Consider the following 233,429-nt stretch of genomic DNA (forward strand, 5'->3'; position numbering starts at 1 on the left):
ATGATCCATCGGGCTTTCTCACTGGCCAAATCGGGGCATTATTAGTAGAGGCTACTGATCTAAGTACGCCCTGCTCTAATAAGCTCTCTATTACTTTTGAGATTTCTCCCTCTGCCTCTTGGGGAAATCCGTACTGTTTCTGGGGTCTTGGGTCAGGTCCTGTTACTTGTACGGAGCCAGTCATCCATCCACAGTCGTGCTTGTGGGTCGCGAATGCTGCCCTGTTCTTTTGCAGAACTGCCGTAACCTACTTGTCCGCGCTAAGTGTGGTGGGATTGAACCAAAATCCACCTACTGTGCTAATTTTCTTCATATATTCGCCTGAAATCAATTCCCAGAATGTGTTCTGCTGTGTGGGGCAGGTCAACTAAAACAACGGGGTGTTTGGTGGTGATGGTGCCGATTTGAATGGGTAGAGGGGCTGTGATGTGTCCCGGCTGTGAGTGGCCTGTGAAGCCGCTGAGGGTGATAGTGGCTGTAGTGGGCCACGTGTTCTTTTGAAATAGGGTGGAGGAATTTATGGTGGTGCGGGACCCTTCTGTGTCCCAGAGAAATTCGATAGGCTGTCCCCGAATTTTCGCTGCAACTACTGGTCGTCCTGACCTATCCCAAAGGGTGTCGCAGACTCAACTGGGGGAGCCCGTACACCGTCAGTCCGTTCCGGTCAAGTCCGTCTGATCCGAACGGGCGCTAACGCTATGAATGTGCTCAGTCTTTTTCTTACTCAGAGTGCCCGTCTGCGGGGCTCTCTGTGGCTTTTTTGGGGCATTGCACTCTTTGGCGAAGTGTCCCAACTGTCCACAGTTGTAACACTCCTGTGACTTGGGTGGGGGGCTGTTCTTTCCCTCATTCACCCATGCGGGGTTCTGGTGTGTTGTTTTTACTGCCTGCATATCTGCGCCGGCCTGCTTTTCCTCGCTATTTTTAACGGTGGGTTTGCTCTGAACATATTGGTCCCAAACGCGGGACAATCTTTTCACTACCCACTTCTCGTTATGGTCCTCCTCTGAGAGATCATAACTCGTACAGGCTTTCTGTCCCACATCTGTGGCAGATAAGGGTGCGGGTCCATTTGGCCATGTTGTCTGGGGACAAATGGGCACGGTCTACGTCTCCAAAGACTGCTGCGAAGTCAATCCACAGGCGCCCAGTGAGCGCTGTGGGGTGCTCAGATTTCTTCTGCCTACATTTGTTGAGGCCATCTACGGGGTCACCCCGGTTACACCCGATCGCATCCAGGATCGCGGTATGCATTTCTGCAAGGGTGCCTCCTCCTACATTCTGTGGGTCGGGAAGGGCTGCTGCTACCGACGGATCTAAACTTAAAACCATGAGCTTTACATGCTCTCTCTCGTCCAGGCCGTACATGTTCACCTGATGTCTAACTGTGGCAAAGAAATGGTGGAGGTCTGAGGCGGCGAGGAACGGTGTGATCTTCTCGCACGCGTCCCGTAATTGGGTCACTGTTAAGGGGGTGGAATATAGATATTCCGCATCGTCCGATGTGGCTGTGCGGTGGGTGGTTACAGGGTTCATTGGAGCTTGAACTATCTGCTGTGTGGGGGGTGTGGGTGCTTTTCTCTTTTGGTGCTTTCCCTGCGCACATGTTCCCTGAACATATCTCTGCGCTGTTTCGTGTAACTCTTCCCAATCAGGGCCGTCTTCCTGGTCTAACTTTTCCCCAAAGGTTTCCTGAAAACCTTTTTGAACAGAAAGCAGCGATTGCAGCTCTGCAATCTGCTTCCGGTACTTTGCGTGATCTAAGGTGCTTTGTCTTTGTTCTGTGGTGGCAGCATGGAGTGCTCTTAATGCTGCCTTGAGATCACTACACTGTTTCTGTAATGTCTCTACCTGTTTTTCTGTCTCTTCTCTTACCAGGACTGCACATTGCATGTCCTGATAGGCCTTTTCATATTGAGACTGGAAACTGCTCAAATGCGCCAGACAAGACTGGTGAGCCCGTTTGGAGTCAGCCACCTCTCCATCTTTTACTGCCAATTTCCTCCTTAATTCTAAATTCTCTTTTTCTACTTTGCTTACATCGACCTTACTCATCCGATGTATGCCCTCAACTTCTTTGCGGAGCGTCTTGACGACCTCCTCTGTGCCTCGCAATTGTGCCAAACAGGACATGATTGCCATCGGCTTGCGAGCTTTTCCCAAGCTCTTTTTGTGTATCTCGCACAGGTTCTCCCACCAAGTATGTCCTATAAACATAGAAAATACAGCACAGAACAGGCCCTTCGGCCCACGATGTTGTGCCGAACCTTTGTCCTAGATTAATCATAGATTATCATTGAATTTACAGTGCAGAAGGAGGCCATTCGGCCCTTTGAGTCTGCACCGGCTCTTGGAAAGAGCACCATACCCAAACTCAACACCTCCACCCAACACCAAGGGCAATTTGGACATTAAGGGCAATTTATCATTGGCCAATTCACCTAACCCGCACATCTTTGGACTGTGGGAGGAAACCGGAGCACCCGGAGGAAACCCACGCAGACACGGGGAGGACGTGCAGACTCCGCACAGACAATGACCCAAGCCGGAATTGAACCTGGGACCATGGAGCTGTGAAGCAATTGCGCTATCCACAATGCTACCGTGCTGCCCTTAAGAACAAATAAATCTACACTATATCATTTTACCGTCATCCATGTACCTATCCAATAGCTGCTTGAAGGTCCCTAATGTTTCCGACTCAACTACTTCCACAGGCAGTGCATTCCATGCCCCCACTACTCTCTGGGTAAAGAACCTACCTCTGATATCCCTCCTATATCTTCCACCTTTCACCTTAAATTTATGTCCCATTGTAATGGTGTGTTCCACCCGGGGAAAAAGTCTCTGACTGTCTACGCTATCTATTCCCCTGATCATCTTATAAACCTCTATCAAGTCGCCCCTCATCCTTCTCCGCTCTAATGAGAAAAGGCCTAGCACCCTCAACCTTTCCTCGTAAGACCTACTCTCCATTCCAGGCAACATCCTGGTAAATCTTCTTTGCACCTTTTCCAGAGCTTCCACATCCTTCCTAAAATGAGGCGACCAGAACTGTACACAGTACTCCAAATGTGGCCTTACCAAAGTTTTGTACAGCTGCATCATCACCTCACAGCTCTTAAATTCAATCCCTCTGTTAATGAACGCGAGCACACCATAGGCCTTCTTCACAGCTCTATCCACTTGAGTGGCAACTTTCAAAGATGTATGATAATAGACCCCAAGATCTCTCTGCTCCTCCACATTGCCAAGAACTCTACCGTTAACCCTATATTCCGCATTCATATTTGTCCTTCCAAAATGGACAACCTCACACTTTTCAGGGTTAAACTCCATCTGCCACTTCTCAGCCCAGCTCTGCATCCTATCTATGTCTCTTTGCAGCCGACAACAGCCTTCCTTACTATCCACAACTCCACCAATCTTCGTATCGTCTGCAAATTTACTGACCCACCCTTCAACTCCCTCATCCAAATCATTAATGAAAATCACAAACAGCAGAGGACCCAGAACTGATCCCTGCGGTACGCCACTGGTAACTGGGATCCAGGCTGAATATTTGCCATCCACCACCACTCTCTGACTTCTATCGGTTAGCCAGTTCGTTATCCAACTGGCCAAATTTCCCACTATCCCATGCCTCCTTACTTTCTGCATAAGCCTACCATGGGGAACTTTATCAAACGCCTTACTAAAATCCATGTACACTACATCCACTGCTTTACCTTCATCCACATGCTTGGTCACCTCCTCAAAGAATTCAATAAGATTTGTAAGGCAAGACCTACCCCTCACAAATCCGTGCTGACTATCCCTAATCAAGCAGTGTCTTTCCAGATGCTCAGAAATCCTATCCTTCAGTACCCTTTCCATTACTTTGCCTACCACCGAAGGAAGACTAACTGGCCTGTAATTCCCAGGGTTATCCCTAGTTCCTTTTTTGAACAGGGGCACGACATTCGCCACTCTCCAATCCCCTGGTACCACCCCTGTTGACAGTGAGGACGAAAAGATCATTGCCAACGGCTCTGCAATTTCATCTCTTGCTTCCCATAGAATCCTTGGATATATCCCGTCAGGCCCGGGGGACTTGTCTATCCTCAAGTTTTTCAAAATGCCCAACACATCTTCCTTCCTGACAAGTATTTCCTCGAGCTTACCAATCTGTTTCACACTGTCCTCTCCAACAATATCGCCCCTCTCATTTGTAAGTACAGAAGAAAAATACTCATTCAAGACCTCTCCTATCTCTTCAGACTCAATACACAATCTCCCTCTACTGTCCTTGATCGGACCTACCCTCGCTCTAGTCATTCTCATATTTCTCACATGGGACCTGATTCCTCGTTATCGCAGAAATCATTCCACAGGGGCTATCCTTTCCCCATGAGATATTTCCGGATTTCCTCCTCCCAAATGGGACACTGTCCCACTCTACTGCTGCTGGTCGCTGCGACCGCAAATTCCTCAGGGTTCATGAGACGCTGCATTGCCTGCATTGCCATCTTTCTTATCCGACTGCTTCTTCTAAATTTGGAACAGGGGGCTAAGGCTGTGTTGTAGATACGGGTACGGCTTGCGCTACTTTCCGAAAATACAGACATCCGACAGTTTTGACGCAACAAAAATCTATCAGTTTTACCTTATAGCCCTGTTAGTTACGCATGCATACACACACTTCCGAATTATGACTATTGATCAGAACTGCTTGAACACTTGTGGTTTTCTGTTTCCAATTGGGTTTCTAATTCAAAATCTTGGGTTCTCCCGGAGTGGTTTTCCACTTCTAGATCACGTCCCGTCAGGATGTTACCAAAAATGTTGCTCGTTTTAGCCTCAGTTTAATTGCTTTTGTTCTATCACCTTTGCACTTGTGTCGCCAGGTATCTTTCTGATACCGCCACGTGGTTCAAGTCCGAGTAATGATCAATAATCCAACACACCGCTTAGTAAGAGTTAAATCAACGCACATTTATTATATACAGTAATCAATACTTATACATTAATTCTACTTCCAAGCTACTTCCTACAACTAACAGGCCAATACTTAACTTTGGAAATGGCCCACCAGGTCAGGGAAACAAATGGCCTTTTGTATGGGTTCTGAGCCTGCGGGATTTAAAGCTGGTACAGGTCGATAGCCAGGAGCGCCTATCTCGTAGCGAGCGTTGAAGTAAGACTTACGATTCTAGCGGTTGTTGCAGAGGGTCAGCAGAAGGCAGCAGGGGTTGCAGTAGGGTGAAGAAGGGTCGATTTGAACTTGGACTCTATTCTTATAGTCCCCAGGGGCTTCCCGCCTTTCGGGGCGGACCCTGTACCTGGTTCCAAGTGATTGGACTTCGTCCCAATCACTTGGTTCGATATTCTCCAATGCTGGAGCGATTCCTTGATCGATGGGCAGTTTTGGGGTGGTCGTTCACCTCTCTTTGTGTAGGCTCCTGCTGGTGCTGAAAAGTCTGGGTTGGCTTTGTGTGTCTAATTTGTTGCACATTGTTCCCGGGAATTGCTACTTAATATTCAGGTGGCTGGTGTGTTGTTATGCTGATGGCTGCAGGTATTGATTCTGTCTGGCCTCCCCAGAGGCGAATACACAGTTTTACCTGCAGCTGCCTGTTTGAGTCCTGTTCGCTGATTTTCCCATCAGCCTCTTCCATTTGCCATTTGAAATCGGGGTTTGGCCATTCTAATCGGGAGTTAGCCATTTTAACTGGCTACACTGCCCGATGGAAGAGAAAATAATCCAGGTGGGAGGGGTCTTTGATTATGCTGCCCACTTTCCAAGGTAGTGGGAGGTGTAGACAGAGTCAATGGATGGGAGGCGGTTTCGCTTGATGGTTTGGGCTGTGTTTACGACTCTGTAGTTTCTTACAATCTTGGGCCAAGCAGCTGCCATACCAGGCTGTGATTCAGCCAGATAGGATGCTTTCTATGCTGCATCTTAAAAGTTGGTAAGAGTCAATGTGGACATGCTGAATTTCCTTACAATAATCTTTATTAGTGTCACAAGTAGGCTTACATTGACACTACAATGAAGTTACTGTGAAAATCCCTAGTCGCCACACTACAGCACCTGATCGGGTACACTGAGGGAGAATTCAGTATGTCCAATTCACCTAACAAGCATGTCTTTCGGGACTTGTGTGAGGAAACCCACACAGAGACTGGGAGAACATGCAGACTCCGCACAGACAGTGACCCAAGCCGGGAATTGAACCCGGAATGTAGTACTGCTCAGAATGTAGTACTACTCAGTAGGGAAGGTGTGTGAAGAGATTAGTTCAGTCCATAGGAGGGTCATTCAGGAGTCTGGTAACAGCGGGGAAGAAGCTGTTTTTGAACCTGCTAGTGCGTGTTCTCAGACTTTTGCAGGGTCCCTGGTGCTGTGAAGCAACAGTGCTAACCACTGTGCTACTGTGCAGCCTGATTGGAGAAGCATAGGTGCTGTTGTGCTTTCTTGGTCGTAGCGTCGACGTGGGTGGACCAGGACAGATTGTTGGTGATGTGCACACCTAGGAATTTGAAGCTGTCAACCATCTCCGCCTCAGCGCCATTGATGCAGACAGGGATGACATGATACTTTGCATCCTGAAGTCAATGACTAGTTCCTTCATTTTGCTGACATTGAATGTGAGATTGTTGTCATTACACTATGCCACAGGTTCTCTATCTCCCTCCTGAACTCTGACTCATCGTTGTTCGAGATCCGGCCTACCACGGTCGTGTCATCAGCAAACATTTAGATGGTGTTGGAGCCAAACTTTGCCACAAAGTTGTATGTGTCTAAGGTGTATAGTAGGGGGCTAAGTACACTGCCTTGCGGGGCACCGGTATTGAGGACTATTGTGGAGGAGGTGTCATTGTTTATCCTTACTGTTTGTGGTCTACGGGTCAGGAAGTCAAAGTTCCAGTTGCAGAGTGAGAAGCCAAGTCCTAGGTTTTGGAGTTTTGATATGAGCTTGGCTGGGATTATGGTGTTGAAGACAGAGCTGTAGTCAATAAATATGAGTCTGACATACGAGTCCTTGTTGTCGAGATGTTCCAGGGATGAGTATAGGGCCAGGGATATAGTGTCTGCTGTGGACCAGTTGTGGGGGTATGCGATTCGCAGTGGATCAAAGAATTCTGGGAGTACGGAGTTGATGTGTCTCATGACCAACCTTTCGAAGCACTTCATAATGATCGATGGCAAGGCCACCAAATGGTAGTCATTGAGGCACATTGCCTGGTTCCTTTGGCACTGGTATAATGGTGGTCTTCTTGAAGCAGGTGGGAACCTCGGAATGGTGTAGGAAAAGGTTGAAGATGTCCTCAAACACAACGGCCAGTTGGTCTACGCAGGATCGGTTTGAAGAAGGCCCATCTGACTTCGGAAGCTGTGAAGGCGGCTACGGGTGCATCAGAGGCTGCTGGGGCAGTTGACAATGGTTTGATGGTTTCCTGTTCAAAACAAGCATAGAATGCATTGAGTTCATCGGGGAGGGGTGTGCTGCTGCTAGAGATTCTACTCGGCTTTGCTTTGTAGCCCGTTATGTTGTTTAAGCCTTGCCACAACCGACGAGAGTCCATGCCATTAGTCTGTGACTAGCTTAGTCTGGTATTGTCTCTTGGCGTCCCTGATGACTTTGCAGAGGTCGTACCTGGATTTCTTGCATAGGTCAGGGTCGCCTGTCTGGAACGCCTCAGACTGGCCTTAAGTAGGGAGTGAATCTCCAGATCAAACTATGGTTTCCGGTTGGGGAACTTACATACTACCTTCTTTGGCAGGCAGTCTTCTACACACTTGCTGATGAAGTCTGTGACGGTGGTGGCATACTCGTTTAGGTCAGTTTGAAATAGGTAGAGGATTAGGTTTGTCCTGCAAGTTTTATTTTGCTGGAAATTGCTTAAATTTCACTGGAAACAAATGAGTAGAATGATTATTCTTAGGTTATGATAATTAGCCTTAATATTGACCATCGTGCGGTTATCTATGGTACAAAGCTGGGTTAGACTTTTCAGTTAAATAAGTTGTTTGCGGAATAAAATCATAGAATCACCACAGTGCAGAAGGAGGCCATTTGACCTATTGAGTCTACACCAACTTATGTCCCCACTCTATTCCTGTAACCCAGTACCCTAACTAACGTTTTGAACACTAAGGGGCAATTTAGTAAGGCCATTCCACCTAACCTGCACATCTTTGGACTGTGTGAGGAAACTGGAGCACCCGGAGGAAACCCACGCAGACACAGGGAGAACGTACAAACTCCACACAGTGAGCCAAGACTGGCATTGAACCCAGGATCCTGGCATTGTCAGGCAGCAGTGTTAACCACTGTATCACCGGTCCAAAATGCAGAAATCAATTAATTTGTGCAAACAGGAACACTTGGAGTGAATCACCTTATGGTTCAATCACTTAATAAGAGGTAAGACATTAAAACAGTTAGACTGGATAGCCATAATGATCAGTTTATTAACAGATCATATGAAATAACTGATAAAAGGAAAGTACAAACAATGAAAGTAGTTTTGAAGGGTAGAGATGGCATATTTCAAAGGAGCTAATGAAAAATGGCAGGGACCGATAAGGAAAAACGTTTTGAACGGAATGTAAAGACTTGGTTCATCAAGAACAAAGGTTTCATGCAAAGGTGATAGCAGGCTAAGGAAGATCATTTAAAGGTGGGTTTTCCCTCAGTGTTTCAAACAACAAACCTGTTATAGGGTGTCCAATAGTATATTGAGGGGAACTTTTATAGGACAATGAGGTCCTGTCAATATAACCCCACTGCTGAAAAAGGGTATAACTTTGTTTTTGAAATATGCCAAGCCAGTAAGGGATGGTGAAAACTTCTATCTCCACTGACAAACAATGCAGGAATATGTTAAGAAGGACACTGAGAAAAGAATCACAGAAGTGTTACAGTGCAGGATGTCATCCTGCCCATTGAGTCCGGAGCAGTTCTCTGAATGAGCAACTTGCCTAGTGACATTCCATCTTCTACGACCATGCACATTCAGATATCAATCTAATTCCTTTCTGAATGCTTCGATTGAACCTGCCTCCACTACATTCCCAGGCAGTGCATTTCAAACCTTAATGACCTGGTGTGTAAACGTTTTGCCCCATCAGCTTGGCTTCTTTTGCTAATTACTTCAAATCTCTACACTCTCATTCGTGATCCTAATGCGAGTGGGAACCAGTTACTCTTGATCCAGACCCCTCATGATTTTTAATACATCCATCAAATCTCCTCTCAGCTTTCTCTTCGAGTAAAACTGTCCCAACTTCTCAAATCTCTCCACGTAACTGAAGTTCCGTTAACCAGGAACCATTTTTCGTGAATCTTTTCTGCTCCATGATTTCACATCTTCCCTATGATGTAGCACTCAGAACTGTGTGAAGAAATTATACCTAAATTTCACTTAATTCGGTGGATAAATAAGTAGATTTTGAATATTGCACTTTCGGAAAAAAGACTCATTAATACAAATTAACTGGATAAGTGGTCCTTTTTTAAAAAGCAGAAAAGGGTTAAAGTTTGCATCCAGATATCTTTGCACAAGCATCTCAGTACCCGAATCAAATCAGGTGTCCTTTACCTAAAATCTATTGGAATGTCTTTAAAAGCTTTTTGAAGATAGCGTACCAGCTGTAAGAAAAGAAAAGTACATTGCAGGTACTGTCTATTCTATAATCCTGATAATATAGCTTTTAGCAAAAGAATGATAAAATTGTATTGAGACATTAACGTGTGATATAAAGCATGTCCAGTTAATGGAGTAAGTTTGAGAAAATTGTTAAAAGCTGGTACTAGATAAAACAATGTCTTGTGAGCTAATGTCAATTCACTTATGATCACTCACAGAAAATGGAACATTACACATCACCTTTACAATAGAGCAGATGCCCTCACCCCTGGCTGAACCATATAACAAATAGTTAAACTAAAGGTTATATGAAAGGGGAAAAAAAGGAAATACTTTGTAAAAATGTAAGAACATTATTAAATATATGATACCATAACATTAAGCAGCAAGTAATCAAGTTAGTGATTGTTACTACTGGAAGACATTATAAACATTTTTGACCAGATAAAAGCTCAACTTTATGATATGAGAATTCCCAATTACATAATTTACTAAGAACATTCAATTATATAGCCTTAAGGATAATGAAAAGGGGATGAACCTACCCAGAGGTAACACGCACATTTGAAAAAGTCAATCAGGTTAGAAACAGTATAATAGGATCATTGAAGATTGAAAAATACTAAAATCCTCATCAATGCTTCTCAAGGTAAAGGTGCCAAATGCATCGTCTGATATTTCAACTCTTAATTGAGGAGGGGTAACTTGCTAAGCAGACAGCTGCTACCCAGAATTTAAAGCAACACTTTAGATTTTGAGGAATATTCTCAAGATATTTTGCAGGAACATTGTAGAAGTTGAATTTTTGGATTCTATATCAGAAACAAGATTGTGTTTTCCATCTCTTAATATTGTGATGTACTTAGTCACTTAAAAGTGTATTGAATGTCGGTTCTTTCATAAATTAAGCTAGATAATATGTAGTCTCATGTAATTTTCTGTATACAGCTCCAAGAACCCCTCTCTGTATACTCTGGAGTGAGGATAAACATTATTAAAGTCCCCCAGACCCTTATAATATGAGATATTTGTAACTTAGTTGATGCTTATTAAAGATTTTTAATACATTGAATTTGATTTTATTGTCACGTGTACTGAGGTATAAGTGAAAAGCATCCAGACAAATCATTCCATACATGAAAAAACATAGGACATGCATAAATATACAATGTCAATACATATGTACAGGCATCAGGTGAGCATACAAAGTGTAGCACTACTCAGTAGAGAAGATGTGCAAGGGGCTAAGTTCAGTCCATAAGAGGATCACTTAGGAGTCTGGTAACAGCAGGGAAGAAGCTGTTTTTGAATCTGTTAGTGCGTGTTCTCAGACTTTTGTATCTCCTGCCCGATGGAAGAAGTTGGAAGAGAGAATAGCCCGGGTGGGAGGGGTCTTTGATTATGATGCCTGCTTTCTCAAGGCAGTGGGAGATGTAGACAGAGTCAATGAATGGGAGGCAGGTTTATGTGATGGACTGGGCTGTATTCATGACTCTGTAGTTTCTTACGGTCTTGGATGGGGCAGTTGCCATACCGAGCTGTGATACAGCTAGATAGGATGCTCTCTATGGTGCATCTGTAAACACTAGAGGGGATGGCAGGGAAGATAGTGCAATGTTCCTCCTGCAGAATGTTTGAGGTGAGGGACGCCGTCAGTGTCCCTGCTGATTTCATCTGTGGGAAGTGCACCCAGCTCCTCCAAAACCGCGTTAGGGAGCTGGATGAACTTCGAATCATTCGGGAGGCAGAGGTGGTCATAGATAGAAGCTTCAGGGATGTAGTTACTTTGAAGAATAAAGATAGATGGGTGACAGTGAGAGGGGCTGGGAGGAAGCAGTCAGTACAGGGATCTTCTGTGGTCGTTCCCCTTAGTAATAAGTATACCGCTTTGGATACTATTTGGGGGGGGGGGACTTACCAGGGTAAGCCATGGGTACAGGTTCTGGCACAGAGTCTGTCCCTGATGCTCAGAAGGGAAGAGGGGAGAGGAGTAGAGCATTAGTCATTGGAGACTCCATAGTTAGGGGGATAGATAGGAGATTCTGTGGGAACGAGAGAGACTCTCGGTTGGTGTGTTGCCTCCCAGATGCCAGGGTCCGTGATAGGTAGGAAAAGGGATAGGGATGTAAGGCACAAATTCAGGGAGCTAGGGTGGAAACTTAGATCTAGGACAAACAGAGTTATTATCTCTTGGTTATCTGTGCCACGTGATAGCGAGACGAGGAATAGGGAGAGAGAGGAGTTGAACACATGGCAACAGGGATGGTGCAGGAGGGAGGGTTTCAGATTTCTGGATAATTGGGGCTCTTCTGGGGTCGGTGGGACCTCTACAAACGGGATGGTCTGCAGCTGGACCAGAGGGGTACCAATATCCTGGGGGGGAAATTTGCTAATGCTCTTCGGGAGGGTTTAAACTAGTTCAGCAGGGGTTTGGGAAACTGAATTATAGCTCCAGTATACAGGAGGTTGAGAGTAGTGAGGTCATGAGTAAGGTTTCAAAGTTGCAGGAGTGTACCGGCAGTCAGGAAGGTGGTTTAAAGTGTGTCTTCAATGCCAGGAGCATCCGGAATAAGGTGGGTAAATTTGCAGCGTGGTTTGGTACCTGGGACTTTGATGTTGTGGCCATTGCGGAGACATGTATAGAGCAGGGGCAGGAATGGTTGTTGCAGGTGCCGGGGTTTAGATATTTCAGTAAGCTCAGGGAAGGTGGTAAAAGAGGGGGAGGGGTGGCATTGTTAGTCAAGGACAGTATTATGGTGGCAGAAAGGAAGTTTGATGAGGACTCGTCGATTGAGGTAGTTTGGGCTGAGGTTAGAAACAGGAAAGGAGAGGTCACCCTGTTAGGGGTTTTCTATAGGCCTCCGAAAAGCTCCAGAGATGTAGAGGAAAGGATTGCAAAGATGATTCTGCATAGGAACGAAAGCAATAGGGTAGTTGTTATGGGGGACTTTAACTTTCCAAATATTGACTGGAAACGCTATAGTTCGAGTAATTTAGATGGGTCCGTTTTTGTCCAATGTGTGCAAGAGGGTTTCCTGACACAGTCTGTAGATAGGCCAATGAGAGGCGAGGCCATATTGGATTTGGCACTGGGTAATGAACCAGGACAGGTGTTAGATTTGGAGGTAGGTGAGCACTTTGGTGATAGTGACCACAATTCGATTACGTTTACTTTAGTGATGGAAAGGGATAGGTATATACCGCAGGGCAAGAGTTATATCTGGGGGAAAGGCAATTATGATGCGATGAGGGAAGACTTGGGGTGCATCGGATGGAGAGGAAACCTGCAGGGGATGGACACAATGGAAATATGGAGCTTGTTCAAGGAACAGCTACTGCGTGTCCCTTATAAGTATGTACCGGTCTGGCAGAAAGGAAGTGGTCGAGCAAGGGAACCGTGGTTTACTAAAGCAGTCAAAACAATTGTCAAGAGGAAGAAGGAGGCTTATGGAAAGATAAGACATGAAGGTTCAGTTAGGGCGCTCGAGAGTTACAAGTTAGCTAGGAAGGACCTAAAGAGAGAGCTAAGAAGAGCCAGGAGGGGACATGAGAAGTCTTTGGCAGGTAGGATCAAGAATAACCCTAAAGCTTTCTATAGATATGTCCGGAATAAACAAATGACTAGGGTAAGAGTAGGGCCAGTCAAGGACAGTAGTGGGAAGTTGTGCTTGGAGTCCGAAGAGATAGGAGAGGTGCTAAATGAATATTCTTCATCAGTATTCACACAGGAAAAAGACAATGTTGTCGAGGAGAATACTGAGATTCAAGCTACTAGACTAGAAGGGCTTGAGGTTCATAAGGAGGAGGTGTTAGCAATTCTGGAAAGTGTGAAAATAGATAAGTCCCCTGGGCTGGATGGGATTTATCCTGGGATTCTCTGGGAAGCAAGGGAGGAGATTGCTGAGCCTTTGGCTTTGATCTTTAAGTCATCTTTGTCTACAGGAATAGTGCCAGAAGACTGGAGGATAGCAAATGTTGTCCCCTTGTTCAAGAAGGGGAGTAGAGACAACCCTGGTAACTATAGACCAGTGAGCCTTACTTCTGTTGTGGGCAAAATATTGGAAAGGTTCATAAGAGATGGGATGTATAATCATCTGGAAAGGAATAATTTGATTAGAGATAGTCAACACGGTTTTATGAAGGGTAGGTCGTGCCTCACAAACCTTATTGAGTTCTTTGAGAAGGTGACCAAACAGGTGGATGAGAGTCAAGCAGTTGATGTGGTGTATATGGATTTCAGTAAAGCGTTTGATAAGGTTCCCCATGGTAGGCTACTGCAGAAAATACGGAGGCATGGGATTCAGGGTGATTTAGCAGTTTGGATCAGAAATTGGCTAGCTGGGAGAAGACAAAGGGTGGTGGTTGATGGGAAATGTTCAGACTGGAGTCCAGTTACTAGTGGTGTACCACCAGGATCTGTTTTTGGGCCACTGCTGTTTGTCATTTTTATAAATGACCTGGAAGGATGGGTGAGTAAATTTGCAGAAGACACTAAAGTCGGTGGAGTTGTGGACAGTGCGGAAGGATGTTAGTGCGGAAGGATGTTACAAGTTACAGAGGGACATAGATAAGCTGCAACGCTGGGCTGAGAGGTGGCAAATGGAGTTTAATGCAGAAAAGTGTGAGGTGATTCATTTTGGAAGGAATAACAGGAAGACAGAGTACTGGGCTAATGGTAAGATTCTTGGCAGTGTGGATGAGCAGAGAGATCTCGGTGTCCATGTACATAGATCCCTGAAAGTTGCCACCCAGGTTGAGAGGGTTGTTAAGAAGGCATATGGTGTGTTAGCTTTTATTGGTAGAGGGATTGAGTTTCGGAGCCATGAGGTCATGTTGCAGCTGTACAAAACTCTGGTGCGGCCGCATTTGGAGTATTGCGTGCAATTCTGGTCGCTGCATTATAGGAAGGATGTGGAAGCACTGGAAAGGGTACAGACGAGATTTAGCAGAATGTTGCCTGGTATGGAGGGACAATCTTGTGAGGAAAGGCTGAGGGACTTGAGGCTGTTTTCGTTAAAGAGAAGGTTAAGAGGTGACTTAATTGAGGCATACAAGATGATCAGCGGATTGGATAGGGTGGACAGTGAGAGTCTTTTTCCTCGGATGGTGATGTCTAGCATGAGGGGACATAGCTTTAAATTGTGGGGAGATAGATGTAAAACAGATGTCAGAGATAGGTTCTTTACTCCGAGATTAGTAAGGGCGTGGAATGCCCTGCCTGCAACAGTAGTGGACTCACCAACACTACGGGCATTCAAATGGTCATTGGATAGACATATGGACGATAAGGGAATCGTGCAGATGGGCTTTAGAGTGGTTTCACAGGTCGGCGCAACATCGAGGGCCGAAGGGCCTGTACTGCGCTGTATTGTTCTATGTTCTATGTTCTAGTCAATGTAGACATGCCGGACACTTATCTGGAAGGCAATATTTTTTGCCAATTCCTTTTCTTAAGGGAATCAGTTCAGCTCTTCAGACCCAAACCAGCATTTGAGAGATCTGGCTACCTTAAACAAAAGTGTGTGTAATTATCAGGTAAGTGGGACTTCCGGTGGCGTATGTGAGCGGGGCGGCCGCATCGAGAAGAGCTCCCGCCGGTAGCCACAATTTGTGGCACTTTCGGGGATTTCCCCGATTTTCCGATCTCCTCCCCTGACTATTGTCGGCCTTTAAGGCCGTCACGGGCAGCTAGCGGAGCCGGTTTGAAAACCGGCGAGGAACCCCGCGCGGGTGTCAGGCGGCAGGGGCTGAGGTGTTGGGCCCAGCGCGCTCGAAGGCCAGAGCAGTGGGGGCGGGGCCAAAGGGAGGCCAAGGCAGCAGGCCCGAAACCAGGGCGCGATGTAGGTGGGATGTCCCACATCGGATGGCTCCCACCTAGAATGTAGTAAGAAGACTGAAGTCCGGTCCCTGGGGAACTCTGGAGGAATGAAAAAAAGAAGAGAAAGAAGTTTTAAAGAAGTTTGGTGAAAGTTTTTTTTCTCCCCTTTGTTTCTTGTGTGGAGGAAGAAAAATTGTTTATTTTTCAAAAAAACCCAACAGATTGATGAAGGACAGAAGGGTGAAAAGGGGAAAAAAAAAGAAAGGACAAACAATAAGCCTTTAAAGGATGCGAAGAGCAGCGTCGAAGAAGGAAACGCGGGCTCGCCGCTGAATGAGAGGTCGAGCAAAAGTGCGGACAAGATGGCAGAAGCCGAACCGCATGGTGGGGCCGCACTACTTACGGTGGAGAAGATGACCGAGGTGATGGCGGTGGAGCTGGAAAAACAGTCTGCGAGGCACATGGAGGCCTTGAGGAAGGAGACGGCCGTCGTATTGAAGTCATTGGTGGAGGAGGCAATCGCACTGGTGAGGGTAGCTGTGGCAAAGCCATCGGCCGAGGTGAGAGAGCAGGGCGAGAAGATGAAGGAAGTGGAAGAGGCTGTGTCACAGCACAGCGACCAGTTCACCTTAATGGGGGATGAGCTGCGGAGGGTGGTGGAGGTCAACAGAGGACTCCGAGCAAAGCTCGAGGACTTGGAGAACCGCTCAAGGCGGCACAATTTGAGAATTCTGGGCTTGCCTGAAGGGACAGAGGGCCTAAGGCCAACAGAATACTTTGCTAAGAACTTGGTGGAGCTGAGAGGGGAGGGTGAGAACCCATCCCGGTACGAGCTAGACCGAGCTCATCGGTCATTAAGGCCGAAGCCCAAAATGAACGAGCCGCCAAGAGCAGTAATTATCTGCTTCCATAAGTACTGCATGAAGGAGGTGTTGTTAAGCTGGGCGGAGCAGAAACGCGAGGTGCAGTAGGTTGGTGCTGTAGTTCTGATCTACCAGGACTTCACAAATCCACCTAAACTGCACATCTTTGGACTGTGGGAAGAAACCGGAGCACCTGGAGAAAACCCACGTACACACGGGGAGAGCGTGCAGACTCCGCACAGACAGTGATCCAAGCCGGTCATTGAACCTGTGACCCTGGAGCTGTGAAGCAATTGTGCTAATCACTATGCTACCGTGCTGCCAACAGTGGAGTTGGCAAAAAGACGAGCGACGTTCGGGCGAGTGAAGGCGGCACTGTACAAAAAGGGGGTGCGATTTGGTATGGTGTACCCGGCGAAGCTGAGGGTAACGTTTATTGCCAAAGACTTTTATTTTGCGACAGCGGAGGCGGCTGAGGCGTTCGTGAGGGCAGAAGGCTTGGGACAGACGTGAGGAGCAGAGCTGGAAGAGAGACTATGGATTGTGTTTGGGCAGCTGGAAACTGTATAAATGCTACATCTTTCTTTTTACTGATGTGTATTGTAATTTACTTCTCTTTGCATTATTAGAGTTCAAGGTAATGGTCGGGTTGATTGGCGTTCTGTGTTGCGACGGTTATATCTTATTTTAGTGAATTGTATGGGTTGGATTGTTGTTTTTGTTTTTTCTTTCTCTGGGACTGGATGGGAGGGGACGGTATATCTTGGCGGGGGGGCCACCTGTGCTAGCCAACTAAAGTCGGCTAGTGAACGGAGGTGAGGTGAGAGGAGGGCTGCGGACATTGGAGCCTGGATAGCAGGTTTCAATGGGCCTACGAGGCGAGCGAGGGGGGGGGGGGGGATGGATGGATGCTGGGAGATGTTTTTACAAGGGGAAATGTAGGGGGGGTTCGATGTTAATAATGGACAGGGGCGGGTCAGGCTTATGGGGCAGGGCCCGGTGGCATGATGATGGTGGATAAGAAGGGTGGGGGGTGGTGAGAGACCCCCAGTTAGGATAGTCACGTGGAACATGAGATGGAACGTGAGAGGGCTAGGAGGTCCGGTCAAAGTTTGAAAGTCGATGTGGCAATGCTGCAGGAGATTCACTCGAGGGTGAAGGACCAGGTGAGACTTAAAAAGGGCTGGGTTAGTCAAGTGTTTCACTCTGGATTTGACGGAAGGGCTCGAGGGGTAGCGGCGTTGGTCAGCAAAAGGATACGCTTCCAGGTGGAGAAGGTGGTGGCAGATCAGGGTGGTAGATATGTGATTGTGACACACGGCGCTGGAGGGGAGATTAGTGGCGCTGTTAAGTGTATACGGTCCCAATTGGGACGATGTGGGATTCGCGAAGCAGGTGTTTGGGGCCATCCCCGACTTGGACACACACGAACTGATTGTGGGAGGGGACTGGAACTTGGTGCAGGAGCCAAGGTTGAACAGATCACGGCCGCGCTCGCTGGTCCCATTAGGGGGGGCTAAGGCGCTGGCTGGGCTAATGGTGGAAATGGGAGGGGTGGACCCTTGGAGGATTCTGCTCCCGAGGGAGCGGGAGTACTCGTTTTTCTCAGCAATCCATAAGGTATACTCACTGTGGTGGGAAAGGCTTTGCTGGCTGGGGTTAAGGATGTCGGAATACTCGGCAATTGCAGTGTCAGATCATGCTCCGCATTGGGTGGATAGGGTACTGGAGAAGGGGGTCGCGCAGAGGCCGGGGTGGAAATTGGATGTGGGACTTTTGGGGAACCAAGTGTTCTGTGAGAAAATTGCAAAGGTAATTAAGGAATATGTAGGTTTCAACTGTACGGGTGAGGTGTGGAAGGCAGTTGTCTGGGAGGCTCTAAAGGCGGTGGTGAGGGGCGAGGTAATATTGTTTAAGGCCAGGGTGGACAAAGAGGAGAGGTTGGAGCGGCAGAGGGTAATAGATGAGATGTTGGAGGTAGATAGAAGTTATGCAGAAGATGGGGACCCAGCGAAGTTGGAAAAGAGAAACTACAGGCGAGCTTCGACCGACTGTCTACCAGGAAGGCGGTGTGCAAACTGAGACGAGCAAGGGATGCAGTTTATGAACATGGAGATAAGGCAGGGTGTATGTTAGCAGGTCAGCTCCGGAGGGAAGCAGTTGCAAGGGAAATTCTTCAGGTGAGGGATAGGGCAGGGAAGTTGGTCGTGGCTCCGGATCTGATTAACAAGGTTTTTGAGGAGTTTTATGAGAGGTTGTACAGGTCAGAGCTACCTGGGGGAGACCGTGAGATGCAGGAATTTCTAGATGGGTTGAAGTACCCGAGGTTAGGGGTGGGAGACAGGGCTACATTAGAAGGAGCAATAGTGGAGCAGGAGATAAAGGATGCGATTGGAAGGATGCAGTCGGGGAAGGTGGCAGGGCCGGATGGGTTTCCGGTGGAATATTATAAAAAATTCAAGGATCAGCTGGCGCCCCTGATGGTGGGGATGTTTGAAGAGGTGATGGGGAATGGAGTGTTGCCACAAACTTTGGGGCAGGCATCGATTTAACTGTTGCTAAAAAAAGATAAGGATCCGACTGAGTGTGGGTCGTATAGGCCCATATCACTTCTGAATGTGGACGCAAAAGTATTGGCGAAGGTACTGGCGGGTAGGCTGGAGGAGTGCCTCCCGAAGGCGATAGGTGAGGGTTAGACGGGGTTTGTGAGGGAAGCAGCTCTTTTCGAACATTAGGAGGGTATTGAACGTTGTTATGGCACCGGCGGAGCGGAAGGAAACAGAGGTGGTTGTGGCATTGGACGCTGAGAAGGCGTTTGACCGGGTAGAATGGGGGTACTTGATGGCAGTTCTGAAGCAGTTTGGGATTGGACCAAGATTTGTGAACTGGGTAAAGATACTATATAAGGAGTCGAGGGCGAGTGTCCGCACAAACATCATCAGCTCGAGATACTTTTCTCTCCATCGTGGGACGAGGCAGGGATGTCCTATGTCCCCCCTGCTGTTTGCACTTGCAATTGAGCCTTTGGCCATCGCATTAAGAAGTTTGGGAGCATGGAAAGGAATAGTGCGGAGGGGGATAGAGCATAGGGTGGCCTTATATGCCGACGACTTGTTGTTATATGTGTCGGAACTGAGTGTGTCGATAGGGGGAATGTTGGAGCTGCTTTGAGTATTTGGGTCTTTCTCAGGGTACAAACAGAATCGAGCCAAGAGTGCAGTATTTTGTGGTGTCTCGTCCGGGGGTGGGGGCAGAGGTGGGGGGGCTGCCATTCCGTAGGGCAGGGACTCACTTTAGGTATCTGGGGGTGCAGGTTGCCCGGGAGTGGGAGGGGCTCCGCAGGTACAACATTTCTAGTTTGGTGGGGAGAGTGAAAGCCGATCTGGCAAGGTGGGATGGTCTCCCTCTGTCACTGGTGGGTCGGGTACAGGCCGTTAAAATGAATTTGTTGCCACGATTTCTGTTTATTTTTCAATGCCTGCCGATTTTCCTGCCAAAGGCTTTTTTCAGAGAGATTGATGGAAGGATTACCTTGTTCATATGGGGAGGGAAGGTGGCCAGAGTGAGAAAGGTGCTGCAACAGAGGGGAAGGCAGGGGGTTTGGGTCTCCCGAACTTGATGTACCACTACTGGGTGGCGAATGTGGAGAAGGTGCGGAGCTGGGTCAGAGGGGTTGATTTCCAGTGGGTCAGAATGCAAGAGAGTTTGCGCAGGGGGTCGGGACTGAAAGCACTCGCAACGGCGCCGCTCCAGATAGCTCCGGGGAAATACTCAGGGAGTCCGGTAATAATAGCTTCATTGAGAATTTGGAGGCAGTTTCGCCAACACTTCGGGTTGGGGGCAGGGTCAAGGGAAATGCCGATTCGAGGGGACCACAGATTTGAGCCAGGGAGGTGGGATGGAAATTTTTGGAAATGGGAGAAGTGGATTAAGACACTAAAAGATTTGTTTTTTAGGGGTCGGTGTGCAGGACAGAAAGAGCTGGAAGCAAAGTATAGGCTGGAGGGGTGGGGGGAGAAGTGTTTATCCAAAGCTAGAGGATAGTGGAAGGAGGTTTTTAGGGTAATTTCCAAGGTGGTGCACGTAAAACTGGACCCGGGTCCCCGGGAGGCCATATTCCGGGTGTCGGACCAGCCACGGTTGGAAATGGGTGCGGAGGTAGATATCGTAGCCTTCGCCTCGTTGATCGCCCTGTATTAAGGAAGACTATGGGTGATTCCTGATTCCTTTTTGTCATTTGTTTATGTAAACATACAGGCTAATGTTTGGGGGTTGGTGGGAGAATGGGATCGCTGTTATTGCTATGGGGATTGACATGCTTACTAATTGCACTCGCAACCTTCACTGATATATGGATATATACATTCAGGTTCCTCTCCTCCTGCATCCCTTTTAGAGTTGCACCCTCTATTTTGTATTGGGCAGGATTTTCCGTAACCCTTGCAGCTTGTTTTGTGGCGGCAGAGAGGGCCCACCATTGGCCAGCAGCAGGATCTTCAGGTCCCGCCACTGGCAATGCGATTTCTTGTAGTATGCAACCCCTGTCGCTGGGAAAACTGTGAGGGTTTGATGTTGGCAGGACTGGAAGATGCTATTGGCAGGAACAGCAGGAAAAACCCTGGCCGTAGTCTCTGCACATTCTTCCTATCAAAATTAATCCCTCAAAAATGTCTCCACATTGAGCTTCTTCTGCCATTAGTCCACCAACGTGTCTGGGGCCTTTTGAAGTTCTACAATATCTGCCTCACAGTTCACGATGCTTCCAAGTTTTATATCATCCTCCGATTTTAAAATTGAGCCATGTACAGCAAAGATATAGGTCATTATTATCTATCAGGATGAGCAAGGGTTGACTTCCGGTGGTGGCATGTAGCGGGGAAATCGCATGCTGGCTAGCTCCTGCTTTAGGCGTGCTTTTAGGAGTTTTAAAGTTCGGTCCTGGGAAATTTGCAAATGATTGAATGAAGGAATATACAAGGAAGGCAAAGGATGTCAAAAGAATTAAGAAAAACAGCCGTGAAGCAGGGAGGGAGTGTGTGTTCACCGTCGAGTGAAAGAACCAGCCAGGGAGCTAGCAAGATGTCGGAGGCTGGTCTGCTGACTGGCACCGCACTGTACACAGCAGAGAGGATGACTGAGGTGGTGTCTGTGGAGCTGGAGAAGCAGCTTGTGAAGCACATGCGAAGTGTTGAGGAAGGAGATGGCGGTGGCTTTGAAGACGTTGGTGGAAGACACAGTTGCCCCGGTGAGAGTAGCTGTGGTGAAGACATCAGCCCATGAGAGGGAACAGGGCAAGAAGGTGAAGGGAGTGGAGGAAGCCATGTTGCAGCACAGCGATCAGCTCACCTTGATGGGGGATGAGCTGTGGAGTGTTGTATAGGCCAATAAGGGGCTTCGAGCAAAGCTGGAGGACCTGGAGAACTGCTCGAGGCAGCAAAATTTGAGGATTATGGCCATGCTCGAGGGGGTGGCGGGCTCGAGGCCGATGGAGTACTTCGCCAAAATGTTGGCGGAACAGATGGGGAGGGGTGGGGGGGTAAGGAAGAATCCCTCCCGGTACGAACTGGACCAAGCCCATCGGCCGCTGAGGCCGAAGCCAAAGTTAAATGAGCCACCAAGGGCAGTGATGATCTGCTTCCACAAGTACTACATGAAGGAAAGGGTTTTGAATTGGGTGAAGCAGAAGTGGGAGGTGCAGTGGGCTGGTGCTGGAGTTCGCATATGCCAGGACTTGACGGTGGAGTTGGCAAAGAGGCGAGTGGCTTTTGGCCGAGTGAAGACAGCATTATACAATAGTGGGGTGCGATTTGGTGTGGTGTATCCAGCGAAGCGGAGCGTGACCTACAACGCCAGAGATTTCTACTTTGAGACGGTGGAGGCGTTCATGAAGGCAGAAGGCTTGGGACAGAAGTGAAGACTGGAACTGAAAAGGTGTTGTGGATTGCGAATGGGGAGTTGGGAGAGTGTATAAATGTTTTGTTTTTTGACCTATATTGTTATTTATTTACTTCACGTCTGTTAGAGAGGTAAAATATTTTGATTGTCATTCATTTTGCGACGGTTTTATGCGATTTTATTGAGATGGAACATGGACATGGAACGATACAGCGCAGTACAGGCCCTTCGCCCGATGTTTGGGTTTGGTTGTTTTTTTTCCTAGGAGGGGAGGTAAAGCCTTGTGTAGGGGCCCCCGCGCTAGTTAACTTAAGTCGGCCAGTGAACGGAGGTGGTTGGGTGGGGGGGGGGGGGCTGTGGACATTAAAATCTGCTCGTCAGGCTCCAAAGGGCCTAAGAGGTGTGAAAAGGGGTGCTGGGGGCGGGGGGGGGGGGGGGGGGGGGGGGGGGAGGGGGGGGTGCGGTCAATACTAGCGGAGGGTTTTTCGAGAGGAAGTGTAGGGGGGATTCTGGGAGGGGGGGTGGGGGGGAAGCTGGTTTGATGTTAATAATGAATAGGGGCGGGTCAGGCTCATGGGGCAGGGCCCGGTGTTACGATGATGGTGGATAAGGGGGGGGGGGGGGGGAAGGGGGTGAGAGACCTTCGGTTAGGATAGTTACGTGAAATGTGAAGGGGTTGGGAGGCCGAGTCAAGAGAGCTGTCGCATCTGAAAGGTTTGAAGGCCTATGAAGTTGCAGGAGACTAACTTAAGGGTGAGAGGCCAGGTGAGGCTTAGGAAGGGCTGGGTCAGCCAGGTGTTGCATTCGGAATTCAATGGCAGGGCTCAAGGGGTAGCAGTATTGGTTAGACACCAATAGACTTCCAGATGGAGTAAGTGGTTGCAGACCAGGGAGGTAGGTATGTGATAGTGATGGGGGCATTGGAGAGGAGGCTGGTGGTGCTGGTAAGCAAGTATGGTCCCAACTGGGATGATGTAGGATTTGTGAAGGTGTGTGGGGCCATCCCAAACTTGGATTCACACAAATTGATAAGATTGGAGAGTGGAGACTGGAACCTGGTGCAGGAGTCGAGATTGGACAGGTCACGGTCGCGCTCACTTGTCCCGTCCGGGGGGGGTGGGGGGGGGGGGGGAGATGAGAGTTGGCTGGACTAATGACGGAAATGAACCCTTGGGAGGTTTCTGCAGGTGGAGAAGGGTCAGATGTTGAGGCGTCAAAAGGTAATAGATAAGATGTTGGAGGTAGACTGGAGGTATGCAGAAGACGGGGATCCTAGACTGGAGGTATGCAGAAGACGGGGATCCAACAAAGTTGGAAAAGACGAAGGATTTACAGGTGAATTTTGACCGACTTTCCACAAGAATGGTGGTGCGCCAATTGAGGCAGGCAGGGGAGCGGTTTACGAATATGGAGAGAAGGTAGGGCGCATGTTGGCAGGCCAGCTTCGGAGAGAGTCAGTGGCGAGGGAAATTGTTCAGGTGCGGGATAGGGCAGGGAAGTTGGTGGTGGTTCCAGATCAGATTAATAAGGTGTTTGAGGAGTTGAGAGATTGTATAGATCAGTCACTTGGAAGGATTGGAAGATGTAGGAATTCCTGGTTGGTTTGGAATACTCGAGGTTGGGGGAGGAAGATAGGGTCATGTTGGAGGGGGGCGGGGGGCGCGATAGCGGAGCAGGAGATAAAAGATGCGATTGGGAGGATGCAGTCGGGGAAGGTAGATGGGTTTCCAGTAGAGGAGGTGTAGAGCATAGGGTGTCTTTGTATGCGGACAACTTGCTGTTGTATGTATTGGGACAGTTTGTCGATGGGGTCATATTGGAGCTGCTTTGAGGGTTTGTGTCTTTTTCGGGATATAAACTAAATTTAGATAACAGTGAATATTTTGTGTGTCTCGGCCAGGGGTGGGGGCGTGGGCTACCATTCCGTAGGACCGTGACTCACTTTAGATGTGTGGGTGCAGGTGGCACATGATTGAGGGGGGGGGGGGGGGGGGGGGCTCCGTAGGTATAACATTACTAGTTTGGCGGGGAGGGTGAAAGCGGTCTGACAAGGTGGGATGATCTCCCTCTGTCGCTGGCAGGCCAGGTATAGGCAATTCAAATTAATGTGTTGCCACGCTTCTTGTTTATTTTTCAGTGCCTGCTGATCTTCATGCCAATGGCATTTTTCAAGGAGGTTGAAAAGAGGATTACCTCACTTATATGGCGGGGGGTGGGGGGGGGGGGGTGGCTAGGATTAGCAAGGTGCTGTTGCAGAGAGGACAGCAGTCAGGGGAGTTGGGTCTTCCAAATTTACTATATTATTACTGGCGGCGAAGGTGAGGAGCTGGGTTGCGGAGGGTGGGGGGAAGACTCCCAGTGGGTTAGAATGGAGGAGAGTCTGTGTAGGGGGTCAGGGCTGAGGGCGTTGGCAACAGTGCCACTCCCGGTGAAATACTCGGAGTCCGGTAGTAGTAGCGCCTTAGGTTGGGAAAGGGGTCAAGAGAAATGCCGATTTGGGGGAATCTCAGATTTGAGCCACGGAAGTGGGATGGGGAGCTATTGGAGATGAGAGGAGAAGGGAGTCAGGGCACTAAAGGATGTTTCTAGGGAACCAGTTTGAGGGACCGAAGGAGCTGGGGCGAAATATGGTTTGGGGCAGGGGGAAATGTTTAGGTGTATGCTGATCCGAGATTTCACTAAGAAGGAGATACGGAGCTTTCCGGTGGGGCCATCCTCCACACTGTTGGAGGAGGTGCTGACGACAGGGGGAATGGAGAATGGGTGGTGTCGGCGATTTATGAGGCGATTCTGGGAGAAGGGGAGGAACCGTTGGAGGGGATTAAGCCAAAGTGGGAGGAAGAATTGGGAAAGAACATGGAAGAGGGTTGTGGTGTGAAGTGTTTTGGAGGGTGAATGCCTCATCTTCGTGCATAAGGTTGGGGCTGATACAGCTGAAGATGGTGCATAGGGCTCACCTCACAAAGGCGAGGATGAGCCGACTCTATGAGGGGGTAGAGGATGTTTGTGAACGTTCATATGTTTCGGTCCTGTCCAAAGCTGGAGGGGTATTGGAGGGAGGTTTTCAGGGTAATTTCGAAGGTGGTACACGTGAAGCTTGAGCCGGGTCCTCTGGCCATATTCAGGGTATTGGATCAGCTGGGGTTGGAGGCAGATGTTTTAGCCTTCGCCTCGCTGATCGCCCGAAGGCAGATCCTGTTGGGGTGTAGGTCAGTTTCTCCACCCTGTGCCCTGGTGTGGAGGGGGGAAAATCGGTTGGGAGTTTTTAACACTCAAGGTGAAGTTCGAGTTGAAGGGAAGGATGGGTTCTACAACTCATGGGCTTTGTTCATTATGCATTTTCAAGAATTGGATGACATTGAACATTGTTGGGGGGGGGGGGGGGGGGAAAGAGGGGGGGCTGTTGGACTCTGTATATTGTTGGTGACTATGTGTGTGTGGATTCCAGATTCCTTTTCTTTGATGTTTGTATTTAAAATGTTGGGGGTTGGTGGCAGGAAGAGATTGTTGGCCACGGGATTGACATTGTATTTATTATCGTTGATTGTTTGTTGGTGGGTGTAAATTTCGATGAAAATGTGAGAAAGAATAAAAATATTTATTTTAAGAATCACCCCATTCTCTGACCCTTGGGGAAAACCAGTACAAATCTTCCTGTAATCTGGAAAACATTCATTAACCACTATTGTGTTACTTGTCACTCAGTCAAGTGAAAGAGCTGTTTGGATGTGCCAGCTGTCCTGCCTGCCTGACACTGGAACTCACCACTTGTCATGGCTTTATGTTCTTGTTCTAACACTTTTTATAGAGCAATCTTAAAAACGGATTATACTCAACATACATACATATTGTTTTGTAGTCTATTGGATTTATTTAAAAAAATTATTGGAATTAAAACAAATTAGTGAGCTTAAAAAAATCAAGACACCTAGATCATCATAGAATTTACAGTGCAGAAGGAGGCGGGACTCTCCAATCCAGCGGTAGTGTCCACACTGTCGTAAACGCCATCGCGTGTTACGACGCCATGAACGAGCTGCTCACAGGACTAATTCTGGCCCCTACAGGGGGCCAGCACGGCGCTGGAGCGGTTTGCGCCGCTCCAGTTGCCAATCCCGACACGAACTGTGTGCTGTGGGATCCGTGCATGCGCAGTTGCGCCGGCGCCAACGAGGACATGCGCAGTGGCACAGATGCCAACGCGCGCATGCGCAGTGGCCTCCTTCAACGTGCCGGCCCCGATGCAACATGGCGCAGGACTACAGGGGCCGGCGCGTAGGAAAGGAGGCCCCCAGCCAGAGGCCGGCCCGCCGATCGCGGGCCAGGCCACATCGGAGCCCCCCCCCACCCCACGACCCTTCCACGCCAAGGTCCCGCCTGCCCAGAACAGGTTACGACAGCGCCGGCGGGACTCTGCTCTTTTCTTACGGCCGCTCGGCCCATCTGGGCTGGAGAATCGGTGGGCCGGCCGCGTAGAGTGGCCCGCGACCGACGCTGCGCCAACCACGCCGGCACCAATTCTCCGCTCTGTGGAGAATCGCGTGTCGGCATCAGGGTCACGTGACTCGTTCGCGAGGATTCTCCAGCCCGACCCAGGGCTGGTAGAATCCCGTCCCTGATTCTGTTGTAAAATAAACACGGTGAAAATTACATAGTTCTGTTCAAATAAACTAGGAACTTGTGGGGCGTCATTCTCCGCCGGCGGGAGTCTTCGTTTTGCCGGCGCCCGGGGGTTTCCCAACGGCGTGGGGCTGCCCCACAATGGGAAACCCCATTGACCGGCCGGTGTTACGGAGACTCCCGCCGGCCGGTCGGGCAGAAATGTGGCAGGGCGGGTAGGAGAATTTCGCCCGTAATGAGGAGAAATACTGTGAATTGCCAATCATCACATTCCCACGACTTTCACGTGCACATCAAAGTCTACCAATCAATGAATATCAGACAGCAGTTTTGTGTGGTCAGCAGAGAAAAAAAATCTGCTCGACTTTGCAAACTATCATAGGATACAGGAGGGAGATGGTCTCGAGGTGAAGAAATGCAGTATTTATTACAATAAAAGTGTGAAACACGAAATCTTGACGTGTCATTTTCTCAGCTATTGGAATTTTGAACTTCAAGTTTTAGGTCTGCACAGCAATTTAACCCATCTGGTCTTTCTAGAAGCATCTGTAGTATACATTTCAGAGGCATGATCACTACCTTGAAATGGAAAAGTCAAAGCAATCCTTACTTATTGGTTCTTCAAAAGCCATGGGAGACACCCCTGCGGAACAATGGCTAATGAGAGCAAAAACTGATTGATATTTAGTTGTACCAAAATAATGCATCCCTGACCAGATATTACCTCCAGTGTCTGCATCAATCCTGAAGCATATTAAAAAGTGACAAAGCTGTGTTGTCCACGTTTTTATACTGTATTCCATTGTATAACTTTATACGCATGATAGAACTGTACATGGTGCATTTTATACACTGTACATGGTGCATTTTATACACTAACAAATGAAATACTTCTTCTCTAATAAGTGATTAGATAGTGACTTCTATTATTCAAGTCTATATTTTACAATTGAAAATAAGGGAGACTTTGGTATAGGAAATAAAGCAATTGCACACAACTGTGTTTTAAGCAACGGAAACACATTTATTTTACAACTGCAAATCAAATAAATTACCAATGATTTTCAGCAATACAGTACATAAATAACCATGCTAAAACAAGCATTACAGTTTATTTTATGTACAGGAGTCCATGGGCATCAAGTCCTGTAGTTAACATAACCACATCTACTTACATACAATTTCAACTATGGTCCTTTAAGAATAAACCAAAAATGTTGCATAACTATGGTTTATTCTGATTTTACACCAATAATTTGAATTTTAAGGAATTTGTCAAATTTCAAATACAGCTTACACAATGCATTCTGGCTTTACATGTTTTTTCTGCAGCCATATCCAACAACATCTGGGACAATTTGTAATTTGTTGTTATCCCTGTACCGCACATGAGAGCAGTGTGCAAATAAATAAATAATGGCACTATTAATTTTAAATTCAGGTAGCTTATTAAAAAAAAATGACCTTATTTGATCACTGACAACATACATTTACCGAATGATAAAACACATCTCTGTATTTGCGTTACACAAATTAGAAAAAAAGGTACGTAAGCTATCTTGATTTGACCTCAAACTAAATTACACCCTTGGTCTGTGAAACCGATATTTAGTCACAACACACTTCACTATGTTTTACAACCTAATTTGGAGAACAAATGTTTCACTGAATTAATTGGTGCGGAGCGATGTGAGGAAGCAATAGGCAACATAAATAGAACCAGCAACATAAATAGAAACAGACTAGAATTAGAATGTTCGTTTCACTAACTAATTTTGCTTTTCTTTAACAATCCTATGACCCAATAAATGTAGTAAAACAGGGCAATTATCTGGCACCATTGACTGATGACTAACCGCTAACAAAAAAATTGTGACTCTCTATGCTAATTTTATCTGAATCTCAGTAATGTAGAATCACCAGCACTAGATAAAAATTATCCTCCTATGTACTAATATTTACTAATGGATAACTGGTTTAGTAAAAGCAGACTGAAAACTATTTTAATGATCCTGAAGACCACCTGAATGTTTGACCTTTTAGGAAACAAAGTGGTTTTCTGCAGCTTGCAAATTAGATGCCTTGAGCCACTGTAATTGTATCTAACGATTATCAGAAACATCTAAGCAGCAAGACTAATACAAAACTATATTCAGCACCTGTCCTCTTCATTCAGAGACTGTTCACCTAGTCCTTGGGAATGCGTTAACTGTATTGCAAGACACTATAGATCGTTTAAACTTCCAGACTAATAAACATGAAAAAATTAAGTACTGTACTCCATCATTCAGTACTGTGATACTTAGAGTTGTCCAAAACGTATTCTTTTAATCCACACTAAATGCTAAATATAAATTTCTATGCTGACTGACATGAAAATGACCACATATATATGTATAAACACAAAATAATTTACAAGATTTACTATTTAAAAAAATCAATTACTCCTATATTCTATGTGCATCTGAAACTTAATAATTACTGAAGAAAACAATTAAATTCTCCACAACAGCATTACATTTCCACGTATTACTGAAGCAGACGCATTATTATGACAACCAACTGGACTGAGGCCACTTAACTTACATGTTAATGTAAATGAAACATGCTGGTAATGGTAGCTCACTTTGAATGTTTTTAAATCAAAGATGAACAGTGTTCACAAACTATTCAATTTAACATTATCAGCTTTACTCATGTCTTGACAAATGTCAGAACCAGAATGAATGCACAATAAACTGTGGATACAGTGACTTGGGGACAATGCTCTCATAATTCTATGGTCATAACTTTGAAGGATCACATTATTGGATGCATGAAACTGGAAACTGAACTGGGAATATCTTTCGTCAGTTGTCATGCCTCAATTATTTCAACAATGTATCCTGAAGCACAGAAAAGTGGGACCATCTTGTACCTTACTCGAGCCAGCAGATTTCAGCGTTTTTAGAGATTGCAGCTTCCATATTTATCAATTGGTATGGTAAACAAACAGAAATTGAGAACACAAAGGAATAGAAAAAGACTTAAAACGCACACTACAAGCACATAAACACTTTCAAATAGTCAAATGAGTGAATGCTTCAGGTAATTCAGAAATCAGGTATTCAAGACTATTGGCTCCAGGAGGGATGAACTAGGCTAAGAATTTCCTAAATTATATCAACTATATGAATAGCAACACAAATTCCATTTGGTCCAGTGCTATCCATTTTTAAATTGCAATAGCTTGATTCACAGATACACCACCCCCTACGTTGGACGTGTGTTCTGCATCTATCAAGCAATCTGGTTGGTTAGATCCGTTTGATTATAAATTAATATGCAAGTTTTCAATAGCCCATTGAATAACTTCATTGAATAATGATGATAGTTAAAATTCAATATGGTATTCAAGGTGTCAACTCCGCAAAGAAATCTGGATACTTTAAACAAGGAAGCCTATTCATGGACATCTGTTACTGTAATCTAAACATCAGTTCTTGTGGTTTGAAAGCTGACAAAAAGGTAGCAGAATAGCCACTTCTTATAAGCTTATGGAAGTAATGGCATCATTGAGCACAGCTGATGTAGTGCTTTTTAGGATTACTGGATGTCTCAAAGCCAACAAGTACTTCAAGGGTAATCACTTTTTTATGGTAGGAAACACAGCAGCCAATTTGCACACAGTAAACCCTGTAAACAGGAATGTGATAATGATCAGATTATCTGTTTTTGCAAGGCTTTTTGAGGGATAGCAATTGGTCGGAACAAAGAATAATTCCCTTGCTCATTTTCAAAAGAGTGCCATAGGATCTCTTACAGCCACAAAATAGGCATATGTGGCCATGGTTTGACATCAGGAAATTTGGATGCAAGGTGAAAGATTCAAAGTCTAAGTTAAATGGAGGTTTAAATTAAAATGTTGAAATTCAGTGCACCCCATTAACCACAGGAACAAAATTAGAACATTTTAAAAGAAAAAGATGAGAAATATAATGGATATTAAATATTATTCATTGTTGCTTTCCACCTGTAAAGTTATGACAAGATCATAAGCAGTGACACAGTGACTGCAGCTTAGGGTTCTCTAAGATGATGTTATAGTTCTTATGAATTAACAAATGAAGTATAAGAATTCAAGGTGGAAAAAAAATCAGACAGTCTAGAGCTTTCAGAAATATGAATCTCAGTTTCTATAACTCAACCTCAATAAAAACTCCTCTGCCAGAACCTCTCGTTTTTATTCAACACTGTTTACAAGAGTGTTAACCTTAGCATAGTAACTTTATATTCTATATAGATAGAAAAGTAAATAAGGAACAAATATCCAGCACAGCAATGGAGTGAATCATCAAAAACGGAAGTAGTCACTTGTCTGAAATCCTTCACAAATAATTTTGAAATTAAAGTTTATTTTAATGAATCAAGTTTAAAAAATTTTTTTTTTTTATTGTTGCCACCTTGCAAATTGTTGCCAACATTGTTAAAATTTCAAACTACTGGCTGAAGGCTCATTAAGATTAAAAATTATATGCACTCGCTTTCCGATCTAATTTCCCATAAAACCAAAGTATTACTGATTAGGGATGCGATGGAACCTGTTCATGTTGAAACAATGCTCTCTCTCTCCTAAAATCAAATACTTTGATGTTACAATGGTGAGAAAGGAGAAATTTCAAATGAGATTTTTCTGTAAGGTCTCCTTTTTAATGCAATGATAATGCAAAAAATAATAATTTAAACAGAGGACAGTAAAGATTAGGTTTAATTAATGCTTATTGGTCACAATACATTACAGCAGAGGATTTGGTAGTAAAGGACTATGTGTAGGTAACAAAATGTACATCATTAGACAAGTTAACACAATAAAACAGCTTCAAAGCCTTACAGAAAACCATTTAAGCTTCCTGCCATTACTTAATTTAAACCCAGCCGCTTGGATACAACCATCTATCAGCTCTAAAGCAAGCAAGTTGGGCTAAAGTATCAACTCTGGCAGCTACCCACATTACAAGGAAACAAACAAGAAAAGCTGGATTTCAAAACACAGCATAAGGAGAAAAGAACTGCAGGTGGCAACTTTTTGTATATCTTTTGTCTAGAGCTAAACATATTTGGTCCATTTGAAGAATTGCAAAAAATAGATACAAAATCAATATCACAATCAAAGCTTGCTGATGCAAAAGCTATGAGCAAAGTGCAGCATTCTTTCACTTTAGCATTGATTCATAATTTTCCTGTTTCCCATTTCAGACACTCAGTATTGGCAAAAAGCACTCAGCTCTCTCAATACTGTTATGATAATATGCCTCCGCCCCTTCACAAGAGCATAATTTTCAGCATTAATATGACAATTATTCATTTCCAACATCAGCTATTCTGTGATCTGAATGAGACTCATTCACTGCCTACCGGCATTGAATTCCAGCAGTTACAGGAGACCAAGCCTCTGGCACTGGGCTGAGTGTACCCTGATTCACTTCACTTAGGACTTTGACAGCCAGCAGACAATAGCAAGCTTTCTCCTAAACAGTCTGGACAGAATTCAAACCCAAGTTTCAGAAATGAGTGGATAGCACTGTTAAATATTTTATGAAAAAAGTCTCAATGCTTGGAGAAAGCAGTATTAGTATTCAATAAAATGTGGAGCGTCAGTTCTGGACAATTTGCTGCAGCTGTTATCATACATCATCTGCCGATAAAATACAATAAATGCACTACTTTTCAAAATCTTGAACTCCATAAGGGAAGGTTCACAAATGCTTCAGACCTGCATCAAAACATTTTACACTTTGATACACTAAAAGTGGTAAATTAGTGGAGAAATAATTTTACTGCTGCCAAAGGATATCCTTTAATTAAATATATTTTGCCATCATATCGTACCACAATTAAACAAGAAGTGTATATTTCAGGAAGTTTAGTTTTAAAACATATTCCAAAAGTCGGGACAAAAGAGACATGGGAAAAGGGCGTTTTAAAAAAAAAATTTAGAGTACCCAATTCACTTTTTCCCATTAAAGGGCAATTTAGTGTGGCCAATCCACCTAGCCTGCACATCTTTGGGTTGTGGGGGCGAAACTCACGCAAACACAGGGAGAATGTGCAAACTCCCAGAACCGGGATCGAACCTGGGACCTTGGCGCCGTGAGGCAGCACGGCTAACCCACTGAGCCACCGTGCTGCTGAAAAGGATGTTTTTAAATAAACATCCAGAGCAGGAATTTAGACCAAATAATAATTTAGCTTTGAGACAGAATGTACTATAATACTATACATCAGGTATTATTTAAGTATGTTAGATGTACAAATGTAGCGCTTGTGTGCATATTAGTTTTGCTTCGCATTCTATTATCGTCTTCAATGAAATAAGGAATTCACAGAGAGAAAAGTGCATGTGGGAAGTTTTTGCAGCAATGTTAATGATGTAAATTTTTTAAAAATGTAAACAATTTATTCTTAAACTCTGACCCAAATCCGTTCTTCTCACATGCACACAACTGGCTCGCTGGTACAAGCTGGTATTTTTTCAGGAGTACAATAGAAATATTAAGTTTCCTTTCAAAAACAAGTTGAATTCTTATATGTTTTCTTGTACCAGATATACTGAATGAGTCCATACTTCCCAGGAAAGTTATTGAATTAGGTTGACATGAATGTCTGAGAAATTGGCAGTTAAACACAATTTAAAAATACCACATTATATTAACTCTGAATATCAGTATTATTTTGGGCCTCAATATTGAGCTGCAGCTGATATTTTAGAAATTTCAAACAAATTCTTTAGGCAGATAGATGGTTTACCAATTCCTGTTGCAAACAATGATAACTGCACAACAAAGTTCCTTGAATCCTAAGCACAAAACAGGTCATAATGGCAGACAATTATTGGTCACTTTATTTACTCACTCCCCCCAAAATAAAAAGCATTATAAAAATTCATGATTGGCAAGAATCTACAAAACCTAATGGAAGGAAGGGACAGCATTAGTGTCAGTGGATTTCTAACTGTATCCATTTTGGTTGTTTGTGTGCACTGGTTCTACTGCAAGTCGACATTGAGACATCAGCCCATACGCACCTTACAATATGCAACTCAAATAAAATAGTTAAATGTCTTTAAATACTGCTTGCTACAGTATTTTGTTATAAAGGAAACATACAGTGGCAAAGGCAAGATAAAGGGAAGGTGGTCTCCTCAATGTTGGTGGCTGCTCTCATCTTGGCAGACAATCGTGTGAAATTCTTTCCCTATCTATAGCTTTAACTATCCCAGTGTTGAAATGAATTTTAAATATAATTTTTAATTACAAGAGCAAACTTGGTTTAATTAAATCATTCAGTGTGATAGCTGGGGTGACTGTCACTAGTCAGCTGGGTTGTTTCTGTGGCTGACGTAGGCTGCACCACAATTGCTCCATCTCCCTCTGTAAAACAAAAACAGAAAAAACTTCTATGAACAATCATTTTCTTTTTTTGGCAGCATTGTATTTCTCAGACTTTGATGCATCCTTAACAAAAATGATGTCATTATCTTTAGGATTTGTGCAAGCATCACTGACTGAAAAGCAGCTTAATTTGGGGTACCATGTTTTCAGTGCAAACAGCTACTGTTACTATCTGAATTTAATCAATTCTGTGAACTCAGTCTAAATCCTAGCACAGATGTTCTATGGGTGTACACTCGGGCACTAGAAGTAAAGCTGGCAGTAAATTGGACATGGCACCAGTTTAAAGTATTAATTTTGCCAGTAAAATGTATGATGGAATCTGCTGTTTGCAAGTCTGAATGGGGGCACAAACCAGTACCATTAGCCAGGAACGCTTCCCAGGCAAAGTGGCCTCCCTAAGGTGGAGTCATGAAAGACACATGAAAATCTAGAACAGCATATCGAGAAAGGATTGGCTCATTTCCTGGACTGGTGCTCAGCTAGAGCTGGGTTTTTAATGAAAGACCAGTCTTGAAGGACTTTTAAAACTGAAACTGATGCAATAGGCTGACTGGGCTGCCTGATAAATCTGAGATCTTTCTTTGTTCCATCTGGTATTTAATGTGTACTTTATAATGGCCACGATTTGCCTATTGAATTAATGTTGCTTTTGGTTTAATTGTTAAAGTTATAAAAACGTGACGATGCCAGTTTTTCATTGGGGTTTGTTGATGATCTCCATGGGGATCATAACAAAAGGCAAGTATAAGTTATTGGATATACTGAATCTACCCACTTCCCTGAATGATATGCAAGTCCTTCCTGGCTTTGGACACTTGTCAGGTCATGTGGAAAAAGCAGAACAAAGATACGAATTTGGGGTGGGAATGGACCATGCAGCCTCTTTTCCCTGTTCCACTATTCAATAAGAACATGGCTAATCCGATTGTGTTCTTAATTCCACATACTCCTGATAATCCTCGACACCCAGATCCCCTCTGCAATCTCCCTCTGTTTCAGTCATGTGCCGTTTTTCTATTCTTACTGCCAAAGTGGACAAGTTCACATTTTACAACATCATACCTCATCTTCCAAATTTCTGTCCATTCGCTTAACTTATCTATGCCCCTTTGCAAATCCTTCTCATGGCCTCTTCACAACTTTTCCACCTAACTTTGCATCCTCAACAAATATAGCAACCATACTTTTAGTCCCTCCATCCAAGTCATCAACATAAATTGTACAGTTAAGACCTCCGCACTGATACCTGTGGCACTCCACTCGTCACATCTTGTCAATCTGAAAATACCCATCTATGCTTATTCTGTTTCCTGGTACCTACCCAATCCTGTATCTATGCTAATATGTTACCCTCTGCATCAAAAAAGGGACGTGTTCAGAAAAACGCTGGGGGAAAAGTGTCTTATTTCCAACACATGCTCATGTTCACCATGACATATTTTAATCAGAAATGATGGAAAATATGGAGTAAGTTGGGGACTAAATGGACATGAGGTACCTAAATTTATGGCAAATATCGCCAGCCTCGTTGCAGGAAAATACAGGCTCTGATGGCCACAATAAGATTACAGAATTAAGGCGATTGTAAGCAATATTTTTATAACCCCCAAGGAAACTAAACATTATTTCCAAACCTATTAATTTTGTGTTTGCACAACTTTGTTCAAAAAAAAGAGATTGTGCTTATGCTTTAGCTACTGTAATAATACTTCAACTGTGAATTAGCCTGCCCTGCAACACCAAAGCATCACTGCTACTCTATAGTTACTCTTCTCTTAAATTTAATGACAACAAATGTCATTTATGTCTTTATTCATAAAGAATAACCATCTGCAGAAGTTACATTTTGTGAGACTAATAGTCTGGTTTCTGGTTGTGAAAAAAGAGTGCCACCATAGATACAGATTTATCAAAATAATTCTTCCTGGCATTTCAATGATCCATGTTATAAACATTCATCACCTGCAAAGAAGAATTTTCAAAATAGGTACATAATTATGACTTTTCATTCTCAATTCATCAAGATTTTGAATGCTGTTTCATCTCAGTGTATATAAATGACCAGTTTCACTGTGAATTTTTTTAAATACAGGTAACAGATGCAGAATGACACTAACTACCAGACTCAAGTGTTCATGAATGACTGCTCAAGAGACAGCAGCTGCAAAAATACTGTGACATGCACTGATCCAATTGTTCTCAGTCTGTCTGCCCAATCCAAAATAGTAGACAACATTTGTGTGATTAGTTCAGGGAATAAAAAGGGTACAAGCTGCAAACAATGGATAAGTTTCCATGTACGAAAGAGAAAATGCTGGAAAATCTCAGCAGGTCTGGCAGCATCTGTAGGGAGAGAACGAGCTAACATTGCGAGTCCGATGACTCTTTGTCAAAGCTTTGACAAAGAATCATCGGACTCGCAACGTTAGCTCTTTTCTCTCACTACAGATGCTGCCAGACCTGCTGAGATTTTCCAGCATTTTCTCTTCCATTTCAGATTCCAGCATCCGCAGTAATTTGCTTTTATTTGAATCGTTTCCACGTTCTTCGCATGAACAGCTGCAATTTCAATTGCAGCATTTGAACTTTAAAAAAAAAAAAATGGAACATCTGCAACATATTTCTGTTCTTCCCAGACTATTCTTAAAATCAAAAAGGTGCGAACACTTCTACATCTGCAAAGAGACACCAAGTGCTAAGTTCCACCGTATACAAGTTGCAATATATTGTTGACATATTTGACAGGACACTGGCATGGTATTTGGGCACCATTCTGAATAATAAAATTCCAACATCCAAGATGTTGAGATGCCAACCATAAATTAACTGTAAAGTGAATTAAGCCACCAGAGAGTATCAGCAATTTGCATCAGTAAACTCAGCAATTTTATAGTCAGTTACATTTTCACACTATCTTTAGCAAAGATCTTACTCCTGGAACTTGCCTCAAATTTATGACCAATTTACGAAATAACAATATGATCTGCACCTCTTAATCCTGATTACCACTTTACTTTTTTACACTTCCAGGATTATTTTACAGGTCAATGCACAACAAATATGAAGTGAAAACAGAAAATGCTGGAAAAATTCAGGTCTGGCGGCATTATGACTTGTATTCAGTGACATATGGACTCCAAACGTCAACTTTTTCTTCCTCTCACCACAGATGCTGTGCCAGACCTGAGTTTTTCTAACGTTGTCTGTTTTTATATCAGATTTCCAGCATCAACAGTATTTGCTTTTATTTTAGTGCACTTTTTTTAAATACATCCAAACGAGTCTAAATGATGACTGTTTACAGAGTTGACTTATAATAAACCGAAGCCAACAAGGCTATTTGCTCAAGATTAAAGCTTGTGTGTGTCTGCTTATGTTGACATTATGAACCAACATTTGTCTCAAACGTTATGCTGTATTGCATTTAGTAATTAATCAACTTCACCAGAAGTTATTCACTGTAATTGTACAATTATGTTTCTCTTTTTACTCTTTGTTGACATTAATATTAGAGTTGTCAAAACACAAAAATATAACCGTTAAAAATTTAAAAACTTCCGCCTGTTTTCGCTCCATGGTCTAGTAGAAGCTACAACTCTTAATTAAAATTAAAATGTACTTCCTCTTTGAAATACACTGCTTGGATTTGGAATAGGAAAGCATCAACACCTTTATGGGAAGTTGGAGAAAGTCTTCGCTAAACGTCACTTAATAAGCTGAAGAAGTATCAGCTTGACCATCAGAGTCCTGTTTTTTTAAACATGAGCAGGATTAACAAATAATGAATTGTATTAAAAATCAACTGCAGTTGTCAATTTGGGACCAAGTCTTGGAAAAATCTCAAAAGGCACGTTATGGATGAAATAAAAATAAATTATTGTAGATACCAAAAATTTGAAATTAAAAACTGAAAATGCTAGAAAAACTCAGCAGGTCTGGCAGCACCTGTGGAGAGAGAAACAATCTTTTGCGTCCGAATGACTCTTCTTCAGAGTTTTATTATGGCTCCCGCACCACAATGGCCCCTGTGGGTCATCATTCACAATGTTCCTAGACCGATTTGATAGATGGAATTAGTGTGGATCACTTTTCTCATTCCCTGATTTCTTAGGACATTGTGAGGTACTTCATGCAATTACTATGAAGTACAGATACTGTTGCTAAACAGGTGAACTTAGCAGCCATTTTGCACACAACAAAACCCCACAGCATTTGATTTTAGCTATGTTGGTTGAGGGAAAAATTGGCCAAAATACGAGAGAACTCATTACTCATTTTCTTATTCCCATGATGCTTTTCTACACAAAGTGCTGCAGAATTGCAAATTGTCGTAGTTCTTAAAATTTGTTTCAAGGAATTGTTGCAATAAAACCTTATCTCTGGCCATTTTAGTTGTATCAGAGGCAGTGTTATAAGCCACGAGAAGACTTTGCAAAGCTCATCTAAAGAATGCATTTTTTCCCCCTCTTCCTCAAGCCCAGAGGATTCTGGTGACCATGGGCTTCCATTGAATTAGTCTATGATTGTGCTTGGAAAAGTACTGCAGTGGTTTGCCATTGCCCTCTGTAGTTGGTTGACCAGGAGATTCTCTTGCTCTTTATTGGCTGTTATGAGTAACTTTGCTGCAGTGTTAATGCAAGCCTACTTGTGACACTAATAGATTATTAGATGTATTGGAAGGATGCACAGGCTGATACTCAAACTCACTGGTCACGTTATGCATGCACCTTCTGCAGTCATTAAGTCCTGTTGGGCTTGAACCCCAGAGCTTCTGGTCCAGAGGTAGGAATGATACCACTACACCAAAAGACCTCCCCTAAATAATGCATTCACATAATTACTAAAAGTGCATTCCCAAGTCCTATCAAGGTAATTGCAAATGGCAAAGTTGCAAATCAATGGCAGTCTTCCATCATATCTGGGATGAACACAAGGTGCTTATAAAGATTCATCCAAAAACATTATATATTCTATTCAGGGTTTAATTATCCCTAGAAAAATCTCAATTGGTTACAATACTATCTACCTTTATAGCTAATCATGAAGCTGGTTAAGTGCTTTGACAGATGTAATAGTTGTGGCATATTAAAAATATTGCTCAAGGTTTTTTCATTATCGGAAAGACAGACATTGAATATCTAACTTGTACTACTTACCTCTTTCTAAATCTGACTGTAGCTGTGCCTCCAGATCTTCTGGGGAGACATAATAGTCATGTTCCTCACCCTCGGGAGGTTTCGGTTTACACTTCCCACAGCAGCAATTACAGCAGCAGCAGAGACAGCAGCAGAAGTAACAGCCAGTAATCACTCCGCAGAAGACAAACAGAGCCTGCAGTTACAAAGAAGTGTCATTAACAAGTGATAGCCCACTTTTATAAGGCTTCATAAAGAAGTTGATCACTGATTGATATTTTGGTAGGACAAATTTCCAGAAAATTCTACAGAAACAAATGTGCACTTTTTAAAAGTCAATAATATTCTTCAAGTCTAAATCATTCCTAAATTCAGAAACCTATAGGCGATGATTAAAATTCAATGCTGGGGATCCAATATTGTCATTTATTTGATTTATGGGGACAAGTGGCTTGGTAGGAGGACAGAAAAGAATGGATAATTGAACAATATGTTTCAGACTGTTGCCTTTAGCTGCTAATTTTTCTTGAACAAATTTGATTTGATTTATTATTGTCACATGTATTAGTATACAGTGAAAAGTATTGTTTCTTGCATATTATATATATATATATATATATATATATATATATATATATATATATATATTATATTATATATATATATATATATATATATATATATATATATATATGGGAGGGTTAGAAATTAAAAAAATATAAAGCAAACATGAGGACAGAGCATTTCACAGTTAATCATAAAATGTCTTGCTCAGGTAATTGAATAATATGGATAGCTCTGCTGAGGTAGCACAAGAAAAAAGACTGATTGACATCAATAGGATTTACATATTTTAGGTTGTGTCTTCTGTGTGTTGGAAAGCAACATAAAGTAGGAACAATTTTTACAAAACAATTGTTTTACTTTATCGAAATATTGATTTCTACCCAAAGACTTGATTGCTAACCAGAACACAACTATTAGAACAAATGTTATACAAGGTTTATAAAAGAAGTTGTTCTTGATTATATTAGCGATTCCAACAGAGGTAAAATAGACTGCTTAAAGGCAGCGTTAATGTTCAATATTACTAATCTTTAAAATTTACTTCAAAAATGCAACACCCTGCTGCTTTAATAACTCAATTCGCAACAGCTATATGAAACTGAACTACATAAATCAGAAGTTCGGTTTGTGCTGTCAGCTCCACTTACCTTAGGTGGCAGCAAGGACACTACAACTAACTTTAGTGGCACTGGGCACAGGAAGGCAAAAAACAAACTAGTAAGAACATGTTGCTGATCTCCTTATGCAACCTTTGCCAGAAAGTGTACAAGTGGAAGTGCGAGCTTTGGAGACCCTTTAATTAAGTAGATTGTCAAAACTCTGATTAGTATTATTGCTTGGATGAAGAAGCAGAATGCGACATGCACCTGCACAACTATATTCACAGGGGCCAATGTCTTCTCGAGAGGAAGAGGATTTTGAAGGAAGCAAATCATAAAAAAAGATTTATGCAGACAAGATTTATTTTAAATAAAACACAGATAAATTCAAGAACCTATGCCCAGAAAGTAAATAAAGGATTGAAAGCTTGTATTTTGTATGCGACCTCAAGGTTGAATCTTTATGAAAGAATATATGGGGATTCAGTCATTAATGGGAATTCCAACTAAGCATTTGGAAATTAAGGACAGCCATTCTGTATGGATACATTTTAAAGAGTAACTGGTGGATGCAAAAAATACTTCATGCCACTATCTTTATCTGAAATTTTGGATCGTCTCAGGGTCTGCAATGGACTTTTGCCTGATTGATCTGCCGATCTTTACCAATTGCATACTGGACAGTAAAAACTAGGTTAGCTGTACAGAGAGCAAGGAAAAAACATTTCCACAATATATTTGTGCTTTAAGCTGTAAAAACCTTCAGTGACAACTTCCAATGTCCTGTCACTCTGCATATATGGGCAGGATGGGTAAATGTGTAGGAATATTGTGGCTCCAGCCCAACTTTGGAAAGTGACTGTTGTCTTTTATTTCCAAGATTGTTTATTAATGTAGCATCATACCGATTGGAACATGTGAACAGCATTATTTGGTTGATAACAGAATGCAGAATTTGAATTGAATACATGAGTGGTAAATAAAGGTCTATATTCATTGCTATTTGCAGACTGCAACTTAAAACACAGCTTAAAACACATTCAGATTATTTATTAATTTTATCCTACCAAAACCTGGCCTTACTAGCGTCCCTTACCTGCTAACTCCTCAATAATCAAATTAATTTACTTTGGAACCAGACTTTAGGACAAGTGCAGTGAGTTGGAGAGAAATAAAGCAGTGAGGGCACTGACAAATGAAAATTATGCAGAGGGCATGAAATCTCGAACAAGCAAGTAGATACTGCAGCTTATGATTCAAGTGGGATGTAAATGTTCCTTACGGGAACTACTGTGAGCCCATGGAAAGCGTAAAGAAAGGTAAGGTCCTGCATTTATATAGAACTTACTACAAATGCTGATAACGACCAGGTAATCTGTTTTTAGGTGTTTGTTGAGGGTAAATATTGGACTGGTGCACACCGCTGCTCCAAGTACCATGGGGTCTTTTATATTCATCCAGGGATAGAAAAGGCCTTGGTTTAATATCTCATTGCATTGCAGACTGGCAGCCTAGATTTTATGTTTTAGACACTATTCAAGAGTGCCCAATTGTTTTCAATATATAGTCATCAGTCAGTTGTTCTGATGACGATATGAAAATGGAAAATTTCATGGCCTGGACTTTGCAGTTTTAAAGACAGTGAAATGGTCGAGTCACCATCATTCAGAGTACAATTAGTAGCAACTTCTGGCACCCGCATATGCATAGTTAATGTGGAACTCCAGAAGTTGCCATGAGTGAACCCTGCTCTTCACAGGGTACGTCACTGCACTCTTTACAGATTCAAGCAACATAGAATCGGTGAACTGTTGTGAGTTTCAACTTTTTACACACTATCCTTGCTCTAAAGAAAAATAATGCAAAGCCTTGTTCTATGTGCTGCATTGGGGTTTTTACACAACCTCTAGCCCTTTTGACCAAGTTGGAGTCTCATTCCATCAGAAGAACATTTAAAGATTCTATTATTCTCAAAATAATAGGTTTGGGATTTTTAATTCTTCGTTCATTGGATGTGAGCGTTGCTATATGGGCAGCATTTATTGCCCATCTCAACTCCCCTGCTTGCCAGGCAATTACTGTGGATCTGAAGCTTATGGTTCAACTGCCCATTCTTTTCTGTCTTCCTTCTAGGCCACCGGGATTTCCTTCACTAAAGTACATTAGCAAACCAGATGGTTTTTCGCAACAATTGACAATGGTTTCATGGTCATTATTAGACTTTTAATTCCAGATTTTTATTGAATTCACCATCTGCCATGGATGGTGGGTTTCAAACCTGGGCCCCCAGAGCATCATCCTGGTTCTCTGGGTTATCAGTCCAGTGACAATGGCACTATGCCGTCACTTCACCTTTCAGAATGATATTTCAGTTTCTAATTTTAATTTTGCCTTTTGTATAAAGTACTGAAATGTGAATTATGATGCCTTTTTAACTTGCTGTCTGTGAGAATTCTTCAATCTGACTGGCGATCAGCCTGTATGCACTATGCCATGGAGGCTACCAAATTTGAAGTCATGTCCAGTTAGGGGAGGTGGACGCTCTTGTGCGCACTAAATCTTTGTAGACAGCTTTTCGGAGGTCAGCAGCAATCATTATCCTTTCACCACTGCCTACAAAAATCTCAAGCACATATCAGTGATTAATATTTTTGCTGAATATTTCAGTATAATCAGAAATTCTCACCTTTGCCCACCAGCTAGACAGGACGAAGTATGTATTTACATTCTCCTCACCAAACTGCTCTGCCACGTACAGACCCAATGAGCCATACTTATCATAGATATTCCGTTTTGTTGCATCAGTCAGAATTGCATGAGCATTGTTTATCTCTTTAAATTTTTCTGAAGCTTCAGGATTATCTGGATTCTTGTCAGGGTGGTACTTCAGTGCAAGCTTTCTGCATAAAAAGGCAACATATACAAATAGTTAGAAGCATGTTCACTTTTGTGTACACTTAAGAGTGGAACATTTCAAGAGCTGTGCCAGCCTAGTTGCCATAAACTTTAACTTTTCAGGTCAAGTTACATAACAGATTAATGTTTCATGTTAAAAATTATTTTTGGTACTGCTAATTTTAGTATGCTAGACAAGTTTCCATTGCGTTGTAGATATTGTTTTTAAGGTGCTTGCTGAGACAATTTATTTTCCAACACAAAGCACGGCAATATTTCTCCTGTGGTATAATCAGGTCTTGTGCCACATACACAAGATCTTACATTGACATGCTGCTTTTAACGTGGAAACAGGAATTTCTGTGGAACAGAGACAAGTTTTTAAAAAGTTGACAGTAAACCAAAATAAACTTTTTTGTTAAGAAAGGCTGATCAAAGAGGGGTATGTAAGGAGGTGGTGTTTTAGGAAGGAAATAGAGCATAGGATTCAAGACAGTTGAAAGGACCTTCATAGCCTTAGCCTTCCCCACCTGTGATCTCCTCCAGCTCCGCAGCCCTGAGATATATCTAGTCCTCTAATTCTGGACTCTTGGGTCTCCCTGTGTTTTTTCATTGCTCTACCATTGGTGGGCAATGCCTTGATTTGCCTTGGCCCCAAGCGTTGGAATACCTTCTTGACCTCCCTTTAGACACTGCTTAAAATTCACCTCTTTCTAATTACGTTTTTGGTCCTCTGACCTAATATCTCCTTATGTGGTTCGGGGTCACACTTCTATTGCATTATGAAGCATCTTGGGACATTTCATTATGGTGTACTATGAAGCCTTCAAAGGTGGGCCAAAGGTGTAGGAGCGGCAGCAGGTGCCACCACCACCACAACAACTTTTATTAACTAAGCACCTTTAACATAATGAAATGTCCCAGGATGCTTCAAAAAGGGCATTTTAAAACAAAATATGACCAATCCGCCCAAGGAGACATTAGGTCTGATGACCAAAAACTAGGTCACAAAGAGCATCTTAAAAGGAGGAAAGTGGAGTTGAGGTGGAGGGTGCTTAGAGCCAAGACAACGCGAGGTACAGGCACCAATGACTGAGCATCAAAAAAAAAAAAAATCAGAGATACACAAGAGGTCAGAATTAGAGGACCATGTGGGTTGAGGGACTGGAGATTAGAGATAGGAAGGGACAAAGCCAGAAGGTATTGGAATTCAAAATAACTAAAAGCATTACAATGAAAAGGTGTGCTGCCATTTCACGCTGGTCTATTCCCAATAGTTAGAAATTTACAAGCTTTCCTCAGACTGCAATTTGCACTGGCAAGCTGTGTACTTTTTTTAAAAAAATATATTTATTAAAGTTTTTTAACACAATTTTTCTCCCTTACAAACAATGACCCCCCCCGTAACAAAAAAAAAACGAGAAATTGCGCAGAGCAAGATATACACATGGCAAAATGATATATTTACACAGCTTTGTACACTGGCCCTCACCCGTACGTGCCAGCCTCCCCAACCCTTCATGCTATCTCTTGCTCATCCACCCTCCCAGGCAGTTCCCCCTCTCTTCCCCCCCCCCCCTCCCAGGACGCTCCGCCCCTCCCCAAGGTTGCTGCTGCTGCTGACCGACCTTCCTCTAACGCTCCGCGAGATAGTCTAGGAACGGTTGCCACCGCCTGTAAAACCCCTGCGCAGAGCCTCTCAAGGCAAACTTAATGCTCTCCAACTTTATGAACCCAGCCATATCATTTATCCAGGCCTCCAGGCTGGGGGGCTTCGCCTCCTTCCACATTAGCAAGATTCTTCGCCGGGCTACTAGGGACGCAAAGGCCAGAATGCCGGCCTCTTTCGCCTCCTGCACTCCCGGTTCGTCCACTACTCCAAATATTGCTAGCCCCCAGCTTGGCTTGACCCGGACTTTCACCACCTGAGATATTGCTCCCGCCACTCCTCTCCAGAACCCCTCCAGTGCAGGGCATGACCAAAACATATGGACATGGTTCGCCGGGCTCCCTGAGCACCTTCCACATCTGTCCTCTACCCCAAAGAACCTACTCAACCTCGACCCTGTCAAGTGCGCTCTGTGGACCACCTTAAATTGTATCAGGCTGAGCCTGGTACATGAGGAGGAGGAATTAACCCTACCTAGAGCATCAGTCCACAGACCTTCCTTGATCTCCTCCCCCAGCTCCTCCTCCCATTTACCCTTCAACTCTTCTACCAGCGCTTCCCCCTCTTCTTTCAACTCCTGGTGTATTTCCGACACCTTGCCCTCCCCGACCCATACACCCGAGATCACCTTATCTTGAACTTCTTGTGCTGGGAGCAACGGGAATTCCCTCACCTGTCGCCTCACAAAAGCCCTCACCTGCATACATCCAAAGGCATTTCCCGGGGGTAACTCAAACTTCTCCTCCAGTGCCCCGAGGCTCGCAAACGTCCCGTCGATGAACAGGTCCCCCATTCTTCCAATCCCCGCCCGATGCCAGCTCTGGAACCCCCCGTCCATCTTCCCCGGGACAAACCGGTGGTTACCCCTGATCGGGGACCACACCGATGCTCCCATTGCACCCCGGTGCCGTCTCCATTGGCCCCAGATCCTTAGCGTTGCGGCCACCACCGGGCTCGTGGTATACTTTATCGGCGAGAGCGGCAGCGGTGCCGTCACCAACGCCCCCAGGCGCGTTCCTTTACAGGACGCCATCACCATCCTCTTCCATGCCACCCCCTCTCCCTCCATAACCCACTTGCGGATCATCGCCACATTTGCTGCCCACTAGTAGCTCCCCAGGTTTGGCAGCGCCAACCCTCCTCGGTCCCTACTGCATTCCAGGAACCCTCTCCTTACTCTCGGAGTCTTATTCGCCCACACAAACCCCATAATACTCCTGCCTACTCTCTTAAAAAAGGCCTTAGTGATCACGATGGGAAGGCACTGAAACACAAACAGAAACCTCGGAAGGACCACCATTTTGACCGACTGCACTCTACCCGCCAGCGAGAGCGGTAGCATGTCTCATCTTTTGAAATCCTCCTCCATTTGCTCCACCAACCTCGTCAGATTCAGTTTATGTAGGGTCCCCCAACTCCTGGCTATCTGGATCCCCAGATACCGAAAGCTCCACTCCGCTCTCCTCAGCGGTCGGTCCCCTATCCCTCTTTCTTGGTCCCCCGCCTGTAATACAAAGAGCTCACTCTTCCCTACATTGAGCTTATAGCACTAAAACTCCCCAAACTCCCTTAGAGTCTGCATGACCTCCACCATCCCCTCCATTGGATCCGCCACGTACAACAGCAGAACATCTGCGTATAGCGACACCCGATGCTCTTCTCCCCCGCGGACCACCCCCTTCCATTTATTAGACTCCCTCAATGACATGGCCAATGGTTCGGTCGCCAATGCGAACAACAGGGGGCACACCCCTGCCTCGTCCCTCGGTACAGTCGAAAGTACTCCGACCTCCGCCGGTTCGTCACTACACTTGCCATCGGGGCTCTGTAAAGGAGCTTAACCCAATTGATAAACCCTATCCCGAACCCAAACCTGATTTGCTTCTTGCTGTACCAAACGGAGCATATTCTTAGTAGCTGTATAATATATCAAATGTTATACCATAGCACCCCAATCATTAAAAACAGCACATCAACTGCCAAAAACACACTTTCCTATATACTACTAGCATTAAAAGTTTTAGGGGCAGCACGGTGGTGCAGTGGTTAGCACCGGTTAGCACTGCTACCTCACGGTGCTGAGGACCCGGGTTCGATCCTGGCCCTGGGTCACTGCCTGTGTGGCGTTTGCACATTCACCCATGTATGTGTGGGTCTCACCCCCTTGACCCAAAGATGTGCTGGGTAGGTGGATTGGCCATGCTAAATTGCCCCTTAATTGGAAAAATAGAATTGGGTACTCTAAATTTATTTAAAAGGAAAAGCACAAAGTTTAAGTTGAAACTGAAAAAAAAATCCAGAGTATGTTCACATCATTCTCAAATTCATCTCAGCTTTACAAAAGGTGAATAGTTTTAAATATATTCAGCTAAAAGCAATTCTAGATTTCAATGAAAAGTTTAAAAATACATATGGAATTGAATTTATATTTTTTTCCTGTGATCAAATTGCACCCTCTGGTGTTTTATTTAATAGTTACAGTGCCACATTGAAAATACTGCCATCATAAACACTACTACATCAGACATTTTGTTTTAAAATCACAAGTTTTCGAACATGACATAAGAAACAAAAGCTGGAGTAGAGCCCTCTGCACAACTCAATACAGTCATGGCTAATCTACCTCAACTCCAGTACTTATCTCTCTAGCCCTTAATTCTATTAGTACCTAAAAATATATTGAACTCAGTCTTAAATATACTCAAGTGACTGAGCATGCACAGCTCTCTAGTAGAGAATGCCAACGAGTCACAACCCTTGGCGTGATTAAATTTCTCTTCAGTCCGAATTAGCCAACCATTTATTTGGAGAATATGACCCTGCTTTCTGGATTCCCCAGCCAGTGGAAACACTTTCCCAGCATCTATTCGGCAAGCCCCATAACAATTACAAACATAGGCATTAGGACCAGGTGTATATTTTGTATATTTCAATTAGATCACCTAATTTTCCTAAACCCCAGAGAATATTGATCTCGTCTACCTAACCTCTCCATGAGACAATGTCCTCATCCCGGGAATCAAGTCTTAGCATCATTGCAGTCCCTCTAGGCAATTACATGTTTCTTTCGTCAGGAGATCAAAGCTGCAAACAGTGCTCCAAGTGTGGCCTCGCCAATACTCTCCACAATTGTGGTAACTTCTTTACTCTCACACACCAATATCTTTGTAACAAAAGCTAACATGCCATGTGCCTAGCAAATTGCTTGCTACACTGCACATTAAGTTTGTGAATTATACAAGGAGACAGAGGTCCCTCAGAATGCAAATTCTCCAGTCGTTCACCATACAAAAATATGTTGCTTTTTTCCAGCAACACAAAAAAGACGACATGCTGTTGAAGCTGTTCTTCTTGCACTCTTCAGGACAGGGGTCAGGATATCACATTTCAAATGGAACAACGGTTTATACTGTGTGAAAAAAAGGCTGATGAATAGTTGGCAAGTGGATTCTGATAGTTCGAGTCATTGTCATAGAGAATGCACCAGGAAACAGTTATCCCCCAAGCGTTTGTTTAATTGTTTAATGTCTGGACATGTTCTTTATTTTACAGAGGACAGGGCCCTGTATGTGAATATATGGAGCTTCGAGCAATCATAAATGAGCCACATTGTGAGTCCAACTGATAATCTAAAATTGGTTATTAATTTAATTCTTAGCACACTTGGGATTGTTCAATAAGTGATGTCCAATCACAGAATTACACATGTTGGACTTCACATTTTGTCACATTGTACTCATCTGCCCTGCTCTTACCCACTCACTCAACCTGTCTTTATCACTCTCCAGCCTCTTTGCATCCTCCTTATTGCTTATTTTCCACCAAACTTTGTATTGTTAGAAAACTAGGGTAAGTTACACTCATCCCACAGCTAAGTCATTAATATAGATTATAAATAGCCACGGTCCAAATACCCATCATCCTTACAGTAATCCTTAGTTACAGCCTAACAACTCAAAATGTCCCATCGAGTCCTAAACAGTTTTCAGTCCATTAATCAATCCATGCGATATATTATTCCCAACCTACCTGAGATCATCAGATCTTTATTTGGGGAAGGCAGGAAAATCCTAGACATTTCTGAAGTTAGGAGCGAAATTGTCACCCACCCATCCAACTCCTCTTGGAAGTGCTGCAAAGTCTTCTTTTATTCGTTCATGGGATGTGGGTGTCACTGGGCTAGCATTTATTGCCCATCCTTGAGGGTATTTAAGAGTCAACCAGATTGCTGTGAATCTGGAGTCACTTTTGGGCCAGCTAGGAAAGGATGACAGATTTCCTTTCCTAAAGGACATTAGTGAACCAGGTGGGTTTTTACAACAATCAACAATGATTTCAATGTCATAATTAGACTTTTAATTCCAGATTTTTATTGAATTCAAATTTTACCATCTGCCATGGTGGGATTCGAACACTGGTCCCCAGAGCATTACCACCGCGGGTCTCTGGATTACTAGTCCAGTGACAAAACCACTACTTCACATGCTGCCCTATTGTACTTCCTTCTAGTGGCTATTCATTGGGTGTATGATCTAGCACAGGGGCTTCAATCGAGTCCACACAGAATTGCCACTGGGACGGTTTCTCTAGAACCACTGTAGTCTTACGGGACAACCTACTATCAATTTCCGAGGAGGCAGTGGCATGGATAGGTACAGTAGGGCCATGGCTCAAATCCCACCACGGAAGCTGGTAGAATTGAATTAAATTAATAAAGCTGGAATATAAAACTACTCAATAACGGTGAGCAAGACAACCCATCGGCATCACTCTTACTCAGCCTTGTCGACATGTGACTCTAGACCCACAGCAATGTGGTTGACTCTTTCCTGCTTCTGAAATCGCTTAGCAAGCTACTAAGATCAAGGCAATTAAGGTGGGCAACAAATGCTGGTCTTGCCAGCTACACCCACATCACATTAAAGAATGAAAAAATCAGTTATGATCAACTGACAGGGGAGCAACTTTGGAGCCTTCATAGTGTGTGTGGTTCAGTTCCACAACAGGCACTATGCTCAACACTGCCATGTAAATTAATTTATTTAAATGTTAACCTCCTTAACTGAGGGACTTGATAAAACGTTAAATCACAAATAGCTGATAATCAAGTAATTTTATTGTACGGCAAAAAAAAACTGAGTATCTACTAACTTGGAAGAAACATAGTAAAGTGGAAAATTTTCCAAAGAAGAAACTTTGAACTAAGTGATTTTGAATTGTAAAAATAGACTATGGCTGCACATAACATATTCAATTGTTTATTTTCAATGCTAATTTAATAAGTAATGCAACTTTTATTTCTCCTGACAAAGAAGAGCTGATATAAAATGAGCACAAAAAAAAAAAAACCACACTTCTTCTAACTTGCTAGAAGAGTGACTACAAATTTCTACCTAAAGCAGCAACCATTTCTCTTTAACCTGCAAGGCTTTTAGCCACCTTCATCCCACTGGAGAGACTTAATGCTCTGTTGCCAAACCCAAAACTTTGAAACACTAAGCCCATCGATTCTTTGAAACACTAAGCCCTAGATTCAGAACAAAGCTACCTTTCCATCTTTTTTTGAACAAACTACAAAAATTAAAATTTGCATCTCCCCTGCATTTCTCTTGGGTAGTTCAGGTCCTAGTAATTTATCTTCACTGTGGTCCTTCAGTTACAACAACTCAATGCAAAATGATTACATACTTTTATGATCTAGATCTCACGGATATAATTGATATACTCTTAGCCTGCCACTTCATAAAACCTGGTTCGAAGTGGCCCAAAATCTTATTTTCTACTTAACATTACAATATATAATTAATCTGATTTGTCCTGGCACATAATAAAGGATTTAGCTCAGCAAATTTAAGCAACTAATTCTAGGTAAATTGCTTGGACTAGGTTTATGTGAAACCATTTTCTCCCTTTTGAAAAAAAAAAATCAAAAACATTTAAGCACTGAACATTGAACCAAATCTCATCACTCTTAATAATAAGTATAAATCACTTGGAAATGATTTTCCTCTCCAGCTTACTACCACCATCCTCAATTTATTAATTTGCAACTTTAGTCCCCATTTCACAATCTGCCAACACCCAACCAGATTGGCGTTGCTCTGAACACAATTCCTCACTAACTCAGTCTCGGACTCGCTGTCCTCCCACCAAATTATTGCAAAATATCAAATTCCAACCAGAACATCTCACTCAATCACATTAGCATTCGTCTTTCCCTAGCTTATTTGGCATAGAAGCCCAATCTTACTACAGGCTAGAATCGAATTCCGAGCCTTACAGCCCACTTCATTATTGGAGCTTCGGACATATTCCTGACTTGGCCTTCAGTTGAATGAGGTCTACCACAAACCCCTGTGCCCCCAACACCCAATTGATCTGGCACTTGGCATTCCTCACTCCTATCCTGTAGTTTCCACAAATTGACTCCGGTCACTATTCTGAGCTTCCATAATAACGACGTGGCATCCAGCTGTCGCACCCGTCATTACATCCCAACATAGATCATCCCATTGGCAAATGTAAAATTAGTTGTTGTAGAATAACCTCAACACAGGTCAACAATTAAGGCAAATTGAAAGATATGGTATACAATGCACAATAAATTATTATGGTGCCTGCTGCAACAGTGATTTCTTAAATTAAATTGCATTTTTAGCTTTTAACTTAATGATTATGTTACCCTTTGTGCCAGTGGCTTGTGATTATTCTATAGTTAACTTTGTTTTTAAGAGCTCATTATAGGGAAAAGTTCTGGACTGAAGATGGCAAGAGGTAGATAAGTTAGGGTGTTACAAAAGGGTATGCAATGTGGTTTTGGTAGCATTGGAGTGGCCCTGGAATGTGTAAGCAGACAATCATTGAGTCGGAGGGAATTGGAGGACATCCTGACGTGATAACTTTGGAGGCAGGGGTTTGAGAGAATAAAGAATGGGCATCATGGGGTGTGTGAACATCAGAGAATGAGGGAGAAGGTAGCAAATAGCGATGAGGGAAAAAAACCCTCAAACACAGACAGAAAAGTGGGTGGAATTTATAACTGATGAGAACAGAGACTCCTCCAGCTCCGATTCAGATGGTACTGTAGAGTATCTGCAGTTTATCATGGAAAATGGAGCTGGGAGGACGCAGTTGATAACAACAGCAAGACAGACAAATGCAACAGTAAAAAGTGTTACATTTTATAAGCAGCCAAAATGAAGGTGATAAGGACTCATCATAATCAATGTAGTTTAGAAGAAAAGAAGCGAGAGTGAGAAAGTAGGAAAGTCAGTTTTAAAAATTGACCCACAGACAAGCACTTCAAATTAAATCTCAGGCTCCAGGAGAAAGAATAATCCTCTGAGAAAGTAATTTCCAAATCATGCAGGCAGCTCCTTGGATGAGAAACAGCACTAAGAATAATCGATGTTGTAAATTCTATTTTCAGCTAGCTGTAAAGAAGAGTGTCCTACCCACTGTTCATATGTTTAACCAGATAGTTTTACCTACATTCTATTGGAATTGGTAATCAAAGACAAAGGTGCAACTGGATTTCTCTAATTTCTGATTGATCTTTACTAACTGAATCAAGCTACTTGATTTGTTCACATTTTGGAGTTATCATTAACATTTATTTTTGCCCTCTTGAAGTGCAATAACCTGACATATGACACTAGTGAGGGAAGCAAACACGTGACTAAAGGAGTGGTGCGGGAACGTGGGGTTTAATTTCTCAGGGCATTGACATCAATATTGGAACAGGAGGAATCTGTATCTTTGGGACGGTTTTCTGAACGGATCTGGGACCAGTGTTCTAGTGAGAAGGATAAATAGGGTGGTCTCAAGGACTTTAAACTAGCAAGTGGGGGGGGGGTAAAAGTTAATGGGAAGCAAAGCAGGTTAGCACATGGCAAGGTGTGTTCAACTAGAGAAAGTTAAGAAAAATGATAAAGGGAAGAACTCAGGAGATCTTATTAATAGAGCTGCTAGGATTCAAAAAAGGTATTAATAATCTTTATTGTCACAAGTAGGCTGACACTAACACTGCAATGAAGTTACTGTGAAAAGCCCCAGTCGCCACATTCTGGCACCTTTTCGGGTATTCAGCGGGAGAATTCAGAATGTCCAAATTACCTAATAGCACGTCTTTTGGGACTTGTGGGAGGAAACCAGAGCACCCTTGGAAAAACACGTAGATGCGGGGAGAACATACAGGCTCCGCGCACAGTGGCCCAAGTCGGGAATCGAACCAGGGACCCTGGCGCTGTGAAGCTATAGTGCTAACCACTTTGCTACTGTACATCTACCATAAAACTAGCATCAAGGCACTTTACCTGAATGTTCGTAGCATTGTCATGTGAGAGTACCCTTTAAGAAATGGATGTTTAAGAAATGTACCTTTAAGAAATGGAGCTGCTCGTTACTGGAGTGATGTCAGAGTGTGGGTGGAGCGAAGCTCCACTTCTGCTTTTTTCGTTTCAGTTTGAGAAAGCTTGGATGTGTCTGTGAGCTGCACTGCTGTTGATCTCTGCCATGAAGGACTATCTCTTAATCATTTGGTGAATTCAGAAGAATTATAAATGTTTTCAGTCTTGAATGTAAACCCTAATGTGTTCCTGTTTGAAGGTTTGTTAAGTCTTTTGGATGGTAAAGTGACAGCATACAGGTTATTTAGTGTTGTATTCTTTGGTGGGTGTATTTGATTCACTGGTTGCTAAGATGTTCACTGTTTGTTTATTCTATGAACTAAAGTTAACCTTTCTAAAACATTGTTTTGTTTTAAAAACCACTGGTCCATTTTCTGCTGTACCATACCTGTAGAGTAAGCCCCATACCACAATCTATTAAAAGTTGTGGGTCAGATGAACTCCATGATACACTTTGGGATTCTCTAAACTCTGACCCATAACAGCATTCAAAACAAGATAAATGAGTTGACGGCACAAATCATCACAAATGAGTACGATTTAGTGGTCATTCCAGAGATATGGTTACAGGATGGTCACGACTGATAAGAGTTAAATATCCAGGGGTATCAAACTATACGGAAGGACAGGCAGGATTGTAAGGGAGGTGGGGTAGCACTGATATTTAAGGATGACATCAGGGCGGTAGTGAGAGATGTTGTAGGTTCTATAGAGAAAAAGATTGTATCCATTTGGGTGTAAATTAGAAATAGTAAGGAGAAAAGGGTCACTGATAGGCTATAGGCCACCAAATAATATCACGGTGGGACGGGCAATAAACTAAGAAATAACTGATGCATGTAAAAATGGTACAGCAATTATCATGGGGGATTTTAATCTACATGTCGATTGGCCAAACCAGGTTGGTCAGGGCAGCCTTGAGGAGAAGTTCATAGACTGTATCCGTGATAGTTTTCACAAACAATATGTAGTGGGACCTGCGAGGGAGCAAGCTATCCTAGATCTGGTCCGGAGTACTGAGATAGGAATAATAAATGATCTCATAGTTCGGGATCATCTTGGAAGGAGCAATCAGAGTATAGTTGAATTTAAAATACAGATGGTGTGCGAGAAGGTAAAATTCAATACCAATGTCTTGTGCTTGAACAAAGGAGTACAATGGGATGAGGGAGGAGTTGGGCTAGGGTAGATTGGGAGCAAAGACTTCGTAGTGGGACAATTGAGGAACAGTGGAGGGCTTTCAAAGAGATTTTTCAGAGTGTTCAGAAAAAGTACATACCTGTGAAAAGAAAGGACTGCAGGAAAAAGGATAAACAGCCACGGATATCGAAGGAATTAATGGAGGGTATCAAATTGAAAGAAAAGGCATACAAAGTGGCATAGATTAGTGGGAAATCAGTGGGGATAAATGGTGGTTTTCTGGTTGGCGATCAGTGGCTAGTGGTGTGCCTCAGCGATCAGTGTTGGGTCCGCAATTGTTCACATTTATGTAGATGATCTGGAGTTGGGGACCAAGCATAATGTGTCAAAGTTTGCAGATGACACTAAGATGAGTGGTGGAGCCCAAGTGTGCAGAGGACACAAAGTCTGCAGAGGGATATAGATAGTTTAAGTGAGTGGGCAAGGGTCTGGCAGATGGAGTTCAATGTTGATAAATGTGAGGTCATCCACTTTGGTAGGAATAACAGCAAAATGGACTATTATTTAAATGGTAGAAAATTGCAGCATGCCACAGTGCAGAGGGAAATGGGTGTCCTTTTGCATGAATCACAAAAAGTTGTTTGCAGGTGCAGCAGGTAATTAAGGACGCAAATGGAATTTTGTCTTAATTGCTAGAGGGATGGAATTTAAAAGCAGGGATGTAATGTTGCAGTATTATATGGTGCAGGTGAGGCCACACCTGGAGTACGGTGTACAGTTTTGGTCTCTTTACTTGAGAAAGGATGTACTGGTACTGGAGTGTGTGCAGAGGATTGATTCCAAAGAGAGGATTATCTTATGAGGAGAGATGAAGTAGACTGGGACTATACTCATTGGAATTTAGAAGAATGAGGAGGGATCTTATAGAAACATATAAAGTTATGAAGGGAATAGATAGGATAGAAGCAGGGAGGTTGTTTCCACCGGCAGGTGAAACTCGAACTAGAGGGCATAGCCTTGAAATAAGGGGGAGCAGATTTAGGACTGAGTTGAGGAGGAACTTCTTCACCCAAAGGGTTGTGAATCTGTGAAATTCTCTGCCCAGTGAAGCAGATGAGGCAATCGTTAAATGTTTTTACAGCAAAGGTAGATAGATTTTTCAACAGTAGAAGAGTAAAAGGTTACGGTGAGCGGGCGGGTAAGTGGAGCTGAGTCCACAAAAAGATCAGGTATGATCTTATTGAATGGTGGAGCAGGCTCGAGGGGCCAAATGGCCTAGTCCTGCTCCTAGTTCTTATGTAACATCAGAGACATGTAGGTGAGATGGTTCTGAATGAGGAGCCATGATCGGTATATGTGCAACTTGAGATTTAGTTAGTTATGTTGGATAAGATCTTCATTGTTATTCCATTATTGAGCCACTTACCTGTATGATTTCTTAATGTCCTCTGGTGTAGCATTTTTGTCAAGTCCCAGAACAACATATAGCGTTTCCCCTGAGGTGGACAGTGAGCGCTGCCTTTGGTCAGCCATTTTGTACTAACTAGAAGAGAAAAGAGTGATAATAAGATACCAAGAGGCTATTTCTCAGCAAATGAATAATTAGTTTGAATAACAGTCCCACATGTTGCTCTTATTAGCCTTAGTTTTATTAGCTCTGATTATGTCACCTTTGCTCACGAGTCGCCAGATATCTTTCTGATACCGCCACGTGGTTCAAGCTCGAGTTATGATTAATAAGGCAGCACACCGCTTAATAAGATTGAAATCAACGGTCATTTATTGTGTGCAGCAATAAATACTTACACAATAATCCTACTTTCTATATCACTACCTACCACTACTGGCCAATACTTAACTTTTGGGGATGGCCCACCAGGTCAGGGAAACGAATGGCTTATCGAATTGGGTCTGGCCTGTGGGACTCAAAAGGCTGATACGGGTCAATGGCTAGGAGTCTCTATCGGGTAGCGACCGCTGGAGTCAAACTTACGGTTTCTGGTCGATGTTCTTGCGAAGGTTGCGAGCAGGAGAAGAAGGGAGAGAAGGGCCAATCTGAACTTGGCCCCTCATTTTATAGGGCCCAGGGGCTTCCCGCCTCTCGGGGCGGACCTTGACCCGGAGTCCCAAGTGATTGGACTTGTTCCCAATCGATTGGACTTGTTCCCAATCACTGGGTTCGATATGCTCCAATAATGGGGCAATTCCTCGATCGGGGGGTGGTCGTTCACCTGTCTTTGTTTCGGCCACTGCTGGCGCCGAGAGGTCTGGCCCGGCATTCAATTGCTAATATGTTGCAATTGTTCCCGGGGATAGCCGATTAAAGTGCAGATGTCTGGGTTGATGTGATGCTAATGGTCGCAGGTATCAATCTGGGCCGACTTCCCCAGAGCCGAATCCGCTATTCTGTCTGCAGCTGTCCGTTTGTGCCCTGTTGGCTGCTTTTCCCATCAGCCTTTTCGGTTAGCCATTTTATATCGGGTTTTGGCCAAATTAATCGGGAATCAGCCATTTTAGGTGGCTACACACAGCAAGCAAAGTGTATTACAGTAACAATACGAATTACTGGATATAAAAAGCAAATTGAGAAAATTGACCTTTCCGTTCCAGTTTATTGTATGTGCACTGACTGATTAAAAACAGTAATAAGAACAAAAATGCGGGGAAAAAAAAACTCAGGTCAGGCAGCATCTGCAGAGAAAGGGTGAATGTTTCAGGCCGAAGACCTTTCATCAGAACTGAAGGAAGATAGAAATGTAAGGGGTTTTGGAGGTAGTGGAAGGTGGGAGGGCAGGAAGAACAAAGGAGATGATCTGTAACAGGGTAGAGGTCAGAGGAGATTAAATGATAAAAGATTTCATGATGCAATAACCAAAGAGAGTAGTAATGGATAGAGTAAAGAAATAAAGTTGTATCCAAATGAGGCATATAATGCTGCATAAAAAGCATCGGAATGCAACCTGAAAGGATATAGATGGAAATAAATTGAAGATCAACCCAGCAAAACAAAAAGGATAGGAAAAAAAACACAGAACAAATTGGAGGTATAGGTTAAGATATAAAGTTGAACTCATGTGGTGTCAGGAAAGCTATAGAGTGCCAAGTTGAAAAATAAGGACCTCGAACTTGTGCTGAGCTTCAATGGAATTCTGCAGCAGACCATGCACAGAAAGACCAGCATTGAAGCTAGGTGGAGAATTAAAAATGACAAGCAACCGGCAACTCAGGATGGTGATTGCAGACTGAACAGAGGCATTCGACAAAATGGTCACCCAGTCTGAGTTTGGTCTCCCAATGTAAAGAACATTCTACAATGTGATCAGTGAATACAATATACTAAATTGAAAGAATTACAGCTAAATTGCAGTCTCATTTAGGGGGAGTGTTTGCGAAGGAAGGAGAAGGGCCGGCGTTCATCTCCTAATAATAATCTTTATTATTATCACAAGTAGGCTCACATTAACACTGCAATGAAGTTACTGTGAAAATCCCCTAGTAACCACTGCCTGTCCGGAAACACAAAGGGAGAATTCAGAATGTCCAATTCACCTAACAAACACATCTTTCGGGACTTGTGGGAGGAAACTGGAGCACCCGGAGGAAACCCACGCAGACACAGGGAGAACGTGCAGACTCTGCACAGACAGTGACCCAGACGCTGTGAAGCAACAAGTGCAAATTTCTGTGCTACCGTGCAACCCTCGGGAGGTGGTGTTAGGAGTGACAGAGGGGGTTGTGCAGTGAATAGTCCCAATGGAATATTGAAAAGAGAGAGTGGTGGAAGATGTGCTTGGTAGTTGCAGCACACTGTAGCTGGCAGATATGGCAGTGGATAATCCGTTGAATATTGAAGCTAGTGAGGACAAGGGGAACCAGATTATGGGTCTGGGAGAGAGGGGAAGGGAGAGAGCAGGTGTGAGTAAAATTGATTGGACACCTTGGAGGGCTCAGTCAACCAAGCTGAGGGGAAATCCTTAGTTGAGGAAAAAGGAAAACTTGCCAGATGCGCTGGTGTGGAAGGGTGCATCATTGGAACAGATGCGATGGAGATGGCAGAAACTGAAAGACTGGAATGTAGCCTTACAGAAAACAGGGTGTGAGGAAGTGTAGTTTAGGACCTGAAAGTTTGCAGTGAACGTTAGTAGATAGCTGATCTTCATAAGTGGAGACAGAGAAGTCAAGGAAGGGGAGGGGACGGTCAGATGGACCAAATGAAGGTGAGGGAAGGCTCTGAATTGGAAACAAAGTCAATGAAATGTTCCAGTTCATGGCAAGAGCAGGAGGCAGCACTGATCCAGTCAATGTATTGGAAAAAGAGCGAGGAGGGAGCCGGTGTTCCGACTGCAATAATGAAATGTTCCACATTTCCTATCCAAAGCTTTGACAAAGGGTCATCTGGACTCAAAACATTAGCTCTTTTCTCTCCCGACAGATGCTGCCAGACCTGCTAAGATTTTCCAGCATCCACAGTAATTTGCTTTTATAACTGGAACCCATAGCAACAGGAAATGAGTGGAGTGAAAGAAAGTTGTTCAGAGACCACGGATGGAGGGAGGAAGAGACTGGACTAAGAGAGAAAAAATGGAGTTAGGATAGGAAAAATAAGTTCAGAACAGGCTGAAACAATAGGTCAGGCTTAGTTACGGATTTTGGGAAAGAGGTGGAAGTGGGCTGTTTGGGTTTTGGGGAACTGGCTGGAGGCAGTGGATGGAAGACCTCCAGAGGAGTATGACAGACAATGCATATAGTAATTATTCAGTTGGCATGTGCACATCACAATCATTTTTGCTCTTTATTGGATATTCTACTGCTCATGACTGTGTGTTACAGTATAATTGCATAACACATTTTAATAATATATTCCAACTTCTAACAAAACTCACTGAATTATTTGCTACATTTGCAGAAGAAACCATAAATTTTCAGCTGAGCAATAGTGAGATAAAGACCTCCAACACCAAGGTTTTATATAAGAGATAGATTTCACTCCATCTTATTTACAAATTGTATTAGTAAGTACAAGTGGCGCAGTGTACACAGTTCCACGTCCCTTTATTGGCTGCAGTACAGTAAAATCAATGCATCGTGTTTTGTTATGTGGTCAGGGCCTAGGCAGAGATTATGAGGATAATCTATTCTCCCAAAGTATGTTGCTCAAGATTGTAGACCTCAAAACCATAACTCTATTTACAGCAAGTATTTACACATTTGGGTCTCTACAGGAGGTTGGGGCTTCTTCTCCTTCCAGATCTCTCCATCACTCATGCTCACATCATTTATTTTTTCAAATTCATTCATGGGATGGGGGAGTCACTGGTTGGCTTACACTTACTGCCCATCCCTAACCGACCTCTAGAAGGTGATGGTGAAATGCCTTCTTGAACTCGCTACAGTCCATGTGGTGTAGGCAGGTTAGGAGCTGCTTGGGAGGGAGTTCCAGAATTTTGGCCCATCAGTGAAGGATCGGCAACATTGTTCCAAGTCAGGATGGTGAGTGACTTGGAGGGTAACATCCAGGTGGTGGTGCTCTTATGTATCTACTGCTATTGTTGTACTAGATTGAGCCGGTTGAGGGTTTGGAAGGTGCTGATTGAGGAGGCTTGCTGAGTTCCCGCAGTGCATTTTGTAGATGGTACACGCTGATGTTTGTGGGTCTGCTGCCAATTAAATGGCCTTTGTCCTGGATGGTATCAAGCTTGAGTGTTGTTGGAGCAGCACTCATCCAGGCAAGTGGACAGTATTCCATCATACGCCTAACTTTACCTTGTAGATAGTGGACAGGCTTTGGGGAGTCAGGAGGAGAGTTATTTTCTGCAGGATTCCTAGCCGCTGACCTGTTCTTATAGCCAGTTTTTACATGGCTAATCCAGTTCAACTTCTGGTAGCCCCCAGGATATTTATAGTGGAGGATTCAGTGATGGTGATACTATTGAATGTCAAGGGGCAATAGTCACATTCTCTCTTGTTGGACTTCTGTAGTGCGAATGTTCCTTGCCATTTAGCAGCCCAAGCTTGCAATATTGTCTAGATCTTGCTGCATTTGGGCATGGACTGCTTCCCAGTATTTGAGAAGTCATGAATGATGCTGAACGTGCACACTGATTGGTGAACATCAGACAGTCAACGTCCCCATCTTTGACCTTCTGATGGAAGCAAGTTCATTGATGAAGCAGCTCAAGATGATTTGACCTAGGACACTACCTGAGGAACTCCTCCACTGATGCCCAGGACTGAGATGATCGGCCTCCAATAACCACAACCATCTTGCTTTGTGCTATGTATGACTCCAACCAGTGGAGAATCCCACCCCCTTCAATATCAGAATATTGTCATGGTGCATAGCTTTTGCAGTATCTTTTCAGCTGTTTTTTTGAGGTCAGGTGGAATGCATGAAGTTAGTTGAAGACTGGCATCTGTGATGCTACGGACTTTCTGAAGTGGCTGAGATGGGCCACCCACTCAGCACTTCTGGCTGAAGATTGTTGCAAATGCTGCAGCTTTATCTTTTGAGCAGCTCTGTCTATTACTTGCTGCTTGGCACGCAAGTAGTCCTGTTTTTCAGGTACACTAGGTTGATAGCTCATTTTTAGGTATGGTTAGCGCTGCTCCTGGCATGCCCTCCTGCACTCTGGCTTGGTGGTAATGGCAGAGGGGAGATATATCAGGCCACGAGGTTTACAGATTGTGGTTAAGTACAATTCTGCTGCTACTGATGGCCCAAAGTTCCTCCTTGATGCCCAGCCTGGAGTTACTAGTTGCGTTTGAAATCTATCCCATTTAGCAGTGATAGTGCAACACAACAGATTGGCAGGTCGCTACAAGGGCTGTGCAGTGGCCACTCAGCTCGAAACAGTAATGGACAGATACATCTGCGGCAGGCAGATTGGTGAAAATAAGGCAAAGTATGTTTTTCCTCTCGTTGGTTCCCTTATGCAGGAAATACATGAATAAATAGGTAGAATTCATATATATTTAGGACATTATACTTGGAACTGAGAAAATGAACCGATTAACAGATAGCCATTTTCTAAAGCAGTCAAACCATTTACATGGGCAACACTAGCTTGACAGCTTTGGCTCGAACAGATGTTAGACAGACCTCCCCCGTACCATGCACCAACAACTTAACCATAGCAAAGGAGTTTCAGGGAAGACCATTTGCCTTCTTCACTAGGAATTTTAGGAAAAATTAATGATTGTACAGCCTGGGGCTATTCCCGCCATCTATTAAGACATCCCTTGAACTTAGCTCAGTGAGTCAGAATTGAACATGATTATAGGAATACAGCCCTATTGTAGATTGGGAGTAAAACAGATTTTACAGAATCCTACTTCTCTATTAATGTTTCAAATCACGTCATAAGTGATGTCTTAGATGATGGTTAAATATTCAACATTTTCCCCACCTATTCAGTATGCTTTGCTTTAAGGAAAGAGGTTATGTCGCTCGTCACTGCATTAAAAATGGTGTACAGGATTATAACTCGGTGGCATAGAGTGCTGCCAAATTGATCTGCGAATTGTGTCATTTTCTTTATTACTGGCAATGTGCTCACATTAAATAACCAAAGTGGGCAGATGTTTTTTTTTATAACCGGTTACACCACAGCTTACTCATGAGTAAAACATAATCTTGATTTAAATATTTGTCATCAAAGACTTCTGATGGATTTATATGCAAGTTATTATTTCCAGAGAATACACTGTCCATATCCCAGGCTGCCAGTAAAACTCTCGAAATTCAGTAAACAACAGAACAAGCCAGAATTTTAAAGTTACCCATCATGCATGACTGGAAATAATATTAATTTGTATTAATTAAATCAGACTGTGTCAACATTTTGGTGTCGATATAAAGTATGCAAGTGAATAGTGCATTTCAGTAATGGGTGTGGGATTCACCAGAGTGAAGTGAAAAATATAACGAATAGTCAGCATGGATTTCAAAAGGGAAAACTTTGTTTGACCAACTTTACTGAATTTGTGAGGAGATGAGAGACAATGCTGTGTATGCAATTGATCTGGATTATCTAGAGGCCTTTGATAAGGTGCCCATTATAGATTAATGAATAAGGTGAATGTGGACCCAGGCACCAAATGTCAGCATTGATTTCTAGCTGGCTTTATTCAAGGCAGAAAGCAGAGTGGGAGTAAAGGGTAATTATTCAGAGTGCAGAGGTGCCAAGCGGTGTTCCGCAAGCATCATTGCCAGGGACACTGCTGTTCACGATTTACACCTTGGAATCCAAAACAATTTTTAAATATATGGCTAATACCAAAATGGGGGATATACAATACTGAGGAGCACTGCAACAAGTGATAACAGGACATGAATAAACTTGCAGGATGGGTAAATAAATTAGCAATTGAAGCTCAACAGAGACAGCTCACTCTGATAGGAAGAGTAGAGCGCTTGGAAGATACAAGTTCAGGTGAGAAACAGAGGGATTTTAAATAAGCCAATCACTAAAACTTGTGTCACAAAGTATCAAACCAAGTATTATGCTTCAATTCTCGAGGGATTAAACTGAAAAGTAGGGAACAAACCTTGCCAAGACCAGAAAGGGTACTTCATGTATTTCTAGTCGTCACATTATGAAAAGACAAAGGCACTGAGGGTGGAGAGAAGGTTACAAGGAAGATGCCAGAAATGCACGAGCAAATATCTCAGGAAAAGTTCAATAGGGTGGGCCTGTTTTCACTTCAAAAAGCCCGAGGGTGACCTAATAGAGGTCCTTAAAAAAAAGATACGTTTTGATTTATGGTTACAGATGGAATGCCTCCACTCGTCAGGATGAGCTTAATTAGAGGCCATTAATATAAGAGAGTCACCAAGAAATCCAATAGAGAATTCAGGGGAAACTTCTTTACCCAGAGAGTGGTAAGAATATGGAACTCTATGCCAGAGTGGCTGAAGTGAGTAGTATTAATGCATTCAAGGGAAAGCTACAGAAGCATTGAGGGAGAAGGGAATACAATGGTTGTAAAGGTAGATGGCGGTGAACAAAAAATTAGGGGAGTCTCAAATAGAGGCTAAAAAATCAGCATGGACGGATTAGGCCAACTTGTCCGTTTCTGTGCTGTTTCTCTTGCAGCACGGGCTCCCAAATGATACAACAACTAATGGGATTTCAGAGTACGACGTCTTACAACACCAGGTTAAAGTCCAACAGGTTTGTTTCAAAGTCCCTAGCTTTCGGAGCACTGCTCCTTCCTCATTCACCTGAGGAAGGAGCAGCGCTCCGAAAGCTAGTGACATTGAAACAAACCTGTTGGACTTTAACCTGGTGTTGTAAGACTTCGTACTGTGCTCACCCCAGTCCAACGCCGGCATCTCCACATCAGGGATTTCAGAGGTCACATTTGGGTCATGAGCTTCCCTGTTTTTGGGCAACAAAGGCAACTGTGCAGAGAAGATAATCCCAGTCTGGAGGCAACAACAGGCCAACCCTGGATACACTGGATTAATTCCGACAAACCGCATGGGATTGGTAAGCCTCAACTGCTCCGTCATTTCTGGGGGAAGAATTTGAAAGGGCCCCAAGATGTTTATGTGGTAACATTGCAGACAGAGTGTACTGTCACTGCCTGAGTGCGGGAAACAAGAGGTCACATGGGTGAACTAGGAGGGCAAGTGTCAGTTTCAAACTTTACTGTATTTCGGTTTCTGCCTGCCTGTTGTACAAGCTCCTTACCCCAGGATAGTGACTTTGCGTCACAGGTATCAACAGCTAGGCCAAAAAAGGGCGAGAATGGAGAGCGAGCATGAATTTTGGGGGGGGGTTGCATGGGAAGGAGAGAGCACTTTGGAGACACAGTGCTATGTAAAATTCTGAACATTCTCACATTGACTCAGAGCAGAGCTGGTCCTTGTGAATTGGCCTTCTTTAAAAACGGGCAGATCTCTCTATTTGAGTATCAGCTGGACCAGGCATCGTCAAACTTGGGGCCGCGGGTGAGTCGCGGGCGGGTGGCGGGAGAGTCGCGGTGCCGTCTGTCGCGGTGCTCCCAATCGCGCAAATCTGCGCGCAACAGCCGGCTGTCAACAAAGCCAGCTGCAAACGGCCTTCAAAAAGGCTGCGAATACGTAAAAATAAATGCGGCCGCACTGCGCATGCGTGTCAAATCTATGCGCATGCACACCGATGATAGGGCACGCATACGCAGTGCGGCCGCTTTTTTAAAAAACGGTCACAGCTTTTTGTTTTACAAGTGGGGGGGGGGGGGGGGGGTCTATTCATTTATTTGATACATTTAATTTTAATTTTTTTCATTTTTTTTTTTACAAGTTTGTTTGATAAAGTTTTACAGGAAAAAAATGCAGAACTTTGGACAGTTGGAGACTCCATACTTTCCGACACCGCCTTCATCTAACAGGTTCAATTGGAGGAGCGTGTACGAGGGCCAAAGGGACCCAAAACCATTTCCTCCATTTTTGTCAGCAGCAAACAAGGTAAGAGAAAATGGTCGGCCGGCAGGGGTCGCGAAGGCCGGCCGGTGGGGGTCGCGAAGGCCGGCCGGCGGGGGTCGCGAAGGCCGGCCGGCGGGGGTCGCGAAGGCCGGCCGGCGGGGGTCGCGAAGGCCGGCCGGCGGGGGTCGCGAAGGCCGGCCGGCAAAAATGGGTCCCCGAAAAAAAAGTTTGAAGATCACTGAAAACACTGCCTGGCTTTTATAACAGTGGCAGAGTGGGCGGAACGGTGGCACAGTGGTTAGCACTACAGCCTACGGCCCTGGGTCACTCTCCGTGTGGAGTTTGCACATTCTCACCGTGTCTGCATAGGTTTCACCCCCCCACAACCCAAAGGTGTGCCGGGTAGGTGGATTGGCCACGCTAAATTGCTCCCTAATGGGAAAAGAAATAATTGGATACTCTAAATTTATATTAAAAAAATAACAGTGACAGAGCAAGATTGCAAGCTTTTAGATGTGTGAATTATTATGTTGAAATGAACTACACTAAATCTTGCTGATCGGGATTAGGCTTGGTAAAGCAGCCATCAATCTCAAAATACTCAGCATCTGATGGATTCCTTGCTGCATTGCACAAAATGCCACTCGCTGAACACACCACTGATTCGGATTTTCTGACATCATGTGCAAAATACTATACTAGATCCTTCAAATTAGTCTAATTGCACTGAAATGCATACAAAAGGCAATACATTACAGCGAGCTGAGCATGGGAACCCACACCACAGGACATCCCAAACTTAGATATAAAGAAAATCTGAAAGCCAACCTCGGTGCTTACAAACTGGATCCCAACACATGGGGAAAACAATCTTGGATAGGCCCAAGTTCCTGATATTTCAGACAGAGTCAAGTGCCTTCAGGACAAGCAAGCGAAGCACAAAGTCAATGCCTCCATCCACCCCGCCAACACGATATGCAGTATTTTGTCATCAGTTATGCAAATTGAGACTTGGCTTAATGCCAGGCGAGACAAAGCAACCTCGACGGTAAACTGGTATTTTTTCTTGCCGAACGCTCATCTGTTGAAACAACAGGAGAATCCATCACAACTGAAATGCCATAAGGATTAATACTGAAATGAAGGCGCACCTTACAAGTATATTCCTTTCAACAAGCATGTTGTAGTTTTCACTCAGATATCTGGACTAACACTACCAGTCAACTCAACATAATACAACATTACAAAAGAATGTCCAGTCCAGCAATTGCCTCAGATTCACAAAAGCCAGCCATCTAGGTTGAGTGCCTCTTTAAATGAAAGACCGAGAATAGACATTTACTTACCCTTTGACATTTGAGTTTGATGGACCATCAATGCTTGTAGGTTGAATTACACATCCATGACACAAGATGGGAAGAGAAGCAGAAAATATCAGACTACCTGTGTTTTTTTTTTTTAAAACAGTCTTTCCAGTGCCTTACCAAGAAATTCAGCTTGGTCTTGCCAATAAAAAAGTTATTGGAAAATGAAAAAGTATAGAAAAATTAGAAATGATAAAGTAGTAAAGTTCTTCGACACTGTAAATGCTATGATTCTAAAGTAACTGAACCAGAAACCCAGCCCAATACTCAGGGCACATGGGCTCAAATCCCACCATAGCAGCTGATGGAATTTAAATTCAGTTACTAAAAAATTGGTATTTAAAGTTGGTGCCACAAAACTATGTTGTAAAAATCCTTCTGGTTCAGGAATATAGTTTCGGGAAGGAGAACGGTCGTCCTAGTCTGCCCAACTTGTGACTCCAGACCCACAGTAATGTGATTCACTCTACTGCCCACTGATTATGGGCTAGCAAGCCACTCAGCAGTACCAAACCACTCCTGCTGCCAGTGCCTGTAGTTACTCCTACCAGACGATCTGCTGTCATAGTGAGTCATGTCCATAGGTCTTGCCCCATTCTCTCTCATCCACTGTAGCTGGTGCGATGATCTTAAGAAATTGATATATATATATATAATATATATATATATATATATATATAAATATAGTAAAAGGCGACATCATGATTAATTCTAACCATTTACTGGTTTACATATAGAGGGCTAATGAAACATTGCTGGAGATTCCCTGGAGTAGGTAATTTATGAGACGTTGCACTTAGTCCTAGCTAAGCAGGTCATGTGACATTAGTGGGATAGTGGACAGAAGGGTGGAACAGTGGTTTGCACTGCTGCATCACAGCCCCAGGATCCCAGGTTCGATTCCGACCTCAGGTGATTGAGTGGAATTTGCACATTCTGCCCGTGTCTGCGTGGGTTTCCTCCAAGTGCTCCAGCTTCCTCCCACAGTCCAAAGATGGACAGGTTAGGAGGATTGGCCATGTTAAATTGCCCCTTAGGGCGAGTTTGCTGGAATCGGTCAGGGGATTGGTCCTAGGTAGGGTGATCTTTCGAAGGGTCAGTGCAGACGTGATGTGCCAAATGGGCTCCTTCTGTACTGTAGAGATTCGATGATAGTGATTTAATTAATGGGAGGAGCTAGGTCTGCCTGTAGTTTTGCCATGGGATTAGAGTCTGACAAGGCAGAAGGATTTTAAGTTGAACAGCAGTTTTGCCAAATGTTGCTAGGTAGTGTGCTGGTTCTGCTCCTGAAAGGGTGTCTCTCTCTCCAAAAGTCTCTACAGAACTAAGTAATCTATTTAACTTTATTTATAAGTGGCATTGGAACTGTACAGGGTTTCTTAATTGGAGTTATTAGCAGGTCCGTGAAGATGGAAGTCACATCTTCACACTGAGGATGCCCTCCAGAATTGTGATAAATGGTAAAGATTCAGAACAAGCAGCTCAAAACTGGACACTCCTGTTGCACTGTAGGCCATCGGCAACAGCAGTATTTTATTCAACCAGAGTCTGCAACTTGATGGCCCAGTATATCCCTCACTCTACCAGTACCATCAAGCCAAAGAATAACTCTGGTTCAATGAAGAGTTCGAGAGCATTCCAAGCGCAGCATCAAGCATATCTAAAAATAAGGTGCCATATGGTGAAGCTAGAACAGTGCTACTTGCATGCCAAACATCAGAAATAGCATGTGATATACAGAGCTAAGCAACCCCACAACCATCAGATCAGATAAAAAACTCTAAACTCCTTCCATATCCAGCATATAAGACCGGTGTACAATTAAACAATTAATTTAGCACAAGTGGCTAGCACTGTGGCTTCACAGTACCAGGGTCCCAGATTCGATTCCCCACTGGGTCACTGTCTGTGCGGAGTCTGCACGTTCTCCCCGTGCCTGCATGGGTTTCCTCCGGGTGCTCCGGTTTCCTCCTACAGTCCAAAGACGTGCAGGTTAGGTGGATTGGCCATGATAAATTGCCCTTAGAATTCAAAAGAAGTTTAGGAGGGATTATTGGGTTATGGGGATACGGTGGAAGTGAGGGCTTTTGTGGGTCGGTGCAGACTTGATGGGCCGAATGGCCTCCTTCTGCACTGTATGTTCTTAATTGGAGGAGAAAGCTCCATAAATATTTAAATGCTCAAAACACAAGACTGAAGCATTTGTCACTTCCTTCAGTCAGAAGTACTACGTAGATGATGCATCTTGGCCTCCTTCCAAGGTCCAGGCAACACAGATGCCAGTCTTCAATCAATTCCACTCATTCCGTGTGATATCAAGAACCTACAAAGAGTGAGGAAATTGTCATATATATTGTATTATACATCTATTGCAGTAACATTATAAATCCTGGTTTAATATCCAGGCAGGCAGTGTGTCTGCAAAAGATGCAATTGAAATGCTGTAAAAGTGAGATAATCATGGATTTGTTTGCCTATATAGAGCTAATGGACTTTTGTTTATCAAAAAAAAGTTCCCTGGGCTTAGATAATGGAGATATTCTATTTAGTCTTAGTAAGATGGTCATAAGACAGTCAGTTGGATAGAGATAATGTAATTAATGGTAGGTCAGTAGCAGGCAGATTTACCTTTTAGTATGCCAATTTAAGGTAATGGGCAGGAGGTTTAGAGGTGGCATCCAGAGGATGATTGGAATCTATAAATCACTGCCTAAAAGGGTGATATAGGTGGCAACCCTCAACTTCGGAGAAGTATTCAGATCAGCACTTGAAATGTCTTTGCATACAAGGCTACAGACTAAGTGTTGGAAAATGGGATTAGAATCATTAGGTGCTTGATAGTCGGTGCGAATGGGACGGGCCGAAGGGTCTCTTTCCATGCTGTAAAACTCTTATGACAGAAGGACTTGCAGCTCATGTCTGAAAGGATCTCCCTTTTTTTGCCGAAAGCAATTCATTACATAGAAGACAACAAGTATCCCTGTGTTTGCTCACTTTATTTACAAATAGCTTTTGACTTGTAGTGGGTTTTGCTTAATTGGAGATAGAGAACATAAGTTGAAGTGCTACATTTTTGTTAAAAATTGTTTAACTATTAATTGTAAGCTATTTTCTGTGTTGTTAATGTAGTTGGTCCAGTGTTAAGAATAAAGTTTGTTTTAATATAAATGATCCTCGTTTGTCAGTGGAATTACTCCTGGGGGTGAAGTAACCTTTCTACACAGTATACAAATTGCAAAGTTGTTGGAGTTTCTTGTCCTGTTTCATATCATACATTGGGTCTGGTACTACAAGACACAGGATAGTGCTGCGGCTATGGGTTCAGGCAACATCCTGGCAACAGTATTGTTTGTGTGCCAAAACTAGCCATTCTCCTAACAACACTGTTACATTAAAGCCGCAGTACAGGCATCTGTCCAACAATGTGAAAAATTGCCCAAGTATGTCCTGCACATATAAAAACAGACAAATTCAATCTTGCCTATTACCATCCCATTAGTCTACTCTTGACCATGAAAGTGACAAAAGGTGTCATCGACAATACTATCAAGCTATACTTGCACAGCAATAACCTGTTCACTATAGATTTCACCAGAGCCACTCAGCTCCTGACTTCATTACAACCATTATGAAACATGTAGACAGAGCTAAACTCAAGTAGTGAGGAGAAAGCGACTGGCCGGGATTTTCTAACCCCCCCCCCAACCAGTCATCCAAGTCCCAGGACAAGACTGCAGGAGTTCCTCAGGAAATTGTATCCTAGATCCAAACATCTTCAGCAACTTCCGCAATGACCTTTCCTCAAACATAACATCACAAGTGCAGATGTTCGCTGATGATTGCACAATGTTCAGCACCATTCACAACTCCAGATTCTGAAAGTCCATTTCCACATGCAGCAAGATCTGGACATCATTCAGGCTTTTGCTGATGTGGTAAATAACATTTATGTCACATAAGCACCAGGCAACGACCTGATACAAGAGCAGGTCAGAGGCTGGGAATTCTGCAACTCCTCCCAAAGCTTGTCCACCACCTACTAGGCACAAATCAGGAGTGGTATGGAATACTCTTTACTTGCCTGGATGAGTATAGCTCGAACAACACGGAATAATTCAACACTGTTCTAGGCAAATCAACCAGTTCTATCAGAGTCCCTTCCACCAGCTTCCTTCACCACTGTGGTAGCATTGTGCACCATAGACAAAATGGACTGCAGCAACTCAATATGGCTTCTTCGGCAGCACCTTCCAAAACCATGACCTTCACCTCCCAGAAGGACAAGAGAAGCAGATGCATGGGAACTCCAATATGTACACATTAATCTCACAATCTGGAGCTGGAACTATATCACCATTCCTTCACTGCTGCTGGGTCAAAATCCTGGAGCTCCTTTCCAAGCAGCACGGTGGGTACCTGCACCAGTTGGCCTGAGGTGGACAATTAGGGATGGGCAACAAATGCTGATCTTGGCAACATCCCGTTAAAGAAAAAAATTGAATGCATTAGTCTGCTTACCCACCAATTAGGCTAATTCCACAGAGAAGCAAAAAACATTTTGCAGCCAATTTCTGGAGTAGTATTTCAAAACAAATTTAAAAATACATAATTTAAAAAAACCTCACACACCCCTACCCTTAAGTTAAGGATAAAATTGAAGGCTGAAAATTACACATCCCATTTTAGCTAACATTAAATGAAATTGTACTTTCCAAATCAACTGCCAGAGATGTAACCTCAGAAGGCAGGAACATGAGGGAAATGAATGCTGTCCTTTCAACAATCAAACCCCCGGGGTATAATCTATAACATCCAATTATTTGACCGAATGTCTTAACGTGCTTTTGATAGCTACCACAACACTTTCCATAACCTCCCATTATCTGAAGGCACAGAATATAACTGGCAAAGATCCACCCAGGTAATTAGTGGAAACCAGCAAGGCATGAACCAGCTTCAAACAAATGTTTTACAAAGAAAAGGAAACGGATCGGACGGCATATTTTCACCTTGGAGATTTGGGTTCAAATCCGACACCATGCAGATAGAGCAATTCATTTTCCTGAGTCTCCGCTGTCAACCCTCTTTAACTTGTATTGCTGAACAAGAGAGATATGCTGTTGAAGCTTTTTCCCTTCCACACATAAGACAGATTTACAAGAATACCAATTGTAAAGGGAACAACAATTCATACCACATTGTAAGTGTTGACAGATTCACAAGTGGATTCCGATTGGTAGAGGCCTTGCCATGAAGAATGCACCAGGGAACATTTAACTGCCAAGCAGCAGGTTGACCAATTGGTAAAGGCATTGCATGAGGAACAGCTGTCTCCCAAATGTTTGTTGAAAAAGGCACAATGCGTAGACATGGTTCCTTTTGTCCACAAAGGACAGGCCCTGTGAGTATATTTAGCTTCCAGCATATGTAACTGAGCCACATTGGGAGTCGGACTCTATCTTAAATTGAAAAATGCCCAGTCTACATCAGAGGTGTCTCAAAACTGTGAGCAACAGATGAAGCTAACCGTGTAATTCTTGGCACAATCAGGATTGTGTTTTGCAGGCATGGGTTGGTTGAGTAGTCAGTACTTTGCCTGTTCCAAACAGCAGAAGGCAGTGCTATTTGATGGAATCGGTCAGCTATTGAGACAAATGGCCTACATTCCTGGCATTACACAGGCATTGAAATTCACACACCACATTGCGCATGTGTGTGATAGGCAGAAAGTGTTTTGGCATGACGGCAGCACCCAGTTAGGGGAGAAAACCATGTGTGTTTCTATTGCAGAGCAGCAGTGTGAAACAATTAGCTTCATCTGTTGCTCACATTTTTGAGACATCTCGGATGTAGACTGGGCATTTTTCAAAAGCACAAGTGGCTGCCTTAGGCCCATTCATGAGTTTATGCGATACACAGCAAGCAATAATCTGGTCAGGGCAGCCATTTTCCCCACAGGATGGTTTTGATACATATTTCAGCATCAAGCTTGCATGGTGAGCAAATGGCTTAAGCCGATACACAAGGTTACTGATAAGGCCAATCTCAGTGTTTTGAATTGTAGGAATCTCAATGCATATACTGACCAATGAAGATAGGCAGTCGTCGAGAACCCATTGACAAGATTTCTCAACTAGCATCTCGAGGAAGGGGTGCTCATTTGACTGGTCCATTTCAAAGGTGAATTTGAGTGCAGGATGGAACCTATTAAGGGGTGTAAGGAAATTATTACATACAGCTGCAGATTAAAATACAGCAAATGAATCATCCATGTATCTGAAATATGCAAGGGGTAGGAGGTTAGGCATCATTTAATACAAGACATGTTTCACATGGAAATTGGGAAAGATGTTTGAGAGCTGGATTTACAGAATCCCATTGCAGCACCATCTATTTGGGCACACATGTTGTTGTTAAAACTCTACTCAACTACACAAGTCCCCAAATTCATAAGTTCACTGAATACAGATTCAGGCAATGGAAGCACATCAAGATCACCATGATATAATGATAGTGTAAATGTCTACAGCTTCTTTGAGCGGTACATTGGTGAATAGGCTAGTAACTAGCAATGGACAAGGCATTGCTATCGATAGGCGGTCTTCTCGAAGTGAAGGAATCCTTCACCACGTAAGCAGAAATTTCTCAAAACCTGTAGCTACATCTCCCAACCATTTGGCCAATTCATGTCCTGGGAAGGGCAAGGTGTGTCAAAGTTTGGGCACGGGTAGAGCTAGCCATTTCATGCTGCTGTTATGCTGCAGCAATATGCGTGGTGTTCTCCACCAACAGGGTGCTGCCATCAAGCCGAAGAGACATTTTGCCCATCACACAAATGAGTAATGTGGTATATGAATTTCAGTGCCAGCGTGATGCCAGATATGTAGACTGTAAATCCCAACATCTAAATGGAACTTATCAAACAGCTGTGCAAAACAGTACTGACCGCACTCAGACCATGCTGGTAAAAATCAAAGTTTGTCCAACAAATAGATGTGATTCCGTGATTGGACAGCACTTGTAAACAGCACAAATCAGGGTTAAGAATTACTTGGACGGTCAATTTAAAGTAGTCAGTCAGATTCCCAATGTGGCTCACTTACGCATGCTAGAAGCTAAATATACTCACACAGGACCCTGTCCTTTGTCCACAGAAGGAACATGTCCGCACATTATGCTTTTTTCACAAGCTTGGGGGATAGCCATTCCCCATGGCAATGCCTTGACCAATCAAGAGTCAACCTGAATGGGTTTGAATTTAAATAAAAGCTTGGCAAGTTAAAAGCGTATTCGGCATGGCAAGGCCTCTGCCAATCAGAACTCGCTTCTCGGGACTTAAAATGGCGCGATGTGAGGGGAAGACAAGCACAAGGTGGCTCCTGCTGAAAACTTGACCTTTCTACCCTTTTTCCCTGCACCATGGGTCTTCAAATTGCCAAAAAAACCCTGAAAATTAACTAGGTAGAGTTCCCTCATCTCAGTGATGCCCAAGGGAGGCAAAGCCAGAAATAAATCTGCTCAAATTTCAATGGCGGACTCTGATGCCTCCCACGGATCAAATGGGGGTAAGATCGCGATGGCAGATTCTTTTGTGGCCACTCCATTAACGACCGAAACACTCAGCAGAATTTTGATGGTTGAGCTCGAGAAATATCGACAGTGTTCGACTTTGGACCTTAAAAAAAAAAAAATCAATGAGGAAGCCTTGGCCCCTATTCGCTCAGCTCTCGGGATTAGCAGCCAGAATGTCAAAGCACAAAGAGCATGTGTTGTCTGACCACAGCGAGAGGATCACCTCCTTAGAGTCCGACCTTATCACTGTGATCAAGGATAACAGGGCATTAACATCCAAGTTGAATAACCATGACAACAGATGCAGAAAACAAAACATTAATGTTGTGGGGTTACCGGAGGGGACTGAATGCCGCATCCAGTAATTCTTAGACCTTTTCCACAAAATGGCGGGTGAGAACATCTCTTCCCCCCCCCCCCCCCCCACCCCCCCAGAATTGGACCGGCCCACGGTTCGCTTCAACCCAAACCTCGTTCTGTAGATCCTCCACGTCCAGCAATTGCAACGGTTGGCAGCTTTAAGGAGGATTGGTGCTCTAGTGGGCAAGAGAGTACTGTGGAAAGGCCACTATCAGATGATACCTGGACACGAGTGCAGACCTAGCCGAGAAAAGGGCTGCCTTTGACAAAGTGAAATCTTTCCTGTCTAAGAATGGAGTCAACTGTGGGATGATTTATCCAGCCCGACTTCATGTAACATTCCGCGAAAAATACTTTTTTTCCGTGAAAAATACTTTTTTCTGACTCGCCAGGAGATCCAAACTCATTCGTCTAGCACAATTTGGCTGTTTAATTTAATCTCTGGCTCGTTGTGTGGGCACTTTTCATTCCTGTTGTATGGGTGCATTTTAATAACCTTAATTATATACGAAGGATTTCCCATAGTCTGTTTTTTCTTTTCGTTTTTACTATTTGGTACAACTTTCAGTCGCCCCTGTGGTGCTCTCAAGTTAAATAAGTTTTTACTGAGCAATTGGGGTCTCCATGCTACAAGGTGTGTTTGTTAACAGGAGTGATATTAAAGGGTCTTCTGCAGTTCATAATAGTGTTTAAAATGTGCTTAGATATTGTGTTATGTTGTGATTTGTAGGTTTTAGGTCAAGTTGTTTGCCACCGTTCCATTTGCTTTTGGGTGTGGTCATGCTAGACTGTGGTGGCATATGTGTTGGCGTGGGTTTTAGTTTGGCTTTGGTTTGCTGACTGCCTGCTGGTCTCGCTTTGTCATGTCACCTGACTTGACTTGGTGGTTACCTTGGGTTGGTCTTCTCAAGTGTTCCTGGTTTAACATCCCTCCTTGGCATTGGCCAACTCTGGTTTGCAGGGTGGCAGGAGACCTCCAATCCGACTGATTACCTGGAACGTTAGAGGTGTGAATGGCCCTGTAAAACGATCACGAGCATCTTAAGAGCCTAAATTCTGATAGTTCTGTTTGCAAGAGAACCATTTATGCATTAAAGATCAGATCAGGCTGCCGCAAAAGATGGGGTGGGCAAGCTTTTCATTTTAGTTTTAAGAGCAGGGCCAGGGAAAATCAACAAAAGAGTCCAATTCTCCTCATCCCAGATAAAATTACTATGGATGCTGGAATCTGAAACACGTGATGAAAAAATTAGAACAGCAGAGGCTGGTGGACTCCATTTTAGAAGTAGATCACCAGTATTCACTATCCCACTCTGGAATTATACGCAAGCAGGCAAAAATTGCAGACCCAGTTGGAGCTACTGACCATCAAAAAGGCCTCATGTCTGCTACAGCGCTCCAGGGGCACTTTTTACATATATGGGGAGAAGGCCAGTCATCTTTTAGCACACAAACCTAAATGCCAATCAGCCTCCCGTGAAATCCCCGATACTCAACTCAGGCGGTAGCCTAGTTCCCGCCCCTCTCCAAATCAATGCGGCTTTTACACCCCACTACTAGGACCTGTATAAATTGGAGCCCCCCACAGACAAGTCGCTCATAGCTGATTTTGTGGACAGTCTGCACATCCCACCTGTTGAATCAGGCAAGAGTGGCGAGTTGGATTCCCCGTTACGCCCTGACGCGATTTTAAGATGGATTGGTCTTATGCAGGCTGATAAGGCCTCTGGCCTGAATGGCTTGCCGTTCGAGTTTTATGAGAAATTTTCACAACAACTCACACCTTTGTTGTTAGGTATGTTCAATGGCTCCCTATTCCATGGTTCATTGCCTCCAACCCTTATTCGAGCCTCTATTTCCTTGCTCCTTGTGACAAGGAGCCGACTTGAGTGCAGTTCAGACAGACCCATCTCGTTCTTAAATGCAGATGTTCAGCAGCTCGTTAAGGTTCTGGCGCTCTGGTTGGAACCCTGCCTTCCATGAATAATCTCAAGAGGACCAAACAGGTTTTGTAGAGCGCCATCAGTTATCGGCTAATATAGGTCATCTTTTGAATGTTATACTTTCTTCCTCTCCGGTACCCGAGCCAGAGGGGATAGATGTTGCAAAAGCATTTGACAGGGTAGAATGAGACTATTTGTTGAAATTGTTGGAAGATTTGGATTCGGCCAAAGATTTGTCTCATGGATTCATTGGTTATACAATGCCCATACTGCCAGGGTTCACACTAATACTATACATTCAGACTACTTCCTCTTGAATAGGGGGACTAGGTAGGGCTGCCCAGGCAATGGAGCATCTCTCTATAGCCGTAGCAGCTTCCAATCAATGGAGGATTAATTGGGACAGGGTGGAACATCAGGTATCTCTTTATGAAGATGGCCTACTTTTATACATTAGATACTTCCTCCATCGATGGCAAAATGAAGACGCTTAATATCTTCGGCTCCTTCTCTGGCTATAAATTAAATCCAGGTAAGAGTGAATGTTTTCTGGTCAGCCCCCCCTAGCAGACAAGCCCGTTTAGGCATGTTACCCTTTCACCTCTCCAGTGCACGTTTTCATTACTTGGGGGTCACGCTGGCCCACATCTGGGCCTCAGTCCACAGATTGACAGTCAGGGGGCTTGGTCCTCCCAAACTTATTGTTTTATTACTGGGCCGCCAATGTCCAAAAAATCTTACTGTGGATTAGCGATCCCAGTTTAATCTGGGGCCACATGGAAGCTTGCTCTTGCACTACATCAAGTCCCCTAGTCATAGTTACTGCATCATTGGCCTTTTCTCCTGCTAGATTTTCCTCGAACCCAGTGGTGGCCTCCCCTTAGAATCTGGAAACAGTTCCGACCACATTTTAAAACCCTATCCTTTTATTCACTGGCCCCTAATCTGAAACAAACACCTTTTCTTACCTTCGGGGCTGGACTCAACCTTTAACTTGTGGAAATTGAAGGGACTCGAGAACTTTGGTGACCTGTTCATGGAGGGGAGGTTTGCCAGCTTTAGAGAATTAGCAGACAAATTTCAGCTACCCAACTCGCTTCGTTCAAGTGCCCGATTCCACTCATACGACTTTACCTCCTTTCCTCTGGCTCCAGCTTCCACCTTATTGGAGAGGATTCTATCCTCCAATCAGTCAGACAGGGGGTCTCTCAGAACTATATGGTCACATTTTCTCATCTGTTCCCTCCCCCTCCCGAATTAGGTGAGAACGAAATGGGAGCGTGAACTGAGCCCGACATTCACAAGCGAGGTTTGGAGAGAGGCCCTATACGAGTCAACTCTAGTCATGTGCCCGGTTGAGCCTAATTCAGTTCAAAGTGCTACATTGAGTACCCCTACCAAGGCAAGGATAAGCAGGGTTTTCCTGAATGCAGAGATTGCTTGCCCTAGCAGATCATACTTGTATGTTTTGATCCTGCCCCAGACTTGCCAGCTTCTGGGCTTACTTTTTTAACACAATGTCTAATATTGTCAGATTAGAATTACAGCCATTTCCACTGGTGGCCATATTTGGGCTGTTGGATTCTCTGGCAGTTCACTCTGGGATAGAGGCGGACATTATCGCCGTTGCCTCATTGATAGCCTGGAGACGGATACTGCTTGGTTGGTGGTCTCCAGCTCCACCTAATGCTCTGGCTAGTTAGGGGATTTAATGTCCTTTTTGCATTTTTAGAAAATGTAATTACCATCAGGGGTTCTGCTGAAAGATTCTATCTGAGGTGGCAACTGTTATCTCCTTTTCAGAGATCTAGATATCATCAGCTGTTAGGGATTTTGGGTATAGAGTTTAAGTTATTTGCTATTTCCTATATTCACAATAATTCTTTTTCTGCTCTGTATCTGTTTGCATTGTACATGGTATTCTTCGTTGTTATTTATTTGAAAAAAAATTTGGAAAAAAATTGAAAAACTAAAAGTATTTTTTTTAAACTCACTTCTTATGCAGTATAAATTGGCATCTCCTTTACAATTGGTACTCTTGTCTGATAAATGGAAGAGAAAAAGCTTTGACGCTGTATATTTTTATTCAACAATTCTCAAAGTGCATTATGCTCTGCCTGTGAAGTACTTTGGACAACTCATTTTATGTTCCTCTATCAATGTGCCAGATTTTCTGGTGGTGTTTGGGGGGGGGGGGCACCATACTGACAGGCAAAGAACAGGCACACAGCGTCAAGCCTTGAACGTTTGCAAGAGTGTAAAGAGAGTGAGACACTTGTTTGCCTAAGAAGTGGTGTTCAGGAATAATTTAAGCATTGATGATCTTTTAACTGTTTAAACTTTTTTTGCCTTAACTTAGTTACTTAAAATACAAGATCAGAATAACAGGGCAGTGGCCCCTCAGATCTTGCAGCCTTTCAAAACCGAGAGAGAAAGTTTGGTAGATGGCTGAGAGCAATAAAAAAATCAAAGTAGTATGCAATATTCAGAGGACTTGACTCAGTGCATGACACTTTACCAGAGGGGAAAAGTTAGTAATCCTGCTTTTGCTGTCCAGTACGGACAAGTTTCTCACTCTTACCAGCTTAACCGTGGGCAGTACAGTAGCATAGTGGTTAGCATAATGGCTTCACAGCGCCAGGGTCCCAGATTAGATTTCCGGCTTGGGTCACTGTCTGTGTGGAGTCTGCATGTTCTCCCTGTGTCTGCGTGGGTTTCCTCCGGGTGCTCCGGTTTCCTCCCACAGTCCAAAGATGTGCGGGTTAGGTGGATTGACTATGCTAAATCCATCAAACCCGCACATCTAAACGGCCTATGTTATCACTATGAATTCTCAGCATTCCATTGTCAGGAAGCCCTTTCAAGACCATGAAGTCACTGCCAGCATATGTAGCATCTGGTGCCAAATGTTCAATCTTCAGCAAAATGTAAGAGAAAAGCTTAATCTAAGGGGGAAATAACCTAGTCGAATGATGTCTCTACTTTAGCAAGTAAAATTTGTTTACAATAAGAGGAAGAGATTAGAAGCAGTATCCATTGTTGAGGTGATCCAATTTGGAAGAGCAAGTCCTTGAAAGAGCAGATAGCATTACAAGGAGAAGCAGGAGGCATACACCTGGCAGCAGGTTGGTCAGCTAGAATAAAAACCATGACACTTCAGAATCAATATTTACAGAATATTTACACAATATCTAAAGAAGCAGCAATCGACAAGGAGACATTATGTAGTTGCTTTACTGTTACACAATACAGCACCTATTATCTCTTATTTGGTGGTTTAGAGCACCCTCTATCTCTTATTTTATGGTTTCAAAACATGCTCCCAAAGCTTCTCACCAACCACTTTATCACATCTTCCAATCTACCAAGTACGTGTCAGGTGTATCACATGAACATTAGAAGCAGCCATTTTGCAATTTGAGACTGCTCTGCTATTCATGGCTGATCGGACTGTGGCCTCAATGTCACTACCACTGAAACCCTTGTTTGCCAAGAATCTATCTACCTCCGACTTAAAATTATTCATAAACCCTGCCTCTACCACTCTCTGTAGAAGAGTTCCACAGACTCACTGTGATCCATTATTTTTAAACTGTGTCCCACAGTTCCAGTCCCTCCCGCAAGAAAATGTATTAGTGAGGTTAAGGGTAGCACTGGAGGTCTTGTGGCACAGTGGGTAGCGGCCTCATCTCTGGGCTCAAGTTCCACTTCAGGACTTGATGGCTATAGAAGTTGAGTTTAAAACATGGATAAACAGGCCAATTATCAAGCTTCAAATCTTCCAATGCAAGAGCAATACTGCAGGAAACAATGACAAACCACTGCAGTACTTTGCCAAACGTAATCATGGACCAAGCCTCATGGACAAACCCAATCAAAGCCCAGGGTCGCCAACACCCTCTTATAGCCTTGTCCCTGAAGGAGAGAGAGAGGAGGATAGCACAATCAGTGACACATATTTTCCAGCATCTAGCTGGGATGTGAAATTAGCCTGCTGGGTTTGCTAGAGTCAAGTGGGCAGAAATCATTGACCAGTAAGTTTTGTTCATTAATGGGAGTGAAAGATTTGTCAATCAGTAACAGCAACCAAGAAAACTGCGAGGATGCGGCAAATTATCAAATCTGCCATGATTGATTATTCCAATTTCCTAATAATCAAATCATCTTGGGGTCAATTTACCAGCACCACACCACACAAAACAGTTTATTTAGTAGTTATTGATTATTATACAATCGACTAGAGTGGGCTTTACTCACTAGACTAGATGGTCAGCAGGCACCAGGAACCCATATCAAAGTAGCAATTCAAATGATAAAACAAAAACAATGCACCGCCAACACGCTCCTGATCGAAGTATACATATCCATTAAAATTTGTGGTTCCATTACATACAGACACGAAGCTTCAGCAGCAACTGCTTTACTTGCTGTAACCAATAGAGCAAGGCAGGCAACAAACTATAGATCAAATTAGCATGAACAAGAACAAAGAACAAAGAACAAAGAAATGTGCAGCACAGGAACAGGCCCTTCGGCCCTCCAAGCCCGTGCCGACCATGCTGCCCGATTAAACTACAATCTTCTACACTTACTGGGTCCGTATCCCTCTATTCCCATCCTATTCATGTATTTGTCAAGATGCCCCTTAAATGTCACTATCATCCCTGCTTCCACCACCTCCTCCGGTAGCGAGTTCCAGGCACCCACTACCCTCAGCGTAAAAAACTTGCCTTGTACATCTACTCTAAACCTTGCCCCGCTCACCTTAAACCTATGCCCCCTAGTAATTGACCCCTCTACCCTGGGGAAAAGCCTCTGACTATCCACTCTATCTATGCCCCTCATAATTTTGTAGACCTCTATCAGGTCTCCCCTCAACCTCCTTCGTTCCAGTGAGAACAAACCGAGTTTATTCAACCGCTCCTCATAGCTAATGCCCTCCATACCAAGCAACATTCTGGTAAATCTCTTCTGCACCCTCTCTAAAGCCTCCACATCCTTCTGGTAGTGTGGCGACCAGAATTGAACACTATACTCCAAGTGTGGCCTAACTAAGGTTCTATACAGCTGCAACATGACTTGCCAATTCTTATACTCAAAGCCCCGGCCAATGAAGGCAAGCATGCCGTATGCCTTCTTGACTACCTTCTCCACCTGTGTTGCCCCTTTCAATGACCTGTGGACCTGTACTCCTAGATCTCTTTGACTTTCAATACTTATACAACTAGCCATTAATTTTTAATTTTAGAATCACTTGATGGAAATAGAGAACTTGTTCATGTATACTTGCTTGATAGATCACAATGCAATGTCATGATGTGTGGGTCAACAAAGAGACCTTTCTTCTACAAGATTTCTAGCCTGTTAAGCAATTAGCTATGTAGGTGACAGCTCATAGCTCACCCTCCTTGCTGTTGTTTGAGCCGGGTTTCATTAACACAGATCAAAAGGATAAAATTTAGGATGTTCCTGATTTGTAATGCTCAGTACAGCATCATGTGGTGTTGGGAAAATGTTGCGTAGAAGCATCTTTGGACCCTTTTCCATGAATATGGATACATAATCGATACACTGGATTAGGAGACTAGGTGATTGGATTAATATCTAAACTCTAAAGTGATACATCACATGCGACACATAACTTGCTCAGTAGCAAGGATGCTTCCGAAGCCAGAAAAATCACGCTGCACCTATCAACTGCGGGGGACCAAGCCATCCAGATTTTCAACTCGCTTAATTTTGCCGACGGCCAGGACGAGACCAAATTCAAGACCGTTTGAGAAGTTCGACAGTCACTGTGAAGTCGAAACAAACGAGACCTTTGAGCGCTATATCTTCCAGCAATGCCTTCAGGGTAAGGATGAACCGTTCCAATCCTTTCTAACTCATCCCCGTATTAGCGCAGTCCTGCAATTATGGTGCAACCGCTGATTCCATGATCAGGGATCAGATCGTGTTTGGGGTGCACTCTGATTCCTTGCGGGAGCAACTCCTCAAAATTAAGCACATGACCCTGCCAGTCGCAATCGAGACGTGTATAGTGCATGAGCATGCGAGAAATCGGTACTCCCGTTTCAAATCGGCAGAATACGAAAAACTTGCCTTCCACGAGGCAGAGAGTATACAGGCCATCGCCCGGATGCAGCGCCTCAGTATCGATGAAAGCGGCCATTTTGCGCGCTTTTCTCGGGGTCCCACGCATGCGCAACACGAACGGGAGAACAAAGCGGCCGAAAACCATACTGCGCAGGTGCGATGCGCAGGTGCGAACGTCAGCTGACCACACTGCGCATGTGCGATGAAACACGGAGCGTAACGACGTCGATGTCATGACGTGCCCGAACTGTGGCACCGCCCACTTAAAGTGGCAATGCCCTGCAAAAGGCAGGCGATGTTTAAATTGTGGGAAGCCTGGACATTATGCAGCCTTGTGCAGGTCTGCACCACATGTCAAGGGCCAGCGATCCCAATTCCAACGCAAGCGTGTTCGATGTGTTCAGCAAGGTTTACTGGATTTTGATCCTGGTAGCACTACGGATCCAGAGGACGACTGCCTGGAGTCCCCCTATCGTGTGGACATCATCACTACATGTGAGTATGTCTCTTCAAATTCAGCAAGACGCCTATCTATCCTCAATGTGGATTCCGCAGACGAATGGCGTGCTGTCATACAAGTTAATCAATGCAGCATCCAGTTCAAGCTGGACACTGGTGCTTCTGCTAATCACATCTCTCAAGCTGATTTTGACCGCATTAAAAAGCAACCCAAAATTCTTCCGCCAGCTCCTCGATTATAATGGCAATGCCATAACTGCACTAGGATCTTGTCATCTATTCGTCTCCAACAAGACCATCAATGTCACACTGCGATTCAAAATCGTCAAGCCTGAGAAGGCATCCCTGCTTGGTGCCCATGCATGCAAGCTACTCAACCTCGTACAGCGAGTCCATGCCATGTCTTCTTCCAATGTGGATCTTCAGGCTTACATTGATGACATCCTTGCTCAATATCCGGATGTGTTTGATGGAATGGGCACTCTGCCATACTGCTACAAGATCCTACTCAGGCCTGATGCCACGCCTGTAATCCATGCACCACACCGGGTGCCGGCTCTTCGGAAGGAACGTTTAAAGGCACAGTTACAGTAGCTCCAAGACCAGGGCATCATCGCCAAAGTGACGGAACCGAGTGACTGGGTCAGCTCGATGGTCTGTGTGAATAAGCCCTCAGGAGAGTTGCGGATATGCATAGATCCTAAAGATCTTAACCAGAACATAATGCAGGAACAGTACCCGATCCTGAAGCGGGAGGAACTGACCAGTGAGATGGCACACGCCAAAGTTTTCATGAAGCTAGATGCATCGCGTGGTTTCTGGCAGATACAACTGGACTGGACGAGTCCAGCAGGAAGCTCTGCACGTTCAACACACCATTTGGCAGGTACGGTTAAAACCGTATGCCGTTCGGCATTGTCTCAGCCTCGGAAATCTTCCACAGGATCATGGAGCAGATGGAGGGTATTGAGGGTGTGCGTGTCTACGTAGATGATGTAATCATATGGTCCACGACCCCCAAGGAACACATATCTCGTTTCAAACAAGTCTTTCAGCGTGTCCCTGCAAACGGCCTCAAGCTGAACAAGACCAAGTGCTCCTTTGGCATGTCAACCATCAAGTTCTTGGGCGACCAGATCCAGACAAGGTCAAGGCCATTGACGCCATGAAGACCCCGGAAGACAAGAAGGCGGTACTACGCTTCCGCGGCATGGGTGAACTTCTTGGGAAAATTAATTCCCAACTTGGCCTCGCACACCACGGCTCTCAGGCATTCCAGTGGCTACCACACATCAAGCAGAGTGGCTCGAGCTCAAGGCAAAGCTCACCACTGCTCTGATACTAGCGTTTTTTGACCCGGACAGGGAAACAAAAATCTCCACGGACGCAAGCCAGAATGGCATTGGTGCGGCGCTCCTCTAGAGGGATGACTCCTCGTCCTGGGCTCCAGTTGCTTATGCATCAAGGGCCATGACTCCTACTGAACAGAGGTATGCGCAAATAGAAAAAAAAAGTGTGTCTGGGCCTCCTAACCGGCACTGTAAAGTTCCATGACTTTGTCTACAGTCTACCTACATTCACAGTGGAGACTGACCACAGACCCTTGGTCTATATAATTAATTTTTTATTTAAAAAAAAAATTTTTTTTATTCTCCTCCATTTTCACATTTTCTCCCACATTTACATCCATCAACGATAAACAATAATCAGCAAGATATGTCAGTCCCCATAACAACAACGATCCCATCTACCCACCAACCCCCAAACCTCAACCCGCATGTTTACATAAACAAATGACAAAAATAAATCGGATTACCCGTAGTCACCCTTAATCTTACACAACTCTCTCCCCCCCTCCCCAGGTCTCCAGCTCCTCCCGTCCACTGTCTCTTGTAAAACTCCTCCCCCCACCCTCTGTTCCTTCCCCCCCAACTTTCCACCCCGGCTAGACCACTCGGACCCTGTTCTGCCAGGCTCCGATGGCCGCAGCCCCTCCCCTCACCTCACTCCAGTTCACTGGCTGGCACAAACCAGCCAGCGTGGAGGCCCCCGCCCGGGTCCCTTTCCCACTTGCCCGGCCCCAGGAAAGCCCAAAGATCCCCTTTTAGCACACAAACCCCACCTATCCACCTTGTTATAACCTGCCTACTGACGATTGGCTGGGGACTAATGATTATCCCACAATCCTATGGGAGTATGAACTTCCCCAATGAGGGGGGGCGGAGAAACTCCTACTATAAATAAGCTGGCCAGTCCAGGAACCAGGAGGAAGGAGAAGGTAGCAAGGGAAGTTACTGCTATGTATATATTGTTATAGTAAATAAACTTTATTATTTTGTACCCTTAAAACTCGTGCTGGATTCTTCGGGGCCCTTACAAAACTGGCGACGAAGGTAAAAGTGAATAGCTGTCTACACTGCTGAAGCCACCTCCCTGGATTTTTGTTGGATACAGGTTGGAAGTTGTTTTCTATTATACCATGCCTCTGTACGGACGTTTGGATGTTTTTGATGCTGCGCTGGAAAGCTGGAACCAGTACACGCAACGGATGCGTTACTATTTTCGGGCAAACAATATCACTGAAAACGAGTGCCAGGTGGTCATATTGCTCACCGCCTGCGGACCGCATACGTTTGGGGTGATTAGGAGCCTTACGTACCCAGCTGCGCCGGACACCAAAACGTTTGACGAACTTGTGAATATAGTGGGGCAACACTTTAACCCAACCCCGTCCACGATAGTCCAGCGTTACCGGTTTAATACCGCTGAGAGGACCCCTGGAGAATCCCTTGCCGATTTTTTATCCAGGCTACGCGGGATTGCGGAATACTGTGACTATGGTGAGACCTTGTCAGAAATGTTACGCGACCGTTTGGTTTGCGGTATTAACAATGCGGCCACCCAGAGAAAGTTGTTAGCGGAGCCAACATTGACTTTTCAACAGGCAATACAAATAGTCTTGTCCCGAGAGAGCGCAGAGCGAGGAGAACAGGAACTACAGGGAATGGAAGTGCATGCCTTGGGGCGAAACCCTTTCCGCCCAAAAACGTCCCCCCGCACTCCTGCGGTACCTTGGGCGAGGCAACGACCAGACCGACGCCAGTGGCCATCGGACATTCCTCCCCGAAGGGAGCCTTCTCCAGAGCCAATGGATGAGGAGCCATGTCCGTGTCAGACTTGTAGGCGCCGACCCCGTCGCGGACGGCGGTCCTGGGGACGCCAGAGGCGCCGTCGTTCCGACCGAAACTGGGACCAGCCCAGGGGCCGTAACTGGGACCAGCCCAGAGGCCGTACCTTCCATGTGGATGAACCTGCGGCGACCACTCCTGAGGACGTGGAGACGGAGGACGACTGCCTACAGCTGCATTGTGTGGCAGCTCCCCGTGTGGCCCCCATTAAGGTGACAGTACGGGTCAATGGCCACCCGCTGGAGATGGAGTTGGATACTGGCGCAGCGGTCTCCGTGATCGCCCAGAGGACATTCGACCGCATCAAGCAGGGTATACAGACCCTTACACTAACTGACTCACCGGCCAGGTTGGCCACCTACACGGGGGAACCACTGGACATTGCAGGAACTACAATGACCCCTGTTGTCTATGGAAGCCAGGAGGGGCGTTTGCCACTTATCGTAGTGCATGGCCATGGGCCCAGCCTGTTGGGTCGGGACTGGTTGCGCCATTTGCGGTTGCAATGGCAGCACATCCTCCAAACAGTTTCTGGAGGGTTGACTGAGGTGCTAGGACGATACCCAGAGGTATTCCAGCCTGGTCTGGGGAAAATAAAAGGGGCCGTAGCCAGTATCCAAGTTGAACCAGGAGCCACACCGCGCTATTTCCGGGCGCGCCCAGTGCCTTACGCTTTGCTCGAGAAGGTAGAAGGGGAGCTCACTCGTTTGGAGAGTTTGGGTATTATCAGGCCTGTCCGTTTTGCTGACTGGGCAGCACCAATTGTGCCAGTAATGAAGCCAGATGCCACAGTTCGCTTGTGTGGCGACTATAAACTTACAGTGAATACAGTTTCCCGACTCGACCGATACCCAATGCCTCGCATAGAGGATCTCTACGCGAAACTTGCAGGCGGACTCTCATTCACAAAATTAGATATGAGTCACGCCTACCTGCAGTTGGAGCTGGACCCTGCCTCCCGACCATATGTAACAATTAACACACACCGGGGCCTGTATGAATATACACGGTTGCCCTTTGGAGTATCCTCTGCCTGCGCAATTTTTCAACGTGTTATGGAGGGCATTTTGAGAGGTTTACCACGTGTGGCTGTCTACCTAGATGACGTGTTGATTACAGGGACGTCAGAGCAAGAGCATTTGGAAAATCTGGAGGCTGTCCTTAAACGCCTTTCGGAGGCTGGAGTCCGTTTACGTCACACAAAGTGCGTATTTCAGGCAAAAGAAGTAGTCTACCTAGGTTATCGGGTGGACCGCGAGGGTCTGCACCCCGTCGCAGAGAAGGTGCGTGCAATTCAACATGCCCCCACCCCGACTGACACTTCGCATCTTCGTTCTTTTCTCGGTCTCGTAAACTATTACGGGAAGTTCCTCCCAATCTGGCAACTACGCTGGCCCCCTTACACCTGCTGCTAAAGAAAAATCACACCTGGGTTTGGGGTCAGCCGCAAGAAACCGCTTTCCGGCGGGTAAAGCAACAATTGTCGTCGTCTGGGTTACTAACCCACTATGATCCGGGAAAGCCTTTGCTCGTCACATGTGATGCATCCCCGTATGGTATTGGGGCTGTCCTGTCCCACAAGATGGAGAACGGGGCCGAGCGACCGATAGCTTTCGCCTCCCGCACATTGACTGCAGCGGAGAAGAAGTACGCGCAGATTGAGAAGGAGGGCCTGGCAGTGGTTTTCGCGGTGAAACGCTTCTACCAGTATGTGTACGGCCGCCATTTCACTATCGTGACTGATCATAAGCCCCTGCTGGGACTCTTCAGAGAGGATAAGCCGATACCGCCCATTGCTTCTGCACGGATCCAGCGCTGGGCTTTGTTGCTTGCTGCATATGAGTATTCTCTGGAGCACAAACCAGGTACGCAGATAGCAAATGCCGACGCACTGAGCCGATTGCCTTTATCGACCGGCCCCATGTCGACCCCCACGACCAGTGAGGTGGTCGCAACCCTAAATTTTATGGACACCTTGCCTGTCACGGCATCACAGATCCGTGAGTGGACCCAGACGGAGCCAGTCCTGTCAAAGGTTCGGCACATAGTCCTGTATGGTGGGCAGCATAGACAGCTCCCAGGCGAGTTACGGGCATTTTCCTCCAAGCTGTCAGAGTTCAGCGTGGAAGACGGCATCCTCTTGTGGGGGACGCGGTGGTTGTCCCGGAAAAAGGCCAGGAGCTGATATTATCAGACTTGCACAATGGGCATCCGGGCGTGACCAAGATGAAAATGTTGGCCCGGAGTTATGTCTGGTGGCCAGGCCTCGACACCGACATTGAGAAGGTGGCCCAAAACTGCTCCATTTGCCAGGAGCATCAGAAGCTTCTGCCGGCCGCGCCCCTACATCACTGGGAATGGCCAGGGCGGCCTTGGGCATGCTTGCATGCAGATTTCGCAGGCCCTTTTCAGGGATCCATGTTCCTTCTACTAATTGACGCCCAGTCCAAATGGCTGGAGGTGCATAAGATGCAGGGGACAACACCCTGCGCAACAATTGAAAAAATGCGTTTATCATTTAGCACGCATGGCCTCCCCGAGGTGCTGGTCACGGATAATGGCACTCCATTCACGAGTGAGGAGTTTGCTAGGTTTACAAAGATGAACGGCATCCACCATATCCGCACTGCCCCTTACCACCCGGCCTCAAATGGGTTGGCAGAGCGTGCAGTGCAAACATTCAAAAGAGGCCTAAAGAAGCAGTCTTCCGGATCAATGGGCACGAGACTGGCTCGGTTTTTGTTTACGTACAGGACCACCCCCCATACAGTGACTGGGGTAGCTCCCGCAGAACTCCTAATGGGCCGGAGACTTCGCACCCGCCTTAGTATGGTCTTCCCGGACATTGGCGCAAAAGTACGCCGCACACAAGAACGGCAGGGACCGGGATTGTCTCAGCATCGTCCGATTCGGCAGTTTGCGCCCGGTGACCCAGTATTCGTGCGGCATTTTGCTGGTGGTGCCCAATGGGTTCCTGGGGTAATCTTTCGCCAAACGGGCCCTATATCGTACCAAGTGCAAGCCCAGGGTCGTCTCCAGCGAAAACATGTAGACCACGTCCGGTCCAGAAGATCATCCCCGCAAAAGATTCCCCGCCCCCGGAGCTCAGTTCAACAGCGGCAAAGACCAGAAACAAGGGAAGGTAGTCCTCCAAATCTTCCACTGGTGCCTCACTCAAAGCCTGCGCAGGTCATGACGGGACCGAATGGGGACAGAGACGCTGACATGATGGAGGCAGCAGACTCTGACTCCGAGATGGAGACACAGGATGAATCAGAGGGGGAATCCTCGGGTTCACAGGCCGTGGATGTACAACCGCGCCGTTCATCACGGAAGCGCCGGTCTCCGTCTTGTTATACGCCGCCTGATCCAGCGCCGCGTGCAAATGGCGTCCGGCCTGCGGCCAAACGAGTTCGACGCCTCCCTTCGCCAGGGCCTACGGTGGATTCCTTGGACTTTTGGGGGGGGGGGGGGGGGGATGTTATAACCTGCCTACTGACGACTGGCTGGGGACTAATGATTATCCCACAATCCTATGGGAGTATGAACTTCCCCAATGAGGGGGGCGGAGAAACTCCTACTATAAATAAGCTGGCCAGTCCAGGAACCAGGAGGAAGGAGAAGGTAGCAAGGGAAGTTACTGCTACTGCTATGTATATATTGTTATAGTAAATAAACTTTATTATTTTGTATCCTTAAAACTCGTGCTGGATTCTTCGGGGCCCTTACAAAACACCTACTCCCCAAAGAACTCACATTGAGTGAAAGTCCCGTCCCGTCCCTCGTCCAAATATATACCACCTTGGCTCCTTTTAATCTCTACACCCGCTCGCAGTGATACAAAAAAGAAAATACAGTCATGAGATTACATCGGCACATGGCCATTCCTCAGTTTGTCAGTTCTGCCACAGTCCTTCTGCTTTCACAAACTCCTCCGCTGCTTCCACCGTTCCAAAATAAAAGGCCCCGAGCTTGTAAGTCACCCTCAGCTTCGCTGGATATACAATACCGCACCGCACCTTGCTAATGTACAGTGCCGCCCTCTTCACCCGGTTGAAGGCAGCCCGCCTCCTTGCCAGCTCCAGCCCACTGCACCACCCGCTTCTGCTTGGCCCAGCTCAGGACCTTCTCCTTCACCCTGTACCTACGGAAGCACAGAGTCACTGCCCTTGGCGGCTCACTCGCCTTTGGTACAGGCCTCCACGACCGATGAGCCCGATCCAGTTCATATCGGGAGGGGTCCTCCCCCCTCCCCCAGTAGTTTTGCCAGCATCGTGGCAAAATACTCAGTCGGCTTCGGTCCTTCAACTCCTTCGGGCAGCCCCACAATCCTCATTCTGTCGCCTGGATCTATTTTCCAGGTCTTCCATTTTTCCTCGCAGATCCTGGTTAGTATCCATCACCTTCCGCATCTCTTTCCCCATCGAGGCAAGTTGATCACCATGCTGCAATAACGTCTCCTCCACTTCCTTCAGCGCCAAAGACCCTCTTCTACAGTGTGTAATGCACCACCTTGCAAATGGCTTGCAAAAAGGGCAATGCCCTCAGTTCTTTAATGTGAAGGATGACCTGACAGTCGTCGAGGGGATCTTCCTCAAGCTAGATCGTATCGTTATTCCACAGTCTGCAGAGCTTAGTGCTCAAACAAATCCACGAGGGACACCTAGGTGTCAAAGTGTAGGTGCAGGCTGTCTATTGGCCTAGAATCAACCAGGACATATCCAACATGGTCCTCAATTGTGCAACCTACCAGCATTTCCAGCCTGCTCAAACAAAAGAAACACTCCAGTAACACGAGATCGTGACCTCTCCGTGGCCCAAGGTGGGAATCGACCTTTTTCACGCCAATGGGCGTGACTATGTGCTCATCATAGATTACTTCTCAAATTACCCGGAAGTTGTGAAGCTGTCAGACCTCACATCAAGGACAGTCATCAAGGCCTGCAAGGAGACATTTGCCAAGCATGGTATTCCACTCACTGTCATGAGTTACAATGGTCTCTGCTTCCACAGCCAAGAGTGGTCCAATTTCGCCAAGTCGTACCAATTCAACCACATCACCTCAAGCCGACACTACCCCCAGTCTAATGGGAAGGTTGAGAAAGGGGTCCATATAGTGAAGCAATTGCTCCACAAGACTCTGCTTCGGACTTCAACCTTGCGCTGTTGTCGTACAGGGCAACCCCTCTGTCCACCGGTATGTCTTCGGCACAACTCCTCATGAATAGAGACCTGCGGACGACTGTTCCAGCCATACTCTTACCAGACCTGGATCACCTCCCAGTGCTGCAAAAGATGCAGCAACTCAGGAACCGGCAAAAGCTGACGTACGATGCTCATGCTACCGATTTGCCTGTGCTATCTCTGGAGGATGCTGTTCGGATCAAGCTACCTGATGGAGGCTGATCAGCTCCAGCTGTTGTTGTTCGACAGGCAGCTCCCAGATCGTTTGTAGTTCGTATGGCTGATGGCTCCATTGTCAGGCACAACAGAAGGGCACTGCGCAAAGATGCCTGCCCACCAGCAGATCCTACTTTTCCATATATTGTTGTGCCTCCTCCGGACACCTCGCACCATGAGGCCACCAATCTGGCAGCAATCCCGCCTGTCAAGGTGCTATCGTCCCCACCTCAGGCGGTCGACGAGGATCAGACGCAAGCCCCAAAGATTGGACTTATCGACACTTATCTTGTAAATTTTGTTCTGTATCTGCACGCTAGACACCTTATGTATATATTCATCCACTCGCTTTCATCCACTTGCCATATAATGTAAATAGTTCTACATGTAAATACAGTCGGATATGCTCCAAGCAACCAACATATTTTTTTAAAAGGGGAGATGTCATGATATGCACTCCTGCACATAATGAGATACAGACAGGCAGTGACAGACACCCAGTACAGCCAATCAACACGCAGGACAGAACACAACCAATCACCAGGCAGAACACTAGAAGGTGGTCTCCCACTATAAAACACACGAGGCATCAACACTCTGCCTCTTTCCACTGGTGACAACTGGAGTGACAGTCAGGGTGTACATATCAGTTCGCACCTTCTGCACATGGCTCAGAGCTAGTCTGGTCTAGTTAGTTATAGTAAGCACGCTTAGATTCGTAGAGTGTCAAACCCACAGTGAACTGCGTGCACTGCTTAACAAGTTCAATAAAGCGTATTGAACCAACACCAAAGTTTGGAGTCTACTTTCAAGTACAACTACATCCAGTTGCAGTCCGTGTTACCCCAGGGTGATTAACACGACAATGTTTACTTTTAAAACATCTAACTTGGGTCATATTCACTTCAAATACCTGCTTTTTATACCTAGCTCCTTTGGTGTGCTCCAATGTGTAGACATTCCCCAACTTAAACTCATGCATCCAATCCTACTTAACAGAATACCAGAGTGGACCCCAGAATTATTTTTAAATTTCTTCACACTAACCAGCATCATGCAAAATGTTTTTTTTCCCAAACACTAAGTGGAGCAATGATACAACTGTGCACACTTACCATTTGCTAGAAAAACAACATTTAACTCTGGTACAATACAATCTAGATTGATAATTCTCCTTGGAAGGCAAACAGTCTCTGGGATTAAGGTACCTCAAAATGTTATTCAAACTAGGTCAACCGTGTGGTAGATTTGACAATCTGATCCCGAGACAGGTGTCAGAACATCAGTTGAATCTTTACAATTGATTATCACCCACCTTCAGTGAGAAATTGCACTTCATAACTTGGCAATGTTCAAGATTTCACAAATGTACAAACAAAAATCAGCTTCCCCCACCGTCTGCTTGCGCCCTTCATCACCCACACTGTCTTACAATCTTTTGCCAAGGCACGGGCCTGGAGGGTCGTTCCCATGCAGGAAGACTCCTCCATCCTCAAACTCTCCGCCGTAGCTGCCCAGTGGTAGTACTGTAGGTTCGGCAGTGCCGGACCACCCATCACGCACACGCCCGTCACGCCCCCCATGGCCACGCCCACATCATAATAATTTTATTTGTGGCTCTTTATCAGCCAGGATACCTTTGTGGCTGTTACTTTGCTCAAATACACCCATACCTTTGTGGTGGTTACTTTGCTCAAATACACCCATACCTCCTGGTACAGCTACCATCTTTATTTCCTCAATTCCAGACAACATTGACTCGCGTATATCTGGCTTAGCTCCATTATTGGTTTTAGCCTTTTAGGTACCTAGACCTCACATTACGGAATTCCCCTACTAACTACTCACATCTCGTTCTTTGGTTTGGAATTTGTGTCCACATAATAGGCACTGTATAATTGCAAGCTCTGCTTTGGATAATTTTTAACTAAACATCAGTGTGTGTGTGTGTGTGCGCAGATTACATTTAATTAGGATGAAAGGAGCAGTAAACCAGATGCAGAAATTAGATTTTGTGGTCAGGGGCAGCACAGTGGCACAGTGATTAGCACTACTGCCTCATGGCATTGAGGACCCAGGTTCAATCTAGGCCCTGGGTCACTGTCAGTGTGGAGTTTGCACATTCACCCCATGTTCACTTGTGTCTCACCCCCACAACCCAAAGATGTCCAGGGTAGGTGGATTGGGCACGCTAAATTGCCCCTGATTGGAAAAATTGAACAACAAAGATTTTGCAGTCAGTTTGATAAAATTGAGTCAATAGACCACATCATTAGCAATATGATTGTATGAGAGAAAAAACTTCATGCTACACAACTTTGTAAAAACAATACAATTTTGTAGTGCACTGCTATTAATTACTACAAAAGATTAAAGCAGTACTCCAACCTACAAAATTATAACAGGGCTAGGCAGGATAGATGCAAGAAGGATATTCCTGATGGTGGGGGTGTCCAGAACCAGTGGTTACAGTCTGGGGATATATGGGGTAGACCATTTAGGACAGAGATGAGGAGACATTTCTTCACCCAGAGAGTGGTGAGCCTGTGAAATTCTTTACCACAGAAAGGTCAAAATATGGTATGTTTTCAAGAAGCAGCTAGATATCGCACTTGGGGCGTAAGGATCAAAGGATTTGGGGGGGGGGGGGGGAGCGGAAAGGATTAGGTTATGGAGTTGGATGATCAGCCATGTGGAGCAGGGTCTAAGGGCCAAATGGCTTCCTCCTGCTCCTATATTACTTAAAAGCAAGTGGCCCACCAATTTAAAAAAAGACTAAAGATATCAAAACCAGATTCAAAACATGTCCAACACTGAAATTTTATTAAGCTCAATTATATTACCTACTCTTACACCTCTGATGACAATCAAATAGGGGGCTGGTTTAGCTCAGTGGGCTAGACATATGGTTTGAGATGCAGAACAGGCCCAGCAGCACAGGTTCAATTCCCGTACCAGCTGAGAATTCTGGATTCTCAGTGTACCCGAACAGGTGCCGGAATGTGGCGACTAGGGGCTTTTCACAGTAACTTCATTGCAGTGTTAATGTAAGTCTACTTGTGACAATAAAGATTATTTATTTTGTTTATTTATTTAATTGCACTAATTTCTAGCCACAAAGCGCACAAAAGTTCTTTCAATGTCAGATGAGGTGGGTCAAGGCATCAAGTTCTTAAAATAACACTTTAGAATATTTTGCTACACTTCCAGAAACCTTAGCTGAAGAATCCATTATTCTCTCAGTAGTGCATTGAAGTGCCACCTTAGATTATATACATCCACAATCCTGTAACTCGGTGGCCAGTGTTGCCAACTGAGCAAAGCTGATGCTCCTGGAGAATTGTAACAATAACATTTTCAATATTCAATTCAACTAGTGTTCCCACAGGGATCAAATGAACCGTATCACTTTTATGCAGACATGCATAAACAAAGTATATTTCCATAGGAGTTTCATACAATATGAGCATAACAGCTTTTTAAAAAAAACACGCAACATCATTTATCATCAGTTCTTGAATCTAGTTTTAATATGACAGTACATTGGGAACTTCTATTTATAGAATGTGCAAGTTATTTTCATTTTAACTAGCAGGTTACCAGCGATGCAAGCTTCATGAAGTCACTGTTTCAAGGGTAGAAATAGCACTGATTGCCTCTTGCCTTCAAGATGAATGTTAAATTATCAGATCCCGACTGCAACACGTTACCTATCTGGAACCACTGCTGTGGCCTTGGGAGGTGCTGCCTCAAATTAGAAACTGTTTTTGGATTCAACTCCATCTTTGTTCCAAGCTTCCTCTTGTGATAATTTCACAAGAGTGGTATTTAAACATAATTTTCAAAGAATTAGTTACAGTTCTTAAAGTTGCAATATCTACATGTCTACTTGAGATATTACTTCCACTGTAAATATGCCAATTATTTTGTTGGATAAAATTGCTTCATGGTTTTAAACATGTGTGTAGGCATGTTTTCTTTAACTTGACTAGGATGGGAATAGAGGGATACGGACCCAGGAAGTGTAGAAGATTTTAGTTTAGATGGGCAGCATGGTCAGTGCAGGCTTGGAGGGCCGAAGGGCCTGTTCCTGTGCTGTACTTTTCTGTTCTTTTGAATACAAGAAAGAAAATGATTTGCATTTGCACGCTATTTCATGACTATGGAATGTTCCAATAAAGTAATCCTATAAAGTATATTCAATGTAAAAGTGTAGAAACTGGCCTGTTTCAGTGACGTTAATTGAAGGATAAATACTAGTCAAGACACTGGGCATAAGTGCCCGGTTCTTCGAATTAGTGCAACTGGGATCTTGAGTGAGGTCATGAGGGAGAAAGCTTGAACAGAGTCTAAATGCACGCATGGACTGGTTGGGCAGAATTCAATGTCATCGGACTGCACAGCACTCCCTCAGTACTAGAGACAGTGCAGAGGATTTATGAGGACATGTATCAGAAGTGCAGAATTTTCGTATGAAGAGGGGTTGGACAGGGTATAGTTGTCACCTAGAGACAAAGAGAGGACCAAGTGTATAAAAGGAGGGATGTAGTTGGAGTGGATAGAAGGCCTATTTCCCTTGACAGAGGGGTCCATTGTTAATGGACTTAGGGGTAAGAAGTAGGTTTAGAGGAAAAATCTTTTTCACCCAAAAGGTACAGGGGACCCAGAACCCACTGCCTGAAGGGTGGGAGAAGCAGAACCCTCCCTATTCAAAATTATACACTTTGAAATGCCGTAACCCACAGGCTACAGACCAAGAGCTGGGAATTGGGATTAGATTGGATGACTACTTGCTCGCCAACTTGGGCATAATGAGTTGAATGTTCCATGCTGTAAATTTCAATGTTTCTATTATTTTCACAGTGCACCGGAGAGTCAGCCTAGATTTTTATGCTCAAGTATCGAGAGCATACTTGAACCCACTATCTTCCAACACAAGAGGTGACAGCTACCAACTAAGGCACAATTGACTATGACAGGAAAGAATAAGTTTAATATTTAGAAGTAGTTAGCAAATCAGCAGCACGTTTTCCATTGCTCACTAAATTTTATTTCCTTTGAACAGGGTGATGAAAAACTATTTGCTGACGTAGAGGGTAAACAAAACACTGATTATTCTCATAGAATTTAGAATTTATAGTGCAGAAGGAGGCCATTCGGCCCATCGAGTCTGCACCAGCTCTTGGAAAGAGCACCCCGCCCAAGGTCAACACCTCCACCCCATCCCCATAACCCAGCAGCCCCACCCAACACTATGGGCAATTTTGGACACTAAGGGCAATTTATCATGGCCAATCCACTTAACCTGCACATCTTTGGATTGTGGGAGGAAACCGGAGCACCCGGAGGAAACCCACGCACACACGGGGAGGATGTGCAGACTCCGCACAGACAGTGACCCAAGCCGGAATCGAACCTGGGACCCTGGAGCTGTGAAGCTATTATGCTATCCACAATGCTACCATGCTGCCCCCATGATTAGTTGGGTGAACTGGCTGGTTTCCATGTTGTAATATCTAAATATGCTCTATCAGTTCAATTTATTTCTCCACAAGACACTGTACTTAAGAGCTTGTCTTCAAGTATATTTCTTGTAAGAAAATATATGGTCAAGCAGCACCAAGTATAAACCAAGCACTGGAAAATACAACAACATTAAAAATTAAAGTGACAACTTGTTAAGCCTTTAAATTATTTAGTCAGCTCACCAAGCACAGCATTTGGCACTTTACAAGTAACACTACAAAAGAAAGCGCATCCTATCAAAGGTGATTAGCAGCAGCCCTGGATTATTCAGGTAGAAGGGAAAAAACGCTGGCGATTAGAAAACCTTGGCCACACATCGGTGGTGAAATTGAAGCTTCGGAAAGGATGCAGAGGGGCACCAGATTAATTTACAGTTGAAGCATTTTAATTATCAGGATAGGCAAAGGCAAAGGCAAAAGCAGCAGTGTGTAGAGGCTTAAGAGTCGATTTATCAATGTTTTGCTTCATAAGGTCAGTTCCAGGGTAGATGTCAAGAGCTGGTTCCATTCCCAGAGAATATTGGATCTCTGCAACAGGCCTCCATTCAGAGCATACAGATTTTCTGAATTTCTTCAGTGAGAGCTATACTGATTTCTGGCTGGAACGGAGATCCCTTTTTATAAAAGGTTAGATACTATATAGTATTTAGATACTATATAATCTTATCACGGCCAGAATTATCTCCTGGACTTTTCTTTGGAGCAGCTTGGGTTAGAGCCTACTAGGGAACAAGCAATGCTGAATTTGGAAATGTGTAATGAGGCAGACTTGATGAGGGAACTTAAGGTGAAGGAACTCTTGGGGGCAGTGACCACAATATGATGGAACTTACCCTGCAGTTTGCGAAGAAGAAGCTGGAATCAGATGTAATAGTATTACAATTAAATAAAGACCACTACAATGACATGAGGGGAGAGCTGGCCAGAGTTGATTGGAAGGGGAGCCTAGCAGGGAAGACAGTGGCACAGCAATGGCACAAGTTTTGGGGGGTTATTCAGTAGGCACAACATAAATTCATCCCAAGGAGGAGGAAACATGCTAAGGGGAGGACGAGGCATCCATGGCTGACGAGGTAAGTCAAGGACAGCATAAAAGAAAAAGAAAAAGCATACAAAGTGGCGAGATTTAGTGGGAAGCCAGAGGATGGGGAAACCTTGAAAAGCGAGCAGAGGACAACTAAAAAAGCAATAAGGGGGAATAAGATGAAATATGAGTCTAAGCGAGCTAGTAATATAAAAGATGATAGCAAGAGATTTTTTCAATATATAAAAAGAAGAGAGGGGCAAGAATAGGCATTGCACCACTGGAAAATGAGGCTGCAGAAGTAGCAATAGGAAACAAAGAAATGGCAGAGGAACCGAATAGTTACTTTGCGTCAGTCTTCACGGTGGAAGACAACAGTGGAATACCAGAACTCCAGGAGAATCAGGGGGCAGAGGAGACTGTAGTGGACATCACCAAGGAGAAGTGTCTGGGGAAACTGAAAGGTCTGAAGGTGGATAAATCACCTGGACTGGATGGACGACATCCCAGGGTGAAGGAGATAGCTGAAGCGATTGTAGAGGCATTGGTGGTGATCTTTCAGGAATCACTGGAGACAGGGAGGGTCCCAGAGGACTGGAAAATGGCTAATGTAACACAGCTGTTTAAGAAAGGAGGGAGGCAGAAGACGGGAAATTATAGGCTGGTTAGCCTGTCTTTGGTCATTGGTAAGATATTGGAGGCCATTATCAAAGCTGAGCTTGCGGCGTATTTGGAAATGAATGATAAAATAAGACGGAGTCAATACGGCATCGTCAAGGGGAGGTCATGTCTGACAAATCTGTTAGAACTCTTTGAGGTGGTAACAAGAAAGTTGGACAAAAGAGAACCAGTGGACATGATTTATTTAGATTTCCAGAAGGCCCTTGACAAGGTGTTGCATTGGAGGCTTGTAATAGAACAGCCCACGGTGTTAAGGATAAGATACTGGCATAGATAGAGGATTGGCTGATTGGCAGAAGGCAGAAAGTGGGGATTAATGAGTCTTTTTCACGATGGCAGCCGGTGACTGGTGGTGTGCCTCAGGGATCGGTGTTGGGACCACAATTTTTCACAATATACATTCATGATCTGAAAGAAGGAACTGAAGGCACTGTTGCTAAATTAATAATAAATGACAAGTAGTTATTAAGGAAGCAGGGGGGCTGCAGAAGGACTTGGACAGGCTAGGCGAGTGGGCAAAGAAGTGCCAGATGGAATACAATGTGGAAAAGTGAGAGGTTATGCAGTTTGATAGGAAGAACTGGAGGCACAGGGTATTTTCTAAATGGGGAAATGCTTAGGAAATCAGATGCAAAGGGACTTGGGAGTCCTTGTTCAAGATTCTCTTAAGGTTAATGTGCAGGTTCAGCCGGCAGTTAGGAAGGCAAATACAATGTTAGAATTCATGCTGAGAGGGCTAGAATACAAGAGTAGAGTTGTACTTCTGAGGCTAAGGCTCTGGTCAGACCCCATTTGGAGTATGGTGAGCAGTTTTGGGCCCGTATCTAAGGAAGGATGGGCTGGCCTTGGAAAGGGGCCAGAGGAGGTTCACAAGAATGATCCCTGGAATGAAGAGCTTGTCATACGAGGAGCAGTTGAGGACTCTGGTCTGTACTCACTAGAGTTTAGAAGGATGAGGGTGCAATCTTATTGATAATTACAGGATACTGCGAGGCCTGGATATAGAATGGACGTGGAGAGAATGTTCCCACTAGTAGGAAAAACTAGAACCAGTGGGTGCAACCTCAGACTAAAGGGACGATCCTTTAGGAGAGAGACAAGGAGGAATTTCTTCAGCCAGAGAGTGGGGAATCTGTGGAACTCTTTGCTGCAGAAGACTGTGGAGGCTAAATCATTGAATGTCTTTAAGACAGAGATAGATAAGGGGATCAGAGGTTTATGGAGAGAAGGCAGGAGAATGGGGATGAGAAAAATATCTGCCATGATTCAATGGCGGTGCAGACTTGATGGGCTGAATGGCCTAATTCTGCTCCTATGTCCGAAGGACTAACTTTAATCACCAGAAGGTCAAAGAATTTCCCAGGTTTATCCCCCAAATTTGGCCTGGGTTTTTAAAACCCGTTTTGCACCTCTTCCTGGCGGTCACATGACTTTAGGTAGGGTGGGGGATGGTATATTGCACATACACATGGCTACACATCAACCTGGAATATACCTCTTGGCACTCACAAATATTCCCTTTTAAGATACCACATGTACAATGTTATTAAATGAATAGGCTGCACACAGAAATTACAGTGAACATTGGTGGGAAATGACCAGAGGGTTCTTTCCTGTCCAAGTTTGTATGCCATACATCTACACTCTGCCCAGAATTAAACAGTCACATTACAATCTGGTTGCCAGCAACAAACTTAATTACATTGCAATAAACAATTCAATCAGTTTATTTCCTTCCAATTCAAAGCCTCCTTCTGAAGTAACTAAATTGGAAGATTCCTTTCACTGGTTTTGAAATTATTTTGCACACAACTAATGCAATGGCTAAGATTACTGAAGTGAAAAAAAAATTCCAAGTTAGCCAACATTGGTTCCTTTTCAGAATTCGATTACACTTGCACAAAAGTTGATAATCAGCTGCTAAATGCTAATTGAAGACTTGTCCGTTTACTTTAAACTTCTATTGAACTGCAAACATTAGTCACTTTATACATATTGAAGCAAGATGACATTCAGAAGAACAATCCAAAACAAAGATTAGTAACAGAGAGGACAATTTGTACAACCATGGTCTCAAGTCTACATACATTTTAAATAAAATTAGGCTGCAATGTTAATAAATCGTACATACTCCCTAATCAGATCAGCTTGAAACGAACGATTTTGAATAAGTGGTTGGTGAATTGTTAAGTAATGCATACAGGACTACAGTTCATAAGTCAACGTCATGTTTCTGCTTTCCACAATTGTCCCAATGTTCGTATAGTCATTTTTTAAACATTCAGGTAAAATTGGAATTATGAAATGGTTGCAGCCTCACTAATCATGCATCAGCACTTCTGATGAAACTTTTCTAGATGCTGACTTGCACAAAAATACTATTTTGAGTGTTGGCTATCCTGTGGTACCTCCACTGATGAGCTTAGAGTGCATGCATGCAAAATTAGCACTGTATTAGAATAAGGCTTTCATGGCGTTTTAACTTGGATTTTTTTTTTTTTAAACATAAAGGCATTTGTGGTTTTATAACAACAAAATATACAAATACAATTGTAAACATAATTCAGTGCGTAACACACCACTCCATCTCCCATTGTTCCCGCCTAAGCTATACAAAAATAACCTAACTCCCCCCCCCCCACCCGATTGAATCTGTTAAAAGTTTGGTTTCCCCCCGAAGAAGTCGATAAACGGCTGCCACCTCCGAACGAACACCAACATTGATCCTCTCAGGGAGAACTTAATTGTCTCAAGCCTGAGAAACCCAGCCACGTCGCTAACCCATGCCCCGATTTCGGGGCTCCGAGTCACTCCATGCTAATTAGATCCGTCTCCAGGCAACCAAGGAGGCAAAGGCCAAAATGTCAGCCTCTCTTGCCCCTGGACTCTCGGGTCTTCCGACTCTCCAAAAATCGCCCCCTCTGGACTCGGCGCCACCCTCATTTTTAGTGACATGGGCATGACACCTACAAATCCCTGCCAGAATCCCCTAAGCTTCAGACATGCCCAAAACATGAGAACATGATTTGCGGGCCCCCCTGCATACCTCACACACCTGTCCTCTACCCCAAAAAACCTGCTCATCCGGGCCACCATCATGCGTGCCCAGTGAACCACCTTAAATGGCATCAGGCTGAGCCTGGCCCATGAGGAGGAAGTGTTGACTCTGCTCAGGGCATCCTCCCACAGACCCGCTTCTGACTCCTTTCCCAACTCATCTTCCCATTTCCTCTTTAGCTCAGCTATCTGGGTTTCCTCCCACTCCATAAATTCTTTATGGATTCCGATACCTTCCCCATCCCCACGCCCATTCTCCCCCACCCCCATTCCCATTCTCCCCCACCCCCATTCTGGAGACTACCTGGTCCTGTATCCCCTGTAGCGGTAGAAGGTTGAAAACTGAATTTGCACAATCACCTGCAGATAACGAAACACATTCCCTCCCGGCAATTCAAACTCCTCTTCCAGATCCTCCAAACAGGGAAAGCTCCCATCAATAAACAGATTCCCCAGCCTCTCGATCCCTGCTCTCTGCCACCTCCGAAAGCCCCCATCCATCCTGCCTGGTACAAACCGGTGATTACCACAAATTGGAACACACACAGACGCTCCCTCCACTCCCGTATGCTTCCGCCACTGCCCCCAAACTCTCAGGGAAGCCACTACCACTGGGCTTGTGGAGTACCAGGCCGGCGAGGACAGAGGAGCCGTTACCAGTGCTCTTAATCTTGTGCCCTTACATGAGACCACCTTCACCCACTCGCACACCGACCCCATCCCCACTACCCACTTCCTAATCATGGCTATATTTCCCGCCCTGTAGTAGTTCCTAAAGTTCGGTAGTGCCAACCCTACCCCACCCCCTCGGCTCCATTCCAGCAGCACTTTCTTTACTCGCGGGGTGTTACCCGCCCACACAAACTCAGAGATCACCGTATTCACCGGCTGAAAAACGGCCTTTGGTATGAAAATAGAGGTGTACTGGAAAAACAAACAAAAATCTCAGGAAAACAGTCATTTGGACAGTCTGTACCCTCCCCGCCTGTGACAACGGGAACATGTCCCACCTCCAGAAGTCCTCCTTCATTTGCTCAACTAACCGACCTAAATTTAATTTATGTAGCTGCACCCAACCCTGTGCCACCTGAATACCCAAGTAGCGAAAGCTCTCTCCCACCACTTAACGGCAACTCCCCCAGTCTCCTCTCCTGCCCCCTCGCCTGGGTCACAAAAACCTCGCTCTTACCCATATTCAATTTGTACCCCGAGAACCGGCCAAATTCCCCCAAGATCCGCATAATCGCCCCCATCCTCCTTAATGGGTCAGAAATATACAGTAGATCATCTGCAAATAACGAGACCGTGTTCCACCCCCCCCCCCCCTCCCCGGGAGCCAGTCCTTTGACGCTCTCAGCGTCATCGCCAATGGATCTATAGCCAAGACAACCAACAGCAGGGAGAGGGGACATCCCTGCCTTGTCCCCCGGTGCAGTCTAAAATAGTCCAAACTGATCCGGTTCATTCGCATACTCGCCACCGGTGCCTGGTACAGCAACTGAACCCAGTCAATAAAGCCCTGCCCAAACCCAAACCATCCCAGGACCTCCCATAGATAATTCTATTCCAACCGGTCAAAGGCCTTCTCTGCATCCATAGCGATCACCACCTCCGCCTCCCTCGACTCGGAGGGCACCATGATTACATTCAAGAGCTTTCTACCATAGGCTGTTAGCTGCCTGCCTTTGACAAACCCTGTCTGGTCTTTCCCCATCACCCCCGGAACACAATCCTCTACCCTCGAGGCCAGAACTTTGGCCAGCAATTTGGCGTCGACATTCATTAGGGAGATTGGTCTGTATGACCCCTTGGAGAGTGGCGAATGTCGTGCCCCTGTTCAAAAAAGGGACTAGGGATAACCCTGGGAATTACAGGCCAGTTAGTCTTACTTTGGTGGTAGGCAAAGTAATGGAAAGGGTACAGAAGGATAGGATTTCTGAGCATCTGGAAAGACACTCCTTGATTAGGAATAGTCAGCACGGATTTGTGAGGGGTAGGTCTTGCTTTACAAGTCTTCTTGAATTCTTTGAGGAGGTGACCAAGCATGTGGATGAAGGTAAAGCAGTGGATGTAGTGTACATGGATTTTAGTAAGGCATTTGATAAGGTTCCCCATGGTAGGCTTCTGCAGAAAGTAAGGAGGCATGGGATAGTGGGAAATTTGGCCAGTTGGATAACGAACAGGCTAACCGATAGAAGTCAGAGAGTGGTGGTGGATGGCAAATATTCAGCCTGGATCCCAGTTACCAGTGGCGTACCGCAGGGATCAGTTCTGGGTCCTCTGCTGTTTGTGATTTTCATTAATGACTTGGATGAGGGAGTTGAAGGGTGGGTTAGTAAATTTGCAGACGATACGAAGATTGGTGGAGTTGTGGATAGTGAGGAGGGCTGTTGTCGGCTGCAAAGAGACATAGATAGGATGCAGAGCTGGGCTGAGAAGTGGCAGATGGAGTTTAACCCTGAAAAGTGTGAGGTTGTCCATTTTGGAAGGACAAATATGAATGCGGAATACAGGGTTAACGGTAGAGTTCTTGGCAATGTGGAGGAGCTGAGAGATCTTGGGGTCTATGTTCATACATCTTTGAAAGTTGCCACGCAAGTGGATAGAGCTGTGAAGAAGGCCTATAGTGTGCTAGCGTTCATTAACAGAGGGATTGAATTTAAGAGCCGTGAGGTGATGATGCAGCTGTACAAAACTTTGGTAAGGCCACATTTGGAGTACTGTGTACAGTTCTGGTCGCCTCATTTTAGGAAGGATGTGGAAGCTTTGGAAAAGGTGCAAAGGAGATTTACCAGGATGTTGCCTGGAATGGAGAGTAGGTCTTACGAGGAAAGGTTGAGGGTGCTAGGCCTTTTCTCATTAGAACGGAGAAGGATGAGGGGCGACTTGATAGAGGTTTATAAGATGATCAGGGGAATAGATAGAGTAGACAGTCAGAGACTTTTTCCCCGGGTGGAACAAACCATTACAAGGGGACATAAATTTAAGGTGAATGGTGGAAGATATAGGGGGGATGTCAGAGGTAGGTTCTTTACCCAGAGAGTAGTGGGGGCATGGAATGCAGTGCCTGTGGAAGTAGTTGAGTCGGAACCATTAGGGACCTTCAAGCAGCTATTGGATAGGTACATGGATTACGGTAAAATGATATAGTGTAGATTAATTTGTTCTTAAGGGCAGCACGGTAGCATTGTGGATAGCACAATTGCTTCACAGCTCCAGGGTCCCAGGTTCGATTCCGGCTTGGGTCACTGTGCGGAGTCTGCATATCCTCCCCGTGTCTGCGTGGGTTTCCTCCGGGTGCTCCGGTTTCCTCCCACAGTCCAAAGATGTGCAGGTTAGGTGGATTGGCCATGATAAATTGCCTTAGTGTCCAAAATTGCCCTTAGAGTTGGGTGGAGGTGTTGACCTTGGGTAGGGTGCTCTTTCCAAGAGCCAGTGCAGACTCAATGGGCCGAATGGCCTCCTTCTGCACTGTAAATTCTATGATAATCTATGATTAATCTAGGACAAAGGTTCGGCACAACATCGTGGGCCGAAGGGCCTGTTCTGTGCTGTATTTTTCTATGTTCTATGTTCTGTGGCTCTGGGTCCTTCTCCCGCTTCAGGATCAATGAGATCAAAGTTTGTTACATTGTTGAGAGAAGAACACCCCACTCCCTTGGCTCATTAAAGGCCCTCACCAGCAGCGGGCCCAACATCCCAGAAAACCTGTTGTAAAATTCCACTGGGTAGCCATCCGGACCAGGGGCCTTACCCGACTGCATGGCGTCCAATCCCTCTACTACAGGGTTTGTCAAAGGAGGCAGCTAACAGCCAATGGAGGCTCCCAACCCCTCCACCAACCCTTCATCTACCTTCAGAAACTTCCAAAAACTGCCTCATCCCCTCCATCCCCACTGGAGGCTCCAACTCATAAAGCCAACTATAAAACTCCTTGAACACCCCATTCACCCCCATTGGGTCCAAGACTGTTGTTTTCCCCCCTCTGTCCTTCACTCTTCCCATCTCCCTGGCTGCCTCCCTTTTCCTGAGCTGGTGTGCTAGAATCCCACTGACCTTCTCACCATACTCATATATGGCCCCTCTCGCCTTCCTCAACTGCCCCACCACCTTCCCTGTGGACATCAGACCAAACTCCATCCGCAGCTTCTGCCACTCCTTCAGCAACCCTGCCACTTGGATCTTTTTTAACCCTCCTCTTTATCCATGCAGAATGGTTTGCAACTTGCAATACTCGTGTACAACTATTCCTCCTGCAATTAATTTTAGTTAGAGTAATGTCATATAGTTTCTGAACAGGTAAAGTGCAGTGCAACTCCACTGTGAACTCATAATTTAAAAGAATTAAAATAAATACATGAAAAACAAGCCAACGTGTAAAGCATTGGGATTTCTGAGAATGATTCTTTATTCAGCCAACAGTGAACATGCAGAAAATACAAAATCTTCTTATTGTTGCTTCAAGATTCCACAATTTAAAAGTGGCTAACCAGTTCAATGTAGTCTGTGAATTAAAAAAATATACATATATATAATGAATTATTATAAATGTTGTAAAAATGTTGTTGCTTTCTCTTATTACAAAAATTAGCCACCGAAGGCACACAAATTCCCTTGTTGATGCTCATCAATTTTGTCAAATTATGGTCATTCTGCAATGGCAATCTGTCTCAGAATCATTGCAGCACAGGAGGCTGTCATTCGGCCTGTCATGTCGGTGCTGACCCTCCGAATGGGCAATGTACTAGTGTCGTTCCCCTTCCTTCTCAAATTAATTGATACAGTTTTTTCCTAGCTCAGACATCTTTGTAATCAGTAAAGCAAATACTCCAGGGCTTTCAGCAGTTACAACAAAAGTATAAATTGCTAAAACCACTACTCTGGATGCCGCTGGTGCGGAACACGACCTTAATGGTTCAAACAATGCGATCAAAAGTAAATGCAGATAGCTATCACTTGAATCAAGCTACACTAAAAAAACTCTAATTTTGTTGGGTAAAATTGCAATAAATTCCATAATAAAAATCTAAAGAGAAAACACTAGCAAACTTAACAGTTGTGGAGATAGGAGAGTTCTGGAGAAGGAGGCCAAGCCATAAATGATATCTGGGAAGTGAAGTACAACACAAAGAATAGACAAGGATGCAGAGATGGGAACAACCTTTGTATTTGGCTTTTAAATTTAGAGGAATTAATTGCAGTAAGGCTACTGTCTGTTTGCAGGCAAGAATTGTAATTATGCTGTTTGTGTTCAATATAATTTCATACTTTTGTTTTAAAATACTCAGAAGACAACAAACAGAACATTTGTGAACAAGGAATAGAGTAGGAAAAAGGTTGGTTGAGCTTAAAATCAAACCAGAAGGAATGTTCACAGGGTACAACTGATTGGTTCACACAGCTACGTTTGAGTAGCTTGCAAAATAAAATGTATTTGCTTTTTTCTAAAACAGTACTTTATAGCGGTTAGTCAATTAAAAAGCTCTATATTTCTATTTGCACCCCATGGTCTCCACCTTTACAAACAAGGGATGCCATATATCTAGCCTATGCTTAATATGTCGTAACAGCAGCAAATGAGGAACAAAGTGTTTTTGGCTTTAAGAGGCTAGACATAAAAAGTATTTTTTTTGAAAAACACAAGCAATGGACTGTTCACAAGTCACAAGGTCCACTTGTCTGGTGTATGGTGATACTTATATCTTTGTTGATACAAGAATATACAGAAATTAATCATGAAAGTAGCAATAAAAAATTTTCTGCAGGCTTATAGCATATGTTGCTTACTCTTTCTTAAAAAAGAATATAGAATACCCAATTCATTTTTTCCAATTAAGGGGCCATTTAGTGCGGCCAATTCACCTACCCTACACATCTTTTTAGGTTGGGGTGGTGAGACCCACGCAGACACGGGGCTGAATGTGCAAACTCCACACGGACAGTAACCCAGGGCCGGGATCGAACCCGGGACATCGACGCCGTGAGGAAGCAGTGCTAACCACTGAGCCACCCTTACTCTTTCCCTTCTACCCCAACCACTATTTTTAAACTAGCAAGAGAAGGGATAATATACTGCTATCCATCCAACTAGCTGGTTCAGAAAAACAGGGGAAGTTTAACATAATTTACCTGCCAGAAAACTGAAAGGGTGAGGTCTGATGAAATGCTTTTTTTGCACCCTCCCAATTTCACTTCCTGTTCAATTCAATAGAAAGTTATGGGCAGCATGGTAGCACAGTGGTTAGCAATGTTGCTTCACAGCGCCAGGGATCCGGATTCGATTCCCGGCTTGAGTCAGTGTCTGTGCGGAGTCTGCACGTTCTCCCAGTGTCTGTGTGGGTTTCCTCCGGGTGCTCCAGCTTCCTCCCACAAGTTCCAATTGGACATTTTGAATTCTCCCTCGGTGTACCCGAACAGGTACCATATAGTGTGGTGACTAGGGAATTTTCAAGTAACTTCACTGCATTATTAATGTAAGCCTACTTGTGACACTAATAAAGATTATTACTAATAAAGTAAAGTGGGCAGGTGGAAAATGGTCAGTTTATTCAATCCAGTCAGCTTCCTTCTGAGATAGTGGCAAAGAGAGTGAGGAGAAGTCAGTGGAAAAGAAATTGGAGTCCAAATAAAATCAAGACAAAAGTAATGGTTTTGTTCTGTATGATAAAACTCAAAACATTTTCAAAGCTTTTCATCTTGCACTTATCAGGATAATTGACAAGAATACCAAATGTAAAGAAAGCAACAATTTGTGTTGCAAGGTGTGCGCTGACTGGGTGGCAAATGAAATCTGACTGATAGAGGTGTTGCCATGGAGAATGCCTTGGTTGATGCTAACAGACAATTAAGTGCCAAGCACAACTTGACCAATTGGTCAAGGGATTGGCCTGAAGAATGGACCAACGAACACTCACTTATTTTGTTCAATTGAAACGGCGCAATGTGTGCACATATTCCTTCTGTCTGCAAAGAAAGAGCCCTGTGTATTAATATATACAAGTAAGAGGAATGAAAACTGCAGCCAATGAAGTATTACATTTATGTAGTGCTGAGCATGAATCCTGGACATCAAAATTAGTTTATATAATGAAGTAGTTTTGAATTGTAGCCACTTGTGTAATAGAGGCAATGTTCACAAGAGGTACAACTGAACTAATTAACAATATACAATTATCTAGAATTTTTGAACACCACTTTAGAGAGGGTGTGCTACTGACTGGCCATTTAAACCCTTGATAGCTTGTCAAATAATAAAATAACATTGAATTATCTATGCTTATTGTATGGTATCAGCCACTATAATGGTAGGATGATAACAAAATAAATGTTTGAGATTATGCACTCAAAACAAGTTGCAATCTGTCTTTCAGCAAACTATGTATTGGCACGTGACCAGAGTCAGCCTTTAATTGATAATCTTGTGAAGACGATAATCAGTAAGTCACTGTATTGCTATCCCAAACCAGGAATGAAAGATTTACAATAATTACTGCAAATTAAAAAATACTCACAGCAGCATCTAATATGATCTGGCTCTCCTTAAAATATTCAAATTCAACAACCTTATTTATTTCCGTCATATAAAATAGGTCCACAAAGGCATGCACATTGCATCCATGTTATAATATGCATGATGGCATGGATGTGCGCCCATTCATCTCTGGACAACTGGAAACTGGGTTTTGCCATTGTGTAACCTTATGTAAAAAATTTTTTTTTAGGATTCCTAAAAATGAATAACTTGTGAGCAAAATGCATAATTCACTATACATAGCATTGGTGGAATCTAGTAACTAGATTACCCCCTGCACCAATGATAGGGAGACACAGCACAAAAAGGGATTAATTATCCTGAATAGGGTAGATGCTGAGAGAATGTTGCCTCACGTGAGAATCTAGGATCAGAGAACATAATCTCAGAGTAAGGGGTCGCCCATTTCAAACAGAGGAGGAATTTCTTTGCTCAGAGGATAGTGACTCTGTAAAATTCTTGAGTGCAGAAAGCTGTAGAGGCTGGGTCGTTAAATATGTTCAAGGCCAAGATAGACGGATTTTTAATCAGTATGGAAATCAAGAGTTATGGGGATAAATTGGGAAAGTGGAGTTGAGGATTATATCAGATAAGCCATGATCTCTTGAATGGCAGAGCAGGCTCGATGGGCTGAATAGCCCACTTCTGCTCCTCCATCTTATGATCTGGTGAATACAACCCAGTTCAATAATTAAATACAGCCTGTTCTCACTTCCCAACTACATGGAGTGTGGGAGAACTCAGCCTAAAGGCGGAGAATAAAATAAACCCTTTGACCAATTTCTGAGGGTTGAGCATTAAATCTGCATAACTGGAAAAAAGTTAACTGCTTTCTTGGATGAGAAAAATTACAGCTGAAATTAACATGCCTTGTTTTATTCCTCTCCTCTGCTCCATAACACAATTTCACATGGATCACAAAATAAAATGACTATACAGAAAGCTGTAGAAATCTTAACAGGATGATTTTATAGAATTTACAGTGCAGAAGGAGGCCAGTCGGCCCATCGAGTCTTCATCGGCTCTTGGAAAGAGCACACTACCCAAGCCCACACCTCCAATCTATCCCCATAACCCAGTAACCCCACCCAATACTATGGGCAATTTTGGACACTAAGGGCAATTTAGCATTGCCAATCCACCTAACCTGCACATCTTTGGACTGTGGGAGGAAACCAGAGCACCCTGAGGAAACCCACGCAGACACGGGGAGAACGTGCAGACTCCGCACAGACAGTGACCCAAGCCGTGAGTCGAACCTGGGACCCTGAAGCTGTGAAGCAAATGTGCTAACCACTATGCTACCGTGCTGCCCAATTAGCTAAGGGTGGCCAGGAAAGCACATTTCAGTGCTGCACTATGCAACTACATATACTTACTTTGCCAAATAGGAGTAACTCATGAATAAATTAAAATTTGTGCAAGTTCATTTTTATATGCAACAAAAGGCGTTCCTCCAAAAACAGATCAATGAAACTGGAACAGATGCAAAGACTGCAAAACTCCAGCTTCTATTTACTAGAATAAGATATTTGAGATTTCTGTTGAAAATTTGTTTAAAATGCTCTCACCATCACAATTAGTTTATTTCCACCTCCATCAACACTGTCTTTCAGCTCAGTTTATTCAGCAGAAAACAATGTAGCTATTTATGTTTTCTCCACTGACGTTATTTTCTTTTCCTACTCAAGTCTTTCTGCATGTCATAAAATGATTCAATGGAGGAAATCATTCATCCCATCGTGCCTATGCTCTCGAGTTATCGATTAACTCTACTCCTTAGCCCTGTACTTTTTCCCCCTGTTAAGTATTTATCCAATCTGTTTTGAATGTTACTATTGAATCCGCTTCCACCATCCCCAAGTTGTACAAGATGTGCAAAAATTGTTTTCTCATATCACCACTCGCTCTTATGCCGATCACCTTAAATAGATGTCCTCTGGATGCTGACTCTTCTGCCACTAGAAGCAGTTTCGCCTTATTTGCTGTATCAAAGCCATTCATGATTACGGATTAACACCAGTTCCCAAATATCTTTGCCCTACTCAGAGATCAACTCTACCTTTAACATTCTCTACATTAACTGCAGTCAATCTCTTCCGCACACTCTAATATTTTAACATTGTTTCAAAATATGTAGTGTTCGAATTGGTTGCAGCACTAGCTGAGGTCTAACCAGTGTTGTGTACATTTTTTGTTTTTGGACTCGGTTATTAAAGCCAACTAATCCTGTATGCTTTATTTGCTTTCTCAGTTTATCCTACCACCTTCAAAGATTTGTGCATATGTATGCCCCTCTTCCCCATGTCTCCCTATTCCTGCACTTCTTTAGAATTGCACCATTTAGTAGATGTTGCCTCTCATTCTTCCTCCCAGAAAAGTTTTTACATCATGCTTCTGTTAAAATTTCATCTGCCACATTTTCCCCCCATTTCATCACCATGGCTGGGATTTTCCACTCCTCACGGCATGTTTTCCCCGCAGTGGATGCAGAGAGCTATTGGCAACTGGTAGAATCTTCTGGTTCCACCGAAGTTCACAAGCTTTTGCATGGCTTGCCCACCCAACCGCCAGGAATCCTGCTGTGCGTGTGAGGGTCAACTTCGGCAGGACAAGATGCAGTCAGCAGGAAGGGCCGGAAAATCCAGTCCCATCTCCTTCTGATGTCTGTCACTATCTTTCCCATTGTTTACTACATTTCCAAGTTTTGTATTATCTGAAGGTCATTAATATGCATCAAGAGCACCAATGGTCCAAATAGCAATAAGGTACACCATTGTCTACTCCCCTCCAGTCTGAAAAACAGCAATTCATCACTTTGACTCATAGTTAATTTTTTAAAAAAATCAATACTGTCAATGTGCCCTTAAATTTGCTAATCATTTATTATATGGTACTTTGTCAAATACATTTTGGAAGTCCATCTACACAATCAACTCCCATTTTATAAAATACATCAATCTAGTCAAAGACAAGCTGCATTTAACATTATCATGATGACGTACATTTATTAGCACCTACTTTTCAAAATGCTAATTATTGTTGCCCCAAATTAATGTCTCTTAGCATTGCCTCACTGCTGACGATGGCTTTTAGTGGCTAGGTTTAATCCCCCTCCTCCGATTAAAAAAAAACAGGTGCATGACATGAAAATGAAATGAAAATCGCTTATGCAAACATCCAGTCCTCTGATCACATCCCAATATTCAAGGGAGGATTGGAAGATGGTGTCCAGAGGTTTCTCAAACATTATTTTACTCAGTAAACAAGGATACATTCTATCTGAACCAAGTGACTTTTTTTACTTTGAAGATTGACAACCTTCTGAATGCCACCTCTATCCTATCCTGCATTACTACTGCCTCCTCCTTTACAGTTATATTGGCAGCACACTTTTCTCAATAATAGATACCTCCATAGTATTTATTTAGTAGAATAAAAGCAATACAGTGGACGCTGGAGATCTAAAATTCAAACAGCAAATGTGCTGGAAATGCACGGACAGTATCTTGCAGACAGAAACAGGGTTACTCATTTGAGTCCTTCGAAACCTGTGGAGTTCTGTAGAAGAAATGCTGCCAGGCCTGGGAGTTTTTTTCAGCACTTTCTGTACTATTTAGTATTTCAGCCATGTCCTGTGTCTCCACAAGTCTCCAAATGGCAGCACTCTTGATTATCCATTTACTAGGTGCAAATATAACTTTGGAGTTCCCTTTTTTACGTTCGCTGCTATTTCTCATACTCTCTCTGCCACACAATTTTTCAGATCTCTTCTGTACTTTCCATATTCAGTTTGGTTTTCAACTGTATTAACAACATTACAATTGTCATAATGTTTATTTTGCCAAATTTTAAATCTTTCAGCTGGGGAGCCCTAACTTTGGATGCCCTTCCTTTCCCACTCATGGATGTGGCTACTTTACCTAAACCATCGCCTCTTTCAAAGGTTCCCATTGACCATTGCCTATTTTAGGTACCAACCTTTGACTCCAATCGACCGGAGACAGATCCCTAATCGACTCACTGAAATTAGTCCTCCTCCAGTTAAGTATTCCATGTCATTTTCCATAACTATTATAAACCCGATGATATGGACTTCCGGTGGCGGCCAAGGTGTGAGTGGTCACACATTTGGCAGCTCCTGCTTGAGGCGGTGTTTTTGGGCCTTTCCCCTGATTAGCGGGCGGATGTTGTAATGGAAAAAGGTGCAGGAGGAAGAGTTTATTCCACCGGTAGATGGATTTGTAGATCAGAAGTGGTTTTATCGAAAGGAGCCATCAGAGCGAGAAACTTTGCCTGCGGCACAGAAGAAGATGGCGGAGGGTACGGCTTGGTCCTACCATCTCAATGGTCGATGGAGCATCTGGTGGACTTCTTGAACGAGAAGTTGACCCAGAGAAAGGAGTCTCTGGAGGACCTGGCGAGGACGGTGGATCCGCCTTAAGACGGGGATTGACCACGTGGAGCTGAGGTTAGAGTTTCAAAGCCAGGCAATCCAGAATGTGGAGGAGACGGTGTGGAAGCACAATGAGCAGCTTATTTAATTGGCAGCTGAGATGGGGGTGATGAGAGATACCCAGAAGCGGCTTCAGGAGAAGGTGGAGGATCTGTAGAACCGCTCCCGGAGACAGAACCTGAGGATTGTGGGGTTGCCAGAGGACACCGAGGGAGTGGACACTGGCTCTTATGTAGCCAAGAAGTTGCTGAGAGTCTTTGAACAGCCCCTGGAGGTGGACCAGGCGCAAAGGGTGCTGATAAGGAAGCCGCAGGGTAATGAGCCGGCGAGGGCGATGGTGGTGCCGTTGCACCGGTTTCTTGATAAGGAACAGATCCCGAGGTGGGCCAGGCAGACGAGGCGGTGTACCCGGGTGGGCAACAAACATCGAGTATACCAGGACATGGGTGCGGAGCTGGCCAAGAGGAGAGCGGGCTTTAACAGAATGTCGGCTGCCCTCTTAAGAGGGTGAAGTTCGGAATGCTGTACCCGTCCCGCCTCTGGGTGACCTACAATGGTAGGGAATACCAATTTGTGATGCCGGAGTTTGTGAGAGACAATGGACTGGCAGGAGAAGGAGGACACTGAACTTTGGAGATGGGGTTGCTTTTCTTTTGTTGGGGGGGGGGGGTTGTGGGTGAGCTTATTGGGCTCTGCTCCTTATTCTCTTTGGGGCCATTGTTCTTTGGGGTTGTGTTTTTTTTCCTTTTGGTCTTTGTCTTGGAATGTTGACGTTTTCTCCAAGATGGCCTTTGAGCGGGGAGGGGTAAGATGCAAGGCGCCATGGGCGCGGGCTGCCAGAATTAGCTGGCAGGCTAGTTCACAATAATCGCAGTGGGGGTGAGCAAGTGGTTAGAGCGTTGATGGGGGTCGAAATAGTTGTTTGGGGAGGGGGGGGGGGAAACTGCTGACAGGGGAGGGGCTTTTGAAATATGGCTTGAGGGGGTTGATGACAGTGGACATCCGAGGACGAGCCTGGTGGGGTGCAGTTCAGAGGCTAGCCCAGGAGGGGCTATGGTTGATCGGTAGGTCTTTCATTCAGGATTGGATTTGAAGACAAGTGGGGTGGCGGCCTTGATAAATAGGCAGGTAGCTTTTGAAGCGGGAAACATAGTGGCAGACTCCGGGCGTAGTTCGTTAATGAATGTTTATGCCCCGAACTGGTGTAGAGTTTATGTGACGGATGCTGGGGAAGATCCTGGACCTGGACTTGAACCGGGTATAATTGGGTGGAGGAGAGGGGTGGGGCGACAGGAGGGATTTTAACACGTGATATTGAGCCAAAATTGGATCGGTCGAGCCCGGGGAGGATATCAACGGTGGCAAGGGAATTGAAAGGGTTTATGGAGTGTACGGGAGGGGTGGACCCGTGAAGGCTTGATAGGCCGAGGGTGAAGGAATTTTCGTTTTTCTCCCATTGACATGGGGTGTACTCCCGGAGCGACTATTTTGTGGTGGACAGGACGTTGTTTGCAGGGGTGGTCGGTTTGGAGTACATGCCGATTGAGGTTTCGGACCATACGCCGCATTGGGTGGACTTGCAGGTGAATCGGGGGGCAGCGCCCGCAGTGAAGGTTGGATGTGTGACCGTTGGCAGAGGAGGTGGATGAGGGCTGCTATTCAGGGATATGTGGAGCTGAATGATATGGGGGAGGTCTCGACCGCCATGCTGTGAGAGGCACTGAAGGTAGTGGTGAGGGGGAAGTTTATTTCAATATGGACGTAGAGATACATTTGTCCATGCAAGTACCGGAGGATTGACGAGCGCGCAGTCCTTGTGGAGATGAAGTCCCACCTTCACATTGATAATACCCTCCACGGTGTTGTGTGGCACTACCACTGTGCTAAATGGGATAAACGTTGAACAGATCTAGCAACTCGGGGCATCCATGATGCGTGGTGGGCCATCAGCAGCAGAAGAATTGTATTCAGCCACAATCTGCAACCTCATGGCCCAGCATATCCCCCACTCTACATTACCCAACAACCCAGAGATCAATCCTGGTTCAATGAAGAGTGCAGCAGGGTAAAACAAGAGCAACACCAGGCATACCTAAAATGAGGTGTCAAGCTAGTGAAGCTACAGCACAGGACTACTTGCATGCCAAACAACATAAACAGCAAATAGAGCTGAGCGATTTCACAACCAAAAGATTCAGATCGAAGCTCTTCAGTCCTGACACATCCAGTTGTGAATGGCGGTGGACAATTAAACAACCCACTGGAGGAGGCTCCACAAATATCACCATCCTCAATGATGGGGAACGCCAGCATATCAGTGCAAAACGAAAAGGCTGAAGCATTTGATTCATAGAATTTACAGTGCAGAAGGAGGCCATTTGGCCCATCGAGCCCATAGTGTTCTTCAGCCAGAAACACTGAGTGGATGATCGATCTCGACCTACTCCAGCAGTCCACAGCATCACAGATGCCAGTCTTCAGTCAATTCAACCCACTCCATGTGATATCAACGAACAGCTGAAGTCATTGGATACTACAAAAGACTGTGGGCCCTGACAATATTCCAACAATAGTACTGCTACAGAACTTGCCATGCCCCCTAGCCAAGCTGTTCAACTACAGCTGCAACACTGACAACTACCCGACAATTTGGAAAACTGTCCACGTTATGTCGGTATATAATAAGCAGGACAAATCCATTCTGACCAATCACCATCCCATCAATCTAATCTCAATCATCAATAAAGTGATAGAAGGGTCATCACCAATGTTAAAAAGCAGCACTTGCTTAGCAATAATCTGCTCAACAATGCTCAGTTTGGGTCTTGCCAGGACCACTCAGCTCACGACCTCATTATAGCCTTGATTCAAACATAGACAAAAGAGAAGAATTTCTGACGTATGGGGAGAGTTACTGCCCTCAACATTAAGGCAGCATTTGAGCAACTGGGGCATCAAGGAGCCATAACAAAACTGGAGTCAATGGGACTCAAGGAGAAAACCTGCCGTTGGTTTTAGTCATACCTGGCACAAAGGAAGATGGCTATGGTGGTTGCAGGTCATCTCAGTTCCAGGACACCACTGCACGAGTTCCTCAGGGTAGTGTCCTAGGCCCAACAACACTCAAGAAACTTGATGCCATCCAGGACAAAGTAGCCCGCTTAATTGGTACCCCTTCCATAAACATTCACTCCCTTCACTAACTGACGCACAGTAGCAGCATCTATACAAGATGCACCGCAGGAACTCACCAAGGCTCGTTAGGCAGCACCTTCCAAACCTACAGCCACTACATCTAGAAGAACAAGGGCAGCAGATACATGGGAACACCACCAGCTGGAACTTCCCCTCCAAGTCAATCACTATCGTGACTTGGAAATATATCGTCATCCCTTCATTGTTGCTGGGTCAAAATCCTGGAACTCTCTCCCGAAGAGCACTGTTGGCGTACCTACACCACATGGACTTCAGCAGTTCAAGAAAGAAGCTCACCATCACCTTCTCAGGGGCAATTAGGGAAGGGCAACAAATGCTGGCCTAGCCAGCAAAGCTCACGTACCATTAAAAAAAAATGAACTTAAAAAAAAATCACCTTCCTTACATCACAAGGACAAAAATGGAGATGTTCACTGATGATTGCACAATGTGCAGGACCATTCACAATTCCTCAGATACACAAGGAGTCCATGCCCAAATGCAGCAAGACCTGGATAATATCCAGGCTTCGGCTGACAAGTGGCAAGTAACCTTTGTGCTGCATTGAATGGCAGGCAATGACCATCTTCAACAAGCGAGGACCCAACCATTGCCTCTTGACATTCAATGGCATTAACATTGCTGAATCACCCACCAACATCCTGGGCACCCACATAAAAACTGTGGCTACAACTGGTCAGAGACTAGGAACCCTGTGCAGAGTAACTTACCTCCCGACTCCCAAAAGCCTGTCCTTCATCTTCAAAGGCCCAAGTCTGGAGTCTGATGCAATGGTCTCCTATTTGCCTGGATGAGTGCAGCTCCAACAATACTCAAAAAGCTCAACAACATCCAAGACAACACAGCCCGCTTGACTAGAATTCCATCCACAAACACTCACTCCCTCCATCAACAACGAATGGTGGCAGCAATGTGTACCATCTACAAAATGCACTGCAGAATTCACCAGGGCTCCTTAGGTAGCACCTTCCAAGTGCACAACTATGACCATCTAGAAAGACAAGGGCAACAAACACATGGGAACACCTCCATGTGGATGTCCCTCGCCAAGTCATTTACCATCTTTACTTGGAGATATATGGTTATTTCTTCTCAATCGCCGGGTTAAAGCCCCGGAACTCCCTAATTAACCGCACTGTCTGTACCTTCACCACAGGGACTGTAGCTGTTCAGAGCAGCAGTGCACCACTCCCTCTCAAGAGCAATTAGAGATGGGCAATAAATGCTGGACTAGCCAGCGACTCACATCCTGCAAAATGAAGTTCCTAATCTTCTTCCTCAGTCCCATGTGGTGACTTATTTAGCAGCTCACCAACCTTGCAGACCAAGCCCCAAGTATTTATGTACATGTACATCAAATAATAAATCTTTAATAGTGTCAGAGTGACTTACATTAACACTGCAATGAAGTTACTGTGAAAATCCCCTAGTCGCCACACTACAACATCTGTTCAGGTACACTTGAAGGAGAATTCAGAATGTCCAATTCATCGAACAAGCACATCTTTCGGGACTTGCGGGAGGAAACTGGAGCACCCGGAGGAAACCATGCTGACAGAGAATGCGCAGACTCCGCACAGACAGTGACCCAAGCAAGGAATAGAACCCAGGTCCCTGGCGCTGTGAAGCAACAGTGCTAACCACTGTACTACCGTGCCACCCACATCTTAAGACTGCTTTTGTGTTTGCCTTTCAAATAAGCTCTCCTATTTCGAACTGTTACTCCAGTGTTTTCTGTACTTTTCCCCCTGGACCCACTTTTACCAACTGGCCGATCTTCGTGACCCACCATTATTTCTTACCTTTGTGACTGGTGAGCCTCACGATCTCACTGTCATTCAATGTTACATTTCTGCTAAGGACTTCAGCTGACTCTTTAAGTTCTCATTGCATCCTTTGGAAAAAAAAAATCAAGAGTTGGTCCTCAAACTCACCATGCTTCTTCGCCTTCAAATGCCTTGGGGGTTTTGAGAGTTTTAAACTTTAATTTACCAATTCTTCCCTGCATATAACACACATGGGCTTTGCATTCGGATTTGCATTGACACAATTAACAAAGCCACACCTCAAGAAATCATTTTTGTCCTGCTTTGCTGCTGATTTTAGTTTTTTCTTTGTTGGCTGTTCACCAGAGACCCTGGAGTTCTGAATACAGTTCACTGCTTTAACCTGCCTAGGAATCTCCTGAAAAGCTCTCTCCAGCAGATTCAGTAATGAGATCCTGGTCTGTTTGTGTCGCTGGCCCCCTCTTCCTTATTGCAAAATGACCCATCTTCAGTTCTTCATACAGTCCTATTGCTTGCACTAAATTCAGGAATCTTTCCTCTGTGATTTTGCACCCAAAGCACGGATGCACAGGACGCATAACGTCAGGGTATGTGCCGGGCACGTGACCTGCTCTTGCCACCGCTTCTAGCTAGAAGACTCCATCGTTTCTAAAGAGAACTTTGGTCCTAGGACCGCATGTGGACGTCAGGAGTAAGGCTGCCCCGCTGGGCTCAGGGCCTGCACACTGCCGGATCTGTCTGAGAGGCATGCATGTGTGGGACGTCCAGCATTCTTGAAAGCAGCCAGCTTCTCCTACAATCGAGAATGCCGTGACCGATCGCTCCACAACCATCCCGACACTTGCCCATGACCTACCCACAGGTCACGACGCCGAGTTTGAAAAGCACCTGGTTTACTCCAATGTTCTTTGCTTATCCTAGTCTTCTGTGCACCTCCCTTCCCCGTTCGATTGTTTAATCCTGGCTTACACCTCCCTACCAAATAAGATTTTTCTCTTTCCCCCACCCAGATTTGTTACCCATGTCACAAAAATAACTCCGTAAGGTGCAACGGAACACATCACTCCTGCCCCAGAATTGGTCTCAATGTCACAGAAATCGGAAGCCGTTCCTCCTAAATAATTTCTTCAATATGACACACCCTTGTGAAAGATTTTTTTTAAATGAAAAACGTTATTGTGAGTTAATCAATCCATGAACTAAATCAATCATTAATCTCATGATACTTTTTGAACAGGCTAAGAACTAAATGGAATAATTTTGTAAATATTGACAACGTACCAATACCTGTTTCAAATTATAAATGCCTCCCACTCAGATTCTCAATCAATAGAGACGCTCTATGATTTAGAAAACATTAAAATTTTCTGTTGGATCTTACAGCACAGTGCCAAATAAAAATGATGGAATTGCAATAATATTCCTTCAGATGCCAAATTAAATTAAACTGGCTTGTCAAGCCCCTTTAAAGCCAGAAAGCTAATATGAATTAGAGAACACAGAGAAATTGTTTTCACATAATTGATTGCGTACAAATTTCAGAAAAGCTCTCCATTCCTCTCTGGAAGGTATCATGATATGCTGCCACTAAAACAGTTTGAAGTTGGGGCAAGGCAGAAATGTGAAGAAATAAAAAGTGAAATTGTGCTGAAGGAAAAGAGAGCCCTTGCACATTAGCAGGAACCATCTGCTTGATTCCAGTAGCTTCACAGCAAAGAATATTCCAAGAACAACTTTTATCACAACAGTCCTAGCAGCACTGCATCAGACAGAGGCATCTGGAATATGGATTTGAAAGAAACCCTTCCATAGCCCAGATAATATGCATTTTAACCAACCACTCACTCAGGACTAATAAATATTTAGACATTAGCCAACAAAAAAAAATTAAAAAAAAATGGTCACCTCAGTAACCACTACAGCAAGTTCTTATTCCATGGATTGCCACACCAGGTATACTGTACTTATGGTTTCACATCACGTTGGCTCATTTCGAAGCACGTTTGCATCCAAGTCAAACTTTTGAGTTTACAGCAATAGAGGATGATGGTCTGGTGAAAATGTGTCAACTACCAGAGATGTTAAGTGCACACTGAGGTTATCATTCATAAATCTCAGCCTGAAATCGCACCCGAACAGGTGCCGAAATGTGGCGACATGGGGCTTTTCACAGTAACTTCACGGCAGTGTTGATGTAAGCCTACTTGTGACAATAAAGATTTTTTTAATTTTTTTTATTAAAGATAGCTGTTTCAATGGAGATGGACATTAGCAACTCGTAGCGAGCAGAATTAACAGAGCACAGCAGCATTTAAAATTTCTGATTTTGAATCAGTTTTGCTCAAGTTTGTGGACTCAAAATGGGTGAGAGCAATGATGAGTACTATACATATGAGTGATAGTGAGCTTAAGGATGGGAATATGGGTAGCAAAAACAGGAGTGTGGGTGAGCAGTAGTGGTCCTACAGCAGACACAGGAGACAGATGTGAGCTTGAAAGAAATTTAGGGACTGAGTGGCAGCAGTGGGAAAAGAGCTCCAGATGTTGAGCTGCAGGTGATTGATGTCAAAAGTCAAGGAAATAGTTAGAGGCCAGTATTTTTCCAATTCTTGGTTAGCTGGCTATGATCTTTGCTAATGTGATTCGTGGGCAGCACGGTAGCACAAGTGGATAGCACGGTGGCTTCACAGCGCCAGGGTCCCAGGTTCGATTCCCCGTTGGGTCACTGTCTGTGCGGAGTCTGCAGGTTCGCCCCATGTCTGCGTGGGTTTCCTCCGGGTGCTCCGGTTTCCTCCCACAGTCCAAAGACGTGCAGGTTAGGTGGATTGGCCATGATAAATTGCCCTTAGTGACCAAAAAGATTAGGAGGGGTTATTGGGTTATGGCGATAGGATGGAAGTGAGGGCTTAAGTGGGTCGGTGCAGACTCGATGGGCCAAATGGCCTCCTTCTGCACTGTATATTCTATGTTCTTAACCATACGAGAGTTCCAGGTCCAGAAATTAAATGTCACATTGGAAGGATACATCAACAAGAGATCAAACTATTGGGGTAGTAACAGGATTCATTAAATACTCAAATGGAGTAACTTGTAACAATTTAGACTAATCCCTCCGTACTTTAAGCAAATGCAGTGGAAAAATAAGTCATCAACACTCGTATTACTATCCCACAGGTGTAATATCCAGCTAATGAAAAAGAGATATACTTTGATCAAATTGCACTTGCATAACTACAAAGACTTGCTTCATGAAAGTGTCCTAATTTAAAAAATTTTTTTTTTTGCAGAACGAGGGAAGTTAACGCTGGACAATAGATAAGTTTCTATTTCAGGCAGCCACCATCAACATGAAACGCTGTGTGAAGCTTTATCTATTCAGCAATACAGTGGATTAATTTGAAATTCATGAGCACTCCATACTGCAGTAGTGTACTTCCACATCCAGACATCTCATGGCTGCTTACATTAAAGCAGTGACTTCACTTACACTTCAAATGTATTAACGTGCATTGGAATGCCCCAAAGTTGTGAAACACACTATTTAAAAGCAGCTTTTTTTAAGATAAAGTAGGAATTAGCATGAAATCAGAAGTTTTGTCGTTAGTCTATTGGGATATGACAGACTTTCCAAACTCACATCACATAGAGGTCTACAAAAACACAACCCATGTAGGTTTGTTTCTTCAAATTAATGAAAATACAAAGTTTTAACAGTTAAAGTTACTATTTTTCATGTAACTGCATGGCTCACCAGCATTAGCCATGATATTTAAGAGCTACCGTAGATAAAATTAATCAACTAATTGTGTCTCAACATTAACCTTTACGGGATTTTCTTGCCAAGTTCAAATTAAAGATGCCTAAATCAGCAAAAAATAATTCTGTAAACTTTGACACTGAATAGGAAAAGCATCTTATGAAAGTAACTTGCAGTGTTTGGACACTGATTTTCCACCTCAGGGAGCAGGTTTCAAATCCAGTACTCCCACAAAAACATAATGAGATCAATGACCAGTTAAACTATTTTAGATGGTGTTCATTCAAGAAGCATGGCAAGACCACTGAAAAACTTAGTGCTCATTTTCAAAAAGTACCAATATACAGCCTTGATTAATTTGTTTTTGCTTATGTTGCTGTGAACTGACTTAGGAGGATAATCAACACGAAAAGTACCATACCAATGGAAACTGGTGCGAGGGGAGGAAGTTTAATTATCAGATTGGGAAATCTCCCTGCAACAATGGCTTAGGTTGACATCCAAAGTAATAATAATCTTCATTATTGTTAGAAGTAGGCAGTGAACACTGCAACAAAGTTACTGTGAAAATCCCATAGTCGCCACATTCCGGCACCTGTTCGGGTACACAGAGGGAGAATTCAAAATGTCCAATTCACCTAACAGCACGCCATTCCTCCCTCACTTGTGGGAGGAAACCGGAGCACCTGGAGGAAACGCACGCAGACACAGGGAGAACGTGCAGACTCCACACAGACAGTGACCCAAGAGGGATTCAAACCTGGGACCCTGACGCTGTGAAGCAACAGTGTTAACCACTGTGCTACCGTGCCACCCTCTTAAGACAATGCTGTACTCACTCAGTATATAGAAGTTAGTGGCCCACTGATAGAAACTAAATTATATACTGGAGCCTGTTTTTGGTGAAGCCAGCAGCAAAAATCCTGCACAAGATGCTTCCCGTGGATTGATTGATAGACATTTATTGCCACATGTACCGAAGTACAGTCAAAAGTATTTTTCTGCAGCCAAATTAACATACACAGTATGTACATAGTAGACACAGTATGTACATAGTAGACAAAGAATAATCAACAGAGTACATTGACAGTGGTGCATCAACAAATAGTGATTGGTTACAGTGCGGAACAAGGCCAAACAAGAGCAGCATAGGGCGTCGTGAATAGTGTTCTTACAGGGAACAGATCAGTCCAAGGAAGAGTCGTTGAGGAGTCTAGTAACTGTGGGGAAGAAGCTGTTCCTATGTCTGGATGTGCGGGTTTTCAGACTTCTGTATCTTCTGCCTGATGGAAGGCTCTGCAAGAGGGCAAAGCCTGGGTGTGAGAGATCTTTGACAATGCTGTCTGCCTTTCTGAGGCAGCAGGAGGTGTATACAGAATCAATGGGAGGATGGCAAGCTTATGTGATGCGTTAGGCTGAGTTCACCACACTCTGCAGTTTCTTGCGATCTTGAAAGCAGAATGCAGTTAACACATATTTAGAATACTTGGGCCCATTAACTGGATCATCCACATTCAAACCTCTACAAGCCTTTTTTTAACCTTGCATACTACAACTGCAAAAAGTGCATTCTTAGCTATTCTAATGTAAACAGAATGCCATTGAACTAAAGAAATATGCAGAATACAATCATTTACAGTATTTGTTAAGCAAAGAAAACTTGGTCAGGTTTACTATTTTGTTGTAGTATTACTCACATTTATCTCAAAATGGTTAACCCTGTCTTTTTCACAACACAATGTCCAATTCTGCAGCAATTGCAGAACAACTTCACAATCAGCAACATTCAGGGGGACTAAAAGTCAGGTTAGAAAAATCTCAAAATTGTAACTGATTGGGTGTGTCTTTAAACTCGATTTCACAAAAATGGATCGAGGCAGGTTAGTCATTAGTCTTGCAGCTTTTGTCCAGGTTGATGAAATGTACTTTGCTATATTTCAATGAACCCATTACATCATTAATGTAAGATTTTATCCTTAATCTCAACCACATTTCTAGCATCTAAGGGACTATGTCTGTAGCCGGACAATCAAATCTCTACAAATCATGTTGGGAAAAGTAGCCAAACTTGCAGAACGCAAGTCCTGTGAAAGAGCTTCTTTTTGCGAGCAAGCGCTTGAAGATGTAATCAACAGACAGATAAAGAAAGCAAGGCCAGCATATGTGGGCTGTTTTTGCAAGCTAACATTGAGGAAAACAATAACAGGCCATTGGTGTGCATGGCTAAAGACCTTTCTCAATGCTGGAAGAAATTGTATAAATGGGGAAGGCTTGAAGCCTCCCCAGCAATAACCTGCAGGACCCACCATCGTGAAGACCACCACGAGTCCAGAGCTCAGTGAAAAAGACAGCAATCGAAGGGAGGCTGATCACCTCAACTTGAAATGGATAAGTTCAAGCCGCAAGTCTTGTGATTAATTGTAACAATTAATCAGTGTTTCAACAAGAGATTTAAGTGAAGTAAAGAACAGTTCAGTTTTTAATCAAGTGCTTTAAACATTAATAAAGAAGGATTTGTACAAAATATCTTGTGTAAGAGTCTCCTTGTCAGTTAATACCCTAATTTGAGGGCAACATATTAGGGCAACAAATGTCCAAACACATACTGGACCCATGCAATAAGTGCCAACTGAATATTACACAACATTAAACCTTTCCTATTTAGGGTACAGAAGCACGTGTTATGTCACAGGACTTGGACAAGAGATTAAATTCCATCATGCAGTTGGAGAATTTAAATACAATTAATTAAACGAAGTAAAAATTCTGGAACACAGCGATCACTAAAGTACCAGATTGTTGTACAAATCCACCTCCTTTACGGGAGGAAATCTGTCATTCTTACCTAGTCTGCCCTATATGTAATCAGGTGAATGGCTGACTCTTAATTGCCTTCGGAAATGTCGAGTGAGCCACTTATTCAAGAAAACAGCTCACCACTACCTCCTCAAAGGCAATTAGAGATAGGCAACAAATGTTGGCCTTGCCAGTGATGTTCACATCATTGAATGAATAAAAATTGTTTCTGTTCATTAAAATACAAAAACAAGGTAAACAACAAATAGATGTGCATTAAAAATCTGGAGGAGACTTCCGGGTGCGGCTATGCAGAGCTAGGTCGCATATTCGGTAGCTCCCGCTTGGAACGGACTTTTGGGCTCTTTTACAGGGCCCCCACGGCATTTGTTTGACATTTCCCGGTATGGCAAGAAGACTGCAACATTCCCCTGACAGTGTCCCCCAGGAATGTTATGTCTTTTGGTTACCAGACCCGGCAGAAACAGTAAAAGATTTGGCTGCAACAGGATAAACAGGGCCTCTTCCAGCATTCAGGCGGGGGAAGGGCAAGCTTAAAGCTGCAAGCTGACCGGAGGGCCTGTATCAAAGGTGAATTCTAGCAGCAGAGGGAACAACTGTGAAAAGATCTCACCAAGGCCACTGAAGAAGCGGGGACGAGGCTTCCGGTGGCGGCCATGGAGGAGTAGGTCGCACATTCGGCAGCTCCCGTCTGGAACGGACTCTTCAGACCTTTTTCAGGAGTTTCCACAGACATTTTGGGACAGATTGGTGAAGCGAACTCTGCCAAAAGGATTTCCTCTTGAGACTTCCGGTTGCGGCTATGCGGAGCTAAGTCGCACATTCGACGGCTCCCGCAAAAACAGACTTTTGGGCTCTTTTCAGGGCCCCCAAGGGCACTTTTTTGACGTTTCCCGGTGTGGGAAAGAGTTAATAATAGCTGCCCGTCAGTATATGGCTTTAACTAGGAGCGGGGCAACAAAAAAGGTGGTGGTGGACCAGAAGAAGGGAGGGAAGGAGGACAAAATGGCGGCGGGCGGAGACCAGGCAGCGTGGAGGCAGTAGGTGGAGGAGCAACAGGAGGGCATCCAGTGCTGCCTCAGAGAGATTAAAACGGACCTGCTAGAGCCGATGAAGGCTTCTATTGATAAGCTGCTGGAGACACAGACGGCCCAGGGGGTGGCGATCCGAGAGGCTCAACAAAAGATCTCTGACAATGAGGACGCGATCTTAGTCCTGGCGGTAAAGGTGGAGGCGCACGAGGCGCTCCACAAGAAATGGCAGGAGCGGTTCGAGAAGATGGAGAATCGGTCGAGGCAGAGGAATCTGCGGATTCTGGGCGTCCCGGAGGGGCTAGAGGGGCCGGACGTGGGGGCCTATGTGGTCACCATGTTGAACTCGCTGATGGGAGCGGGGTCCTTCCAGGGGCCCCTGGAGCTGGAAGGGGCCCATAGAGTGCTAGCGAGGAGGCCCAAGGCTAACGAGCCTCCGCGGGCGGTGCTGGTGCGGTTCCATCGGTTCGTCGATCGGGAGTGTGTGCTCAGGTGGGCCAAGAAGGAGAGGAGCAGCAGGTGGGAGAACGCGGAGGTTCGGATATATCAGGACTGGAGTGCGGAGGTGGCGAAGAGGAGGGCCGGGTACAATCGAGCGAAGGCGGTGCTGCACAGGAAGGGGGTGAAGTTTGGCATGTTGCAGCCGGCGCGACTGTGGGTTACCTACAAGGACCGGCACCATTATTTTGAGTCTCCGGAGGAGGCATAGGCCTTTGTTCAGGCTGAGAGGCTGGACACAGACTGAGGGTCGGGATGGGCGATTGGGGACTGCGGTGGATATGTTATGCCTATTTTTGGTTCGGGGGGGGGGGGCCTTTGCATTGTTTTGGGTTTCTTTTTCTCTTCCGGGTTGGGGAGGGTGGATGGGGCGGGTTGGACACTGATTTGGTTGGTGGCGGGGCCTGGTAGGTGGAGAGCGCGGGCTTTTTTCCCGCGCCGAAGACTGGGGGGGGGGGGGCAGGGAAGCGAGGATTGTTTCCCGCGCTTAGAACGGAGGGGGAGAGCCTGTGAATGGGGAGCGGGAGAGGAGGGTGTGCCACACAATGGGAGGAGTCGAAGGGGAGGCGGGACTGGCCGGGGTCAGCAGGAGTCATCGGACTTGCGGAAGTGCAATGGGGGGAGTAAACCAGCTAGGGTGGGTCCTAGCCCGGGGGGGGGGAATCGAGTTGCTGCTGCTAAGATCAAGGAGGAGCTGGAGCGAGTGGGGTGGGTCGAGACGGGGGTATGCCGCTGTGGGGAACGGGCCAGGTGTGGGGTGCGGGCGCGTGGCTGGCCGAGGAGGGGTCATGGTTAGTCGACGGGGGAGGGGGATGGTTAGTCGACGGGGGAGGGGGACGGGTAGCCCCCGATCCGGCTGATAACCTGGAATGTAAGGGGACTGAATGGGCCGGTTAAGCGGGCCCGCGTGTTCGCGCACCTGAAGGGGCTCAAGGCGGATGTGGTTGTGCTCCAGGAGACACACCTGAAGGTGGCAGACCAGGTAAGACTGAGGAAAGGGTGGGTAGGTCAGGTGTTTCACTCGGGGCTAGATGCCAAAAATCAAGGGGTGGCGATCTTGGTGGGAAAGAAGGTGTTATTCGAGGCGTCGAGCATTGTGGCAGATAATGGCGGTAGGTACATAATGGTAAGTGGTAAGTTGCAGGGAGAGAGGGTGGTACTGGTCAATGTGTACGCTCCGAACTGGGACGATGCGGGTTTTATGCGGCGTATGTTGGGTGGGATCCCAGACTTGGAAGTGGGGGGCCTGATAATGGGGGGAGACTTTAACACGGTGTTGGATCCTGCACTGGATCGCTCCAGGTCTAGGACGGGTAGGAAGCCGGCTGCGGCTAGAGCGTTGAGGGGATTTATGGACCAAATGGGAGGGGTGGACCCTTGGAGATTTGCAAGGCCGGGGGCTAGGGAATTTTCATTCTTCTCACATGTCCATAAGGCTTATTCTCGAATCGACTTTTTCATTTTGAGTAGGGCGCTGATAGCAAGAGTAGAGGATACCGAGTATTCGGCAATAGCCATTTCGGCCCACGCCCCGCATTGGGTGGACTTGGAGATGGGGGAGGAGAGGGACCAGCGCTCGCTGTGGCGCTTGGAGGTGGGGCTGTTGGCAGACGAGGAGGTGAGCGAGCGGGTACGAGGAAGTATAGAGAGGTACTTGGAGGCCAACGACAACGGGGAGGTCAGAGTGGGGATGGTATGGGAGGCACTGAAGGCAGTGGTGAGGGGAGAGCTGATCTCCATCAGGGCCCACAAGGAGCGGAGGGAGCGGGGGGAGAGGGAGAGGCTGGTGGGGGAAATGGTGAGGGTAGACAGGAGGTATGCGGAAGAACCCGAGGAAGGATTGTTGAGGAAGAGGCGCAGCCTCCAGGCCGAATTCGATCTGGTGACCACCAGGAAGGCGGAGGTGCAGTGGAGGAAGGCCCAGGGGGCGGTCTACAAGTATGGGGAAAAGGCAAGCCGGATGCTGGCGCATCAGCTTCGTAAGCGGGACGCAGCTAGGGAGATCGAGGGAGTTAAGGACAGGGGAGGGAGCGTGGTTGGCATCAATGGGGTCTTCAGGGACTTCTACGAGAAATTGTACCGATCCGAGCCCCCATGGGAGGGAGGGATGGGCCGTTTCCTGGACCAATTGAGGTTTCCAAAGGTGGAAGAGGGACTGGTGGCGGGACTGGGGGCCCCGATTGGGCTGGAGGAGCTGATCAAAGGGTTAGGAAGCATGCAGGCGGGGAAGGCACCGGGGCCGGACGGTTTCCTGGTCGCGTTCTATAAAAAATATATGGACCTGTTGGGCCTGCTGTTAGTTAGGACCTTCAATGAGGCAAGGGAGGCGGGGGGCTTTACCCCCGACGATGTCCCGGGCACTAATCTCCTTGATCCTGAAGCGGGACAAGGATCCCCTGCAATGTGGGTCTTACAGACCGATTTCCTTGCTAAATGTAGATGCCAAGGTGCTGGCAAAGGTCTTAGTCACGAGGATTGAGGGCCGCAAATCATCCATGAAGACCAGACGGGGAGACAGTTGAACGCGAATGTGCGGAGGCTTTTGAACATTATCATGATGCCGGCGAGGGAGGGGGAGGCGGAGATAGTGGTGGCAATGGACGCTGAGAAAGCCTTCGATAGGGTAGAGTGGGGGTACCTGTGGGAGGTGCTGAAGAGGTTCGGGTTTGGGGAGGGGTTTGTCAGGTGGGTTAGGCTGTTATATGCGGTCCTGATGGCGAGTGTGGCCACAAATAGGAGGAGGTCCGAGTACTTTCGGTTGCACCGAGGGACGAGACAGGAGTGTTCCCTGTCCCCCCTGCTCTTCGCACTGGCGATTGAACCCCTGGCTATGGCACTGAGAGAGTCGAGGAACTGGAGGGGGTTGGTGCGGGGTGGGGAGGAGCATAGGGTGTCGCTTTATGCGGACGACCTGCTGCTGTATGTGGCGGACCCGGTGGGAGGAATGCCAGAGGTAATGAGGATCCTTAGGGAATTCGGGGAGTTTTCGGGGTACAAGCTCAATATGGGGAAGAGCGAGCTGTTCGTAGTTCAGCTAGGGGACCAGGAGAGGGGGATTGGCGAGCTCCCACTAAAAAGGGCAGAGAGGAGCTTCAGATATTTGGGGGTCCAGGTGGCCAGGAGCTGGGGGGCCCTGCATAGGCTTAACTTTACAAGGCTGGTGGAGCAAATGGAGGAGGAGTTCAAGAGGTGGGACGCGTTGCTGCTGTCCCTGGCGGGTAGGGTGCAGTCAATCAAAATGACGGTGCTCCCAAGGTTTTTGTTCCTGTTCCAGTGCCTCCCCGTGTTTATCCCGAAGGCTTTTTTCAGGCGGGTTAACAGGAGTATAATGGGGTTTGTGTGGGCGCGAGGGACTCCGAGGGTGAGAAGGGTGTTCCTGGAGCCGAGTAGAGATGGGGGGGGGGCTGGCACTGCCCAACCTCTGTGGGTACTACTGGGCCGCCAATGCGACAATGGTGCGCAAGTGGGTGATGGAGGGGGCTGCATGGAAGAGGCTGGAGACGGCGTCCTGTGTGGGTACGAGTCTGGGGGCGCTGGCAACGGCGCCGCTGCCGCTCCCTCCAAGGAGGTATACCACGAGCCCGGTGGTGGTGGCGGCCCTCAAAATTTGGGGGCAGTGGAGGCGGCATGGGGGGGGGGGGAAAGTTAGGGCCTCCACGTGGACCCCATTACGGGGGAACCACCGGTTCGCCCCAGTAAGAACAGGTGGAGGGTTTTCGAGGTGGCACAGGGCAGGGATATGAAAGTTGGGGGACCTGTTTGTGGGTTCGCGAGCTTGGGTGAGCTGGAGGAGACGTACGGGCTCCCCCCGGGGAACACCTTCAGGTACTTACAGGCAAGGGCTTTTGCCAGACGGCAGGTGGTGGAATTCCCACGGCTACTGCCACACACAGTACAGGACAGGGTGCTCTCGGGGGGGTGGGTGGGAGTGGGGAAGATCTCGGAAACTTACCAGGTGATGCAGGAGGAGGAGGAGGCCTCGGTGGTGGAATTGAAAGGTAAGTGGGAGGAGGAGTTGGGAGAAGAGTTCAAAGAGGGGACGTGTGCAGATGCCCTAGGGAGGGTGAACTCTTCCTCTTCATGCGCGAGGCTCAGCCTCATACAGTTTAAGGTGCTGCACAGGGTACACATGACCAGGACAAGGATGAGCAGGTTCTTTGGGGGTGAGGACAGGTGTGTAAGGTGCTCAGGGAGCCCAGCAAATCACACCCATATGTTCTGGGCATGCCCAGCGCTGGAGGAATTTTGGAGGGGCGGCAGCGAGGACGGTGTCGAGGGTGGTAGGATCCAGGGTCAAACTGGGCTGGGGGCTCGCAATATTTGGGGTGGCAGAGGAGCCGGGAGTGCAGGAGGCGAAAGAGGCCGGAATTCTGGCCTTTGCGTCCCTGGTAGCCCGGCGAAGGATTCTCCTTCAGTGGAAAGATACGAGGCCCCCAAGCGTGGAATCCTGGATCAGCGATATGGCAGGGTTCATTAAATTGGAGGGTGAAATTCGCCTTGAGGGGGTCGGTACAAGGGTTCTTTAGGCGGTGGTAACCGTTCTTAGACTTTCTGGCAGAACGATAGACATTGGTCAATGGCAGCAGCAGCTCGGGGGGTGGGGGTGGGGGGGTTTACTTTATTTTTGTTTATGTTATTTACACTGGAAGGGTCTGAGGGGGTGTATACACCTGTTGTCTTAAGTCGGAGTGTCAATGTTAATTTATTATTTAGGTAAAAGGGGGGGGGGTGGGGGCGGGGGAAAGAGGGGTTTGGGGGGTTGCTTTTTTAGATTGTGTTTTGTACTTAACCCTGTTGGGTTCTTTTTTCTTTCTCATTTTGTTATTGATATTTTATGAAAATCTTTAATAAAAATTATTTTTTAAAAAAAATCTGGAGGATAAACATTTCTTCTAAAATTGAGCACCAACAAACCTAATAATTCTTAAGTTTGCTCTTTAGGGATTATATAAAATTAAAGTATAGAAGTCATCGATTCTGTTTTTGTAAAGGAAGAGGAGGAAAATTCAGAAAAGTCTTTAAAACTAATCAATAATATTGCATAGGGCTTCAGAAAAAAAAGAATGTGTCTAATCTAACGATAAAAGTTGAATGGAGAAATTGCACTAGACAAGGGATAATGGGGTGATATTTTAAAAGTTGGCAACGCTACATGTACGTTACCTAGTCGAGATGGAATGCACACAAGGTTGCTGAAAGGTGATAAAAGCAGAGACTCTGCCCACAACCATCCAACCTTTTTAGAGATGGCAATGATGCCGAGTGGAGGGTTGCAAACTTGACACCCTTCTTAAAAAATGGGGGAAAGGGGATAATCCCAGTAACTACAGGCTACTCGGAGCAACACTGGAGAGGGGTAAATTTCAACAGCACATATTCCAGGACAAAAAATTAATTTACACTTAGAAGGACTTGGGATAACATGTCAAATGTCAAACAATACGGGTTTGTTAAAGGCAAAGCATATGTAACAAACCTGAATTGAGTAGTTTGATGCAACATTCAGGGTTGAAGGTAATATGGACGATATGTATACAACTTTCAAAAAGTCATTGATAATGTGCCACATAATACACTTAATAACAAAAACTGAAGCCCATGGGATTAAAGGCACAGTGGCAACATGGATCGGTAAGACAGAAAGCAAAGAGTAGCGGTAGACAGAAAGCAAAGAGTAGTGGTGACAATTGTTTATCAAACTGGAGAGAAATATGCTGTAGTCCCTTTTTTCAGGTTGCCGACCTTTAACCAGTGGGGTTCCACAGGGATCAGTGCCATTCTGCAACTGTTGACAATATATATTATGAGTTGGAGGAAGAAAACAAATGTACTGTTGCCAAATTTGCAGATTACACAAAAAAATAGGTGGAAAGGTGAGTTGCAAGAGGGATATAAACAGTTTGCAAAGACATATTGATCGATTAAGTGGGCAAGAAGTCGGCAAATAATGTAGGAAAAATGTGAAGTTATTCGTTTTGGAAGGAAGAACAAAAGAACAGTATTTACTTAAATGGAGAAAAACTACAACTGAAAGGGACTTGGGACTACGTCCACATGAAACACAAAGCTAGCACACAGGTGCAGCAGGTAATCAGGAAGGCTAATGGAATGTTGGCCCTTAAGAGTATGAGAGTAGGGAAGTCCTGCTGCAACAGTACAAGGTACTGGTGAGACCACATCTGGAGTGCTGTGAGCAGTTTTGGTCCCATTATTTAAGGAAAGATTTTGGTTCAGGGAAGATTCACTAGGATGACCCCCAGTATGGAGGGATTGTCTTATGAGTAAAGGTTAAACAGGTTGGGATTCTACTCATTGGAATTTAGAAAGAGGTGACGACCTCATTGAAACATATTGGATTCTTATGGGGTTTAAACAGAGTAAATGCGGAGATGGACCAGGGGGCACAGTCTCAGAACAAAAGGATGTCAATTTAAGACTGAGTTGAGGAGGAATTTCTTCCCTGGAGAGTGGAGTGTTTTTGGAACTCTTTGCCACGGAGATGTGGGGCAGAGTCTTTGTGTATATTTAAGGCTGAGATAGATAGATTCATGATTAGTAAGGGAACCAAGCATTACAGGGAAAGGGCAGGAAAGTGGACGTGAGGGATGTCGGGTTATAAGGGAACCAAGGGTTACGGAGAAAGGGTAGGAAAGTGGACGTGAAGAATGTTGGATCAGCCATGATCCCATTGAACGGCAGAACAGGCTCAAGGGGCCGAACGGTCTACTCCTGTTCCTATTTCTTATAATCGTATGCTAAAGTTTTATAAATTACTGGCTTGTTCAGCTCAGCTGGACTACTGTATCAGTTGTGGACACTACACAAGAAGGATGTCAGAGGAGGTTGACTGTAATGGTGCCAGCAACAGAACGCTTCAGTTATGTAGTTATGTGTAGAGACTAAATAAACTGGGAATATTATTTCACAGCATTGAATGTTGAAGGGAAAATTTAACTGAAGTGTTCCAAATTAAGGATTTTAATAAATAGGAAGAAACTACTTATCTAGCAAGAGGGCCAATAGCTCACATATTCAGATTCAACAAGATTAGCAATGGAACAAAGGGAGATTTTTAAATGCAATAAGTTGTCCTGGTATGGAATGTACCACCTGATAAGATGGTGGAAATAGATTCAGCCCTATTTTCAAGAGTATTGGATATACACTTGAAAAGGAAAACTGTATAGGGCTATGGCAGAAGTGCATGCGAGTCAGGCTAATTGGATAACTCTTTCAAAGAGCTGATATATGTAGGATGGACCCCAGTAACGTCCTTTAGGGTCATGTGATAATATTGAAATTAGATTCTACACTTGCTGCATTTAATCCTGAAAAGAGAATTCTACATGTTTACAGCCTTCATTAATGACATAGCAACACATACATTCAGTAGCAAAACCAATAATACAATACACAACCGAAAATCTATTCATTTTTGGTTGATTATGTTTGGCATTTCTGCAGACTTCAATTTGGAATAAACTTCAGTCCTTACAAAGGGACAAACCTGTTGCTCAAATTTAACAGCAGCATTTTATACAATGAAAATTGCTCAAATTCAACAACCGCTTTTTACACATTGGAAATGCAATTAAGTCCCAATCTAGGTCCAGAGAAAAATCATTCGGAGTTGCAGCAGGAAAACTTGGTTATAGATATAAAATTTATTGCTGAGTTGCACCACAAATATAGAATTGTTCACGCTTTACTTAAAAGATGCCACGCAATTTCTCTCGCCATATTCTCAAACTATCCTAAACATAGGTGCATCATGAATGTGTCATCTTGAATCCGCATTAGATACTAAAATGACAGCATTAGAGTGTTAAACGTTCATAAAGGGCTCTTGAATACGATGCACATCTGAAAAATCGCGAGTTTTTTTTTCATAAAACGGAGCATCGCGTTACATTGCATAAAAACAATTAACTCCTGCCACCCACTACCCCCCCCCCCCCCCCCCCGGGGATTGGGACCACGAGTCATGGGATTGATTGCTCAACTCAGATGTTCGACCATTTGCAGGAACCCGGGGTACCCGACTTCCTCATCAACCCTGACGCATTTTTGCTCCAGAGAGAGACTGTGCGAATTTCACCCTCAATAAATAAAAATAACCAGAAACCGTGACCGAATTGCCATGGCCGCCGACGGTAACCCAATTAAACCGGGCACAGTTCAGGAGGAGCCAGTCGGTGTTCATTCTCCTGGTGTGTGCGTGTTGCGTTGCGTGAGAAAACCCTGCAATGCTGCTGCGTTTGATCAAAAGCCTGGTGCTCCCTCGTTGAAAAGCGTGTGACTGGCGATCGCTGATGCCATTTACCTCCCTCCTCCTCTTCCCTTCCCCGACCAAAATCACCTCAATGTTACACCATCGCCTCCAGATTTCATTCACATTAACAAAATGGGGGGGGGGGGGGGGGGGGGAGAAAGAGAAAAAAACGTTTAAAAAAAGATGGAATAGGCCTGCCGAACTAAAATCCTCTCCAGATCCACTGAGCGGCACAGATTTACGGCGCTGTCTGCGGCAGCAGATTAGACCTAAACGCCATCATGCAATGGCTCGGATCGCCGACAACCCGAGCAACTAAAAACACTGGCACAATAGGGCAAGGTGAGCAGGGACGAGGCGGGAGAAAAGTGACCGGATTTTTTTATTTGCCGTTTTTTTTTTTACCTTTCAATGAAAATTTTCTTCTCTCGCGGTCGGCTTTCCTCAGGCTCTCAACACATGAACCATATCAAGAGATTTCCGTCAGCGCTTCACCTTTTTGCACAGCGTCACCGCCTCCTCACTTCCTCCTCCCTTTACCCCGCCCCTCGCACTCCATTCACTGTCGCCCGAGCCTCCCGCGCTGCATCCTGGGAACCTCAATGCCGACCGTTAAGCGGGCGACGCCGAGCCACGCGTGCGCAGCACTCCTCCCGGGGGAAGCGGTCGCTCTGGAGTGGAGGGGAGAGGAGAGAAGGAAGAAGAAGGAGGAGAAGGAAAACCGGGTGACGCCAAAAGATTGACAGCGGTCTCCACCAATCGTAGGTCGCATCCGCCCGGGCCGCCGGACGCCGCCCGTCGGCAAGCCACCAATCGGCAGCCCGGTGCGGGGCGGCCGAGGCAAAGTTCGGTTGAGCCGTGCGGCGCCGTCCAGCCCACCTTTTGCATTGAAAGATCGCGAGCGTTCCTGCTTTGCGGCTCCGGGCACAAACAAAATCCTCCCACACTTTTTGAGGTAGGTTCGCCAGTTTAAAATTCAGCCTCTTCCCGGAAAGGCCCATTGTTCGGAGCCCGTCGTGTGCAAATGAAAGTAAGCGAAGCGCTCCCGTGGCCTTGTGTCTGTTGGCGTTGTTGTTTTATGTGGGACAAGTGTGTGTTTTTTGTCCCCTGCACCGTAGGCCTCGGCGACGCAGCGACTTCCCGAAGCCAGCCCCCACCATCTCCAGAATCCTGACCAAGCAGCTCAACCGTTTCACTTTTATTTCCATTGCTCGGAACGAACTTGATTGAAGTACGAGCTCTACTTTAGCGCAGTTTGATTCAAAACTTCATTAAATAACGCGGCCTTTGGGCTCCTGAGGAAATCAATCTCCCGTTTTGGAGACAGCATGTTGCAGATGTGTCCCCTTTCAATCCGTGCTAAGAAATCCTAAGACTTGATTTGACTCTTTGAAATAAGAACACAAACAGTTGACCACCAGTACCTTAGTTGAGACATTTTTTTTAAATGTAAAGCAGAATTTCAGCCTTCTGGAATTCACGGTATTTTGTGAAAAACGTAATGTTATGATTGATCAGGAGTTGTGTGGTTTTCGGTCTTGGTCGTGGGACACACTTTTATTTAAAACGTAGACATTTAAAAGGTTTATTTGTGTGTACCTACGTTTTAAATGTAAGCAAACAAAATTCTCTGCAGCCCTCGTTAGGAGCTAAAAAACCCAATACTTTGTGGAATACCAAGGGGGGTGAGGGAGAGTGAATACAAGTTTTTTAAAAAAAGATGGGCCAGCAAACTGAGTTGGAAGCAAACACATTTTTTATGGAAAGATATAAAATGCTATTCAGGTGAGCACAATTTAAGAAGACGTGAAAGTGCCAGAAGTAAAAACTGCTATTGGTAAACTGGGTCAGGAAAATTGTGGTCAGTGTGGAATGTGATAGACAGTTGGAAGAGATTGCTGAGATAGGCAGGAATGAGGGTGAAGGTGTTAAAATCAATTTGTCAGGTTATCATTGGACAGATGATGAAGTCCAAGAATAGGTATGTGGATGTACTGGTGTGTATGGTAATGAAGGCTCTGAATGAATTATAATTTGTGCAGAGAGGAGGCTAATTGTATTTAATAAATTGTACTTTGGGATTATAAGGTTTGGATTAGAGCTTTGATGCTAACCAGGGAAAAGTGTGACAGGTTATATGAAGATGGAAAAAAGCAGACTTAGTAATGGACTAGTAAGGACGAAAAAAGGTTAAACAACCAAGATGCTGCACCTCTCATTTTAACCTGATGTTCCACCTGAGATGTTAATGAAGTCAAATCCAAACGCTTGGAGATGCCAGTGAGAGCTGTGAAACTGATTTTGGTTTTGGGAACATAACGTTTTATAAGCCTTCGATATCCAAGCCCTGTTTTGTCCATCCGAAAGTGCATCACAGGACCATGGATTGGTTCTGCATCTTTGTTTTTGAGCCCCAGACTGATAGAGATAACATGAGGTGTCCTGAATCATCTCACAACTGGAGGTTTGATTATGGCTTTCAAATATTGTTGTCAGGCAGCTCATTTGAGATAAAAGAATAAAGCGAGTGCAAACTTAGAGAGTGGTTCCTGTAACACCTTTCAGAATACAACATTCAACTTGTCTTGGAGTCACAGGTGCTGAATTGTTTTGACTTTCTGGCTGTGCTTAATCCGTGGTGTACATACACCAATTTACACATAAAACTTAAATCTATGTTCCTATTCCTGTATATTTTTCAGAACTTGGCCTTCTAAATATTGAATTATGTTTCTAAGCTCACAACGCGGGACAAAACAGCAAATAAAAATATACATGCAAGTGGAACTGAGTTTGGGCTTTAATGCTGATAGTTTGGAGAAGTTTTAAGTGTCCATTTATTTAAAATACCAAATTCAATTTTTTGTGGATCTAAAATATGTTTCAGCTGACCATGCACAATAATAGCACAGACAACTTAAAGTAATGTCCTTTTAAGGTAGAAAAACAGTTGACCTTCACCATTCTGATATGTATGTGACTCAAGTCCACACCAATGTGGTTGACTCTTAAGAGCCCAGTTGTGTCCAAGGCAAATGGGATGGACAACAAATGCTGATTTACCAGCCATATCCACATCCTGAGAATAACGTTTTTAAAAATTACATTTAAACTACCCATGCATCTTCAATTTTCTGTATTTAACTTTATGGCCATCTGAACTCCCATGGAATCTTGAATATTGTGAAAGCATCTTCCCCGAGATTAATCCAGAATGAAATATCAGAGGATCTCCTGTCATCACATGCCTATATCTAGGTATTTAGTTTGGCTTTTCCTGTGCCATCTCAATGCCTCCTATCCTTTCTGTAATACAGTGACTAGGATTACGCACAGTTTTCTGAGGTATGATTGAATCAATAACTTGCACAGTATAATCACCAGTTTAAACTGACAGATGGTGAAAATTTCACCAATATGAAGTCTGTCTCTTTAACAAAGCTTGTTTATGCAGGTACTGATTAAAACTGAGGACCAGTGATGGATATTGAGCATTAAGTTTCATCAAAATCCAAAGACGAAAATATACTGTTGAGGGGACGGTAACAGTGGGAATGTTACTGGACCAGTAATCCAGAGGCATTAGTTCCACAGAATGAGTTCAAATTCCACCATGGCAGCTGGAGAATTCAATTAATTAATCAATCAGGCATAAAATTCGATCTCATTAAGAGTGAACACAAAACAGATAGATTAAGGGGCAGTGCAGTGGTTAGCACTGCTGCCAAACAGCACCGAGGAGCCTGGTTTAATCCTGGCACGAGTCACTGTCCATGTTGAGTTTGCACATTCTCCCTGTTGTTTGCGTGGGTCTCGCCCATACAACCCAAAAAGATGTGCAGGGTAGGTGAATTGACCACGCTAAATTGCCCCCTAATTGGAAAAAAAATTAGGTACTCTAAATTTTTCAAAAAGAAATGGATGGATTTTCTCACTCAGTCATGTCCTTCAAGATAAAGTTTGCCACCCTTAACTGATTTGGCCTACACGTGACTTCATATCTACAGCAATATGGTTTGTTTTTAACTGCCCTCTGAAATGGCCAAGCAAGCCACTCGATTGTATCAAGCAACTACAGAACAAAGCATTGCAGACATACCTACACCATGTGGATTGTAGTGGCTCACCATCACTTTTTCAAGGGCAATTAGTGATGGGTAATACGTGCTGGACTTCCCAGCGGTACTCTCATCCTAAGTCCATTTAAAAAAATGCTTTTATAACCTGGGCAGAGAAGTTTGACCACTTTATCAAATACATAGATGGGTTCAATGCAATTATTTGTATGATTTATGTTACTGCTTTGAGTTCTGATAATTTGGTTTTTAGTTCTGAATTTATAATGAACCAAGAGTTTCAAAAGGAAATGAGTATTTTTTATCAAAACTATTATTAAATTTACTCTACAACTAGTAAATGGTGCATGTGTACTGTCAGAGTGCTATTGCTACTCTTGGAACAGTTTTTAAAAATTTTTTTTAATTTAGAGTACCCAATTATTTTTTTCCAATTAAGGGACAATTCAGTGTGGCCAGTCTACCTATCATGCACATCTTTGGGTTCTGGGGATGAACCCACGCAGACACAAGAATGTGCAAACTCCACATTGGCAGTGACCCAGGGCAGGTCGAACCCGGATCCTCAGCACTGTAGACAGCAATGCTAACCACTGCGCCACTAGTGCCGCCCTTTTGGGACACTGTTGTGTTAACACACTGTTGACATAGTAATGCTATTGGATATAATATTTATAATGTTCATTTGACATTTTAATCCTGTGTGCTTTCTGTTCCCATTTGCCTTAAATCTGATGCATTGACATTTTTGAATAATGTAAGTTGGACTAAGGTACAGCTCTGTAATCAAAATTCACTTAGCTGCAGGAGACAGAGGCTGCTTTAGTGACTAGAAGCCAGTGTCCAGTGGCATCCCACAGGGATCTGTGCTGGGTCCCCAGTTGTTTGTCATTTATATAAATGAAATAGATGACTTTTAGTCACTAAGTTTGCGGATGACAAAGATTGGCAGGGTGGTTAATCGGGAGGTTGAGTGTCTTGGGTTATAGGAAGATATGGATGGGATGGTCAAATGGGCAGAAATGTGGCAGATGGGTATTTAATCCTGCAAAGTGTGAGGTGATACACTTTGAAAAGAGCAATGTGACAAGGAAGCATTCAATGAATGGCATGGCATTGGGAAGTTCTGAGGAACAAAAGGGACCTTGGCGTGTTTGTCCATAGATCTCGAAAGGCAGAAGGGTAGGTTAATAGGGTGGTGAAAAAGGCATGGGACACTTGGCTTTTGAGGCATAGATTACAAAAGCAGGGAGGTCCTGTTGAAGTTGTATAGAATTTATTGAACTTTGGTGAACCACAGCTGGAGTACTGTGCAATTCTGGCCACATTCTAGGAAGGATGTGATTACACTGGAGGGGTTGCAGAGGTGATTCACCAGGATGTTGCCTGGGATGGAACATTAATGTTAGACTTTTAGTTGCTGTGATAGGAAGAGTCTAAAGTTCTGTTCCTTTTTCACAAACACACATTTATTTCCTTCCAACGGCCTTTGCACAAAACTCACTATACATCACCTGACAGAGGCCACTTGAAGCCCCTTTACATAATCCGTGTCAATTAATGGATACTTAACATAAATGAGACAACTAATTGCAATGTCTCTTAACCCATTAACCCAGTCTCCCCTTCCTTGGAGAGAAAATAAAAATGAGGTGAAAACAACATTTCAAGAAACTCAAACACACACATGATTTCCCCCCTTTTTTTGTTTGGATGAGAAAGAAAAAAGAAAACAGTCACAGAAACAAGCGCCCTTCATTAACAATATCCAAAAGTTTCTGTGAACTCGCCCTTCTTTTCGTAAAACAGTCTGACAGTGATAGCTCCTGTCGACCCATTTAATTTGTTATTTCCCCTCTGTCCAACATCTGCTTCAAACTTGTGATGTCTATCCGTAACCTCTTTTCATTGACACTTTTTGTAGAGTGCACATTTTCCCACAGGGATTTATTGTCAATGTGACAGTCAGTAGGTATATTACCCAAATTCCCTAATCCCAAAATTTCTGTCAATATGGCCATATCCACCACCTCTACAAGGCTTAACGTCTCAGCAGCCAAAGTGCTTTTTACCACACTCATTTTTTTTGTTTCCCACACAAGCGGGCAACATTTACCATTGTTCCCCAAAAGGAAAATTATAAAACCTCCTACACTTGAAACCCCATCACATAAATTTGCGTAGGACACATCACTATAAACTATGAGTTTCAAGTGCCTACTGTCACCTAAAACCGGGAACTTCAAAACACACTCCTGCATTTTTAGTTTGGCCAACGCTTTATTTGCTCTTATTATGTCATCCACTTTGGGATCATTCATTTTTGGACTCAACTCTAAGACATCAAAACTCACGTCCGGTCTAGTCTGTCTACCTAACCAGTTCAGTTGCCCAATTAAACTTCGCAGTTGCTCTTTTTCTATCTTTGAAACCGTTGCGTCTTTTTGTGAAACTCGGCCACGACTAATTGCTATTGGGCTGATGCTTTCCAAATAAGATTGCTGACGTAAAGTTGCCCCTAACTTTGTCCAATTTCCAGTTCAATATATTTAAATGCACCGGAAGCCTGACTTCCAACCGTGAATTCTTTCCTCAAGCCAGAGATTACAATAGCTTCAAAATCACTAGTCCCACCCCACAAAAAATCATCGACATGTATCATAAAAATACCAGAAAGATTTCCTTTATAGTGCCAGTAAAACATTGCAGGATCTGCTTTCAACTGGCAACAGCCTAACTTTAATAAAACTGACCTTACCGAAAAATACCAGACTCTAGATGCATCATTTAATCCATATACACATTTGTTCAACTGCCAGAGTACCCCTTCTGTGTTAGCTGCTTCTTTAGGAGGACGGAGAAAAATGTCTCTCTGGAGCTGATGCCCCTGCAAAAAGGCAGCTTTTATATCTATAGATTTGCATTCCCATGCCTTTCTGGCTAATAGAGCCAAGACGATCTTTAAAATAACCTTTCCTGCTGTAGGTGAATCTACCCTTAAATCATGATCTTCTAAGTTTTCTTCAAATCCCCTTGCCATAAGCCTGGCCTTTGCCTTATAAGTTCCATCCGGAAGAACCTTTTCCGTGCAAATCCATCTGTGGGATAGAGCTCTTTGTCCCCTATCCGGTACTTCCGTGTATATCCCAAATTCACTCCAACTATGCAATTCTTAATGTTTAGCTTCTTTGAAACTTTTTCATCTAATTTATTTGAAACCTCCAAAATCTCACGTGCATGTAGGCTTCTACTCCTATTAGTATTCGTAGTCTTACTCATATTCCGCGATCTTGATAAACTACGTCCCCTCTCCCGCCTGGTATCTCATTCTGTACTGCTACTGCTTGATCTTTCCCTTCTGCTGTGGGATGTCTTTTCAATAGTTCTCGACCTTTTCCTGCGGACCTGTTCACTATCCAATGTACTATCTGAACTGGCACTGTTTCTGTGCCCTCCATTTTTGAACTTTGTTTTCCCAATCCATTGTCTTGACTCCTTCCCCTGAATGCTGTACATTTCAACCAATGTTTATACTTTCCAGTGGCCTTCCCTGCTCTACTAATAACAGTTGCATCCTTCCATTGACTAGACCCTTCAGGCAAGTATATCACTTTTGTACCAACTTCTGGCAGTTGCCCTTTCGGAAAAATGGCATGTTCTAATTCATCAGAAATGTTGTGTTCCTCCACAGAAACCCTGTCTATATCAGTTAATTGGTCCTCATAGTTCTGTAACACATGCGTACCAGATGACTATGGTTCCTCGTCATGTCTGTCTGCTCTGTCTAAATTTGAAAATTTGTAATCTGTACCCATTATCCTTGATGAATGTACCCTAACAGTTTGATTACCATGTTGCAAAATAATTGTTTTGCCATCTATGCCTATGATCTTCCCTGGGCCTTTCCATTCATTAGAATTGTCTCTCTTTTATAGTATACCATGTCTCCTTACTGAAAAATGGCATCTGATGACTGTACGTTATGTCTTAAAGTTCTGCGAATTCTTTCAGAGACTTCTGCTTCCAAAAAAGCTTTTCGACTGCGATGTAATGCATTTAAATGTTCAGCAAAACCAGAGCTAATTGTAGTCCCCTCCCAAGCTGGTCATCCAAAATGGACGGAATTTTAGGATTTCTACCAAACACTAATTGATAAGGACTATAGCCCCCAACCATCTGCAATGAATTCTTTGCATGTACTGCCCATGCTAAAGCTGAATTTAGCCTGCAATTTGGTCGATCTGCCAAAATTTTCCGAAGCATGTCATCGTTGACAGCATGATTTCTTTCACAGACACCATTACTAAATGGGCTTTCTGCAGCCGTATTCATAACTGATATTCATGTTTTCACACACATCCCTAAACTCATCATTAGCAAATTCTTCCCCATTGTCCGTAAGGAATTTTGTCAGTGGACCCATTCCTGTCCCTATCCATTTTTCCAAGATTTGATCTAGAATTACTCTTTTCTTTACTTCATACAATCGTTGATTGACTAAATCTAGTTGCTAAATCTACAAAATGCGAAAAATATATTATTTGCTTTATCCCAGATCTTTAAGATCCATGGCCACAATGTCGTTAAAATCCCTGGCCAAAGGTAGGGTTACTATCGGTCGTGCTGGTGTCCTTCTGTACTTCCTACAAACTTCACAACGGTCACTAACCTGTTCTATCAGTTTAGTATAGTCGTCATCCCTTACCCCTGCATCCTTTAAGAAAATGTTCAGCCTCCGAGGAGATGGATGTGCAAATTGCCCATGCAGTTTTAATACCACAATCTTTTTATCAGCTAAAGTCCCATTTTCAACTGCCATTAACACATCCTTAACCACTCTACTTGAAATATTATTTCAGTAATGGAATACAATAGTGTCCCGACTGTGTAAATTGTAAGTCCACCATCTTTCCAAAAACTGTTGCCTTATCCTGTTCCATATCCAGTTTCATGTGTGCTTTCTTCATCGACGGTCTGCTCAGAATCAAAGGTATCTCACTTGATACAACAACCATGCTAATGAAATGATTCACTTCGGCAATATTGCAAGGGATCACCACTCTTTTCAGCGACTTCAGAGTATTATCATCCCCAAACCTGAAACTTGTGGAACTTTCAAATTCCTTAATCTTGTTACGATTTTCAGCATTCAAAGAGTCCAGGTAACATTTTAACCAGTCAATTCCACACACAGTAGATGTGCAGCCACTGTCCAATACAGCACAGTTGAAGGATTCTGCAACCAACGCCCTCATTACCGGCGTAAAACTGCTTGTCAATAGGACAATGCCTTCTTTCTGGTCACTATCTTTTTCCTCTTCTGACTCTTCTGTGTCATGTGTCGCTTCAAACACTATCATAACGAGTTGGACAGTTGAAAGCATAATGGTATTGAGAGTCACATCAAAAACATCGATTTATCGTGCCCCGTGCATTTCTGGGGTTTATCTTCCTATTGTAGGTTCTAACTTGGTTTCTGTCTTCATAATTTCCTTGTCTCGGTCTCCTTCTATAGTCTTGAGCCCTGTTCGTAGCCATACGATTTTGCCATCCTGTTAGTAGTGTATCTTCCATATTCTGCCTTATTGCAGGCTGACCTATTTGAGTCATCAGAGCCATCGGAATCAAATGTTTCCCCAGAAACCTTTTGTAAAGCTTTTGTCATCTGTTCGAATAAGGTATCCTTATCAGTAAACTGAACTCCTGTCAAAACCAGGAGCCTATCCATGTTGCTCACTCTAGCACAGTCAAATAATTTAAAGGCCAACACAGACTGTGGAAATTCCAGGTTGTGTTTCTGCAGTCTTTTATATAGTCTGCCAAATTCCATTATATAGTCTTCCATAGAGATATCCTCCATTTTCCGGAACTTATCAAAATCCGACCATGCTTCATACGCACTTAACAAGTCATCTTTCTTATAAATCTTATCCATATAATGTAATACAGTCTCCAGACCTTCTTCTGAGTCTAACTCTTCCAATTCCAGCTCAGAAAGCACTTTGTTTCGGATTTTACTGTCATAAGATCGAGAAAGAGCCAGTGCCATACCTTGTTTTCTCATTCCCAAAGCAGTTACCTTAGTCCACATAACTACTGCACTTCTCCATTGGTCGTACAATGCCCTTTCAGAAAGTAAGGGAGGATGGTCATATCCAGCCATCTTTATCCTCGGTTCAGCCATATATCCCTTTTTTTTCCTTTTCTCACTCACTCCTTGGTTTGATCTGGAAAGTTGTATCTTTCAACCCTTCACATTTACACAGCAACCATCCTCTGCTACCAATTGTTAAACGTTTTAGTTGCTGTGATATGAAGAGTCTAAAATTCTGTTCCTTTTTCACAAACACACATTTATTTCCTTCCAACAGCCTTTGCCCAAAACCCACTGTACATCACCTGACAGAGGCCACCTGAAGCCCCTTTATATATCGGTGTCAATTAATGGATACTTAACATAAATGAGACACCTAATTGCAATGTCTCTTAACCCATTACTTAACAATGAAGAGAGGTTTGATTGTTGTTTCTGCTGGATCAGAGAAGATTGAGGGGAGACCTGACCGAGGTGTGCAAGATTATGAGAGGCATGGACAGGGAGCAGCTGTTCACCTTAGTTGAAGGGTCAGTTATAAGGGGTCACAAATTGAAGTGAGAGGTGGAGGTTCAGGGGGGATGTAAGGAAAAATCATTTTATCCAGAGGGTGGTGACAGTCTGGAATGCTCTGCCTGGGAGGGTGATAGAGGCGGGTTGCCTCACATCCTTTAAAAAGCACCTTGATGAACTCTTGGCATGTCATAACAATCAAGGCTATGGGCCAAGTCCTGGTAAATGGGATTAGGTAGGCAGATCAGGTATTTTTCATGCAGACACGATGGGCCCAAGTGCCCCTTCTGTTCTGTATTATTCTGTGATCTAATGCAGCAATCGATTCTAAGGTAAGCATTTGAGATCCTGGTGTCACAAAAATAAAATTCACCTTTTGACAAAATGATTTCTTGGTACGTACGCATTTTATTATTTGTTATTGTCTAAATACAGCTCTGCCTGTTGGTAATACAATGCTGAATGTTCTAAGTACCAGTTAGCATGATTAGTGATTCTGCATTATTTATATAGATAATTATATTGAGTCTACAGCACAGAAACAGGCCATATGACCCGACTGGTCTGTGCTCCATGTAAACCTCCTCCCAGCCAACCTGATCTAACCCAATCAACATGTACTCATATTTATGGACCCATTCTTGGGACCTTCTTGCATGGCATTAACTCAGAATTCCCAAATTAAGATGATTTTAAGATTGAAGGAGACACAAACCTCAAAATGGATCTGCAAGTATTTGTTGATGAAATACAGTTAATTTTAAAAGAGAGAAATGGTAGCTACCAAGTAGGTAGAAAACACGCACCTTGAAATATTGGTAAATTTGGATATGACTTGGAAGTTTTTCTTTTAGATCATTCACTTTTATTTTTAAAAAAGGATGAGTAACTAGTTGACTAATGACTGGTTTATGATTTGCTCTATGATAATTACTGTTATGTTGCCCTGTTTGAAATCTATTAGATTTGTCCAAAAGCTGAAATGACTTGGTGCTTCTGTCAGAATGTGCATTTTAAACAAAGACATTTTTAGAAAACAAGTTGTGTCTTATGTATCTTCCACAAAGTGCTCCGAAATAGACTAAGGACAGTATTGTCCGGCCACGTTCGCCCGCTGACTGGAGAATCCCGCCCGAGGTCAATGGATTTTTCCATTCTACGTGGCTCGCCCATGGTGTTCTTGCGCCGGGCAGGGCAAGAGAATCTAGCCCTAAACATTTCAATGATACTGGTGTTAAATCAGTCGACGATGGATAAAACGCAACATAATTTAGCACTACACAATATTTAAATAATTATAATTTGATGTCAGTATTGTAAGGATAATGAAATAAAGGAAACTGGTACAATATGTAAATGCACTTTTACACTTACCATATGTAAATACACAATACATTTGGAAAATATTGTGATTTTTTGGGGGGGAGATTTGTACTCTGATTTGAATCCTTGGTTAGTTTTAGATACCAGTAAGATGTCCATGGTATTACTCACTCAGTTGATGAATATGAGGTTTTCTTTGCATGCAAGATGGTGACAAGAATTAAAATTTTGCTTTGGCAAACTGGAAGCCTCAACTACATTGTGACAGCAAAATTGAGCAGCAAATGCTGATTGTAGCAATTTAAACTGATTTACTTTTCTTTCTATCTCCCTCATGCACACAGTTCTTTCTTTCCCGAAAGTTTTTGTACACTATTTGATGGAAAATAATCTATTATAGCTTGCACGTCATGGTTCAGACTCTTCAATTTAATTGACTAAGGAGACACACTAGTCGAAGATCCCCTGTAAGGGCACTATGCTGTTTTTACTCCAATAACTGCAAATCCAGTGTAGAATCCAAAGGATGCAAGTGTGATGAACAGCTAGCATTCATTCGCTGCTGACGACAAAATCCAGGCCCATCAATACATTAGTCTTATCAACTGCATTTTCAGATTGTGCCTAAATATCTGTAAATGATTTTTTTTGTTGCTAGCATTTAATTTATGTGGTATCATTTGATTTTGGGTAATAGATTTATTGTAACGTTTTTTGTGAACATTGTATGCTTGTTAATTAAAAACAGAGAACATTGGAAATGCTCTGTCTGGCAGGATCTGCAGGGAGAGAAACACCCAGAATTAACATTTCAGGTTAATCCTTCATCATGTCTTTGATAGAGCTGATGAAGAGTCACTGGCCTGTATAGTTAACTCAGTTTCTCTTCTCACAGATGCTGCCAGACCTGCCTGAACTTTTTGCATTTCTGGTTTGCTTCAAATTTCAGCATATGCAGTATTTTGCTTTTACCCTCTGGCTCTTTCTTATGGAGTAATATAATTTTAACAAGCTTATTCAGGTTTCTTGACCAATACTGTGATAACCATTCTTTTTGATGAGCCCCAAAATATTTTGAGATCGTGTCCAGAATGCAAGCACATTTAGAAGGCTGTTTCAATATTGTGACTTCAAGACCCACTCCAGAATTTGAGTACCCAAATAAACACGGACACACTAGCGTAGAACTGAGGCAGTGCAAGCAACACTGTTGGTGGTGCAGTCTTTTGGATGAAACGTTAAGCTGAGGCCGCATCTGGCCTTTCAGCTGGACATAAAAGATCCCGTGGTATTTATTTGAGGAAATCAATATCACAAAAGCAGATTCCTGGCATTGTCACATTGCTGTTTGTGGAAGTTTACTGTGTGCATATTGGCTACTACATTTCCTACATTACAACCATGGCCACCAGTGTTCCTTCTAACTTCCCCCACAATTGTGGCTGCGCCTGCACAATATTGCCTGTGTGAAGTCTGTTAGTCCTGTGCACAGCACAGTCATAATTGCTGTGTGGCCTGCACCCATGCAGCTTAGAAGAAACATTGGTGTCTACATTTCAAAAAGTGCTTTGTTGGCTGTAAAGCACTTTGGGACATCCTGTGGTTGTAAAAAGTGCTCTTTAAATGCAAGTCTTTTTTTCCCTTTGTTTTCCGTCTGGTATTTTTGATCACTTTAATTACTAATTTAAAGGTGCATGTTAGATAAAGAGTTGAGATTTACCTTATCATGTTTTAATTGGTCGGTGACATATTCCTTTGCTTTATTTTTGTGCTTTAGGTGTTTCAGAATGAGTTATACAGAAAAACCTGATGAAATTACTAAAGATGAATGGATGGAAAAACTCAATAATTTACACATCCAAAGAGCAGACATGAATCGTCTTATAATGAACTATCTAGTTACTGGTAAGACTATTGCAAAAGAACATGTAGGATTTAATAATCTTTATTAGTGTCACAAGTAGGCTTACATTAACATTGCAATGAAGTTACTGTTTACACGTGACTTTGGAAGAGCTTTGCACTGGAAAGGCCACATTGCCTTTTATGAACAGTATTTTATGAACAAATCTGTTTTTCCAAAAATAATTTTCACCTGCCTGAAGAGGAAATTGAAACTTAGGACAACAGGTTTTATATTGAGAGAAAAATAACGTCTAAAATAAGCTGTTGCAAATAATCAAAATCAATAAAGTTGGTAATATACAAGTTTGTCGGAATTTGTGAAGAGAAAGGCAGGTTAATGTTTTGGATGAAATTACAATTGGTTTGTTTTTCTAAATTATATTTTTCTACGAATGCCAATGTTAAATAATGTAGTGTTATTAATGATTAAAGGTGTTACTGTTTTTACTTGTGTTTGGAATGGTTTGTAGTGAACACTTGGCTCAAAAATTGTGCCAATGAATGTGAAATCCAGAGAACGTGTGCAAAATAATGTATTTTTCCTTATTTTCCTTGTGAAGTAAGATGCTGCAGTAGGATTGTGGCAGCACGGTAGCATAGTGATTAGCACAATTGCTTCACAGCTCCAGGGTCCCAGGTTCGATTCCCGGCTTGGGTCACTGTCTGTGCAGAGTCTGCACGTTCTCCCCGTGTGTGCATGGGTTTCCTCCGGGTGCTCCGGTTTCCTCCTTCAGTCCAAAGATGTGCAGGTTAGGTGGATTGGCCGTGCTGAATTGCCCTTCGTGTCCAAAATTGCCCTTAGTGTTGGGTGGGGTTAGTGGGTTATGGGGATAGGGTGGACGTGTGCGTTTGGGTAGAGTGCTCTTTCCAAGAGTTGGTGCAAACCCGATGGGCCGAATGGCGGCCTACTGCACTGTAAATTCTATGACTGCACTGCACATTTCTAAATAGATTTTCATTACCAGAAATAATATAGACCTCAAAGGACTATATTTATTGTCTTTCAAAAGATGTTTGATACAGTACCATACAATAAACTTTAGTAGGATTGAAGCCTGTGGGAATTATGGGATAGTAGATACCTGGATACAAAATTGGCTAAGGGCAAAAAGTAGAGTAGCAGTGGATGGCTTTTTTCAGACTAAAGAGAAGTATACAGTGGTATTCCCCAGTGGCCAGAGTTTGGTCCAGTGCTCTTTTTGATATATATTAATGACCTGGACTTCAGTTGGCAGAACATAATTTCAAAGCTTTCGGATGAAACTCTGAAATGTAATAAACCATGATGTGGATAGTCATAAACCTAAAAAGGACATAGACTGGTTAAAACAGTTGCAGATGAAATTTAACACAGAAGAGTGAAGTGATTCATTTTGGTAGGATCAATGATTTAAGGTAATATAAATTATATTGTGCAAATTTAAAGGCGATGCAGGAATAGCGATGTACATACGCAGGTCTTTGAAATCCCCCCCACCCCCTCAAATAGAGGTATATAGAACAAAGCAAGGAAAATTTAAACCTTTATGAAACACTCGTTAGGTTCCAGCTGGAGTATTGTGTCCATTCTAGGCACTACCATTTAGAAAATATTTTGAGATTTTGGACACCATTTACTAGAGTGGCATCAGGGCTGTGGGACTTCAGTTCTGTGGATAGACTAAATAATCTGGATTAAAACGATTAAAGGGAGATTTGATAGATATTTTCAAAATCGTGAAGAGCTATGTTGGAGTGAATGAAGAGAAACCGTTTCCAATGGCAGCTAAATGTGTAACCAGATGACAAATTTCCGGGAATTGGCCAAAAAAAATTTTTTTTTAAAATTCAGCGGGTTGAGAGCTGGAATGCACCGTCTTGGGCAGATGTAGTATTCACCTTGGAAAGGGAATTGGATAAATACTTGCAGGGGAACGGGTCTAATTGGATAGCTTTTCAAAAAGACACAGACCCCCTCTGCTATATCATTCCATGGTTTTAAGATTAATTAAACAAGATTATCTCTGGAAAATAATTCAGTTTAATTTCAATCTTAGTCCAACTAAATTAAGTTTTTGTTTCACCTTCAAACAGGAGCACATTAGGTTTATATTCAATATTGAGACCGTTTACAATTCTGGGTTCACCAAGTGAGCCATGGATAGTCTTTGGATGGCAGAGATCTACAGTACAGCTCGACTTCATATGCAGCTAACTGAAAAACACAGGCACACCCAAGCTTTTCTCAAACTGAAACTAAAAAGCAGAAGTAGAGCTCAGCTCCACCCACACTCTGACATCACTCCAGTAACATGAGCAGCTCCATTTCTTAAAGGTACATTTCTTAAACATCCATTTGTTAAAGGTACTCTCACATGACTCCTCCCCCGACGAAAAAGAAAAAAACTATCAACTTTAAGATGGTTTCATTTTTCACCTTGTCACCATCCTTTAAGAAATGCACACAGTAAATATACTTTATCGTTTCAAAAATCAACACACGCAAACAGGTATAATAATATAGTCCATTTTTTTCCCCGTTCTTCTTCCTCCAAACTGAAATCCTTCCTGATTGACAGTCTCTTTGAGCAAGAAGGTCGCTGCACGATCCGTCCATTTCTCTACGCCTCGACATTTCTCTTTAAAGTTAGATACTTTAGTTCAATCTGATCACAGAGTCCCTTGCAATTCTCCAACGCAGGAGTGTTGGTTATCACAGCTTTCAGGCAGTCAAATGCCTGTTGACACTCCGCTGTCCACTGGAATTTGTTACGCTTCTTCAGCAAGTCCGTCAGTAGAACAATCACGCTGCTGACATTCGGTACAAATTTCCGGTAAAATCCACTCATACCAAGAAATCGCATTGTTTCCCGTCGTGTAGAGAGGATCGGAAACTCCTCAACAACTGTTGGTTTCACATCTCGTGTGAACATTCGACCCTTTCCGATTGTCCGATTGTATGGCCAAGGAAAGTGACCTGGGCTTTTCCAAATTCACTTTTGGCTAGCTTTACCACCAAACCCATCTCCTGAAGTCGATCGAATAACTCCATCAGATGTTTTAAATGTTCTTTCCATGTCTGGCTGAAAATTACCAGATTGTCGATGTATACCGCAGAATTGGGAAATCCTGAAACGACTTTGTTAGTTAATCGTTGAAATGTGGCTGGGACGTTTTTCATGCCAAATGGCATAACTTTGAATTGGTATATACCATCTGGAGTCACAAAAGCTGAGTCCCTTGTAATTCTCCAACACAGGAGCATTGGTTATCACAGCTTTCAGGCAGTCAAATGCCTGTCGAAAGTCCGCTGTCCATTGAAATTTTCAACGTTTCTTAAGCACGTCCATCAGTGGAGCAATCACGCGACAAAACTTTTGCACAAATGTTGGATCAAATCCACTCGTGCCAAGAAATCGCATTATTTCCCTTTGTCTCGAGGGTACCGAAAACTCCTCAAGGAAAGTGACTTGGGCTTTTTCAAATTTACTTTTGGCTAGGTTTATCACAAAACCCGCCTCCTGAAGTCGATCAAATAATTCCATCAGACGTTTCAAATGTTCTATCCATGTCTGCCTGAAAATTACCAGATCGTCGGTGTATACCGCACAATTGGGTAATCCTGAAACGACTGGGTTAGTTAACCGTTGAAATGTGGCTGGGGCATTTTTCATGCCAAATGGCATAACTTTGAATTGGTATATAGCATTTGGAGTCACAAAAGCTGAAATCTCCTTCACCCTTTCGGATAAAGGTACCTGCCAGTAACCTTTTAAGTAAATCCAATTTGGAAATAAAAGCAAACTGTCCCACTTTCTCAATGCAATCCTCCAAACGTAGGATAGGATCAGAGTCCGTTCTTGTAACTGCATTAACCTTTCAATAGTCCACACACCACCGTTGGGTACCGTCTGGTTTTGGTACCATCACTATGGGTGAGCTCCATTGGCTGCAACCCACTTCAATTATGCCAGTTGTAAGCATACTCTCAATCTCTTTGTTAACCTGTGCTAATTTTAAAGGGTTAAGTCTGTATGGATGTTGTTTGATCGGAATAGCATTTCCCACATCTATATCATGTATAGCCATTTTAGTACTTCCCAATTTATCTCCACAAACTTGCCCATGTGATATCAGTAACTCTTTCAGGTCAGTTTGTTTTTCCTCTGGAAGGTAACTCAATAATTCATCCCAATTTGTAAGAATATCCTGATTTTCCAATTTAATTTGAAGTATGTCAAATACACAATCATCTGGATTTGGTTCGTCACTTTGAGTTAGAATCATTAAAACCTCCTTTTTCTCTCCTTCCTCTATTACAGAGACCTGGTTGAGGGAAGGGCAGGATTGGCAGCTAAACGTTCCAGGATTTAGATGTTTCAGGCGGGATAGAGGGGGATGTAAAAGGGGTGGCGGAGTTGCGCTACTGGTTAGGGAGAATATCACAGCTGTACTACGGGAGGACACCTCAGAGGGCAGTGAGGCTATATGGGTAGAGATCAGGAATAAGAAGGATGCAGTCACAATGGTGGGCGTTTACTACAGGCATCCCAACAGCCAGCGGGAGATAGAGGAGCAGATAGGTAGACAGATTTTGGAAAAGAGTAAAAACAACAGGGTTGTTGTGATGGGAGACTTCAACTTCCCCAATATTGACTGGGACTCACTTAGTGCCAGGGGCTTAGACGGGGCAGAGTTTGTAAGGAGCATCCAGGAGGGCTTCTTAAAACAATATGTAGACAGTCCAACTAGGGAAGGGCGGTACGCGAACTAGTATTGGGGAATGAGCCCGGCCAGGTGGTAGAAGTTTCAGTAGGGGAGCATTTCGGGAACAGTGACCACAATTCAGTAAGTTTAAAAGTGCTGGTGGACAAGGATAAGAATGGTCCCAGGATGAATGTGCTAATTATAACAATATTAGGCGGGAACTGAAGAACCTAGATTGGGGGCGGATGTTTGAGGGCAAATCAACATCTGACATGTGGGAGGCTTTCAAGTGTCAGTTGAAAGGAATTCAGGACCGGCATGTTCCTGTGAGGAAGAAGGATAAATACGGCAATTTTCGGGAACCTTGGATAACGAGAGATATTGTAGGCCTCGTCAAAAAGAAAAAGGAGGTATTTGTCAGGGCTTGAAGGCTGGGAACAGACAAAGCCTGTGTGGAATATAAGGAAAGTAGGAAGGAACTTAAGCAAGGAGTCAGGAGGGCTAGAAGGGGTCACAAAAAGTCATTGGCAAATATGGTTAAGTAAAATCCCAAGGCTTTTTACACGTACATAAAAAGCAAGAGGGTAGCCAGGGAAAGGGTTGGCCCACTGAACGATAGGCAAGGGAATCTGTGTGGAGCCAGAGGAAATGGGCGAGGTACTAAATGAATACTTTGCATCAGTATTCACCAAAGGGAAGGTATTGGTAGATGTTGAGTCTGGAGATGGGTGTGTAGATAGCCTGGGTCACATTGAGATCCAAAAAGACGAGGTGTTGGGCGTCTTAAAAAATATTACGGTAGATAAGTCCCCAGGGCCTGATGGGATCTACCCCAGAATACTGAAGGAGGCTGGAGAGGAAATTGCTGAGACCTTGACAGAAATCTTTGGATCCTCACTGTCTTCAGGTGATGTCCCGGAGGACTGGAGAATAACCAATGTTGTTCCTCTGTTTAAGAAGGGTAGCAAGGATAATCCAGGGAACTACAGGCCGGTGAGCCTTACTTCAGTGGTAGGGAAATTACTGGAGAGAATTCTTTGAGACAGGATCTACTCCCATTTGGAAGCAAATGGACGTATTAGTGAGAGGCAGCATGGTTTTGTGAAGGGGAGGTCGTGTCTCACTAACTTGATAGAGTTTTTCGAGGAGGTCACAAAAGATGATTGATGCAGGTAGGGCAGTGGATGTTGTCTATATGGACTTCAGTAAGGCCTTTGACAAGGTCCCTCATGGTAGACTAATACAAAAGGTGAAGTCACACAGGATCAGGGGTGAGCTGGCAAGGTGGATACAGAACTGGCTCGGTCATCGAAGGCAGAGAGTAGCAATGGAAGGATGCTTTTCTAATTGGAGGGCTGTGACCAGTGGTGTTCCGCAGGGATCAGTGCTGGGACCTTTGCTGTTTGTAGTATATATAAATGATTTGGAGGAGAATGTAACTGGTCTGATTAGTAAGTTTGCAGACGACACAAAGGTTAGTGGAATTGCGGATAGCGATGGGCATGTCAGAGGATACAGCAGGATTTAGATTGTTTGGAGACTTGGCGGAAAGATGGCAGATGGAGTTTAATCCGGACAAATGTGGAAGGTCTAATGCAGGTAGGGAATGTACAGTGAATGGTAGAATCCTCAAAGAGTATTGAAAGTCAGAGAGATCTAGGAGTACAGGTCCACAGGTCACTGAAAGGGGCAACACAGGTGGAGAAGGTAGTCAAGAAGGCATACGGCATGCTTGCCTTCATTGGCCGGGGCTTTGAGTATAAGAATTGGCAAGTCATGTTGCAGTTGTATAGAACCTTAGTTAGGCCACACTTGGAGTATAGTGTTCAATTCTGGTCGCCACACTACCAGAAGGATGTGGAGGCTTTAGAGAGGGTGCAGAAGAGATTTACCAGAATGTTGCTTGGTATGGAAGGCATTAGCTATGAGGAGCGGTTGAATAAACTAGGTTTGTTCTCACTGGAACGACGGAGGTTGAGGGGCGACCTGTTAAGAGGTCTACAAGATTATGAGGGGCATAGACAGAGTGGATAGTCAGAGGCTTTTCCCCAGGGTAGAGGGGTCAATTACTAGGGGGCATAGGTTTAAGGTGAGAGGGGCAAGGTTTAGAGTAGATGTACGAGGCAAGTTTTTTACGCAGAGGGTAGTGGGTGCCTGGAACTCGCAACCGGAGGAGGTGGTGGAAGCAGGGACGATAGTGACATTTAAGGGGCATCTTGACAAATACATGAATAGGATGGGAATAGAGGGATACGGACCCAGGAAGTGGAGAAGATTGTAGTTTAGTCGGGCAGCATGGTCGGCACGGGCTTGGAGGGCCGAAGGGCCTGTTCCTGTGCTGTACATTTCTTTGTTCTTTGTTCCCTTTCAAAGTACCTTTTAAGCCTATTCACATGACACACTCGGTGAGTCTTCCTTCTATCTGGTGTTTTTACCACACCATTCACCTCACTTAATTTCCTTTCAATCTGATAAGGTCCACAAAACCTTGCTTTTAAAGGCTCACCTACCACTGGTAACAACACTAAAACTTTATCTCTACTGGCAAAACTACGAACTATGGATTTATTGTCCGCGACCCGTTTCATCACATTTTGTGCAACTTGTTGTCTAGCCAATTCACCTGCTCTATTTAGTCGTTCCCTAAAATTTGACACGTAATCCCATAATGTAATTTCCGATTTCTCACTCACCAATTTTTCCTTAATCAATTTAAGTGATCCTCTTACCTCATGACCAAAAATTCGTTCAAAAGGACTAAATTTGGTTGACTCAGTAGGTGCACCCCTAATTGCAAACAGTACGAATGGAATTCCTTTATCCCAATCCTCTGGATAATCGTGACAATAAGCCCTCACATTGTCTTTAATGTCTGATGCTACCTTTCTAACGCTCCCTGCGTTCTGGATGGTGCGCAGTTGATTTATTTGTTTTATTCCTATTGTTTGCCTTATTCCCAAATGACCTCCCGCTGGTATCTCATGTGTAACTCGCAACACACTTCCTTTCTATACCCTACCGTCAATACTACTTGATGAACTTCTGCCCAAGTTTCATCCGCCTGCATATGTAAAGGTCTCCATTTTCTCATCAAGACATCACTTTTATGGTAATATCACTCTGGTATGCATTCAGATTCCTCTTCTGTGTATGCTTTCTGATACATCCATTTTATTTCTACATCTTTTTGTTGTAACTCCGCCAATTTTCCTGAACTAAAAATATCCGCCTCGTCCTCCACCTGTTCTTGTTCTTTTTCAACCATCTGATCATAAATCGTTTCTGATAATTGAACTTCAACTTCATCTTCACTCTTTAATATTTCCTCTTGTCTTAACCTGTGACTTGTTATTACACAATCCGGATAAATCGTCCTTCAACACTTCAGTTGTCTGATTTCCCACTGGCTTATAAACCACAGTAGGCATTACTCCCACTTGCGATCCAGCTATATCATTACCCAAGATAAACTGGATTCCTTGACAAGATAGTTTCTCTATTACTCCTACTACCACTTCACCACTCTTCACTGGACTTTCGAACCTTACCGTATATAATGGAAAGCTACTCCTCTCACACTGAATTCCACATATTACCACCTTTCCTGGCAACATTCTTCCCAAACTACATAATTCCTCCTCTCATCATTAAAGATTGACTACCTCCCGTATCTCTTAAAATTGTGACTTCTTTACCTGCTCCTCCTGATACACATGAGTAAACTTTACCCACACAAGTAAATTCTTTAAAGACATCTGGCACCTTCTTATCAATCGCCTCTTGAACAGGCTGTACAATCTTTTGTACCTCCTTCGCTTCACTTGGGCTTTCCTTTACCACTTTAACAAACCCCACTGCCTTATCCTGTTTTACCACATCAGCCACCCCAGTGCTTTTCTTCAACCACCAACACTGTGACTTTACATGGCCTAGTTTATTACAGTGAAAACATTTGAAACTTTTCATTTCTTTTCCACCCTCTTGGATTTCTTTTTTAATCTGCAGTACACTCTCCTTATTACCTCCCATCAGATCACCTTTACCTTTACCACTTGAGTATTTCTCATGTCCCCAGTTTCTATCCCTCACAGGCTGAAACTGATGTCGGAAACCAAGCTTTGATTTTTGAACTAATTCATAATCATCTGCCATTTCTGCTCCTAATTTCGCAGTTTTAACCCTCTGCTCTTCCACATGAGTTCTCACTACATCAGGAATTGAATGTTTAAACTCCTTAAAGTATAATTTCTCTGAGAGCTCCATACTTTTGGTGTATTTTCAAAGCCCTTAACCACCTGTCAAAATTACTCTGAGCCTTTCGAACTCCATGTATGTTTGACCAAATTCTTTCCTTAAATTTCTAAACCTTTGTCTGTAAGCTTCAGGCACTAGTTCATATGCACCTAAGATGGATTTTGTTCATCACCTCATATGTCTCAGATACCTCTTCCGGTAATGATGCAAACACTTCACTCGCCCTACCTACCAGCTTTGTTTAAATCAGTTTTACCCACATATCCTGTTGCCATTTCATTTGTTTAGCTGCCTTCTCAAATGAAATGAAAAAGGCTTGCACTTCCTTCTCGTCAAACCTTGGCAATGCTTTTGGATATCTACAAGGTGCTCATGAAGGGGGAAGAGTCACAGACGGAGGAACTGAAATTCAAATGGGAGGAGGAGCTTGGTGGGGAGATGGAGGACGGGCTGTGGGCGGAAGCCCTGTGTAGGATAAACTCAACCGCAACATGTGCCAGGCTCGGCCTGATTCAATTTAAGGTCGTTCACCGGGCCCACATGATGGTAGCTCGGATGAGCAAATTCTTTGGGGTAGAGGACAAGTGCGCTAGATGCGCGGGAGGGCCAGCGAACCGTGTTCACATGTTTTGGGCATGTCCTAAGCTTAGGGGGTACTGGGAGGGATTTGTGGGAGTCATGTCCCGGGTGCTGAAAACAAGGGTGGTTATGAGTCCAGGGGTGACAATTTTTGGGATTTCGGAAGACTCAGTAATCCAGGGGGAGAAAGGCAGATATTCTGGCCTTTTCTTCCCTAATAGCCCAGCGGCGAATGCTGCCGGCATGGAGGGACTCAAAACCGCTGAAGACCAAACTATGGCTTTCGGACATGTCACGTTTTCTGGGTATGGAAAAAATTAAGTTCGCCTTGAGGGAATCTGTACTGGGGTTCGCCCGAAGGTGGCAACCATTCATCGACTTCTTCACGGGAGAGTGAACGTCAGCCGCGGGGGGGGAGAGAGGGGGGAGATTAGAGTAGAGTAGGAGGGATAACTAGGCTGGTAGTGTCTATGGGAGAGGAGCGGGCATGTGCAGTATGGTTTGATTGAAGTATTGGTTTTATATTGATGTTTGCACATTTCTGCTATCTGTAACTGTTTACAATGCCAAAAAATACCTCCATAAAATTGTTTGTTTAAAAAAAAAAAACGTGGCAATGCTTGGACATATTTAAATAGATCCCCACCATGCCTTCGACTATGACGCTCTTTCTCACTATCCTCATCACTTTTATTCAACTGTACGTTTCCCTTTACGTCTGCCAATTTTAACTGACTGTTATGTTTCATAGCCATTTTCTGACGTTCAAATTCTCTCTTTTTCCCTTTCCTCTCTATCCCTTTCTTTTTGTTCTGCTTGGGCTATTCTTTCTTTGTTTCTTTCTTCTCTCTCCTTTTCTTTTTCCCTGATCTGTATCTCCCTCTCTCTTTTTCTCTCATTGCATATTCAAGCTGCTTTAATTATTTTTCATGTTCAAGTTGCTTTATCTGCAACTGGATCTTTGCCATTTCTAATGAGTCAGACTGTATCTCAGGCAACTTTAAATACTTAGCCACCGCCATAATTATCTCATCTTTTCGCATTTTGTCAGGTAATGTTAACTGCAATGTTTTTGCCAAATCTAACAGTCTGCTTTCAGTCTCTGTCCGTCAGGTACTGCGTGTGACCATCTCCACCCCCAAAAACATCTGAGCCTCTGAAAGAGCCATTGTCCACAACACACTCCCCACTTAAACTAAAATACCACACCTGAAAAGCAACCACACTATTCTCACCCCTCACTGTCTTTAAGTTCACAAAGCCAATCCAATAGATAGACTTTTATCCCCCTCGAGCCCCCAATTGTTATGGGCCAGAGTTTAGAGAACCCCAAAATGTATCATGGAGTTCACCTGACCCACAACTTTTAATAGATTGTGGTATGGGGAGCACACGGCCCACTCTACCGGTGTGGTACAACAGAAAAGGACAAGTATTTTTTAAAGCAAAACAATATTTATTCTATGAATGCAAGTTAACCGTTTTAAAACAAACAGTGAACATCTAAGCAACCATTAATTCAAATACAACCCCAAAGACTACAACACAAAGTAACCCTGTAAGCTGTCCTTTTAACATCCAAAAGACTTAACAAACCTTCAAACAGGAGCACATTAGGTTTACATTCAACATTGAGACCTTTTACAATTCTGGGTTCACCAAGTGGTCCATAGATAGTCTTTGGATGGAAGAGATCAACAGTACAGCTCTACTTCAGATGCAGCTCACTGAAAAACACAGACACACCTAAGCTTTTCTCAAACTGAAACTAAAAAGTAGAAGTAGAGCTCAACTCCACCCACAGTCTTGACATCACTCCAGTAACATGAGCAGCTCCATTTCTTAAAGGTACTCTCACATGACACATGGCTGTAACATTTGTTTCAGACATGAGCAGAGCTCCGAAATTGCTGTTGTTTTTGTCTTGTGGCTTTATCGGTGATTTAACCCACTTCTTATCAGAAGTATATATATCTCCTTCCTGAAACCTTTTAAGGACTCTGATTCCACCGCACCACACTATGGGACAGCGAGTTCCACAAATGCACCACCCTCTGCAAGAACTAATTCTTCCTCATCTCAATTGCAAATCTACTGCCTCTCAATCTATATCTGTGACCTCGTTCTAGATTGCCCTACAAGGGGGAACATTTGGTTTATGTTTACTTTATCAATTCCTTTTGGTATGTTGTATACCTCTCATCCTTCTAAACTTTAGCAAGTATAAAGCCCAAACTGTTTAATTTCTCCTCGTACATCAACCCTTTCATCCCTGGAATCAATCTGGTGAATCTCCTCTGAATAACCTCCAGTGCCATCACATCCTTCCTCAAATAAGGAAACCAAACACAATACTCCAGATGCGATCACTAATGCCCTATACAATTGCAACAACACTTCTCTCTTTTATACTCCAGTACTTTTACAATAAACACTAACATTCCTTTTGTTTTTTTAATTGCATGCTATACCTGCATACCGACTTTCTGAAATTCATGAACAAAGACACCCAGGTCCCTCTGCCCAGACGCATTTTGAATCTGCTTTCCATTTAGATAATTTACCTTTCTATTTTTTCGGTCAAAATGGATAACCTCACACTTATCTACATTAAACTCCATCTGCCAAATTTTGGCTCAATATCCTAGCCTATCTATATCTGTCTGTAAGATCTTTATCTCCTCTTCACTGCTTGCTTTCCCACCTTTTTTAGTATCATCTGCAAATTTTGCTATGTTACACGCTGTCTATTTTCAGATCATTTATGTAGATTGTGAACAGTTGCGGTCTGAGAACTGATCCCTGCGGCATCCCGCTAGTTAGAATTTGCCAGCCAGCGAAGGACCGATTTATCCCGATCTATGTTGTATTGATAAAACGTCTTAATATAATTATGCTAATTTCTCTTTGAATCCACACCTAACCTAAATAAGCCACAATGGCAAAGTACAGTGGGTGCTGGAAATTTGAAATGCAAAACAGAAAATCTGGAAATCTTGCAACATCTATGGAAAGAGAAACTTAGTTAACATTTCTGGCAGGTGTCCTTTCATCAGTTCTTAATGTTGGATTGGTGAGTATGGAAAGGCCACAGTTCAGGTTAGCCATTCTTTCAAAGTGTAGCTGCATGGAATTAAAGGCACCGATACTGTGGGAAGTGATATACTGTGGGAAGTTTTGCGAGCTGAAAAAACATCAAATTTTGTATGAAACATTTCGGAACAATAAAATATAGTAATATTTTGTGAATATTTTCCTGGATAATTTACAATCTACCTGTTAATATAGCTATAATTAATTTATGTATAATTTGTTTCAGAAGGATTTAAGGAAGCAGCAGAAAAATTTAGAGTGGAATCTGGGATAGAGCCTAGTGTTGACCTGGACACCCTTGATGAACGTATAAAAATTCGGGAGGTGATACTTAATGGACAAATTCAAGAGGCCATTGCACTCATCAATAGTCTGCATCCAGAGCTGTTGGACACAAATCGTTATCTTTATTTCCACTTACAGGTAGGGAAACCTTCAGGTTCACATTATAAAAGAGGGTGGTGGTGGGGTCAAAATCCACATACTTTTTATTTGAAAACTATAAATCGCATTCACTGAAATATTAGTTAAAAAATGCATTTATAAATTTGATTCGGGCATAATTCTGACTACTATATGCATCTTAAATATACATAAAAGTAAATTTTATGAGGCTCCTTGACTCCTTTCTCCTTGTAAACTATAATCCCATCTCCAACCTCGCCTCTCAAAATCCTTAAAAGTGTTGTCCCCTCCCAAATTTGAGTCCTCTTTCATGCATGAATCCCTCCAATCAGGTTTCTGACTCAGGACTGAAATAGCCCTCAAAATCACAAATGTTGTTCTTTGTGATGGTGATCATGATAAATTGTCCTTCCTCATCCTCCCTCACCTATCTTCAGCCTTCAACACTGCTGGCCAGACAATTCTCCTCTGATGCCTCTCCTCTGCCACCCAGCTGGGTGGGATTACCCTAGTTTGGTTCCATTCTTGTCTGTTAAACCGGAGAATCGCCTGCAATGGCTTCTTGGGTCCCCAGGGGTCTATCCTATCCCCCTCCTATTTCACATCTACATACTGCTGAATGGTTACATCATCTATGAGCGCAATAAGTTTTCACAAATATTCTAATGACAGTTGTATCTCACCACCACCTATTTTGACCTATTTTCTTCTCTAAACACATTTATGCACAGGTGGGATTTTACAACAATCCGGCAATTTTATGATCACTGTCTCTAAATTGTCAGACTGCTTATCTGACATTGAGTACTGGGTGATCAAAAAATTTTCTCTCACTTAATATTGGGAAACCAAAGCCATTGTCTTTGTTCCGTGCCACAAACTCCGTTCTCAGACCACCAACTCCCATCTCTTTCCCTGGCAACTTTATAATGCAGTTACTGTGGACATTGTCGGTGAGGCTAGTATTTATTGACCTTGAGAAATCAGTGCAATTTTAAAGGGCAGTTATGAGTCAACCATATTGTTGAGAGTCTGGAATCAACAAACGGTGGCACAGTGGTTAGCACTGCTGCCTCACAGTGCAGGGACCCTGGTTCAATTCCGACCTTGGATGACTGTCCATGGGAATTTGCACGTTCTTCCTGTGTCTGAGTGGGTTTCCACCGTGTGCTGCAGTATTCTTCCACAGTCCAAAGATGTGCAGGTTAGGTGGATTGGCCATGCTAAAATTGCCCCTTAGTGCCCAAAGATGTGCAGGTTAAGTGGGTTACGGGGATAAGGTGGGGTCCTCTTTCGGAAGGTCAGTGCAGACTCAGTGGGTTGAATGGCTTCCTTCTGCACTATAGGGATTCTGGGGTTCTACGGTTCAATATAGGCAACCTAAGGATAGCCGATTTTCTTCTCTAAACACATTTATGCACAGGTGGAATTTTACAACAATCCGATAATTTCATGATCACTGTTACTAATCTTAGCTTTCTGTGCTATTGTGGAATTTGAATTAATGTCTCCAGGTTATAAGTCCAGTAACACAACCACCATATCACTACACTCTGTACTGTGAAGCGGAGCCATAGTGAGCGGGATTCTCCGTCCCACCCGCCCCATTTTCCGGCACGGCACGCCCCTGTCGGTAGCAGAATCCTCCGTTCCAGCAGCCAGCTAATGGGGTTTCCCATAATAGCCGTCCCCCTCTGTCGGCAAAGTGGAGGATCCCGTTGACGCAGAATCCCGCAGTCTGTTCTCCATTTTGGAGTTTGTCTTGGGGGTGGGAGAGTGAGGTATGTCTGAAAGAGAAAATTGGTGAAGAATGGGGAGTCAACCATGACATCAGAACCTTGGAAGAAACTGAGCTTCACATTCATCGCTCGGAGGTTATGGATGGGGCGTGACTTGGGAATCTTGCCCAGTATCTAGGTTGGTTTGTTGCTGACCTTTATGAAAGTCATTGAGTCATCACTGGATTATAGCAAGACTGGGATTGCCCCTTATTCAGCAGCATTCAATGCTCTGCACTCAACCTGGAGCAGAATGGCCCACAGCAACTACACACAATGGACTTGGTTCTTAGCCATATAAATACACCGTCTGGGGTGAAGTTGAGAGATTTAGTCGCTTTAATTAAGTCAAATTTTGTGTTTCTGGATAAGAAAGGGTTTAAACTTCAATTAGCTCATGTTAAACAAAGGTGTCTGCTTGTCTGTGGGTTTTGATTTCATTTTAAACTGTATCTGCAATGTACTTGAGGTTTTATGAAAACAAACAGGGGTTAAAGAAAGACTAGGCAACCAAGGGCCCATGTTGCAAAGCATAAGCACTTGTGGTTCAACTGGAACCAGGTATCTTAAAAAAAAATGCAGCTCTCTCAGAAACTGCCAGTAGAGATGGTATTACGGTCCCAGACCAGACTCCAACAGTTGATAGGATATCGAACAGAAATCCCAATGTTATATTTAATTTGTAAGACTGTGAGGAAAGGATACTTCGCACCAGGAGTGATTTCAAGCATAAATACGAATATGGTATATTAAAATAAACTTTATTGCTAACTTTAACATAATTTAAGGCAAATAGTTTTCAATTACCGGTTAAACTGTGCTTATCACTACAACAAAACAATAACCCTTAACTGCTATCTTCATCTCCACTCAAACAAAACCCATCTCCGGCCACAATCCACCTTTAAATCCAGTTATCAGACACCGGCATACTTGCTTAATAGAGATGTCTTGATAAACCACTTTAATAAAGTGATATTCTTGCCTGTCTCAAACTACTGTTAAAAGCTCCAGCCTTTCTGGAAACTGCAGTTCTATTCACAGGCAAAATCTTTTTAAATAAACTGCTTTGAGAAAAGCTGCTGGTATGCCCACAGCCAAATCTTCAACTGGCTGTGTTTCTCCGGAAACTGCTAGTCTGCTCACTGACAGATCTTTAACTGAACTGTAGTGAGAACACAGTTTCTTGTCTGTTTGCATCCCAATCTAAAACTAAGCCCTAAAACTCAACACCCGTTTGCTTCAGCCCTTGGCCCCTCCCATTAACTGCTAATTAACTACTTATTAAAACAAAACACAATGGGCGGGATTCTCCGTCCTGCCACATCATTTTCTGGTGTGGTGCACCCCGTCGGCAGCGGGATTCTCAGTCCCACCAGCCAGCTAATGGGGCTTTCCTTTGTAGGCAGCCCCATGCTGCCTGGAAATCCCCGGGCATGGGTGTGCTGCCGCTGCAATGGAGAACCTCGCCAGCAGAGAATCCAGCCCAATGTCTCTCTTAAGTAACTAAATAAGATAACAGATAGGCAACAAAGCTGGGAGGTTAAAAGAGTAAAGCAAAAGTAGATCTCCAAGCATAACCAGGTGATTAAGAGATGGTAAGAAAGAGCGGAGTGCAAGTTTGCATCTTCTAAGTACATCAAAACAGCTGTTTGGGTAAGTATAGTAGGAAAGGTACTTGCAACTACTGTTGGTTATAATTGTTAAGATACAATTCTATGATTCATTGTTTGTAAGAAATATATTCTATAATAACAAAGAACGCAGAAGAAGGGCCCTCATTGATATTGTTTGACATTATATGGATTAATTTAACTTAAAGGGGGAGGATATGGCAGGAGAGTTCCAAGCCGTGATCTGCTCATCTTCCTCCATGTGGGAGACCAGGAACGCTTCCCGTTCCCAGGACCAGGATGTGTGCAGTACGTGTCTCCAGCTGCAGCTCCTGGAAGCCCAAGTTTCAAAGCTGGAGCTGTGTCTGGGGACACTGTACAGCATCCACAAGGCGGAAAGTATCGTGGATAGCATGTATAGAGAGGTAGTCACACTGCAGGAAGGGAATGGGTGACCAGCAGGCAGAGCAAGAGGACCAGGCAGGTAGTTCAGGAATCGTCTGTGGCTGTTTAAATACTGTTGAGGGGAATGCCCAGTCAAAGGATTACAGCAGCAGCCAAATTCATCATAGCACAGTTTGCTCTGCTGCAGAGGGGAGGAGCAAAAGATGTAGAAATTCAATAGTCATAGGAGATTCAATTGTGAGGGGAATAGATAGATGTTTCTGTGGCTGCAAAAGAGACTCCAGGGTGGCATGTTGCCTCCCTGTTGCTAGGGTCAAGGATGTTTCAAGAGTGGTTGCAGGACATTCTGATTGGGGGTGGGGGGGGGGGGTGAAAAGCCAGTTGTCATGGACACATTGGTACAAACGATTATAGGTAAAAAAGGGATGCGGTCCTAAAAGAGAATATAGGGAGATACGAAGCATGTTGAAAAGTAGGACCTCAAATGTAGTTACCTCAGGGTTACAACCAGTGCCACGTGTTAGTCAGAGTAGAAACAGCAAGATATATAGGATGAATACGTGGCTGAAAAGATGGTGTGAGGGGGAGAGTTTCAAATTCCTGAAGCATTGGGACCGGTTCTGGGGGAGGTAGGACGTTGAGGAACCAACAAGGGAACAGGCCATCTTGGACTGTATTGTGCAATAGAAAGGGTTAGTTGGCAATCTAGTTGAGAGAACCCTTGGAGATGAGTGACCATAATATGATAGAATTCTTTATCAAGGTGGATAGCGAGGTAGTTGTTTCTCAGACCAGGGTCCTGAATCTCAATAAAGGTAACTGATAGTATGAGGCATGTGTTCGCTACGATGGACTGGGAAACATTCCTGAAAGGAAAGACAGTGCACAGGCAATGGTAAGCATTCAAGGAACAAATAAGTGAATTCCAAAAGTTATTCATTCTTATTTGGTGCAAGAGTAGAAAGGGGACCAAACCATGGCTTACAAGGTAAATTAGAGATATTTGATTCAAGAGGCATACAAATTGGCAAAAAAAAAAAATAGACCTGAGGATTGGGAACAGTTTAAATTCAGCAAAGGCGGACCAAAGAATTGACTTAAAAAGGGGAAAATAAGCTAGCAGGGAACATAAAAACTGTCTGTAAAAGTTTCTATAGGTATGTAAAGTGAAAAAGATTGAAACTAATGTAGGCCCCTTGCAGTCTGTGGGACTCTTATTTACCTTCTAATAAGAATCGGTAGTCCAGTTGGTGGGAGGTGTCAAAAATACGACTTTATTATTGTTAATTAGTCAAATGTGCTTAAATAATAAATAAAAATATCAAACAATACATTAAAAATTCAAGCACATGGCAAAAAGCGTTAAGCACAAAAATAAATCACTTTAAACACAAACAGGTGATGCAAGAATTCCGGAACAAAGACCTTGACCACGAGGTTCTATTTTTACACCAGCAGGGGTGTACTTTTTGATTCATGGCAGCGATCATGACATCAGAACGAAGCGGTCACCCGAGGTTTGGAATTTCTCTCTTCTGGAAGGATACAAATCCCGAATACCACGGGCAGCTATTGGGCACCTTTTTGCAGTTGGTTGAAGTTATAGATACATAGATACATTAAGGTTAGGAGCAGGAGGAGGCCCTTTGGCCTTTCAAGCCTGCTCCGCCATTCATCACAATCATGGCTGATCATCCAACTCAATAGCCTAATCCTGCTTTCTCCCGATAGCCTTTGATCCACTTCTCCCCAAATGCTATTATACAGCCACCCCTTGAATATATTCAAAGTTTTAGCATCAACTACTTCCTGTGGTAATGAATTCCACAGGCTCACCACTGTTTGTGTGAAGAAATGTCTCCTTATCTCCGTCCGAAATGGTTTACCCTGAATCCTTAGACTGTGACCCGTGGTTCTGGACACACCCATCATTGGTAACATCTTCCCTGCATCTACCCTGTCTAGGCCTATTAGAATTTTATAAGTCTCTGAGATCCCCCTCATTCTTCTGAACGCCAGCGAGAACAATACCAACCTAGTCGATCTCTCCTCAGATGACAATCCCGACATCTCTGGAATCAGTCTAGTAAACCTTCGCTGCACTCCCTTGAGAGCAAGAACATCCTTTCTCAGAGTAGGAGACCAAAACTGCACACAATGGTCCAAGTGTGGCCTCACCAAGGTCCTGTACAATTGCAGCAACACATTTTTTGGTTGGTCATTTTCCAAAATTCTTTGGACTCTGGAATGGTTCCTAAAGATTGGGGGGTAGCTAATATCACCCCGCTACTCAAAGAGGGCGGTAGAGAAAAAACAGGGAACTATTAGCCAGTGAGCCCAAAGTTAGTAGTAGAGAAGTTGCTCGAGTCCATTATCACGGATTTCATGGCACAGCACTTGAAAAGCAGTTGTATAATCAGACAGTATGGATTCACGAAAGGAAAATGCTTGACCAATCTACTGGAATTCTTTGAAGATGTAACTAGTAGAGTTCACCAGGGAGAGCTGGTGGATGTGGTTTATTTTGACTTTCACAAGGCTTTTGACAAGGTCTCAAATAGCATTTTATTATATAAAGTTAAAGTGCATGGGATTGCGGGTAGTGTCTGGAGATGGATAGAAAGCTGGTTAGCAGACAAGGAAGCAAAAAGTTGGAATAAATGGGTCTTTTTCTGATTGGCAGGCAGTGACACTGCAGGGAGCTTGTGCTGGGACCCCAACTGTTCACATATGTTAATGATTTGGGTAAAGGAACTAAATGTATTATCTCCAAATTTGCAGATGATACTATGTTGGGTGGGAGGGTGACTGTAAGGAGAATGCAGAGATGCTTCAGTGTAATTTAAATAGGCTGAATGAGTGGGCATATGCATGGCAGATGCAGTATAATGTGGATAAATGTGAGATAATCCACTTCGGTAGCAAAAATAGGAAGGCAGATTATTATTTGAATGGGTGTAAATTGAAAGAGGTGGATACTCCGTGAGGCCTTTGTGTCCTCAAGCATCAGTCACTTAATGTAAGCGCACAGGTACAGCAGGCAGTAAAGATGGCAAATTCATAGTGAGATGATTTGAGTATAGAAATAGGGATGTTTTACTGCAATTGTATAGGGTGTTGGTGAGGCCACACCTGGAGTATTGTGTGCAGTTTTGGTGTTCTTATCTGGGAAGGGTGTTCTTGCTGTGGAGGGGAGGGTGTGCAGCGAAGGTTTACCAGACTGATTCCTGGGACGGCAGGATTATCATATGGGGAGAGAGTAAATCGGTTACGATTATATTAATTGGAGTTTAGAAAAGTGAGAGGAGATCTCACAGAAACGTAGCAAATTCTAACAGGATTAGACGGGGAGATTCAGAAAAATGTTCCCGATGCTGGGGGAGTCCACAGCTAGGGGTCAAAGTTTGAGGATGAGGAGTAAACCTTTTAGGACTGTAATGAGGCCACAGCTGGAGTATTGTGTGCAATTCTGCCACATTATAGGAAGGATGTGATTGCACTGGAGGGGTTGCAGAGGTTATTCACCAGGATACTGCTTGGGGTGGAACATTTAAATTATGAAGAGAGGTTGGATAGGCTTGGTTTGTTTTTGTTGGAGCAGAGAAGACTGAGGGGCGACCTGATCGACATATAAATGATTGAGGGGCGTGGACAGGGCGGTTAGGGAGTAGGTGTTCACCTTTGTTGAAGGGTCAGTCATGAGGGGACACAGGTTCATGTTGAGTGGCAGGTGGTTATGGGGGGAATGTGAGGAAAGATTTTTCTCCCCAGAGGATGGTGACGGTCTGCAATGTACTGCCTGAGAGGGTGGCAGAAGCAGGCTGCCTCATATCCCTTAAAGAAGAAATTTCTTTGCCCAGAGAGTGGTGAATCTGCGGATTTCACTGCTAGAGAAAGTAGTAGAGACCAAAACGTGTGATTTCAAGAAGGAATCGTATGTAGCTCTTGGGGCTAAAGGGATCAAGTTATTGGGGGAGAAAGGGGGGGGGGGGGGCGGTGAGGCAGAATCAGAGTATTGAATCTGATGATCATAATGAATGATTCTGAGGTGTGTTTTTTCAAGAGTGGAGTCTGGAAACATTCCTGTGGAAGTCAGGTTTCCATTGAGACCAGGTGGATCACAGTGGAACAAGCATCAGGATGAATTTGATGAGAAATTCACAGACGTTATGTTGAGTGGCATCTGCCACTTGGTTTTAGGGTGTGGTATGGTTGACTTGTTGGTTTACATGGATCGTATAAGATATATTTTGTGTTGTTCTTGAAAATCTATGTACATTTGTAAAGATATAAGTGCATGAAGGGGTATTGTGTTGTAGTCAATCTATATTGTAGTTCAATGAATATTTAATTTGTTTGTTCACATTTAGTTGGCAGTCCTGTGACTACATTCTTGTCTGTACATTTTTTAAAAATTACGGTCGATTGAGCCAAATTTCCATTCTGGGACCCGACTGTCCAGGAGTAACATCAGCTGGGATCATAACAGTATATAGAGCATGACCAAAGAAAACCTACCTTTACCACTGACTTGTAACGTATACCAACCTGGAAACTTCAGATTAATTGAAGCTGTCTGGATGAATGAACATTTAAGTTATGAAGAGTGGTTGGATAGGCTTGGTTTGTTTTTGTTGGAGCAGAGAAGACTGATGGGCGGCCTGATCAACATGTAAATGATTGAGAGTTTAATTTCATTGTTTGATGAGATAAATGGGGTTTTAAACTGCTATTCCAATATTTAAGTTTGTTTCATCCTCTCTGTTTCTTTTGCATTTCATCATCTTAAAATGTGAACCCTGTGTCAGGAAAGGTTTGGGCTGCATAAGGGGAGGTGGAATGGGACTAATAGGAGAAGGGTTTTAATGGGATGCGCAAAAAGAAGACTGCAACTAGTCATCAGAATATTAGAATGAGATATTGGTGAGTGAACATAGACTGGGACACGTGGGAGCTGGAGGAGAGGAAACTGGGACCTGGGTGAGATGAAGACTGGGGCGGGTGGCAGCTGAAGGAGAGGCAGACTTTGAGGGGACAGCGCTGGAGGAGAGGGGCAGAATGGGTTAGGTAGGAGCTGGAAGAGATGGGCAAAATGAGACAGGTGGAAGTTTGAGGAAAGGGGCAGAATGGGATGGGTGGGAGCTGGAGAAGATGGCAAAATGGGACCGATGGGAGTTCTAGGAAAGGGGCAGAATGGGATGAGCTGGAGGAGAGAGAAACTGGGGGACCTGGGGGAGAGGGAGGCTGGGACGGGTGGAATCTGGGAGAGATGGAGACTGGGACGGGGGGGAAAACTGGAGGAGAGGGTGACTGGGATGGGTGGGTGCTGGAGAAGCAGAATGGGATTGGTGAAAAGAGTTAATATTTCCCCTAAGGCTGCTAGCAACCTAAAATGCATGGCACCTTGAAACAAACTGGCTATTCACAACTTTCATGAAGTTTTCAGTGTGAAATTTCCAGTGAGTCTTAAAAGTAAGCTACCTCTGACAAAAAGAGTAGTGCCGGAGGCGTTTGTATCCTGGACAGTACAAAGAAAATTTACATGCAACATTGCCGATCACCTCTGCTCACTGGCCCACATTGGCTCCTGGTTAATCAGAGCTGGATTGTTAAAATTGTCATCCTTGTTTTCAAATCCCTCCATGGCCTAGCTCCGCTCAGTCTCTGCGATCACCACCAGCAGTTCCTCTAATTCTGCCCTCTTGAGCACACCCAGTTTTAATTACTCCATGACATGTGACCATGCCTTTAGATGCCGAAGCTCCTTGAAACCTAGCTCTTTGACTAAACCTGTGGTCATCTGCCATAATATCTCCCTATACGGCTGTTGTTTTATTACATTAAAAGGTGCTATATCAATGCAAGTTACCCATAACCTTGTTGGATGGGAGCCAAATTGCAGCAAGGCAAGTAAAATAATATAGTTTATCTGAGACCTGCACCCTTGTCCTGCAAAAATGCAGTGGTCTTTGTTTATTACTAGATTTACCCAAGGAAAGATATATTGGCATTGGAAGCAGTCCAGAGAAGCTTCAATAGATTTCATATCAGAGGGTAGTGAATCAGTGGAATTATTTAGCACAGAGGACTGTAAAGGCTGGGTCATTAAGTATGTTCAAGACTGAGATGGACAAATTTTTAATCAGTGAGGGAATCCAGGGTTACGGGGGTAAAGCAGGAAAGTGGAGTTGAGGATTATCACATCAGATTAGCCATGATCTCATTGAATAGCAGAGCAAACCCGATGGACCGAATGGCCTACTTCTCCTATGTCATATGGTCTCCTTTAATCAGAGTGTAAAGATGAATTGACCTAGGTTGGTAAGATAGGAACAAAAGTAGGCCATTCAGGCCCTTAAACCTGTCCCAAGTTCATCACCAAAAAGAAACTGGGCAATTCCTTCTGGTCTGTCTGAGCAAATCAAGGTAAAACGTTGCATTATGTAATTGGAGAAAGGCAATAATTAAATTGAATGGGAATAAAATAAATACTTACTGAAGTGGTTGGCAGCAACGTTGGTAAACTTCTGTTTTGTTTTTCATTGAAATCTGATTTCATTCATGTGACGTGTGTTCGGTAAATCATTGTCCTTAATTACTGTAATTATCTAATGGTGCATTAATGTTAAATGTTTGCAGAGGGGTAGCATTAATTTATTACATTATCCTTCACCTCTGGGATCATGCGTTCTCTGGCAACTGAACAATTTGCAGGCAAGTTTGAGCAGCATCCATCTATTTCTTTGTGTTTGTGTGCCATCTGCCAGCAATCTTCATGGTTTGGTAATTGTAAGGATGAATGGCAAAGTAGGTGGCAGTGTTTTGATGTTGGAGTTCAAGACATATTGAGATGTTGTGGAGAGAAATGTTATGCATGTTATAACTTGACATATGAATGTTTGATCTATTTTGCACCGACTTTTTGTTCACATTTTAACTTTTAACTATTTTTTCTGTGGAATTTTAATGTGTTTTAGATTAAATATTTTAAAACTGTAAACCTTTTTCAAAAATAGATGAAATTTATTGCACTTCATTGAAGCGTGTGTGGTGCGCTGAAATTCCGACAAATCTGATCCATATTTTTGTTTTGAACATAACATTTGAACTTTGAGTCATCATGATTGGTGGAAACTTTACAGATGCATCATGCATTTATTTCTACATATTACTGTACCACAGTATAAACAGCTAGCTTCTTGCTGCAAAAAAAATTAGGGTGAACAATTAAAACATTTTGTCAGGTTACAGGGATTACTTGTGATGCAGTGGTCTTTATTTATTTATTTTTTTTAAATAATAAAAAATTTAGTGTACCCAATGCATTTTTTTCCAATGAAGGGGCAATTTATGCAATATTTAGCGTGGCCAATCCACCTAGCCTGCACATCTTTGGGTTGTGGGGGCGAAACCCACGCTAACACGGGGAGAATGTGCAAACTCCACACGGACAGTGACCCAGTGCCGGGATCGAACCTGGGACCTCGGTGCCGTGAGGCTGCAGGGCTAACCCACTGCGCCATCGTGCTGTGATGCAGTGGTCTTTGATGGCCAAGGAAGGTGAATGCACTGCGGCTAAACAGGTTGTGTATCACCTTATAAATCTTTTCAGCACACTCCAATCACAGTTGGTAAGAGCGGGAGCGATTCCTGGTCCGTATGTGATAGAAAGAATGTTGGAGTCTCTACCCTCACCATCCATAGAATCAGACTACAGCATACACTTAAAAGGGCATGTTGCTACAGCAACTCTGACTCCCTGAGTGAACTATAACACACCTATGGCTATAACATTTTTTGCTTTGACATGAACGGGTTGGATTTGTATTTTTGTAAATTTTACTGACTTTTATTTATGCTCATAAAAATTAGCCAGTTACTACATTGCCAAATCACAGTGTACTTCAATTCAAATGCGTATGTGTGCATATTAAATGTTATATTTATTGGGTCAGATGCAATAAATTATGTATTTTATTCCAAACTTGATTTACCTCTCACCGCTCTATGGACCTGTACAATTTTGCTACTTGAACTGTTATGCTAATGGACTGAAGCATTACTGAAATATGATTCTTTGCATCAGTAGTTTTCAAAGATCACTGCCTATAGTTCAGATGGTTATCATATAAATAGAATTGTGCATCTATGATAGAAAAGTGCAAGTACCTGTACAGCTAATTTGCAGTGAAATCTATGGGGACAGATAATTACAACAACAAAGTATTTATTTAGCTTTTTTTTTAATAAACAATTTTATTGAGGCATTTTGGCATAGTAAACAACAACAATACGAAACAGTGTGCATAGAACAATCAACATAGTGCAAAAACCAGCTCCCCTCCTACAAGGATCCGCCTAACTACCCCCCTAATCTACGTTGCCCCCCACCCGCTGACGATTAATTTTCCGCGAAGAAGTCGATAAATGGTTGCCACCTCCCGGCAAACCCTGACAGTGCCCCTCTCAGAGCGGACTTAATTTTCTCCAGACCGAGAAAGCTCTCCATATCCGATAGCCAGGCCTCCGACTTCGGGGGCTTTGCGTCCCTCCATGCCAGCAGAATTTGTCACCGGGCTACCAGGGAAGCAAAGGCCAAAACATCAGCCTCTCTCTCCTCCTGGACTCCTGGGTCCACCGAACCCCCCAAAATTGCCACCTCTGGACTCATCGCCACCCTTGTTTTCAGTACCCGGGGCATAACGTCCGCGAATCCCTGCCACTACCCCCTGAGTTTTGGACATGCCCAGAACATGTGGACATGGTTCGCTGGTCCTCCCGAACATCTGGCGCACCTGTCCTCTAATCCAAAGAATTCACTCATCCGGGCCACTGTCATGTGGGCCCGGTGGACGACCTTAAATTGAATCAGGCTGAGCCTAGCGCATGTTGCGGTTGCGTTTACCCTGCTCAAAGCCACCGCACATAAGCCCTCTTCTATCTCACCTCCGAGCTCCTCTTCCCACTTAAGCTTCAGCTCCTCGGTCTGCGACTCCTCTGCCCCCATAAGTTCTTTGTATATGTCCGAGACCATCCCCTTCCCCGCCCATCCACTGCACACTACCCTGTCCTGGACCCCCACAAGTGGCAGGCGTGGGAAGGATGAAATCTGCCTGCGTAGAAAGTCCCGCACCTGCAAGTACCTGAAATCATTCCCTCTCGCCAGCCTAAATTTCTCCTCTAACGCCCTCATGCTCGGGAAGCTCCCTTCCAAGAACAGATCCCCCATCCTCTCAATCCCAGCCCTCCACCATGCTCGGAACCCACCGTCCATATTCCCCGGGGCAAACCTGTGATTGTCGTAAATTGGGGACCAAACTGATGCTTTCACTTCCCCCACATGCCTTCTCCATTGGCCCCAGATCTGCAAGGTCGCCACCACTGTAGGGCTGGTGGGGTACCGTGCTGGCAGGAGCAGCAGGGGTGCTGTATCCAGGGCTGCCAAACTGGTGCCCCTGCACGAAGCGGCCTCCATCCGACCCCGCACCCACCATCCACTTCCTTATCATAGCTATGTTGGCTGCCCAGTAGTAATTACTAAAGTTTGGCAGCGCCAGTCCCCCTTCCCCTCGGTTCCCCTCGAGCATCAATCTCCTCACCTGCGGGGACTTTCCCACCCACACAAATCCCATAATCATTTTATTGACCTTCTTGAAAAAAGACCGCGGAATGAAAAGAGGGAGACACTGGAATACGAACAGGAATCTCGGGAGGATCGTCATTTTAACCGTCTGCACTCTCCTGCCAGTGTCAGTGGGAGCGCATCCCACCTCTGGAACTTGACCCTCATTTGCTCCACCAACCGAGATAAGTTCAACTTGTGCAACCGACCCCAGTCCTGCGCCACCTGTATCCCTAAGTATCTAAAACTGTCCCCTACTAACCTAAAGGCCAGCCCCCTCAGCCGACCCTCCTGGCCCCTCGCCTGGACTACAAACAACTCACTTTTTGCCATATTCAGTTTGTACTCGGAGAACCGGCCAAATTCCCTCAGGATTCCCATGATTTCAATATCCCAGCCACTGGATCCGTGATGTATAAGAGCAGGTCGTCGGCATACAACAAAACTCTCTTTAACCCGGTCGAAAGCCTTCTTGGCATCCATTGCCACAACTACCTCTGCTTCCCTACTCTCCGGGGGCATCATGATCACATTCAGCAGCCTTCTTAGGTTGGCCACCAACTGCCCGCCCTTGACGAACACATTTGATCTTCCATAATAATGTCCGGCACACAGTCCTCCATCCTAGCCGCCAAGAGCTTGGCCAGTATTTTAGCATCTACATTGAGCAGAGAGATCGGCCTATAGGACCCACATGCCTCCGGGTCTTTGTCCCGTTTCAATATCAGGGAGATGGTGGCATGTGACATCGTCGGGGGTAAAACCCCTCTGTCTCTTGCCTCGTTAAAAACCCTAACCAGCACCGGCCCCACTATCTCAGAGAACTTTTTATAAAACTCCACCGAATACCCATCCGGCCCTGGGGCTTTACCCGATTGCATGGCCCTCAAGCCCCCCAATATTTCTTTGGTCCTAATCGGGGCCCCCAGCCCGCCCACCAACCCCCTACCCACTTTTGGGAAGGTCAGTCCACCCAGAAAGCGCCTCACCCCCTCCGGCCTCACAGGGGGTTCCGAGGTATAAAGCTTACTATAAAAGTCCCTGAACACCTTGTTCAGCCCTGCTGGATCCCCTATCAAGTGTCCCCCGTCCCCCCCCCCCGTCAACTACCTTCCCTATTTCCCTGGCCGCCTCCCTCTTCCTCAGTTGCTGTGCCAGCATTCTACTGGCTTTCTCCCCGTGCTCATAGATTGCACCCCTCGCCTTCCTAAGCTGCTCCACAGCCTTACCTGTGGACAACACCCCAAACACAGCCTGTAGCCTTCGTCGTTCCCTTAATAGCTCTGCCCTCGGGGTCTCCGCATATCTCCTGTCTACCTGTAAGATCTCCTTTACCAGTCGGTCCGTTTCTGCCCTGTCCGTCCTGTCCCTTTTGTGCTCGAATCGAGATCAGCTCCCCTTCAACGCCTCCCAGAGAGCACAGCAGCTGAGACTTCCACTGTGTCATTGACCTGCAGGTAGTTTTGCATACATTTCCTCACCCTCTCTCACACTGCCTCGTCCGCCAACAAACCGACCTCTAGCCCCCATTAAGGGCGCTGAAAACTTTCCTTGCAGACCTGCAGATCAACCCAATGTGGAGCATGGTCCGAAATAGCGATCGCCGAATATTCTACGTCTGTCACCCCCGCCAGCAAATCCCTGCTCATGATGAAAAAATCGATTTGGGAATACACCTTATGAACATGTGAATAGAACGAGAACTCCTTCCCCGTCGGCCGACTAGCCCTCCATGGATCAGCCCCCCCCCCCCCCCCATTTGCTCCCCTCAGTTCTTTTGCCATTGCCTGCACCTTACCCGGTTTTGAACACTACCAGTCTAGGCCAGGGTCAAGGACTGTGTTAAAATCACCTCCCATAATCAGCTTGTGCAAGCCCAGGTCAGGTATCTTCCCCAGCAGTCTCTTAATAAAATCCACATCGTCCCAATTTGGGGCATGTACATTGACCAAAACTACCCTCATCCCTTCGAGCTTACCACTCACCATGACTCCCCCATCTGAGATTGCACTACCCACCTCGAATTGCACCCGTTTGTTAACCAAAATCGAGACCCCCTGGTTTTAGTGTCCAGTTCGGCACCAGCTCTTCTCTCTTGGCGAAGTCCATCGCGACCTCGGGCTCTTCAAAGTAATGGTGCCGTCCCTCGTACGTGACCCAAAGGTGCGCCGGGTACAGCAGCCCAGACTTCACCTTCTTAAACAGAATCTCTTTGACCTGCCTGTAGCCTGCCCTCCTTCTGGCTACCTCCACCCCCAGGTCCTGGTAGATGCACAAGACACTATTGTTCCAATGGCAGCTTTGCGTACGCTTGGCCCACTGTAGCACCCGCTCCTTGTCCAGGAACCTGTGGAACCTGACCACCAACGCTCGGGGAGAGGGGGGGGGGGGAGAGGGGGGGGGGGGGGGGGGGCTCGCGGCTGCCTCACCAATGCTATGTGTGCCCTGTCCATCTCTAACGGGCGAGGGAAGACATCATCCCCCAACAGCTTCTGGAACATGGCTGCCACATACGCCGCGGCATCCTCTCCCTCAGCCCCCTCCGGGAGACCAACGATTCTCAAATTCTGCCGACAGGACCTATTTTCCAGGCCCTCCACCTTTTCGAGAAGCCTTTTTTGTTGGTCTTTCAGCCTCTCCATCTCCACCATCGTTTGGTGATCCTCCTGCTCCTCCAGCGCCTTTTCCAGCCTCTGGATCGTCTGATCCTGGGCATCCAGCCTGTGCTCCAGGTGCTCTATTTCGTTCTGAATTGGGTCTAAACTGTCCCGTTTCAGCGCGGTGAAGCCTTGGATGACCTTCAGCAGATGCTCCGTTGTTGGCTGGGCTGTCTGCACCGGGGTCCGGACATCGCCCATATTGTCTTCAGCAGCAGCTTCTACACTGCCCTTGTTTGCCCACTTCTTCAACTGTTTGCAATTCTTTCTGTTCCTTAATTCCATACACCTATATCTGGAGTCAGTGCCTGAGTGCCTATGCCTTCAGATCCAGCGCTCAAAAGTACAAAAAAGTCGGGGGGAAAGTCCAACCGGATCGAGAGCCACCAAATGTGCGACTTACTCCCTCATAGCCGCCACCGGAAGTCTGCTTATTTATCATTTTTAACAGAATAAAACACCTCAAAGGGCTTCAAGGGAACCGTATAAAGTAAAGTTGATCACCAAGACATTGATGGAGATATTGGGTTAGATGACCAAAGTTCGGTCAGAGGTAGATTAAAGGAGTGACCTCACTCAAAATCCAATGATGACATTTCGAAGGACAGCAGGGGATTTATCCCCAGTGTCTTGACCCATATTTATCCTTTTAGAAATATAACTAAAACCAATTAATAGGTTTTCACATCGCTGTTCATGGGAGCTTACTTTATGTAAATTGACCCCTGCATTTCCTACACTTCTATATTGAATGAAGTTAATTGTTTGAAAAGAACAATCGGACATCCTGTAGTCATGAAAGATAGTATACAAATGTGTGTCATGAAAGATGGTATACAAATGCAAGCTTTTTTGATCTGTTTTGTCTTCAAGTGAATAAAGCATCATGCCTTCAGACCTCAATTTATGAGTGGGAGGTGAAATCATCTCAGAAGGGAAAGGGACGTGGGCATAGTAGTTTGGGAGGACAGTGGGATTGAGGATTGGTGTTTTGAGGAACGGTGTAATGGTCAGAGGAGAGTCAACACCCGAAAGAGAACTGTTCACAATATTGGCTACCATGGGATATAACCTAAACAAACCTTTTCTCGTTTGTAGCTATCCAAGGCATGTTTTTTTAAAGATTGCAAAATGCTGTGGATGCAGGAAGTTTGAAATAAAACAGAAAATTCTGGAAATTTGTTGGCTAATGTGGCAGAGTTTATAGAGAGAAGAAATTCATTTATCAGATTGGTGACCTTTTGTCAGAACTGCGAAAGGTTAGAAGTAGAGTAGGTTTTAAGTAAATAGAGGCAGGGAAAGTGGAAGCAGGGCTTGGGCGAAGAACAAAATGGAAAGTGCATATTAGAGTACAGAAAGACAGGAGAAATTAAATAATTGAAGTGTTGATGGTGCAAGGTAAACAAAAATTTAAATAAGAGATGTCTAGAGGACTTGTAAATAGGAAAGACAGGATCATGGTCAATTGATCCTATAGACAAAAAAATGTTGGGGTAGATGCTGTGCAGAGGCCTTGATTTTCAGTTGTTGAACTGCTGAGTACAGAATGCTATAAAATGCCTCATCGAAAGATTAGGTGTTGTTTCTCATCGTCCGTTGAACAGTAAGGAACAGTAAGGCTGAGGACGGGTGCTTAGATTGGGAGTGCAGTAAAGAATTAGAGACTTGGAGATGGCACTTGCAGACTGAAATCCAGATAAGTTTTCAAAATGGCATCTTTAAACCAAGTTTTCACTCCACTTTTAACAGAAAATCCAGTCCAGGGTTTTACACAAACTCCTTTAGGATTTCTTTCTCTTGACTGCTGTGCAAACTGTGCACAATTGCTTTAACTCAGTTCCCAGACAGTATTAAAATGATCTAAAGCATTCCATCTACTTTTGAGGTCTGCTGTCCCACTCGGTAGTACCACCATAGCCGAGCTGGCCAGGTCCTAAAGGACTTGGCTGCTATTTTGGGACTGTAGCAGGTGGTGACGGAATCAACAGAGGGGAAAACATACTCCACTTCATCTAACCAACCTTCCTGCTGCAGATGACCGTAACAGTAGAAGTGACCACCATGCAGTCCTTGTAGAGACAGTCCTGTCTTCATATTAGAACAAACAAAGAACAAAGAAATGTACAGCACAGGAACAGGCCCTTCGGCCCTCCAAGCCCATGCCGACCATACTGCCCGACTAAACTACAATCTTCTACACTTCCTGGGTCCGTATCCTTCTATTCCCATCCTATTCATATATTTGTCAAGATGCCCCTTAAATGTCCCTATCGTCCCTGCTTCCACTACCTCCTCCGGTAGTGAGTTCCAGGCACCCTTAGGTGCCCTTCAGATACCCTTCATGTTGTGTGGCACTACCACCATGCTAAACAGGATAAACTTCAAACAGATCTAGCAACTGGGCATCCATGAGGTGCTATGGGCCATCGGAAGCAGAATTATATTCAGCCAGTCTGCAACCTCATGGTAGGCCACATCCAGCTGTGAATGGTGGTGGACAATTAAATAACTCCCTGGAGGAGGAGGCTCCACAAATATCCCCATCCTCAATGATGGAGGAGCCCAGCACATATGTGCAAAAGACAAGGCTGAGGCATTCGCAACAACCTTCAGCCAGAAGCGCTGAGTGGATGATCCATCTCAGTCTCTTCCGGTATTCCCCAACATCAGTCTTCAGTCAATACGATTCACTCCGCGTGATATCAAGAAACGGCTGAAGGTACTGGATACTGCTAAGGCTATGGGCCCTGGCAATATTCCGGCAATCGTGCTGAAAACCTCGGTTCCAGAACTTGCCGCGCCTCTAGCCAAGCTACAACACTAGCATCTACCTGGCAATGTGGAAAAATTACCCAGGAGTGTCCTGTACAAAGGAAACAGGACCAGTCCAATCCAGAGAATTACTGCCCTATCAGTCTACACTCGATCATTAGCAAAGTGATAAAAGGAGTTATCAACAGTGCTACTTAACCTGCCCACAGACACTCCGTTTGTTCGCCGCCAGGGTCACTCGGCTCCTGACCTCATTACAGCCTTGGTTCAAACAAGAGCTGAATGCCAGAGGTGAGGTGAGTGTGACTGCCCTTGGCATCAAGGCAGCATTTGGCCGAGTATGGTATCAAATAGCCGTAGCTTAAAAGCCGGTCCACCATCTACAAGGCACAAGTCAGAAGTGTAATGGAATACTGTCCACTTGCCTGGATGAGTGCAACTCCAACAACTCTCAAGAAGCTCGACACCATCCAGGACAACGCAGCCCACTTGATTGCTCTCCCTTCCACAAACATTCAAACCCTCCACCGAGGAACAGTGGCAGTCATGTGTGCCATCTACCAAGATGCACTGCAGTAACTTGCAAAGTTCCTTCGACAATACTTTCCAAACCCACGACCACTACCATTGAGAAGGTCAAGAGCAGCAGATATCTGGGAACCCCACCACCTAGAGGTTCTCCTCTTTTCCCCCCCCCCCCCAACCCCCCAAAGTGACTCACCACCCTGACATGGAAATATATCACCGTTAATATACTAAAACTTTGGTAAAATTCTGGAACTCCCTCCCTAACAACACTGGGTGTATTACACTTCGGGGACTGCAGCAGTTCAAGAAGGCAGCTCACCACCATCTTCTGAAGGGCAACGAGGGATGGCCAACAAATGCTGGCTAACCAGCGACGCCTACATCCCGTAAATGAATTTTTTAAAAGCTTTAAATCTAGTTACTGCAATTATCTCTAATTCAGAACGCTTTGTTTAACCTTCCTTGAATTCTTCTGAACGACTTTGGTCTTTGTTCTCTTAACCTCGGGTTTTTTGGCCCAATTCCCTGGTTATCTGGATATTGTATCTTGTTCCTTCGGAAGCTTGCATCTTTATAAAAAAATCTTTTGTCTCTTGTCCCTTGTCCTTTCCAGCTTCTCCTGGCAGAGTTGAGAGAGGTTCCAACTTCCCACAGATTTAGCTAAAACTAAAACCTAAAAAGCTTCTCTACCTTAGAAGGCCCTAGTTACTAAGCAACACCCACATACTTATGCCTTTTTGTCTTCATGCTGTAGCCCTCTCTAAGCACGCATACAAACACCTTAGTCCAGCGTCGATTTGACTATAGGCTTTAGCCTTTCAGGCACATACATTAAATGAAACCTATTTAAAACTATACCTTATTTCTAATGTGTATCAATATAAATATAAATCCCTTAAAACCACTTTTTTTCCTTGCAATAGAAAAAAGAGATGAAGGAAAAGATAAAGGAAACTTAATTTAAAATATATATATATCATCTTAAAATTCAAAACCTGAAAAGATGTGTTTCTACACTTGTAATAAATAATTTTCAGTGCCAGAGAGGTTGATTTGCAGACCAGCTAGAAATATCGTGAGGCAAGACTGGTTCACATCCACCACACAAAAAAACAGCAACGTCATAATGTGTAATGCATGTCAAAAGTGAGTTAGACAGTGCAATTCGACTCACATAAAGCTAATGGCGAAGCACAAATTGGAAAGTAATTTTTGAACATCAACATATAACTGCATCTGCTCCTAATTTGAAGTTACCCTACCTTTTACTCAGAAATAATATGTCCACCATTAGCCTCTCCGATATTTTGCAAGTAAATTCTGTCAACATCGCACATGCATAAGTCTAGCATTTCTCTGCAATGTTTAATCTTTTAACCCGCTATTCAAAAAAGCAGGTGGAAAGAAAGCCGGAAACTAGACCAGTGAGCATAACGTCGGTAGTCGGGAAGATGCTGGAGTCCATTATCAAGGACTTCATGGCACAGCATTTGGAGAGCAGTGGTGTAATCAGACAAAGTCAGCATGAATTTATGAAAAGAAAATCATGCTTGAAAAATCTACTAGAATTCTTTGAAGATGTAATGAATAGAGTTGACCAGGGAGACCCGGAGGATGTAGTTTATTTAGACTTTCAGAAGGCTTTTGACAAGATCTCACATAGCAGATTAATATGTAAAGTTAAAACGCATGGGATTACAGTTGGTGTCTTGAGATGGATAGAAAGCTGGTTAGCAGACGGGAAGCAAAGCGTTGGAACAAATGGGTCTTTTTCTGATCGGCAGGCAGTGACTACGGGGGTACCACCGAGACCTGTGCTAGGACCCCAACTGTTCACATTATATATTAATGATTTGGATGAGGGAACTAAATGTATTATCTTCAAATTTACAGATTATACAAAGTTGGGTGGGAGGGTAAGCTGTGAGGAAGATGCAGAGATGCTTCAGTGGGACTTGGACAGGCTGTGAGTGGGCACATGCATGGTAGATACAGTATAAGGTGGATAACTGAGGTTATCCGCTTAGGTAGCAAAAATAGGAAGACATTATTATTTGAATGGGTGTAAATTGAAAGAGGTGGATACTCAGCGAGACCTTGGTGTCCTTGTGCATCAGCCGCTGAAAGTAAGCGTGTAGGTACAGCAGGCAGTAAAGAAGGCAAATGGTATGTTGGTCGTCTTTGCGAGATGATTTGAGTATAGGAATAGAGATATTTTACTGCAATTGTATAGGGCATTGGTGAGGCCACACCTGGAGTATGGTGTGCAGTTTTGGTGTCCTTATCTGAGGAATGATGTTCTTGCTATGGAGAGAGTGCAGCGAAGGTTTACCAGGCTGATTCCAGCGATGACGGGACTGTCATATGAGGAGATGCTAAATCGGTTTAGATTATATTCATTGGAGTTTAGAAGAGTGAGAGGGGATCTCATAGAAATTTATAAAATTCTGACAGAATTAGACAGGGTAGATTCAGAAAGAATGTTCCTGATGATGGGGTGTCCCGAACTAGGGGTCATAGTTTGGGTATAAGGGGTAAACCTTTTAGGACTGAGGCAAGGAGAAATTTCTTCACCCAGAGAGTGGTGAATCTCTGGAATTCACTACCAAGAAAGTAGTTGAGGCCAAACGTTGTGTAATTTAAAGACGGAATTAGATGTAGCTCTTGGGGCTAAAGGGATATGGGGGAAGGCGGGATCAGGATATTGAACGTAAAGGTCAGCCATGATAATGAATGGTGCAGCAGGTTCAAAGGCCCGAATGGCCTCCTCTTGCTTCTGTGTTCTATGTTTCTAACCCAGGTCTGGATTTGAGGGGGGAAATCATCAGGAGACACAGTGTACAGAATTTAATAGGATCTTTCCCCATTTCAACCTGATCACAGAACAAAGTTTTCTTTTTCTTTTCTTGCTTTTAATATATTTCAAGCTCTTATTGCCTGTGCTTATGTTTCTTGCTAGCTTGCCCTCATAGTTTATTTTCTCTTTCCTGATTTTTTTTTTAGTCCATCTTCGCTGCATTCTGAATCTATCCCACTCTTCTGGCCTATCACTAATCTTTGCCATCTTATAATTTTTCCCTTTCAACTTACTACCCTCCTTAACTTCCTTGGTTACCATGGTAGGTTCTACCTCTTTCCTCCTCATTGGATTGTATTTTTGCTAGGAATCATGAATTAGCTCCCTAAATGTCTGCCACTACTCAACTCTTGTCTTTACTTACTAATCTTAATGACCAGCCCATTTTGGCTAATTTCATTCTCATGCTTTTGTAATTCTCCTTCTTTAAGTTTAACACTTGATATTTCAGTCCCAATTTTCCCTCACTTAAGCTGAATGCTAAATTCTATCATACTGTGATTGCTACTTCCTAGGGCATCCTTAACCACGAGATCCCTGCTGAACAACTGTATCAATAACATTATCAGCTGCATTGTTGCATAATTAGGCTGATGCTAATAAATGTGCTTTCTACAGCAACAGCATTTGATCGAGTTGATTCGCCAGCGTGAGACAGAAGCAGCTTTGGAGTTTGCCCAGACTCAGCTTGCTGAGCAAGGTGAGGAGAGTCGAGAGTGCCTGACTGAGATGGAGCGTACACTGGCCCTACTAGCTTTCGATAATCCAGAAGACTCACCGTTTGGGGATCTGCTTAATATGATGCAGAGGCAAAAGGTAACTTAAAATTCAGTATCAAATCATTCATCATTGTTAATAGAAAGATATGTTGGCTATATTGAGATCAACTTATTGCAGGAAATGTGTGTTAAGTACACCAAGATGTTTAATTTCCTTCCTCTTGTGCAATTAAAATATCTAGTAAAACCTTACATTAAATTATCACATTGCATGTTGGATATAGGTATGATTTTGCATACAATAACCTAAAGGTAAAGCCGCCATAGTCCCAGATGACCATAGGCTGCTTTCCCCTTTGAGGGGCAGAGCTGACTGGTGGTGGTTTAACCTGAGGATCACCACACCTCAGGCAAGGGGTAAGACTGAGGCGAGCCTTCAAGAATAACCTCAGCCAGTACAGGAATTGCACCCGGACGGCTAGCTTTATTCTGCATCACAAACCAGCTGTCTAGCCCACTGAGCTAAAAGGGCCCCCTATAATCTTGTTGGAAATATATTTGGGAAAAAGTCTACCAATAAAATTCCAAACTGATGGTGTTTAAATTGATTTTTCATGGTTGGTGTAAGCATACAAATGATGAATCGCTTTTTGCATTAATTATAGTATGTTTCCTGAATATTTTGATTGACTTCCCAGGCTGAATTTTTGCCAATGAGGTGGGAAGCTCAAGTTGGGAAATGCTTTCAATCTTGAATCAACAGACCTGTCTCTTTTAAAGGGGCTCTGTCCACCATATTTTTGTAGTTTTTAGCAGAAGTGGGTTGTAGTTGAGCCCTCCACCTCCCAGGATAATAAAAAAAAATATTTTTATTTTTAAATTTTCATTGATTTAAAAAACAGTATCAACATCACCAGCATAAGAAAGCAGCTCCAACGCAGTATAATACCATAGTAACATCATTCCATTTGCCTATCGAACTGCTAACTGAACTTCCACGTTAATGTTTAGACAATCTTGAACTAGGACTCCTAAGTTCCTTTGTGCTTCTGGTTTCCTAAGCCTTTTCCCATTTAGAAAATAGTCTGTGCCTCCATTCTTCCTACCAAAGTGCTTAACCTCACACTTTTCCACATTGTATTCCATCTGCCACTTCTTTGCCCACTCTCCTCGCCAGTCCAAGTCTTTCTGTAGCCTCCCTGCTTCCTCAATACTACTTGTCCCTCTACATGGACTACTTCATTATCTGTGGAGCTGCGAATGGTGCTGAACATTCTGCGATCACCAGCGATCTTGTGGCCTTATGATGGAAGGAAGATCATTGGTGGAGAAGCTGAAGATGTTTGGGCCTAGGACACAACGCCGATGAACTCGTGCAGCAAAGTCCTGGGACAGAGCAGATTGGCTTCCAATGACCAGTAATATCTTCCTTTGTGCTGGGTAGAACTCCAACCAATTTCCCAATTACTTTAGTTTTGCCAAGGCTCCTTGATGCCACACACAAGACAAGTTTTGCTTTGATATTAAGGGTAGTCACTCTCGCTTCCCCTCATAATAATAATCTTTATTGTCACAAGTAGGCTTATATTAACACTGCAACGAAGTTACTGTGAAAAGCCCCTAGTCGCCTCATTCCGGCACCTGTTCTGGTACACAGAGAGAGAATTCAGAATGTCCAAATTACCTAACAGCACATCTTTCGGGACTTGTGGGAGGAAACCGGAGCCCCCAGAGGAAACCCCCGCAGACACAGGGAGAACGTGCAGACTGCACATAGATAGTGACCCAAGCCAGGAATCGAACCTGGGATCCTGGAGCTGTGAAGCAACAGTGCTACTGTGCTGCCCAGCTCTCTTGTACATATTCGAACCAGGGGGGATAGTGAGGTCAGGCGCCGAGTGGGCCTGGGGGAACTCGAAGGGAGTGTCAGTTAACAGGTTATTGCTGTGCAAGTGCAGCTTGACACCGCAGTCAGTGATGCTTTGCATCGCTTTGCTGATGATCAAGGATAGACTGGATAACATTTGTCCTGCTTGTTGTGGCAGGGCATGCTTAGACAATTTTCCACAGTGTCAGTTGGATGCCAGTGTTTTACCTTTACTGGAACTGGTTGGCTTGGGCGATGGAGCCGGACGCTGTGAAGCAACAGTGCTAACCACTGTGCTACCCTGGTTCGTTGGTTATGAGATCTCTTCGTTTCATCTATCTTTGCCAAGACTCACTACTGCATTAGCTCAATTTTCACCAGTGCCATTGGACTGTTTGCTTGATTGGTATCTTTGAGGTGAAATACATTATTTCAGAGATTATGAGATGCCTGTCCCTGCAATGGAGCCAGCCATGTCGGGAGTGCACCTCATGCCTGTAAAAATTGTCAGCGCTGGAAAATGGGGGTACGTGTTCTGGAATTGGGTGCCTCTATTTTAAAGGCCTTTGAAGTTGGCCCAACTCTGCAAACATTTGGCCCCGAGTCTGTCTATCCTGTACCTCGTGGTTTGGTTTTTTTCTTCTTGCTTATTTTTATTGTAAAAGAGAGCATTTGGGCCTTTTCATTTCAAGGCATATTATATAGAATTAGCAATTTATGCATCTTGGCAGTTAAAAGGGAAGACAAAATGATTAGCATACAGCACCCATTACCCTTCCCCCTCTGTCCCCAACCTACCATGTACTTTTAAAATTACATCAGCCATTAATTTTAGATAATTTGTTTGCTAAACCTACAACTTTAGACAATATAATTGGAAATTTACCTTGTAACACTATTACAGGAGGTCTTGTGGTTGAATTGGGGGAGCATTCCTGCCTCTAAGCCAAAAGCTTTGGGTTCGAATCCCACCCCAGGACTTGGTCAAGGAAGTTACATTCATAATGCAGCCAAACAGCAGGAATATCAATCCTTCCAACACACAGCAATGGCAGACAGTAAGAGGGTGAGCCATATGATGGAAAGAAAGGTGGAACCTCAACCATCACTATCCATAGCTCCAGGCTACAACATGCTTGTAAAAGTGCATATTGCCACCACAACATGGGCTCAGTGAATGTAACACATGGCCTCCAAAATATTAATCGGGCAGTAATGAGCTACAAAAGGGTATAAGATGCGCAAACAGTCCCAGTGGAATGAAATTCAATTTCATAGAACAAGGGTTTATTCCTGTATTTAATACATCACCTACAAAATTGTAGCCCTAGAAATTGCACATTTCAGGTTTTCACATTCTCGTTTCCATTATTGAGGAAAACAATTACAAATTTTTTAAAATCCCAGTTCCAATTACCAATCTGAAGCAGTTGGTTTTAGTGTGTCAAAGAATGAAACAGTTATTATCTGCTTAGTGACTGAGTCCACATGTACTCGATGGTGTAATAGCTGACGACTTATAATACAAGATCAGAGTCTTTGCTTAGATATTTTGTATGAAAAATGTTACTGTTGAAAGTTAATACTTTTTCAGTTTGTCAGTAAAAATGTGATCCTGAATAGAGAGCTTCTGGAATCCAACTGAAGTCTCTTATTTTTTTTATAGACACTGAATTTGAATGTCAAATTTAATTGACTACATTCTCATTTATTTGTTTTCTTTTTGTCCAGGTTTGGAGTGAAGTGAATCAGGCAATTTTGGATTATGAGAATCGTGAATCAACACCGAAGCTAGCCAAACTGCTAAAACTTCTATTATGGGCACAGAATGAGCTGGACCACAAGAAAGTTAAATATCCCAAGATGACAGACCTCAGTAAGGGAGCAATTGAGGAACCCAAGTAAAGGCTGTATGATGGGACTGGAACAGGATTATGAAGCATCTTGTTGTACATTTGCTGGTTACAGTATATCAGACAGGACTATAATAGGTTCACTAATAAATGACAGAACATGTGAATATGACGTTATGGTTAAGAATAATCACATTTAAGGCTGGGATGAAGTTCAAAGCATCACCAACATATTACATCGGAACGCCATCAAATGGCTGCTGAAGGGTCAAAGGATTGCAAGATTCACCCCAGTCCTAAATTCATTTTTATGGTAACTTATAACTTTACCAACTACGCACATTGGACTGAAAATACTGGGTATTTGGTATTTAGATTTGGCTGCTGTCCAGAGTTTCTATTCGCAGTTTTTTTTGCTTCACTTGCCAACAGTTCTTAAGTGTATGTTTATATATTTTCAAAACAACTTTATTAAATGTCTGCCTGTTCTCTACTAATATCCATCTTACATCTGGAACTAACCTCATACTTTATTTCTTATAGAATATCCTCAGCAACTTTATTGCTAATATGGTATCTTACTACAATTACATTTATTTGGATCCAGTTGTGGATGTAACATGGATACTGAGAATGTAATTAGGGGAAGCTAACTATTCATTTAACATTTTTTTCAGTCGCATTAAAATTTTCCACTGTGCTGGAAGAACATGTTTGTTAATTTTCATTAAATAGCCTTGTTACCAAACTAAAATCCGCAGGCTTGTAAGTCATAGTATTTAATCTCAAGGTTTTGTATATTTTGTGGCAATGACTCACTTAGATGAGAGTTATTTGTATATAATGCAATTCCTTGCAGAAAAAGTATAATTTCCCAATACAAAAGTGCTTTACACTTTGAAATTCATCTAATGTGCTTTTAAACACTTTTGTGTGTGCATAATGTGTGTTGAGCTTATTGATATGTTTTATTGAAAGAAATACTACGATGTTAATTTATCATTGCGTATATCAGCGAATACTTTGGGAATGTACAATGGAAAACCATTGAAACAATTTTAATTAGTTTTATAGCTTAGGAATGCAGATTTTGTGTCAGGTACTTTTCAGACAAAATAGTTGACAGTACTTATTTAATTTTCCAGAACTTTTTATTGTTAGTTTAGCCGTAGGAAAATTCCAGATGTGATCATCTGTCTTGTAAATATTCCCAAGATCGACTTTAAAAATGCAACAGGTAAAATGGAATGAATGCTGGTCCTGAATGATGAAAACATTTGTACAGGAATAAATGTGAACTTTGATTTCTTTACCCACCTCCCTCCCACACCTCCTTGTTTTCAAGGATTCCTCACAATAGATTTGATACTTTAGAGGTTTATACTAGGAGCAGATTAGCTCAACACGGAGAGCTCTGTTTCCTAGACATTGCACGTGGCAAACCCTGTTGTGAAAATGCAAGATCCTATAAGGCAGTTGTTGAAATTGATTTTGTTGAAAATCTTCATTTGCTGAACAATTTACCATCTTCCCCCGCAAGTGCACATTGTCCCCTTTAGTCTAAAATTTGTACTGTTTGCACATTTTCACCTTTGAAATGAATATCAAAGGGATTAATAATTAACCTAGTACAGTAAGCACTTTGCTTACTACACTACCATATGGTAAGTAATGCTTACACAGACCGCATTACAAATGAATATGAAAGCCCTTTAGCTCCATCACCCGTCTCCATTTTGTAGATGGTGCAACCATGTGCAAATTTCTCCTTTCCCTGTAGTAATGCTGTCTTGTATGATAGATGTAAAAGTCCTTTTGGTAAATTCAGCAAAAATAAGGCAATTGGATAAGCTCCAGGAGACTACAGTTTTAGCCTTAATACACCATGGCCTAAACTAATTAAAAATCAAGAACTGGTGATGTCCTCTAATAGTTTTTAAATTAAAGCAACTAATTTGCAGCTAAATAAGCACTGCACAAAAATGGGTAAATGCTAAATGCAAAAATATTAGGCATGTGCAAGTCTATAAACAGGATATTACCCTTTATAAAGACTTATTTGGATGGCATAATAAAAAATAATTAAAACTTGGGCCCTAACCACCTTCTGTTTGAAGTGGTGTTGTACAATGTAGTGACTTAGCATTGTATAAAATCGAAGCTTTTGTGTCTGACTACATATCAGAACTCTGGAGAATGCACTATGCCAGAAGGACAATTATGATCTATCTTCCCAAACACACAGTCTGCATATCATTTATATCACTCAGTTCCTTGCCAAAAAAAATCCAGCTTCTTCTTGAATTTTCTGAAACTTGTCTGTCACCCTGGGCAACTTTTCCACATATTAATCAACGATGTCACATTAAAGTAAAGTTACCATAGTTCTAGATGATCAGAGGCTGCTTTCCCCATTGAGGGGGAGAGCAGACTGGTGGTGATTTTACCTGAGGATCACCACACTCTAGGCAAGGTTGAGTAGGTGGGCCTTCATGAATAACCTCAGCCGATATAGGAATTAAACCCGTGCTGTTGGCCTTGCTTTGTCTCACAAACAACCTGTCCATCCAATTGAGCTAAACTGGCCTCAGCCAGAATTCATAAATGTGATTTTTAACATTCTTTTCTTCCAACTGTTTAATTCAGATGTTTATTCTTCTGCGTTCTCAATCATCATATTTCTGTTTTCAAAATTCCTGCTTTCTCCATTCGACTATTTCATTCTTTTAGTCTTGTTCTCATTTTTCATGGAGAAACGGACTCTTTACCCTGGAGAGAAGACTTTGTGCTTTGCACAAGATATAAAAATAGAGATATGTTGGGTCCAGAACACTGCTTCAAGGCAACAGGACAAGGGGGCGTACACAAAAACTGGTGATAAGACAATTTGTGATAGAGGTCAGAAGGAATTTCTTCATATAATGGCTGATTTCCACTTCGATACCTCTTCTAGCCAGAGAATGGAGACAAAAGCTTTAGATTCATTGGAGCGATGGAGAGGGGCAGAAACATGTATGTTTTTTAAAATCTGAATTAAAGCTTTATTCTCTGCACCAATTCGATTGGTGATTGGGGAGAAAGATATTGTTATGAAACTGTGTACGTTGTGGACTATTATTTTTAACATACAACATGAACAATTGGAAACATGCCTTTAGCATTAACTGAAATATATATTGTTTCTTCAAAACCAGGCATTTTTACTTTCTTTTGGTGGCAAAACCTTCCATTAATAAAGTTAATTATTAATAAATATATATTATAAAATGAACTTTTCTTTCAGATTTCATATTTTGCCATTTGGATATAACCATTAATCAATAAAAGTTTTGTTTACATTTGACTGACCACTTATCTTAAATACTAAAGTTCTTTCACGTTCTAATGCTGTTTTTCTTGTTTTTAGTAGAATTAGATCCCTTGATTTCCATGGTTTATATCAGTAGTTTACACTTGCATGTAGATTAGATTTAGATTTATTGTCACGTGTACCAAGGTAACGTGAAAAGTATTGTTCCGTGTACAGTCCAGGCCGATCGTTTCCTGTATGAAAAAAACATAGACATGCAATAAATACACGTAAATACATAGACATTGACATAAGGTGAAGCATACGGAGTATAATGCCTACAACAGTGCAGCGAGATCAGTTCAGTCCACAAGAGGGTCATTCAGGAGTCTGGTAACAGCGGGGAAGAAACTTTTTCAATCTGTTAGTGTGTGTTCTCAGACTTTTATATCTTCTGCCCAAAGGAAGAGATTGAAAGAGCGAATAACCTGGGTGGGAGGGATGTTTGATTATGCTGCCTGTTTTCCCAAAGCAGCAGGAGGTGTAGGCAGAGTAAATGGATGGCAGACAGGTTTGCATGATGGACTGGGCTGTGTTCGTGACTGTAGTTTTGTACTGTCTTGGGCCAAGCAGTTGCCATAGCAAGCTGTGATATAGCCAAATAGGATGTTTTCTATGGTGCATTTGTAAAAATTGGTAAGAAGTCAATGTGGACATGCCAAATTTCCTTTGTTTCCTGAGGAAGTATAGGCGCTGTTGTGCTTTCTTGGTCATAGCGTGATGTTGGTGGACCAGGACAGATTGTTGATGTGTACACCTGAGAGTTTGAAGTTGTCAACCATCTCCACCTCTCTTGATGCAGGGGGCGAGGTGTACGACACTTTGCTTCTTGAAGTCGATGACCAGATCCTTAGTTTTGCTGACATTGAGGGAGAGATTGCTGTTGCACCATGCCACTAGGTTTTCTATCTTCTTCCTGTACTCTTGACTCATTGTTGTTTGAGATCCAACCCATTACAGTCGTGTCATCAGCAAACTTGTAGATGGAGTTGGAGCGAATTTCTCCACAGTAATGCATGTATAAGGAGTATAGTAGGGGGCTAAGTACGCAGCCTTGCCGGGCCTCGGTATTGAGGGATATCGTGGAGAAAGTGTCGTTATTATTCCTTACTGATTGTGATCTATGGGTCAGGAAGTCGAGAATCCAGTTGCAGAGGGAGAAGCCAAATTCTAGGTTTTGGATATGAGCTTGGCTTGGATTATGGTGTTGAAGGCTGAGCTGTAGTCAATGAGGAGGAGTCTGACGTAAGAGTCCTTGTTGTCAAGACGCTCCAGGGATGAGTGTGGGGCAGGGAGATGGTGTGTGCAGTGGATGGACTAGCGGTATGCGAATTGCAGTGAATCAAGGCATTCTGGAAGTATGGAGTTGATGTATCTCATGACCAACCTCTTGAAGCACTTCATAATGATAGATGTCAAGGCCACCGGACAGTAGTCGTTGAGGCACGTTACTGGTTCTTCTTTGGCACTGGTCTGATGGTGGTCTTCCTGAAGCAGGTGGGAACCCTGGAACGACGTAGGGAGAGGTTGAAGATGTCCATGAACACAGCCGCCAGTTGGTCCACGCAGGATCCAAGTGTATTACCAATAACTCCGTCAGGACCTGTTGCTGTCTGTGGGTTCGCTTTTAAGAAGGCTGATCTAACTTCTGAGACTGATGGTGGGCAGTTGATAATGGTTTGTTGGCTTCCTGCTCGAAACGAGCGTAGAAGCATTAAATTCATCGGGAAGATTCTACTCTGCTTTGCTTTGTAGCCCATTATGTTGTTTGAGCCTTGCCACAGCCCACGAGAGTCCACGTCTTTTTAGTTTGTGACTTATCTTAGTCTGGTATTGTCTCGTCCCTGATGGCTTTGCAGAGGTCACTACTAGATTTCTAGTATAGGTGAGAGTCACCTGACTTGAACGCCTCAGACTTGGACTTCAGTAGGTAGTGGATCTCATGGTCTCTGGTTGGAGAACGCACGTACGACCTTTGGCACGCAATCAACGACATACTTACTGATGAAGTCTGTGACGGTGGTCGCATGCTTGTCTAGATTGGCCGCTAAGTTCTTGAAAATGGACCGGTCCACTGACTCCAAGCAGGCGTGTTGGAGCTCTTCCATTGCCTTGGACCAGCATTCTTAACCGGCATAGCCAATCCACCTAACTTGCACATTTTTGGACTGGGAGGAAACCGGTGCACCCGGTGGAAATCCATGCAGCCACGGGCCGAACGTGCAGACTCTGTACAGGCATTGACTCAAGTCCAGAATCGAACCTGGGACCCTGGAGCTGTGAAGTAACAGTGCTAACCACTGTGCTACCGTGCCACCCTGGTGAGGCAGAAGATGTGTTGGTAGAATTTTGACAGTGCACTCGAGGTTGGCCTGGTTGAAGAACCTAGCCACTATTAACAAGGCCTCCGGGTATTCTGCTTCACTGTTAATTATAGGGGTGTACAATTCATCAAGTTCCATCTTCACTTCTGCCTGGGGTGGGATGTGAACCGCTATGATGGCAGAAGAGAACTGTGGAAGGTAGTACGGGTGGCACTTCACAGTCAGCTTTTCCAGGTCCAGGTAGCTGTAGTTCGCCAGGGTCAATCGCCACATCTGAGCACCAGGAGGAGTTGACGAGGAGGCAAACCCTTCCACCCTTGCGGTCCATCCAGGTGAATGGCACAGAGTAAGGCAGGAGTGAGCCATGACTGAAGTAGCACAGCATTTTCTCACTTCCTCTAAGAGGTAAGGCGAGCGTTCAGCTTGTTTTCGACCACTTGGACCTTTGCCCAGGAGTATGCTGGAGAGAGGAGACTTGAAACCGTGTTGTTTAAGCCTCACCTGCAGACAGGCATGTTTCCCGTGCTTCCTCGGTTGGCGGAGGCATCTGGCCTTGTGGAAGGTAAATAGTTGCGTCTGGGTTACTTCCGGTGGCAGCATGTAGGTGCAGATCACACGTTTGGTGGCTCCAGCTAAGAGTCCATGTTTTGGACTTTTATGACTGGTTTCGGGGGTAATTTTGTGAATGAGTTGGCGCGGGAAGTTATAAGGAAGTGTGAAATGTTGAATACTCAGAAGAAGGGTGCAGGCAGTCAAGATGACTTTTACTGCGATTCCTGTTTTTATTTCGATGTCTGCTGGTCTTTTTGCCTAAAGCATTTTTCAGAAGGGTGGACAGGTTGATCTCCTTGTTTGTTTGGGTAGGGAAGGTGGCTGTACTGAAGGGGAGACATCGGGCGGGTTAGGCCTCCCAAATTATTTGTATTATCTTTGGGCAGGAAATGCAGAGAAGGTGGGCTGGAGCAGGGAGGGGGGTGCTCTGTGGGTGAGGATGGAGGTGGGCTCTTGCAGAGCTTAGGGTTTCAGGCACCGGCAACTCCACTGCTCCCGATGGCCCCGGGGAAGTATTTGTTGAGTCCAGTGGTGGTGGCCACATTGAAGATTTGGAGGCAGATTAGACAGCACTTTCGGCTGGCGACCAGGTCAGGGGGGATGCCGATTAGGGGAATCAAGGGTTTGAGCTGGGGAGGACCGATGCGAGGTTTCGGGCATGGGAAGATGGGATTAAGGATCTGATCCAGGGAGGGCGATTTGTGAGTTTGGAGGAGTTGGGCGAGAAATCTGGATTGGCACGGGGTGAAGTTTCAGGTATGTGCAGGTGCAGGACTTTGTGAGGAAGGTCTTTCCAACCTCCCTGATAGCACCTGCCTCCTCATTGTTAGAGGTGGTGATGTCAGTGGGGGGGGGGGGGGGGGGGGGTCGTCTCAGCGATTTAGGGAGGATTTTGGAGGAGGATGGGTTGTCTTGGGTGGGGGGGGGGGGGTGGTTTAAGGTGACGTGGGAAGAAGCGTTGGGGGTAGTGCTGGAGGGAGTGTCTGGTGTGAGGTGTTGAGGGTAAATGCCTTGACTTCATGTGCAAGACAGGCTGATAAGTGTACAGGGCGCACCTTACAAAATCAAGGATGAGCTGGCTGAGGGGATGGAGGATGTCTGTGAGCTGTGTGGGAGGGGCCCTGTGAACCATGTACAAATGTTTCGGTCCTGCCTGAAGCTGGAAAGATTTCGGAGGATTATGTTCAGCACCATCTCGGGGGTCTTGCGTGTGGATGTGGAGCCATATTCTGAGTGTAGGACCAGCCGGAGCTGCAGGTAGGATCGGGGCAGATGTTTTAGCCTTCGCCTTGCTGATTGCTCACAGGCAGGACTTGGATGATGGATGGTCAGCCTCTCCACCCTGTTCCTCGGCGTGGCGAGGAGACCTGCTGGGGTTTTTGTCCCTGGAGAAGGTTAAGTTTACATGGGAGGGGGGGGCGAGTGATGGGTTCTCCAATTGTTGGGGTTTCATCATGCTTTTTCAGGAGTTGGTTACTGGCTGGGGGCTGGGGCGTTTTGTTTGGGGTTGATTTGTATTGTAAAATTGTTGAAAACTTGCTGAATAAAAATACAAAATAGTGGTTGCATCTGTAGAGAGCATGATTAAGAAGTTTGCAGACAGTACAAAAATTGGCCTTGTGGTTGAGAGGAGAAAGGCTGCAGGAAGTTAGAAATTAACTTCAGGTGGACACAAAAGGGGTATATGGAATTCAATCCAGAGTAGTGCGTGGCCAAACAGCACATATGAATACAATACAAGAAAGAAGAATACTGAGAAGTGTAGATTTAATAGAAGGACCTTTGGTGTGCATGTCTACAGATCCCTGAAGGTAGCAGGTCAGGTAGATAAGGTGATTGCGAAGGCATATGTTCCTTTGTTAGCTGAATACAAGAACAGGAATGTTACACTATGATTGAATTAGATAGAACAAGATGTAGCCAGGACTGCTCTGAGGAAAGATTAGATAGGCAGAGTTTGGTTTCTTTGGACCACGAGATTGAAGGGTGATTTAATAGAGATGTGCAAAATTATGAGGCACCTAGGGGGTGCGGCACGGTGGCGCAGTGGTTAGCACTGCTGCCTCATGATGCCGAGGATCCAGGATCGATCCCGGCCCCGGGTCACTGTCCATGTGGAGTTTGCACATTGAGTGGGTCTCACCTTCACAACCCAAAGATGTGCAGGGTAAGTGAATTGGTCATGCTAAATTGCCCCTTAATTGGAAAAAAAGAATTGGGTACCCTAAATCTATTTTTTAAAACTGAGGCACCTAGAAAGAGCAGATCGGAAGAACCATTGCCCTTAGCAGAGAGGTCAACAACCGGGGGTATTGATTTAAAGAAATCTGTTGAAACATAAGAGGGGAGTTGAGAGGGGAGTTGAGGGGGTTTTTCACCAAGAGGGCAATGTAGGCTTTGAACTTACTGAAATAGCGGTGGAGGAAGAAATCCTCAATGCATTTGAAAAGTACTTGGGTGCTCACTTATAGTTCCGCACCCGATAATGCTCTGGATCATGAGTTGTATTAAGTCGAATAGCTTTCTTTTGCCTGATAAGCACAATATGCTGAAGGGCCTCCTTCTCTGCTGTAAATTTTTATGATGATTAATATCAGGCCCCTTGCGAAGTTGTAGTATCCCTTCTGAAACAAAACCAATGGGAGCCATTGTAAGCCTTGCACTTGAAGAGTGTTTTAATACAACTTCACTTTTGGCTGTGTGGGCCACTGAAGAACCTAAGCGGCAGAGGCTTGATGTTTGCTGACTAATTTTGAATAGAAGTTCTTTAACCGACAACAAGTTCTTAATTTATATCATGGACTGTATTTCGTGATCACTGCTGAAGTTCACACGTAGCTGACCTCTCAGACAGCTGCTCAGAAAGGCCTAATAATCATTGAAGTGAAATTCCTCTTTCTTGATGTCAATTTGAATCTGATGCCAAGTCAAAGGGATTTCCAGCCACCCAGTAGCAGCGATGTCACCGAGGAGGGTAAACAGCTAATTATATTGAAGTATTAATACAGGAAGCAAAAACCACTGAATCTGTTACCTTAGATTTTACAGGTAGCAAAAGAAATGATTGGGCATGATATTAAGGTAGAAACAAAAATATAAACTTAAAATATCTAGAATGTCTATCATGGAAAATTACGCATTCAGGGCCTGGGAGACTGGTTAGCAGTAGTCATGAACTTCAAAGTCATTAAAAAACCCACTTGCATCTCATTCAACAAGAATCAACATTTTCAAGTGTTTTAACAATGAGGCTAGTACCGATAGTACAGTGGTTAGCACTGTTGCTTCACAGCTCCAGGGTCCCAGGTTGGGTCACTGTGTGCAAAATCACGTTCTCCCTGTGTTTGAGTGGGTTTCCACTGGGTGCTCGTTTCCTCCCACAAGTCCCGAAAAACATGCTGTTAGGTAATTTGGACATTCTGAATTCTCCCTCCATGTACCCGAACAGGCGCTGGAATGTGGTGACAAGGGGCTTTTCACAATAACTTCGATGTCGTGTTGATGTAAGCCTACTTGTGACAATAAAGATTATTATTATTATTAATACTAGATGTGCTCGACAGTCCAATGATTTCTAATTGATTGCATTATTTGATGACCTCAACAGTGCAGCCTGTGGCTTAGTGTAGAAATACTGACACCAACTTCTGGATTTCTGCATTTAACTATGCACAGAATCCATAGATTGCTGTCACTGCCAAAGGAGTAACCTAAGTGAGTGTTGTCTGTTTCACCATCATTATCACTGCAATATCCAGACCATTGTTTTTATGTCTGGTTTAGACAACTGCCTAAGATGTAGTTTGTAGTGGGACCACTGTATCTGCAGATATGGCTCAGACAGTCCCACTGTTAATTAGCATGCTGTATGCCCATTTTACAGCTGATGCCACAGCTTATCTGAAACTGAAGGAATCTATATTGGAGAGAATGCCCAGCCTTGACTTGGAGGCTCATCTGAGGCTGTGTTTGCTTAACAAAAGTTAGATCTATTGGCCTTCAAGGAATGCAACACCATGTTCGCAGCAGAATAGTAGCATAATGCATTATGCATTGCTTAATAATCGTGTCAATAAAATAAAACTAGAATGGAGCAGATATGGCGGGTTTGATGTTATATATGATATCTTTGGAAGGAGTCTATTGCATTTCATTTGCTACAAATCCAATGCCTGTGTCACACTTTAAATAAAGGATTTTGTGCACTTTCTTGATTGTGTGATGGAGCTGGTGATCTACAAATAGCTCACAGGTGACTGGAAATATGGTCTGCTTTCCTTATCCACTGCAGATGGATAAACAAATGAATTCCTTCACGTACAATAGTTACATAAGCAAGTACACATGTCATGGGACAAGCCAGGTCCTTGTCTGGGATATAAATTGGGAAATCTTTTTTTCTGTGTGTGTGTGACAGTGATGAAAAATAAAACAAAAATGAACCAGTGTGTGTGTGACAGTGATGAAAAATAAAACAAAAATGAACCAATGTGCAGCTTTTCCACTAAATATTTCTGCAGTAGTATACCCATGTTACCAAAAGATTCCGCTTAAATACCATTTAAATACAACTTACTCAGAACCTCATGACAAACTTGAATAATGATATTTCCAGAATTATCTACCTCCGTTAATTTTCCATCGCTAATCACTAACTCATCTGTCAAACTTGTAATTAATTGATTTAGAATGTGGTTAAAAAAGTAAAACTGAATGGTAGCATTTCTAAATATAAGGTTTCAATGTAAAATTTAGATCATTTTTAATAACATTTCCTCAGAGCAAATTTGAATGTATACATAGTAAATAGAAGGAGGCCCTTTGGGCCTGCTCCACCATTTATTATGATCGTAGCTGATCATCAAGTTCAATACCCTGATCCTCTCTCTTTCCCCCCCCAATAGATCCCTTTAGCTGCTAGAGCTATATCTAATTCCTTCATGAAATTAGTGTTTTGGCTTCAACCACTTTCTGTGGTAGCGAATTCTGCAGATTCACCACTCTGGGTGAAGAAATTTTTCTTCACTTCACTCCTAAAAGGTTTCCCCCTTATCCTCAAACTATGGCCCCTAGTTCTGGACTCCCCCACCGTCAGGCACATGCTTTCTGAATCTACCTTGTCTAATCCTGTGAGAATTTTGTAAGTTTCTATGAGATCCCCTCTCACACTTCGAAACTCCAATGAATATAATCCTAACCGATTAGTCTCTTGTCATGCGAGAGTGCCTATAGAACTGGATGTTTAAGCAATGTACCTTTAAGAAAACAAGTGATGTCAGAGAGTGGGTGGAGCTCAGCTCAGTTCAGCCATTTTGCAGTTTGGTTTTGCAGCTCAAAAGTGCCTGGCCGGTTTTGCTGAGAGCAGCAAAAAAGTGCCTGGCTGGTTTTGCTGAGAGCAGCTAAAAGTGCCTGGCTGATTTTGCTGAGAGCAGTTTAAAAGTAGAAAACCAGTTTGAGACAGCAGCTTGGGTGTGCCTGTGTGTTTCCAGAGAGTTTGCAGGAAGAAAGCAAGGTGCTGGAGCTGAAGTCACCCAAGCTAATATATCTCTGCCATTCTACAGAAAATATATATATCCTTTAACCTGATGTGATTCTGTTTAAAGGTGTTAAGCCTCTTGGAAGTTTGAAGGAACATTTTAAGTTATTTACTGTTGCAATATTTTCTGAGTTACCTTTGAAGTAAGGGGTGTTAAGAGATCCAATGTTTCTTTAAGATGTTAAGTTGAGTTCATGGAATAAACAGTTTTGTGTTTAAAAACCCACGATTCCATAATTGTAATATCACACCGAGGGAAAAAGCTGTGTGCTAGGAAAAGCAACAAATCCATTAAAGGGAGAGGTTGGTTGAACTCCATGATACAGATACATTTTGGGGTTCTGAAACGCCTCGCCCATAACAATTGGGGGCTCGAGGGGGATAAAAGTATATCTATTGGATTGGCTTTTGTGAACTTAAAGACAGTGAAGGATTGTTGCTTTTCCGATGTGGTATTTTAGTTTAAGTGGGGAGAGCGTTGTGAACAATGGCTCTTTCAGAGGCTCAGAAGGTTTTGGGGGTGGAGAATGGTACACGTAGTGCTTTACAGACAGAAACGAAACACAGACTGTTAGATTTGGCAAGAACATTACAGTTAACATTACCTGACAAAATGCGAAAAGGTGAGGTAATTATGGCGGTGGTTAAGCATTTAAAGTTGCCTGAGATAGAGTTTGACTCATTGGAAATGGCAAATATTTAGTTGCAAATTAACCAAATGGAACATGAGAAAGAATTAAAGCGGCTGGCATACGAGAGTGAGAGAGAGGAAAGAGAAAGAGAGAGAGAGAGGAAAGGGAAAAAGAAAGAGAGGAAAAAGAAAAGGAGAAAAGAAAGAATAGCCCGAGCAGAACAAAAAGAAAGGAAGATACAGATCAGGGAAAAAGATAAAGAGAGGGAGTTTGAACTTCAGAAAATGGCCATGAAACATGACAATCAGTTAAAATTGGCAGACGTAAAGGGGAACGTACAGTTGGATGATAGTGATGAGGATAGTGAGAAAGAGCGTCATAGTCGAAGGCTTGGTGGGGATCTATTTAAATATGTTGAAGCATTGCCAAGGTTTGACGAGAAGAAAGTGGAAACCTTTTTCATTTCGTTTGAGAAGGTAGTTAAACAAATGAAATGGCCACAGGACATGTGGGTGTTACTGATTCAAACAAAGCTGGTAGGTAGAGCTAGTGAAGCGTTTGCATCACTACCGGAGGAGGTATCTGGAACGTATGAGGAGGTGAAGAAATCCATCTTAAGTGCGTATGAGCTAGTGCCTGAAGCTTACTGACAAAGGTTTAGAAATTTAAGGAAAGAATTTGGTCAAACATACATGGAGTTTGAAAAGCTCAGAGTAATTTTGACAGGTGGATAAGGGCTTTGAAAATAGACCAAACGTATGAAGCTCTCCGAGAAATTATACTTTTGGAGGAGTTTAAAAATTCAGTTCCTGATGTAGTGAGAACTCATGTGGAAGAACAGCGGGTTAAAACTGCGAGATTAGCAGCCGAAATGTCAGATGATTATGAATTAGTTCATAAATCAAAGATTGGTTTCCGACATCAGTTTCAGCCGGTGAGGGATAGAAACTGGGGACATGACAAATACTCAAGTGGTAAAGGTGATCTGATGGGACTTCAGATTAAAAAAGAAATCCAAGAGGGTGGAAAAGAAATGAAAAGTTTCAAATGTTTTCACTGTAATAAACTAGGCCATGTAAAGTCAGTGTTGGTGGTTGAAGAAAAGCTGAAGGCTGATGTGGTAAAACAGGATAAGACAGTGGGCTTTGTTAGAGTGGTCAAGGAAAGCCCAAGGGAAATGAAGGAGGTGCAAATGATTGTACAGCTTGTTCAAGAAGTAATTGTTAAGAAGGTGCCAGATGTCTTTAAAGAATTTACTTGTGTGGGTAAAGTTTACTCGTGTATCAGGAGGATCAAAGAAGTCACAATTTTAAGAGATACAGGGGCTAGACAATCTTAAATGGTAAGAGATGAGGAATTATGTAGTTTGGGAAGAATGTTGCTAGAAAAGGTGGTGATATGTGGAATCCAGGGTGAGAGGAGTAGCATTCCATTATATAAGATAAGGTCGGAAAGTCCAGTGAAGAGTGGTGAAGTGGCAATAGGAGTAATAGATGAACTATCTTGTCCAGGAATACAGTTTATCTTGGGTAATGATATAGCTGGATCGTAGGTGGGAGTGGTGCCTACTGTGGTTGATAAGCCAGTGGAAAATCAGTCAACTGAAGTGTTGAAGAATGAATATCCTAGGAATTTTCCGGATTGTGTCGTAGCAAGGTCGTAAAGTCACAGGTTAAGACGAGGAGAAATCAAAGAGTGAAGATGAAGTTGAAGTGCAATTATCAGAAACGATTTTTGATCAGATGGTTGAAAAAGTACAGGTGGAGGATAAGGTGGATATTTTTAGTTCCGGAAAATTGGCAGAGTTACAACAGAAAGATGTAGAAATAAAACGGATATATCAGAAAGCATATCCGGAAGAGGAATCTGGGAGTATACCAGAGTGTTATTACTGTAAAAATGATGTCTTGATGAGAAAATGAGATGCAGGCGGATGAAAAGTGGGCAGAGGTTCATCAAGTAGTATTGCCGGTAGGGTATAGAAAGGAGGTGTTGCGAATTGCACATAAGGTACCAGTGGGAGGTCATTTGTGAATAAGGAAAACTCAAGCTAAAATCCAGAAACATTTCTATTGGCCTGGACTACAGAAAGATGCAGTTAAATTTTGTCAATCATGTCAACATGTCAAGTGATAGGGAAACCTCAAGCAGTGATAAAACCAGCACCTTTAATACCCATTCCAGCATTTGAGGAACCTTTTGCAAGGGTCCTAATCGATTGTGTAGGACCGCTTCCTAAAACAAAAGTGGGCATCAATGTCTTTTGACTGTAATGGGTGTGTCTACTAGGTTTTCAGAGGCCATTCCAGTATGTAATATTACAGCTAAAAGGATTGTGGAGGAGTTACTTAAATTCTTTACTAGATATGGACTACCCACAGAAATTCAGTTGGATCAAGGAACAAATTTTACTTCAAAGTTATGCAAAGAAGTTATGGATAGCTTAAGAATAAAACAATTTAAATCAACTGCGTACCATCCAGAATCGCAGGGAGCGTTAGAAACGTGGCATCAGACATTAAAGACAATGTTGAGGGCGTATTGTGAAGATTATCCAGAGGATTGGGGTAAAGGAATCCCAGTCATATTGTTTGCAATTAGGGATACACCTAATGAGTCTACCAAATTTAGTCCTTTTGAACTAATTTTTGGTCATGAGCTAAGAGGACCACTTAAATTGATTGAGGAAAAATTGGTGGGTGAGGAATCGGTAATTACACTATTGGATTACGTGTCAAAATTTAGGGAACGATTAAATAGAGCAGGTGAATTGGCTAGACAACATTTGAAAGTTGCACAAAATGTAATGAAACGGGTAGCAGACAAGAAATTCAAAGTTCGTAGTTTTGCCTATGGGAATAAAGTTTTAGTGTTGTTACCAGTGGTAGGGGAGCCTTTAAAAGCTAGGTTTTGTGGACCATATCAGATTGAAAGGAAATTAAGTGAGGTGAATTATGTGGTAAAAACACCAGATAGAAGGAAGACTCACCAGGTGTGTCATGTGAATATGCTTAAAGGGTACATTGAAAGGGAAGGAGAGAAAAAGGAGATTTTAATGATTCTAACTCAAAGTGACGAACCAAATGCAGATGACTGTGAATATGACATCCCTCAAATTAAATAGGAAAATGAGGATGTTCTTAAAAATTGGGATGAATTGTTAAGTTACCTTCCAGAGGAAAAACGAACTGATCTGAAAGAGTTATTGATATCACATGGGCATATTTGTGGAGATAAATTGGGATGTACTAAAATGTACATCTACATGATGTAGATGTGGGAAATGCTGTTCCGATCAAACAACATCCATGTAGACTTAACCCTTTAAAATTGGCACAGGTTAACAGAGAGATTGAGAGTCTGCTGAAGAATGGCATAATTGAAGTGGGTTGCAGCCAATGGAGCTCCCCTGTAGTGATGAGACAAGACGATGCCCAACGATTGTGGGCATCGTCTAAACAAGACTATGCCCAACGATTGTGTGTGGACTATAGAAAGGTGAATGCAGTTACAAGAACGGACGCTTATCCTAGCCCACGTTTGAAGGATTGCATTGAAAAAGTGGGACAATCTGCTTTTATTTCCAACTTCCTGACATGGAAAGAACATTTAAAACATCATATGGAGTTCTTCGATCGACTTCAGGAGGTGGGTTTGGTGATGAACCTAGCCAAAAGTGAATTTGGAGAAACCCGAATCACTTTCCTTGCGGAGTTTCCGATACCCTCAAGACGAAGGGATATAATGCGATTTCTTAGCATGAGTGGATTTGATCGAACAGCTGTGCAAAGGTTTTGTGGCGTGATTACTCCACTGTTGGAATTGCTGAAGAAATGTAAAAAAAAAGTCAATGGACAGCGGACTTTCAACAGGCATTTGACTGCCTGAAAGCTGTGATCACCAATGCTCCTGTATTGGGGAATTGCAAGGGACTCTGTGGTCAGATTGAACTAAAGTATCTGATTCTAAAGAGAAATGCCGAGGAGTAGAGGAATGGATGGATCGTGCAGAGACTTTGTTCAAAGGGATTGTCAATCTAGAAGGATTTCGGTTAGAGGAAGAAGAACAAAGAAAAATAAATACCTGTTTGAGTGTGAGGTTTTCTTTAAATGAAAATGTATATTTACTGTGTGCATTTCTTAATTGATGGTGCAAAGGTGAAAGATGAAACCACCTTGAAGTTGATGGTTAATTTTCTTTTCTTGGGTGGAGGTGTCATGCGAGACTGCCTTTAAGAACTGGATGTTTAAGCAATGTACCTTTAAGAAAACAGTGATGTCAGAGAGTGGGTGGAGCTCAGCTCAGTTCAGCCATTTTGCAGTTTGATTTTGCAGCTGAAAAGTGCCTGGCCGGTTTTGCTGAGAGCAGCTAAAAAGTGCCTGGCTGGTTTTGCTGAGAGCATTTTAAAAGTAGAAAGCCAGTTTGAGACAGCAGCTTGGGTGTGTCTGTGTGTTTCCAAAGAGTTTGCAGGAAGAAAGCAAGGTGCTGGAGCTGAAGTCACCCAAGCTAATATATCTCTGCCATTCTACAGAAAATATATATATCCTTTCACCTGATGTGATTCTGTTTGAAGGTGTTAAGTCTCTTGGAAGTTTGAAGGAACATTTTAAGTTATTTGCTGTTGCAATATTTTCTGAGTTATCTTTGAAGTAAGGGGTGTTAAGAGAATCAATGTTTATTTAAGATGTTAAGTTGGGTTCATGGAATAAACAGTGTTTTGTGTTTAAAAACCCACGTGTCCATAATTGTAATCCCACACCTAGGGAAAAAGCCGTGTGCTAGGAAAAGCAACAAATCCATTAAAGGGAGAGGTTGGTTGAACTCCATGATACATTTTGGGGTTCTGAAAACGCCTCGTCCATAACACTCTCCTCATATGACAGTCCCACCATCCCAGGAATCAGCCTGGTAAACCTTTGCTGCGTTCCTGCAACAACATCCTTCCTCGGATAAGGACACCAAACTGCACACAATACTCCAGGTGTGGTTGACTTTTTATTTTATAAATAAAGTCTGGTTCCTTTCATTGCTCCAGAAATTGCCTTTATTGGGGATCTTCAACTAGTTTTTCCTTCAATGCCCAAAACAGTAAGTCCCTGTCAGTTTTGCTGAAAGAATTGAGCACAGATCATGGTTTTAGCTCTGAGTGCCTTCAGCTGATTAATAGTTTCACAGACCGATCAGTAAAAAATCTTTAACAGAAAATATTGTTAGATGTTAGCCGGCAGGTTTATCTGTATCACCAGATGGCGCTATAAAGCATCCCTATTTCTCATGCTTCACCAAGTAGAGCTACACTACTGGGTGGAGAGCAGAAGCCTCCCCATTCCTAAGCACATAAATACCTGAATCTCTCTACCTTGGTCAGGTAAGCAACTTCTAATATTTTTTTTAAAGTATATTTTATTATGGTTTTACATATTAAAGAACAACGCAACTACAAAACAATTCATAGCCATAAACAAGGATTCTTTTAACAACGGCTCAGCATATATGAGTACAGAGAGAGACAGGGGAAACAACATCGCAACTGGCTTGATACAATCATTAGACATGACCAGATACCTATACAGCCCCACCAGAGAACGGGGGAGAAATAGGATGAAGCCTTGAAAAACATGGTAAAATGGTGCATACCCTCCCATGCCACGTCAGCCCACAATTACTACGAGAAATCAGGGTAGATTTTCCAACCATGTTCGGGTGCGCACCAATGTACATCTTTTTCCCCCTCCCTCCCCTCTTCCAGCAGCGCCAAAAGCACCAACGATCCACCACGGCCTCTTCTCGGATACCAGATCCATCAGCACCCATGCAGGAACCAAGCACGATCTTTCATGCCCACCCTCACAAAAATAAAGAAAATACACAAAAACCCCAGTTCTAAGGGCAGTTGCATGTATACCACTCAACGCAACTTAACCACAAGCTAAGGACCAGTGCAGAACCATCATAATTTCTCACTATTATGAGGACCGGCAGCAACACGTTCAGATTATGATCAAACCTTCAGAGCTTCCCAAGAAAGGAAGAAGAACCTAGAACTACCAGGACGAACCCACATGCTAACAAGGGATCAGGACCCAACCCTGGTTCCGTATTTCCCTGGCGCAGGTCGAGCAACTATTAATGAGGAAGAGCAGAACACAGGTTGCTCAATCAACAGGATAGTCACCAAACATAAAACCTGGCTCATCCCCAAGCCCCCTGTGCATCGAAGAAGCAAAACCTAATACTGGAAAAAGAGGATAATCATTTCAGTCCCATCCGGGAGGGCCCCCAACTTGAGAGGAAGAACTGTCAGGATCCCCAACTATTGGGCGTACTGGGGTAGCACCGATACCCTTGTGCACGGTACAAACAGGGGAATCTCCCCCAAACCACCAGACCAAACTAGGGTTAGAAACAGCACGCTGCTCACCCGGATGAAGAGAGATAGAAGACCCCCCCCCCCCATCGGAGAGATGTCTAAACTGACTCAGTACAACCACCATCACAGCAAGGGCAAGGGGTCCTTAACAACCCAACCATAATTAGCCAATTCCACCTCAGCGGCGCCATTATTAAACCTATAATAGCTCAAAAGAGGGTCTCAGAGCTTAATGACCACGGAAGCCAGCGATAGGGTGGAAAAGATTCATTTTACTTTTAACAATAATCTGGCCACGGCAGTAACCGTCTACAATCACAGTCCCCTTTGGGACAACCAACCTGCTGGTCCCCGCTCAGCCTCGCTTATATGTTCAATTCTGACGGGCAACAGCTGGGAAACCCGGACTCCACGAGTCCCATGGGGAGGTCAATAATGATTTCGCCATGGGCCTCGTGGGAGTTATGACACCCTTCGCCTCTCAAGTCCGAAATTCTCCCTCTGCCGTCATCAGCGGGGGTCTTCTGTGCCGTCTTGCCGAGACTGAGCTTTTGCCTGCGGCGGGTCTGGATCAAGTGATGTGCACTTGTTGGTCGCCTGCCTTTTTCTGACCGATGTCCAAAGAGCTATTGCCGGAACTTCGGCCCCAGGCACGACATTGTCTGTCTGCGCGAATGCCTCTGTCCATATCCGAGCCAGAATCATCTTCCTCCTGCTGGCCCGGTCGATGGGCCATGGCTGGATGGATTCCCTGGCTATGGGGTGGTTCCTGGCAAGGTGATGGCATGACGTTTTTGGTTGGGCATGGTGAAACGCAGGCTCCCTCTCCCTAAGGTAGTCCACATGTTGTCATTGGGTTTTCCCTTAGACCTTGATTTTATAGGCGACTGGCCCCATTCGCTCGATTACGACTCCAGGGAGCCAGAGTTCCCCATCTCCAAAGTTGCTGGCTCAGACTGTGTCCCCTGGTTGGAGCTTCCATCCTGCCGTCTGACGGATATGGTGCCATTTCTGTGCTTCATGCTGCAATTCCACTTTCCCACCCAGGTTCAAGAAAGTCAGGCTTAACCGGGTCCTGATCCTACAGCCCATCAGCAATTCTTCTGGTGCTACCCCTGTTGTCAGGTGCACTGTCATCCTGTAAATAAAAAGAAACCATGCCAGTCGTCCGTCTATGGAGTCCATGATCTTTTCTCATGCCTCTTTTGAATGCCTGAACTCCACATTCAGCCAGGCTGTTAGATGATGGATGGTATGGGGCAGTTCTGATGTCTCAGATTCAGTTCAGCTTGGTGAATGTGGCAAACTCTTCGCTCATGGACGGCGTTCCATTGTCTGTCACCGGGACTTGAGCATAGCGTTGTTTCGCATCTGCCAGTGTTCTCAAAGCAAAAGCAATAGGATGGTCTTGTGCCATCATCCTATCTGTGGGCCAGCACCGCCTCAATGGCACAGGGGAAAGGCATCGCAAGTCAAGACTAACAGTCGAGCTGGGCCATAATGAGTGAGGAGTTGCAAGGATGATAGGCACTTCTTCACCTTGGCAAATGCACCCTGTAAGGCACCCCAAATCCACTTCTGGTTCTTCCTGAGCAGTATGTGGAGGGGTGCCAACAGGGTGGCCATGTTTGAGATGCATTTTCTATAATGATTCACCAGGCCCACGAGTGACCAGAGTTCTGTGACGTTCCTCGTAGTTGAGGCCCCTCTTATGGCCTGAACTTTCTCCTCCACAGGGTGCAGGCCATCTCTGCCACCCCACCCCCCATATCCCAAGTACGTTACCACCTTTGCTCTGGACACACATTTGCTCCTCTTCAGCCTAGCGCCAAATTGGGAGAAGTATGTGAGCACTTCCTCCAGGTTTCCATGTGCTCCTTGTCGGTGGCACTGTGATGAGCACCTCATCTAAGTATACAGCTACTTTTGGTAGCCCTTGAAGAATACCTTCCATTACTCGTTGGAATATTTCCCGAGCTGACAATGTCCCGAATTGCAGGAGAAAGACACCATCCACATTGCATGGGCAGATAAAGGATAAGCCAGGATCAGTGAGCATTCTTCAGGAAGAAGAATCTCAAGGATTCCAAGGATTGAAGCATGAGACACCATCACTTCCATCATGTTGTCTCTCCAATGCCCAGGTGGTTCAGAACCTCGGCCCTGGCCAGGGGAGAGGACTCGACCCACTCGGCCACCTCCAACCCCTCACGACTAGCATCGACAAAAGGACAATCGTTAGGCCCAACCCCTCGCCTCGAAGATTGGATTAATTGTGCTACATCGAATCGGATGCATCCAGCCTCCAAATCATGAGTACCAAAACATGGCAGCCAATTTTCAAACTCAATCGGAACTTGCCTCCCAGCTCTCGCCAGGAACCAATCCGCTACCTCTGAAAACCAAGAGGATAAATGACACACCATACAGTAGGATCTCAATGACACAAAGGTGGGCCTTCACCAGGGAAAGTGTTCTTTCCAGTGCAAGAACTCTCTCATGCGTCTCCACCACTCTCTTAAAGGTACTCTCCACAACTCTACAAGGTGAGCTCTGTTGACCTGCGCCACAGCCGCAATCTTCAACCAAGACAAAATTTTCATTGGTGGCCATCACCCGGATCCTCAGCACCACCGAAGCGAGAGCCCACTCAGCAGCAACTATAGCACTGCAAGCTAGGCCCCACCCCAGCCCACTCCAAAGGAGGATTTTTAAGGTTTACCTCAGCTCTTCTTCGCAAAACACCAATCACGAATCTCCAGCGACATAGCGCAAGCCATGTAATCCAAGAGAAAGCAAATATGAAGTATGCACCAGGATAAAATAAAGGATTAAAAGATGAGCAGAGCTGGAGCTCACGTGACCCCCAAAATATTACTTTTAATAATCTAATAAAATTATCTTTGCCCTTCTTCTCTCTGCCCTTTCTTTATGGTCCTAGTCTTCTTCCAGCTGTGGTTCCAGCCCTGATGTTTCCAGCCAATTTACATGTCCCAAGTTGTCCTAAAGCTTCCTGTAGTCTCAGTCTACTGTCTTGATTCTAGAGGATAATTCTCCTCACAATCCAGTTTCGTTGCTGGCTGTTGTTGATGCAAACTAATTTTTTCTGCTTATCTCTAATTTATTTAACTTCAGGCTCACTCTAACCTTGGGCTCCAAACTCTTCGACCCACCATTCCTGCTGTTCTTTGACAATGATTAATTGGTGTTACTCAATATTTACAGCATAGGAACAGGTTATTCAGATCACTTGGTTGCTACCATGCAGAGTTTATGCTCCATACAAGCCTCCGCCCATCTCATTTCATCCAACCCTCTTGTAGGTACATAGGAACAGGAGTAGGTCAATCAGCCCATCGAGCCTGCTCCACACTCGGTACAATCACAAATAATTGGACACTTCATGCTATCAGCATAACACCTAAAATTATTGTTAATCAGAATTCTATCAATCTCTATCTTAAACATACCAATGACTGAACTCCCACGGTCCTCTGGGGCAGAGAATTGCAAAGATTTACAATCCTCTGAGTAAAGAAATTCCTCAATCCGTAGTAACATCCCCCTTATTTTGAAATTGTGTCCCCTGGTTCTAGACTTCCCAACCAACGGAAGCATCGTACCTTCATCTACCTTCATCAGGTCAGCACAGTGGAGGGTGGCATGGTGGCACAGTGGAGGGCGGTATGGTGGCACAGTGGTTAGAACTGCTGCACCACAGTGGCAGGGACTCGGGTTCAATTCTGGCCTTGGGTGACTGTGCGGAGTTTGTACATTCTCCCCGTGTCTGCGTGGGTTTCTTCTGGGTCCTCCGGTTTCCTCCCACTGTCCAAAGATGTGTACGTTAGGCGGATTGGCCATATTCAATTGCCCCTTCGTGTCCAGGCATTTGCGGGCTAAGTGGGGTTACGGAGTTGAAGGAATAGGGTGGTGTTTCAGAAGGTCGGTGCAGACCCGATGGGCTGAATGGCCTCCTTCTTCACTGTAGGGATTCTATGATTCTACCTTGTCTATTCCTTTAAGTATTCTGTAGATTTCAACGAGATCACCTCTCATTCTTTGATGTCTAGAGAACACAGGTCCAGTTTGCCCAGTCTCTTCATAAAACCATCCTGCCATCCCCGGAACAAATCTGGTGAACTTTTGTTGCCCTCCATGGCAATAATATTCTTTCGAAGGTAAGGAGACCAAAACTTCACACAGCACTCCAGGTGCAGTCTAACCAAGCTTCTGTACAATTGAAGCAGGACATCACTACTCCTGTACTAAATTCCTCAAGTACTCAAGACTCATATTCCATTAGCCTTCCTAATATCTTGCCGGATATGCATGTTAGCCTTCAGTGACGTATGGACAAGGATACCCCAGTTCCTTTGTACATTTACACTTGCTAAGTTCTTCCTTTTAGGAAATAATCCATTCCTTCTACCAAAGTGGATTACCTCACATGTTTCCACATTACACTCCATCTGCCATGTTCTTGCCCACTCCGAATCCTCTGGCAGCCACTTTACATCTTCCTCACAATGTACATTTCCGCCTAGCTTTGTATCATCTGCAAACTTGGTCCCCATTTCCAAATTCTTGATATATATTGTGAACAGCTGGGGCTCCAAGTACTGCTCCTTGTGGCACCCCACTAGCCACAGCCTGCCATTGCGAGAATAACCCGTTTATTCCTACTCTCTGTTTTCTGCCTGTTAACCAATCCTCAATCCATGCCAGTATTTTGCTTCCTATCCCATGTACTTCTATTTTGCTAATTAATCTCCTGTGGAGGACTTTATCAAAAACCTTCTGAAAATTCCAAGTATACTACGTGCATCGGCCTGCCTTTATCAATTTTGTTCGTGTCATCCTCAACAACCTCCCAACAAGTTTGTCAAACATGATTTCCCATTTGTAAATCCATGCTGACTATGCCCAATCAGATTATGATTGTCCAAGTGTCTGTTTATCACATCCTTGAAAATAGATTCTAGCATTTTCCCTACTACTGACAAAAGGCTAACAGGTCTGTAGTTCCCTCTTTTCTCTCTCCCTTCCACTTAAATAGTGGGGTGATATTTGCTACCTTCCGATCTTCAAAATCCATTCCAGAATCTACAGAATTTTGGAAGGTGATCACCAATGCATCCCGTATCTCTACAGCTGCCACTTTCAACACATAATACCAGGTCCGGTGACTTACCAACTTTCATTCCCATTATTTTTCCAATACAGCATATCTTATTACCCCTTACATTCATGGTGTCTTGATTCTGGTTCTGATTGTGGCCCACTCCTCTGGAGGTTGTCAGTCCAGCCCAATTATTGCTCTTCTCCTCCCATCCTTCTATGTTTCACCAGTCTCTACCCTCAAATCCTACTCTGGCTCCATTATTGATTGATGATCTTAAACATGCCACAGTAATTTTGTTGATTTCATATAATTAATTTTAACAAACAGAAATGGAAATCTTCACATGGTAGGAAGGGAGTGGTAACGGGGGAGTTGGTGGAAGAGTGGGAGTGTCATTGGACTAGTAATCCTGAGGCCCAGGCTGATGATGCCCAGAGAAGACAGGTTTAAATCCCACCACATCAGCTGGTGGAATTTAAATTCAATTAATGAAATTTGCAATTGGAAGTGAGTCTCAGTAATGTCCTGAAACTATCATCGATTGTCATTAAAAAAGACCCACCTGGTTCACTAATGTCCTTTAGGGAAGGAAATCTACCCAACCTGTGACTCCAGAACCAGAGTAATGCGGTTGACTCTGAAATGACTGAGCAAGTTATTTTAAGGGCAATTAGGGATGGGCCACAAATGCCCATGAAAGAATTTTTAAAATGTAAATGGGAGACACCAAAGAATTACGAAATAGGTCAAGAGGTAATTAACAATCATTAACAACTCTATTAACCATTAATTTGGTATGCCCTCATCAAGTGAAATATCACAGAAAACAATAAAGGGTAGGATCACATCGGGAAACAACTCAGAAAAGCCTGCATTTAGAAATTAGAAAGCTCTTTTGCATTGCAGCTGTAAATCACCTCCATTGTTCTCCCATTTCTCTGGGAATCAATAAGAAGCCCATTCAGCTCCAGGATGAATATCCTGGATGAATTGGGCATCCTCCCACTCTACTCCATCTAACCCTACCAACATATCATTCTATTCCTCGCTCCTTCACGTGCTTATCTAGTTTCACCTTAAATGCACCGAGCAATTCGCCTCAATTATTCCTTCTGATAGCAAGTTCCACATTCCTAGCAATCTGACTAAAGACATTTCTCCTATCATGTGAGAGTACCTTTAAGAAATGGGTGTTTATAAATTGGTTTGTATATAAATATCTGTAGTGAGAGTACCTTTAAGAAATGGGTGTTTATTATGCAGTGATGTCAGAGAGTGGGTGGATCTGGGCTGTCTGTCAGCTTTTTTACTTTTGTTTTAGGCTGTTTGCTGCAGGGTGTGCTTTAGTTTCGTTTTCAGAGCTGGATAGCTGCAGTCACAGCCAGAAGGTGTATTAGAGTCTCTCTCTGTAATCTAAAGACTGAAAATTGATCCTGGTGATTTAAAACTCATAACAGTAGTGACTTTAACCTGATGTGTTTCTGTTAAAAGGTGTTTTAGGTCTTATGGATGTGAAAAGGAAAGTAAGAATTACTTAGTGTTGTTTTCTTTGGGGGTTATATTTGAATTGATGGTTGCTAAGATGTTCACTGTATGTTTTAAAAAGGTTAACTTGAGTCCGTAGAATAAACATTGTTTTGCTATTAAAAAATACTTTTCCATTTCTGCTCTACCACACCTGTAGAGTGGGCCGTGTGCTCCCCATACCACAATCTAGTAAAAGTTGTGGGTCAGGTGAACTCCATGATACACTTTGGGGTTCTCTAAACCCTGGCCCATCACAAATTGGGGACTTGTCCGCAATAAAAGTCTGTTGGATTGGCTTTGTGAACTTAATGACAGTGAGGGGTAAGCATATTGTGGGTGCTTTTCAGGTGTATTTTAGTTTTTGGGGGTGGTATTTTAGTTTTTGGGAGTGGAGACGGTCACACGCAGTACCTTACGGACAGAGACTAAAAGCAGACTGTTAGATTTGGCAAAAACATTGCAGTTAGCATTACCTAACAAAATGCGAAAAGATTAGGTAATTATGGTGGTGGCTAAGCATTTAAAGTTGCCTGAGATACAGTTTGACTCATTGGAAATGGCAAAAATTCAGTTACAAATTAAACAAATGGAACATGAGAAAGAATTAAAGCAGCTTGAATATGAAAGAGAGAGAGAGGAAAAAGAAAGAGAAAGGGGTAGAGAGGAAAAAGAGAGAGAAGAAAGGAAAACAGAAAGAAAAGCCTTAGTAGAACAAAAAGAAAGAGAAACGGAGATACAGATCAGAGAAAAAGATAAAGAGAGAGAGTTTGTACTTCAGAAAATGGCCATGAAACATGACAGTCAGTTAAAATTGGCAGACGTAAAGGGAAACATACAGTTGGTGGACAGTGATGAGGATAGTGAGAAAGAGTTTCATAGTCAAAGGCTTGGTGGGAATCTATTTAAATATGTCCAAGCATTGCCAAGGTTTGACGAGAAGGAGGTAGAAGTGTTTTTCGTTTCATTTGAGAAGTAGCGAAACAAATGAAATGGCCATAGGACATGTGGGTATTACTGATTCAAACAAAGCTGATAGATAGGGCTAGTGAAGTGTTTGCATCACTACCGCAGGACGTATCTGGGACCTATGAGGAGGTGAAATAATCCATCTCAGGTGCATATGAACTAGTGCCTGAAGCCTACAGACAAAGATTTAGAAATTTAAGGAAAGAATTTGGTCAAACATACATGGAGTTTGAAAGGATCAAACAGAGTAATTTTGATAGGTGGATAAGGGCTTTGAAAATAGACCAAACGTATGAAGCCCTCAGAGAAATTATACTTTTGAAGGAGTTTAAAAATTCAATTCCTGATGTAGTGAGAATTCATGTGGAAGAGCAGAGGGTTAAAATTGCGAGATTAGCAGCAGAAATGGCCGATGATTATGAATTAGTTCATAAATCAAAGCTTGGTTTCTGACATCAGTTTCAGCCTGTGAAGGATAGAAACTGGGGACATGAGAAATACTCAAGTGGTAAAGGTAAAGGTGATCTGATGGGAGATAATAAGGAGAGTGTACCTCAGATTCAAAAAGAAATCCAGGAGAGTGGAAACGAAATGAAAAGTTTCAAATGCTTTCACTGTAATAAACTAAGCCATGTAAAGTCACAGTGTTGGTGGTTGAAGAAAAGCACTGGGAAGGCTGATGTAGTAAAACAGGATAAGACTGTGGGGTTTGTTAAAGTGGTAAAGGAAAGCCCAAGTGAAGCGAAGGAGGTGCCAAAGATTGTGCAGCCTGATCAAGAGGTGATTGATAAGAAGGTGCCAGAACTCTTTAAAAAATTTACTTGTGTCGGTAAAGTTTACTCATGTGTATCAGGAGGATTATCATAGAATTTACAGTGCAGTAGGAGGCCATTCGGCCCATCAAGTCTGCACCAGCTCTTGGAAAGAGCACCCTACCCAAGGTCAACACCTCCACCCTACCCCTATAACCCAGTAACCCCACACAACACTAAGGGCAATTTTGGACACTAAGGGCAATTTATCATGGCCAATCCACCTAACCTGCACATCTTTGGACTGTGGGAGGAAACCGGAGCACCCAGAGGAAACCCACGCACACACGGGGACGATGTGCAGACTCAGCACAGACAGTGACCCAAGCCGGAATCGAACCTGGGACCCTGGAGCTGTGAAGCAGTTGTGCTATCCACAATGCTACCGTGCTGCCCCAAGGAGCAGGTAAAGAAGTCACAATTTTAAGAGATATGGGAGCTAGTCAATCTTTAATGGTAACAGATGAGGAGTTATGTAGTTTGGGAAGAATGTTGCCAGAAAAGTGGTAATATGTGCAATTCAGGCTGAGAGGAGTAGTGTTCCATTATATAAGGTAAGGTTGGAAAGTCCAGTGAAGAGTGCTGAAGTGGCTGTAGGAGTAATAGAGAAACTATCTTGTCCAGGAATACCGTTTATCTTGGGTAATGATAGAGCTGGATCGCAGGTGGGAGTGATGCCTACTGTGGTTGATAAGCCAGTGGAAAATCAGACAACTGAAGTGTTGAAGGACGAATATCCTGGGATTTTTCCAGATTGTGTAGTGACAAGGTCGCAAAATCACAGGTTAAAACAAGAGGAGAAATCAAAGAGTGAAGATGATGTAGAAGTGCAATTGGCTGAAACGATTTTTGATCAGATGGTTGAAAAAGAACAAGAACAGGTGGAGGATGAGGCGGATATTTTTAGTTCAGGAAAATTGGCGGAGTTACAAAAAAAAGATATAGAAATAAAACGGATATATCAGAAAGCATACACTGAAAAGGAATCTGAGTGTATACCAGACTGTTATTACTGTAAAAGTGATGTCTTGATGAGAAAATGGAGACCTTTACATATGCAGGCAGATGAAAAATGGGCAGACGTTCATCAAGTAGTCTTGCCGGTAGGGTATAGAAAGGAGGTATTGCGAGTTGCACTTGAGGTACCAATGGGAGGTAATTTGGGAATGAGGAAAACTCAAGCTAAAATACAAAAACATTTTTATTGGCCTTGACTACAGAAAGATGCAGTTAAATTTTGTCAATCATGTCACACATGTCAAGTGATAGGAAAACCTCAAGCAGTGATAAAACCAGTGCCCTTAATACCCATTCCAGCATTTGAGGAACCTTTTACAAGGGTCCTAATTGATTGCGTAGGACCGCTTCGCAAAACAAAAAGAGGGAATCAATATCTTTTGACTATAATGGATGTGCCTACTAGGTTTCCAGAGGCCATTCCAGTGCGTAATATTACAGCTAAAAAGATTGTGGAGGGGTTACTTAAATCCTTTACAAGATATGGACTATCCACAGAAATACAATCGGATCAAGGATCAAATTTTACCTCAAAGCTATTCAAAGAAGTTATGAATAGCTAAGGAATAAAACAATATATATCAACTGAGTACCATCCAGAATCGCAGGGAGCATTAGAAAGGTGGCATCAGCCATTAAAGATAATGTTGAGGGCTTATTGTCAAGATTACCCAGATGATTGGGATAAAGAAATTCCATTCGTACTGTTTGGGATGCACCTAATGAATCAACCAAATTCTCTCCTTTTGAACTAATTTTTCATCATGAGGTAAGAGGACCACTTAAATTGATTAAGAAAAAATTGGTGAGTGAGAAATCAGAACTTACATTATTGGATTACGTGTCAAATTTTAGGGAACGATTGAATAGAGCAGGTGAATTGGCTGGACAACATTTAAAAGTTGCACAAAATGTGATGAAACGGGTAGCGGACAAGAAATCCAAAGTTCGTAGTTTTGCCAGTGGAGATAAAGTTTTAGTGTTGTTACCAGTGGTAGCTGAACCTTTAAAAGCAAGGTTTTGTGGACCTTATCTGATTGAAAGGAAATTAAGTGAGGTGAATTATGTGGTTAAAAACACCAGATAGAAGGAAAACTCACTGAGTGTGTCATGTGAATAGGCTTAAAAGGTACATTGAAAGGGAAAGAGAGAAAAAGGAGGAGGTTTTAATGATTGTAACTCAAAGTGACGAACCAAATCCAGATGACTGAATTTGACATACTTCACATTAAATTTGAAAATGAGGATGTTCTTAAAAATTGGGATAAATTGTTGAGTTACCTTCCAGAGGAAAAATGAACTGACCTGAAAGAGTTATTGATATCACATGGGCATATTTGTGGAGATAAATTGGGAAGTACTAAAATGGCTATACATGATGTAGGTGTGGGAAATGCTGTTCCAATCAAACAACATCCATACAGACTTAATCCTTTAAAATTGGCACAGGTTAACAAAGAGATTGAGAGTATGCTTAAAAATGGCATAATTGAAGTGGGTTGCAGCCAATGGAGCTCACCCATAGTGATGGTACTAAAACCGGATGGTACCCAATGATTGTGTGTGGACTATAGAAAGGTTAATGCAGTTAAAAGAACGGACTCTTATCCTATCCCACGTTTGGAGGATTGCATTGAGAAAGTGGGACAATCAGCTTTTATTTCCAAACTGGATTTACTTAAAGGTTACTGGCAGATATCTTTATCCGAAAGGGGGAAGGAGATTTCAGCTTTTGTGACTCCAGATGGTATATACCAATTCAAAGTTATGCCATTTTGCATGAAAAACGTCCCAGCCACATTTCAACGATTAACTAACAAAGTCGTTTCAGGATTTCCCAATTCTGCGGTATACATCGACAATCTGGTAATTTTCAGCCAGACATGGAAAGAACATTTAAAACATCTGATGGAGTTATTCGATCAACTTCAGGAGGTGGGTTTGGTGGTAAAGCTAGCCAAAAGTGAATTTGGAAAAGCCCAGGTCACTTTCCTTGGCCATACAATCGGACAGGGTCAAATGGTCACACGAGATGTGAAACCAACAGTTGTTGAGGAGTTTCTGATCCCCTTTACACGACGGCAAACAATGCGATTTCTTGGTATGAGTAGATTTTACCGGAAATTTGTACCGAATGTCAGCAGTGTGATTGTTCTACTGACGGACTTGCTGAAGAAACGTAACAAATTCCAGTGGACAGCGGAGTGTCAACAGGCATTTGACTGCCTGAAAGCTGTGATAACCAACACTCCTGTGTTGGAGAATTGCAAGGGACTCTGTGATCTGATTGAACTAAAGTATCTGACTTTAAAGAGAAATGCCGAGGCAGAGAGAAATGGACGGACCATGCAGCGACCTTCTTGTTCAAAGAGACTGTCAATCAAGAAGATTTCAGTTGGAGGCAGAAAGAAAAATGGACTATATTATTATACCTGTTTGCGTGTGTTCCTTTTTGAAACGATAAAGTATATTTACTGTGTGCATTTCTTAAAGGATGGTGAAAAGATGAAAAATGAAACCATCTTGAAGTTGATGGGGTTTTTTTTTCTTGGGGGGAGGTGTCATGTGAGAGTACCTTTAAGAAATGGATGTTTATAAACGGGTATGTATACACATTTCTGTAGTGAGAGTACCTTTAAGAAATGGGTGTTTATTACTGCAGTGGTGTCAGAGAGTGGGTGGAGCTGGGCTGTCTGTCAGCTTTTTACTTTTGTTTGCTGTTTGCTGCAGGATGTGTTTTAGTTTCGTTTTCAGAGCTGGATAGCTGCAGTCACAGCCAGAAGGTGTATTAGAGTCTCTCCCTGTAATCTAAAGACTGTAAATTGGTCCTGATGATTTAAAATTAATAACAGTAGTGACTTTAACCTGATGTGCTTCTGTTAAAAGGTGTTTTAGGTCTTATGGATGTTAAAAGGAAAGTAAGAATTACTTAGTGTTGTTTTCTTTGGGGGTTATATTTGAATTGATGGTTGCTAAGATGTTCACTGTATGTTTTAAAAAGGTTAACTTGAGTTCATAGAATAAACATTGTTTTGCTTTAAAAAAAAATTACATTTCCATTTCTGCTCTACCACACCTGTAGAGTGGGCCGTGTGCTCCCATACCACAATCTAGTAAAAGTTGTGGGTCAGGTGAACTCCATGATACACTTTGGAGTTCTCTAAACCCTGGCCCATAACACTCCCAAATTTCCTATTTGATCTGTTGGTGACTATTTTCTATTAATGGCTCTTAATTTTGATCTCCCTAATAAGTGGAGAAATGTCTACATTTAGCTTATCCAACCTTTTTATAATTGTAACGGCCACCAGTCCACTATCGCAATTCTAGAGAAAGAATATAGAACAAAGAACGTAAAGTGCAGAGTGAGGCCATTCGGCCCATCGAGTCTGCATCAACCCACTTAAGCCCTCACTTCCACCCTATCCCCGTAACCCAATAACCTCTCCTAACCTTTTTGGTCACAAAGGGCAATTTATCATGGCCAACCCACCTAACCTGCACGTCTTTGGACTGTGGGAGGTAACCGGAGCACCCGGAGGAAACCCACGCAGACACGGGGAGAATGTGCAGACTCCGCACAGACAGTGACCCAGCGGGGAATTGAACCTGGACCCTGGCGCTATGAAGCCACAGTGCTATCCACTTGTGCTATCGTGCTGCCCAATATCTGTCTATTCAGCCTTTCCTGACAAGTACATGCTTTTCCTTGTGAATATTTTATTTTTTGCACCTCCTTCCCTGTCTCTATGTTTTTTTAATAATATGAAGATCGGAACTGTGCAGAGTACAATTATTGCGGTCTAACAAAACTTCCATGCAAGTTTAACATAACTTTTCTACTTTTCACTTCTATCCCTCGAAAAATGAACTTTGCTAATTTTAAGGTCTTATTAACCTACTTTGCTACTTTTAGTGTTTGTAATCTATAGGCGAAGAAAAAACAAAAATTGTAACTAAACCAGGAGTGAGAAATTTTAAAAAGTGAGTAAAAACATTGATGCCGAAGGAGCAGTTAGGGTGTATGGCCCCAATTAACGTTACTTTTATAAATGCACAGAGTATAAGGAGCAAATTAAATAAACTGCAGGTGCAAATGTTAGCCATAACTGAGACATGCCTGTAAGACGGCCAGAGCTGAAACCTAATTGCACCAGATTAGAAATGCTACATGGACAACGCCTCCACCTCGTGCGCGAGGTTGGGGCTGATACAGCTGAAGGTGGTTTATAGAGCACACCTCCCAAGAGCGAGGATGGGCCGGCTCTTTGAGGGGGTAGAAGATGTGTGTGAATGTTGCGGGGGTGGCCCCGCAAACCACCTTCATATGTTTTGGTCCTGTCCAAAGCTGTTGGATTACTGGAAGGAGGTTTTTAGGGTAATCCCTAAAGTGGTGCACGTGAAACTGGACCCGGGCCCTCGGGAGGCCATATTCAGGGTGTCGGACCAGCCAGTGTTGGAAACAGGTGCAGAGGCAGATGTTGTAGCCTTTGCCTCGTTGATCGCCCGAAGGCCGATCCTGTTGTGATGGAGAACAACCTCTCCACCCTGTGCCCTAGCGTGGCAGGGGGACCTGCTGGAATTCTTAACTCTTGAGAAGGTTAAGTTTGAACTGAGGAGAAGGATGGAGGGGTTCTACAATTCATGGGCGTTATTCATTATTTCAAGAATTGGATTACATCGAACATTGTAGGGGATGGTTTGGGAGGGTTGAGGGGAAGGGGACTGTTTGTGTCAATGGTGACTATGGGTGATTCCTGATTCCTTTTTGTTATTTGTTTATGTTAACATGTGGGCTAATGTTTGGGGGTTTGGTGGGAGGATAGGATTGTTGTTGTTGATATGAGCATTGACATTGCATTCGTTACTGCTTATTGTTTATTGTTGGTGGGTGTAAATTTGGGAGAAAATGTGAAAAAGGAAGAGAATAAAAATATATTTTTAAAAATAAATGCTTATGGGACTTCCAGTGGCAGCTATGAGGTGAACAGTCGCACACGCACTGACTCCCACTTGGGGATTTGTGTTTTTGACCTTTCTGCCCGGTTAACGGGTGATTTTTGTGAAGAAATTGGTGCAGTATGAGAGAATAAGATCTCCTTTTTTGGGTGGTGCCTGGTGGATACAACATCTGGCAGAAGTTGGGCAAGGGATCGTCGTCGGAATCAGAAGTTCCTCGGGCCTCAGAAGGGGAGAAAATGGCGGAGGTCTCTGTGGCATTCTTGCCTCCTCAGGATGATAGAGAAGTTGGTGGACTTCTTAGCCTTATTCCCTGAACCTCTAAGAGGTACAGGGAGCAACAGTCAAGAAGGTGGAGGAGGTGGTCAATGAACATAGTGATCGGATTGTCTCTTTGGAGGCAGAGATGGCATTGCTAGTGGAGGAGCGGAGAGCGTCTAAGGCCAAGGTTGATGATCTGGAGAATTGTTGGGCTTCATGAGGGCCTGAAAGGTACAAACACCACTGATTACATCTCTAAGATGCTTGCAAAGTTGGTGGGGAGGGGATCTTTCTGACGCCTCCTGTGCTGGACCAGGTCCACTGATCGTTGAGGCAGAAACCCAGATCGAGTAGCCACCACGGGCCGTCAGGTGGGCAAATGACCACTGTGATGGTAGACGGGAGGGCCATGCCATCTGAATATACCAGGACATTGGGGCTGAGCTGGCAAGGTGGTGTACGACATTTAATAAGGCCAAGACTGAGCTCTATAAGATCAACGTGCGATTTGGGATGGTGTACCCGGCTTGACTTCAGGTCACCTACAAGGACAGAGTCTATTATTTCAATGCGCCGGAGGAAGCAAATTACTCTGTTAATGGACACAGACTTGGGGGAGAACTGAAGTGCTTGCGGACTGTGGCCTTTGCTGTTTGTTCATGTTAAGTTCTTCTGTATCTGTATTTTTGTGTGGGATTGTTGCAAAGTGGGGTTGTTTTGGGCTTACTGATAGGGATTGTATCAGGGCGAAATTGGGAATTGTTTGTTGTGTTGTTGGAGCTGTTTGGGGAAGGGGATTTGGGTGTGGTTCTATTTTTTCTTTTCTTCCTGCAATTTTTGGAATTAAAGTTGGGTATTGGTAGGGGGGCTGATTGTTGATTCAATGTTTGAAAGGCTTTGATGTTTAGCCTGGATGGGGTTCACCCTGATAGCAGTATATCTAGTTAACCGGAGTAGAGAGGGAGGGTGGCTGCAGCTGGTTACCTGGGTGGTGGGAGGGGTGCGTTTGTTTTTGCTCTTCAAGGTAACAAGCTTAGATTTTTTGTTTTTGTTTTGTTTGGGAGGAGGATTTTTGGGGTTCTCAGTGGGTTGTTTGTCTGATGTCCAGAGGGTGGTGCTGAGAGTGGGAGGAAGGGCAGGAGGTGTGTGGGGGTAGGGGTAGTTGGCTGACGGTGACAGTTCCTTTGTTTTTGAACTGACTTGATGGGTGTGATGCTGGGCATCTTGGGTGGGCCTGGAAACAGCACAGGTTGGGGTCCTGGCAGATTGCCTAAAAGGGGGAAATGGCTGATCCTAGGAGGGGGTATGGTCAGATGCCCCTTGTCCGGTTGGTTACATGGAATGTGAGGGGATTAAATTACCCAGTTAAAAGGTCGCAGGCATTTGCCCACCTGAAAAGTTTGAAAGCTGATGTTTTTTTTTAACAGGAGGCCCACTTGAGAGTCTGAGTTCAGACAAGGCTGTGAAAAGGATGAGTGGGGCAAGTTATCACTCAAGTTTAGATGTTAGGACACGTGTGTGATGGGGGTGGGGGGTGGGGTGGGGGGAGGGTGCTGATTAACAATAGGGTGTCTTTTTCTGTGGTTAACATTTTTGCAGACTCAGGAGGGAGGTATGTAATTGTTAGTGGGATATTAGCGGGCACGCCGGTGGTTTCAGTCAACGTGTATGCACTGAATTGGGATGGCACGAAATTCATTAAGAAGGTGCTTTCTTTGTTTCCCCCGATGCCGCGCCTTCGCTTAAGGACAGGGTTCTGTCCTTGGACAAGCTAGAGGAGGGAAGAATCTCAGACATTTATGGGAAGCTGTTGGTGACGAAGCAGGCATCACTGGAAGCAATAAAGAGGAAATGGGAGGATGAGCTTGATTTGGTCTTCAAGGAGTGAGGAGTGTGGAGTGAGGCACTTCATAGGGTTAACTTCATCTCCTCGTGCACAAAGTTAAGTCTGATCGAGTTCAAGGTGGTGCTGCACAGGCGGGACCTGACCAGCGCACGTATGAGTGGGTTCTTCTCGGGGGTGGAGGACAGGTGTGTGCGGTGCTGTAGCGTGTCGGTGAACCACACGCACATGTGTTGGTCCTGCCCCAAGATGGTTAATTTTTGGGACTCCTTTTTTGAAACAATGTCAGGGATTCTGGGTGTTAGGCTGGAGCCATTTTGAGTATCAGACTCGCTGGTGCTGCAGGCGGGGACGAAGGCAGATGTCTTGGATTCGCCTTGCAAATTGACAGGAGGCGATGTCTTGCTTGGGTGGAGGCCTTCGGTGCCGCCTAAGGCTTTGGCCTGGTTGCGGGACCTGATGGAATTTCTGTACCTTGAGAAAATCAAGTATGCGATGAGGGAGTTGGTGGACCGGTTTTCATCAAGCTGGCAGCCGTTGATTGCCTTTTTCAGGGCAGTGGTTTTAAACTGTAGTCACTGGAACCTAAAGGGTTTTTAAGAGGATGCCTACAGAAACATAGAAACATAGAAATTAGGAGCAGAAGTAGGCCATTTGGCCCTTTGAGTCATCTCCCCCATTCAATGTGATCATAGTTGATTTTCTAACTCAACGCCACACTCTTGCGCTCTCGTATTACCCTTGATGCCTTTAAAGCAGTGTTGGGCAACCTACGGCCTGGCGGTCACTTGCGGACCATCTGGGTTCTAAGTGCAGCCCACGAGACACTTTGTTGACCGTTGCCGATGAGCAGGGTTGCCACGTTTCATTCGCATAGCTTTTTTCCTACTAGCATGATTGAAGTACACCATTGACTGTGACGGCCGTGCACTCCCCCCTGCGTCCCAAATGTAAATACTCCTTTTGTCTTTACCATTTGAAGTTGATGATAGTTCTATTAAAATATAAATTATTAAGCATTTTCTATAATTTGTTATGAAATATTCAGCATTTATTAAATGTAATTAATCTTATTCATGGGTCATAGTTAGCTAACAAACCTGATTTCAATATCGCGCCCACTGGGATGAAGAATGCCACTCATTCTAGCCTAGGTTGCCTAACACTGCTTTAGAGCCTAGAGATCTATTTCCTTCTTAACTATATTCAGTGACGTGGCCTCCACAGTCTTCTGAGATCGAGAATTCCATAGGTTCACCACCCTCTGAGTGAAGAGGTTTCTCCTCACCTCAATCTTAAATGGCCTACCCCATATCCTCAGACTGTGACCACTTGTTCTAGAACCCCCGGCCAGAGGAAACAACATCCCTGCATCCAATCTGTCCAGCCCTGATAGAATTTTCTCTCATTCTTCTAAATTCTAGTGAATACTGGCCCATTCGATCCAATTTCTCCACATACAACAATCCTGCCATCCCAGGAATCAGTTTGGTGAACCTTCACTGCTCTCCCTTAATGGCAAGAATATCCTTTCTTAGATCAGGAGACCAAAACTGAACACAATATTCCTGGTGTGTGTGGGCCCACCAAGGCCCGGTACAGCTGCAGTAAGACATCCTTGTTCCTGTACTCAAGTCCTCTTGTAGTGAAGGCCAACGTACCATTTGCCTTCCTAACTGCTTGCTGTGCCAGCATGTTTGTGCTCAGTGACTGGTGAACAAGGATATCCAGGTCCCTTTGGATGTGAATATTTCAGAATCTATCACTATTTAAATAATACTCTGCCATTCTGTTTCTCTGTTCGAAGTGATAGTTCTATCAGTGAAGAAAACTTCACATTCATCCACATTATAATACATCAGCCATGTACTTGAGGGCAGCACGGTAGCATTGTGGATTGCAGAATTGCTTCACAGCTCCAGGGTCCCAGGTTCGATTCCCGGCTTGGGTCACTGTCTGTGTGGAGTCTGCACATTCTCCCCGTATGTGCGTGGGTTTCCTCCGGGTGCTCCGGTTTCCTCCCACAGTCCAAAGATGTGCGGGTTAGGTGGATTGGCCATGATAAATTGCCCATAGTATCCAAAAATTGCCCTTAGTGTTGGGTGGGGTTACTGGGTTATGGGGATAGGGTGGAGGTGTGGACCTTGGGTAGGGTGCTCTTTCCAAGAGCCGGTGCAGACTCGATGGGCCGAATGGCCTCCTTCTGCACTGTAAATTCCATGATTCTATGATTCATTCAACTTGTCCAAGTCACCTTGAAACTTCTTGACATCCTCCTCACCACTCACCAAGATTTGCGCCGTCAGCAAACATGGAAAACATTAGGATCCCTCGTCCAAATCATTGATGTACATGAGTAGCTGGGCCCAAGCACTAAGCCCTGTGGGACCCACTCATCACCGCCTGCCACTTCAAAAAATACCCATTCATTCCTACCCTCTGCTTCCGGTCTGCTCAACAATTCTCAATCCATGCTAATATATTACCCCCAATCCCGTGCGCTTTAATTGCGTACACTAACCTCTTATGGGTAACTTTATCAAAAGCTTTCTGAAAATCCAAATACACTGGGCGGGATTCTCCGATCCCGCACAAGGTCGGAGAATCACCGGAGGGGCGCGGATCACGCGGTGCCGCTCCGACGTCGGCGACCGGGGAATTGGCGCCAGCGCGGTTGGCACGCCGTTTGTCAGGCTCCCCCCCCCGGCGATTCACCCCATGCGATTGGCCGAATACCCACCGAGTTTGGCCGAGTCCCGCCGGCATTGTTCTCGTGTGGTTCTACATAGCTGCTCACCCCCTTTTGCAGGCCCCCAAATTTTAATACTAAACAACTCTCCGACACCAACAGAATAAATAAGGTAATGGGGGGTCTTCAAAACTGTATCGCTTGGGGGTGGGGTGGGGTTCTTTGCTGATGGAGATGGATTGCTCTGGGAGTGGCGTTCGTTACTGAGTGACGCGGGGATTCGTAATCTGGGCGTTTAAGTCGCTCAGTTGATTCTTGTTCGGCAAAGATAAAAGAAAGAGGTATGTTGTAATACAGCCAAGTTAAACATGCGACAACCATTCGGGAGAGCGACATTCATACTGGTTTTCACTTTCCGGCGGGACCTCCGTGTTCATGCTGCGGGCGGCGGCCTGGTGGGGGGGAGGGGGGATCCGACTTCGGGGGAGGCCTCCACAGTGGTCTGGCCCGTGATCGGGGCCTACTGATCGTCGGGCAGGCTTATCCTGGTGGGGGCCTATGTTCCTCCACGCCGGACCCCTGTAGGTCTCCGGCATGTTGAGTCGGGGCCAGCGCGGAGACGGCAACCCACGCGCATGAGCAAACTCGCGCCGGCCATGGCGTGCATGCGCGGACCGGCGGCGCCCATGCTGACACCCGTATTGGCAGCTGGAGCAGCGTGAGGCTCTCCAGTGCCATGCTGGCCTGCTGTGCAGCGCAGGATTGCTGCTCCAAGGGGCCAGATGATGCACTCATAAAATGCTCCGGCCTTTACGACGGCGTCAACACTTAGCCCCAGAATCAGAGAATCCGGACCACTACATTCATTAGTTCACTTATCTATTCTGCTTGTTACATCCTCAAAAAACTCCACTTGGTTTGCAAACATGATTTCCCTTCCATAAATCCATGTTGACCTTGTCTAATCCCGTTGATATTTTCCAAGTGTCCTGTCATCACATCCTTATTTCTAGCATTTCCCCTACCGCTGATGTCAGACTAACTAGTCTAAAATTCCCTGTTTTCTCCCTCCCTCCTGAGGTTATTTTTGTCACTCTCCAATCTGCCGGGACTGTTCCAGAATCTGCAGAACTTTGTAAGATGACCATTTCCATGGCCACCTCCTTTTAGTACTCTGGGATGTAGATTATCAGACTCTGGGGATTTATCCAGAATACTAAAAAAAAAATTGACAGAATCTTAATTCTTGTCTTAATATTTTTCCATGATAAATTGCTTTGTCCATATTTATAATAGAAAACATTTAGGTCAACTTGCCATGGTGCAACTATTTACTCTCCTACCTTCACTCGTGTATTCCAATAAATTCTGCTTGCCCTCAATTGTAATTAGTTTTGCTATTTAACTAGAAATAATTATCTAAACACTCAGACAACACATTTAAAATAGGACTGGAATTACAAATGTGTAGCACGGTGAATACACTTGGTCCTTCTTGAGTGATTGAGCGGGATGTATCTGGATACATTGCTGCACTGTTTGCCTTTCGATAATTGTAACAGATTTTCAAAAGTTATGACATCGCTCCTTGGACTGTGTCGTGTTATGTCCTCTGGGATAGCACAGGCTGCAACTGGATGCAGCTTTAACCAAAAGATACTCCAGACCTTGAAGTTAGTTCAATCAGATTTATTGAACCAGTAGCACAGTTAGCACAGTTCTCTATGAGTTTGATTCTCTGCTAACCTCAGTGTGGTTACTCTGTCTGACTGAACCAGACTAGCTCTTAGCCACGTGCTGGAGGTGTGATACTGTACATACTGACTCACTCTGTAGATGTTCATCAATGGAAAAAGGTGGAGTGTGAGTGCCTCGTGCCTTTTACAGTGAGATACCACCCCTGAGTGTCCTTCCTGCTCATTGGTCATGTTGTGTTCTCTGTGTTCATTAGCTGCCTGTCTGTCTGTATATCATTATCTGAATGTCTGCGTATCATGACATCTCCCCTTTTTAAAATGTTTTGTTGGCACATGGGAACGCACTTACATGTGGTGGCATATATTAACATATTTACAAGCGGTGGCATATGTGAACGTATTTACATGTGAAGACAGCTGTCTAATGTGAGAAAACAGAACATAGCAAACAAAACAAATGTTCATAAGTCCAGGCTCTGGGGCTTCCGTCTGATCCCTTTCGACCGCCGGAGAGGTGGTGGTGGGGCCGACGGCGCCTTGACAGGCGGGATGGAAGCCTGACTGGTGACCTCGTAGTTCGAGGTAGGCAAAACAACGGACGGAAACGGAGAAGAAAGCGGTTGCAGGCAGGCAACGTTGCGCAGTGCCCGTCTGTTTCATCGCACAACAGAACCATCAGCCATACGTACAACATACGAGCGGGATGCAGCCTGTCGAACAACGACAGCTGGAGCAGACCAGCCACCATTCGGTATCTTGATCCTGACAGTGTCTGCCGGGGATAACACGGCCAAATCGGTAGCATGAGCATCATAGGATGTGGAAGCATTGGAAAGGGTACAGAGATTTACCAGAATGTTGCCTGGTATGGAGGGAAGATCTTATGAGGAAAGGCTGAGGGACTTGAGACTGTTTTCGTTAGAGAGAAGAAGGTTAAGAGGTGACTTAATTGAGGCATACAAGATCATCAGAGGATTGGATAGGGTGGACAGTGAGAGCCTTCTTCCTCGGATGGTGATGTCTAGCACGAGGGGACATAGCTTTAAGTTGTGGGGAGATAGATATAAGACAGATGTCAGAGGTAGGTTCTTTACTCAGAGAGTAGTAAGGGCATGGAATGCCCTGCCTGTAACAGTAGTGGACTCGCCAACACTAAGGGCATTCAAATGGTCATTGGATAGACGTATGGACGATAAGGGAATAGTGCAGATGGGTTTTAGAGTGGTTTCACAGGTCGGCGCAACATTGAGGGCCGAAGGGCCTGTACTGCGCCGTAATGTTCTATGTTCTATGTTCGAGCCCAGCTTTTGCTGGTTTCGGAGCTGCTGCACATTCTGCAGCACTGGGAGGCGATCCAGGTTGGGAAAGTGTATGGCTGGAAGTGTCGTCCGCAGGTCCCTGTTCATCAGTAGTTGAGCCGGCGACATGCCAGTGGACAGTGGGGTTGCCCTGTACGCAAGCCGCACGAGATAGATGTCAGAAGCAGAATCCACGGCCTTGTAGATGAGCTGTTTCACAATGTGCACCCCTTTTTCAACCTTCCCATTGGACTGCGGAAAGTGTGGGCTGGAAGTGACATGTTTGAAATGGTATGACTTGGCAAACATAGACCACTCATGGCTGTTGAAGCACGGGCCATTGTCACTCATGACAGTGAGTGGGATACCATGCCTGGAGAACATCTCCTAACAGGCCTTGATGACGGTCCGAGATGTGAGGTCTGAGAGCTTCACGACTTCAGGGTAATTGGAGAAATAGTCAATAATCAACATGTAGTCACGATCATTCGCACAAAAGAGGTCGATGCCAACCTTGGACCATGGGGAGGTCTCGATTTCATGCTGCTCGAGCGTCTCCATGCTCTGCGCTGGCTGGAAGCGTTGACAGGTCGCACAGTTGAGGACCATGTTCGAGATGTCCTGGCTAATACCGGGCCAGTAGACAGCCTGCCTTCGCACCTGCGTCTGGACTTCTTGACGCCCAGGTGTCCCTCATGGATTTGGCGGAGCACCAAGCTCTGGAGACTGAGTGGAATGACAATCTGATCCAGCTTGAGGAGGATACCATCAATCACCGTCAGGTCGTCCTTTATGTTGTAAAATTGAGGGCACGGCCCTTTCTGCCAGCCATTGGCGAGGTGGTGCATGACACGCTGCAAGAGGGGGTCTTTGGCTGTCTCCTCGCGGATACGAACCACCTTCTCATCAGACGCCAGGAATGTGGTAGCACACAGCTGCACCTGTGATTCAATCTGCCGGATGATTTCCAGCGGTTCACTAGGCAATGTGATGAAGCGGGACAATGCATCAGCGACGATGAGCTCCTTGCCAGGCGTGTACACTAAGTCAAAGTCGTACCTTCTGAGTTTGAGGAGGATGCACTGCAACCGAGGCGTCATGTCGTTCAGGTCCTTGTGGATAATATGGACCAGAGGCCTATGATCCGTCTCGACAGTGAATGTTGGCAGGCCGTAGACATAGTCGTGAAACTTGAGAATACCAGTGAGAAGATCCAGGCATTCCTTCTCTATTTGCGCATACCTTGTTTTGGTGGGCGTCATGGCCCTCGATGCGTAGGCTACGCCCAGGATGAAGTGTCATTGCGTTGAAGCAGCACCGCACCGATGCCATCCTGGCTCGCATCTGTCGAGATCTTCGTCTCCCTGTCTGGGTCACAAAATGCCAAGACGGGTGCAGTGTTGAGCTTGTCTTTCAGCTCCAACCACGCTGCCTGATGTGCTGCCTTCCACTCAAAGGCAGTAGACTTTTTACCAGGTTTTGTAGGGCCGTGGTGTGTGAGGCCAGGTTTGGGATGAACTTGCCCAGAAAATTGACCATGCCAGGAAGCGCAGCACCGCCTTCTTGTCTTCAGGGACCTTCATGGCTTTGATGGCCTTGACCTTGTCTGTGCCCGGACACACGCCCTGCTGAAAGATCTGGTCACCTAGGAACTTGAGTGTCGACATGCCAAAGCAACATTTGGACCTGTTCAGCTTCAGGCCATTGGCATGGGCATGGAGGAATACCTGCTGGAGATGGGAAACATGCTCTTCAGGGATCGTGGACCACATGTTGATGTCGTCCATGTACACATGAACCCCTTCAATGCCCTCCATCATCTGCTCCATGATGCGATGGAAGATCTCCGATGCCAAGACAATGTCAAACGGCATGCGATTATAGCAGTATCTGCCAAACAGTGTGTTGAAGGTGCAGAGCCTTCTTATGGACTCATCCAGCTGGATTTGCCAAAATCCATGTGACGCATCTAACTTGGTGAAAAAACGTGTGTGTGCCATCTCACTGGTGAGTTCCTCCCGCTTCGGAATGGGGTAGTGTTCACACATTATATTCTTATTGAGATCCTTGGGATCAATGCAGATGCGCAGGTCTCCCGAAGGCTTTCTAACACATACCATCGAGCTGACCCAGTCAGTCGGTTCGGTTACCTTGGAAATGATACCCTGTTGCTGAAGATTCTTGAGCTGTGTCTTCAGGCGCTCCCTCAGCGGAGCCAGGACCCGGCATGGTGCGTGGACCACTGGCTTGGCATCAGGTCATAGCAGAATCTTGTATCGATATGGCAGCGTGCCCATCCCATCGAACACATCAGATACTGAGCGAGGATGTCGTCAATGCCGGCCTGAAGATCCACATTGGTGGATGTCGTTGTGTAAATCCGCTGCACGAGGTTCAGCTGCTTGCAGGCCTGCGCGCCAAGTAGGGATGCCCTGTCTGGCTTGACAATTTCAAAACGTAACCGTGCATGGGTGCTCTGGTTGGAGACGAATAGATGGCAGGGTCCCAATGCCATGATGGCATTTCCGTTGTAGTCCAGGAGCCTGCAGACTGCTGGAAGGACCTTGGGGGCTTCTTGATGCGTTTGAAATCTGCCTGTGAGAGGAGGTTGGCAGAAGCACCTGTGTCCAGCTTAAACTGGATGGAGCAGTGGTTGACCTGCATCACCGCACGCCATTCGTCCGCAGAATCCACAGCGAGGATGGATTGAATTTCTGATGAGTTGGATGTGGCATATTCACATTTGGTAATGATGCCCACACAGTAGGCGGAGTCCAGGCATTCTTCCTCTGGATCCGTTGTGCTGCCAGGATCAGAATCCTGTAATCTTTGTTGCACACTCTGAACGCGCCGTCGTCGGAATTGGGAGCGCTGGCCCCTGACTGGTGGTGCAGACCTGCACAAGGCTGCATCGTGTCCAGGCTTCCCGCAGTTTAAACATCACCTGCCTCTTGCAGGGCAGAGCTTCTTTAAGTGGGCGTTGCTGCAGTTCGAGCACGTCATGACATCGGCGTCCTGATGCTCCGCGCATCGTCGCACATGCGCCGTGCGGGTGTCGGCCGTTTCTTAACCCCGTTCACATCGCACATGCGTGGGGCCCTGGGAAAAGCACGCGAAATGGCCGCTTTCATCAATGCTGAGGCGCTGCATCCGGGAGATGGCCTGCCCACTCTCTGCCTCATGGGAGGCATGTTTCTCATTTTCAGCCGATTTGTACTGGGCAGAGCGATTTTTGCCGTGCTCATGCACTGTGCATGATTGGCAGGGTCATATGCTTGATTTTCAGTAGCTGCTCTCTCAGAGGGTCAGAGTGAACTCCAAAAACGATTTGGTCTCTGATCATGGAGTCTGCAATATCACCAAAGTTGCAGGACAGTGCTAGCAGGCAGAGGTTAGTTAAGGAGTTGAAAGATTAATCTTTACCTTGTAGACGCTGTTTGAATATGTAGCACTCAAAGATTTCATTGGTGTCCACTTCACAGTGACTGTCAAACTTGTCCAGGATGGTCTGAAACTTTGTCTTGTCTCTTGTCCTGGCCTTCGGTGAAGTTAAACGAGTTGAAGAGTTCGATGGCTTGATCACCCGCTGTTGAGAGGAGAAGCGCAATCTTTCTTGCATCAGATGCACCCTCGAGGTCTGAAGCTTCGATGTACAGCAGAAACCTTTGCTCGAATGTTCGCCTGTTGGCACTGAGATTGCTGGAGGTCCTGAGCTGCGAGGAGCCTGAATCTTCTCCACGGTGCTGGGATACA

General features: G+C 44.1%; 2 protein-coding genes across 6 annotated transcripts; one reads left to right on the plus strand and one right to left on the minus strand.

Moving 5' to 3' along the window:
* Positions 1 to 27,835: 27,835 nt before the first annotated feature.
* Positions 27,836 to 135,699, minus strand: LOC140428436 (dnaJ homolog subfamily C member 5). Of its 3 annotated transcripts, none has more exons than XM_072514883.1 (6): positions 135,529 to 135,654; positions 75,277 to 75,404; positions 56,105 to 56,221; positions 43,253 to 43,466; positions 39,422 to 39,596; positions 27,836 to 34,241 (listed from the first exon to the last, which is right to left on the minus strand). In XM_072514883.1, the coding sequence occupies exons 3-6, from the start codon at positions 56,209 to 56,211 to the stop codon at positions 34,150 to 34,152; spliced, it is 588 nt and encodes a 195-aa protein (XP_072370984.1). In that variant the 5' UTR covers positions 56,212 to 56,221; positions 75,277 to 75,404; positions 135,529 to 135,654; the 3' UTR covers positions 27,836 to 34,149. The 3 variants fall into 3 exon arrangements, with proteins under 3 accessions (XP_072370984.1, XP_072370983.1, XP_072370982.1); XM_072514882.1 differs by lacking the exon at positions 75,277 to 75,404 and adding an exon at positions 118,764 to 118,855 and having other exon boundaries at positions 135,529 to 135,643; XM_072514881.1 differs by lacking the exon at positions 75,277 to 75,404 and having other exon boundaries at positions 135,529 to 135,699.
* Positions 135,700 to 135,801: 102 nt separating this feature from the next.
* On the plus strand, positions 135,802 to 191,817 carry LOC140428434 (glucose-induced degradation protein 8 homolog). Of its 3 annotated transcripts, none has more exons than XM_072514880.1 (5): positions 135,802 to 136,078; positions 148,907 to 149,034; positions 161,876 to 162,069; positions 184,902 to 185,099; positions 188,601 to 191,817. In XM_072514880.1, the coding sequence occupies exons 2-5, from the start codon at positions 148,917 to 148,919 to the stop codon at positions 188,772 to 188,774; spliced, it is 684 nt and encodes a 227-aa protein (XP_072370981.1). In that variant the 5' UTR covers positions 135,802 to 136,078; positions 148,907 to 148,916; the 3' UTR covers positions 188,775 to 191,817. The 3 variants fall into 3 exon arrangements, with proteins under 3 accessions (XP_072370981.1, XP_072370980.1, XP_072370979.1); XM_072514879.1 differs by having other exon boundaries at positions 135,811 to 136,153; positions 161,873 to 162,069; XM_072514878.1 differs by having other exon boundaries at positions 135,813 to 136,078; positions 161,873 to 162,069.
* The last annotated feature ends 41,612 nt before the right edge of the window (positions 191,818 to 233,429 follow it).

The sequence above is a fragment of the Scyliorhinus torazame genome, chromosome 8 (genome assembly GCF_047496885.1).
Source record: "Scyliorhinus torazame isolate Kashiwa2021f chromosome 8, sScyTor2.1, whole genome shotgun sequence".
Classification (NCBI taxonomy): Eukaryota; Metazoa; Chordata; class Chondrichthyes; order Carcharhiniformes; family Scyliorhinidae; genus Scyliorhinus; species Scyliorhinus torazame.

What these genes read in the sequence shown, in the direction of transcription:
- LOC140428434 (XM_072514879.1), top strand. Translation starts at nt 148,917, where the DNA reads ATGAGTTATACAGAAAAACCTGATGAAATTACTAAAGATGAATGGATG. An exon ending in ATCTTTATTTCCACTTACAG is followed by an intron (nt 162,070 to 184,901) that starts GTAGGGAAACCT and finishes TGCTTTCTACAG; the next exon opens with CAACAGCATTTGATCGAGTT. An exon ending in ATATGATGCAGAGGCAAAAG is followed by an intron (nt 185,100 to 188,600) that starts GTAACTTAAAAT and finishes CTTTTTGTCCAG; the next exon opens with GTTTGGAGTGAAGTGAATCA.
- LOC140428436 (XM_072514881.1), bottom strand. Translation starts at nt 56,211, where the DNA reads ATGGCTGACCAAAGGCAGCGCTCACTGTCCACCTCAGGGGAAACGCTA. An exon ending in TGTCTAGCTGGTGGGCAAAG is followed by an intron (nt 39,597 to 43,252) that starts GTGAGAATTTCT and finishes TTGTAACTGCAG; the next exon opens with GCTCTGTTTGTCTTCTGCGG. An exon ending in ACAGTCAGATTTAGAAAGAG is followed by an intron (nt 34,242 to 39,421) that starts GTAAGTAGTACA and finishes TTTGTTTTACAG; the next exon opens with AGGGAGATGGAGCAATTGTG.